The sequence below is a fragment of the Rhipicephalus sanguineus genome, chromosome 2, assembly GCF_013339695.2.
Source record: "Rhipicephalus sanguineus isolate Rsan-2018 chromosome 2, BIME_Rsan_1.4, whole genome shotgun sequence".
Taxonomy (NCBI): Eukaryota; Metazoa; Arthropoda; class Arachnida; order Ixodida; family Ixodidae; genus Rhipicephalus; species Rhipicephalus sanguineus.
In genome coordinates, this window is record NC_051177.1 from 44,496,384 (window position 1) to 44,784,741 (window position 288,358).

The 288,358-nt window shown below is 45.9% G+C and overlaps 11 protein-coding genes and 1 pseudogene across 13 annotated transcripts; 6 read left to right on the forward strand and 6 right to left on the reverse strand.

Moving 5' to 3' along the window:
• The first annotated feature begins 4,894 nt into the window (after positions 1-4,894).
• LOC119382840 (uncharacterized) lies at positions 4,895-7,449 on the forward strand. The gene is made up of 3 exons (XM_037650717.2): positions 4,895-5,267; positions 5,358-5,556; positions 6,628-7,449. Exons 1-3 carry the CDS (start codon positions 5,065-5,067, stop codon positions 7,429-7,431), a joined length of 1,206 nt encoding a protein of 401 aa, XP_037506645.1. The 5' UTR covers positions 4,895-5,064; the 3' UTR covers positions 7,432-7,449.
• LOC119382836 (coiled-coil domain-containing protein 22 homolog) lies at positions 7,440-27,708 on the reverse strand. The gene is given in 16 exon segments (XM_037650714.2): positions 7,440-7,715; positions 9,951-10,010; positions 10,106-10,201; positions 15,626-15,652; positions 15,654-15,734; positions 15,809-15,910; positions 16,845-16,958; positions 16,960-17,082; positions 19,212-19,382; positions 20,973-21,158; positions 22,168-22,319; positions 22,681-22,741; positions 25,587-25,711; positions 26,913-27,045; positions 27,155-27,326; positions 27,465-27,708. Coding segments are annotated over 16 exon segments (1,842 nt in total). The 5' UTR covers positions 27,515-27,708; the 3' UTR covers positions 7,440-7,526.
• A 152-nt stretch (positions 27,709-27,860) lies between these two features.
• On the forward strand, positions 27,861-35,489 carry LOC119382838 (sodium channel and clathrin linker 1). Its single transcript, XM_037650716.2, has 17 exons — positions 27,861-28,087; positions 28,153-28,225; positions 28,321-28,376; positions 28,442-28,550; positions 28,683-28,754; positions 28,823-28,873; positions 28,965-29,126; positions 30,516-30,607; positions 30,701-30,787; positions 30,938-31,127; positions 31,342-31,413; positions 32,519-32,742; positions 33,351-33,543; positions 33,608-33,744; positions 34,163-34,301; positions 34,559-34,624; positions 35,308-35,489. Exons 1-17 carry the CDS (start codon positions 28,047-28,049, stop codon positions 35,338-35,340), a joined length of 1,797 nt encoding a protein of 598 aa, XP_037506644.1. The 5' UTR covers positions 27,861-28,046; the 3' UTR covers positions 35,341-35,489.
• Positions 35,382-60,290, reverse strand: LOC119382837 (ATP-binding cassette sub-family E member 1). Of its 2 annotated transcripts, none has more exons than XM_049412334.1 (16): positions 60,177-60,290; positions 59,485-59,611; positions 59,318-59,403; positions 59,059-59,156; positions 58,862-58,979; positions 58,218-58,355; positions 57,279-57,348; positions 55,399-55,495; positions 54,722-54,811; positions 53,885-54,006; positions 53,621-53,770; positions 53,382-53,513; positions 48,468-48,637; positions 47,214-47,479; positions 40,999-41,110; positions 35,382-35,546 (listed from the first exon to the last, which is right to left on the reverse strand). In XM_049412334.1, the coding sequence occupies exons 2-16, from the start codon at positions 59,591-59,593 to the stop codon at positions 35,499-35,501; spliced, it is 1,806 nt and encodes a 601-aa protein (XP_049268291.1). In that variant the 5' UTR covers positions 59,594-59,611; positions 60,177-60,290; the 3' UTR covers positions 35,382-35,498. The 2 variants fall into 2 exon arrangements, with proteins under 2 accessions (XP_049268291.1, XP_037506643.1); XM_037650715.2 differs by having other exon boundaries at positions 59,485-59,615; positions 60,177-60,191.
• A 528-nt stretch (positions 60,291-60,818) lies between these two features.
• Positions 60,819-69,706, reverse strand: LOC119382841 (60S ribosomal protein L9). Its single transcript, XM_037650718.2, has 5 exons — positions 69,654-69,706; positions 69,310-69,360; positions 68,638-68,843; positions 65,460-65,673; positions 60,819-60,964 (listed from the first exon to the last, which is right to left on the reverse strand). The coding sequence occupies exons 2-5, from the start codon at positions 69,353-69,355 to the stop codon at positions 60,858-60,860; spliced, it is 573 nt and encodes a 190-aa protein (XP_037506646.1). The 5' UTR covers positions 69,356-69,360; positions 69,654-69,706; the 3' UTR covers positions 60,819-60,857.
• On the forward strand, positions 62,156-63,846 carry LOC125757136 (tigger transposable element-derived protein 4-like; annotated as a pseudogene).
• A 153-nt stretch (positions 69,707-69,859) lies between the features above and the next one.
• On the forward strand, positions 69,860-170,607 carry LOC119382842 (RNA-binding protein 26-like). Its single transcript, XM_037650719.2, is given in 22 exon segments — positions 69,860-70,205; positions 71,165-71,283; positions 73,004-73,437; positions 75,050-75,153; positions 75,540-75,778; positions 76,581-76,799; positions 96,994-97,152; positions 100,384-100,491; positions 104,388-104,531; positions 113,491-113,731; positions 118,442-118,619; positions 121,337-121,657; positions 145,751-145,873; positions 147,066-147,140; positions 147,250-147,309; positions 151,466-151,558; positions 151,560-151,625; positions 152,015-152,122; positions 154,639-154,845; positions 156,774-156,854; positions 159,980-160,117; positions 169,499-170,607. Coding segments are annotated over 22 exon segments (3,360 nt in total). The 5' UTR covers positions 69,860-70,146; the 3' UTR covers positions 169,583-170,607.
• Positions 170,608-172,400: 1,793 nt separating this feature from the next.
• On the reverse strand, positions 172,401-178,417 carry LOC119382843 (amidophosphoribosyltransferase). The gene is made up of 7 exons (XM_037650721.2): positions 178,113-178,417; positions 176,724-176,994; positions 176,392-176,647; positions 174,687-174,917; positions 174,423-174,550; positions 173,500-173,721; positions 172,401-172,721 (listed from the first exon to the last, which is right to left on the reverse strand). Exons 1-7 carry the CDS (start codon positions 178,253-178,255, stop codon positions 172,455-172,457), a joined length of 1,518 nt encoding a protein of 505 aa, XP_037506649.1. The 5' UTR covers positions 178,256-178,417; the 3' UTR covers positions 172,401-172,454.
• Positions 178,418-178,560: 143 nt separating this feature from the next.
• On the forward strand, positions 178,561-210,062 carry LOC119382846 (multifunctional protein ADE2). The gene is made up of 8 exons (XM_037650725.2): positions 178,561-178,772; positions 180,586-180,786; positions 196,731-196,909; positions 198,827-199,034; positions 202,251-202,420; positions 203,764-203,941; positions 208,424-208,582; positions 209,868-210,062. The coding sequence occupies exons 1-8, from the start codon at positions 178,766-178,768 to the stop codon at positions 210,035-210,037; spliced, it is 1,272 nt and encodes a 423-aa protein (XP_037506653.1). The 5' UTR covers positions 178,561-178,765; the 3' UTR covers positions 210,038-210,062.
• LOC119382847 (ATP-dependent RNA helicase DDX39A) lies at positions 188,403-189,692 on the reverse strand. The gene has a single exon (XM_037650726.2). The coding sequence runs from the start codon at positions 189,675-189,677 to the stop codon at positions 188,418-188,420; it is 1,260 nt and encodes a 419-aa protein (XP_037506654.1). The 5' UTR covers positions 189,678-189,692; the 3' UTR covers positions 188,403-188,417.
• A 29-nt stretch (positions 210,063-210,091) lies between the features above and the next one.
• Positions 210,092-225,945, reverse strand: LOC119382844 (uncharacterized). 2 transcript variants are annotated; one of them, XM_037650723.2, is made up of 10 exons: positions 225,680-225,945; positions 225,463-225,574; positions 224,837-225,005; positions 224,618-224,668; positions 224,423-224,542; positions 222,986-223,293; positions 222,081-222,278; positions 217,344-217,410; positions 216,515-216,623; positions 210,092-215,321 (listed from the first exon to the last, which is right to left on the reverse strand). In XM_037650723.2, the coding sequence occupies exons 1-10, from the start codon at positions 225,750-225,752 to the stop codon at positions 215,185-215,187; spliced, it is 1,344 nt and encodes a 447-aa protein (XP_037506651.1). In that variant the 5' UTR covers positions 225,753-225,945; the 3' UTR covers positions 210,092-215,184. The 2 variants fall into 2 exon arrangements, with proteins under 2 accessions (XP_037506651.1, XP_037506650.1); XM_037650722.2 differs by having other exon boundaries at positions 216,515-216,626.
• A 493-nt stretch (positions 225,946-226,438) lies between these two features.
• Positions 226,439-242,821, forward strand: LOC119382845 (2-oxoglutarate and iron-dependent oxygenase JMJD4). The gene is made up of 6 exons (XM_037650724.2): positions 226,439-226,881; positions 226,967-227,135; positions 228,992-229,123; positions 234,106-234,391; positions 239,288-239,431; positions 240,816-242,821. Exons 1-6 carry the CDS (start codon positions 226,605-226,607, stop codon positions 241,140-241,142), a joined length of 1,335 nt encoding a protein of 444 aa, XP_037506652.1. The 5' UTR covers positions 226,439-226,604; the 3' UTR covers positions 241,143-242,821.
• Positions 242,822-288,358: the final 45,537 nt, after the last annotated feature.

Here is a 288,358-nt window from a genome sequence, read left to right on the forward strand (position 1 = left end):
AGCCGTTTGTAGCTGTTTCGAGACGTTTTTTAGAGGTTTTGTGTTTCGCAGGTTGCACAGCACATTTTTTTCCCATAGTGTACAACCACTACATTTACAAGCTTGGGGAGTAGTATGGCAAATATATTTCCGCGCCCTTCATGATGTTAATGATAGTGATTATTATTATTATTATTATTATTATTATTATTATTATTATTATTATTATTATTATTATTATTATTATTATTATTATTATTATTATTATATGCAAGAAAAAAGGCCATCTGGATGTCCTGGGCAAATGAATGAGCGGTTTCTTGATTGATTGTTCACTACAGTGGACTAAAGCCGTCTTGCACATCCACGCATCGTACCACCAGGAGTCCACAAGGTTAGAAAAAATGGGAAAGAAGAAATGGACCTTGCCGCCGTCCTGCTGTCGTCTTGCTTTGCACGAAAAGTTCGTAAATTACATACAACCACACAAAAGAAATCGACGAAGTAGGCATGTAAACGGTTAACCTTATCGTTTTTGGCTACATCACCATGAAACGTATACATTGTTTAAAATTATTTATTGCGTACATCAAATCTGCATACTATGCTAATGATACATTCAAAAGTTCGTTCCGGCAAACCCTGTTGTCGCATATATTATTGCCTTTTGCGGCGACAGTGCTCATTTTGATTGTGAACAATGGTTGCCAAGAAAAACGCGTGCTTTATATTTGACATGGCGCACGCTTATTAAGAAAAGAGCTGTTGCTCTCCGGTCACACATTTCCGCCGTAGGCTGCAGCCTAGACCAGGGGTCTCAAACACGCGGACCAAACAGCGGCCCGCACGTGACTGCCTTCATCGCATGTTTTTTTAAAATTATTATTTCCTTAATAAGTGCGGTCATGAGCTACACAGTCATGACTTGTCTAAAGCATTTTCTTCTTGAGGGAACCCCTGCGATCAACATGTGTTAATACGTAACCGTGATACAAAAATCTATATTTCAGAATCGTCGTCCAGATTTTAGTCATTTTGGGGGTAGATATTTGTTGTTGGAATCGCGGCGCCATATCGCCTTCAGAAATGACCCATATATGAGATAGGGGAAAGTTATTTCAAATGGCAACGTAATGCATTTGAAACATTAGCCTTTTTTGTCTGTGCCTCATCCAGAGCCTATATCGACCAGATGACGCTGACACCATCTCATGTAGCCACCATAACCCGTTTACATCAAACATCAAACGCAAAATCTTGAGCTCTATCAGAAGAAAGTGAAGTGTCATTGTAGCTTACCGCCTCACTGAAGCCGACAGATGTTCGTGATCCGCCTTCTCCCCCGAGGTAGTGAGTAAAACATGAGCTTATAGATTTTTTTCTGGTGTAACTTTCCTGCTTGTGGCGTCCGATACGCACAGTCAGTTAGGAATCTTAAAGGTACGCTAACGATAAATATTATGTTGATGTGGAATGAGCAGGGGCAGTGAAGAATGCGTGCAGGTTGGGTGTGGAAAGATAAGTGATTAGTGGAGATAATGCCATAAGCGAAGACCGAATATCTCTTACGCAATTTCTCTCGCCCCAGACTCAGTGCTGAAGCGATGCCGTCACGAATCTGATTGCTCTCAGCGAATAAGAAAGCTCCACCACACGTTACCACGTGAGCAAATGGCCGCTGTTTAGCCGCGGTGCAGTGAAGCCGCAGCTTTCATGATTGCCGCGATAGATGCATGTGGTTGCAGACTTAGAACCTCGCAGCGAAGATCTCAACATGGAAGCAGGATTGCATTTCAGTGAGTCTGCAATGATCCCTCAGTGCTGTTGTGGCGGCGGCGGCGGCAGCTCTTTCTGCGTACGAAGCCTGGCTCCAACCGACGGAAAGCGAAGCGTCGTTTTCGTCGACGGCATACGAGGCGTCCGATTGCCAAATACAGCTTATGTTCGCGCGTATTTAATTTTTCGTTTTTATTAATGGCGTTTTCCTTTTGGAGAACTCGGGCAGAGGCGCCATGCCGTGAAGAGAGCCGCGGCAGCCGGCAGAGCAGGGCCATGCATGCAGGGCCACTCAATCCGCCCGTGGAATGTGTAAGAGCAGGAGGGAGGGTACCAGTGAGGAAAACTATACCGTGAGATCAAAACCATCGAAGCCCCATAGTTCGCTGCGGGACAGCGGCAGAACACGTGTGAAATCCGACGCAGAATTGCTGCGAGGCTCGCTCGTATAAACTACGTCAACATCACTGGGGTCAGACTACACCTGGCTGCTGTTATTCCCACTGCGCTCACCGGCAGAAGCAATTAATAAAAAAACGAAACGAATGAGAAAGATATCAAGATCAAGATATCAAAATCACGGCCGGACTCCGTTTGTGATCACTGAGAAACGTGCAGGGGCGTCAGTACATGTATATATCCTTCAGTTTTTTGCAATTTTCTCGCTTATTAAAGCTCAGTTCACAGTAATAATGGCACGAATGTGATCGTAATAGGATAATATTTGCCATTGCAGTTCTACTTCCTGTCCTACTATTGGAGACACGGGCGCTGCAGTCGACATACTACGACATCACGATCACGTAATGTCACCTCGCTTCACAGAACCTTACTCTAAAGACGAGAAGCCGGCGGCCCGAGCGCGTTTTTTTCTTTGAGTTTCCCCCTTCAATCAGCCTCGCTTCACAACCAGTTCATGTGCACTGGCATCCAGAAATATCAAGAGCTTAGAAAGCGTGATCAAGGTTTTCGGTGATGATGCACACAATATTAGTGCACCGCGCATGTAAAAAGATCAGGGTGTAATTTCACATTTACGGTTTTACTTCAAGGATAACGAACATAACGACGCATGGCTGATAAAGCTAGCTTAGAAGGGGCAATGAGCCGAAGTCCCGCGCACGTGTTCGCAGCAAGCACTCCCGAGAAGACGACTTTGTCTAGAGACTAGGAGCGCAAATGTTAATTTGGTGAGCGACAGTGAGTTCACACGTGACACCTCCCTCTTCACGTGAAGACGCCCACACCACGAAGTCCTCTAAAAAATTACTTCGAGTTCGGAGACGTCATTCCTCATAGTCAACCCCATCCTACGCACGCTGATCGGGGAAAATATCGTGGGGAAGGTATACCGATACACAGAGAAAAATTATGAGGGTGACGCAATTTGATGGTAGAAAGCAGTCTGTAAACGAGTTTCTGGTTTGAAAAAGACAAGAAAGACACCTTGCAAGAAAGCCCATACTTAGTTTTTTTTTTTTTTTTCATTTCGTTATTTCATCCCGACGTCTGTACATGAAAGCTCGCCGTAAGCTTGGAGGCTGACATGTCTGATGAGTTGGTAAAAAGCTGCTCGATCGCAACCCTTAAGCAACAAGACCGTGGGCAGTTCTTTCCCTTTCCAATTTTCACTACGTTTATTACGTGTGGAAGAACAAAGGTGGTTTGGGCCGAACTAGAAGAAAACGAACATTTCAAGCGATATTTCAAGCGATAAGTTCCGTGGCCAAGCTAGGAGGTTTGGGAGGTTCAACCTCCCACCACCCCGATATTATTACATTTTATATATGTACGTATATGCACACACATACGAAAACATGCCAGATCACACATAAAGGGGAGTCAGAACCCCAGAAAAAAATTTGTCTACGACCCTGCTAGGTACGTTCACGGTTAAATCATGCTTATGTGGAAGCGGGCTTTTTATCTTATTGCTTTTCGAGAGGCATTCAAAAGTCGTGGCGAAGAGACGTGCTCATGCAGGGGCTACAGAACATAGCGCAAGCCTTCACCTCCTCGAGAACAGTTTCAAGACAGAAGATACGCTGGACCAGACGAAAAAAGGCAATGCTGCTTACGCAGACAAAACGCCGACAAATTGAATGTCGGAAGCCACAGGCTTCCAGATAATTGTGTTTCGTTTGTTGAAGGAAAGGAGCACCACTTAACTAGTCAAAAGAGTCTCTAGCCTCACGGGTGCCCCCCCCCCCCCCCCCAAGTTACGCCACTGGATGCATACAATATTTTGTACGGAGTCAGGTATACATCTTTCGGTGATTGCATTCTTTGTTGTAGCTCGTTGGGCAGGCGACGGTAAGTTGACGCACACGAGAGCGCGTGTCGAGTGACAAGTGTAAAAAAAAAGTAATACAATAAAAGTTTCGCGCAACCGTGCCGTTAGAACAGCGCGTAAATTAAAAAAGAAAAAACATACGCTGGTGCCTCCGCAGAATATGTTAGTATATTTTGCCGAGGATGAAGTCCCCGGTTTGACTACCACATCTGCAACGACGACACTTATGAGGGCTGCTCTCGAAGACGCTTGTCGTGAGCGTTGTAATGTGAGCGTTGTGAGGGAGCCGGCAGCTCCTTCAGGGAACAATGGCGATAGGAAGGCATTCGCTTCCTGCGCCGATGTTTCGAAAAATTATTTTTTTTTCGCCAACTAGCATTTCCTTTCTGCCAAAGGAAATGTGAAGAAGCCAGTGACATAGCTAGGGATCATGGAGGGTTCAGCACCCCACCCCAGTGCCCCACCGAAATTTTTACGCTTTTACACGCGCACACATGCATACAACCACACACACTTACATAAAGGATGCTGAACCCCTCACCCCCCCCCCTAAAAGCAACAACAACAACAAAGATAAAGCAAAGAGAATACGCCCCTGGAGATGTGAAATCTATTGCGTTCACACGGTCAAACAAAATGCGATCTTTGTGCAACTTCAGCCGAAAATAATTCACGTTGCAAGATGATCAGAGTGCTATCACCAGAGAAAAGGTCTTTTTTTTACCTGTCGCTTCAATGTGTAGTTATTTGACTCATAGACAGGCACTCTTCTTGGGAAAGAAAATCCAGGCGCTCTTTAGATGCAATAACGAAACCGAAACTGATTGTGTGCGTACCATCATCATCATTCTTAGAATTGGCGAGTACAGCAAAACGTGCGTGCGCGCTTATGCGCGTTACTTGCGTTCAGTTTAAGAGCTTAAACATCCCCTAAACCACCTAAACATCTGATTATTAGTTACTGACAATGATAAGGATATGTTCTCGCGCCTGTGCGAGGCGGCATAGCCCACTTTATGTCCCAAACTGTGCGGCACCGGCACTTTAAAACCCGAAACCCGTTCAAGAAAGTTGAGCCGCTCGCAGTGAAGTTGGAGGAACCGGAGCAAAGCGGGCGATTGGGAAGCGACACATCGGGCAGTTACGATTTTGACGATGCAGATGAAGACCCAGAAGAGGTCCTGGAGCACGTTGAACATTACTACGACCGTCATATGGAGTAAGTGCAAGCTTTACTAACGTGCGTGTTCTCCGCTTCGGTCAGGCTCAGGTTCGCGCGTGCTAACGATTTGGTTTTGTTTTTGTCCAGGGAACTCCGGTTGGAACGTCGTAAAGCAAGAGGAGCGATTACACGACGGAAATACTTCAAGGATTTATTTCCGCCGGAAACAAACCTACTAACTTGGGCTGCGAAGGAGCAAATCCGTTACCTGCACAGCCTTGATCCGTCTGAATGGACGGCTGAAAAAATTGCCCAATGTTTCCCTGTCAGCGTGCTGGGAGCAAAAGTAAGCTCGTCGATACCTTTTAGTATTATTTTTGTTTGCGCGTACCCAAGTTTCATAAGAATGTTGGCTGTCGGAAAGCACATCCTTTAGAAGAGACCTCAATAAGCGCAGGACAACATGCGCGAGATAAACAGTACCCGTTGCACAAGACGAACATAGATGTTCTTAGGACTTTGTTACGTTTCAGCTGCTGCCATTGGCTTAAAGATTCATAAGGAGAATAAGAACGCTTGATGTACTGTCCCTGCGTGCTAGTCATCCCAAGTTGCAAAGCCTGACGTGAAAAACTGCTCACGGTCAATCTATGAAATTATTTACTTTCGCATGGAAAGTTTTTTACTGCGTTCCTTTCTTTGCACCCTGAAATCTGCCCTATGCACGTGTTTCAACTCTCTTGCGTGCATAGTATTCTACATTTCATGTGGTGTATTCATAGAAAGATTTTTTTTGTTTTTTATTAGGTTTACTAGTGAAAATCTTAAGGGTCGGCCTGAACTACAGTAACGTAACGATGACGATACTGCTATACTTACCGCAGAGATTAAAACAGAACTGATCTAGCACTTAACATTAACAGCTAAATGTACAATCTTTTGTACAAGGCAAGCACAACTTCTGTGAGCTAGCATTGTAGTTGCAGACACTCACCTGCGAGGCTTACCTGTAGTCCTGCTACCAGTAAAGACTGGAAGCCAGGGCTCCCAAAGTGGGTGAAGTGTCACATCACGCATTGTTGATGATCCTCACTAATGTGTATTGTTACATACCGTAGCTACTGTGCTGGGGGCAGCGATAAGAAACCCGGACAAGTCCTATTAGCTACAGGCAATAAAATCACAATTTTCGCGCACGCAATGAGCTCTACAATTTTTTTGCCAGTAACTATGACAAAGGCGGCCTGCCTCTTATCGCACTGCGTAAATTTGTAGTAAACATACACGCACGTTCCATTTTACCCACAGGAGTTTGTGAAACAAAACTTGCTGTGTGTTGCTTCGTTGTTGGCATTTTCGTTTCTCGCGCTTGCATTCTGCCTTGTTACTGAGCAGATTCTTTGAAATTTATTTGCAGAAGCTGCTGAAATCCCAGTTTAGAATAGAGACAGCTGAACAGATTGCAGAACACGACAGAAACGTACAGCTCAAGTGGAAGGCATTGAAAACGGGCAAGGCGGACAAAAAAATTTCGCCGACGACCAAGAAGCTGTACTTGGAGGGGAAGCTTCAGGAAGACCAGGCATATGGGAACAAGACACTTCCGATGCCGCAGCAAAGAGATGACACACGGGCACTGGCGCTGTCACGCCTCTCTCCAAAACCTGGTGAATACAGCAAACTAATTGCCACCTACTTAAAGCTGAAGAACCCCGAGAAGAGTGTGCCTGCCAAGAAATACGAACGGGAACGCCGCGAGCAAGAGTACGACGACATTTACACGGAAGATATGGCAGCTGCAACGTCGCTCAAGAGAATGGGCAGCCATGGAAGGCACGTACGAATAGATGAATACAAAGCTGCATCAATGAAGTTTCATCAGTATGCAAGTGAAGACGTGAATTCCAGTGCTGCGGTGTGTATGAGAACTGAAAATGCTTCAGACACATTATCGGCACCGCTTCAGGACACAGATGGCACTACTGAACATGACGAAACATTTGACATTCTCGAAGCTCACAAGCATAAGAAAGATGACACATTGTCGCAGCGAGTCAGAAGCGAAATTGCAGAAGACTACAAGTATTCGGAAGATGGTGACGAAGCGCCGAAACGGTGCATCACAATACCGTCCCACTTGAAGAAACGAGACTCTGCTGTGTATAGGGTTGGAAAGTGCTACTACGATGAAGATGGTGAAATACTGTACAAAGTTCCTTGATAAAAGTCGTTTGTGTATAGTACTCTTTATTTTGCGGAAATATATAAATTAACTACAAAAATAATGTCTGCACATATTTTATACCTCTGCAACAGTTATTGACCTTTAAGCTGGGCTAGTAGCGATGCATTTTCTTGCTTCATCTGCTTGTAGTCGGCCGTAATCCTCTCCAAGTTAGCTGTGACTTTCTTCTGGCTCTCCTGCTCTATTTGATCTTCCAGGTCACGCATTTCTCGCGTGATTGACCCTGTTTCCTCCACTGCTTGCAAAAGCTGGTTTGAATTCTGTAAACAACAAAAAGACATTGAAGGGTTCAAAGCATGCAGTGGGGTTCATAATAATAATATTTGGGGTTTAACGTCCCAAAACCACAATATGATTATGAGGGACGCCATAGTGGAGGGCTCCGGAAATTTCGACCACCTGGGGTTCTTTAACGTGCACCTAAATCTAAGTACATGGGCCTCAAACATTTTCGCCTCCATCGAAAATGCAGCCGCCGCGGCCGGGATTCAATCCCGCGACCTTCGGGTCAGCAGTCGAGTGCCATAACCACTAGACCACCATGGCGGCGCTGCATTGTGGTTCATATCAAAGTTTTTCGCAACTGGCTTTGTAAAGCATTTATGAAAATTTTACACATGGATGAATGTATATGTGCAAGTTTGTCTTTTCCAAAGCTCACAATTCTTCGGCACCCCAGAGTAATGCATTCACATTAGGATTAGAGGCCTCCATGGCTTCACTGCATTCTGAACTGCTTATGGATATAATTTTGCAAAGGCTTTTGCTGCATTTTTAAAAACATTTGTATTGTTGTGACATTTACTTTACCAATGAGGCATTCTGTACCCTCTCAAATGCCGTTATCGCTAACATTTCCTTGACTGTAACAAAACCCACTGAGTGTTTAGCATGCAACATTTCTTTTCCCCCCTTTATCACACACATTCTGATGAGGCCCATTCACATGCTTTGTCACGCCCATCTGAAGGTAATTGCCAATGTGGTACTCTGCACTGCTGCGAAAACATGACAGTTTAAAAAATCATCGTGTCCTATGATACCAAATATATACTACCACTACTGCTAAGAAAATAAAAAAAAAATGTGTGTACACACTTCAGCACGGCAAGATTGGTCGGCCCAGGTCTGGGAAAACTAATTATAGTTAGTGTCAGTCTCTTTCATTGCTTAATGACAATGCTGCTTGTCAACAAAGCCGATATCAGTCTGGAAGTTGTGGGAGTGCTATCACACCCTGCGCCTCATGGCGTCTCGCGGATAGGCCGCATTTAGGTTAAACGGCCACTGATGGATATGTGGCACTGTGCTCGCACGGGTTAAGGTTAGCGTGGTGGCGCCGGCAGCGCTCCTGCAGAGGTTAGGCCGGTGCATCGAAAACAGCAGTGACTCTCTTTGGGATTTTGGTAGCGCCGTGGGTCCGTGGGGGACGATACCGCGGCTCGTTTCCTGCGGGCCCCTCGCGGTGAGTCGGAACATCGGCGACGCCGCATTCGCGGTGCATTGTATGTCTTGTTTTCCGGGTACTGTATTAGCATTGTATAAGGTTACTTAGCGTGTTAGTAGTTATGTATCAGATTCGGCAGGCGAGCTCGTCGTATGTAAAAGCAGGTATGTAAAAATGTACACGTGTGTTTGTTGCTCGACTGCGTCTACTGTCTCTGTGTGTTCCGAGAGAGGCCGCTCATATTCAGACCCCACATTGGCTGCCCAACATGGAGCTCTTGGAGCATCAGACGACAGTTTTCACGGTTCGGGGCAACCTTTTGTGAGCCGGGTTAGAGTAGGCCTAGGGGGGGAATTTCATCGCTAGCGTCCGCGGCGTCCTTTCTTGAGAGTGAGGAGATCGGTTGCTGTGGCGTGTTTGAACTTGTCGGCACGCCGAGTTTTTTTTCTGTTCGCACGTGGTTTTTTTTTTTTTAAGAACGTCGTTGAGTTGTCGGTATACGAGAGCCACATGGTCCGCATCCTGGGAGAGCGAGGCATAGAGCACGTGGATTGTGGGCAAGCCCAAAGCAAGCGAGTACGGGCGCCTCATAGGTGGTCCGAGTTTTCTGTAAATAGTTTCTTCTGTCTCTTTGACTCAGGGAGTCGCGGCTTGTGTAGCCAGGTGGCCAGGGGCCACGGGTGTCATTGCTGCTAGTATTGCGGCTCGATGCCGGGGCGTCGTGACACTGTCCGGGACGGTGGGCGCCGATCGCTCGGTAGGCTGCTGTGTGCATCGAGCGTGTAGGGCCACCTCACAGAGCTGTCTCCCAGACCCCACAGAGTTGGTCGTCTGTGATTGGCTTTGTGTAAATACTGTCTCATGCCTTCAAGAAAGTGGAATAAAGAGTGCATAACGTGCTGTGCAATCCCAACAGAAAGAAATGGAGAGATGGGCGGAACCCAGTCTTTTGTGGTTGTGTAGTACGTCCCTAGTTCAATATGAACCTAGTCTGGAAGAAAGCTTCACTGCAGATTAAAGACAGCAGAAAACAAAGCTGACCACACACCTCATGTACTGAAGCCAAGTATTTGTATGCCCTCCGCACAGCTTCATCCTTCTTGGCATCCTGTAAAAGAATGTGTATATAATTGCAAAAATGCAGACAAGCATGATCATAGCAGTAGGACCAACCTACTGCTATGGCGTAGCAGTAGGACCAACCTTGAATATTAGTTCATCTGTGACTGTAAATGTCCTGTCCAGCTTCCCAGTGAGTTGGTTAATCTCCTTCTGGAGGCTCCTGGTATCCAGTAAAACCTTAAAGGGATAGAAATCCAAAAGAAAGGCAGGAAAGGGAAGATGGAAGCTTGCGATGAGAAATTCGTAAACAGGGGTTGTGTGCTGGAGCCTCTCTCCTTATAAAGGCAGAGAACACGTTTCATTACGCAAGAATTTCCATTCAACACGTTAAAGCAACCACACTGCAGGTAATGTAAATCTAATGATTTCATAGACAATATTGGGTTTTGCCTAAAATGTGCAATAGTAATATTGTAGGGGTAAGTATTGCACAATGGCAAAGTACAAATAGGAGATAAGATGCACTTCTCAAATTCTCAAGCTAACAAGTTCCTTAACACTTTTGTGACCGCACCTATTCCCATCGATAGTATGGTATGACTTCAAGATCAAGTTTTGGCACTCTCTGAGCAGTTCTGGACAGCTAACGCAATACAAAGCGTAAAATAACATGTTTTTTATCAGTTTTGTTTGCGAGTTTGTTTTTTCCACCGCGGGGAGATTTTTAAAGCTCATTCGCAGTCAGGTAGGTGAGCGCTCGTTGTTTCAGACTTCGCGTCGACACTGCTCGCGGGTGCTCCACAGAAACGGCGAATTTCGACGGATTCCGATTAATATGAGTGGGAATCTCTGGATGATGGTAGCAGCACAGACACGGAAGACGACTTCAATTCGCCAGGCTTCAGTACGGACGGCGAAAGTGCGTCAAACCTCTCTGGAACATCAGCAGCTATCCGCCGGTAAGTTTCGTCTTCTCCTCGGGTCGTTTTATCGCTGCCGCGCATCGATGTAAACGTATCTGTTGCGTTCTAAAAATAACAACTCTTATCTGCAAGGTGTTAACTTCATTCGGGCGGGAGCATTTGGCGCCAGCTGCAGAAAGAGCGCAGTTCTCTTCGTGAAGACGGCGCGGAGCGGACTTTGACCCCAATGCTCCAGTGTGCTGCGCGTCGTCGTCTTCGTGTTGTTTTTCACCGCAGAAGTCGTCAGAGAGATATGCAGCCACACAGATAAGTATGCATGGATGCATATTTTCGAAAAGCCAACATACAGTGAGAGGGACGGATCCATGAAGGGAGGTTACTGAAGAGAAGATGAGCAAGTTCTTCTCACTCCATGTGGACATGGTAATTGTGGAAGTCCCGCACAGGAGGTAGGTGCGTCATGGTTATTTTGGGACAGCGGACAACGCGACAAAGCGTCAGCATCTTGATGTTTCCTACCCAACCTGTATGTGACAATGTAGTCATACTCCTGGATCCGCAGCACCCAACGGCCGAGGCGTCCTGACAAGTTCTTCGGAGAGGACAACCAACAGAGCGCATGATGGTCTGTCACGATCGTAAAACGGCGCCCGTACAAATAAGGGCGAAACTTTTGCACAGACCACACGATGGCCAGACATTCTTGTTCAGTGATGGTGTAATTCCGTTCAGCTGGAGAGAGAGTGCGACTCGCGTAAGCCACTACTTGCTCTTGGGAAGTCTGGTCATGCTGCAGCAGGAAAGCGTCGATTCGATGCCCACTTGCGTCAGTGTGTAAGATAGTAGGTGCTGTGGGATCGAAATGGCGAAGAATTGGCCCTGACGTGAGGCATCGCTTGAGGGTCTGAAAAGCAGCTTCACAGTCATCCGTCCAAACGAAGGATGCACTTGTGGTCAGAAGTTTGTGAAGAGGTGCTGCGATAGTGGCGAAATCACGGACAAACCGGCGGAAGTACGACGCTAAGTCGAGGAAGCTGCGAAGGTCCTTTAGCGTAGTGGGTTTAGGAAAATGCAAGACAGCGGCAACCTTGTCAGGATCAGGCTCAATACAGAGCTTGCTGACGACGTGACCCAACACTTTGATGCTGCGGCTCGCAAACCGACACTTCTTGGTATATAGCTGGAGACCGGCTTTGGCTAGACACGTTAGTACCTCGTCTAGACGTTCTAGGTGTTGTGAGAAGGTGGACGAAAAGATGACGATGTCGTCCAGGTAACAAAGACAGGTCTTCCATTTTAAGTTGCACAGTACCGTATCGATCATTCGTTCGAATGTGGCTGGGGCATTGCAGAGCCCAAAAGGCATCACACTGAATTCAAAGAGACCATCAGGTGTAGCAAATGCTGTCTTCTCTTTATCAGACTCGTGCATCGGGATCTGCCAATAGCCAGATCGCAAGTCGAGGCTTGAAAAGTATTCAGCACCCTGTAAGGTGTCAAGGGCACCGTCCATCCGAGGCATAGGATATACGTCCTTCCAAGTAATTTTGTTTTAGTGCCCTGTAATCAACGCAAAATCGTACTGACTCGTCCTTTTTCTTAACTAGGACAACAGGAGAAGACCAAGGGCTCGCTGAAGGCCTGATAACGTTGCGTGTCACACCGCTATTATTCTACGCCTGATAACGTCGTCTCACGCCACTATTATTCTACGAGGGCTTTGCGTTCAAAACATATATTTCGATTTTTTTAATGTTTAACCTTTGCAGAGTAGCATTGATGTTTTTATGAATCTTTCTTTCTTTTTGATGCATTTTTCTTTGTTTGATAATCTTTTTTATTACATTTGAAATAAATCCGTTGTTTGGAATTAACCCCTTAAGGGCTTATGACGACCTAAGCTCGTCATGAGCAGTCGCCACTTTTTTGCTTATGACGAGCTGTGCTCGTCATGGGTCTTCCGCAATGTTCCAAGAGGCTTTTGACGAGCCCAGCTCGTCAAATGGTGCGTTTCTATTTACAACACAGATGGCAGCACAGGTTGCATCATTGGTGCTTTTGTTGAATGAGCGTTTGCGCACTTGTTGGCGGGATGCGCGCCTTGCGATTCCCTCGCGTCATAGAGGTTTTTGACGAGCCCAGCTTGAGAAATGGTGCTTTTCTATTTACACCATAGATGGCAGCATCGGTTCCGTCATTGGTGCTTTTGTTGAATGAGCGTTTGTGCAACAGTTGGCGGAATGCGCGCGTTGTGTTTCCCGCGCGTTTTATAAACAAACATGGCCACATGTTGACGGAAATGGCAAGAACATCTGCAAGGAAACCAGGATCTGGTGCAGCTGGTGCGAGAAGGCTCTCTGCGCAGTGCCGTGCTTCGAACGCTATCACACTAAGTGAACTATCAAGGAATAGTGCATTTTGTGCGCGGCAATTCAATTCCAACCTTTACTTTCTAGAGTTGCAGAAATTTTTTGCAGAATACACCTCAAATGCTCCATGTATTATAAACACATGATGGAGCGAAGAATGGCCAATAAAACATTATTATCTGCCGAAAAAAAGTTTTCGCAAGTATTTTTTTGTTTTGAACACATTACTGAAGCATTTCGCATCATAAAAAAATTTGGCAATTTTGGAACATATTTTTTTTGTAAAATGAGCCCTTAAGGGGTTAATACTGTTGGAAAGACCAATTCTTCTTCTATCATTTGATACCCTACACTTTAGCATCAATTATATTCTGTGGCAGGAAAAAAATATTTCCTGGACTAGCCAAAAACAACCGACTTTTCCGCGGTCACGAAAGTGCTAATCAATTTTATTGCCAAAGAGTTTTCATCAGCCAGAATGGAAATCGTATACCATTCAATGTTAAGTGATTGCGTGAGAAAAGTGTTGTAATTTATAAGTGCTGCTACGGTTGCATGGTAATTGATACAGTTTTGAGGTGCACTTAACAAACAGACAGAAAGCATGCGCACTAGCACGCCTGCATGTGTGTATGGTCACACATAAAATCTGATCATAGCTTTTAGTAGGCTAGTGCGGATATTCGAATATTCGATCGAATAATACAGTATTCGAATTCGCATCTATTCAAATTTAAATTATTGAAAATTTCAAAGTATTCGAAATGAACGAATAGGTGTATATTAGTCTGCTTGTAACCCCCGGTAAAGGTGGTTTCACTGCAGTGGAGGGGTGCTATACCGTGAATACACCAGTCCAAAAAAAATCTGCGCTGTCCGCTTGTAACCTCCCGTGACGGTGGTTTTACTGCAGTGGAGGGGTGCTACACCGTGAATACACCTTTCCAGGAAGCATCCGCACAGCCGCAAAGCCCCACTTCAAGGTTAAATGAACATATCACCCTCGCATCGATTCATGATTTTTTTTTTTTTAAGTTTAAAAAGTTGTTATACCAGCTTATATGCTCCAAATAGTAAATTTTAAAACATAACATATTTTACAGGTTATCACTTGCATTCTACCGAAAGCCAAATCCTGCTACTATTCAAAGTTGCTTCCATTTCATTTGAACCGAAAGGAATGACATTTGCACATGCCTTGTTACAATTAAAAAAAAATGTGCAGGTTGGTTGGGTCATGACAAATATGCTCATTTTTCTTTATAATACGTGATATATACTATTCGAAATTATTCGACCAAAATCACTATTTGCTTTGAACCTAAATTTACTATTCGCACAAGCCTAGTTTTTAGAGGCATACTAACATGACAACATTTTCAAATATTTATCCATGCTTAAATGAATGTTCAGGGCCTCTAAACGTTATAAGGAATAAGGGTAAGCCTCACAGCATGCTAAGTAATTTAATACACTGAAAGAAGTTCTGTGGCCCGTTTCCATTTTCGCAAGAGCAGCTGTACAGCAAAGCCATTGGTGCAAATTTTATAACTACTACAGTGAACTCTCACTTGTACGAACGTCGGTTTAACAAATATTTCAGAATAACAAACTTTTAGAAAATTCCCAGCGGTTTTCCTATGCACTCTATGCAAAAATCTTTCAGTTAAACGAATTTCTGAATAGTGAATATTTCAGTTGAACGAACTTTATCTGCGGAGCCCGGGTCACCAATTCAATGAAGTTTTACACTCTGCAGCACGGGCGTAGCCGATGCGAGCTGCCCCCAAATTGCCCATCTACGGCGGCGGTGCAACATTGCTTGTGCATGCAGCGCCGTCGAGGCAAAGCGGCCGTGCGGCCGACAAAAACGAGCCACGTGCGCTTGAGTATCTGTGTAAAACTATCAGATTTGGAAATTGTTTCCAGTGTTCATCCGGAACCGAAAGAGGAAGAGTGTGACGAAGAAGTTGTAATGGCTGAGGCAGGTTCAAATACTTAATCTCTAGCTGAGGCTACAGGATATATCAGAAAGTTGCGAGACTTCGTGCCACAGCAGCAAGCTGTGCCAGAGGCAGTGCACAGAAACATACTATTTCGACAGCTTTATTTCTTCTTGCACTTTAAGGGTGCCAGTCCAAACGAAAATTGCAGAATTCTTTCCAAAATGAATTGCATTTCACACTTTTGACTTGAAATCTGCTGTGCCCAATGCTGTTCCTTATTCTAGTGAATATTCAGTTAAGTGAAATGAACTAGGTATTTCTTTGGGTCCCTTGAAGTTCACTCATGTGAGAGTTTACTGTACCACTAGTCATAATGGCTTCAAAGAATTTATGCATTTGGTAGCAGAGATACAAGCTCTTCACCTTTGCGATTTCCTCTTTCTGTTTTTTTGATGTTGCCAACAATCTCGGTAATACGCTTGGTGTAGGAAGAACGGTTCACATCCTTGGGTAGCTTTTCATACTCCGCAACCTGAAAAAGGAAGTTTCTTTTTTCTATAGCTTTAAGCACGGATACGCTCAAACTGCTTTGCAACAAGCACATACCAACTGCTTGTGCATCTCCTCCTTGGTGCGTGCCTGCTCAGAGATCTCCCGCATCTTGTCTTTTATGGCTTTGATTTCTTCCAACTTCTGTTGAGTCTCGTTCTGGAAAAGTTAGATGTAAAATGACCACAGCGGCATATTCTAATGTTCACATCACAAAGCTTTTTTTAAGGGTTATCTTGTGTCAGCAGTACCGTATATTTTAAGCGGGATGAAATAAAACAAAAAGCGATTTCACCCTCTGGAAGTTAATCCGGGCATGTTCCAAGCTTTATTATTAATATGTAACTGGGGCACAGCTTGTCTAATCTTGCACATTTAGGGGGGAGGGGGGCCATATGTACATGGTCATAAAGTGAACGACATTGTGAATTTTTTTCTGCATGCAATTTTCCCTAACATGGCACAATGGTATAGAACTGAAAATTTAATCATATGCAGTCTTACCATCTAGGCTAATACCAAGCACTTCAGCAATGTTCAAAACCCGCCACAGTGGTCTAGTGGTTACGGCACTTGACTGTTGACTCGAAGGTCACAGGATCAAATTCCCGGCCATGGCGGCCACATTTCGATGGAGGCGAAACGCTAGGGACCTGTCTACTTAGATTTAGGCGCATGTTAAAGAGCACCAGATGGTAAGAAATTTCCAGAACCCTCAACTACAGCGTCCCTCGTAATCATATCGTGGTTTTGGGACGTAAAACCCCAACAATTATTATTATTATCAGCCTTGTCCGAAAGAGATGAAGGCCTAGCCGTAGTTGGGTGTTTTTGCAACTGAATAAAATCACCCATATCCCTAAAAAACGCCTTGTGGCTTTTTTTTTTTTCCTTAATGTAATGCCCCAACCAAGAATTACAAAAAAAGACACAAAGAAAGATATACTGTGTTCGCTATACACTACACTCCCATGTAATAAAGGCAACAGATCAGAATAAGTTTGCTCAAGCTTGTCTCCTGAATTTTTTGCCCCTTGATAACACAACAAAAGCAGCATATAGGAAGAACAGGCAACATGAGACAGATACTCACAAGGCGTTTCGAGCACTGTTCCTTGAGCTGGCGGTACTCTTCGATCAGAGGAGCCCTATGCTTTTCCCACTGCGTCGATAAGCTGACCAGTTTCTGAGCAGCAGCGTCTATTTTTTGCCTGCAGCTTCAAGATGTTCTCGTCGGCATTAGGAAGCAAGGCTAGTGCCTTGTGCTCAAGCTCGTTCTGGCTTTCGAGCTCCAACCTTTGAGCCTTCTTTTTCTCTATGTCACCGCTTATCTGGAAACAAGCAGGAATACTTGTAGCAAGACCTTGATGGACGAGGACACCGGCGAGTAGTTTCATTCAAATTCTTCAAGGAACAAAGCTATGATGCAGGCGCAATGAGTCTTAGAACTTTGAAAATCACTTTGCCGAGTAATTTCTTTAGCTGAATTTTTTTGTCTTATCCACCGTTATTGGCCAGTCAATCCTGATTAGACCAGTGTTGGCAGCGTATGATTACAATGCACAGTTGGTAGCAGATTGGTTGCATTCATAAGCAGGCCTTTGTAACTTTCTAAACCACACTTCGCTTTAGTAGACACAGAACACGTTTAGTGCAGTCCGGTATTAGATGGGAAAACTTGGCTAATGATGAAGGGCTAACACAACCTAAAAGTTTTTATTTCACTGAGCGGAAAAACAGAAAAGGTATGGTGCATTACACTGGCATCTTTGCACTAAAAAATAATCTGAACGCGCTTGTGTTTCAATTAAGCTTTGTTTGGTAACCAGATATTAAATCGGCATTCTTTTTAAAGGAACCATGACATCAAAACTCCAAGCTCGAATTATGTTATGTTAGCCCATACACGTCAAAGCTAGCTGGCAAAATTTGAGCGCATTCAATGCGGCAGAAAATCAAGCACACTGAACATTCAATAAGCATATTCAATGCAGCAGAAAAGAGCTGAATCGTACCGCAGACCTCGAACACCAGCTTGCAGACCTTATTAAGCAACTCGGCGTAAACCGAGCTTGTCAAGGTAATGGCCCTTCTATTGGCAAATGAACAATCCAGAGCTATCTTAAAGCCAGCAACACTGAATCGCAAAGTAAGAACTGCCAGGAGAACAAATTTCTAGGGGTGTGCGAATATTCGAAATTTCGAATATTTTTCGAATAGTGTTTGCTATTCGATTCGATTCGCACTGAAATTTTACTATTCGAACTATTCGAACTTCCCAAAGACAAATGCAGTCAACGTCCGGTTGAAAGTGACCCCTTCAGATTTTCAATATGCTTCACCTCATTACACTCTCGTATTGCGGCAAAGCTGCCTTTCAAGCTCCGTTACGGTCGAACTTAGCCAAGAGACAGTCAACGTCTGATTGGAAGTGGTCCCTAGATTTTCAATATGCTTCACCTCCTCACACCCCCGTATTGCGGCAAAGCTGCCTTTCAAGGTCCGTTACGGTCGAACTTAGCCAAGAGACAGTCAACGTCCGTTTGGAAGTGGTTCCTAGATTCTCAATATGCTTCACCTCATCACACCCCCGTATTGCGGCAAAGCTGTCTTTCAAGCTCCGCCACGGTCGCAAATGTATTAACTCAAGAAAACGCTGGTTCCAATATGGAGATGAAAGATGTGGCAGAGTTGGGGACTCAATTAATGCTGTTTTGGACCTGAAATTTGGGCAGGATGTCCAAAAAATCGGACGCCGAAGCTTTTTAGCATCCAAAATTTCAGATGTTCTTATATATTGACGTCTACGAGGCAGATTTGGAACTCCGGACTTGAAGGGAGCACACCCTTGTCCACCACATCAGTTGGGCTTCCACAGAAGTTGAAAGAGGAGGAGAGGCTGAGGAAATGGCATCTTTGCCTATCACGTGTAAAGTGTTGTCGGCAACACTTTGGTTGCGCAAAATCCTGTACATAAGTACAATTCGGCCTCTACATTGCCTCATTGTTGATAAGAAAACTATGAAACACCACCCCGCCAGCGCTTCATCAACCTAGCGAAAAGAAACACTTTCACGTTGCTATCTCACAAGAACATACTTAGGGATTCTCTGCAACTTTTTCTGTAATTTCACTTCGAATTATTCGAAAAATGTTTGAGAAATATTCGAAAATTATTCGAAATTATTCGATTCGATTCGCACTCAATCTTTATTATTCGAATTCGCTTCGCACCCAGAATTTTGATATTCGCACAGCTCTACAAATTTCCCATTTGATGAAGGCGAATTTCACTTCCTCTCTTTCTTCTAATTGTCATTGTAGTACCATATCAGTTTTTTTTTACTCAAACAATACATTTGGGTGCACTTTTATTATGAGCCAGTGCAAAGTGGCAGCACATAGGATTTGAGTAAATATGGTAACTCAGATGTACTACTACAGAGGGCACACGACCAACCTGCTGCAAAGCTGCCGACACTTCCTTTTCTTGACCTTCAAGCTGACTAATGACTTCAGAGATGCTTTCTAGTTGGCTCTGCATTTGTTTAACCTTGGCCTCAGTCTCTTCCTCTGAACTCTGCTTCTGAAGTTCCAACTGGGACCCAGATGCCTGCCTTGGCTCTTCATCCTGCGAGCGAAGCCATTCTGTTATGAATGCAATGTCATGCCTCGCTTCAGGTGCGCACAGTTGTGCACGCCAATATAGTGCATCGAGAGCAATAGAAATGATGCACATAATGACATTTAAAGTGAATCACATTCGCCTTTAAATAATTCTAGATTGACCTATGCTAAAAGTTTGAATGATATGTGTGAAATGTTTTAAAGGAGTCCTGACACGAAAATTCTCGCCCCGCGTTTTTTTGCTGCAATGTGTTGCTGGGGGCCTGTTAGTCATAACACGGCACAACGTTTGCTGCAGCGCGCGACAGATAATTAATTACAAGCTGCTCATTACCGACAGAGCATCAGTTTCGGTTTGACAGAGCTCCAAAAACGACAAGCCGCCGGGTGCAACTATAACCACCTAGCGAGTGAAACGCTCGGTCACGTGAGCACACAGAACAGTGACGCATTTCCGCGCTGTCTGTCGTCGTCGGGCTCATCGTCGTCTGATGGCGACGATTTTCTTGCGGCTGGGATGGAAGGAATTTTCGACGTGGCGAATCACTTCAGGTTTGACCCGCTGGCGAGGAGCGATTTCGGGAAGCGCGTCAAAACAGAAATGGCGGCTACGTCGTCATCATAACTTGTACCGGCTGAGTACACCGTACCGGCTGCAACGATTACGTAGGGGAAGTAGGGGGGTCACCTCGGGTCACCTCCGAGGGTGTCACTGCACAAGGTGCGACCTATGATGCTGGATCGCGCTCGCGACCTTCAAAATTCATACAAAATACCTTCCAAGCTTTATTTGCTGTCGATATCTTGCAGATGGTGCACGCACGTACACGGGAATCGATCCAGCAGGCTATCTCGGCCGCGAAATTTTGTGTCAGTACCCCTTTAACAAAACCACTTGGAAGGTGAGCAACTCTCATCTGCTGCTGTTGTGAGTATGTCATGTTCACTTTCATGTTTTATCAGAACATTCTACATCAGGCACATTTTCTAAGCGGTTGAAGAACTGCTCTTGAAGTAACCTAGACGTGAAATTAGATGCCGTTATCATATCTGTGGTTCTCAAAGCAGAGGATTGATGCATGCGATTGTGGGGTCTCTCGGGCTCAAGGAACAAAGGACACAGTACACTGCAGTGCAAACCAACAAAAGGGTGCTTATTTGCTCTGTAGGGGTACGAGCACTTTTACAGAGTCCAAAATCTGCATGCTTAACAAAACTTGCTGAAATTTGAAGCTTATATTCATCCTGCCAATGTACGAATTTTGTGGTTTTGAAGTTCCAAGAAATGTGGTAGCATAAAGAAATTTTAATGGACATAATTTTTGGTGTTTATCTGCTCTCAGCTTTTGTGATGTCGTTAGGCTCAACAGTAGAAAGACATGCCTTTTTTTTTTTAGTGTGCGTTTTGCAGCAATAAGTGGTTTTTCAAATATTGAAAAACACCCTTTCAACAAGCAGTCTCACAGGAACATTACTTCCTGTGGGACTGCAGACTTTTGCAAAACTGCCTGTAAGTGTTCGTGCATATATGTGCTTTTGTGTGTGTATTTTTTAAAAACTCAAAAAGTTTAAGTGAGAAATATGCACAGCATACCTTTGTGAACTGCAGCTTCTCTGTCCTTGTAAACTTTGATTCCCTAGCGGTTGTGGCTTTATTGCTTGTGGAAAGGGATGCCAGAAGCTTGGATACATCCACCCGGGACTGCTCCGAGAGAAGAGACTGTTGGAATGCGTCAGCCACCCTTTTCTGGATGCGCTCTTTCTTTCGCTGCCTGTGTTCCTGTTGGAACGTGCAGAGTGATCCCCTCAATCAAAATATTTCACTCCAGTGGTCTTACCCACAAAAAGTTAGATGAACAACATGATAGGACACAAATGCAAGTTTATCTGTTTGAGCTACTTTATATGGCCTCTGTAATCTCTCACCATCTGGTACAACAGTTTATGGACCATGGGTGCCGCAAGTGAAGTTGAATATTCTTGCACACACAGTCTGTATCCTGAATTTTAATGGTGCTGCTTGTACTCAGTGCACGACAAACATGATGCAAGATGCAGGTGTAAGCAGAGAGAATATCTAGTTTCGCGGTCCATAAAATTTGGTCCTTATAGGCACTTTGTGTAAAGGTATCGAGATATCAAGAGAAAGACAAAAATGTAACTTTGGGAACAAGCAAGCAACTAAAGCATAAGATAGACTGCATCAACACATTCAGTAAAGGCCATATGAAGTCATACAAGGAAAAAAATTGATATCCACCAGTTTGTAACACAAAGCTACAAAGGAAGTTGATGCGGATTTCATGGAAAGAAAGCTTCCTAATCAATGAAAAATTTGTCCTGGTCCAGGATTCAAACCCAGGACCAACACCTTTCTGTTTGTGGTTGCCCTACCCCGACTGAGAAACGCTGAGAAAATAGGTAACTGTGTACACCCATGAGCAAAAGTATGCGAACCATCGTTGTCCGTATACGTTTGCTGTATGCGCCATCTAGTGGCGTTGACAAATTCCATCAGAGTAATGCTCTTGACAGCTATTCCGTCAAAGCAATGCTTTTGACAGCACACAGCTTGCAACTACTAGACGGCGTAGACACCGATTTCGGCTCGAGCTTCCATGGTCCGTATACTTTTACTCTTGGGTCTACATTTGAAATGAGCACGAAAGAGATCTTTAGGCAATTCCCAACTCATCGAGCCATTCAGCTGGTATAAGCAGAAATGCACTATTTCCACAAACAAACTTTGCTATTCCACATATTTCATCCATCCGATTAACAGCAATTACCTGTTGTGAGCCTTTTGAGAGTAAACCAGCTTGGTGAAGTTCAGCTTCTTGGTCTTGCGAGGCAGCTGCTGAGGCTGCATTCACTTCAAATACTGAAGCAGCGAGCATTCTTGTATCCAGAGCTTGCTTCCACAGCGGCTCTGTCAGGCCACCTGGACAATTTAGTAACTGCTTTGACAACAGTAATGCTGACATTTAAAGCAGTCTTTTTTTTGCATGCTTCCTCAACCTCATATCCCACGAGTTCCTTCAAATGGGCAACGATACTTGCTAAGGTGTCCCGTCAAACTGCTACACTATCCAACTACAGTTACAACTGGATGACATAATATAAATGTGCTCACGGTGGTCACAGGTACGACCCTTCATTGGTAAAGCTTACTGGAGATCTGGATGTAAAAAGCACACGCTACACTGGCAAGTGCAAGGTCCCTAACAGAGGCTCCTTTAATACTGAAAGACAAATACTGCAGCCATGTGAATGGTGCAGCATTAACAAAGGTCCAATCTTACCAGGGCAGTCTCCAGGAAGGGTAAGCTTGCATGTTCTTAACGTGCTTGAATTGCTGTAGTCCTGAGGTGCAAAATGGAAAACAAATGATCCAATAAAGCTCTGACATTCAAATAAAAAAAGTACAATCAACAGGAATCTAAAATTGCTCTTTTAGGCAGACAAAAGGCCCTAGAGCATTTTCAGCAAAGCTGTGCTCACAGTTATGTCAATGCATTTAGCAATATCAATTATGGTGCATGCTGACTATGACTGCCAGTGCAGGTAGATCTGACAAAAAAAGAAAACCTCGCAAGGTTGAATCTGTTTTACATTAGCATAACTTTCATACTGCACAGTTGCAAGCACAGTCGGGAAAAAGAGAACAAAACACCATCGTCAAGAAATTTTCACTCTTACTGTGATGCTTTGTGCTGGCTGCTACCACTGACCTTTCTGCATCAAAGCTACCACACTTGCCCTTCAATTTACTGTTGCGGTAGCAGCAGGATTGTCAGCTTGGAAAAATAGTCTATTCAGTCAGTCTGAAGCTAACAGCATGTGTGCAGATGCGAATGGAGACTGGATAGACATGGCGGTGAAAGAGGGAAAGGGCGTGGTGATGAAGTGACGATGATATACGAAATTTAATGATGCCAGGGCAAGGTATAATTAAAGAGCATCAAGGAAGTCATTGATTTCGATTACCGGTGGTAGATGAAACATGGCTGGATAATAGCCTAAAAATGCTTTGAGAAAAAAGCGGAAAACACAGGCATAGGTCGGCAAAAAATGTGGAGCTCACTCACGAAATATATTTTGCCCTTAGTGCTCACTTGGACTAATACTCACCAAAATTTTCCTTAACTGGACTCGCTCAGACTCTCACTCACCAAAATTTTCCTCAACTGGATTCACTTGGACTCACACTCACTAAAATTTTCCTCAACTGAACTCACTCGTACTCAGACTCACCAAAATATTACTAACTCGGACTCATTCAGACTCAAGGCTCCATCCGAGTCCGAGTGAGTCGACTCATGAATCTGTTAGTGGATAATTAGCTTTTTCAGTAATGTATGCTCTCAAGCTAGTTGGTGCATATAGCTGGTTAGAAACTTGTTGGCGCAAAACAAGAACGTGGACGAAGAAGTAAGACGGACAAGTGCGCTTGTCCGTGTTACTTCTTCGTCCACGTTCTTGTTTTGCGCCAATGATTTTCTAACTAGCTTTCCAGCCATGGTATCAATGCTTTTTCGCACCATTTTCTCGCATAAACATGCATTTTGTGCCTTTTGATCTCTTATTTTAAAATACGGGTAGTCAGTGGTTGCAATCTAATAAGGGCATTTTTTATTGAAAGAGATGACTCACATGAGATATTTTTATTAAGAACTTCCCGTGAAAGATTTTGTGGGGGGAGGGTCATGACACATCCCCCCCATCCCCCGTAACACGCGCCTCCAATCAATAAATATTGATGTGGTGTATGAACGCTAGTGCATTAAAGTATATGTGAGTAGACATGAGTATAAACGTGAGCCGACATAAGGCTTATAGAGGCTGAAGTGGAGTAGTTCCCCATAGGTCGGCAAAAAAAATGTGGAGCTCACTGAGTCTCACTCAAGAAATATATTTCCCACTTATGGCTCACTCGGACTCAGGCTCACCAAAAATTTCCTTAACCGGACTCACTCTGACTCAGACTCAGTAAAATTTTTCTCAACGGGACTCACTCAGACTCACCGAACTATTACTCACCCGTACTCACTCAGACTCATGGCTCGAACTGAGTCTGAGTGAGTCTGCGTGAGTCGACTCATGATTGAGATTTCCGACCTATGCATATAGATAATAAAATTATTTTGTGCGGTTAGGTGGCCTTTATAAGTAAATAGACACAAAAATTGTCCTGACAGCTTCATTTGAACTCTGGGCCTCTCATATTGAAGCTCGAAGCTCTCACCACCACAACACAGACACAAGCCTCGTCTGGTACAATACAAAGCCTTTAAGAATGTTTCGTGTGAAAGGAGGTACGTTCAGATGCTTCGTGCACTTTCCACAATGCTGACAGGTTGCCTTCGGTCTCATATCGGACATGCCGTATTTGCATGATTCTAACGCGCACTTTTTTTGGCTAAATGTAGCCCTCAAATTTGTGTGTGCATTACAATCGGGCTCAAAAGCGATATCGGCATCTTTTTTTCTTTTTTTTTTGTTTTCCTAATGCAAAATTGCCTGCACATTACAATAAGCATAGGCGTGCACACAAGGGGTGGGGGGGGCATGGGGGCAGCCACTGCCCCATACATTGAATTAATAGGGAGGGGGGGCGCCACGATGAACCTTCGCCCCCTTGAAGGGGAACCCTGCACACACCTATGACAACAAGGGGTGCACTTACTAATCGTGTAAATAGGGTATACCATTCAGATGCAAGGCCTGCAATCCCATTGGCGATGCTGTCGATCACTCTTGTAGTGTATACTTGCTCGACCCTACCGGTGCCATCCCCTGACGTGAGGCCAATGAATTACTTTCACATTTACCACTAAATCAATTTTTGGCTTTTAGATGAATAGAATTTCTGGGGTTTAACATCCCAAAGCAGTATGTGGTGGCTCAGCAATCCATTTCATCTTGGGTAATAATAACCAATCGGGGTTTTACGTATCAAAAACTCAAAAACACAAGATGAATATGAAGCATGCTATAGTGGAGGGCTCTGGAAATTTTGACCACCTGGGATTTTTTTAATGTGCACCTAAATCTAAGTACATGGGTCTCTAGCATTTGATTTTGGAAGTAAATCTACATGTGCCTCCTGTATCATGCTACTACACTTCAGAGTGTATGCCAAAATGTAATGCAGTGTAAACTTCAGTGTACGACAAAATAAGGACATGAAGCATAGAAGAATGTTTACCTCTTTCCACCAATGGCCTCCTTTCCAGCGTACCCCACTCTTCTTGCAGTAGTTCGGTAGCCAAGGCGCTTTCAACTGCCTAGCAATCTGCTCAGATATCGACCTTGAAATCAAAGCTGCTGTCCCTGGGTTGCACAAAATATGAACCAGAATAAGAAAGTCAACCGTTACACCTCTGCAAGCAAATCTTTTTACACCACATCTGATGCAATAAGAATTTCGATGAGTCTGCTTGTGATGTAGCCAGCCACAATCTAAGAATTTAGAACAGGCCCTTCACACAAAAAATTGTAGTGTCCCTCAATTGCTTTGCATTTTCCCATAATATGGCTTGCTTAGGTATAACACAGGCACAAAGTGGATATACATCAGTCAAGTATCATCAGTCATTTTGAGATTATTTCCCTACACAACTTTGCTGGTATCTAGACTTTCGCTCCTTAAGCACATTCAGCACCGACACCTTATCAGTTGGCAAGCATAGCAAAGCACAACTGCACTGATGTCCATTAGTTTTTAGAGTGAGTGCCAGTGAATGCAAGTAGACAACATTTCAACCTTAATTAATGCAGCAGTAAATAAGGAGTTTTCGAATAGAGGCCCCAAAAGTCTGGGGCCCCGAAGTCCTTTGCATGTGCTCCCTTTGGGTCAAGTAGGAGCTTAGAGTTTTCAAATAGGGTCTGCGGCGCTTTGGACACTCCCCCTATTCTAGGTCACTCCTGTTTTGGCCAAGAGCCGTCGCTTCAGTGGGTGCCGTCATGTTTGCTTGACGCAAAGCTTTTGGGGCAGGCTTTGGGGCTCCCGCTAAATTCGAGAAATAGCGTCCCCAACAAAAAACCCAACACTCTGTTTGGGTCTCGCGCATGCGTAGTGGCCTCAACGCTATTTCTTTGGGGCTCCAAAACAATTGGGACCCCATATTCGAAAACTCCCTAATGCCACTGTACCACCTAGCATGTTGGTGATAAAGCCATGGGCCAGCCTAATTGATGCAAAAGACATATGTTCCCAAGAAGATGGAGATTTTAATTAAGCGATCAAGTGATCAGCAGTTATGTAATGAAGGATTCATTGAGCTACAGAGCCAACATTCTAACATGTCAACAACTTGGTGGACAAGTCCCATGTCAAAATGTTAGTTATAGCTTTCTTGTTCTAGCGTTGTGCAAAACTTGGGTGATACTGAGTGTAAAAGTGAGTGCCAATAAAATCGAGTATATGATGGCGTATAAGTCTGTATTTTAACGTATATTGCGTTCTTTTGTCAGAGTCTAATTTCGCTGGGGCGCCGATAATCGGCGATGATCACACTTTGAAATAGCTTACCGAGTTGCTGGTCCGCAACCTTCTCGCTTTCCTTGGGCAGCTTCTCGAATAGGAACATAAATATCCTTCTCATCTCCGCCTCATTCGAATACAAGAAGGTCTGGTAGCCTAGGTCTCCTTTGAATCCCAGCTCCTACAATGTATACGAGCGCCATACATCAGTTTCGGTCACAGCGGAAGAATATAGTTTCGGTGCTGTTGACCTGCCAAGAACAGACAAAAAAGCTAGGGTAACAACTTACGATGCAAGCGTTCGCCAGCGTCATTCCCAAATTATAGCGTTCGACCATGTTCGTAGATATGTGCAGGGGAAGCTCTTTTTCTGGCGATATCAAGCGAAGGCACCGCACGACAGCTTCGACAGTGACTTCCGTCGTAAACTGCTTGAGCGACACAACGTCCTCATCGAACTCGCTGAAAAGCGTGGGAGGAGAAAACAGAAATCTGCCGTTAAACTACTACTGCAAGATACCGATGAGATTTACTACAACGGTTGCCCGAAGCACAGAACAACGATCTCCGGCGCTTGCCGAAATCATGCGCGCTACTTACCAACCGATCTGGCGCAGTGCATGGATTATTATCTGGTCCACTTCTTCCATTGTATTAGTTTCGCGGTGCGTTGAAGGCAACGAAGGATTCCACTACGAGGTAGCAGAGGCACGCCTTCTTGTCACGGGAACTTTTCCGTGCCTCGAGATGCGGTGCGTGGAGATGCTGCCCGTGTCCGGATCACACGGTGGTCCGGATCAAGGCGACTACCGCGCTACGCCCACCCACCACTCCGCAACTCCCTGTTCGCTCAACGTAGGCAATACGGCAACTTATTCCTGCGGTTAGAATCACTTCACGAAACAAGGAGACGTGTAAAGCACCGCTAACATTGAACGCTTGAATATTTGAGTTCTCACGTATCGTGCGATTCGGCGTATTTGCCGTATCGGCGCTACGGTCGCTACGGTCGAAGTCGCATTTGTTTACAAATGGCGAATGCACTAGCGGCTCGTTTGAATGTCACTTTTTTATAGTGGACACACCTACTTCGTGCGTTCGTTGTGCAAAGCTACAGAGTCGTACGACCGCTGTAACAAGCCGTTCTAGCTGAGTTTTATTTTTATTCGCGTCACTCGCATCATGGATATGAATCGGCGACGTTACAGAGAAGCGTCGCTTAGGTGCGCTAATTAGCTAACGATGTCTTTGTCTCTTTCATATGCATGCATATCACTGTTTATTCCAGGACGTTCGAACCATTCCTAAAAGAATACGACTTTCTGCTGCGTTATATACTCACCGAGGTACAGCACTTTAAGGTAAAGTGGGGATTTACGTCTGTATGTACGCGTGAAATACGTGTGCGGCGTATTCTAAGAGCACTCCTCCGACTCCACATTCGCTTCTCTTTCAGAATGAAATAAAAGCACTCAGGAAGGAAGCACTCATACTAGTTGCTAACAATCGCAGGTAATTCTTGCGCCGTGTTTGTTCCTTGGACTCTCTCACACTCATTGTAATCTCTATCTTTTCAGCCTCCACCGAGATCTGAGGCGACAAGTGGAACAAAATTTAGCGTCAGATCCGCCCCACAGCAATCAACTTTTAAGAGAGCTTCAGTCTCATCTGGATACGGTTACAGAGGCAGGTTTAATTCATTCTTTCTTCTGCTGAGATGAAATGTTACATTATGCGTCTGTTCTCGTTTACCCCCCCCCCCCCCCACTCCCTCTTTTTTTTTTTTTTCATTTTTCATACCAATGATATCTTTCGCAGGACAAAAATATCACATCCAAGATGCTACAAACAGCGCTGCAAGAGATTGAACGCCTTGAAAATCAGCTAGAGGTATGAAGCAGTTATACAGTGATATAGAAATGTAGTTTATTGTGACTAATTTCTCTATTGCCTTTCAGGAAAAAAAGGACTTTGTTGATAGGGATACTCTTAACCAATCTGTGGAAAAAGTAAGTGGGCCAAGCAATTTTTAAGTGTGCTGAAGTGTACTTGTATTAACATTCCTGAAGATGAGTTAATGGTATTTGTTTTATATTTTAGGTAAGGACCGACTATGAAAATAGGTACGAGGAAACGTTTCGCGAGTTGGAGAAAACAAAATGTGAGCTCTTTGAGGCTCAGAAAAGTCTTCACAACACGAAGTTGCGTTTGGCTCGGTACAGTGAACCAGTATATGTGATTGAAAACGAGCTTCAGGAGAAGGTGAGCAAAGCTATGTGAACTGGGAACATGCATGTATCTGACATTCTCGATCAGTCATAATACCTCCATGAACACTCTGTAACTACACCCTTGAAATTTTTAAATTATATCGCGCGAGCATTGACCCCTGGACAGGGTAGCGCCTAATACATGCAAGAAGTAATGAGATGTCCTACATGATGCACAAGCACAAAGAGCACACTCGTGTGCGAGTGCCGTCTGCTACGCTGTTTGTTTAGAGGTGTATACACACTACCAGCCTTATCTGCGCGATCATGTGTTGAGAAAGCCGGTGCGACCCTGATCGTCATGTCACTGATCTCGTTGCTTCTTGCCAATATTAGTAACTCCTGCATCCTGGGGTCGACGCTCACACAGTATTATTTAAAAATTTCAAGGGTGTACATGCCGCAACATTCTAACAATTTAAATCAATCTATTATCTCTAGGGGTGTGCGAATATTCGAGTTTCAAATTCGAATCGAATAGTTCCTAATCGAATAATTCGATTTGACTTTCGGATAGCTAGTATTCCAAGTTTCGAATAATTCGACAGGACGAATATCTAAAACGCAACAAAGGCCAATGGTGCAACTAGGGTGGGGTGGCTGAAAATAACGCTAACGTCGCCGTCTGTTAAATTTTCGCCGACATCCTGGTTCAAAAGCGAGCGCATGTTGGTCTTAAAGGAGATTGTCATTTCCGCACGGACTTCTTGCGTAGTTCGGTCGCATATGCCGCAAGCACCGTAAGACGACCTGACTTTGGCCTGCGAAACCCTCGGTGATTGGCTTTGCATGTAAAAATTTGTTCACGCTGGGCACTTGCCACTGCCGCAACGCACCACTAGTTCAGAAACGCCCATCGTTCCTGCGGTCAGTTAAAGCGCTGCTGTGAACGGGCGCCCGAAGACTTTTGGGCACGGAGCACCCATGGCAATGAAGCACAACATTACCGTTGTCAGATGAGCCGCATTGCACGACCATGGGGAAAGAAAACAAGCTACTGTACCCCCCTCCGTTAGGAGATTAGAAGTGGCGCTGCTGACTGGAATGGCGGCTCTTCTATCAACATGCTTGCGCGGCCATAAAAGCTGAAACAAAAGCCACTCCCAAGCAAGTGCGTAATGAATCTGTCAGCATGCTGTAGTGTCCCCGATTTTTCCTTTTTCTTCCTGTAAGTGGCACTACACATTTCGTGTAAATATACTATTAGATATTTTTGGCCACTATTCGATTCGAGATGAAATTTCACTATTCGCACACCCCTAATTATCTCTTGTTAGTACGTTTATAGAAATCTTCAGGACGTGCTAGTTTAAATTACGTTGAGCGAAAGTGTAATGTGAGAATTGGTGAATGAGATGTGAAAAATGCTTTTCAAATTCAGGAAAAAAAACTAGATGAGGTTCTGCAGTGCCTGCAGGAAACTCAGGAGAAACTAATTTTGGCAGAAGAAGAGCGGACCGACGCCATTTCAAGGTGCTAGTTGACTGCATAATTGGTGTTCTTCAGCATGATGTCATGATGTATGTTTTCACAATTGTAATGATCGCCATGATGCCATATTTTCAGGCTTGCAGCAGTTGAAGCTCGCCTGAATAAATATTGCACGGAGAGTGCTAACCATTCACAAGAATTGAAGTCTTGTCAGGACCGAAGGTTTGTGTGCGTACTTACGTTGCACACCATTAATATTAGCAACTGACAGGTATTTAAAGCGAACATTTAGAAGCTGTCAGATTAAATTAAATATACACGTACAAATGAGAGATGAAGTACTAAGTAGCTTCTCTTTTGATTAACTTACAGCAAAGCACTGCAAGAACAACTTAGCTCTGCACTGGAGCACGCTGAGGAAAGCGTCAACATCACAGAACGAGCGCTGCTTGAGAAACAAGAAGCACAGCTGAGGTGTGAGCTTCTGGAAAACGAAGTGATGGAGTTGAGAACTTCACTCGAAGCTGTGGTGGAGGAAGCTGCCCAGCATACAGCGAATGAGGTGATGAGAGCTTACTACGTAGAACTGGAGGTCCACCGATTCATTTGTTTTGGAACACTAGAGGCGCAAGGATTCTTGGTAGTTGTAGTGCTGATATTAATAATACTGCCGTGTATTTCAAAAATCGAGAAAGAAAAAAAAAAAAACGAAACTGTTCCTCATGTGAATATGTTCCTCGGTTGATTTCTTCCAAATTCCACACCAATTCTTGCAGGTGGACAAGTTTCGCGAGAAAGGAAACCAACGTATAAAAGAACTGATCAAGCAAATTGGGCAGCTTCAGCAGGTATGGACTAACAGTATTCCACAGCAAGAGAAAGGTTGCACGTTGAAAATCCAAACAGGCTGTGCGTGAAATTTTTGCTCTAAATGTCAATGCAGACAATCAATGCAGTGCAAATCTTGGTTGACATCATCGAATGCTCTTTACTGTGGTGAGGACTTTCCAGGAGTCGCATGATGTGAAAGCTAAGTTATTGCCACATTTGGTGCAGCTCACAGCATCTGTTCTGTGCACTAATCCCTAATTGCTAATGCTATCTTTCAATTGCAACATGTGCTTGCATAAATATGATGCAATATTATGCCACGTGTGTGTGTGTGTGTGTGTTTAGTGTTGGCTTGAGCAAAAACATCAAGATCAGAAGTATAATGAACGTATTCCATCCTCCACTCTCACCAATTACATGCTTGGCAGAGAACTCTGCCACCGGACAACTGTACAGGAAAGCCAATTTGTTTGGCAGCACCTAATAGAAAGAGGAACGAGATGGAAAGACATGTACAGTGACATGTTAAAGATAGTCAAAATCTTTTTATTAAACAGCTCTGCACAATACACCCTTTTCATAATTTTGAAGCTAGCTTTCTTGCGATGCATTTAGCCCAACTATAATGGTAGCTAGTGACTCCTGCAAAAAGCGTGGTAAAGCACAGCTTGCTTGCGTCATGACGTGGAAAATGTAGAATCGGCTCTCTTGATATAAACACACATAACAGACAAGCCCCAGGATGTGCAACTAGGACCTCCTCTTCAAGCACAACAGGTGCCGCCATTAGTTGGGCGAATGTGCACCGCAGTGAAGCGCACTTGTGGATTACGAAAAGGGTCTATACTGTAACAAACTGGAGCTCCAGAAACAACTTTGCTTTACAAGTTGGAAGTTCCACAGCATTCACTATGGTTTCATAGCTATTAGAAGTGTATTTTCATGACGCCACACTGCTCTTCAATAGAGAGGTTCACAGCAAAGTTCTTAAATTTGCAGCATTGGTCATCACACGCAGTAATGAGACATTTGCACACATTAAACACTAGTGTGTTACGAAAGACTATGCTGCATACAACGTATGATAGTGTCGAGTGTTACATTCAAAGTAAATTTTTACAGGCCGTGCAGCAGCAGCAGTCACTCACAGCTCACCTGTCCGAAGAGAACAGCAGACTAAGGGAGGAGACTGGAATGCTCCAGAAACGTCAAGCCGACTTGAGACTGAACCGCGATCCTGCTTTTCAGGCACTTAGCCAGACTTTGATGCAGGCGGAAAGAATGTGCCAGAAGCATAGACTTACTGCAGAGTCTCTGCAGGACAAGTTGTTACACCAAGAAAAACAGTGAGTGACCAGCACTTGTGTTTGCATCATATGTGTGTGTGATTGTGTCCTTTTGTGCCCAGCAGTACGTCCTAAGCAACTATATAGAGCCTGTATTACAAAAAAATTTGTATGAAAGCTCACTGCTTGCTGTATCTTATGCCACACGTACCTCTAAAGAGGTATGCAGTTGGGCACACTTTCGTTTTATAGGAAGACTCAAGGGAAATGGCTTCATGAACCATACTACTGCTGTGAATCCACACTGCTCCTAAGCAGATCAGCATGGCTCACAGAAGTAGCTTTGAAACAAGAACAAGATTAATTTTCTTTTTACATAACAAATACAGAGAATGTTCCCATACAACCTTTGTGGGTAAGAATGGTTGTTGACTTCTGAGAGTTTATCACGCCTTCTAGCCATATGGCAGCTTTCACATCCCTATTGCCATGGCATCTTTCACAGCTGCTCCCTTCTAGTTTTGACACAGTAACCTCAATCAATCAATAAATCAGGCTGTCATGTCATGCCTGGTCACCGTCTCACTGCCCAACTGCGTAATTTCATCAAAATGCCTCTCTACAACCATCTCAGGTGTTGCTCCTGAGCCAAACTTTTATCCACGCAGAAGTACATTCAAGGTAAAGCAGAGGGAGCTGGAGATCCAACGTCTTCAGAATTTGTTACAAGAGGCCGAGAAACGTGCTGACCAGCTGCAGCAATCGATGGTTGAAACTGAGGACCAAACGGCGGAGCTTCGCCGAAAAGCGCACACTCTAGAAGCAGAGTGTATTGCACTACGAAAGAGACACCCCGCCGAGGTCAGTCACAATTTTGCAAAGTACAAGTTGTTCACTGTGCATCATGTTTCTACACTGCGTGCAGGTGACTGCCCTAACTGAGGCGCTCGATCAAGAGAAGATAGTCTACAGCATGAAGTTGCAACAAATGCAAGACACCTTTGAGAAAAAACTAATGAATGCACAGGCACTGCTACAAGCACAGCAGGCTGTGAATGACAAGTACGCATTCCAGACTTTGTCCCCTTCATACTAATAAATACCTGTTAACTGGTTTATGACATGAACTTTGGGTCCTCCAAGTACATGTAGCCAATGTCACTGCCTTTTGGATCAGCTCGGTGCAGTGGCTGTGGAAGTGCACAGCATGGAAAAATATCACAGACATGTATTGCTAAGCTCTTTGGAGTGCATTGCATGCTAGCGCTTAAGGAAAAGTAATTTGACAAAAATAAAAGTTCATTTTTACACTATTTACAGGAGCACTGCACTGTTTAGCTACCTGCAAATTTACTTTTGCACAAGACTGCAGACAAATGAAGGATAACAGCTGCACATGCCTGTAAGCACCAGCATGAGCATGCTTCTAGTTACTTCGTATTTTTCGCTCCTACATCCCGTACCTTGCTCTTTTGCGCAGGTGGAAAACAGAGGCATCTAGGATGGCATCAGAATTTGAAACGGAGTTGCTGGCTGCCCGAAAAAAGATATCTGCATTAAAAAAGGCAAACATGGAATGGCAAAGGAAAGCATACCACACAGCAAAAGAAACTCGAAAGGTGCATGCAAAGCGCATTTTCAGGTTTCCTTTGAACAAATTTCCAACCTGTAATAATGGGAATGAAGGTGCAGAGGATTGCAACTTTATTTGCAAAATAGCGCTGTATCCATGTTTACTTCGAGTGCATGTTCTTTGGCATACAAGTCATTTACTAGATTACCATGAAAAATTGACACGTTTAGCAAAACTTGTTAGCATAGCTTGCACATACCACTGTAAACTCATTGCTCTTTTTTTTATCGAAAACTATTCAAGGAAAAAAGAACAGGACACAGCATCCATCAAGAAAGACATGGAAGTCAAGTAAAGCAGAGTGCAACAGTAAGTAGCACTTTATGCATCTACTAGAAGTTTCAGATCAGTGAAACAGCTAAATAAAAATGTTAAGGGAAAAAAATACATCCCAAATTATGGAGAAGAACACTATCAAGCTGGATTTGATACTCTGGTAACACAGTGTACTTTTGATCGCAATCATGTCAAATTGAGGTTGAATTTCTGGATAGCTATTGGCCAAATTGTTGCAGAGTTTACGCAAGAGCTAATGACTATCAAGAAAAGCTTATCTCGGTTACATTCAGTCGCAGTTTATGCGACCGGATTGTAAATTCCCAATTACACCACTTGTGTCTCTGCCTTAAGCTTTCCACCCTTACTGCCTGTGATGTCACATAGTTTGAGGACAAAATTTTGTGTTAACTATGAATAAAGGAGTGGCGTTTACTTTTAAAGGAAACAAATACTTAACATGACAAGTTCTGACAATGTTTGGTTTGCACCAAAAGGTCCATGGCATTCACAAACACAAATCTATGATATCGCACTGAAATACAGATGCAAAATTCAAGAGCAAGCTCAGCCTTTCTTTTTGTCTCATCGTGTGAACAGATATGATTTTGTTCTAGAAAAAGAGAGAACAGCTTCTTGGGCATTTGCTGTAAAACTGAAACACTGTCACCTTTGCCTTTCTCTGAGCCATTGACATCCCTTGTAACTTTCTGCAGATGCTGCAAGAACGTCGCACATTATCTGCATAGCAGTGGTCTATGGATGAGCTACTATAATAAAAGTGAGGCTGTTTTTGGAAAACTGCCATGTTTTGAAATGGCAGATTTATTTCTTCACACTGGTGGCTGCCCTCTCAACGTGGCACTTCATGGCAGCTGTGCAGCGTGTTCCCAACCGAGCATCTCTTTTAATCCTCGAGGAAGAAGAAGTTGCCGCTCTTCTTTTGTTCTGTGTCCTGTAACGGAAACATGGCAACGTGTCAGCAAAGCAGCGATTCCACACTGTGAGGTAAAAAGATTCATTTTTGCTTCACGCAGAGACTCTGCTTTCTTTTCCTGCATCACAGCTGTGAATGCATGAATTTTAGACAGTATTCAATAGATTCTATGAGAACTTGTATGAAAATTACGTGCACCACTAGTTCCACATCAGAGCAAATATGAATATGCACCACCAATCTGAACCCCTAAAAAAAAGCACTGCCTATGAAGACAAACTGCCACAAATATAAGCACAAGGCAATCACCCACAAAAAAATTTGTATTGATCATCCAGACCCATGGCAATGTAGAGCACTTTGCCAGAAAGCTGCACGTGAATGTGACACAGATGTTCCGCACATTAGCACTTGCACTTCCGTTTATATTTAGATTTCTAGATTTCTTGCTTAAGGTTATACAGTCGAACCCGTTTATAACGAACTCGAAAGTGCCGCGAAAACTGGTCGTTATATCAGTAGTTCGTTGTAAATGGACTCGCCCTCAAAAACATGCATTTAGCGACCCAGCTGCTTTTTTTTTCTGCGCATTTTTATTGAAAAGTGCTAACAACTCCTCCGGTGAGAGTTAGGCCTTTTCGCGTTGTGCTGCCTACTGTTTCATGCTGCCTGCTGTTTCTTTGTTTCTTTCTTTTTTTTATTCCCCACTGCCATTCTGCCACTGAAGAAATGACTGGAAAGCGAGCGACCTTGCTCGTAGCGTCTGAAAGCAGTGCTTGCGGTGCTCGCCGATCTCGGGTATCTTCGTCACGAGTAAACTGGACTGCGGCCTCTCATGCTTTAGAAGGCCTACTTTAACTTTTTTTTTTTCGCTTCGGATACGCCATATTTTTACCGCGACTGTGTCTGAAGTGTTCATTGTAAAAGTAGGAGGCTTTGAAAAATGTTCGCTACATGTGGACGCAATTTCAATGGGTAGCATAGGAAAATCACAAGTGCACCGAAATATGGTCGTTATAACCAATAGATCGTTATAAGTGGGTTCGACTGTACAGTAAAACCTCAGCAATTTGTACTCTGTTGATTGGGGATCCAAATAATTGGTGCAGCCAGTCTACCACTTTCGGTTAATTGGCACACTTGGCAGCGACTTCAAATATATGCAACGGGTGTTGCGAATCTCGGAGGCTCTAACTAAAACATACGCATGTTTTTTTTTTTACTGGAAATGAATCGTAGACGCTATGTTTTAGCAATCGCCAGACGGCGATGTGTGCAGTTGCGATCATGATCATCATCTTCCCAACAGCGATGTTAGCCACCGTAGCGAAGTGAATGTTTTCTAGAGTCTTTGTGTCATTTGGATGTCAGCTGGTGAGCATTGCACGATTCAGTGCGACTGCTCCGTTTGTCTCCGCTTGCGCCCCGTGAATTGGTTGACTGAGGTGTGCTTAATTGAAGAGGCCAGCAAGGCGTCGAAAACGGCTCTCGCCGAAAAGCACCACGTACCTCTGTCAACGCTTTGCAACATCATGAAGAATACCGTATTTACCCGCATAATTTGCGCCCTCGCATAATTTGCGCACCCCTAATATTTAGCCAGCTTTGCTAAAAAAAAATATTTACTCGCATATTTTGCGCTCCCCGCCCCACTCTAGCCAGCTCGCCGGCGCGCGCGCACGGGGAAACTTTGGACGGCCGCGCCTTCACGGCCCTCACCGAGCAGGCGAGCGCAGTCATACACAAGAGTGCGAAGTCCCTTCTTCCGATTACTTCGTTCTATTCTCCGGAAACCGCCGAGACCGTACTAACCGTACCCAAACACTCAAACCTGTGTTCACGGGTTGTCGGAAGTTCGAGCGTTCTCCCGCCGTGAGAATGCATGCACGCGACACGGCACGGACTACTTTCTGCATCGGAGGCGTGCGAGGGACCCTCCTCCTCTGCGTCCGCGCCTCCGCGCTGCGACGCAGCCTTCGTTGATTTCGGAAGTTTAGGTTTCGCGATCAGCCAGTTGCGTTTTCACTGTTCTCTTGCGCTGGGCTACAATAACTATTCGGCAAAATTCAAGCTCACTGTTATAGAATTTGCCTAAGGAAACGGGAACCGTGCCGCAGAAGAGTTCACTTTTTAATACAAGACCGGGAAGGAGACCGTTCCGAGGACCGAAGCATGGAAAGTTTCCTACCGTTGAAGACCTTTTCAAATATGTGCGAGAGCTTAGGCCCACCGGTATCGCCGTGCCGTGGCACCTCGTTACTCCCAGCATTGTTGCGAAGAGCTTCAAGAAGATCGCCTCAACGCACTCGACAGAACCAAGGACGACGCACTTTGGGAGGGCGGTGACAGCGGCCGCGGCGATGATTCTCAGTCGGACTTCTCAGCCAGTGATTCTTACTAGACCGTGCATGACCGAATCTGGCTGGTTAAAGTACGTGCTAATTCTGTTAAAAACCCTTCGTTTGCGCTATAATTTATTTTCTTCTTTAATGTATTATATTGTGTGTGTTAGGACTATACATTGTGCGTTATTTCAGATGTGCTCGCGAAATCTCCGCGTAATTTGCGCACCCCCTTTTCGGAGCTTCAAATTCGCGAAAAAAAGTGCGCAAATTATGCGAGTAAATACGGTAAGCAGAAAATACTCTATGCACACAGCAAGACGCACTCGTCAAAGCATACATGAGTACGCCTGCCTACATACGCCAATGATGAAGCAGCTCCGATTGACTGGCTGCAGAAAGCCAACGCAGCACACCTTCCTGTCAATGGGACCATACTGCGTGAGAAGGTCAACCAGCTGGCGCTGCAACTTGGACATTCCGAGTTTGAATGCAGCAATTGGTGGTTTTGCCAACTCAAGGAGTGCAACAACCTGACATTCGTGACCATTTGTGGCAAGAGTGGCAGCACGGATCAGTCTGTTGTCGCCGGCTGGAAGCAGCACACCTTGGCTCCACTACTAGCCAAGTATGAAGCAGCAGATGTTTACAACCTTGATGAAGCTGCTCTCTTCTACAAAATGTTGCCTACGAAAACGTTCGCTTTCAAGAAGGCAGACATTAAAGGGACCGATAGCTGATTTTTCTCGACGCATTTTTTTACGGCGCAACAGAAAGATCACCCTTAGCAGAGTTTGTAGCTGCAGTAGTTAATACCAAAAGCACGTAATTATTTTACAAGCAGTATTTTTTTATCTGAAAGGCTCTAAACACGGAAGTAGCTTTCCTCCAGCAACGCTGAGAATTGATGGCGATGCCGCCAGCCCTTCTCACAATTTGTGAAAGCTATCGTTGTTCTGCTGTCACAGGAATTCCAGTAACTATGCTTAACCACCTTTATTTAGAGCTTTTCAACTACTTTTGAAAATAACAAGCTGTTACAATGAGATGATGTGCCATTACACACCTTCCCTGTATCTGTACCGCGTTGTGTGCGCATGCGTCCAGGGTTGCCTGCGCCTGTGTCATGAGTGGCTTGTCCCAGCATCGTTACTCTCTCGATGCACAAGCCAAGCCAAGTCATCGAAAACATCACTACGCATATGCAAGGCCGCGCCGAGTAACAGCAGACGTCATTTCTGATACGAAGTGTAGGTAGCAAAACTATGTCGCTCCAAAATCTTAGAGACCTGGAAACTGCGTGCACGGTTGCATGAGCACGCTGGAAAGTTGCTCAAGACGCGCTGACGAGCATGGGATCATTAGGTCACGTGAAGGCAGCGTCACTTTAATGCATACTACTAACGCAGGCCTATATGTACATTTTTATGGAGTACTACCTTTTAATATATAGAAACGAACAATATGTACTTCAATACTAACAAAAAAATTGCCGACCGTGTACAGCAATCAATAGTCACGTGGCCGGGTTCATCGGATCGTTCATGTTTTTGCCGCCAGAGGCGCCACAGGTCATTTTTCGAGACTTTCAATTAAGAATAAACATATAAATCCATCTCTCACGAAAAAGAACAGGGTTGGTTTGAGTCAATGCGACGGACAATCTTTCCATCAGTGGACTCATCTCGTTTCATGTTCTGGGCAGTTGTCGTTCCCTCACCAGGTCACATAACAAATTTTAGTTAGACACTGGAAGTTGTTGCGCACCCAATAAAGAGCATTATGCCACAAGAATTTTTCTAATCGGTCCAATAGAAGCTGAGAAAACCAATGTTTTGAGGCGGCACGAAACCATGATGAGAGGAGGCGAGCTTGAAACTTGCCGCTCGCCCCGTGTAGCCTTCGCAAGCCAAATCCCTTCCCATCCCTCCTCGGCACGATCACATGACGCATACGCATGAACACGTCATGCGCACACAATGTCACGAGCGCGTGACGTGCCCGAACCAACCCGAGCCCCCGAGATTCAGAACCTGCAGGCAATCGGGCTGGTATTTCTACCCCTGAACACGACATCACTATCGCAGCCAATGGTCATACACCACACGAGGAAAATATATCTCTACAATCTGTTGAAGTGAATGCTCCTTTGCTATGACAACGAAAAGCAGTATATAACATTGACCTCCTCGGTGCTATATGCCTCATTCTTCATGCATGGAGGCAGGTGGAGGCCACCGTTATTCGACAATGTTTTGAGCACGCCGGGTTTGTGAAAGAAAAGGCAACCTCCGCTGCAGGTGCTGTCACTTGATCGTTTGATGAAGAAGGGGAGACCCTCTGCGCTCGATATGAGGCTTTGCAAGCGGAGGACAAGAGGTGCACTCCTATCGAATTCTCCGAGAACGCAAATGTCGAGTGCACAGTGCAGACGTGTTATGCCGACATCGACAGCGAGATCGACTGACTCGGCCACTAATGTTGACAGCGATGACGAGCCCTCCCGAGCACTCCCTTTGGGGGATGCCATCGATGCCTTGAGTGTTGTGCGCAGCTTCGTCGAGTGCAACGGCGGCGAGACTTAGATGCTGCGCCTCGTTGACAGGCTGGAAAACATGACTTTCAGTGCTGAGAAATGCCGTACACGTCAGTCACACATGGAGTAATTTTTGCCAAGTAGGCGGACTTGCCACAATAAAGGTGTGACTTCCATGTATCATGTTTTTGGGCTGATTTCTTTGATTTCGCGTTGTTTCGGATAACTGGGAATCCCGCTTAATCTGAATATTTTTCTCGGTCCCGAGGCCTTCGAATTAATGAGGTTTTACTGTATATAGTGCAGTACTTACAGATTGAAACACAGAAATTTAGGGCTAAGTAATCCACACATACTTTTGTTTCAAACATCTTCATTTCGTGTCATATCGGTGTAATTTTTACTCAAACATTTACATCAGAGCCAACATTACTTTTAGTAACCAGATTCGTGGCAATATGATGCAGTTATCTTGAGCAATTGCTCATAGCAGTCGTTATACAAAAGATAATGATGTTGCATTTCAATTAGCGAAGACTGTACATGCAACAATGTGGTAGCAGAACACTGCCACTGCTTTAAGAAATGTTACCTTCACAGAGTTGAGCTTGTTTATTCTTGGCCTGTAGTTGTTGGGGTCCCTGCGGAACGTGATGTTTAGCAGCTCCAAAAACTTGTTCATGCCTGCCAACAGCATCTGCGGCCTGTGCAACAAAAAGCCCACAGGACAGAAATGTAGTGACGTCATCCGGACACAGTTCAACAAATGCACAAATAGTTGCTCTGACCAACATTCCGAGGCATTGCACAAATAACCAGCAACATTTAATGCTACATAACGTGAAATGTATATGTACTATACACAAAATTACTACCGTATATTGCCGATTATAAGACGTTTTTTTTTTTTCATAAAATGACCTTCCAAAGTTTGGCGGTCGACCTATAATCGGAGTCGACCTACACGCGGAATCGTAAAGTCGACTTATCTGTGGGGTCTGACGAAAGGTCGTCGTCCTCGGATTTCCTGCTATTCGACGCATCGATAACATCAGCCGCAGAGGCAGCGGAGTCGCGGCAACAGCTATCTCCCGACGCGCGCACGCCGCTTCCGCAGCTGGACATTTTTGCGATCTGCCATGACGATCGCGAAACTATAGCGAAACCACGCGAGGCGAAACTACGGAGCGCATTTAAAAATCACCGCCGCGCGGCATTAATGCGAACTGCTTGGGAAACACAGTCTCGAAAGCAGCATTTCAAACCTTTGATAGAGGGAAAACGATGCTCTGTGAATAAAAAGAATTTATCTTGCGATGCACCCTGCAGTTTTGTTTTCATACAATAGAAATGATTTGTTGACAAACCAACGGCGTTCCACAGAAAAGCTGGCAGCGCCGTGTGGGCTAGTAACACTTCGCGGGGAACTAAACCACATGACCAATCACATGTGCCCACAAGTATCTTCGCGTCTTTTTGCACTCACGCCTGTTCACCATTTCTGCATTTCGCTTCGCTTGTGAGCAGTGGTGTACGCGATTTGCGACGCTGCCAAACGGACGCCAAGATGCCATCGCTATGCCGGCAACAGTACAGCGCTGCTTTCAAGAGGCAAGCGATCCTCTACGCAGAGTCGGAAAGCAACGTTGAAGCAGGGCGCAAGTTTGATGTGTCGGAAAAGTGCGTGAGGGAATGGAGAAAACAAAGGACCAAGATCTTTGCGTGCGCTGCTACACGGCGAGCAGCAGCAGTGGCTCACATGATGGCAATGACCGTTCCTTTCGCGGACCGAAGTCTGGACGATACCCTGCCGTTGAGGAGGCGGTTCGAGATTGGGTTCACGACCAGAGAAGCAAGAGCCTGAGTGTTTGCTACAATGATATTGAAGCAAAAGCACGTACTGTCACAAAGGATATGTGCATCCCGCAAACCGAGTTCAAAGTATCCAAGAAATGGGTCACGAACTTTATGAAACGGAACGGCCTGAGCCTAAGACGACGCACAACTGTATGCCAAAGGTTGCCCGAAGCCTACGAAGAAAAACAGTGCACGTTTCTTTGCTACGTGAGTGATCTGAAGGCAAAGCACTTATTCCTGCTGGGTCAAATCGGTCCACGCGGTGTTTTCCACGTGCGGCATCTTAGTACCACCGGCATCCGTTCCGACGGCGAGCAGCAGCAGTGGCTCACATGATGGCAATGGCCGTGACTGCGTCCTTCTCTCAAGCGCCGATGAGTTGTAAGCAATGTTTCACAGGCAAATAAATAAATGTTTCTTTGCATCCCTCCCTCTTCTGAAAAACTTATTGGTGAGCTATGGCCGCAGCATGAGGCTGTGTTCGGAGTCAACTTTTTTTCCCCCTAGAAGGGGTTGCAAGTCGGGGGGTTGACTTATAATCGAAGTCGACTTATAATCGGCAATATACAGTATATTACAATGTTTTAGCACAGTGGAATGCTCAATATGCTGTGACAAGAGAATGCCAGTTCTGTGATGGTGAAAGCATCAATTGAGCTTGTGCATGAGCTCTCAACTTCAGCAGTTGTGCACTACTATACGTTGTTTCCATAATCTCGTGGAATCTACAGAACAAGTTCAAAGTATTACACTCGAAAAACTTCACTTACATACGTAGACAATAAAAACACCCCATATGGCTGCATTGTGACGCTGTTTATGAAAATTGTGGAACAAAGATAATCTGCCAAATGATATATTAAGCAATCAGGGTTGATTGTGCCTCAGAGTGACTGCAACAGTTTAAAGCGGGCTAAACTTTGCTCGCCAATCACATTCTAGCAAACTCTTACTCCATTTTGCACATTTAATTGTGGGGACCAGTGTTTCGGCACAGAACGAAAAACAAAAAGATACTTATGACCGGAACGAAAACGTAACTGAAACATTATCTATTATTTCGTTCCGGAGTGAAACCGAAATTTTTTATATCGGTTTTTGGTTCAAGAGAAAAGTTGGCAATCTGGAACAACCAAGGTTATGCAACACGAGCATTAATGCATATCTCAGGGAAGCGTGTATCTCAGGTGGAAATTCCAAAGTAAAGATGTGTTGAAATTTTGTGAAGAACGAAAAGAGTGGAAACTGGAGCTGTTTATATTAGCGGACCTTGGAGTGCCAGTTACACAGGCCAGCGTGGAGAGGGCATTCTCAGCGCTGAAGTTTGTTTCATCAAAACAGCAGTCTCGTGTATCAGAGACTACTCGCGATGACGTGGTGCTTCTGAGATCATTCTCACTCCCTCGATGCAAAGCATTGAGCCTGCTCAGAGAATTCATAATTCACTAATGAGAAGGTTAAATACTATGTTTCTATCGTTACTTTAATTTTCAAATTTTTGCATACAAACCTACTAGATGATAGACGCGGCGGAGGTGGGGGCTTCAAATACAGAATAACCTCGTTACAACAGACCTTCATAGTGAAGAGGATTTTGGTCTGTTGTAAAGGGAGTATGTAAAATCCAAGTACTGTTAGAACAGACTTTTATGTAAGCGCTGAATGGGTCTGTTATAGCCAGAGAGAATTACGAGTCACAAACATGGTCTTATTTTTAATGGGGGACCAAAAAAAATGCGATTTTTGGAAAATCGCATTTTCAGTTTCTGTAGCCCATTTTCAGAGGCGTAGCCAGAAATTTTCTTTTTTTTGGGGGGGGGGTTAACCATCTGTTTTGTATGTGTGCGTGTATATATACCCATGCAAAATCGAAAAATTTCGGGGGGGGGGGGTTCAACCCCCCCCCTGGCTACGCCCCTGCCCATTTTCTGATTCCAAAATATCTTCACTGAAAACTACGTCGAAGTGCTATAATATATTTTTTTTTGCGTCTGCCGACTTGGGAAAATTGCGGAAATAGCAAAAAAAAAAAAAGCGTTTTTCAAAATTATAGCTCGGCAACGGCGCAACCGAGCGCCACCATTTTGGGCTCGTTGTAAAGAGCATTTCTCCATGTTCAAGTTCCTCGTTTCAGCTAGCTCCTCCATTCAGTAACAAGCGTACAAAAAGCACATGTTTGAAGTTTAATTCAAGGCCTCCGATTGGCTGCTTCTGCCGTGATGCTCGCTTCAGGATCGTTGTCTGCTGCTTGTGCGTCGCGAGGTCGTGGCTGTTGAAAATTGCGCTACTTAGTGACGCGTTCGCACTTGTTCTGTGTTCACGGGTCGACGATAATTTAGAACGCTTTAATTTGGCAGCTGCAAGCGGAAGCTCAATCATCAGATTACGATAGCGTGCCGCACTCGTCACGAACCGCAGACGTGCGACTGCAATAGTGTTGACTTGTTGGACCCGCTGTTAGAGGTTCTTCTTATCAGCATTTCGGAGCTTATGACGAAGACCACCGCGGGACAACTCTTTGTACTCGCAATCAAGCATGACGTACTTTGAAACATCGAGCACCGCGGCCACGCACATCGCAACCGAGCTTTATACTCGATGTCGTGGCTAGGCCTAACTCCGCTCACGGTGCCGATGTACGAGACAAATCCGAACTTTGCGGGCAAGAACATCGCGCTAGCGGACATGCGAAAGCGAAGAAGCCGCAATGTCCTTCGTTGCAAGCAACGAATCGCATCGCCTGCTGGCTCCTCAGAATCGCAGATGGGCATTTTGCGCATCGGCACAGCCAAGCTCGCCGCGCAGCGACCGCTCGGAGAAGCAGTGACAGCAGCAATTTCGCGCGTCAGTGTCCCAAAACGCAACACCAAGCACGCTGCGCGCCGATTTTTTTGTCGCTACAGCTAGGCATAGCCGATCATTGACAGACCGGAGATCGGCGGCCTTACGTCGATATCCGCGGCGCGCTGTTCCCGTCCCGAAAGTATGCTAAGCGATGTTTGAAGTCGGAAGTTCTTGAATCTGGGATGTCCGCTGTATAGGAGTCCTGACCACCTTGCTGGCCTGACATTTTTAGTCAATAATATCCGAATGTCCGTTGTACCAGAATCCGTAATAAACGAAGCTCAATCAATGGAACAAATACGGAGGTCGGCATAACGCCACAATTTGGTATGTAATATCCGAATGTCTGTTGTAAACAGGTCCATTGTAACGAGGTTATACTGTAATGCCTTTCGGACCTGCAATTTGGGCAGAAAGCCCCAAAAAAATCGGACGCGGAAGAGTTTCAGAGTCCGAAATTTCAGACGTTCTAATACACTGACGTCTATGGGGCTGGTGATGGTGCTGCGAAAGCGTCCGAAAAATCGGCAGTTGACTGTATTGAAGTGTGAGTGCGAATCGAATCGAATATTTTTCGAATATTTCTATAATATTTTTCTAATAATTCGAAGCGAAATTGCAGTTAGAGAGGATTCCTAAGCATATTGTTATGCGATAGCAACATGAAAGTGTTTCTTTTCGCTAGGTTGATGAAGCACTGGAGGGGTGGTGTTTTATAGTTTTCTTATCAAGGCAGGCAATGTAGAGGCCGAATTCTAATTATGTACATGATTTGGTGCAACCAAAGTGTGATAGGCAAAGATGCCATTTCCTCAGCCTCTCCTCCTCTTTCAACTTCTGTGGAAGCTCAACTGATGTGGCCGACAAGGGTGTGCGCCCTTCAAGTCCGGAGTTCCAAATCTGCCTCGTAGACGTCGATATATAAGAACATCTGAAATTTTGGATGCTAAAAAGCTTTGGCTTCCGATTTTTCGGACTTCCTGCCCAAATTTCAGGTCCAAAACAGCATTAACTCAGTTCCCACCTCTGCCACATCTTTCATCTCCATGTTGGCACTAGCGTTTTCTTGAGTTAGTACATTTGCGACCGTAGCAGAGCTTGAAAGGCAGCTTTACCGCAATACCGGGGTGTGATGAGGTGAAGCACATTGAAAACCTAGGGACCACTTCCAATTGGACGTTGACTGTCTTTTGGCAAAGTTCGACCATAACGGAGCTTGAAAGACAGCTTTGCCACAATACCAGGGTGTGATGAGGTGAAGCATATTGAAAATCTAGGGACCACTTCCAATCGGACGTTGAATGTGTCTTGGCAGAGTTCAACCCAATGGAGCTTGAAAGGCAGCTTTGCCGCAATACGAGGGTGTAACGAGGTGAAGCATACTGAAAATCTGAAGGGGTCACTTTCAATCTGACGTTGACTGTATTTGTTTTTGGAAAATTCGAATAGTTCGAATAGTAAAATTCCAGTGCAAATCGAATCGAATAGCAAACCCTATTCGAAAAATATCCGAAATTTCGAATATTCGCACACCCCTAATAATAATAATAACAACATACAGTCAAGCCTGATTACAACGTCCTATATGACACAAAAGTATAGCTTCACTATATTCAACATTCGTAGTAAACATGTCTGTTACACTGTAATAGCAGTGAGAGAAATTTTTCATTTACTTTGCTATATCCCGTAATTTGTTACATTCATGCTCGACCACAGATGTTGTGACAAACTGTATCACTGCTCAGCTCTGAAAAGAGGGAGCTCTTCAAAAAGCCCCGAAAGGTTTGCCTGGCAGTACACCTAGCATGTTACTCCATATCGGCGTGATGAAATCCACAGTGTATGTCACGGATACTCAGCATGCCTAAAGCACCACAATGTGCTCCGTACAAACAAAAGTACCACACTGGGACCAGTGGCTCAAAGGAAGGTTAAAGATCCCTTCATTATGCATGAGACATATGCAGCATTCTCAGTTCCAAAGCAATGCTCTTTGGCAAACGTCTGCAGACTCCACTTATATCAAAATTGGCAATGCAGTAAACCCTCTGCTATAGCATGACTGGTTGCACGTAATGAGATTTCACGACACGCAACACTTACGCATTCGCCAGAGTCTTGACAGAGGGCTGTCCCTCAAAGACGATAACCCTGTCGGCTAGATACGTGGCCATGATGAAGTCGTGCTCGACCACGAAGCCCGTCTTCTTAGCATGCAGAATAAATCGTTTGATGACCTTCGCCGCCACCAGACGCTGCTCAGAGTCGAGGTAGGCCGACGGCTCGTCTATCAGGTACACGTCGGCAGGCTTGCCAAGGCACAGCGCCAAGGCCACACGCTGAAGCTCACCACCGGACAAGTTCTGCACCTATGGGCAGAGAACAGAACAGAATGTCAGACACACAATATGCTCTAACTACAGTAAATTTTAAAACGTAACATATTTTACAGGTTACCACTTGCATTCTACCCAAAGTCAAATCCTGCTATTACTCAAAGTTGCTTCCACTTACTTCCCTTTGAGCCAAAAAGAATGACACATGCATATGCCTTGTTTCAACTTTAAAAATATTGCGCTGGTTAGTTGGGTCATGACAAATATGCTCATTTTTCTTTATAATATGTGATATAAACTATTCAAATTCGCTTCGACCAAATCACTATTCGCTTCGCACCTAAAATTTACTATTCGCACAAGCCTAGTGTTTTGGTATATAAAGCACTAGTGTATTTATCCTGACTTACTTATTCGCTTGCCAAAGGTAGTGAAAACCCGATACTAAATGTACAAGCCAAAACCAGGCTGATATTACATGCACTGGTAACAACAAATAAAAAAAGTGCATTCTAGTTAGTTAGCTACAATAGTAAATACACTCAAACGTAGTACAGTCGATCCCGGATATATCAAACTCGGATATATCGAATTATTGGCTATATCGAACAGTTGAGAAATCCCCTTGAATTTCCCCTTGGTGCACAGGTATATCGAACTCCCGCACAGCGAAACATCCGATATATCGAACGCTGTGCCGCGCCAAACTCCAGGGAGTGCAATTTTTCCTAACAAATATTGGTCATTTTCGGCCGCGTTCTGTCAAGTTCCGATCACTCGACGCGCGCAGGTATGTACACTAACACCTTGATATAACGAACACGGATATAACAAATTATCGGTTATAACGAAGTAAATGAAAAATGGTCATCATAGATACAATGTTGTGAATGTATGTTTATAACGAATTTTTAGATATAACAAAGTTATTTTTGTGTCAGATGTGACTTCGTTATAATGAGGTTATAGTGTATGTAAAAGAGGATGGCAGAGACGGATGACATGGCATTGCTATACTTACTTCCTGGTCAATAATGGCATCGATCTGCAGTGGTTTCATGACGTCTGCAATGAACTGCGGGTGCACGTAAGCATCCCTTATTTTGTCATGAAGCAGCATTCGCACAGTTCCTTGAGATTTTGGGGAAATCTTTTGGGGCTTGTAACTGATGTTTAAAGAAGGGACATCACCTGCATGCATAATGAATAAAAAAGACATACATTTCCCAAAGAGCATGAACATTCAAGGACATTAAAGGGACCCTGGAACGGTTTTGACGATTTTGTATAAACACATTAAGTCCTAAGGATCATTTACAGACCGATTTAAGCTCTGTGCGTAAACTGGGTAATTTATTACAAGGCTTTAAAGCTGCGAATCGCTACCGATCACAGCGGCTCAGCCAAACGCGTTTTCAAACCGCCCATTTCCAGTGCACATCGTCACGCTGGCGGCTGATCTGATTGGATATGTCCAGTCCATGTCACTGAACCTCCTGTGGGCAGCGAGCGTCGTCTGCCTGTGTTACAACATGCTCCATGTTGACGTGAGCTGAGCGACAGTGTTTATCTCAAGGTTTCTTTTCTTGAACAAAATGAATTGCCCTAGCCGTGTTGTGTACTGTATAAGGAAATAGTTACCATGAATGATCAACCGCTTTTAAATTCCTGCCTTGATAACGTTTTTCCAATGGTGTAAGCAGTGGGATATGAAACTAAACTCAGACAAAACAGTATACATGAACATCACGAGAAAGAAAACTTTTCTTCTTTTCCATATGCGCTACAAACCCACATACTCAAAGAGGTCAGTGAATATAAGTACCTTGGCGTAACGATAACCAAAAATCTAAGTTGGAATATGCATGTATCGAACATTTGCGCATCCGCCTTCCGTAAGCTATGCTTTCTCAAGTACAAACTTCGTCTTGCCCCGCCATTTGTGAAACTGTTAGCCTATAATACCATCATTAGACCTACTCTCGAGTATGCGTGCGTCATTTGGGACCCATACACTAGAAAAAACATTCATGCCATAGAAATGATTCAACGTAAATGCATTAGGTTTATATTTTCTAAGTACCGCATGACAGACTCCCCCACAGCTATCATGAAAGAAAATAATATACAAGAACTCCAGCTTCGTCGCAAAATTCTGTGATTAAAATTTCTTTCTCATTTAAAAAACAAACATTTCGCACTAGATGCCTCTACGTTTATCCAACCACTGACGTCACGAGAAACTAGAATCGCCATGCTGCGTCGATAACACCATTCCAGACACGTACCAACACATCTAAGTTCTCTTTTTTTCCTCGGACCATTGCAGACTGGAACGCCCTGCCGTTTGAGTCACTACAACACATTGACTACTTTGACTTCATCACATCATAACCCTAAGCACTATCCTTTTTTTGGTTCGTATGTACAGGAAGTACGTGCACTAGTAATCCCAGCCGTTTACATGAATGTGTTAACGTAATAATACTCCTATTGCTGTGCCATGTGTTATATTGCGAGTATGTATTGGTGTAAATAGTTTTGTGTACATATACTTATTCTGGTCACGAATTGTTACTGATTTATGTGATGAAAATGCTGTTGAATATGAATTGCTATGTGTACACTTGTTTGTATGAGAGTATTAATTTCGTGTGTATATTGAGCGCGTTGACTACTGATTGATTGTGATTTTTTTTTCCACTCCTGCATGGGCTCTGATTTGAGCCTGCAGTATTCTATAAATAAATAAATAAATAAATAAATATCTAGCAATTGGTGACTTGTAAAGCTGTGACATCGTGCAATGTTCGTAAGGCATCTGGCGAGCGGAATCTTTTCAGCTTGTCACCGCAATGAGCGTCGCGCTCCCGCTATCTGTTCAACGCCACGATCCACGTGTCTGCGGCTGTAACTTCACCCCTGAAGACACAACCACATTGCCCGAATTTACGCTTATCGGGGATCGTTCTCGAATTAATTTTGTTTGTCTGCACGCTTCTGCAAATTGTCGCCGTACAGGAGAATAAAATAAAATCTGCTGGTAGTGTGGCAGCACCTGTCGGAGCAGATATCAACCACTCCGCGAGCTTAGTCTTTGTTGGGCCTCCGAGATTGCGCGCAACCCGTCGCAGTGGTGGGAATGCCTTCCAGCATTTTGGAGCAGCCATTGGAGCAGGCAAAATCTGCTTTTGGAGCAGCTACCTCTGTGTTTGGAGCAGACACGGACTTTTCATGAAACACATAGAGGAAGAAAATTTAGCCTAGAATTTCGCCAAGCTGCCTAGAAATTTAGCCAAGCTGCAAAGAAAGCCCGCGAAAAAAAAAAAAAAATGCCACGTGACTAGCGCACTCGAGCGCCGTGATCGTGCTGCTCTCAGCCATGGTAGCCACCATAGCCGTGGTTTGACCGAACGAAATCAGCTGCGGCCGCGACTCGCCAGCTCCGTTGCAGCGGTAGGCCGATAAGTTGGCGGTTGTTGCTTGGCCCGCGCTCGCTAAAACTTGCACCGTCACACGCGCCAACTGGCTGACACGGGCCAAGAAACGACAGCCGGCGAGTCGCGGCCCGCAGCTGATTTCGTTAGTCACGTGTTTTTTTTTTTTCGTATTTCTCGCATTTCTTTACAGCTCGGAAGAAATGGTACCCACGTGAGACTTTCTTTCTCGCAAGTAATGCAACGGGGGTTTGTGACGACGCCTTCGAACTTTGCAAATCCCACTTCTTGCCTAAAGTTAATATTTTGGAATTCAGTTAAATAATCCTATTTAACAAACTATTGACAAAACAAAAAATATTTGTAGTGTGCAAGGTGGCTGTCAGCAATATGTAAATGATTTCACTCAACTGCCTCTAATATTGCATTTTTTAACCTTTGGCACAAGTTAGCTGGGACACCCGACACACACACATAGTTTACTGCGCCGCTGAACTTGCTGACGCCACAGTGTCTTCCGCCTTTTCGAGAAGTATGGAAATCGGTCGATAAATGATTACTACTTCCGCGTGATTGCAGTGATGCAAGCATAGGGAAAGAAGGAATGTGAGGTGGGGGCCGCCGACGACCGCGCCAGTATGATGTATCGCTGACAACCCTGTCGCAATAAGTATATTCACCTAACTTCTCGGGCATGCCTGTCGCGTCGCGCTGCTTTAGGCCTACTGCACGCATTTAGCAGCCGATCGTTGCTGCTCGTTGTGCCGGACCGCATTCCCACGCGCACCGCTTTGTAGAAACGAAAGCAGCTTGCTGTTGCGGAGTTGATCGTTGCGGATCGTGCACACAGAAACCACGCTACACTCACGCCATTACGATAAACGCACGCGTATGGCACAGCAAGCGTAGCTCTGTCGTAACCATACTGCACACTTTTATTAGGCGACAACACAAACGCCCCTCCGTCCGCTGCCACGACCGCTAGAGCATCAGCATCGAGGAGTGAGCGTCGCTTGCAGAAAGCGAAGGTTGCGGCGCGGTTGCAGTGCTGCTAAGCTAGGGTGCTAGTGCTGCTGTACCATTGCCACTGATATTGAATTGGATTGCGTCGGCTGTCACGACGGCTGGGACCCTAGTGGCGCCATTAACAAATCCAGCAGCTCAAGATGGCGACCACGACGTACATCCACTCACGAAGCGCGCTGTCCACGAAACATTAGTTTCGGTTCCTAAAACCACGTTGTGGCGCAGCAGTGGCGCAAATTAGGCAAAAAAGACCCTTTTGGAGCAGTGTGGAGCAGCAATTGCCAGTTGGCGCAGATTGGCGCAATTGGCGCAGGTTTCCCACCACTGCCGTCGGCACGCAATATCCGAGGCCATGACTGAGCGAAGCTCAAACCGTCGAGTGTGCTCATGAGAGCGCTGCAATAGCCGGCGATGCCAGTGTGTCTGTGAGTTGAGGGTGCAAGGCAGTGGTGAGGAGGAGGGTATAGATATAAATTCCATAGCGGCCTTGGTACACGGTGTGTCGCTTAATTTCTGGTGCGAATGATTTGGGGATGCTCCTGCCTAAACGCTGACAAAGCTTCAAAAAACCGTTTCAGGGTCCCTTTAACACTACTATAGCCATAACAGATGTGCAACAATGGAAGCCTAACTTCATCACATGTTCAATGCATTAGAAACAGTCATCCATAGCACATCAACACAGAAAATAGGCCTGTCACTGTTCTCAAATCTAAATAAATACTAAGACTCGCCCAAAACTATGGGCCCTACGTATCACATACAAAGTACCGCCAGTTAATTCAGGCTCCTGTATCAATAATACATGGTGGCTGCCATATTGACTCAGGAACTATCGTTATAGCTAGAAAATGATATAAACCAAACAACAGGTCCACAGCCACGAACCTCAAGCACGTGCATGCACACACACACAAACACACACACACAACTTAAAAGCTCAGCTCAAAGGACCCCTAAACCACCTCTGATCATTTTTTAACATTTCAAGTAAACTCGCATCGAGTTCAAATGCCACCATGATCAATAATACCAAACACGGCAGCGCTATGAGCCACGGGCGTGCCGGAAATACCAAGAAACAATCCCTTGTCCTTTTGGCCTTTCAATAATCCCCAGCGTTGGTAGTGATGTCAACATTCCCATCTCGTGATGTCATCCAAAAAAAGTATAGGTATGTGTACTCGACACTCTTCCTCCTCGTACGGTGAGGGGGAGCACTCGTCCAGGAGAGACGAGCCGACGAATGGAGCATAGCGAAGGAATGAGTGAAACGAGCAAGAGCTTCTTTTGGATCATCGAATGCATGTAACTATGTAGCTATTACGGCACCATTTTGAAAAATTCTCATGGCTACATGTTTGTTCAATATTCGTGCACAACTGCAACACCACAACTAAATTTTGACCTCTTATTAAACCGGTTTAGAGGCCCTTTAAACACACAGAAAAACGCGCATGGTAAAAGCGCACCTCCTTCATCAGGTTTCAATCGGCCAGCCATCATACGGATGAAGGTTGTCTTCCCTGTGCCATTCTCTCCCAGCATCACTATGATCTCAGAATCTGTGAACGTGCCAGCATCCACACTCATTTCGAAGTCACCTGTCGTAAAGAAACACACGAACAAATGATACTTCAACACCATGATACTTCAAAGGTTTGTTTGACTGCACACATGCATGCATGTCACCTGCTCAATGGCAGCTTACCTAAACACTTCTTCATGTTGGGATACTCGTAACGGCACATCCGCTTGATTTCTTCTTCCGTAGCCGTTTCGGCAACTTTGAAAATTAGTGAGGTGTCCCTGAACCTTAGGTTCTCCGTTGGCACAAAACCATCGAGGAAAATGTTGATGCCTGTGTAGAGGACAAATATATGAAATGAAATCAAGCATGCACGCAGCAGTCTGCAAGACAATTCTCCTCCTTCAATGCTCGTGCGATGTTCTGTGCACTGAAAAATAGTCTTACCTTCCCTGACAGAGAAAGGCATGGTAACCACGCCGTAGCAACCAGGCACACCATATAAGCAGCAGATGAAGTCGGACAGGTAGTCTAGCACTGACAGGTCGTGCTCTACAACAATGATGTACCTGCAAGAGGAAACAAGCAACGCCCTTAACACACATTCATTGTAGTCACACAAAAACACTACATTGCGAACGGCACTATGTAAAGGAGTACTGACATTTTCTTTTTTTTTAATTGTCTCTTTTTCAGTGTAAAGTGGAGGTCTAAGCCCTCTAAAACCAAGAAGAAAAGTACTGATAGCACCTGAATGGTGCTATCTCTCACTATATCAGACATAGCACCTAACCAAAGTGAACGGTCAACATCACAGAAAGAAACAAATCATAAATAAATGGCATGAAACGTGCCCATGCTGCATAAAACATTCCCTGTCAAGCACAAACAGAATGCGAGGAGAACTTTTTAAAACAAACAAAATCCCCGATACTATACCTTGTGTAAGGATGAAACTTGTTTCAAAAGCTTTGATCAAAGACATCTACCTACTGTACGACCTCACTGGTTTGACTTTTCTGATGTGATTTGAATGGTCTTCATCTTTGAGCATTATGTATACTTGTTTGTGAAAGTATGTAGTAAAATAAATTTTCGTGAAAACTTAATTTTAATAAGTTTCCTACAGTCTGAAAATAGCAAGCCAATTAAGTTTGCTTGGTATGGCATGTCTCATTTCGTGGTGCTATGCAACCACATTTTATTTGAGGGCCAAAAATGCAATATATAGCATGTTAACAAATACAATTTTTCGCATAAACACACATAGAAAGACTACCTTACTTTTCTGGATGAATCAAGGAGCGGATTGCCTGGGCAGCCTTGAGCCTCTGTTTTACATCCAGATAACTTGAGGGCTCGTCAAACATAAAGCTGAAAGAATAAACAGGCCGATGTTGAATAAACAAATTCGGAGTTCTTCATTGGCAAAGTAACTTGGAAAGCCTAAGCATGATGCTGCATTCCATCCAATAGCACACCATCTACTGGCCGCGCCATTCAGCGGCGAAGCATCGAGCAAATCGTTGGAGCATGTCATGTAGACGTGACATCGAGCTGGTGGGATCCACATGTACACATCCATGGCAAAATGAAAACACATGGTCTGAACACGCTTGCTTGCACATGAAAAATTCGTAAAGGTGCTCTACTAACTTTACATACTAACAAATGCATTCGTGGTGTAACAATTACAGTATTGGGTTCTTCGCTAGAGATTCCCGACACAATTCCATAGAATCCTGAATATTTCATTTGGTTTCCATTTATCTTTAAAAATTATTTTTTACTTATTCTTAAAATCTTTTTTACGTTAGGGGGTCACTGTTATTGCGAACAACAAACTTACACCCGTTTTTGTGGTCATAATGAGGCCTCTAATGCTTAGGCATTATAATAAAGTGGTCGACGGTATCACTACCGAAAACGCTCGTACCAGATACAATGACAAGTATGCTTACATGTCTGCTTTCTGTATGCACACCATGGCACAGGCAAAGCGTTGAAGCTCCCCTCCGGATAGCGCATCAACATTCCTGTCTCTCACATTGTTGAGGTCTGCGTGAAAGAGAGTGCTGTCATAACGTGGTCCACTTAGATTGGAGAACACGACACAGGGTCTGGGGATGAGTGAGACCAAGCTTTACCATGGGAGCCTTTATTTGATTACGTAAAAATAGAAAGGGGCAGGATGTACCAATGGCCCAAGTCAAGTGACACGTTTAAGGTTTTTTTTTTTAACTGCCAGGAGCAGAACACCCGGGGAAAAAAGAAAGCAAGTTCTCAACACTAAACTCTGTAAAGAAAACAAACTGCAGCAAACTACTACAACTGAAAAGTCTGAGTGGAAAAAAGAAAGGGCATGGTTTATATAATTTCTTAAAATGCACTGCTTGTAAGTCAGTAAAATCTTTCCTAAATCTTCAAAGAAGCAGCACAATCATTTCAAGTAATCCATAAACTAAATTTACACCATATTTGCCCATTCTATATACTGTTAGGGACAGCTTACTGGATTGCGATACGTCTTGACTGATGCTGTTAAGTCGAGCCCGACTATATCGAACCCATTTATATCAAATTATCCCGTATATCGAACAATTTCTAAACACGGTAAATTTACATCGAGAATATATAGCAAAAGTTACTGTTACATCGAACGAAAATAGCAACGACAACCGATATATCAAACTCCATGTGCCTCAAAAGTGCCCCAGCAAGTTTGCTTTCCCTCGCGGTGGCGGGGAAAACTGCCGACGCCACCCTAGAAAAAGTGGTTTAGAGCCAGCTGTGCACGGGCGAACGACCCCCTGCAAAAAATGATCCTGGCCTGCTCTCAGTGCTTACAGCCAATCAGAGGCCGTCGTGCTTTCTCCAAGGCGCGGAGGTGGTACAAGTGAGCGCCATTTTTTCTTTCTTTATGCTTGCGTGCCTGCTGCTGCCTCTTTTCCTCGAGTCCTCATTCAGCGTGGTCCGTGCTGGTGGTGTTGCCTGTTGGCACTCTGTGAACTTTCTTGGCGCACTGTCGTCATGGCTTGTACAAAGAGGCAGAATTTGCCGTTCGCCGCGAAAGTCGAAATTATAAATCGAGTCAAGTGCGGCCAGAAGAATTCTGACGTCGCCGCCGCGTACGGATCGACATTCGACAAGTTCATCGGTGCGGACGATGATGTCGCCATCATGGGCCAGCTACAAGATGAGGACTACGTTGTAGACGTCGTGCCGACCACGAGCCAACGCGACAGCAATAAGGAAATTGACGATGGCCCGTTGCCTACATCCTCCGAAGTGATTAGTGCACTTGCGTTGGTCCGACGCTATTGCGTGAATATGGAAGGCTGCTCCGACTCGTTGGACAACGTGGAGGCGTGCGTGCTGTCGCAGGCAGCGAACTCGTTTAAACAGAAGAAAATCCAAGACTATTTTGTTCCAAAGTAGGGCACGCAAGTAAGCCACCATATTAATAAAGTACTTTTGTTATTGGTATGTGCCTTTGTGTCATCAAATCCTATAGCGGGCCTATATAGAATTGTGCCATATATCGAACTAATAAACGTTTTTTGGCGAGTTCGATATACCCGGGTTCGACTGTATATGCTCTAAGCTTTAATTTTAAATTCTGGAAAGTGTATGTAAAAGAAACAAACAACCAAACGAGATTTCTGTTTCCAGGAGTTGGAAGAAGTTCACCATTCCTCTTAACTGTGACAAATTTTATCCCATTCTGTATGATGGTTGCCTACTAACATCAAGATTTCACATCACTTCATAGAGGAGGATTAGATTTAGTTGCCAAGCTAAAGCATTTCTTTCTTAACAAAAGATGTAGCCTGAAACAAACCGAGTACTTGGCACACTTCATCCTGATTCTTCATTTCATCCTTTTTGTCTATGAGTTGCTGCACAGATCCCTGCAAAAGAGTATAGAGTGCAGAAGGTTCTAAACAATGTTTGACCTTATTCTTCTTTTTCAATGGCAATCATGTACCGGTTATCCAACAGAACTGCAAAACAATGCTCCTTTAGACTATCTGACAAAGAAGGTTTGTTTTTTGTTGTGGACTAACACAGTGTGCAAACCCAGAAAATACTGCGTGGCTCTGCGAGTTGCCACGCAGTATTTTCTGGGTTTGCACACTGTGTTAGTCCACAACAAAAAACAAACCTTCTTTGTCAGATAGTCTAAAGGAGCACATTATGGCTGAAATAGCCTTTTCTTACATAGTCGGAAACCAGCACACAGACGGTAAGGAAGAACAAAGTACCGTCAAGCAGTAAAACCCCCAAGTCTTATACGGTTACGAAACTTTGTACAAGTCAATCCTTGAAGCTGCCAAATTCACTTTCCTAGCAATGTTAGAAGAAAACAAGTCAAGCAAGCAACATGCAAGTTCACATACACCTGTAATTCAAACGTAAAAATCTTTCATGCAGGCTAAGATATATTCATACTATCTTAAACAAGGCTTTTTATATGTTTTAATATTTTTTTGCAGTTCATCTTTAGATCTAGACACACATTCATTTTCGCATTAACCCCCTCCCCTCTCAAAATGCTGCCACTGCAAATGTCATAGCCACAGTACCAGGAGATAATTTTCTCGTAACCTGGAGGGTCAAATTGTGTGGGCAAAGCATGCACATTTTGGCTTACTGTTGTGTGCACAGTGTAGCAGATGAAGGCAAATCAAATGAGCCCATGCACTCATTTTAGCCAGCATTCAGAAGTGCTTACTAGTTGCAAACAATCCCACTGGTAAGTTGCGGTGAAAGTGCCTACCTTGACAGCCTTGGGGATCTGGTCGACGTACTGGGGCTTGATGATTGCCTTCAGATCGTCTTCCAAGATCTTGGTGAAGTAGTTCTGAAGCTCCGAACCACGAAAGTACTGGAGAATCTCCGTCCAGTCTGGAGGATCCTGTTTGTGTGTGGAGATAATTTTAAGGGGGCAATATTGTAACGTTTGATACATATGCAAATATAGACGAATGAGAATTTCAAGGTGGCAAGTAAACAGTTCGTACAAGAAGTGGTGTCCAACATAATGCCAGAAAGTAACATTGGCAAAATGTATAAAACGGAAAAAAAAAGTTCAAGTTAAAAACGGTATAAATGCATCAGTCATGCACATTTCACCGAACATAAATTTTAATGTTCAGGAAAAAATGAGCACAGTTGCTACAACCAAGGATATAGTTCTATGGACAGAGGTATGTAATCATGTAAACAGACAAGTATGTCAGTTAATAACTCCCAAGTTCAATCTGGAGTTTTTTCACACAAGAACTCCGCCAGCTGTGCTGTTGAGGTGGAAATGAATGTTCTGGTGATGACAGCGATTACACGATAGAAACCGGGAATGTATTATTTGTTCAAGTTTGTTCTGTCAAGTAACTCAAAGAAAACACAACTTCTTTTACTTACTCCATAACGGCCTAAGTTGGGTTTCAGTTTTCCAGCCAGAATCTTGAGGGCAGTTGATTTACCGATTCCATTTGTCCCAACCAGACCCAAAACTTCACCTGGTCTTGGAGTAGGTAACCTGGGACATTAAGGATATTGCTTAACCATGTTCTGAAGCAAACTGAAGCATGAAGCAAATTAATTTCGTCATCACTCACCTGTGTAACTTGAAGGAGTTCTGGCTGTACCTATGAGTTGTATCCTTCTCAAGGTTACTGGGCAAGTTGATAATAGAAATGGCTTCAAACGGGCATTTCTGGAACAAAATATACACTACGTAAACTAACGCTGTGCACAACGTCGTCGCTACACCGATTGGCGCTATTGTGCGTACAATAATCAAATGAATGACGAAAAGCTTTATTTTTGAGGCATACATAAGGAACGTCATTCATAGTAGCGAGCACGATTACCCACCTTGACGCAGATACCACAACCGATGCACAAGTTCTCCGATATTGCGGCGATCTTGTCGTTGGGCGTTACTTCTATGCAAAGTTTGCCTGGACGGAAGAAATGCGTCACGAACTTGAGCAAATAATGCACGAAAAGAGTAGGAGTAGGCTAATGGGGGTCAATCTTACCGAGCCTTACAACAGGGCACGACTTCTTGCACTCTTGTTTACATCTCTTGGGCTTGCATTTGTCTGTGTTGACAATGGCGATCCTCGTTAACTTATCCTGTGAACTCATGTTTGCCGCTTGTCACTCCTCGCTGAAAAATGAGAGACGAGGTACGCTGAGAAATGTTTTTTGCCGCAGGCGTGACCTCCTTCCTTCCTCAGACCATATGTTCACCGCCGCCAGTTAACGAGAAGTCAGCCGGAAATGAATGAACATACGCAGTCTAATGACTTCAACCGCATTTAATAACAAATTGTCCTTAAACGTTTCATAAGTAGCGTAAACGAATATATTATACGGACGAGATGCTTCACCACTCGTAATCGTACCGGCAGCAACAATGCGGCTGCTCCGGAATGCAGTCGCACTAACCATATTGGGAGAAAACTATTCGGACATTGATAAGGAGAATGAGACTTTTCAGCCCGCTCTGCAATTTATTACTGTTCCGCGTGCTCGGTTTGCTTGAAGCCGGCTTGGAAATAATACCGACGCACAGGCACGACTAAAAGTTGTCCACAAAGCAATGCGCTCCAGGGAGAAACACGCCGAGGCTAGTTCGATCGGGAATAGAGCGTACATCACTCACTTGAAAAGTGAGGAACCTGTTTATAGGAATAAATGGTTAAACACAACTTAATTTGACAGTTACCTGATCGCAGCGAGGATCCACGTGAACAAGATGGCTGGAAAGGACGCCTGGAGGGGTTTCGCCCAGCAACAATGACGTTAGCGTGTTATGTGCTGCCACCTGCCCCAAAAGTCACCGACAGAGTAATGAATCACCCACGCCGTAAGGTTGGCAGATCCGCCCTGCAAATCGAAGTGTTTACGAAGAAATGGGCTCGATTCCCGGTCACCGTGGCCGTAAATAAACCCAACGTAGTCAAAATTTAGCCTTATCGCAGCTTTTTCACGTCGAAACACCATTCTTTGTTAGAAACGGGGCGTACTTACGCTCCAAAACCACCATCCAATCATGAAAATAGTAAACGGGCTCGGCATTACTTTGGCCACCAGAAATTCTTTGACGTGTACCTAAAAGCAGACTACACGAACGTTTCCGCACTTCGTCTTCCAGCGCAATGGGACCGTCGCGGGCGGGTGCCACACCCACAACTTCGTGCAACATAACGCCGCGTCACAGAAAAGCAGCCTTGTCAGCTCTCCAGAACTTTTCTTTCTAGCACCCTGGGCCCAATTAAACTACACAATAAACACACAGTACCTTCACGAGCGGCAGCCATGCTTTTTGCCTCACGTGACAGTATTATAGCTATAATGACACAACATGCATCTTTCACACGATTTATTGGCCTTCCAGGGCAACATTTCAGCACTCGTCCTTGACCACTGAACCCTTCTCAGAGACGTAGATGCCATCCAAGAACTTTCGGATATCCTTGTTTTTGACAAGTGTTGACTGCTGGATTCTTGCAGCTGAAACAATGAGAACAAAATCAGTTGCTGAAACGTTTTCTCAAGCTGTTTGAACAGCTAAAAGAAATGATAGAAAGAGCATGTCGTCTGGCAGAAATAGCTTGACAGCACAGGAAAAGCTGTCAAACCAAAAAACCAGAACTATATGTTATTGCACCTGTTGCGACCTCTGCACCAAAATTGCAGATGCAAAGGGTAAAAAAAGTGCTTTCAAATTAGACACCCAAAATAATGGCTGCTAGCTACTGAGACTTGGTAGATTTAAAACAAATTCTTCAGTAGGCACTTCAACTGTGCTTTACCATAATGTGAGCTACTTTCTAAAGAAGTTGCTCCATGCTGGAGTGTCTTGGAGACAATGCTTTGGCTTTGTTGATGCTGCCTTTACAACTGTTGCAAGACATACAGCAATGAACCAGAAAATACACATGCAGAAATACACAGAGCCTTGGATCCGTTCCGTGGCACCCTGAAACTTGCACCGTGTCCGTGGCATCACCACTGAAACACTGGTGTCCGCAAAGAGTCAATTTATTGATATGATGCAGCACTTCATGAATACAGAACACTTATACTTGGGTAGGCTACTATATACTTCTGCTTTACATAGTTTACAGTTTACCACACTTTAGTGTGATAAACTGTGAACTATGGCGATTTTCTTTCTTTTTTTATCATGTAAGATGGGTGATTTAGATTTGTCCCATTATCCATGGTGTAACAGCACAAAAAATAAAATTAAATAAAAGGAGTGAGAACACAAAAGAGGAGAAAACAGAAACACGAGCCGTGTGTGTTTTCTTCTCTTTTGTGTTCTCATCTGTTTTTTTTTTGGGCTGTTACACCATGAACCATTACCCCAACTGGACCAGCTTACCACATTTCCCATTACGTGGACTCCCATTAAACGAAACTCGGTTAAACGGAAAACCCGCATAAACTAAACTATCTAGGCACGTTTGGTTGGTCTCCTATATATTTAATGATAAAAAGTTTCGGGTAATTGGAACATTTTTTTCGCTTACATCGGTTAAATGGAACTAAAACGGGCAAAATCCATGAACGTCGGAAATGGCCACGGCAGTCTAGCAACCATGAAACAAATACTGAAGCTACTATAGCCTAGCCAAGCCAATCCAGCGATCGCACATGTTCGCTCGCGCCGAGTAGCGATCGAGTAGCGTTCGACGTCTCGTCGTAAACTTGAGATGGAAACAACAAAATGGCAGCACAATGCACTTTCGCACGCAACGAAAGTAGGATCATCCAAGAACTTGACCGCAAGTCCACGCTGTCGAGGATACTCAAGAACAAAGGGAAGATTGAAGAAGCTGTAAAGCTCGGGAACTTCGCCACGGACAGAATGCGGATGAGAACGACGGTGTACAAAGAAATCGAAGATGTGCTTTTCCTCTAATTCAAGCGTGCGCGCTGTGCGAACTTCCCGATCAGCGGCCCCATTTTGGAAGAGAAGGCCAAAGGGATTGCTACTCGGATGGGGATCGAGGACTTCCGGGTGAGCGATGGCTGGCTGAGCCGTTTTAAAAAGCAGCATGGTCTTGTCTTTAAGACAGTTTCTGGAGAAAGTGCAGCTGTAAACAGAGATATCTGTAGCCACTGGCAACAGGGGAGGTTGCAAGAAATTTTGGAAGCCTACGAACAACGGGACGTGTTTAACATTGATGAAATGGGGTTGTTTTACAAAGCACTCCATACTAAGACTCTTGCTTACAAGGGGGAAACCTGTGTGGGAGGAAAGCGAAGCAAAGATCGTATTACGGTGCTAGTAGGTGCCAACATGGACGGTAACGAAAAGTTGAAGATGGTGGTTGTGGGGAAATCAAAGCACCCACACTGCTTCAAAGGTGTGCGCATGCTGCCTGTCACGTACCACGCAAACGGGAAAGCTTGGATAACACAAGCAATCTTCGAGACATGGTTGCGCGAAGAGGATAGAAGATTTATCCAGCAGAACAGGAAGGCTATTTTTATTGTTGATCAATGCCCTGCTCACGGTCAAGTGGACAGACTCAAATCGATCAGCTTAGAGTTCCTGCCACCAAATGCGACCGCAATCATTCAACCGATGGACCAGGGCATAATTCAAAACTTGAAGGTTCTCTACCGCCTCCAAGTCCTCCAGCGAATGCTTCTTTGCGCAGACAAAAAAAAAAAAGATTACAACGTGGACTTGCTCTCAGCTCTTCACATTCTAACCAATGCCTGGGAATGTGTGAAAGTGTCAACTGTGCAAAGGTGCTTCCACCATGCAGGATTCTCAAGACAAGAAGTCCTTCCAGACGAGGAAGACAACATTGCTGGGGCTGAGGAGGCTGATATTCTCTTCAGTCAGGTGACACAGTCTACTTCTTTCACGCGAGAGGACTATGAAACACTTGATGCAAACATCGCCACATGCCGCAAGGACAGCCTTGAGGAACTTATAGCTGAAGTTCAAGATGAGGACCCGTGCTCAAGTGGTGAGGAGATGGTGTGAGATCCCGGGCCCATTTCAGTGCCGGACAGTGCAGCAAGAGATGCCGTCATCCTGTTGCAGCGCTACTTTGAACACGATGGTGGCACAGAGTTCCTGCCAAGCCTTTCAGCAATGCACTCCTACTTTGTGAGAAAGTGCTTGAACAAGGCCAAGCAAACTGTTATCACCTCCTTTTCCCCGAGTCAGCAATATTAGCAACATTTTTCTTTCTATTTAACTATAGTAGTATTGTATACTTCAAAATGTTTTAGTTCAGTCAGCCACAGTTGGTACTTTTGAAATAAAGTCATATTTCATTAGTTTTGTGGGCTTTGCTTGAATGAAACTTCTCATAAATGAAACAAATTTTCTTGCCCCTTCGAGTTCCGTTTAAGAGGAGTCCACTGTATATCCAACACCAGGAGACAAAGAACGGTTATGTATACACTCAAACCTCATTATAACGAAGTTACATCTTAGATGAAAATAACTTCGTTATAAACGTATATTCCTACCACTGTATGTATTGCAAGACTATTTGTCATTTACTTCGTTATAAATGATATTTCATTATATCCGTATTCGTTATACAGTAAAAGCTCGTTAATTCGACACCCGTTAATTCGGATAATTCGGACGGCTCTATCGGTCCCGGCCAAAGTGTATGTTAATCTATGGGACCAAACCTTCGTTAATTCGTCAGAATTGGGCTCCGCACCGCTTAATTCGGACAATGCTGACGGCTGCCGCTACACAAAAGTGTGGTAAAGCATCGCTGGCACCACTGGAGCGAAACCGAAACCCGAGTGCCATCGCCATCGTCATCAACTAGTGGGGGCGATCGCAGCGTCACCGAACGTCGGCGTCTTCTTTCTTTGCTTGATTGCGCCTCCGACGCCATTTTCCCTTGTGTTGTGTCGGCACCGTGTCTTCTTGCGGAGTTCTCTTTTTTTCTCACCGTTGTGACCGTGTTTTACATGTGAGGCCCGAGCATGCGGCAGTAGCTGACGATGGCATCGACGAGGTGTCCGCGAGTTCACCGACGTGACTGTCCGACCTTCGATGCTGTCCTTCCCACAGATATGACCCTTCAGGACTAGATCGCGATTGATGATTGTGTCGCCACGACTAGTCTCCTGCCCGATCAAGAAATTATTATTAATGATGTCGTGACCTCATCGCACCTCACGAGAAGTCTCGGAGGCGCTTTTGATATTAGAGGACGTTTGCCTGAGCACTTGCGACAGTTTGCGTGCTGTTGGCCATTTGGAAGAGTTAAGAAAAATTGTTAAGTCAGCCGGAATCTGCGCGAAAACGCAGACGACCATTACAAAATACTTCAGCAAATAAAGGTATGCTTCTGCAACTTGATTTTAATGTAGTTTTTCCTGTTTATTGGTTAATTTGGCATTCGGATAATTCGGACAATTTTTCTGGTCCCGTGAAATCCGAATTAACGAGCTTTTACTGTATCAAGGTTTTAGGGTATATAATACACCTAGTCTAGTCAAACCGGCCCCACAGGAAATGTATAAAAACTCGCAGAGAATAAACAGTACTAAGAAAGCAAACCGGCGGACAGCCACCACAGCCCAATTTGGTGGGCACTGCGTTTATCCTGAAGATTGCAGGTTCAGATTCCACCGGGCAGGGACATAAACCAGTGGGTAGGACCTGTTTTCATCCTTATTTCTACTATCGTAGAATTTTAGTAAACAGAAAGTCTAAATAGAACTGCTTTTAATTTTGTTGGTATTGTGTTTGACTGCTGCGCCACTATACATCTTTCTCAGTATTAATTAAAAAAAAAAAGAAAAAAAAAGTTAAACGAAAAGCGCTTTCTACCTCCTTTCAGGTTTCCTTTGAATAGATTTTACTGCACTTCAATCAACACAGTTTACGTATCCTACAATTCCCGTGGCTTAACTTCACTGCGATAACAAAACAAAGCCCCCACATTATTCGTTTTTCAATTTGTCAGTCTGAATGATAAATGTGAGCCAGAGAACGGAAACAAACCAGAGCGGGAGACAAGCTCAATGTCGTTGCCCTCCAGGATGAGCTCATCCTTCTGTGCCGTGGAGTTGACACACGTGACACCAGGCTGCATACGAACCCTGCGGATGTACTTCTCGCCCAGGAAGTTGCGGATCTCCACCAAGGTGTTGTTCTCAGACGTCGTCACGTTGATGGGAAAGTGGGCATAGACTGTACGCATCTTGTACTGGAAACCCTGCAACGCAGACACGCCAGCATGAACATCTCAAGTCTTCTGAGCCTCTTAGCAAACAAAATGGCGATAGATGCCATCTATATTATTTGCACCTATCTCTAATGGCCTTTTCTTTATCTTCAAACAAGCAAGCTCTCACATATTCCATATTTGAATAGAGTATACAGAAATTACCTCATCACGATCATTTTCTAAGACAGTTACTTGCGAAAAGTGACAGAAATGGGAGAGGACTGGTACATCACATTTACGTTAACTCCACAATGAGGGAGTTACTACTTACTGCAATTCTGTAACAGCAACAGGGTGCTTCAAATGAAATACATTTTTTACATCTACCTGCCGTCAAAACCAGAAAATATATCAAACATTTTTGCCTGTCAAAAAAAAAAAAAAAAAAGTGACGAAAATTCGACCACAGTCTTGCATACCGGTCACTGGCACAATGACAACAGGAGTCTTTCAACTATGGGTGTATGAAGTCAACCACCTTATTTGCCACCACCACCATCAACTTGTTTATCTAGTCTTGTGTCGTGAGTTGGCAACATTTTACATTTTCACAGCTCTGTTGTAAATGTATCTGCACTCCATGCTGCTTTTCCTTCCACTTTCCTGTGAAAACGAGCTGAAGCCCAACGACAGTTCACCATAGTGATAAAGAAAAAAATGATAGCATTTGTGGAAGCCCGTGTAAATCTAGCAGCACAGTACAAATTCGGAGTGTCCTACTACTGCCAGGCCCAGAAGGATTGCATCATGACATGCAGTGATCACAACAAAACTGTGTCAGGGCTCGACTGCTGCATGCCCAAAGCTGGAGAGAAGTGGGGGCTGCGTTCCAAGATCGCTACCAGTCTCCTCATGGTGCATCTGAACGAAAGCTGTAGAAATAACGCTTCCCTTAGACTTATGAGGGTACAGTTACGTTTAAACTGTCCGCCATGGGCTGCGACATTAAAAAAATGTAACACTAAGGCCTTTTTTTTTTTGTTTTCTGGCATAAGGAAACAGTTGGAAAAGTGTTTCAGCGCTAATGCAAATAAATGGCATTGTCACTGCACACCATTAGACATCACATCGCTTTCAAGGTGCGGGTGCCCTCTGATACTTTGTCATTTTCATGTTCTTCCCCCCCCCCCCCCCCGTTTTTTAGTATTTCTAAGTTGGGAAGGGGGGGGGGTTCAACCTATATTCTGGTTTTCACAGTATTCTGCACATGTCTTACCTTACTCTTTCGTGTTAAATGTGATACGCAGAAGAAAAAGTGAAATGGCAAAAGGGCTTGATTCACAGCATGACAGGTGCAAGGCACAGAGCAGTTTTCTTTGGGAATTCCACTAGAACGCCGTTCAACCATTTGCACATAGGCGTGCTTTCATTCCCTGTGTTAACACTACGAGGTAAGTTGATATTGCAATATTTGGCTGCAAGTATGCTATAGGAACAAAAAGTGTTGGACTTACAGGTATAATGTTGTCTGGCAGAAATAGCTTGACGCCAAAAAATAAAGCATCAAGCCAAAAAACCAGAACCGTGTTATTGCACCGTTGCGACCTCTGCACCAAAACCAGGATGCAAAGGGTAATAAAGGTGCTTGTGAATGTGTCACGGCATAGGAAATGTTGGAACTGATTAAACGATTTAAAGAGCCCGACAGAGAGACTGGACGTGTAGAGAACTTCTCAAGTAGCATGTAGGAAATTTTAAATTGCTGAGCTAAAATGAAAATAGGTGCAAACTGCCCCTTTCAAGTGCCGAGCAAGCTAGAGTGGGATCCCGGTTTTGCCAATAAGGATACCTTATTGCTAGCCAACTTAGAAAAGTTTAGGCGAAATAGTTTATTACATTCAATATGAGTGCCATGCTGTCCAAGTTTCGTTACCGTCACGGTTATTGTCAGCAGGATAATTCTATTACGTCAAATTTTTCATTTTCAAAGATCCTCATGACTGGAAGTCTTGTTGTGAACATAACATTACATGTAAACAATATAGCGTCGATTTTGCAAGGAAGGCAAGAGCAATGCCGTAAAGGGAAAGGGCACCGGCTAAGCTGTTCATCTGTCTCATAGCAACATTTCACGGGCGGCAGTGTGAATAAACTGGAGCATGAATTTTAATGAGTGCTGGTAAGCGCAAGTGTGAACGACAATGGCCACCTTTTGGCAAGTAAGTCAATATGAGTATGAATGCTAGTGAGTGTCTGTACAGCTGTCCTATGCTGGCGACCAGTTGCTCAAATGTTATGTCACTATGAATGTGTTGGGCAACATTTACATGTTCGAAAGCATGCTTAACAAGTTAGACAGTGCCGTCGGATACGTTTGTTGATATGGTTCGAACATGCAGACACGCTTCGGAATTAAGTACGCCAAGCAACGTTCAGCTAACGCAGTTCAACAAGAGAGCTGTGCTTGTCGAGTGAATGAACTAAGCTACCTGTAGTGCTTCCTTTCAGGATCGTTTCAATGTGACAGTCACGTTGAACACAGGTCCATTCAATTCCCCCTGCATTACCTGAACTGGTTCATGGTGGCGCCATTTGGGCATTGTCGTCGTGCAGGGAATGTTTCAGCAAGTGCAGCGGCAACACGATGCCGAAATGAATACGAAAGTGCAGATCTTGCGCAAGCCCTATGCTAAGGTTGGATCTCTCGTGATTTTTTGTGGTTGTTATTAGTGAATGTGGGCGCCGCTTACATTGCCTAGCATTTGCTACCATTTGCGACTAGCAGTAGTAGTTCCCTAACGTACTTGTTGGACGCTGTTAAAATTGACACAAATGCAGTTGGCTTCATCATTTGCTGCAGTTCCAGCCATCTTGTGCAGGGCATTCGTGAACTAGCCTTGCACGACGAGTGCACTTTGTCGAAACGAATACCGCGTTGCCGCGCCACCGTGAACCGGTTCACGAAGTGCAGATGAAACGTGTGGACCCCACAAAAGAAGCAAGACTTATTACCTTTGTGACACCCTTGATCATGTTCTCCACGTGTGAGCAGACTGTCCGCACAGTGGCGAGTTCCTTACGGATGCCAAACCACTTTCGCACTTGAAGACGCTTCTTGCCGATCATGCTGATGTCAACCTGAATGTGCCTGAAGTCTCGCGTGAGAACTCCACGGGGTCCCTTGACGCGGACGCGCCGCGAGTTTGCAGACACGGTCACTGCAGGCACAAAAAAAAAAAAAAAAATCAAACGCAAGCCACAAAACTGCATGCAACACAGCTAGCAAGCGATGTTCGGTCACGTCGCTAGTTAACACACACTCATCGATCCCAACCAACTGACATCACTTTCCCGCGCGAAACATGTAATTTCTATATTTTGTGGGAACGATATAGCGCGCACGGTGAAGTCGACATTCTTTCAACACGTCACACAGCAATGTCAAATGTAATTCGCCGCACAGCCCACGTTTTCTCATTCAGTCAACGACTCAAGAAATCTGAGGTACGCGCCACAGAGCAAACAAAATGTGCAGCGCTGTTGACACTTTCTTTTAAACGATGCTCAAAACGCTTCTGGCCTTGAGGAAGGCTGCCGCAAATTAACAATATTTTCTCTACTAGTCAACCTCAATAGAGCATGACTGCCGGTGCATGCTGCGCGAAACTTCAGGAGACTGCTTACCGTTGTCTGGGATCTTGACGATTTGCTCCGCTTTAATGGTCTTCATCTTGGCTAGGAAAGAAAGAAACGACACTACTTAAGACTTCCGCACTGCAGCAAAAAATTGGCGCACGGCGTGAAGATACAAGTGCCTAAAAACCTTTCTGCAACTATCCTTCGTCAAGGAACATAAGCTTCCGTGAGACTATATTTTGCGCTCTAAACAAGACGAAATAAAATAAACGATCCCTACAGCTATTTAGTATAGGGATAATAGTGTCTCAGTAACAAATTCCTTAAGTTAATGGCATGCTAGAAATTACGATTATTTCAGATTTCAATGCAAGTACACATAGACATCGTACCTGCTAGCCAGGAATGGCCGTCGAAAAGAGGGGCACAAACAAAACGTGAAGCAGCAAGTGTTCAAAAATTGTATTTAAAAATAAAGTAGCCTATAAATTAGCATTATTATATTCGCATCAAATTATTATTAAGCGGCTTAAGAAAAAGTTTATTTGTGTAAATACATACATCAAATTATTATTTTCTGTTTCAGATGTTTGAAACACCCCACACCGCCATCTTCATAATATCGGTGTGCGATTCCGTGTGTACGAGATTCCTATTCACAATATGACTACGCACGAGGACTGAAAATGTGAATTATGGACGGCACTGAAAATATATGAAACAGTTGAGGAACTGTTGCAACGTGCCCCGTGACCTGAAAGGCAGTTGTGACAATCGAGCCTTTCAAAAAAATTCATAGACACGACTCGTATATTAGGCTTAGGTGCTTCGTATTGCGCTTGTATCCCAACATTAAAAGGAGGCGTACGAAAATTTTCGGCCGCGATGATAATCGAGAACTCAGACGCGCTGAAAAGCTGGCTTACGGGCTGCCTAGAACACATGTAAGTAGCGGGAGTTTCGCTGTCCTTGGGCGAGCAAGGCGCTTCTTTCGACGGTTGCTGTCCACGTACCCAGAAACGAGCTACATTCTCGTTTATTTGTTCGTTGGACAAGGAAAAAAACGTCTTGTCGCGTACATGTATGTTTATGTTACGACTTTTTGAACTCTATGCCCCATGAAAGTCTGCTGTGTCTTGCGGTGACCCCCATTTTCGCTTTGCTCCTGTGTAGTTGCTCTTTGTAAACACAGCTGTCCGTACTTGATCGCGGTTTCTGAAACTCAGTGTGATCTGGAAACCAGTGTCCGGTGCGATGTGGCACACGGCCCGCCTTATCGATGTCTCATGAAGCTTACGATCTCGCTGTGCGATCTGTTTTCCCTGTGGTCCGCCCAACGCGTAGGCGGAACGTGTGTGCTCTGAATGATGCTGTCATTCTTCTCTACCGCAGCCAACGTTTTCAACCCCCTGACGCCTATTTGCGTAGCGCGATCAGCAACCAACCTGCATTTTATGTCTGAAGCCTTGAGCCGGCTTTATTACCGGCCACTAGCGTTGTTTAATGATCTAGTCTTGCCGAGACCTGTTGCTTGACTCGTTGCCACTGCACCCTGAACCAAGACTCGCACAACGACGCGATGGCGTAGCTATTTCGAACGCGCATCGAAACGTGGTAGTTGAGTATTGCGTAGCTCGCGTATGGATGCCCTAATTGGCACGAGTTCAAGACGTTCCGTACGGTGTGCCATCATTCACTCGCCCACAGACAAAGCAAAATATCACAGAAGTCTCAAAATGCACCTGCAATGACACATGACACGCATTTGCTATTGTTTACACAAGATGAAATTTGCAAGGGCACGCTCTACACCACTGGTTTTTCCACCTGCGCAATCAGATGTGTGTCAGTCGTGTAAACTTGCATTTCTTGTTGGTGCTCAGTGCATTCTTTCAATTTGTAGGTGCGATGCTGACCCAGCTGCGCTTGCAAAGTATGTCATGGCGCTGGTGAAAAAGGACAAAAACGAGAAGGAGCTCAAAGAGATCTGCTTAGATCAGCTTGATGTCTTCCTCCAAAAAGGCAAGATCGCTTTTTCATTACAGCTGCCAGATATTGACACCTCACTGTTCTCTCGCTGTTTTCCGTGGTTTCGTGTGATACAGATTTTTGTATGTTGTATGTGTGAGCAGCTGTGGGACAGTGCTCTTAGGACCAAATGGTCAGGCAAGTGTATCGTAGTTTCTGTTGTGAGTTTCTGTTGTGGGACTTCTGCACTTGGTGCAGCTTTTTTTGGCTTACAACTCTAGTGTAAGGCACAAAATGGAGACACGGTGAGATAAATGAAGCTTTCTGTTTCTGTGATGATGGTCTGAGGGTGATCGCACGCAATATACGCATTAGTTGAAACATGCGCGTGCCCATGAGTGTATATTCCATAGTTTTGGCAGTGTTCATGTGGTGCGCACTTAACTTAGAAGTGATCTGCCTTTCTGGTTCATTGATGCACCACCATGAAGAGAGATCATAAAAGCAAGGGGCCTAATAGTCTAGGCAGTAGTGGTGTGTCCGCTTGATGCGTTCTGTTCCAATAATGCAGCATCATGCATGTTGAAGAACCATTATCTACTGTACGTAAAGCGGTGCTACACTCATGTAGGCTCATGCACGCATTGCAACAGCCGTCTTGGGATTAATATGTAAGAACTCAATCCTAAGTAAATAAAAAACAAACTGTTTCCTGCAGCATAGGATCTCTCTCAGTGCCTCAACTACCAGTGCTTGCAAGCGTTCCCTGTCTTGTCCCATATTGAAGCTGAGGGCCTGTTACGAGCCAAATGTTTTTCTTTCTCTCCTTTTCTGTGTGGTGCATGTCCAATGGTGACATTTGTGCTACTAGAAACACCCAGGATACGGTATGCAAGAAATATGATGGATTTATGAACGAGATAGCTGGCTCCTCTAAAAATCAAAACATGGTGTGCATCGATGCAGTATGCAGACAGGACAATCGTCATCAAGTGACTTGGATGGTCATTTTGGGCCCCAAGCTACTGGCAACAGTGCCGTAATTCGTAATGTAGGAGTATCAGTAACAACATTCAAGTTTGTTTTGAGAAAACATTTGTTTTCACAACAATAAAAAAAACATACAAAAACACCTGCCACAGTGGTTTGGGCCCTAAGCTACTGGCAACAGTGCCGTAATTCATAATGTAGGAGTATCAGTAACAACATTCAAGTTTGTTTTGAGAAAACATTGGTTTTCACAACAATAAAAAAAACAGATACAAAAACACCTGCCACAGTGGTCTAGTGGTTATGGTGCTCAATTGCTGACCCGCAGGTTGTGGGATCGAATCCCGGTTGCGGCGGCCGCATTTTCGATGGAGGCGAGAATGCTTGAGGCCTGTGTGCTTAGATTTAGGTGCACGTTAAAGAACACTTGATGGTCGAAATTTCCGGAGCCCTCCACTACGGCGTCTGTCATAATCAAATCGTGGTTTTCGGATGTTAAATCCCAATAATTAAAAAAAATTAATTACACAAATACAAAAACTGGTAGTGTGCTGTATAAACTGTGATAGGAAAGAGAGAAAGTAAGTGCTTGCATAATATAGTTTAAAAATTCAAGAAAAGTAAATTGACCCACTGGAACACTTATACACTGCAGTGTACAGTGAAGACAATTGTATAAAAATGCTAATATTGAACAAAATCGTGTTATCATTGCGTGCTTACAATGCCTAAACACAGAAATAGTCTCTTCAACATTGTTTTATTCTCAATGCCATTTGCGCAGAAACCAAGCCGTTTGTGGACATGCTGTTCGAGACCTTGTCGAACAAGTCGTACCTCCAAGGGAAGCCTTATGTGCCGGTCGTAGGTGCAGCGGCACCCTTACCCGGTGCCATGCCCAGCTCTCCTCAACAGCCACCACTGCCTCCACTGCTGCCCCAGCCCTCCTCGGTTGCGCTGGTGCAGCAGTCCAGCGTGGTGCCATCCGTGCCTCCCCCTGTGCTGCTGGCAGTGCCAGCGCACAAGGAAGGTGCTGGGGGGCTCGGTGCTGTGGGGCTGGCCCCCGCCCCACTGCCGCGGGTTGCTGCGGAGGCCTCTTCCCTGCCCACTTCAGCTGCACTGGGTGGCAGCAAACCCATGGCGACGGTGGCAACCGCTGCCCCCGCTGCTGCCATACCTGTGGCGGGCGCCACTGTTGTACCTGCCCGCAAGGACGAGGTGAGTTAAGGTCCATTCACACCTGCAAATAGTTGTTGTAGTTGCGCGACCAAAGTGAGTCGCAAAGCGACTGCTTTGGTTCAGTCGCTCGCTGCTCTATTTTGCAGTTGCAAACCTCTAAACCAGTCAGGTTCACAAAAATAGGACGTCAGCTTACTTTACGGAGTGAAGGCAACGCGAGCAGATGTGAATTCTGTGTAACAATGGGTATAGTTCGCACATAGATGTGAACATCAATCGCCTTGAGATGCTTTTTGGTCTCTAGTTGCAAACAGTCGAGTGACTGGTGCTAGTCGCAAGTGTGAATGAGCCTTTAGCCTGAGGACAAGTTGTTGGGGTGTGCCGGTATTTTAAATCTTAAGAACATCTGTTTCAAAAACAGTCGTTTGATTTGAAAATTCAATGTCAAGTTATGGTTGAATGTACAGGATACTATGATGGTTAGATCATGCCTGGCCTGAAAAAAATCCATAGCATGTTCACTAGGTGTGCCTGCTAAATGGAGGCGTGGTGAACTTCGACGTTTGTTTATTTGCACTCACCCACTCTAACTGACTTTTAAATAGCACCATGTATGTCGAAGGTAATACCGTATTTACTCGATTCTACCGCGCCCTCGATTGTAACGCGCACCCGTTTTCCGCGACCAAAAAAAAAAAAAAAGGAATACATCGATTGTAATGCGCACCCATTTTTCGTGAGAGAAAAGAACAAAAAAAGTCCGTAGGAGTCAAACTTCGCACATTCAGAGGAACATGTATTTGGGTTTTAAAGAACTAAAATTTCAAAAAAGTAAAACACAAAGTGAAAAAGCGGGCCTTGCCGCTAAAACTGTCACCACTACGGCGGCGAGACGAGTCGCGTAATGGATCAGTCCTCGTCGCTGTCAGACAACTCCTTGTCGCTGTCAACGCTCTTCGATTTCGGGAAATCGGCCCTGCTTTGGTCCACTGAAATCTTTTCGTGAAGCTTTGCTGTAAAAAATCTTCTGCTTCTGTTTGCGCCAGTCTCGCACGCACGTTTCGGGAACTCCGAACTATATCCGAACGACCGCGATGCAGCCCGATTTCCGTCCGTCTCTCTGCACATGTAATAACTATTCTTTTAAATGCGGCATCGTGGTACACTCGTCGAGTATTTGGAGTTGCCGTCGATGCGAACGCAGAACGGGATGACAATCTCCTCAGCACACGTACGAACTGAAAAAATGGCAGAAATCGTAGGAGGCGGCCATTTTGAAATGTCGATGGCAATACGATAACCGAGTTTCTTTTTCTTTTTTTTCGGTACTCGGTTCTAACGCGCATGCGATTTTTGGACTCGTTTTTCCGGAAAAAAGGTGTGCGTTAGATTCGAGTAAATACGGTAAATGCGTATGTTTCTCCACATTTTCAGCTTGTCCGCCTTTAGAAGCTGTCAGATATTCAAATTCTGTTTGATATTTCATCAGAATGTTACTATTTGAGGCGCCTACACCGTGAGTCTAGTCTGATTTGACATTTCGCTTAGTACCATTTTTCAAAGTTACATTGGTCGTTAAAATAGGTTTTCACAACTCTTGTGGGCTTCTTCATGTGTAAAATGGTCGGTTGATGTACGTACCCCTTCGCAGGTACTTCCAGTAGAAGAGGACAAGGAACAAGCCAGAAGCAGCCACCGAAAGTCAAAGAGCCGGTCACGAAGCCCCGTAGGAGGCAGGAGCCGGAATCGGAGTCGGTGAGTTTGCATTGCAGTTTGTCTAGTGCACTCGTCTGGGGCTTGTCATGCACCATTGAAAGTGGCGATGCAGGGACAGTTAGTTATGCTTGTAAGCTAATACCTCGCTTTGTTTTGCGGGGCAGGCAGCCGCATCCATGACAAAAGGTACCCGAGGGCATTGCGCATGCTTGTGTGTGTTTTTCTCTCATACCAATATTTTTTTTGTACTGTGCTTGTTTTGTAATAGATTACCGACACACCCAAGCGCGCACTCTAAATTGCATGGGATGATTGAGCATGGTAAATAAAATGTGGGCATTGTTGAGACCATTCTGTTGCTGAGGTGGCTTCTGGGAAGTAATTTATGCAGCGCTGTACGGCAAATTGTTGTGTAATGCACGCAGAGAGGACGAACGCCGGTCCGGACGACGCTTCTCGGACGACCGAAGACGTCGTGCAACGGAAAGGAGGCGGCACGATGCCGGCAGCCGACATCGGGGAGACACCGCACGCAGCCGTTGGGCAGGTGATGACCGCACAGCTCGGTCAGCAGGCACGCGGGATCGTTCGCACAGTGGCCGTCGATCTCGGTCACCCTCCCGGTCACGATCACGATCTCCTAGATCACGCAATCGTTCGAGAGGTAAGTGGATCTAGGGTCTTCCTCTTTGGGCAAGACATATGGTTCTGTAGCACGTATTCTGCGGGTAATTGTTAAGCTTGGTACTAAAGTGGACTCTCGATAATTCAAACCAGAGGGGACCTCAGAATTTTGTTTGAATTATCAGAAATTCTCATAAATATGACTCAGGGCAACATCAAATAGACTTGTGATGTTTATTGTTTCTCATTGCCGGAACAACGTCAACGGTTGTGCTTGTGCTCGTTATTATACAACGGGTACATGCGTTGGAATGCATGTACCAACGGGTACATGCGTTCCAACGGAACGAAATGTGTTGTGTGCCGCGACAGTTGGTAGCCCCCTTCTCATTCTTAGGATACTTTTTCGCATGACACCAGTGTAATGCGGCGAAAGTGACTTTGGGAAGCATTCGGCACTCTGTAGACTTGAGGCCAAGCAGTTTCTTTTTTTTTTTTCTTTGGTCAGCGTGCAATTGTTGGTGTGCGCTTGGCTAGCTTGGCCGTTCTGTAGGCAGGTAATTGGCTTTATTTGCGACTGTTAGTCACATAAAAGCGCGAATTTTTTTGTTCAACTAGAAGCAACACAGGCAGCAGATATTTCTAGACATGGACAAGCAAAAAGTTTGAATTAACTGAGTTTGCGCAGTGGGGCAGCTTGTAATAAGGCACTTGAAAATACATTAGAAAACTAGCAGGCCAACCAAAAGTTTAAGATTTGTTTGAAACTACCGAAAGTTTGAATTATCAGAGTTTGAATTATCAAGAGTCTACTGTAGATTGAGCAACAAGTGCTTGTGCAGATGGAGGCCAACGTTCGGAGGTGCGGAGCTCAGGGACACACAGCTCGACGACCAATTCCTCCACGTCGGAGTCCCGTGCCCCTGACACCCCACATGGCGACACTGACTACAGACCAGGACAGCCCCCACCCACCACATCAACAACAATTTCATCAGATGCCGGTCAGAGTTCTACCACTTTTCATACAAAGGCCTCCAAGCGATGCAGAGATTACGATGGTTAGTGAGTGCCTGAAGAGGGCAGTTTTCTTTCACTGTTTATAAATACCGTTATTTACTCGCATAACTTGTGCACTTTTTTTCGCGAATTTGGAGCTCCGAAGAGGGGGTGTGCAAAGTACACGGAGATTTCGTGAACACATCCAAAATAACACACAATATATAGTCCTAACGTGCGCAGTATATACATTAAAAAAGAAAATAAATTATAGCACAAACGAAGGGTACTTGTTTTTTTAACAGAATTAGCATGTACTTAAAGTCAACTGCTGATTTTTCCGACGCCCGATTTTCCGGACATGCTCGAAAATTCGGACGCTATCGCGGCACCGTCACCAGCCCCATAGACGTCAATGTATTAGAACGTCCAAAATTTCGGACGCTGAAGCTATTCCGCATCTGATTTTTCGGACTTTCTGCCCAAATTGCAGGTCCGAAAGGCATTATTTGAAGCCCCCACCTCTGCCTCGTCTATCATCTCGTAGGTTCGAACCAGCGCTTTCGCGAGTCGATCTGTTTGCAACAGTACCACAGTCCGAAAGTCAGCTGCCGCGATGCCAAAGCGTTATGGAGTGAAGCAGACCAGAAATTGAAAGGGGCCGCTATCGCGGCGCCGTGCGGCGATGTTACGGATAAGCAGCGAAAATGACGGAGGCATGATGGCGGCAGCTGGCAAACGCGCCAGTACGGCTTAATCGCTGACAACCCTTGCAATAAGCATCTTTAGTTAAGGGGGGAAGCGGGTCTTTGAGACCGAAAATCAGAAAAAAAATCGAATTTTTGAAAATGTTTTATTTGGATTCTGGAAAGAAGCGTTAATTTCAAGGGCTTGTTTTCTTTGTTACACACAATATTAATGAGAACTAACAGACAATAATGCCAAGGAAAGTATAGGGGATGTTTTTAGTAATAAATGTAAGGTAATTGTGAAGAAAGAAAAGTGGACGAAAAGATAGCTTGCCGCGGGCAGGGACCGAACCTGCGACCTTCGAATAACGCGTCCGATGCTCTACCAACTGAGCTACTGCGGCGGCCATCCCCCCGTCCACTTTATAGGGTATATGTGTGCATTTAAACGTGGGAGCGTCAGTCAGCGCCGCCAGTAGCCATGACGGCGAGTGTGGAACACTCTTTTTCAGCCTTGTTGGCGTCACGTAGCACGTGAACTTATTACGAGCTGGCAGCTGACCAATAATCCCTCGCATACTACCTGAAAGCATCAAGTCTGCCAGAACGAGACCCTCACTATGAATGAAGGAAAGAAGCGTTAATTTCAAGGGCTCGTTTTCTTTGTTACACACAATATTAATGAGAACTAACAGACAATAATGCCAAGGAAAGTATAGGGGATGTTTTTAGTAATAAATGTAAGGTAATTGTGAAGAAAGAAAAGTGGACGAAAAGATAGCTTGCCGTGGGCAGGGACCGAACCTGCGACCTTCGAATAACGCGTCCGATGCTCTACCAACTGAGCTACCGCGGCGGCCATCCCCCCGTCCACTTTATAGGGTATATGTGTGCATTTAAACGTGGGAGCGTCAGTCAGCGCCGCCAGTAGCCATGACGGCGAGTGTGGAACACTCTTTTTCAGCCTTGTTGGCGTCACGTAGCACGTGAACTTATTACGAGCTGGCAGCTGACCAATAATCCCTCGCATACTACCTGAAAGCATCAAGTCTGCCAGAACGAGACCCTCGCTATGAATGAAGGAAAGAACCATTCGAAAGAGCCGCGCTTTTTCTTGAATATCCCGCCGCCCTTGTTTCTGTCCACTCAGAATTCACGTAGAAAATCCGTGCCAAAAAAAGGTCCCATTGCGTGAGCCTATTGGCACAGTGAGCACACGTGACTAAGTAACACTTTCCGATTCGTAGGGCCTCCCGCGCTGTCTGCTGCAGCGCACGCAAAGCGGCAAGTTCATCTCGCCGTGGTATCACTGTGTTGTTCTCGTCGATTTACGTCCGTAAAGTTCCAACCCGCGTAAGCTGGCAAGAAATTGGAGCAGGCGTTTTTGATCATCCTCAACAAAGACTGCATGTTGCGGCGTCTTACTGGCACGGCGCCAAGTGAGCTAGACGAATTGCGCCGCAGCCGTCGGGAGTGAATTAGGCCTACGCTCTCGGCCGCGTTTTGGAACTTTGATCATGGCGAAGCCATATCGAAAGTTGCGCAGCGCTCATAAATTCGAAAAAAAAAAAAAAAAGTGAGATCACGGCTCGGGTGAATCAGAAGCGCATCCAGCAGAGGACGGCGTGGCGGCGGAACGCGATTCATCGGTTGAAATGCCGACTTCACCTGTGTCAGCGGCCGCCTCGACGAGGTCAGTGATAGGCAGCGTGGTAGAAGGATCGACACGACGTTCTTGACTAGTGCCGATCATGCGCAACAGCAGATGCAGACTGAAGATAAGATCTCCAGCTTATCGGCAACTTCCGCTAGCGAGCGCAAGCTGCGGATGCTCGCAACAGCGTGCGAGGGCTCTGACCCGACGGTGGCTAACTAAGAGATTGTCGACTTCTCCGCAATCAACAAACTGCTTGAAAGGACATGCAATGGGGCCGTTTCAATTGGAAAATGTGATAAACTACTCTCCTGGTGTCTTATAAGGCATTTATTTGCAAAGTAAAGCATTCTTACTTGTGTAGCGCTCTTTGAAGATGCAGAGTTTTTTTTTTTTTTTTTTGCTTTTTTCTCAGTTTCAATTTTTTGGCCACCTTTCATTCTTCTGGCAAGCGTTTCTCAGCTTTGGTACACTCGGTTTTGATCATTTTTGTATTACTGAAAAGCTGGGTGTTTAGTGAGTGCAACAAAGTGTCATATGTTACTATAAGAAAGCGTAAATTCTTACCAGAGAGAAAATAACTACAATATATTTTCTCGGTAGTCGAGTGGCGAACTTTGAAGCTTCATAACTTATGTTGTAGGAAAGCTAGAACCATAACATTTGCTTTTTGCACTCTTTGATAACTGTAGAATGCAATGACATTTAATTCAGCAGGATCCGAGTAGCCAATTTATTAAAAAGGTGATCAAATGATATTTTAACCCTTTGAGGGTCGTATTTTTTCGCGAAATCCAGTCCAAAAATGTGTAATTTTTTTATTGCTGAAATAAATTCTTCAGACGATTCTATTTAAGAGAAAAATTGTCTAAAATTTTTTTCGTGACCGTAAAGTGACAAAAAAATCAGTTTTGTTATTACATACATATGGTTTATTCGTAGTAAAATCAAGCAGAATCCTAAAAAAAAAAGCTTCACAGTTTTTTATGAATAAAAATTATGCATTGTATTAAACATAGCTCACAAACATACAAAAATAAGCGCACCAGGGTACGTTTCCGATTAAAAACGCTCGTGCTCTAACACTAAAAACTTTTCAGCGTATGATAGTCTTTGAAGCATGGCTCCCCGCGCACGCGTTTCAGATGTCGCTCCTTGATCGTCATCGGAGTCTGAACTCGTCAAAAAATCCTCGTCTGACGAACTGAAATCCAATGAATCAGATTTCGGCAATTGGGGAATAGTCCGCATCGGAAGAATCGCTGCTCGACTCACCGGCAGCAGTGCAACCGGCGCGCGCTTCCATAGCGTAAGCGAACTGCGTCAGTGAGCGCACGGAAGGAAACTATGGTTCTGCGCCCGTCCGGAAAGCAAAACGAGTGAAGAAGCTACAGTAATACTTCGTCTTATCGCCGTCCAGACGTAGTTAGTTTTTCCGAGACCCCGAAACAGGAAACGCAATCACGGCGGCGTCGTTTGTGTAATTTAACTCCGCACGGAAACAGATGTAATCGCGCGCCGGGGTGCAATAAATGAGAGAGTAACAAGCGGTCACCCGTTGAGAGATTAGAAACCAAACAGCCATCTGCTTTGCGGGCGCAAGAAGCGAAAACCACCCGAAGGACGAAAACGAAACGAGCCGGACCGCGTGCGCGCGTTCTGATGCGAGACTACAAGCCGCCGCGCCTCTTTGGAAAGAAAAAAAAAGACGAAGAGACATTGGCGCATTAAAAAAATTACACGCATTCCCGAAGCGTGGCAGCACATTCCAAGCAAGAGAAATGGGAGAAGGCGCGCGTTTGAAACCAAACCGCGCCGCGGGCGCTCTCGGCTGCGCAAGCGATAGCCGGCGCGCGGCGCTCCATTTTGCGAAGCATAAAAAAAGCAACAACGGAGAGACATCGGCGCATGAAAAAAATTCCACGTATTCCCGAAGCATGGCAGCACATGCCAAGTAAAAGAAATCATCGAAAAAGGCGCGCACTTTAAACCAGCTGCACCGCCAACGCGCTTGGATGGGCAAGCGATAGGCGGCGCGCCGTTTTGGGAAGCGAAAAAAAAATACAACGTTGAGACATCGGCGAATGAAAAAAATTCCACGTATTCCCGAAGTGCGGAAGCACAGGCCGAACAAGAGAAATTATCGAAAAAGGCGCGCGTTTTAAAAATAAACGCTATGCCGTACATGTACGACGAAAACCTTTTGGTACCAGGAAGCTTCTGCCGTACATGTACGGCGAAAACCCTGAAGGGGTTAATGAATGATTAATTAAAAAAATAGTCGTAAGGGCTACATAAAAACTGAGTTCATATTTGATATTTACACATGTAAATACATGATCACCGAAGTTTTCATCATCCTAACTTAAATAAAAAGATGCTTTATGTCAAAGTGCCTCCTCACCCCTTTAACTGCAGGAAAACTTTCCTTGCTTCGGTCCTCAGAACGCTCTCCTTCCTGGTCTTGTATTAACAAGCGAACTCTACTGCTTTATCCAGGACTGAACGTGACTCTCATTCACACTGAGTTGCTTGACGGCGGCACGGTTCCCATTTACTTCGGCAATTTCTATAACAGTGAGCGTGAATTTCTCAGTATAGTGAACCCAAGCTCAACTTTGCGGCGCGACGACAGCACCATGCTGGCCGCGCTGCGGCTCTGTCGGAAAGCTCTGGATTGCATGCGTGGCCAATTCAACCCCTTTCACGTTAGCAGTAGGCGCATGTGCGCACGCGTTCTTCTGACGGTGTGAGTAACTGAGGGGCCGTCAGCTCGGCAAGTTGAACCGAGAGGCTTGCTGTGCGAAGCTGCGCATTTCCGCGATGGCAGAAGCGACCCCGCGGAAGCGCAAGCGAGGTCCGGAGTATTGTGGTTTAGTGGCCTGCTACAACAGTGCAGACAACATGAAGGCACACGATTCATGTGTGAAACTGTATCGGTTCCCGGGCGTATCGCACGAGAAATACAGTAAAAGCTTGTTAATTTGGATTTCACGGGACCGGAAAAAATGTCCGAATTAACCGAATGCCGAATTAACGAATGAACAGGGAAAACAACATTAAAATCAAGTTGGAGAAGCATACCTTTATTCGCTGAAGTATTTTGTAATGGTCGTCTGCGTTTTCACGCAGATTCCGGCTTACATTTCAATTTTTCTTAACTTTTCCAAATGGCCAACAGCACGCAAACTGTCGGAAGTGCTCAGGCAAACGCCCTCTAATATCAAAAGCGCCTCCGAGACTTCCCGTGAGGTGCGATGAGGTCACGACATCATTAACAATTTCTTGATCGGGCAGGAGACCAGTCGTGGCGACACAATCATCAATCGCGATGTAGTCCTGAAGGGTCATATCTGTGGGAAGGACAGCATCGAAGGTCGGGCAGTCACCGTCGGTGGACTTGGCTGACACCTCGTCGATGCCACCGTCTGCTACTGCCGTATGCTCGGGCCTCACATGTAAACACGGTCACAACGGGAAAAAACAAGAACTCCGCAAGAAGAGACGCTGCCGACACAACACAAGGGAAAATGGCGTCGGAGGCGCAGTGGAGCGAAGAAAGAAGACGCCGATGTTCGGTGACGCCGCGATCGTCCCCACTAGTTGATGACGATGGCGATGTCACTCAAGTTTCGGTTTCGCCCCAGTGGTGCCAGCACTGCTTTACCACACATTTGTGTAGTGGCAGCCATCAGAATTTGTCCGAATTAAGCGGTGCGGAGCCCAATTCTGACGAATTAACGAAGGTTTGGTCCCATAGATTAACATGCACTTCGGCCGGGACCAATAGAGCCGTCCGAATTATCCGAATTTCCGAATTAACGGGTGTCGAATTAATGAGCTTTTACTGTAAAGGCGGCAAGCGTGGATAGCTGACAGCGCTGTCTCGCCTTCTATTTTGGCTGTCTGAGTTTATCGCTTTCGCTCGTTTCGACTACCTGAATTGGTAAGTAATGCGGCACATGCACGCAGCGATTACAGTAATGATTACTCGCTGTCTTCTCACATTGTGAAAGTCCAGTTACGGTTGTAGGTGAAGCAACTTTGTGTTTTGATTCCCCGTGTTTGTGAGACCTACCCTTCGTTGAACGTTCACACTCGCGTTATACCGTTAGGGTTGCGTGGTTGGTTGAATTCAACTGAACTCTGCACGTTGTCAGAAGTTCGGCGCCTGCAATTCACGTGTCGGGAAGGCTGCTTTATCAAGCCGGAATGGACGTCTGTGCATTTTCAGCAAGCTTTGACATCGTTCTGCAGGTTTGCTTTGTTTTTGTCACTTTATTAGGGTGATATATATTTAAGCCGCTAAATATAACTGGCACCTAATACATGCTTTGCAATTGCAACCTTGACGTAACCACCTTTGACTTTGTGCGATTTTCTAGCCACGTTCGCGCAGCAGGTTTTATACGCCTGTCAAGTCGATATCATAAAAAGAGACTGCAAGCATGACGCGAGAGCCGAAAAAACGACGCGAGCAGTTTGCTTCACAGTGGTTAAAGCTCAGCTAGCTGCATCGCGTCTTAATCGGCGGGTGATTCTCCAGCGGCACGGAGGACTTGACTCTAACCTTCTCAGGAAACAGTGCCATGGCCGTATAATTTTTTTTTTTCGCACACCGCAAACGTTTGTTCATGAAAGTACACGGCTGCTACTGTAAGCATGCCATATCAAAACAACAATCATATAGGGGTGTGCGAATATTCGAAATTTCGAATATTTTTCGAATAGTGTTTGCTATTCGATTCGATTTGCACTGAAATTTTACTATTCGAACTATTCGAACTTCCCAAAGACAAATGCAGTCAATGTCCGGTTGAAAGTGACCCCTTCAGATTTTCAATATGCTTCACCTCATTACAATCTCGTATTGCGGCAAAGCTGCCTTTCAAGCTCCGTTACGGTCGAACTTAGGCAAGAGACAGTCAACGTCCGATTGGAAGTGGTCCCTAGATTTTCAATATGCTTCACCTCCTGACACCCCCGTATTGCGGCAAAGCTGCCTTTCAAGGTCCGTTACGGTCGAACTTAGCCAAGAGACGGTCAACGTGAGTTTGGAAGTGGTCCCTAGAGTTTCAGTATGCTTCACCTCATCACACCCCTGTATTGCGGCAAAGCTGCCTTTGAAGCTCCGCTACGGTCGCAAATGTATTAACTCAAGTAAACGCCGATTCCAACATGAAGGTGAAAGATGTGGCAGAGTTGGGGGCTCAATTAATGCTGTTTTGGACTTGAAATTTGGGCAAGAAGTCCGAAAAATAGGACGCCGAAGCTTTTTAGCATCAAAAAATTCAAATGCTCTTAGATATCAAAGTCTACGAGGCAGATTTGGAACTCCGGACTTGAAGGGAGCACACTCTTGTTTGCCACATCAGTTGGGCTTCCACAGAAGTTGAAAGGGGAGGAGAGGCTGAGGAAATGGCATCTCTGCCTACCACGTGTAAAGTGTTGTCCGCAACACTTTGGTTGCACCATATCATGTACATAAATACAATTCGGCCTCTACATTGCCTCATTCTTGATAAGACAACTATGAAACACCACCTCGCGAGCGTTTCATCAACCTAGCAATAAGAAACACTTTCATGTTGCTATCTCACAAGAACATACTTAGGGATTCTCTGCAACTTTTTCTGTAATTTCACTTCGAATTATTCGAAAAATGTTTGAGAAATATTCGAAAATTATTCGAAATTATTCGATTCGATTCGCACTCAATCTTTATTATTCGAATTCGCTTCGCACCCAATATTTTGCTATTCGCACAGCTCTACAATCATATGATTCGTAGTCCACACCGCAGAACATCGATAGCGTGTACGGCTTCATTTCGGAGTGCATGTGGACCATTATTCATCTTTAACATGACAGAATGAGATTTACCTCGAGGTACACGTCCTACACGGTTTAATAGCGACTTGGGAAATGCATTTCGCTTTGAGTCGGGCGTCATTGTCGTCATCGTCTGCTCTTCACCGTTAACGTGATTGACGAGCCTTTCTCATTTTATCAAGTTCGCTTTTCGGAAGTGCCACTCAAGCTTGAAGATCCTTTTGAAGCCGCACTGCAAGCGGTGCATTGTGAGGCGCCGCAAGTGCACCGCAAGAGCTCTGCACGTGCACAGAAGCGAGCAGCAACGCGGTGGAGAGAAGGGAAAACGCGCACTGCTTACACTCCGGTTTCTATTTTTCTGCCAGAGATGGCGCTGCCTGTCAAGAGCAGCAGCGCCGCTACGCGTTGCTTGGGAAGCCTATAGTTTTTGTAGTCCAGCGCAAGAGAACAGTGAAAACTTGACTGGCTGATGATGAAACTTAAACTTCCGAACTCAACCAAGGCTGCGCTGCAGCCACTGCAGCGCGGACGTGGCACAGACACAGAGAACGAGATGCAGAGAGGCGAAAAGTTGGCGCGATTGGCCCTCGCACGCCTTCGATGCAGAAAATAGTCCATGCTGTGTCACGTGCATGCATTCTCACAGTGGGAGAACGCTCGAGCAGTTCCGACAATCTGTGAACAGGTTTAGGTGTTCAGGTACGGTCCCTAGAATATAATATTCTAGGGACCGTAGTTCAGGTGTTTCCGGAAAGTAGAACAAAGTCAGGGTGTCTACCAACCTGGAAAACCTGGAAAAGTCAGGGAATATGAACACATCTGGAAAAGTCTGGGAAAAGTCAGGGAATTTCTGAAGAATCTGGCCAGGTCATGGAAACTGACTGTAGTCTTTGAGATAGTCACAAAAATATTCATTACCATTGATCAAAGCTTAAAAAATCGCTCCTTCAACTGCACAGAACAGCTAAGCAGAAGCATAGTAAAAAAAAAGCAGTGCATAGGTGGTGCTTCTGCTTTCTGAGTACAACGTTAGTCACGCGCATAAAATTGTGCATGTTTGTCTTGGCCGCGATCTCGGCTCGGCTTGAGGGCCTTCTGGTTAGGCTAGAAGTGCCATCAGCAGAGGGCAAGGTGCACAGAATACATGGGCGTAGGCAGGGGGGTGCAAAGGGGGCACTTGCCCCCCCTCAAGCCACACCGGCACTTGCCCCCACCCAAGCTATGCCAGCTCTCTCCCCCCCCCCCCTGCCCCAGCCACGATGTAACACGGGTTTGCACCCCCCAAGGCAAAATCCTGCCGACGCCCATGACAGAATATGTGAGCTGTAATTATTTTATTGCGATAGCAATTATATGGACAGTCTCGGCAGGATTTTGCCGTCGCCGTCATGCACCGTATATGTATAAGTATGTATATATAGACATCGCCTCCTATATTAAAGATGCCTGAGGAATGGCTCGAGCTCCCAGCGGAGCCGGCCTGCCTTCAGTTTTGGACAAGCGCCGAGCGGTGGCGCTCGCGACCGACACTATTATCACGGCGGCGGGCTTAGTGTGTGCTTCGTTATCCATCTTTCTTGGTCTTTTTTTTTCTTTTTTCTCTTCCTTTCTTGTTTTTTTTTTTTTACCCGGCTTCAAAGAGAACAGCCACCTATCATCATCATCATCTTCGAGATCGGCAACTTTGCACGGTCGTTTCGGAGGCTATGCCAAATGTCAAAACTACGGGAGCGGCCGCCACATGTGGCGCTAGCGACCGACACTAGTGGAAAGGAGGAAAAGGAGAGGGTTTGGCAGCTGGTTTTTTGGTGATGCGGCAGGCATCTTTAATATAGGAGGCGATGATATAGATAAAAGGCCCAAAGAAAAATAATTCAGAAAAATGCTTCCGAAGCGCGGAATCGAACCAGGGACCTCTTGCTCCGCAGCGAGTGGCGCTAACCACTACACCACAGAACGCAGGTCCTCCACGTAGCTAACGGCGAGCATTATATACACACCCTTTACCGCTGGATGGACTCAGAGACGGCCGGCGCTTATAAGCGTTTCTTCAGTACCAGCGAGATGGCGCTAGGAGCGCGACGGGCGCATTTAAAAGTCGTCGGCGAGCTCGCTCGCTTCTTCTTATATTTGCGCAAGGAGAACCTTGGCCTTCCGCTGTCTGCTCGCGCGGTTTTTTTTTACTGAAAAGTGTAGTTTACAAGTGCTTAAGTTAGACGTCCTGTCTTTTAGGGACACGCTTGGGCAGAGGATTTAGCTGCTGCTTTCAAAAAGGCCATTGACAGCATTGAGCCAGCAAAAATACTTCAACTTTCGATGGATGGTCCAAACGTCAATTTGAAGTTGTTGAAGTCCTTGGAGCAAGAGTTTTCTGCGTCTGATGGAAATCAGAATATTGTGGACATAGGAAGCTGCGGACTGCATGTTGTGAGTGGCGCATTTAAAACAGGCCACAATGTCACAAAGTGGAACACAGTAGTGTTTCTTAGAAGCATGTACAATTTATTCAAGAATGTCCCTGCACGCCGAGCCGACTATGTCAATTTCACAGGGAGCACACAGTTTCTGCTAAAGTTTTGCTCAGTGCGCTAGCTTGAAAAGGGCAAGGCTCTTGCTAGGGCACTGCAAGCCCTCCCAAATGTGGTCAAATATGTGGAGCATGTCAAGAAAGAAAAGAAACCTTCAACATGTGGCAGCTATAGACCTACTCCATGTTTATAAACAGCGGTAGGCGCCGTCGATATATTCAGGGCCCTTGTAGCGACGTCACGGCGCGTAGGCTCCGCCCAGCCGGCCCAGCTTGAAGCGCGCTACCGCCCTCTATGATCACGTGACAACTGGCGCAGCAGCTGCAAAAGCTGCCTCTGAGCACCGCGCGTCGGGGCGCCTCCCGCATGTTTACAACGGAGGCACGGAGGCGCGCACATGAAGGCTCCCTAGTTTACGAGCGGTGGCCGCAACAGAGGAAGTTGCTGTGGCTGAACATCGTGTTGGCGTGTTGCTCCAGCTCTGTGAACCTCATTAAACCATGAGGTATCTTGACGGCGGGAATGTGACTCATTTGCGAAATATCATCACCGTTGCGACAGTCTAGGTCACACGTGTACGTCTTAATTTGTTAACTAATGCAAGGACGATCTCGGCGACACATTCATCCGTGACACGCTTGCGATAATGCTTTAACTACATGCTGTGGACAAGGCGGCTGCGTACCTGTCAGGTCTGTCAACCGCGGTCCGCGGCTCCCTCCTTACGCTCAAGTCGAGACCACGAAATGCGTACAGCCCGTAAACACACTCGGTAACGTTCCCGAGTGTTGTTTTTCTGTGAATTCTGACAGATATGGACATACCGTGAAGCGCACAGCAGCCAGAACAGCCCTGCACGATACACTTTTGCCAGGTGTATCATCGCAGCCGCATAAGATTAGGAAAAGCATAGTCGAAGTCGCGGCTGTGTTAATGAACCGTGACCAAGCAGAAAGAAGCACATGCGCCATGACCGAGCCACGCTTTAGTTCACGCTAGTACAATGAAACCATTTTGGCGCGTCTAAGACTTATATCAACAATGGAAAAAAGTTCTATCAACAATGGCAACGGTGAAGAATTCTCCGCATATATGACAATGCTATCTACAACGTGCTCGCTATGCCTCCGCACAAGGCTTATGCCAAGAAATGCGGTGCTGCACATTACAATGACAACCGCTTGACAAGGCTAATCCTTTCTGCTGGGTAAGCCGCCCCAAAACATAACCGATGAACCGGCGTCGGAGACAATTTCTCGCGTTTTACAGCTGCCGCTAATTTCTTGCGACGGTCTTCGTAAACAACTAATGAAAAAAAAAAAAAAAAACTTATTCCATCCTTCTCCTGCCCTCCTGCGCAAATAACTGTGGCACTGCTCGTCGTTACACCGTTTTTTCTTCTTTGCACGACGACAAACAGCGCACGCACCAACTGCGGTAGGCACGGCGGCTTTTGCCCACCGCGCGAAACTAAACGCCCGACGACAGCGCCACCGCATTTTCGTGACGTATGTCCGGTGGAATTCGTCTATACTCATGTCGAGATGGCTGTGAAAGACGAGATGCTGCCAGTAAAGCTGGCCTTTATGCTTTCAGTTTCAGAAGAATTGGAGCCATTTTTGTCCGAGTTTCAGACAGAGAAGCGGATGCTGCCTTTTCTCGCAACAGCACTGTACGGCCTCTTGCGGTCACTGCTGGGACGAATCGTGTGAAAGGAAAAGCTGGATGCTACAGCCACATTTTCAAAACTGATGAAAATTGATCTGGAGAACCCGAACAACATCATTGGTATAGCTGCCTTTGACACAGGCCTTGCCGCCAAAAGTGAGTTGCGAAAGATCACAACCATCTCACACTGCGGTGGCAAGTGTCAAAAAAGAATGCATCTTATTTATTAAGGCCTGTTCTGCAAAGATAATCGAAGCATCACCTTTGAAATACAAGCTGACAAGGGGGGCCAGTTGCTTAAACCCAGCAGTTCGTGCCACTTCTGTGCAAGCTGGCCAGAAGCAGCTGAATGTTGCACTTGAAGTACTTATAGAGCACGGTCGCCTTACAGGCCTACAAGGAGAGAGAGCAAGTAGATCATATGTACAAGTGTGCTCGAACAGCACTGCACAAGTGCGTTTGCGAAAATTTGATCGCGCAAGAGAGCGCTTGGAGAAGCTGTGGATGGAACTCTGTGCAAGTTCTCATGAAGAGCTACTGCTGTTTGTAAAGATTGTGCTGTGCCTTTCACATGGAAATTCTTCCATGGAGCGGGGTTTTGGTGAATGAGGAATGTCTTGTAGAAATATAGAGGAGGAGTCACTTGTAGTACAAACATTAGTGTACGATGAGGTGTCTGCAGCAGGTGGTGTTGCAGAAGTTGACGTAACAGACAAGATGATAGACATGGTTCGAAGTGCCAACATCAGATGGAAAGAAGACTTGGAGAGGAAAAAGAAGGAACGGTTGGACGTATTGGATGCTGAAAGAACAAAAAAAGAGGACTGCGGCTCTTGTGAAAGAGCTTGAATCAAAGAAGCAAAAACTGATGGAAGACTCACAGCTTCTGGTCTCCATGCTGCAGCAAGAGATTGAATCTTTGAAACATTGAAGGCATTGCCGATGCAAATAAACAAGCTTTTCTGTTTGTCGAGGGGCAGTTATTGTGCCTTTTAATATTTTATTCATGGTAAAGGATGCTTTCAGCCAAGGGACTGCAATAAAGCAGCATGGTTTCCATTTTATATGAGTGCCTCATAATTTGATTTTACCACTAAAGAGTTTGTTTCCAGTGCGCAGTTTCTTCCAAGCAGACATACCAGTCATGGAATTTGCTTGAAATGGTCATGGAAAACCTGGAAAAGTCAGGGAATTTGGAAAAATTTAATTGGTAGACACCCTGAAAGAAATCGGAAAAAGGGACTTCGCACTCGCAGCCCATCTTGTGTATGACTACGCTTGCCTGCTCGGCGACGTGCACGACCGTCCAGCCTTTCTGTGCATGCGCGCCGGCGAGCTGGCTCGGGCGGGACGGGGAACGCGAATTATGCGAGTAAAAATTTTTTTTTTAGTAAAGATGGCTAAATATCAGGGGTGTGTGAATTATGCAAGTAAATACAGTGCTCTTTCTTTTCCTTTCTTTATTTATTAAAGGGGTACTGACACAAAATTTTGCGGCCAAGATAGCCTATGGGATTGATTCCCGTGAACATGCGTATATCATCTGCAAAATATCAACAGTGAATATAGCTTGGAAGGTATTTTAAATGAATTTTGAAGTTTGCGTGAGCGATCGACACCCTCAAAGGTGACGCTTGGTGACCTCCCTACTTCCCTCATGTAACCACGCTGCAACAAGTTATGATGACGTCATGCTGCCTTTTTTTTTTTGCCACATTTGCTCCAGCAGCCTCCTTTTCGGTGGCTGCTCGCGAACTGCGCGGAAGTGCAACACAGTTCTGTGTGCTGACGTCATCGAGCGCTGCACCCGCTAGGTGGTGATAGTTGCACCCGGGGCTTGTCGTTTTTGAAACTGAAACTGACACTGGTCGGTAATGAGGAGCCTGTAATTAATTATCTGTCGTGTGCTGCAGCAAATGATGTGCCGTGTTATGACTAACAGGCCCCCAGCAACACATTGCAGCAAAAAAACACGAGGCCAAAATTTTTGTCAGTACTTCTTTAAAGAGACACTAAAGGCAAACAGTAGGCTTCTGCAAATAGTAAATTTTAGGTCCGAAGCGAATTCGAAGCGAATAGTGATTTGGTCGAAGCGAATTTCAAAGCGAATTCGAATAGTTTATATCACATATTATGCAGAAAAATGAGCACATTTGTCATGACCCAACTAACAAGCGCAATATTATTGAAGTTGAAACAAGGCATATGCATATGTCATTCTTTTTGGTTCAAAGGAAAATGGAAGCAACTTTGATTAATAGCAGGATTTGACTTTCGGCAGAATGCAAGTGATAACCTGTAAAATACGTTACATTTCAAAATTTACTATTACTTAGAGCATATAAGCCGGTATAACAAGCTTTTTAACTTAAAAAATGATGAATCGATGTAAGGTTAAAACAGTAAAACCTCATTAATTTGAACTCTGTTATTTCGAAATCAGGCATAATTAGAAGGATTCCCTTGGCCTCGTATTTTGCAATGTAAATTTGAGTGGATAATCTGAAGCGGCGGTCGGTACCAGCTCGGTTAATTAGAAAACTTTGGGTGCCATGTGCCAATTCCCCGATCCCGATTTAGCCGCAAATCCGCAGAAACGATGGCCCTTAGGAGCCACAAGGCAATGCAGTGTAGTGATACTAATGAGTGACAAGCATCCCAGCCTCGCTGCTGCCAGTGCAAGAAAAAAAACAAAACAAAAGGTGGTCTCGTGGTCAGCTGACATGTGCGCCTGTGGAGATGTGCTTCACTGCAACACAGCGGTGACAGGCGGGCAGCATGACGCATGCTTCTCTCAACGTCCGCGATTCTTTCAGGGAAAATACAGAAATTAATAAAGGGCGGTCTGACGGAATGCGCGATGTATGCGAACCTCCGAATGGCGGTTGTCCAGGCAATTTGCGCACTTGCACTGCTGGCGGAATACTTGCCAGTTCGAAAACTTCAATGATCATCTTTTCCACCCAGAACACAACGCGAATTCCGTCACACTGGCCATTATTAAATTCTTTATTTTACAAGAAAGAATGGGCAAATGGTCGCATCATGACGCGCTGACGCTGTGAGGAGCAGGTGACATGCTGCCCGCGTGTCACCACTGTGTTGCAGCGAAGCATGTCTTTTTTTTTCCGCAGGCGTGCATTTCAGTTGATCACGAGACTGTTTTTTTTTTCTTGCACTGGCAGCAGCGAGGCCCCCCGTTTCCCCGGTTTAGCGGCAAAATTGGGACCGGGTATTCCTGGAAGACATAACCCTTGTAGCCGCAAACTAGCAGGAACAGCAAATGACCACCTCCGATTACTTCCAGTAATTCAAAGTTTTGCATCCCGCATTTTGTATGTTTTGTTAATTCGAAAACCCGCTTAATTAGATTTTCACAGTCCCAGTGACTTTGAATTAACGAGGTTTTACTGTATGTTCATTTAAACTTAAAGTGGGGATTCGGGGCAGTGCGGATTTTTCCTGGAAAGGTGTATTCACGGTATAGCACACCTCTACTGCAGTGAAACCACCTTTACAGGGGCTTACATGCGGTTTTTGTCTGTTCGTTCATTCCGAATACTTCGAAATTTCCTAAAATTTAAATTCGTTTTGAAGCGAATTCGAATACTGTAATATTCGTTCAAATATTCAAAGTGCTCGAATATTCGCACAAGCCTAGCAAACAGTAATCCCTCGTTAACTTGAAGCTGTCAAGTCCGGGGAAAATTTTGAGTTAAGCAAAACGCCAAAAATGTTTGCCCAGGTCACTGTAAAAGAAAAGCCAGTGGTGCCAGGAAAAGCTTCACTGCACGAGACAGCTGCCATAATAAAGGCACAAGAATTCGGAGGGGAAAAAAAAAATTTATTACCAAAGACCAAAAAACTGTGTGATGCTCGCTTGCTTCGCATTCGTGTTCGGTCCAAGAAAGGCGTTCTCCAGTTGCTCAACACATCGGATGAGCCGTTGGTCGCCACCGCTGCATTCGACCTTGTTGCGGAGCAAGCGCAGCACGTTACGTGTTTCTGTCGTTATAGGCATTTCTCGAGGCTCTTGGTCATCGTCTGCATGGTCAGCTGCGTCGTTCACAGCCATCTCAACGATATCGGTGTCCAACAGCATTCCGGTAACGGGGACGTCCGCCTCGTAGAGCGCATACTCCTCAAAGGCGATCTCGCCATCTTCAGTATCGCTCACGCAGCCAGTTGCCTTGCACACTTCATTGCACAGCTCATCACAGCCGGTGAAATCTGCGCCAATGTCTTCTTCAATCGATTCTGGAACGCGAGAAAACCCTGCATGTGCGAAGCAATTAGCAATCGCCAGTGGCCGTAGTTGGCGCCAGGCTTCGGCCATCGGATTGACTGCACCCAGCAGATCGATTTCATACGTTTTCCCATTGTCGTATGACAGCAGAATTCGGTGCAGCAGGCTTTTCCTATAATACTTGCGGGCCATCTCAATGACTCCATGATCCATTGGCTGGAGAACGGGACGTCATGTTCGCCGGCAGGAACTCCAGCGTAACAGCCGCCAAGTTGTCGATTTTTCCGTGACCGGGGCGGTTATCCACAACAAACAACACTTTCCGACCGTCCTTTGCCATCTCCCGGTCAAGCGCACGGACATGCTCTTCGAAAAGCGCCGCCGTCATCCAGGCCATTTTATTTGCGCGGTGGGTCACATCCCTCGGGAGCCGTGCATGCACGTCATCGGGATCACTTCCAAAATGTCCCACTCGTGGTGCTCACCGTGTGATACATTTAGCTTAATTTCTCGGTAAGTAGGGCACTGCTGTTGATAATATTGCCGTTTTAGACTCTGTCATACGTTGAGCTTTCGCTCTGACATAAATTGTTATTTGCCTTTAGTGTCCCTTTAAGTACTGCCAGTCTGTATTCAAGTCCTTAGGCAGGTGTGGGTATTGAATGCAAGACTTTCCAGTAGTCTAACATGTAATTTGGAGGGAATAAATGGGGTTCTGCCAGTTTCGATTCCCAACCATTACAGCGACATAGGACGCTGATTTTGATGGGGGGAAAATGAGGAGATGCCTATGTACTTATATTTACGATATTTATTCAAATCTAATGCACACTGTTTTGATAAAAGAGTTTAAAAAATGCCTGTGCATTACACTTGCATACAAAGCCGAAACCACATTCATAGTATTAACAACGGCTTCTCATCAAAGGGGTTAGATGCAGTGTCATCACCATCACAAAATGACAATGGAGCACGTTGAGTGGTGGGCTTTTGTAGGTTAATTTCATGCTCGACTGTGACGTGTGTGCATTGTATCGGTTGTTTTTCGATGAAGTGCATATGGTGGTGTGCTGCTTTCATTATGAAAGTTCACGTCGAAATAACTTTATTTTGCATGTTCAAGAGAGCCACAATGCATCTTTGTTATGTGTCTGAGGCCTGCATCCATGAGTGGTGCATTAAGGGAGATTCAAAGTACGGGGGTTGTATAAGGGTTTTGTTTGTGTCGATGGGGTAGGAATTTATCAATTTATCATTGCTTCAAGCCTCCCTCTTCCCTTGAACGTCTATCTTGTTTGCATTTCATTACAGTCGAACCCGTTTATAACAAACTCGAAAGTGCTGTGAAAACTGGTCGTTATCTCAGTAGTTTGTTGTAAATGGACTGGCCCTCAAAAACATGCACTTAGCGACCAAGCCGCTCTTTTTTTCAGCGCATTTTTATTGAAACCCCTCCGATGAGAAGTTAGGCCTTTTCGCCTTGTGAAGCGACACCCGCCACGTGCACGAGCGAATTAAACTGCCTTTGCACTGAACCGACACCGTTTCACTGAACCACGGTGCCGCCATGTGGCTCCGATCATCCCTGGCTAGTTGTGTGCAGTGCGTTGCCTACTTGGCTCACGCCATCATTGCCGGGCCGCTTGCTGTATTAAGCGCATTTGTGCGCTCTTTGTACTCGCCTCTTTCGGACCGTGCACGGGTGCGGCGAGTAGCCTGTTCAACATGGCGAAGACAAGCATTTTGCAAGCAACGCGTACTCTACGTCTCCGGGATGCTCTGACGGTCCTGCACGACAGGCGCGGCGCACTTGGGCTGTTGCCTAAAAAACATGCAGTATACGCTCGCTGTAAGTGCATCGACGTTTCTCGGTGCCCATGCCGCTCAACACCAGCGAGTTACTTTCATTTCTATGAAGGAGCGCCCACTTTATCTCGCACGGCGCTGCGGCGGTGAACTTGCAAACGGCAGCATCACGCGCTTGTACTGCTTGTACTGCCGTCAATACAAACAGTGTACGCCACACGTGCAGCCGAGCCGATAGCTGCAGATGACTGTGATAAGGTTGCCAGTGATAAGTCATAATGGCGCGTTCATCGCCGCCCGCCACATTACCTTCACTCTCTTTTGATGCTTATCCCTGAAGGAATCGCTGCAATCGCGCGGAAGTCGTAATCATTGATTGGCTAGTCTCTGCCATTGCCGAAAAGACGAAAGACATTTTGCAGCACATTGTGGCATCGACGCAGTGAACTTTTAAGTGCCGAAAAGTTGTCGCCGTCATCGCCTATTGCATTTTACGGCTTCTTGCATTCCAAGGCATAGGTTCATTGTAGGCGGTCGTAGCTGCAGAGAACAATTCCAGAATAGGTTGACGTGTGAAAGCTGACCGCCAGGCTTCATGCTGCTTCCTATTTCTTTCTTTTTTTTTATTCGTCACTGCCATTCTGCCACTGAAGAAATGCCAGGAAAGTGAGTGACCTCGCTTGCAGTGTCCGAAATCCGCGTGCGGTGCTCGCCGATCTAGGGTATCTTCGTCACGAGTAAACTCATGCTTTAGAAGGCCTTTTTTAACTTTTTTCACGTCGTATACGCCATATTTTTTTCGCGACTGTGTATGAAGTGTTCGTTGTAGAAGTAGGAGGCTTTGAAAAACATTCGCTATATGTGGACGTAATTTCAATGGGTAGCATAGGAAAAACGTAAGTGCACCGAAATATGGTCGTTATAACCAATAGATCGTTATATCTGGGATTGTTATGAGTGGGTTCGACTGTATCGTATAGTGGCTTTGGCACATAATACCCCAGGTTCGTATTAGTGTTTGTCAACTACTGAACTTCGGATTGTGAGGCTGTGTTTGCCTGTGCACTAAAAGTAAGCGCTGTTAGACATTGTCGTCATCATTGAGCTGTAAATATAGCAAAGCCCTTCATATGAATGGCTAGGGAAGAGCAGTTCTGGAATACTGCAGAAAGTAGCCAACAACACACTACTTATATTTTAGTTTATGCCTTCATGGTTTTAACACATCAGGTAATCATAATGAACCTAAAGATCACCTTTTCTCCTCTCTGTCTATCCTCAGTCTTGCTTAAGGTTGTGGGATCAAATTACGGCTGCAGCGGCCGAATTTCTATGGAGGTGAAATGCTGGAAGCCCATGTGATTAGATTTAAGTGCGTGTTAAAGAACCCCAGGCGGACGAAATTTCCAGAGCCCTCTACTATGGCGTCTGATAACCGTATCATGGTTTGTGGACATAAAACTCCAAGAATTATTATTATCAGTCTTGTTTCGAAATGGGAAATGTTTAACTGCAAGAATTTATAAATAGCCAGCACCGTGGGATTTGATCTGATACTTTGAGCATTTGTGGCACCCTGGTGGAAAAGAGGCAATTTCTTCTCACATTTTTTTGTTGTGTTTGTCCACTGTGCTATCTATACCTTTGGTGCAGTGTGCTGAGAATGATGCTGTCCCTGTATCAACACATATTTCATATTTACATCGGGACGTTAGAAGGCGGCCAGACATTGCAAATAAACAAAAAAAAAAAAAAACGAGACAACACCACACGACACCAAGCATGCAGCTTGCTCTGTTTGTTGATTGTGTGTGTGTTCTGGGGTGTTTGCAGAGCGTGGGTACTGCATGCGTGGCGACTACTGCCCCTTTGACCATGGCAACGACCCCCTCATTGTGGAGGACGTGTCAGTACTGCGCTTTGGCCTGTCAGGGCCACCCCCGCCCCCGCCACCCAACTCTGCCTTGCCCCCTCAGCCAGCACTGCCCCAAGGTGAGGCCACAGGAGCTGCACACGTGTTCCCTAGTTGTACTCCATTTTTCTGTTGCCTCTCTCTCAGGTTGGCTGAGGCATAGGGTTCCACAATAATACACTAGAGGGAAATCTGGCTCTAGTGTCCATGGGAGCTGCGATGCATGGCGCTTCAGCCAGCATGAGAACGATGGGTAATGCATGGATTTTCCCAAACGTCGTTCTTTCAGCTCCGTGTGGCTCCTTGTGACCTGCAGCTGTTTTGTCGCGAGATGAAGTTCATGAAGTTCAGCAAAAGTTCAGCAGTCCCACTTCACCACCTTTTTAGGCTCACCAATTCAAATCAGCTCACGAAGTTCACAACACACCATTCTTTTATCCAAAACAGAAGCCAAAATGCAACAATAAACAAAACCACAAGCACGAAGACTAGGCAAATCCATGTATACTACCCATTATTTTCACGATGGCTGAACGATCGCAGAGCCAGAGTTCCCGCTAGTAAATATTGTAGGAAACTCTATGGGCTGAGGTATCAGTCATCTGCTGTAGCCTACGCATTGTGCTGTTGTAGAGGAAAAGTAGGGGTGGGGGCTTTGTCAATCCTGTAAAATGTTCTGGAGTTGGGCTTGGCTGGTTACCAACAACTGGGATTTGTCCTCATTAAATCATGGCTTGAATGATGTGGGGTGTTTACTTTTTAGCTTTCTCGTACCTTTACGTTGTAATGGGACTTGCGTTCTTGTGTAAGGGCGGCACTGTTGAACCTCAATGTTTCAGGGAAAAAAAATTATCCTTACTTGGCCTTAGCGATAACAAAGCATCGATTGAAGCGTATATTCAGCTGCACATAGGCGTGTACACAGGGGGCCGTGGGGGGGGGGAGTCCGGCCGACTCCCTAATAACCTGAGAGGGGGGGGGGGGCAAATCTGCCCCATACATTGACCCCCCTAGTCACAAGAGGGGAGGGGCACAAAATCTGCCTCATACATTTACTTACAGGGGGGGGGGGGCTGCAATGAATCTTCACCCCCCCCCCCTGATGGGGAACCCTGCGCACGCCTAGGCAGCCGCAGTTGTGCGATGCTATCTGCACAATATTGAGGCGGGATGTAAAGGCATACAGAGCTCTTTTTGTATCCTTACTGAGAGTTACTTGGCAGGAAGCTTGCTAATTTAAGAGTTGATGTCATCACAAAATTTGTTTCCCTGTATTCTGCAGCCCATCACTTTTTCATCCCACTTTGCTTTTTCGTAGTGACGTGTCTTTTGATGCAAGCTGTCATGAGTGTATGCACAGTAGTTTACGATGCGCAAGTTCCAGCACATTGAGTGCAAAATCTTTCTGCAATTACTGCATACATTTGTGCAAAGGTTTTGCTCACACTTATGTCTTAAACATTTTACTAGGAATCACCAAAGTTTGTTCCCTTGAGCACGGCACATTGGTTGAGGATAGCTCCATGTTTGAGCAGTATAAGGTCCCTGCATTACACAGAGGTTATGAGAGGTCATTGTAGAAGGAATATTGCTGGAGCGAATGTTTCAACAATTGCTTAAACGTTGGCTCCAGTGACATTTGTTCAACTCCTCATCACTTCAAGCACATAAATGTATTTTGCATGGCTGATCGATCCTGTTTTTGGATGTTTTTGCATTTGATTGTTAGGGTATGGGTTGACTGACTGTGCTTCAGCGAAATGTATGTTTTGGCATCTGGTGCAGATTTGCATTTACACTGTGTCTGTGGAATCTATGCGTCGTCGGAGCTGTACAGGCTTATGCAGTCAGCTCTTGTTAGTCCCATACCACCTAGAGCAAGGGCCCTACCAGCTGGAACAATCCATTGAAATTTTATGCCATACCTTTTGCCACTGGTCATAGCTTGGCTTAGATGGTTTTATCTTATTACAGCAATCTTGTGATAAACCAGACTCTGGCTCTGACGATGAGGTAGCAATCAAAGCTAAAGTAAAGGCTTCCCAATGTCATTGACCTTCAAGCATGGCTGTTTCTCAGTGTAGATATTCATTTACTCTTACTTATGGACTGCTTGCACGCTAGAAATTCAGAACCAAAGTTAGGTAGTGCAGCCCTGACATGAGAGCATATGAAGGGCATTCTTAAGGTCCCTGTTATCAGTACTGTAAATTTGGAACTGGCATTCACAACAGGCATCAAAGTGAGTGCACTTCTCTAGTTTTAAGTGCAGGAAGCAGATCACTGCTTTTGGGAATGCACAGGATTGGAAGATAGTGTGACCTAGCAGTACAATTCCTTACAGAATTTTTCGCACTAGAAAAAATGTCAATGCTGGCCAAGTAGGAAAACATAGCAATAATGGCAGTTTTGTGTTCTGCCTGTGCTTTACAGCTTGTTGCACTGTTTCATTGAATTAGGCATAGTTTGTTGAGGGATATCGTAAAACAGCTGTTTTCTGTGCCATACACTCTTACGTGCACTCTCAACCTGCCAGGTCACTAGAGAATCAGTGAAAAGGAGCCTCTGACAACGACACCACTTACTCAGGGTTATCTGAAGCATACTTTTTACATTTTCTGTGCTTGCTGCCGACAGAAAGAAACAAAAAGCATGGGCAGCATGAGAAGGGTAGTAGTGACAAGCGAAATTGGATTTCTTTTGCTTGTAGTTACTCTTCAAAACAAAGTTGTCTACCGTGTCAGCTGCCACCATACCATATTTTTCGGGGAAAAGGGGTTTGTAAGGCTTGTTGTTACCCTGTCCAAAACATAGCAACACATCTTGCATAAGGGGCGTTTCCGTAGATGATCGCAGTTTTTTGGGTGATACGACAAGCGCAGAATGTACAGGAGGCCATGCCTTCTCTGCATGACTGTTTTGAGTGGGGTCTGCGGCACTGTTGGAAATCCTTTGGTGGTGGGTGTCTTCTCCCTCTCTCTCTTTCTCTCTGTCTCTTGTAGTTACTCTTCAAAACAAAGTTGTCTACCGTGTCAGCTGCCACCATACCATATTTTTCGGGGAAAAGGGGTTTGTAAGGCTTGTTGTTACCCTGTCCAAAACATAGCAACACATCTTGCATAAGGGGCGTTTCCGTAGATGATGGCAGTTTTTTGGGTGATACGACAAGCGCAGAATGTACAGGAGGCCATGCCTTCTCTGCATGACTGTTTTGAGTGTGGTCTGTGGCACTGTTGGAAATCCTTTGGTGGTGGGTGTCTTCTCCCTCTCTCTCTTTCTCTCTGTCTCTTTCTCCGGTGGCTGTTCAGCAGGTGTGCCCTCTCTAGCCCAACTGCAGCAGGTTCTGCCACCCATGGTGGGCAGCGGCCAGGAGTCCCTGCCGTCAGCCGCAGCAGCAGCCGTCGCCGCAGCCGCAGCCGGTCAGTGCGCTCTCTGCTGCCGCCGCAAACCCCTACTCGCGGACAACTTTCACTGTGGTTGCCAAGTGAATACGTCATTCTGGCTTACTAATGGCGCCGGGGAACACAAAGTCGGAACTAACCGAGTAGCCTCATATACGTTTAGGCAGCTTCGTGTGTCATTCTGCTACGAAGCATGCAGTCACATATTCGACTCCTGGCCTCAGCGCACAAGGGAACATGAAACCAGTGGTGCGATCTTGTACGCATTCCAAATAAACACGGGGGCGTGGCGTTACATCCAGCCGCACGCGAATGGCCCATGTGAACCGCGACAGATGTCACAGCCCTGCATTGACCAATCGCATGCGGTCACGTGCGGCTGGATGTAATGCCACGCCTCCGTGCTTATTTTGGAACGCGTACGAGATCGCACCACAGAACTAACCAAGTAGCCTAATAATATGTTTCGATAGTTTCATGTGTCGTTCTGCTACCAACATGAGGTCGCGTATTCGACTTCTGGCCTTAGCAACCGTGTTCTGATGGAGGTGGAAGGCAAATCAGATCGATAGATTTGTTTATTTATTTAAGAGCACCTTACAGGCTTTGAAGGGTATTGTTAATGGGGCCATACATAAATTCTGAGCAAAATTCTCAGCGCCAACGTATTCTCAATAGCCACAACGAAACAAAAAAGGAAAAGGAAATTCACACTGTGGTCTAGAACGTTCCACAATTTAGGCAGGCAAACTGTATGAAATGGAGCTGATGCCAGTGTCATCATTTAGAAAAACTTTGCGCTAAAGGAGTTTTTAAAAGCAGACCAAGACTTACAGGCCTCTTATGAAACCGAAACAGTAAGGAAAAAGGATCCCAAAGAAACACGAGGTCTTTTGAGGATGCCTGTTCTATTATGGAAATTGGTCTGTTAAGGTTCTGGATAAACTTGACCACTTAGGGTTCTTTTATTGCTTCCTCAACCAGCGATACGAATTTGTACCAATTGTACCCAATGACGAGTGTAGTCGTTGCGAGGTGACATGTCTTGAAAACTCTTGAAAATTTAGTGCACTTTTTATAATTTCCTGTGGTGCAGAAGGAGTTAACATGAAATTAAGTCTATGTACAGGCGAGCTTTTGCATTCTACCACCATCGAAAACGGAATCGCTGTGACCAGGAAACAAACCTGCAACCTGATGTGTAGCCACTCAATGCTTAGAACTCCAGTTCGTTCAAATTAATCAAGGGCCTCCTCACTGTTGACGCATAACCTGTGCATTGCTTTGGGACGTTGAACTCCACAATTTGATTTAGTTTTCAACTTTCTGCAGCAGTGAAAGAAATTTAGAGAGGCCGAAGCACACACTGAGTGCTTCTGAAACAGGCAATCTCGTTCATGTTTGTTCGGATAAACTGTTTTTTTTTTTTCATAGATGTGGAACCACTGTCGCAACTAAGTGCCAGTAAACTCTGCCAGGCAACCTGGTGCTCGTGCATGGTAGCTGGTCTTCACATATAGGTGTAGCTGTCAGTACACTGCCACAAAGAGTTGTTTGCGAGTGTGCCTTCACTTTCCTTCCTTTGCTTTCTCTCCTCTCGTGCCTCAGCTCGTCACTACCGACACTGCTCCTAGGTTATTGTGACAGCTGCTCAGTTGCCTTGCAGCAAGAGGTAATATCCAGCAGCTTTTTGTGCCACACCACTTGACACCCTGTAATGTGGGCACCCACATGCCTTAAGGTGGTGAGCCTGTGTGAAACGCTGCCTCTGAACACAGCCGGACTGAAGAGGCGTGCGGGCATTCCTTCTTATGGCCTTCGCTATTGCTCCGGACACAATGGCAGTGTTTCTCCACCTAGCAGTGGCAAACGCAGCGACAGGGTCACAGTGACACCACAGGGTGCGGTGGGAGGTGGAAACAGCTGCACGCTGCCGTGGCCTCCGAGATTAGCTCCGGCAATGCAGCGCGTTGCCGAAGCTAATCTCGGAGGCCACAACGCTGTGACACTGCTGTTGTTAATAAAGCTGGAAAACATGCATCGTTTTACCAGCATCCGACCTGGTCCGACAACGAACGCTCGACGCACTGTGCATAGCGAAGGTCCTGCAAGGCGAGCTTGCGCTCGCGTTTACTTTGCATGGACGGTAGTGGCAAACGCAGTGGCAGGATCACAGCGACACCACAGGGGTACAGCGGGAGGTGGAAACAGTTTCATTGCGAAGACCATATGAAGGAATGCCGGCGCACCTCCAGTCTGGCCATGCTCTGAAGTAGCATGTGCACCGTGAAATCGTTGAGTGAAACAAAACATGGTACAGGAAGAAACGTTGGGGACATTGTAGACGCTATCTTTTCAACTGAAGTCTATTGTAAAGGTTCCAAGAAAGCAGAGTGGGCGTGCATGCATCACCACAAACTAAGCTCATATGTAATCGTTCTGAAAAGTTTCTGATATGTTATTGCCTTGCCAAATAGCATGGTTCTTTATCCGTCAGCGCGACTGACGGTACACAGTGTGTGCATTCTGTGTTAGTGTTTCTGCAATTGACCAGTTTGGAAACCGCACCTTTTACTAGGTGACCACAGCCAGCCTTTTAAATTACAGTAGACTCTCATTAAATGTTCTGTTTAACAGGAGTTCAGTTTACTGAGAGGTGACCAGGGGTGCAGAATACGAGAACGAAACCAATATTGTCAGAAGCACTTGTTTCATTTAAGCAGCAGTTCCGTTTAACAGATTTCCGTTTACTGAGAGGCTACTGTACTCGGAGAACCGCTGCAAGACTCATTAGGCATTGCTAATACAGGCCATTGCAGTAGCTTGATGGCTCTGGCTTAGTGCTTCTGAACTCCAGGTTACCGATTTGATCTCAACCACGATGCCTCGATGGCATCGAAATGCAAAAAAAAAAAAAAGTCTGCTTAGATTTAGGTGCACACTAAAACACTTAGTGGTTAAAGTTTTCCATAGTCATCCATTATGTTGTGCCACCATTATTAGTGATGGCAGTGGCTTTGGCACGTGAAACCAGTTTTTTTTTTTTTGGCCAGTAATCCGTAAATTCAGTTTCTCACAACACGTTCTCCTGGATAAACGTTAATGGTCGGCTAAGAGTTTATACAGCCATGGTGCTAAACAGCAGCCAGGAATGCAGTTTGCATGGGAGCCCTGAAGTGACTGTACGACCAGGGTATCAGTGTTTACTCATGACTAAAAACGGTCACCAAATGTAACCCTAGTACTTCTGAGAAGTGCGGGAAAAGTTGCTTATTGAGCTTCACTGACTTCGACGTGTCAGGCACCTAGACTGATATACATCAAAATGGTCTGAATTAGAGCTTGTTGGTATGGCTTCATTATGGGAAATGGCGCGAGTGACTGGACAATGTTGTGTTGTGGCTTCTGTGTAGGGCAGATGGGTCAGTGCATAAGTGACCATTTGCGAGACACCCTGGTACTGAAGGCTACCAACAATTTGGTGATCAATTGCTCCCACGGCAGGTGCAGCTCCGATTTGCACCAGACAGATATCGTGCACAGCTACTACCACGATAACTGTGCTCGGGAAATCCATGAGGTGTTTCCATAGGGATTCTGTACGATGGTTCACCATCACTTGCATTAGCTGTCATATGACATTAACCATCTACGCAGGCTAAGTGATGAAATTCAAAGATAGGGTAGGACCCATGTGTATATTTTTATTTCATCTCTCTTGGTCATGCATGTATCTGGGCTTGGAAAAATAAGCGTAATGGTTGGTAGTCAGTGCCTTCTCCTGCCCTTTCTCTCATGTCCAGTTATTTTATCGCATTGTTTCCCGTAATGACTGCATACGTCTGCGAAGTACTTGCTTTTTGTATTGGACAGCTGGATCTTAGTCTTAGTTTTGTGTTCTCTTTCTCCTGCAGAGCCGTACAACCCAGAAGCCCCAGGCATGGAGCGTCCCCTGAGAGTGGGTCCGCCCCCTTTTTGGGGTCCACCACCAGTCTTCCACACGGCAAGGGCCCCCCACAGGGAGCTGATCGGAGTGCCAACTGTGCCTCCTTCACAAGGTGAGTTGAAGGTGAAACTGCTTGTGCCTGTTGCAGAAAGCTGCAGGCAAAGAGACAGAGAGGAATAATAATTGTTGGGGTTTCACGTTCTAAAACCACAATTGATTATGAGAGACGCCGTAGTGGAGGGCTCCGGAAATTTTGACCATCTGGGGTTTTTTAACGTGCACCTCAATCAAAGCACACGAGCCTCCAGCTTTTTGCCTCCATGGAAATGCGGCCCCGGCAGCCAGAATTCAATCCTGCGACCTTCGAGTCAGCACTTGAGCACCATAACCACTATACCACCGTGGTGGGTGACAGAGAGAGGGATTGTAATAAGGAAGGTGATAACGTTTGTTGGCAAAGATCAGAGAGGTCTCTTGGAATGTAAGGGCCTCCGAGACCTACGGTGCACTGCAGCAGCTGCACTATCTCGGAGGTCATGCCAAGGTGTCATGTTAGGGCTGTCTAGCTTATTTCTGGACAGAGATAATGGAGGCATTGTTCATTGTTTTCTTTCCTCCTTTTTTTGTTTCTTCTCTCGTGTTTTTCCTCCGTATCTAAAACATCTGCATTTGCTAGCTTTTGTTATGCATGCGTTCATAACTAAAATTAATATTTTCAGGGAAGCTGCTATATAGGCTATGCACTTCTCAGTTAAAATTATTGTCGGGGTTGACTTTAACGGTTATGCAGAGGTTCTACTTTGCATGTCCCGTTGCAGTAGTTAAGCCAACGCATTATGCTTGGAGAACGAGTTAGCACACTGAAGACAAAAATGTGAAACAGTGATTGTGGTGTTCTACATATGAAGATGAGGTTCATGCAAGTGCTCACGAAGTAATATAATTATACAGTCGATCCCGGATATATCGAACTCGAAGGGGATCACAAAATAGTTCGTCATATCGATAATTCGAAATATAAAATATGCGTATTTAAGGCTTATATTAATGCATTGTAGTTCTCGAAACAGTTTATGGAATTCGTAACAAGCGCTAACATGACGATTCGCTCGCAACTAGTATGCTAAATAACAAGGTGGCAACTTTTTCTTTTGCAAGTTACTGCACTTTATTTCACACGGAGATAGTGCGTAAACTTGTCTTCGTTCTTGCACACTGTCAAGTTCATCAAGTCATCCTACATATTGCCACGTGGGCTATGCAGTTGGTCACTGCAGGCGCGCTATCTTTATCATTTGTTGCATCTGTTTCTTTTGTTGCACGCGTGGAACTATGCGCGCAGTGTGTCGGAGTTTAACTATGTTACTGCTTTCTTTTTGTGTGTCACTTGACGTACTGATAAGATACGTCACACATGGTCTACGCCTTGTTTTAAAAAGACGCGCAGCACCGAGGTGCAGTGTTCTTTTACGCCTACCAACAGCCGCGCCTGTCGACGTTACTGCCGAGGAATTCGGGCACATGCTCGACCAATAAAGTGGTTACCTCCCGGACTGTTTTCGGGTTCCTACCGCACTAGTCGCAAGACTACGTGACATCTGGTGGAGGTGCGGGGTAAAGTCCGAACGGCATGACTTTGAACTCATAGAGGCCATCCGGCGTGACGAAAGCGGTCTTTTCCCTGTCCCGTTCGTCGATTTCAATTTGCCAATAACCGCTCTTTAAGTCCATTGAGGAGAAGTATTTGGCATTACTTAGACGGTCTAAGGTGTCGTCGACACGTGGTAGCGGGTAGACGTCCTTCTTTGTAACGCGGTTCAATCGACGATAATCCACGCAAAATCGCAGCGTCCCGTCCTTCTTTCTGACGAGCACAACGGGCGATGCCCAGGGGCTCTGCGATGGCTGAATGATGTCATCACGTAGCATGTCGTCAACTTGCTTCTTGATGGCCTCGCGTTCTCGCGTCGCGACTCGATAAGGGCTTTGGCGAACAGGCTGCGTAAATTCGTCTGTGAAAATGCGGTGCTTGGCGATTGTCGTCTGTCTGATTTTCGACGACGATGAAAAGCAGTTTTTGTGTTGCCGCAGAAGGTTAATCAGCTGTTCTTGTCTGTGCACTGGCAGCTCGTGGTTGACGTTAAATGTGAGCTCCGGTTCTGGTGCTTCGGTCACGTGGTCTGACGACGAGCCCATTAGGCTGAATGCTTCGCTGATTTCGGAAAAATTTTCGATAAAAGCAACAGTCGTGCCTTTGTTGAGGTGCCTCTTTTCCGCAGTGAAGTTTGTGACCAGTACTTGTGCGCACCCAATTTTGAAGTGAGTGATACCTCTAGCGACACAGATTCCACGGTCAAGCAATAACTCCGGTTTTCCTTCAACAATACCATCCATTGCTTCTAACCTGTAGTTGCCGACGGTAACGAGCGAGCTTGAGTAGGGCGGGAGGCTAACGTGTTCTTCGAGCACGCTCAAGGGTGCGGTGCACTCAGCACTGTGGTCCCGGTTTACCGCTTGGTCGGTTGAAAGCGTAATCGACTGCGACTTCAGATCGATGACGGCGCCGTGTTCCTTTAAGAAGTCAATGCCGAGTATCACGTCTCGAGAGCACTGCTGAAGTATTACAAAGGTGACAGGATAGGTGTCGTCATGAATTGTGACTCTCGCCGTGCACCTTCCTTTCGGCGTAATAAGATGACCACCAGCTGTGCGCATCTGTGCGCCATCCCACTCCGTCTTCACTTTCCTTAGCTCAGTGGCTAAGTACCCGCTAATGACGGAATAGTCAGCGCCCGTGTCCACTAGGGCACTAACGTTGCGGCCATCAATAAGTACGTCGAGGTCTGCCGTTCTTGATCTTGCGTTACAGTTCCGACGTGGGGTTTGGTCGCGGCTGCGTCGTGTTGTCCGGCTGTTTATGCGTCGCGTCGCCGTGTATTCGTCGATCATAGTTTCCCTCGGTTCGTGACTTAGGCTCGGAGAAGCGTGGCTTTGTCGTCGCACGTGTATTTTCATCCTTGTCGTCTGCGGCGGAGGTTGTTCGGAAATTTGGCCCACAGCAACCACACCTCCAGTGGCTGCAGTCTTTAGTTTCCCGGGCTTGGGGACCGGCCACGTGCAGCCGCAAACTGTGACCGACGTTCCGGTGAATGTTGGCGGGCAGGCGACGGTGAGCGGGAGGAATACCGGGGCCCCCACTCAGTGGCACTGAGGTACTCCGCAATATCTCGTGGTCTTTCGCCGCGTTGTGGGCACGGCGCGGTGGCGGAAAACCCGCGCAGACCCATTTGTCTGTAGTGGCAACGGCGGTAGATGTGTCCCGCTTCTCCGCAGTGGTAACACAATGGTCGCTGATCCGGTGCGCGCCATACGTCGGTTTTCCTCGGGGAGCTCCGCGGAACGAGGGGCGGGCGGCTGGTCATGTCTGCTGGTGGAAGACGACGTTGCGGCATAGGGTTGTTCTGGCGCGGGATGAAGGGGCGTGCTGAACGGCGAGCGGCGGCAGCATAAGTCATCAGTTGTGGTTCGTCTATTGCTTCGCACGGTTCGTGGGTCCCGAGGGCGTGGTGAACTTCTTCTCTTATTACGCTGCTGAGAGACGCCAGCTGAGGTTGCGAAGAGGGAAACAGCATGCGCAATTCTTCCCGGATTACGGCTCTGATAACGTCCCTGAGGCTTTCGTCGTGCGGGATAGTAGTTCTGGCAGTGCTGTCCATCGTTGCCGTCGATAGGCGGTCATAATGCCTTGCACGCATTTGCAGCGACTTTTCGATGTGGCTGGCTTCTTTTATGAAGTCTTCAACGGTAGTGGGGGTGTTCCGTAAAAGCCCAGCGAAAAGGTTTTCTTTTACGCCTCGCATCAAGAAGCGCACCTTCTTGTCTTCAGACATCGTTGGGTCGGCTCTTCGAAACAGTCTGTGCATTTCTTCGACGTACATTAGGACGGATTCGCCAGGCTGTTGTGTGCGCGTTTGAAGCAGTAGCTCAGCGCGTTCCTTGCCGTTTTCGCTAGGGAACGATTCCAGGAGGCTCTGTTTCAACAGATGCCAAGAACATAGCGATGCTTCACGGTTTTCAAACCACACCCTGGCGGAGTCCTCTAACGCAAAGAAGACGTGCCGAAGTTTACAGTCGTCGTCCCACTTGTTGAGGCTAGCTACCCTTTCGAACTTGTCTAGCCATTCTTGGGCGTCTTCCCATGGTGAGCCACGGAACGTTGGCGGCTCTCTTGGCTGCTGGAGGACTATCGGTGTCGTGGTTGAGTCGGTGATGCTAGCTTCTGCCTTATTCGTTGTCATCTTGATTGCAAGAGGGCCGAACTCCGGAGGCAAATTTTGCAATCGGCGGCTTGCTCGCTGGCTGGTAGCAACGTCGACTGGAAGCGCACGAAGGGGGCTGGTGCTCTGACTTCTACGGCGCGAGTTGGGCATGGGAGCGCAGCACCTCCACCAGATGTCACGTAGTCTTGCGACTAGTGCGGTAGGAACCCGAAAACAGTCCGGGACGTAACCACTTCATTGGTCGAGCATGTGCCCGAATTCCTCGGCAGTAACGTCGACAGGCGCGGCTGTTGGTAGGCGTAAAAGAACACTGCACCTCGGTGCTGCGCGCTCTTTTTAAAACAAGGCGTAGACCATGTGTGACGTATCTTATCAGTACGTCAAGTGACACACAAAAAGAAAGCAGTAACATAGTTAAACTCCGACACACTGCGCGCACAGTTCCACGCGTGCAACAAAAGAAACAGATGCAACAAATGATAAAGATAGCGCGCCTACAGTGACCAACTGCATAGCCCACGTGGCAATATCATTGAAGCTTTCCAAATAAGCAAATTCAGCACATTCGGCCACAGCAGCGGTGATTGATGCTGATCGCCGATGCAAGCTATGGAGCGCGGTAAACGGTTGTTTAGCGGTGACATTGGCATCTTCATAACCACACGGGCCCACTTCCGCGGAACCGACAACGTCAGCCTTGATCTCGGCATCGATGCAGTCAGAAAGAGCGATGTCGTCATCTGCACTGACGAAGTCGCTTGCTGTACTTCTGTCCGAGAGCGCGCCCAGAAATGCTAAGTCGCAAAATTCACGGAGGCAGCGTACGCCGTTGTCAGCGGTCATGATGCGCCCAAAGTCGCCACCTGGCACCAAAGCCCGCAAGGAAACGGTTCATGGCGGTTTTTTGCTTGACGTCGTTCCAAGCACCAGTCATCATTCTATCGCTACGAGCGGGTCAATGTTTAGTTCATCTCCCAAATGCGGATCTGTCAGGAAAGAAGCGAGAAGTACACGAGTCCTCAAGCCACAAGAGACAACGCTGCCCACAAACAACGAAGGAAAAGTCCCCATCACCGTCAACATCTTGGCGATGGTGATGGCACTTGTGGCTTTGTAGCAAGCTGCCGCTGCTTTGTGCGAAAAGCAAGAAACAGCGTAGCCTCCGAGATGTGCGTTTTATAACCGAAAACGCCAAAAATACATCACGACATTGCAGATCTCGAAGGCCATGCTTTTCAGGCCCGCATGCCGTCGTGCGCAAACAGGGAAGGGAATGTGAACATTGCGATGAGGCTGCCGAGTAGTATCTCTGCATTCATCTCATTTTGGTGCCTACGGCATTCAGCCCCTTTGAAAAACACTGCCCGCGTGTTACATTGCGATGAGGCTGCCGACTAGTATCTCTGCATTCATCTCATTTTGGTGCCTACGGCATTCAGCCCCTTTGAAAAACACTGCCCGCGTGTTACAACCTACAGATCGCGCATCAAACAAGCCGATGCACTCACAAGCACTGCGCAACCAACCAGATCAACGTAATGCAACGACACCGCCTTTTTGTCACATGCGGGCGAAGAATAATCAGAACTTGTCAGAACGTGGCTGAAAATGACCAGCATTTGTTAGAAAAAATACACTCCCTGGAGTTTAGCGCGGCGCAGCGTTCGATATATCGGATGTTTCACTGTGCGGGAGTTGGATATACGTGTGCACCAGTCCTATACTTTTGCATGGGAAATTCAAGGGGTTTTATTTGAACTGTTCAATATAGCCAATAATTCAATATATCCGAGTTTGATATATCCGGGATCGACTGAATAATTGCATTGTTTACCAGATGGGTAGACAGGTTCGGTTCTAATAAAGTCACTTTTGGGTCACATTACCCCTGCGGTGTGTTCAGTGCTTCTTTTGCAGCAACGATACTAATTACGGTAGGGTGTGTCTAGATAAGATCAAACACTTCAGCAATGACCGGGACCTCGTGACCGAGACCTCGTGTGACCGGGACCTCATGTTTGATCTTATCTGGACACACCCAGTAGCAGTCGCAGAGATTTTCTTTCGTAGTAACAGTGATATCAGGTACAGAAAAAAAAGGGTTCCTGCAGAATTAGTTAACATCAATGTTGTCACTGTTACAAGCATTCTTACTTTTTCTTTTCTTTCAGCTCTTTGTGATTCTCTTGTGTCCTTCCCTGTGTCCTATTCTTGACCAGGCATGCCTGCTGATGTGTAGTTTTGTTCTTAGCATTCAGTGGGACAAAGCGAGAAACAATAAATCATTTCAGACTGATACAGCATTCCTTCAAGACCCATACTTTGTTAAATTTGCAAGAATTGGTGAATTACTGGCAGTCTAAGTGAAAACATAACTTCCTTGTCTATTTTTCGGGGTGAAGCTCTAGGGGAGGTATACCAGTTTGACGTAATGTATACCAGAGGACTTTTTCATAACCTTCTAGTTTTTACCATTGGGAAGCAGTAAAATTCTCAAAGCCTGTTAAATTAGGTTTTTCGGTTGCCTTGGAATGCTGTGAAGTCCATCTTTGCGTCTCTACCAAGAACAAATTAACTAGACCCAAGTAGATGCCCTCATAATAGTAGAACCTTGTTGATACGTTTCCGAAAAAACACGGAAAATAAACATACAATCCGAATCCAGTAAAAATTGAGGCTGAGAAGCCCATATTGAGCTGCAAGGGCAAAAACCATTTACTTTTCTAAAAAACATGGAGGGACTCTTCGATTTTTGAACTCCTGGCAGCATCTCGCTAGCTGCCAGAGGTCAGCCAGCTAGTTGCGGTCCTGGCCGGAAATAACGTCATGGTTACGTGTGTTGAAATCCCAAGACAACGGGAATATTGCAAAATCCAACTCTGGGACAACTAGCGTAAACGTAAAGAAACACTACCGCCGTGTCAGCAGACGAAACTTTGCGCCGCATGAGCGTCGGTTCTTTCTGCATTGCCGCTTGAAAATATGGGGCTAGGTTTGCCGAAGAGCGGAGCTGATATTCTCGAGCATACTCATTTGGGATACGATCACGTACGTTCGCAAGATTACGCGCGACTCACCCCGTCCGTGATGAAAACTGCCGCCCCGCTAAAGGCTTAACAAGCTCAACTCTTCGCAGTGCGCATAACAATCACGGTACAACACGAATATGCGAAATCTCGTGAAAGTGATAAGCGTCCCCGAAAGCGATAGCTGCTTGCGGCTATCGCATACTATGTCGCACACTTGCGCTGATCAGTTTGTGTTCTGTCTTAGCTTAAGACATGCGCTGGTATGTTCGCCGCCACTCGTAATCGCACTATCTCGCATGGCAGAACGGGCTGTAATAGGTAACGCCCGGCGTAATGGCAACCGAAGGTGAAGTCCCCAAGCGCTCGCATTGCGATCCGTTGAGTCCTCACAAAGATGGCGGCGAACGCGCATCGTCTCGTTTTGGCGTCTGATAACCAGAAACCTCCCAGATATCTTCCAGAACATTTTTTTTTCTGGCAGCGTCTGATGACCCGCTGGTAGGCAGAATTGTCCAGTCAGAGAAAAATTAATGCGCTCTGGGAGAAAAGTGTGGGGGAAATTATCGGTCATATTCACTAGGCACAATGGCGGCGTTGCTATGGTTATGTGTCACGGCGTGTTGTGCAGCGGCGGCGGCATGTGCGTCTTGGTTGGTCTTGTACCTAACCGTGGCGGATTGGAGAAGCAACAGCCTCCATTCTTTGGACCGCATTGTTGGTTCCCCTGGCTGTTGTTGTAGCCATGGGGGTCTGAACAGAAGTGTGTGGAACGAGTGTGCATCTATGTACCGTGCTACGGATAAAGCATTTGCAATGCGCAACAAAATCGTGCCAAGTGCTACAGAAAATACTTTTTTTTTAAGCCATTTGAACATTTTGACAGCCAGCATCGCCGCCTGCTTTCGGGTCGGTGTGTGGTTGATAGAGGGTGGCGATCGAGCAATTCGGAGAAGACACGGAGGGGAGAATTGAGCAAAGCAGAGAAAGCGCGGAGGGGACAAAGACACTGCGGAGAAGCCGCCGTCGCTGCATGACTGCTGTCTGCCACTTCGCGCTTCACAAGCACACGAGTGGGCCCTTTTTGCACACCTGAATGAGAGTTTCTGACTACAAAACTTATCATACGAACGCAGTTTTCCACGGTGCTTAACGTTGCTGCAAAATAATTGTATTTTCCGGGAATGTATCAACCGGAACGTACTACACACAGCTGTATTGGGTTATTTTTAATTTTCGCGATTTCGAGCATAGGAGCCGGGAAATCGTACTAAGCGGGAACGTATGTACGAGGTTCTACTGTACGTGGCATCACAATGAGCTCATGTGCAGGAACTTCAAGAAGGTGTTAGCACACGTCGTTCCTATGAATTGTCCGGCTTACTGAGGCTGCTCTCTCACCCGCCGCAGTGGTCTAGTGGTTGTGCTTGACTGCTGACACGAAGGTCGCAAGATTGAATACCCGTCGCCGCGCCCACATTTTGATGGAGGCAAAAATGCTAGAGGCCTGTGTGTTTAGATTTAGGCGCACATTAAAGAACCCCAGGTAGCCGAGATTACTGGAGCCCTCCACTAAGACATCCGTCATAATCATATTGTGGTTTTGGGACGTAAAACGCCAACAGTTATTATTGTGAGGCTGCTTTCTCAGTAAGAGTGGCATGTTTGCCACTGCGGAATTATAATGAACTAGTACAGCTGAAAATACTTTTCTCACTATGTTGCCTCAATGGTGATAACACTCGCGACAATGACTTCGATGCAGCCGACCTGAGCCAACCTCCTCCACCACCTCCGCCTGGGCGCTCTGTTCTCGGTCCGCCATTGGGTCCTCCACCTCCGGGCCTTGCACCCACTGACGAAGGGGGCACGCTGTCTGCTGCCCCTCCCCCTCCTCTGCCCCAGGGTCCACTGCAACCCATGCGAGGACCCCCACCACCACCGCCTCACCATCATCACCCTCATCACCCTGGGGGCCCACAGGGTGGACCACGCTATGGAAGGGGGTCAGTAGTTTGCAACTTCCTTTTCTGCATGCAACAACATTGTTTGCAACATTTTTAGCTAGAGAGGAAAGAAAAGGAATAACAGGTGATCCGCATGTCCTTTAGCACGAAGTGTGAGCACCTCTTGTCAGCATTAAGGGGGGACGCGGATTTTGTTGGTTTTCCGAAGCCACGTCCCCCCTTAATTGAAAAGATGCAGAAGGGGCACTCGGCTGCGAGCTAAGCACTAGGAGCTGTTCCTGAAAAGCCTAAATAGACTGTTACAGTGTTTTGGATAGCAACGCCAGGTTCTCCCTCCATGTTTACAGCCACTCTTGCTATGTTGCCCCCAGTGCTTATGGTGTCCCTCGAAACCCATTGGAAATGCTGAAATGTCAAAATTGCTCTATCAAAGCCCCTAAACCTTGTGAAAATTTCATGACATGCTTAACTGTTTTTTTTTTAAGTTTCACTGGGCAGCACCTAAAGAATTTTGTTTAGAAATCTGGCTTCAGTCTGTAAGTTATAAGTTGCTTCAACGCTTGCGGTAATTTTCTTGCGGCGCCTTTCACATGTGCCTTTCCCTTGTGTTAAGGGGAGACGTGGCACTTAAATTTTTTTTTTTTTTTTCAATTCTTGATTGAATTTCATGGAAATTGCAGAGTTTAAGAATGTTTGTGTGCTGATTTCAAATATGCAATTGCTTTTTTCCTATGATAAGTAGTTTCCAGGATATCACAAACACCTACTTCTTTGTTTAAGGGGGGACGCGGCTTTCGTATCGCGGAAAATGGCAAAAAAAATCGATTTTTTGAAAATCACATTTTGAGTTTCTGTAGTCCTTTTTATATCCGATTCCAAAATATCTTCACCGAAAACCGCATAGAAGTGCTATAAAAAATTGTTGCGCCTGCCGAGGTGGCGAAAATTATTGGGGAAATCGCAAAAAAACACTGATTTTCAAAAAATCATAGCTACGCAACGACGCCACCGGGCACCGATATCTTGGGCTCATTGGAAAGCGCATTTCTCCGTCTTCAAATTCCCCGCTGCAGCTGGCTCCTCCATTCGAAAACAAGCGCACAAAAAGCAAATGTTCGAAGGTCGTTTCGAGCCCTCCGATTGGCCGCGTCCGCCATGTTGCCCCAGCGCGCCTCGCCATTGGTCCGATGCTCGCTCCGGGAGATCGTCGTCTGCAGCTCGTGCGTCTCACGGCTGTCGAAAGTCGCACTACCAGCGCAATTTCGTGGCGTATTCACACTCGCTCTGTGTTCACGGCTCGATGATCACTTTGAATAGAACTACGTTTTAGTTTGGAGCTGCTAGCTGAAGCTCAGTGGGATTACGATGGCACGCCGCACTCGTCGAACATCGCAAACGCGCGTCTCGGACCGACTCTCTAGCGTTGACTCGTCGGATCCGTGGTTGGAGGTTCTGCTTATGAGCACTTCGGACGTTGTGACGAAGATGATCGCAGAACGACTCTTTGTACTCGCGACCACGCATTACGTACTTTGAAACATCGGGCACCGCGGCCGGTGCGTCTACTGCTCGGAGTCGTCACTAGGCCTAACTCCGCTTACGGCGCCGGCACGCGAGACGAACCTCGAACTTTGCGGGCAAGAACAACGCATTAGCGGACTCGCGGCAGTGTGCTTCTTCGCAAGCAACGAAGCGCTTCGCCCGCCAGCTCCTCAGTACAGCGGATGGTCATCTTACGCATCGGCAGCGGACCCCACGGCCAAGCTCGTCGCGCAGCGGGTGTGCGTCAGCGTCCCGAAATGCGAGGCCAAACGCGTTGCGCGCCTATTTTTCGTCGCGCACCTAGGCATATTGCGCATCGTCACCGAATGCCGCCACCCAGCACATCGCGTGCCGACTTCCCGGACTATGCGGCCGAGCACTTAGAGGTGAAATAAAGCACTGGTGATGCAATTTAGGCGCGCTTGGGGCCGTGCTTGGTATCGCCGTAGCGCTCATGAATCATCTGAAAAAATAAAAGCCTCGCAGATAACCGTGTCCGCGACCGGGTGAATGATGAAACGCATCGCTGGCGAGGTTTACAAATTAGCTTGAGTGAAACTGGGAGATAAATTCATATCTTTCCAATTCGCGTCCTGAATAAACTGCTAAAAAATTCCTATTCCACCAATGTCTTGGCCATAACTGCCTGTTATTTAGGAGGAAGGGATAGGTTGTCATGATGAGAGCCACTCTTAGTATCCTATAAAAATGATTCAATGATCAATTGCAATCAAGACTGTTAATTATGTCAGTGATTGCATGAATACAAGAAAGCTGGCAAACCATCATAGTACACGGCCTAATTGCATTACAATATCTTGTTTTTTGTCATGCTTATTACACCACTTCATAACTTCGTTTAAAATCCATGCTACATGTTCTTTGTATATCAGAAAAGGATTTTAAGAAAAAAGAATGAAAACAAAGGCACGACAGATGAAAGGCCACATGTGCAGGAGGTCCAACCTTATAAAACACCTTAAAGATCACAATCTTCTTGTGTTTTAGAGAAGCAAGGCACCTCAAACTAAAGACAGGGCACTCAAGAAACTGCACATCACGAAGGACTCAAGAGATTACGACCCCAGTGCCTTTTGATGAAGTAATATCGTTGGTACAACTTTAAAAGCCGTTTTCTCAAAACGACTTTTCTTGCTTCCTGCTTCGCTTGTTCCGCTGATTTCTCAGTGACCGCTGGGTCTATTTCAGTTCTGTTCTTTGTTCTGTATTCCTTGGAGCACAGTTCAGGGCGTGACATTCTTGTTTTTTCAGTATGGCCTTTTGATAATTAGCTATTTGACGAGTTGCACAAAGCCTCGATGCCTGTTGCACAGTCACCTCATGAAAAATGTGAACTAAAAAAAGTTTCGTTGCAAATAAAAAAATCTAAGAATGTCATGCCCGCAATCAGACATCTTAGAATGCATAGCACTTTGAACGAGTTTCCTGTCGCATTTTTTAGGCGAGTCAGACTCGGAACAAGAGCAGAAGGTGAAATATATTGTACATCAAAAAGTTGTAAAGATATACCGTATTTACCCGCATAATTTGTGCCCTCGCATAATTTGCGCACGCCTAATATTTAACCAGCTTTGCTAAAAAAAAATATTTACTCGCATATTTTGCGCTCCCCGTCCCGCTCGAGCCAGCTCGCCGGCGCGCGCGCACGGGGAAACTTTGGACGGCCGCGCCCCGCGGCCCTCACTGAGCAGGCGAGCGCAGTCATACACAAGACAGGCTGCGAGTGCGAAGTCCCTTCTTCCAATTACTTCGTTCTATTCTCCGGAAACCGCCGAGGCCGTACCAACCGTACCCGAACACCTAAATCTGTTCACCGGTTGTCGGAACTATTCGAGCGTTCTCCCGCCGTGAGAATGCATGCACGCGACACGACACGGACTACTTTCTGCATCGGAGGCGTGCGAGGGCCAGTCGCGCCAACATTTTCCCGCGCTGACCCTCCTCCTCTGCGTCCGCGCCGTCCGCGCTGCGACGCAGCCTTCGTTGATTTCGGAAGTTTAGGCAGTTTAGGTTTCGCGATCAGCCAGTTGCGTTTTCACTGTTCTCTTGCGCTGGGCTACAATAACTACTCGGCAAAATTCAAGTTAACTGTTATAGAATTTGCCTACGGAAACGGGAACCGTGCCGCAGAAGAGTTCGCTTTTTAATACAAGACCGAGAAGGAGACCATTCCGAGGACCGAAGCATGGAAAGTTTCCTGCCGTTGAAGAGTACTTTTTCAAATATGTGCGAGAGCTTAGGCCCACCGGTATCGCCGTGCCGTGCCACCTCGTTACTCCCAGCATTGTCGCGAAAAGCTTCAAGAAGACGCCTCAACGCACTCGACGGAACCAAGGACGACGCGCTTTGGAAAAGCGGTGACAGCGGCCGCGGCGATGATTCTCAGTCGGACTTCTCAACCAGTGATTCTGACTAGACCGTGCATGACCGAATCTGGCTGGTTAAAGTACGTGCTAATTCTGTTAAAAACCGTTCATTTGCGCTATAATTTATTTTCTTCTTTAATGTATTATATCGCGCGTGTTAGGACTATATATTGTGCGTTATTTCAGATGTGCTCGCGAAATCTCCGCGTAATTTGCGCACCCCCTTTTCGGAGCTCCAAATTCGCGAAAAAAAGTGCGCAAATTATGCGAGTAAATACGGTATTCATGAAATTTCTACAGTAGCATTAAAAAAACATTTCAAATAAGTGTGCCAATTTTCATCAAAATCCATGAAGAAATAGAAAGTTGGTACCGAAAGCCACGTCCCCCCTTAAAGGGCAGGATGCACAGTTCTGGTTTTTTAAAGTAAGATGTGGATAGAAGACGACGGTATGCAGCAATGAAAATTTGTAATTAGGTGCACAGTGATGTCAGGAAAGTGAAGAGATGGCCAGCGAAAACTAGATTTTTTGGTTGATTTTCATTCCCTAAGTGCCACATCCCCCCTTAATTAAGAAGGAAGTGAGCTAGTTGCCAAATGAGAGTCCTTCTTTAGCGTACATGCGTGCGTTTCTATTCTTGCATTTTTCTTTCTGCCGTCCCCCTCCATCTTTCTTTTTTCCCAAGCCTTTATTGAGCCCTCACCATGATGCTGATGCTTTTTGCAGACAACTGGAGAAATTACAGTTCTAATGAGTTCGGTTAAGTGTTTAAAACATCTGGGTTCAACCAGGTCTTTTATGGTCTTTCTTTGGAACAGGGGAGTACATGGCAGTGGTGGGCGAGGTCGCATGGACTACGGCCGTGGTGGCATGAACAGGGCAGCCAACCACTACGACCGGTGCGAGCTTGAAGTGCGCAAGGTGCCACGAGCTCTCAACACAATCACCCAACTGAACAACCACTTCTCGCGCTTTGGAAACATAGTCAACCTTCAGGTGCGTCATGCTTCGAGATATTCGTTGATTTGTCGAGCCTGTTTTAGGTCACGGAGTACAGTCGAACCCCGTTACAACAAACACCACTTCAACGAAATTTCCAGTACGACGAAGAATTCTCGGTTCCCAGTCAACAGTCTATTGGAGTCAATGCATATTCTTGCCACAATGAACACTTTTAGATGCGAAGCAGCTCTTTGACTAGCCTGTGTAACGCTGTCCCTCCGTCTGCACAAACACGAGGCAACGCGCTTCCCTCGGCGCAGATGTTGGAGCAATGCCAAGTAGGTCACGCCGCAGCTGGGCGTTGTTGTCACGCTCCCCTCGCACGCTTCCCTCGCAGGTGCGCGCGTACGTCACTCTCTCCCTCACCCGCCTGAGCGCCCGCAGCTGCCGGCTCCAACGCCCGCTCGCCTCCCATGTCTGCGTTTCAAACAAACGTTTACACCAGTAAACGCTACACCGAGTTTCGCTTCAAACGAATTTTCCAGCGCTCACCGTAGCACCCGCGTTAGCGCTGTTCAACCCGTGACGCCACCCGTGCGCAACTCTGCTGCTTCGCATCCCATCAGGGTTCCCTTCGGGGAGATGGTCCAATTTTTTTCTGCTGCCCTTCCACATTAACGAAATTTGACGATGTGATTCCGGGCTCAAAAATTTAATTTGCTGTGCAATGAACACAGTCTCGAACATTTTGATGCATTTTAAAACATAAAAATACGTCTACAAAGTCTAAGTCGCGTGTTGGCATCACTAGAAACCACCGCTGTTGACTGAGCATGGGGGCCACCATCGCTTGATAGCGACGGCAATCAGACTGCTTTGGTTTCCCAGCTGGCTTGAGTTGTTTCTTAGTCGCAGACAATCCGAAACCAAAGCTCAGTTTTCCACGCTGGCGTGCAATCGCGGAACGATTCCTTTCCCGATGCCTTTCATTTCCAGTGCTTTTCGTGCTTTTCGCGCTTCGCCAGTGGTCATAGCGACGGTACATTCTTGTTATCATCACGAACAGCCCTGGGGTGCAGTCGCGGAACGATGCCTTTTCCAGTGCCATTGCTTTTCATGCTTTTCGCGCTTGGCCACTGCAACCAGTGGTCGGAGCAACAATTCGTCCGCGTTATCAATGGGATCAGCCAGCCGCAAGTGGTGAATGATAGGAATAGCGTAGAATAAGGTGTAAGTCATCATTCCGCAATAGTGCGCCTGCATCTCGGCGTTGTCAGATACCTTGTTGTCAGCGAATAGCTAGTGCTAGCATATTAGTGCAACTGTGCAGTTCGTGTTGCACGCCCGTGCCTCTGTTTGGTTCATTCGCGGAAGCCGTTGTTTCAGCGTGCTTTTCAACCTGGCGTCGCTATGCATATATGAGAATCGCATCATGGCGCTGCTGGAGAAACAAAGGAAGCAGCCAACACTTTTTGAATTTTGGAAATAAAAGTTTCTCTGTTCTCCTAGCTCAGGTCAGCTTTATTTTTTTCGGTTTCACTAAAACAAAATGTTCGCTTCAACGAAGTTTTTTCCGAGCACCATCAATTTCGCTGTAGTGGGGTTTGACAGTACTAGGTTGAATGTTGCGTATCACTTGCTATCATCAAAAATGCAGAGAAAAAAAAAAGCAAGAACACCACACTGCATTTGCACACTCCCAACTGACTGTCTACGGCAGCGCTCCAATCAAGGCTTGAAAATATTGCGTAAAACTGAGCCCTTTCGTAGTTTTCTATTTCTCTAGTGTGCCACTTCTCGTAGCATTGATAGCAAGCCGTAATAGGCCAACAAACCACAATATAGCAAAGTAGGTAAGTCTAAAATTTTTATCTCTGGCATCTGCATGCAACAAATATCAGGTAAAGAAACGTATTTTCATGCAGAATTGAATGTCATGTATAACAAGATTTAAATGGGTCATGAACCACCCCTCGGTCTTGGTCAGAAAACACATCCTTCGGAGAGCAGACACTGCTATTGCAAATCTTGCAATTGTGCTTGGCAAAGAGTGTTTAGACGCGGAGTGCAAAGTAGCCATTTTCTCATGCACCCTCTTTTCATACAGAGGCCTGTCCTCACTCTCTTCGGTAGGCAGGGCGTCTGCTATTTGATGTCGCATGACAGACAGTATTGGCCGATAGCCGACATAAATCGAGAGTGGCGTTCAGGTCAGATGTGCTTCTTGCCACGAGGTGCTGCCACTTGCCAGCACCGCACTCCTTAGTCTGCTAACTTTACATAGTAGCCATACTTGCGCGCACGAATCACATCAGGAGAGAGCGATCGCATTTCATCACATGCGCTCAAGGTCGTGATGCACGCTGACGTAACTTCTGTCCCCCGTGCCATGCCTCCCTGTGTAGCTTCCAGTGCGCTCGTCGGGATGAGAAAAGAGAGAAAGCGCTCAGAGCGTGCGCCAAACCCCCGTAACTCCGCTTGTTCTTGGCGGATTTGAGAAATTTTTGCGGCAATTGATTCGGGAGGCGGTAAACTTCGATACTGAGGTCATTAGACCATTACTTGGATGGAAAAGTGATTCATGACCCCTTTAACTACACAAGTATACACTGCTGTTTCTTACTCTGGTAAAAGGTTGTCAGAACATTGGTGGTGGTTGAAATTCATTATGTGATGAGTTCAAATGGTGTCAGGAATTCTCTCACGTCATTCTGTAGTTCTGGTCGTCATAGAGCTACTATTAACAAGCATTTTTGGATTGCGCTCTACAGGTATGCTATGACGGAGATCCCGAGGCAGCCCTGATTCGTTTCTCCAACCATGCCGAAGCCAACGCTGCGTATCGGTGTACAGAGGCAGTGCTGAACAACCGTTTCATCAAGGTCTTCTGGCACAACAAGGACCGGAATGCAGCGCCCACTGCGAATGGCAGCGGATCTGTGCCGGACACTTCCGGTGCTAGTGCTGCTTCTGCCGGAAATGCCAACGTGGCTAACCAGCCAACTAACGGTGCCACAGCTGCCACTGGCACGACAGAGGCACAGCCCACCAAGAACATCAAGGATCGGCTAGGTGCACCCCCTGTCGAAAAGGTGAGAAGCTGTCCAGGAATTATAAACGCATGCTTTTGGAGCTGGTTGGTTTGACTATAGTACTCATACGGCGAATAGATAGGAAGAGTGGTGTGCACGGAGGATGTACACGGAAATGATGTTTTGAAATGGGACATATTTTGTTCACAAGCTGAAGTAGTGTAGCTGTCCTTTCTCTCTGTGTCGGTATTTGGTATGGGCAGAGAATTTTGCTTTTGTTATTTTATAGTAAGACCTTAGTGGACGTCCACAGGCGAGAAAACGTAGGACAAAAACTTGCCACCCTGCTTGACGTATGGACGCACCATTGTTGCAGGCTTTAGAGAGACTCAGTCATTGTCATCACAGGTGGTTGCACATTTACTGTGATATGCAAAGAGCACGTGACTATCTGGCAAAGTGCCGCAGCTACTGCTGTAACATTGAGACATGCTTATAAAGAACTGTCGGGGTTTTTTTCTTGAGCATGTCAACAGGATCTAACCTTACTTAGTGAAATTTGTCATTTCTCCTGGTATTTAAGCACTCTACATCATTTCTTCTCCGTTTATTGGAGTAGTAGACTCTCGTTAAACGGAACCTAAAGGGACCAGGAAAATGTGTTCCATTTAAGGGGGGACGCGGCTTTCGTATTGCGAAAAATGGCAAAAAAATCGATTTTCTGAAAATCAAATTTTCAGTTTCTGGAACCCTTTTTCTATCTGATTCCAAAATATCTAAACTGAAAACCACCCAGAAGTGCTTCGAAAACTTTGTTTTGCCCTCCGAGGTGGCGCAAATTATTGTGGAAATTGCAAAAAAACAGCGATTTTCAAAAAATTGTAGCTCCGCGATGACGCGACCGCGAACCAACTTTTTGGGCTTGTCGGAAATTGCATTTCTCCGTGTTCAAATTCCCCGCTTCCGCGGGCTCCTCCATTCAGAAAGAAGCGCACAAAAAGCAAACACTTGAGAGTCGTTCCGAGGCCTCCGATTGGCCGCGTCCGCCATGTTGCCCCAGCTCGCCTCGCCATTGGTCCGATGCTCGCTCCGGGAGATCGTCGTCTGCGCGTCGCGAGTTCACGGCTGTCGAGAATCGCGCTACTTCGTGACACGTTAGCAATAGTTCTTTGTTCACGGCTCGACGATCACTTGAAATATAATTACGCTTTAGTTTGGAGCTGCAAGAGGAAGTTCGATCTGATTACGATGGTGCGCCGCGCTCCTAGCGAACATCGCAAACGTGCGTCTCGGACCGACTCTAGCGTTGACTTCAGCGTCGGATTCGCGGTTAGATGTTCTGTTTATCAGCACTTCTGACATCGTGACGAAGGCGGTCGCGGGATGACTCTTTGTACTCACGACCACGCATTACGCACTTCGAAGCAACGGGCACCACGGCCTGCGCACCTACTGCTCGGAGTCGTCACTAGGCCTAACTCCGCTCACGGCGCCGTTTGGCGAGACGAACCTCAAACGTTGCGGGCAACTACAACGCGCTAGCGTGCTCGCGGCTATGTGCTTCTTCGCAAGCGAAGAAGCACATCGCTCGCCGGCACTTCGGAACCGCGGACGGGCATTTTACGCATCGGCAGTGAACTCGACAGCCAAGCTCGATCGTCAGACCCCACGGCCATGGACTGCTCGGAGCAGCGGTAGCAATTTCGCGCGTCGGCACCCGAAAATGCGATACAAAGTATACTGCGCGCAGATTTTTCGTCATCGTAGCTTTGCATTCGCGCATCGTCACCGAACGCCGTCACCAACCGCATCACGCGCCGGCTCCACGGACCCCGCGGCCGAGCACTTCGCGGTCAGAGTGCTATCAATAAGCACTAGTGATGTAATTTAGACGTGCTTGGAGCCGTGCTTGGTATCGCCGTAGGCGTTTATGGATGTTCTGAAACAATGAAAGCCTCGTAGACTAGCGTTGCTGCGGTCGGCCGAATGATAATACGCTTCATACGCGAGAGTGGCAAAAGACCGTGTAGGAAGCAGGGGGACGAATTTTTATCTGCCCGACTCGCGTCATTGAATAAACTGCTCAAAAATTTCTGTGCCACTAATGTCTTGGCCATAACTGTTTGCTATTTGGAACGAAGGCATCGGCTATCATGGTGTGAGCCATTTTCTGTCGCAACAAACCTTTCTCTTTATAAAAATTATTCTATGATTAATTGTAATCAATAAGCAAGACTTAATTATGCTAATGACAGCATAAATACAAGAAATATGTGTAATCATTTCAGTATATGGCCTTATTAGATTGCAATATTTTCTTTTCTGTCATGTCTGTCACACCACTCCTTCATACAGAGAACTTGGTTTGAAATCCATACTGGTTTTTTTTAGATAAAAAAAGAGAAGGTTATGAAAAAAGAACAAAGGCACACTGCAGAAAGGCCACATGTCCAAGAAGTGAAACATCATAAAAAAACCAAAGATCACAATCTTCAGGTGTTTTAGAGAAGGCCAAACTTTAAACGCCGTTTTCTCAATACTGTTTTTTTGGCATCTTGCTCAGCTTGTGGAGCAGATATCTTGGCAACTACTACACAGATTTTGATTCCGTTTTTTTCTTTTTCAATCCTTGAAGTCTTGTTGACAGGATGACATTATTCTTTACCTTGCTTAGGGCCTAGTTTTTTTTGTAAGTGATAATTAGTGCATGAGAAGTTCTGATGCAATACATGAAGCTGATGGGGATGTTATTTGTAAAAAAACTAAAAGCAATAGACAATTTTTAATAATGTCATCCTGTGTAGAGCTCTTTTGAGTAAAGATCAAAACCACTTGGACCTTCCTGGCATGGTTTGTTACAATGCTAGGCTTTTCACGAGCAGACTATGTCATCAGATCATGTAACATAGTGTAATTTGAAAACTACTCGAGATATCACAATGAAACTTTATATATAGCTATTCGAGGCACTCTTCAGTATGCCTGCCAAATTTTATTACTCTAGGTCGACAAACAAAAAAGTTTTTTTCGATCGCCACCTCCCCCCTTAACAGGAGTTCCGTTTACTGAGAGATGAACAGGGGTGCAGAATTCATGTACGAAACCAATCATATCAGATTCAGTTGTTCCATTTAAGCAGCAGTTCCATTTAACAGATTTCCGTTTACTGAGAGTCTACTGTAATTTTACTCTGCTATCTGAGCGTTATTATTAGAGGTGTGCGAATATTCGAAAGTTTCAAATATCAATCGAATGTTACATTTGCAATATTCGTATTCGATTCGAAAACCATGTATTCGAGAAGTTTCAAATATTCAAAGTGACTCGAATATTCAATCTTTTCAATTATTCGGTCGTATATACAGTAGACTCTCATTAAACGGAACCTGAAGGGACCAGGAAAATATGTTCTGTTTAAGGGGGGACACTGCTCTTAAAAATTTTTCTTTATTTCTTGATCGATTTTGATGAAACTTGGTGACTTTATGTATAGTTGTATGCTGATTTCAAATATGCAATTACTTTTCTAGTATAATGTGTAAATTTTAAAATACAAAATATCTCATGTGCCTCTTGGGGAGCAAGTTTTTTTTAAAACTGAGTTAGTTACAAAGTAAATCAGCATATCACGATAATCTGCAATCAGAACTGTGTGCAGTGCGACAAAAATTGATGTTCTAAACCCATTAGAACAAAAGTTACGGTATGTTGAACATTCGCGAGTGAGTCATTTCACGCTAGAATTTCACTCGTGAATGTTCAACATACTATAACTTTTGTTCTAATAGGTTTAGAACATCCATTTTTGTTGCACTGCACACAGTTCTGATTGCAGATTATCGTGATATGCAGATTTACTTTGTAACTAACTCAGTTTAGAAAAAAGCTTGCTCCCCAGGAGGCACATGAAATATTTTGTATTTTAAAAACTACATATCACACTAGAAAAATAATATCGTATTTGAAATTAGCACACAACTATACATAAACTCAGGGAGTTTCATCAAAATTGATCAAGAAATAAAGAACTTTTTTTCAAGTGCCATGTCCCCCCTTAACAGGAGTTCCGTTTACTGAGAGGCGACCAGGGGTGCAGAATACGAGAACGAAACCAATATTGTCAGAATTACTTGTTCCATTTAAGCAGCAGTTCCGTTTAACAGGTTTCCGTTTACTGAGAGGCTACTGTATTACTGAAAAGAACTTCCAATTTTGCGCCTTTACGGTAAGCGCATGAGCGGTCGACCAGTGATTACTACGACTTCGACGCGAGTGCAGTGATGCCTACACAGGTAAGCATCGAAAATACTCGAGGGCAACAGGGGCGTGACGAAGGTACCAATGAACGTGCCGCCGCACCTGTTTGCGACAAACCTGTCAACAATAAGCATCTTAAGGAAACTGAATCATGAACTGCCTGCTCGGCAGTGCGTGTGGCTTATCGCTGTTGCCGCTGGTGTAATTGTACTGCACACTTTGAAGAACAGGTGACAACCCAAACAAGCCGTTCGCTGCCACGCCCTTGTGCGGGACCACTTCTATGAAGTGCGTGTCACTTGCAGAAATGAAAGCAGCTCGCCGTCGCCGCATTGGCCTGAGAATGTACTCGCCGCACTTTTGCTCGGTCCGGTGCTTTCCGAGCGTGCAGGCAAATGCACTCGTGCGTTACAGTTAACGTCAACGCGCTGCACACAACTAACGAGGGACGCTTGGCTCTATGCTGCAGAGGTACCGCATCCCATATGTAGCTGCGACGGTTTTAGCTAACGGATCGCTGCATGAGTCGTCTGTCTGCTGTGCTGCAACGTCAGCCACTATACTTGGCATAGTTCCGAAATGATTTGATGGTAACGCCAGTAGTGGGCACTTTTCGTAACCTTTACTGCGGCGTCATTGCCGTCATCATGTGTACTTCTTTCTATAGCTAGCTGTGGCGCACGTCGGGTGATGAATATACTGCGTACCGTATTTTCCGGTGTATAAGTCGCACCTTTGTATAAGACGCACCCCCTACTTTTTACGACTTTCGAAAGAAAAAATGATATATAAGACGCACCATTGTATAAGACGCATCTATTTTTAACTCGGTCGACATGATAAAACACAATGACCCACGCAGAGTACATTGATTGCGAAATGCGTAGTCACGCACGGCACTGAATATCTGTAAGCAGCAGTTTTATTAAGGCGCACAAAACCACTATTTATTCTACTGGATTTGAAGCCACATCCTCCGGCACACTGTCAAAAGTTCCGCCTCGTTTGGCAGCATCGCTGGGTTGCTGTCGTCAGCCTCTGAGTAACTTTTACGCAGCATTGTAAGCACCTTGAAGCACATCGTTGGCACTGCCTGTACTATAGTGGCTACCATACCTTTAGGGCATTACCAGACTTGGCGAGAACACATAAACAACGAACGCGCCGCACGGTTATCACACGATCGTCGGATACCACCTACACACGCATACAAAACGTAAATGGCGACCGGAAGCCGGAAGCTGCGACTACTGCTGGACTGCAGCGACGTCTCGCACGGAAACTGATGATGATGATAATGAAGTGGTACTTTCGCTTTTGTAACTGATATTGTGGGCGCTACAACGTTACAATGGACCGTTGTGGTGCTCTTTTTTATTTATTGCCTCAGTTCTGTGGGTTTAATTCTTCGTTTAAGAACAAACAATTCAAACAGTACAATGGGGCACGCGACAGTGGTGGCTTTTATTGCGGCCGTAATCTCCATGGTCGCCGCGCTGCTTGAACAGCAAGTAGCTGACATATAAGATCGCAGCCGCTTCATTGTTACAACAAAATTAGATATATTTTTACGAATGCTATCGAGCTCTGTTTATCGTACTCATAAATTAAATATAAACAAATTGGTCTCGCAGAATCACGTGACTTTTTGCGTATATAAGATGCACCATTTTATAAGACGCACCAGCGAAAATCTAGGAAAAAAGGTGCGTCTTATACACCGGAAAATACGGTAGTTACGCCGCGTTCCCGACAGCGTGCCCTTTAGAATCCATCGAACACGCATCACACCTGGGCGTATCGTTCGTGCGATTTCACCAATCTCCCTCTTTTGCCAGCGTCAGTTTACTGCCGGCAGCAACGTGCACGAAGGTGGTCCTCGAAGTGGCGAAATAACACGCTAGTCGCCGACAGCACATTTTGAACAGGAGTTGTAGCTCTGTAAACTACGACAAAAAAGGCGTATTTAAGGTGTCTTTTTGCCACCCAACAATGGTGTCACATTTCTCGCGGGCTTTCCTTGCGTTATCGCCGCGCGCCCGGTGCTTCCCGATCACGAACGACGTGTGGCGATCAGCATGACATAGCATTCGTGATAGGAAAGTAGCCAGCGCACAGTTTTCGAAAAAGGAAAGGCAAGCAACCCAGATAATTGTTATGAGGCAGAAAGACGCCGCAGATATTTCCGTTTGCCCTAGAATGTCGACCGGTGATAACAAGGGCGAAAATATTTAGAACAAAAACATTAAGTTCGGAGGGTTGTAGCATCAAAACTCCCAAAACCCCGATATGACGATGATAGTGGGGGAATCCTGATCAGTTGTGACCACCTGGGGTTCTCTAATGGGCGCTGTTACATTTCACCCCTTCACAATGCAGCCGGGAAGGAATCAAACCAGTGCCCTCGTACTTACTAGTATGATGCCACAGCCGCAAAGCCACCAAGGCGGATGCAAAAGCTTTTTTTTAGGGGTGTGCGAATACTCGAATATACGAATACAAATCGAATTCCAACTTGTCGAATAGTTCGATTCGCGAATCGAATATGAAGTATTCGGTTACTCGAATATTCGATATATTCGGCGAGTCTGTTTGGTTGGCGGGTGAAACACATACAATATACTTTGAGACTGCACAGTCTGTCCAAAACTACACAAAGTTTGAATGTCACGAACCTGAGAGCACGCAGATTAAATTGTGGTCGTGAGACAGCTAAGCCGTGAAACTCAACTAAGACAGCCTTTTGTTTGCGCCGCTCGCACAGGCTGCAATATATGTCTCACTTCCTACACATGCAACAGTTGTAGATACACTTGGGAGTAGGGTCGTGCGAATATTCGAAACTTTCGAATATCGAAGCGAATAGTATGATATTCGATTCGACCTTCGAATCGAATATGACTATTCGAAAACTTCGAATATTTTCGAAGTATTTCTAAGTCTGTTAAAACGTGAAAAAAATAAATAAAACCACCAATGTGCCGCGGTATGCACGGCACAAAAAATGCCCCCTTTATTTGTGAAATAACCTCCGCTACCTTGCGTATATTTCATGGTGACGGTCGTTGCAAAGGCCGCAGCAGACTGGCGGCAGGCCCGCCCTCAAGCAACGTTTCTGGTATAAACATTGCCCTCGAGGTTCGCTCGCTCGTTCCGACACCGGCGGAGTGTAGATTCGCCGTTTAAAAACTAGGAGCTTCACAATTCGTGAGCTTTTCTCAGCATGGCTTTCCGAGGAGCTTCACAATTCGTGAGTTTTTCTCAGCATGGCTTTCCGTTTGAAGCGGAAAAGAATAAACACTAATGCCGAGCCCTGATCACCCCTGCACGCCAATGAGGCCACTAGTGCGACAAGCGTACGTCCGGGGCAGTACAGTACTGGATGAGTGCCCTAACAACGGACAGTATCATAACTGCCCTAACAGCCATTGCAAGAAACTATGCTAACAGAGCGTAGATTGACGCAATGTAACAGAGAACATCTATGTAAGTCGTATACAACATTGCTAAGACGAACTTGTGATGGATTCGGATTTGGATGCGCGTGTACTTGTTGCCACCACGCATCCCAAAGCCGCTGAAATTCAGTTTCCGTTCAAATTAAGCGCGCCGCGGTTTTGTTTTTTCTTGCTAGCGTATTTGATTATAACGCGAAGGTGGACTTGCAACGACAAAAACTTCTAAAAGGAAAACTTGTATAGTGATCGAGTAGATATGTAAAACTATTTTAGGACGGTAAAATGAAGGAAGCTGATATCTTAGCGGTAGTAGGTATTCAGTCAGGCAACCCCTAGCTGTCATAGTCCTTTGTGTTTTCTTTTGCGCTTGTGAACGTGCTCGGCGCATGTGTCTTTGCTGCAAGTGCTGAACTTTGGGGAAAACAACAGTTTGGTAGCCCTGTTGCTCGATTGCGTGCACGACTGGCCTAACGCAACCATGGACGAGCCAGCGCAACGGGTATTCTGGAGTCCCATCTGGGAGTTCTTCAAGCGCGGGGCCAGTGACGCGACCTGCCGCACGTGTAAGATGCGCCTTAAAACACCTACAGGCACTACAACCACCCTCGTCAATCACCTGAAGCGTCACCCTGATCCATTCAAGCAATTTGAAAAGCTCCGTGCCGCCGAATGCTCAAAAAAGGCGAGTGGCCCAAAAAAGACGACGGCCACGAAGACGGTAGACGCAAGTGCAGCGAGCTGCAGTTACTTCAAGCCGACCTTAAAAGGTGACAGTCAGCGCGCAAAAATGCTAACTACGAAGGTTGCACAGTTCATGGCCGCTGGCTTGCATTCGTATTCTATCGTCGAGGAGCCTGGCTTTTTGTCCTTGATGCACGCTGCAGTGCCAGAGTACAAAGTCCCATCGAGGACTACGTTTTCCAGGAGCGTCATGCCAGACCTTTATGCCAAGGAAAAAGAGCGGATTAAAGGTGCGCTGCGCCATCACTTCAACCATGGTACCCCATGCTACTTGGTCACAACCGACGGGTGGTCGTCTAGGCCTGGGGATAGTTACGTCTCGTTTACGTGCCACCTGCTCGATGAAGAGTTCACTCTTCACAATTACCATCTTGCATGCTGGCACATGCCCGAGGGCCATACTTCTGAAAACTTGAAGAACGTCCTCCTTGATTTAGCCGAGGAATGGGAACTGCCTCAAGGCTTACCAGTCTTCATTGTAAGTGACAATGCCAGAAACTTCCTGGGTGCTGCATTGTGAACAGGATGGCTATGCATTCAGTGCTTTGCGCACACCTTGCAACTGTGCATAAACTGTGCAAAGCGAGATACACCAAACTTCGAGCAGCTGTGCATCAAGGCACGTGGAATTGTATCCTACTATAAGAGGAGCTCCCTGGCCAGGAATCGCCTCAAGGAACTTCAAGCAAGCATGGGCTTAGAACCCGTTGAAGTAATCCAGGGCGTGGTAACACGTTGGAATAGTGAGTACGCAATGATGGCTCGCCTTTTAAAGCTTCGTCGTCCGATTTCTGTGGACCTGTTCGAACAGGACACAATGGAAGACTTTACCTCAACTGAATGGCGTCTCATGACGTCAGTCCTTAAATGCATTGATGATGCAATGAGAGAGAGTTGCTCCGAAAAGCACCCAGCACTTTCTCACGTGGTGCCGCTCGTGCACTGCATGCAGCTCCTCCTCACCAGCAAGAGCAGAGTTGTGGGCAGGAGTCTGTATTTGCAGGAAACCTCCTTCGGGCCATCAAGTGTAGGTTTGGGGACATTAAATTGCAGGTGCCATATGCCCTGAGCACAGCACTAGACCCCCGATTTAAAGCAGTGTGCTATGATGCCACTTGCGAGAAACGATGGTTAAAGAGTGAGCTCTGCTCATCTTTGGAAAAGAGTCTGCCTCAACAGAACGATGAAGAGGAGCCAAGTGTGAGCAGTGCATCTGCAGAAGCTGCGTCATCGAGCAGTGATGTGTGGAGTGTGTTTGGAACTTTGGCTGGTTCGAATACTGCACCAACTGGCTCTGAGAGATTGAAGAAGGAGGTGGAGGAGTACCTCCATGCACCTGGTCAGCCTCGTTTGGACAATCCTTTCCTGTTGTGGAAAAATATTGGCAAGGCCAAGTACCCATCCCTCTACAACATAGCTCGGCTCTACCTCTCAGTGCCAGCTACTCAAGTGTCCAGTGAGAGGCTGTTTTCAACCACAGGGAATGTTGTCACGGCACGAAGAGAGCACCTTCTCCCCGAGCATGTAGAACAGTTGGTGTTCGTGCACAGCAACATGCGCTAGGATGTTTGGCCGGACATCTGTTTATGTTTATTTATTCACAATACCCCAAGGACCCTCTTACGAGGGTATTACATAAGGGGGTGGGTGCTAATGAATTTGAAAATGAAAAGTTGGATGTCTGTCTATTTCTGATCCCCTACTTTTATGAAGGGTAAAAAGATTTAGTGTGTGAAACAGCTAGCAAAGGTTATTGTAACAAGGTAACGTAGTTCATTCTATCAATTTTTCTCTCGTGAACTTTGTCTCCAGGTATTCGCTTCGATTCGAAAATATTCGCTTCGCTTCGAAATTATTCGAACGAGGTAACTATTCGATTCGTATTCGCTTCGAAGTGAAAAATCACTATTTGCACATGCCTACTTGGGAGGAATCGCAGACTGCAATTCGCGAGCACAAAACGAAAGCGCCATTACGAACCGCAAAACCACGCACCACGACCGCCACAGAGAACATTACTGGCGTTACAGTGTACTGGCGTGCAGCACTGGTTGCGTCGCATCGCTACACTGTAGCGTCGCTGCGCGGCCGTTGATGATGATGATGTAGTAGTGGCCTGCCCCTTTGCAAAGGAGGAACACGCTCAGTGTCTAGGCCTCAAAAAAGAAAAAGAAAAAAAATGGAATCAATAAAACCCACACGCAACAAAGGCAGGAGACGCGCACACAACAGCCTAGGTCCCAAGTTCGGCGTACAGTTGTCCACCAACCACTCTATGGTCCACCACTCAGCTGGCTGGGCGGCACTCTGGCCCCCTCTCGGCGGCAGAGCCACCCAATTTCTCTTCTACTTTCACAAACGGGATAGAGGTGGTGCTTGTTTAACTTCTCCGTTGACTCATCGAAGCTTTTCTCGTGAACATATTCATAGTCAGTGGTGGTTAGTTAACACGTCTGTAACCACGCTTGCGTGCGCTTTTTAGCTTTTTCATTTTTAAATTTAATTTCATTGTTTAGTCCTCTAGGCCAGGGCATCGGTTGATGCCCGCCCGTTACAAAGGGTGGGGCCACAAATCCAATCCAATCCAACCGCTGGCTCTGCGACGTTTGGCCGTTTGCGTCATTTCTCTGGGCAATCCGAAACCACCAAGTCCCTCGTAATCGGAAACCACGCCGACGTGTCCTGCTACCGAATTGTATCCGCACGAGCTGCCGGAAAACGTCGTCCAACGGTCCTGCTGGTCAGGTGCGACATGAGTGAACGAACGAAAAGTGCCATTTGGAAACATTTTGTAAAGAACTCGGCCCAAGAGGCAACGTGCAAAAGCTGTGACATGAAACTTCGCGCGCCATCGAGTACGACGGCTCCACTTGCGAATCATCTCAAGAACAAGCATTTTTCTTTGCACAGTGTGTTCATGAGAGACAGAGGTAAGCAAGGACGACCAGACGAAGCACAGCCGCTCATCAAAAATGTGTTGAAGTCGGGCAAGGACCTGTCACAGCGCGAGAGAACGGCGATAACCACGAGGATTGCCCGAATGCTGGCGCTCGACCTCCAGCCTTACAGCTGTGTCGAAAATCGGGGTTTCAAAGAGCTGATGAACCACATGGAGCCTTTGTACAAGATACCCAGCCGCACTACATTTTCAAGGACAATCATCCCAGAGTTGTACGAAGACACATTAATGGCTGTGAAGGAGAGAATGCACGCGGACTTCCAGGAAGGCGTAGAGTCGATCTTATTGACAAGTGACATGTGGACGTCGAGGTCTAACCAGAGTTATATCAGCCTCACCTGCCACTATTTAACCTCCAACTTCGAGATGAGAAGTTTTGCGTTGGAAAACCGGAGCGTGACCGAGAGCCACACTGCTTGCAACATCCTGGAGCACCTGCAAGCAATGATGGATAGGTGGGAGCTGCCACTACAGAAAGTGCCAGTCTATGTGGTGACGGACAATGCACGAAACTTTTGCGCGGCCCTTAGGGGTATTTCTTGTGTCCCAATGCAGTGTATGGGCCATGCACTGCAACTAGCTATAAAAGATGCCGAGGAAGAAAGAGCAGGAGTGCCTGCCATTCTCAAGAAGTGTCGCGAAATTGTTGGCCATTACAAACACAGTGCCCAAGCTGCGGCAAGACTGAAGGACTGCAAGCGACAAATGGAGCTCTCAGTTCTGGAACTTATTCAAGATGTGGAAACAAGGTGGAATAGTGAGCACGATATGCTCTTTCGTCTTGTGCAGCTGAAGGAAGCCATCTGTGTGGAGCTGGCCACTTCTGAGACAACCGTGCCCAGCCTGGCACCACAGGAGTGGAAAGCTGTGACTGGACTAGTCAAAGCTCTTGAACCAATCGTATTGGGGACCAAAGATCTTAGTGGCCACAAATATGCAACTTTGTCGTCAGTGGTACCGTTTTTGTATGGAACACAGATGGTTCTGAAAGACTGTATTGCAGCTGATGATGACACCTCAGAGTTTGCTAGAAATTTGCTGAAAAGCATGAGGACAAGGTTTCCAGGGCAGGACGAGCAAAAGGAGTATGTGCTGGCAACCGCCTGTGACCCAAGGTTTAAGAACCTCTTCTGTACTGAAACATTCCAGGAAACAAGGCTCTTGGAGCTTGCAAGAACTGAGTTGCAGCTCCCTCCAGAAGAAGAATCAAGTGACTGTGTCGAAGCGTCGACATCTACAGCTCACAAGGAGCGTGTCAGCAGCATCTGGAACAGCATTGAGAAGCTGGCGGCGTCATCAGAAAGAAGACACTGCACTGAAACAGCCAACATCAAGGAGTTTAAGCGGTACCTTAGAGAGCCCACTTGCAGCAAGGACCAAGACCCTCTAGCATGGTGGAAAGAAACAGGCAAGCAGCGCTTCCCAGAATTGTGCAAGATCACCATGAAATACATGGGCATTCCCGCAACAAGTGTCCCAAGTGAAAAGTTGTTTTCAACAGCTGGTAACATTGTTATGGCCCGGAGGGAGAAGTTGACCTCCAATCACGTGCAACGGCTGCTTTTTTTGCATGAGAAGTTGTAAACATTCGTGCTTCTTTTAAATAAACTTGATATTCGATATTCGATTCGATATTCGGCTTTTTTTTCTTAATTCGATTCGGTATTCGATTCGAGATTTACTATTCGGTATTCGCACACCCCTACTTTTTTTTGCTTGTTTGTTTTTCTAATACAGTGCTATGATATAAAAAAAAGGAAAGAGAAAGTTTGTTCAACATGTGAATTGAACCTAAGCCATTAAGTCACAACCTCAACTAAATATAGCACAGTCATGCACTTCTTGGCAAGCACAGATATTCTTTTGTGCAATAACAGATTTTGTGTTGATAGCATACAAGTGTACTGTTTTCAACATAAATATTTTTAGTAAAATAAAAGAATACTGGTGGAAAAAATATTATCTCTCTTGATTATTTGGTATTCGCTTCGTATTAAAAAATTTTGATATTTGCACACCCCTAGTTTATACATTCTCAGTGATTCCACTCCTGTGCCAACTGCGCCAAAGTGTGCCAAATTGTATTTACGGTGCCATACTAATAATATCAACGAAAATTGTGCCAAACTGTGCCAGAGTCTCGGGTTTGGGGGCGTCTATCACCAGCAATCACACCGCCGGTGCGTCACAACATGTGCAGCTTGATCTTGGGGCCGTCAAAGTTACAACCACAGACCAAGAAATGTTCCGCTGAATAAACAGCACTCCCATGTGCGTCCCGAGTTAAGCCACGATGCCATGCACGGTGCCGACACAGCTTCTGTTCTGCAAGTCGGCTTGACAGCAAAACACGCTCTTCGCAGAGGCTCGTGATGTCTAGGCCAATCGGCAGCGTAAAAGTGTGGCGACGATTCATCGGCAGATGTCGTCTGTTCCAGAAACGCTGCTGATAGCTCGTTTCAAGCGTCGCATGGCACGTAATGAAAGCAATGTTCAGTTATAACTACACACGTGCCGTTAAAATGTCCAGTGAAATCTCGGTATAACGAACTTCAGGGGACCGCGGAAAAATGTTCATTATTCTGAAAGGTTGTTATAGTGAAAGCTCAAAAATTTACCATAACAATAGAATTTCAGTAACGTAAACGTCCTACCTTTGCAACGATACGTCCTTGAACTTTTCACAACAATGCACACGTGAACGTCAGACAAGGCACGGTTATTTGAAATAGTCGGTGATCGACTGTCCGCATTTTTATGCACCACTTCGGTCGCTGTTCCGCTTTTTTCTATGAATATGCGGAGTTTTCTCAAGTAGTCCAACGCATCTGTGGCCGACACGGACTCGTCGCGATCTTCGGTTGCTACCGTGACTTCGTCGTCCATGTCATCGCTGCAATCCTTTAAGGCCCAACTGCATGCACGCGAATTTTAAGTGACGGCCGACAGGATTTGCTGTCGCGGAGGGCCATCCATCGTCGTTGCTTGTCGCATCGCAAGTTTCTGGAAAGCCAGAAAACATCGCTTGTCGCCCGGAAGTGAGCATGACATCCGGCAACATGGCAGCATCTTTGACCCTCGCTTCGGTTGCAATTTGCTCGTGATGCTTCCAATCGGCGTGTACTTCAAGGAATGCAAGTTATAGACTACCTTCGTTACAGCCCCATCTCATGCGGAGAGCGAGGCAGCGGCCGTATTTTATTGTTAATTTTGATCGACGGTTTGTTTTGATGTTTTAGTGGTAGCTTGCTGCATTGGTGGTAGCTTGCTGCAATGTCAACATCGTCGTCGCGGGAGGTAGCCCTTCTCCTGCGAAGCAACGATGTGAGGCGCTGCGGCTTTTCTTAAACGTTCTATGACAGCAAGAGTAAACGTTGTCGAGATGCGCCTTGTGGACTAACCCCAACATAACGCAGTTTGTAAAGTGCGATGTAGCGTAGGCAGCGTACGCTTCCGGGCGCCCCATGGGATCACAGCAGATACTACTGTCGCGGTTAAACATAAGATTGCGAAAAAAGAAAGTCACAAAACGCTTTTATGGCATCCTTATCTCAAACAAGACAATAATAAATTTGGCATGTTGTCATTCATCTACCCTGTAATTCTTTTTCGTAATTAATAGTTTTCGATCGAGCAACCGTGACACTTTGTCACGAACATGTGGGTGCTCCCGTCACGACGGAGCCCGTTTGTCGCAGTCGAGTCGCCTTCGCTCGAAAGTCGCGTGCAATGCATGCGGTTGGGCCTTTACAAAACCTGATGCGCTGTCACCTCCGCAACGAAAAAAAAGTTCTCCACTCGCGTCTTTCTCCTCCCGCGCCATCTCAGGTTTTTGCGGGAGGGCGTCCGCTCTTCGCGCTGCGTCGTCTGCTACCTTACAGCTCCGACTGCCATGACCGATACACTGAAATCTAAGAATCCTCGCATTTCGGGATATAAGTTCGTAGTACTGAGGTGTTTTTAAGATTACACGGGAATTAAATAACAATCGTTATTCTGCAATGTTTGTTATTCTGAAGTTCGTAGGAGTGAAGTATTTTTACATTGAAACTATAAGCAGTCGGCTCGGGATTTCTTAAAAGTTCGTTAATTTGAAATGTTCGTTAATGTGGTGTTCGTTGTATTGAGGTTTGACTGGATATGGAACAATATAGAATTTTCCATACTTCGTGTCTATGGAAGAGCATGTGAACGGTGGGACAGCATTGACACTTTTTCTCAGATATACTTTATTCATGGCTCTTCATCTAGAAGAACTTTTTCATAATTCCTTCCACCAGCACATCCAGGTTTCTAATCACTCTGCGGTAAATAGCCCTTAAAAGGCCCTGCCCTTTCAAGCTCGTGACTGCTATGGTTCAGATTCGATTTTTTTTCTTGCTTGCTTTTTTTTTTTTTTTTTCAAGAAAGTCGGTTTCACCGCAAGGGTGAAGCAATGAATGCGATAGCAAATATCCGATCTTGCATAACTCTACAAAACGCTGGTGTAAGAGAATACGGCCGCTCCAGGGAGAGATGCTCTTTCCGCACAGTCTGTTCGCGTTAAGAGCGCAGCACGTAGAAGGGTTTACGAGCCACCCGCGCATGGCTGCCAATAGCGCATGCGCCAGCAATCGCGACCGCGCCCTTAGAATGAAAGTTCAAAGTTACTGCTCTTGCAACACCTCCCCCCCTCCCCCCTCGTGTCTTTTCATGCACGTTCAAGACGGGCGGGGCGTTTCCTCTCTGCTTCGACAGCAGGCCTCCCGAGCAGGGTGATGTTATCACATGCACCCTCTGAGCGCGATGGAGGTGGGCCGGCTCGTTTGACCTCTGCTTCAGCTGCGTTCGTCGGCCCCGCTTGCACACTTTTACTCGCTGTAGAACATACGATGCGCAGGGGGATGCCATCAATTTGGACTTTATTTGGGACATGACGGCGAAAACCCGTCGAGAGTGTCCATACAATTGCTATCGCAATAAAATGTCATCTCAATAATAAAAGCATGCCTCCTGGTTGGAGCAGCCACAATTGCGTTCTAATATGTGCAGCTGTCAGTCGCGGGCCCATCGCTGACGGCCCACTGTGAAGCGGCTACGCCATATTACACGTTCGCCCCTCGCTTTTCGGGGTCAATGGCTGACGGTTAAAAAAACTCAGGTTTGCTTTAGGGCGAAGCAATGAATGCGATACCAACAAATTGTATTGTATACGAAGTAAGGCTAGCAGCTAACTCTTTTGGATCCGATCTCGCATAACTCAACAAAACGGCGGTTTGAGGGAATATGGCCACTCCAGGAAGTGAAGCGGTTCTTGTGCTGGGAGTTCTCTAAACGTGAAGTAAGCATTGAGAGCATAGCAAGTTTATGAGCCGTCTCCTGATGCCTCAAGATAGCGTGCATGCCAGTGACTGCGTCATTCGAGCAATTCAATCCCCCTTCCCCTCCCTTCGCGTCCCTTCATGCTTCTTACGAAAGACAGGCAGGGCGTTTCCTCTCTGATGAGCAATCGACAGCAGGCCCGCACGCAGGAAGACGTTATCGCATGCGCTCTCCGTGCGATGGAGACGGCCGGCTCGTTTAATCTCCGCTTCAGCTGCGTTTGTCGCCAGCGCTCGCGAGCTCTTACCAGCGGGTAGAATGGCCGGGTTATATTATGAATTTTGACTTTATATGAAAAAATGCGTCGATGGCGATGGCAAAAACCCATCGAGAGTGTCCATATAATTGCTATCACAATAAAAAAAAAATGAGAAGCCATTCCACTCTGTGAAGCGGAGGATAAGCGAAGCTGTTTCGCACACGGCACAGAGGTGACATGATGGAGGACAGTTTGGTATGTAAGGCCAGGTTGTTAAAGGGATACTGAACAAAATTTTCGCCGCCGAGATAAATGACTCAATTGAAAGATTCGGTGCTGAAATTTGTTGAAACAACCTTCATTTCAGCCAGAGACTAGCAGAAAATAATGAATTTAATGCATTTTTCGCGAATTGGCGCGTCTAGCGGCCGCGCCGCGAACTAGAGAGGAAGTGACGCGAAACTCCGCGGATAGTGACTCGCCAACCGTGCTCGCAGCAAAATCGCTTACCAATCGACATCGCAAGCCGCCACCCGCTGCCGCGCGTCTCTCCCAAAACGTGCTTTCACGGTCGGGAAGGTGTTCTCCGTGCGTGTTCTCAACCGGCAGCCCACGACGCCATTGCCGCGCTCTCGGCCGTATTACGGTCCCTAGAATAGACTGTTTTCTCAAGCGGAGCTTGCGCCCACGTCTACGAATTTGCCGTCTGTGTTGTGTGCTGCTACGTAATGTGAACGGTGAAGCACCTGACACAACGCAGAATGCCTCAACGCTGTTCTGCGCTAGGGTGTGCCCTGTCATACATTTCCAACAGAGCCGAAGCTTCGAAGGATATGGATTCGCGCTGCGCGCCCATCGCAGCCAACGTGGGTGCCTTCAAAGCGTGACTTTTTGTGCTCTGAACACTTCGAGGATAGTGACTATGAGTTACTGTGTAAATTGCTGGTCCCGGCTGCCGACCCACGTTGGGCTACGGCGGCTCGTCTGGCTCGTCGTCCTTGCTGTCGCTTGACACAGCAGAACGGTCACATGCATATGGTTGTATTTGGCGCATCCGTTTTGGAGGCCCGTCGAACTCGGAGTCGCAATGACCGCTCGTGGAACCACTGTCACTCGCACCTTGCATCTTTGCGCTCTCGCGACACGCTCGGTAGTTGTAGCGGTTTTTGAGGAATAAGCGCTATTTTGTTTCCTATGTGGGGAAAAGAGGACAAGGCTCAGCTATGCTCAGCGCCACACCAGCCACCCTCGGTTCTTGAGAGGAGAGGTGGAGAAAGGAAAGTGGCAGGGCAGGAGAGAGCGTGCCGGTTGCCCCCTTCTTGCTGGAGCACTCGACGTCACGTCCGCCGACAAGCGCAGTGGCATGCAGCCGCCGCGCTCTCACAGTCCACTAAAAATACGGCCAACTGCTCGAAATTACGTGAAATAAACGCTGCGTACAGGAACAGTCGTGTCGTCCGAGTCGAATGTAAGTGTTTTCGTAGCTTTTTCAAATTTTTGTTCAGTATCCCTTTAAAGGGACACTAAAGGCAAATATTAAGTCGACGTTGATTGTTGAAATAGCGGTCCAGAAACCTCGTAGTGCTGCTTCTGTGCCAAGGAAGTGCTTATTTTGAAATAAAATCACATTTTTAGTGGTCCGCATCGCGTTAGCGCGCTTCAAATCTCCCGCCTGAAAATACGACTTTCATACGTCACTGCTGCCGTGCCCAACGTTGCCCGCTTTTACTGCGCGGCCGCCGACACTAGTAGCAGCCGAGCGGAAGTAGCGGGACCCACAGTAGCAACAACGGCGCTGCGGCAAAGACTTGCTCGGATGGGCACATTCAAAGCCTTCACCAAGTTGCGGTTGGTCTCGTAATCCTCAGTACGAAAGTGCAGCGAGCACACACGCAGAGGTTTTGACTGTTTAGCACACTGGCGCAATAGCATGACACTAAGCCACTTCGAGCGTAAGGGTTCATTCCGCGGCACCCAGTGAAAAGACACACCGGTTTCCTTGCTGCAGCACTGGCGTTGTGCACCATTTGTGCACCATTCGGGCATCCGGCAATATCACACGCATGCGGCATTTTGTCGAACTTTCTGTCAGAGTGACTTTCACGAGCGCGCAAAACACGCACGGCAGTACGGGATCCCGAAACTACCACTGAGACGGGCGAGGCGCAGTTCGGCGAAAACGGAACCTTTGAACCACGCGCGCCGTTCCCCATGGCAACGCCACGGAGGTTTTGTTTTCCATGAATCAAGCGGAAACGAACAAACAGCATTTTATTACGTCTTTTGATGCTCGGAATGTTCTTTTTTTACTGCTGCTAGTTTGATTACTAGTGATTTATTGTAGGCCGACTTCCATACGTCATCGGGATCACTTCGAAAATGTCCCACTCGTGGCACTCATCATGTGATACATTTAGCTTAATTTCTCGGTAAGTAGGGCACTGCTGTTGATAATATTGCCGTTTTAGAAGTTGTCATACATTGGGCTTTCACTCTGACATAAATTGTTATTTGCCTTTAGTGTCCCTTTAATGGCCAGGCTGTTAACGTTCAATATGCAATATTAATGCGAAAGCCTTTGATCTATGCATCAAACATGGAAATTGACCGTCAGCGGCATCAATTGATCTATGCAAAAAATAATTGTCACATGATGGCATCATCATGGCATCATAGATGGTCAAAACTTGTGACGTCATCATGGCGTCATATATCGTAATGTCACCTGATGACGTCATCACATGACATCGTATCTTTGCACTGCTTCAGTGAACGGTGCACCGATCAGGGAGGTAGCGCGAAACCATGTGAGTTGCAGAATTAGAGCTTGCAGAGAGGGAGGGGGAGGATCAACACATCGATCGAGAAGAGAAAGAACCTGGCTTTCGCCTTGGAGCCGTCTGGGAATGCATTAGGGACATTGGGACTCTTTAGCATTGAGGCACTGTTGTACATCACAGTTTTTGTCTACCACGTCTGCTGATAACCACATACATGTATTTTGAGTGTTATTTCATAAAGTACAATTTTATTGATCCAGTATTCTGTTTATTTGCTAGTAGTCGAAAATAATCACCAGAGACGTTAATCGAGAACACTCAACTGCATGAGCCCTTATTTTTGCATTATCGAGTGAAATGTGGAGTTCTCCTGAGACGATTTTTTCCATGAGAGTTGCAACGAATTGAAATATTTCTAGCTCTTCATAAGAGCCCCATAACAATTATTCATGTGCTTGAATGTTAATGCAATTTGCTTCTCTAGTGCACTCAAAGATGTAAAATTATCTGCTCCAAAGTGCTCCAAGATGGAAATGTTTGCTGCTCCAAAGTGCTCCAAAATGGAAATTTTGCTGCTCCAAAAATTGCTCCAAATCAGAAGTCCTCGGTAGCATCACTGCATTCTTGCATAGTATACACATGAGCAACCACCTGGAAGAAAGATGCCACCGAACAGTTTTGTGCTTTTGAGTGTGCTCGTTTACTGCCAGTAACTCTTGTACAGTTGAACCCGCATATGTCATACTTGCAAAACAATAGGAATTAGTTCGATATAACATATAATTCTATATGAAGCTTTGAAAGAAATTACCGTATTTTCATTACGAATTTTAGTGCACAAGTTGGCTTCATGGCAGTACGTGTTTTTTTTTTTTTTTTTAATTTGTCGCAGTATGTAGTTGGGGGTGCAGGTTATGTGCAGGGGCGGCTCATATGTAAGAAAATACGGTATCGGCGTAAACGGTGCCTCAACATCTTCATACGCAGCTGTGCATATTCGTTGAGCACTGGAAGCCTCTAGTCTGCCTTTCTACTAATGTCGGCCATGTTCTTCAATATCGTGCTTCTTGGTATGTTGTACACAGCAGTGACGTTGAGCTTTTCTCTATTTCACGGCAGCCATTGCGTCAACAAAGGGAGAATCGCGGAGCAGCGACCGCACTCGATAGGCTGACGTACACAACGACTAGCATTCATAGGAGAAAGCACATGATGGCGAGCGGTAGCTCCTACTTGCTCCATGCGATACCCTCCTAATCACACCGCTCACTCTCCCAAGTGCATGCAGAAAGGCCCCCTTTCATGAGGCAAAGCCAAATTTTTGAGCCGTTTCGGGCTGCCCGACATTCGATGTAGGAATTGTTCTGGCTATTTTTGTTCGATGTAGCTGTGTATCTTCTTATGCATTGATGTTCAAGCATTGTGTTCGAAAATAGTTATATATAAAGGATAATTTGTAGGCTTGTGTGAAAAGTAAATTTTAGGTTCGAAGCGAATAGCGATGTGATCGAATAATTTCGAATCGAATTTGAATAGTATCTATCGAATATTATTAAAAAAGTGAGCATATTTGTCATGACCCAACTAACCTGCATAATATTTTCAGGGTTCGCACAGACCCTTGAAATCCTTGAATGTCCTTGAATTTGATAACATTATTTCAAGTGCTCTTGAAACTCCTTAGATATAAGTGAGCTCCTTGTAATCCTTGAAAATTTGGTGGACTTTGCTTCAATATAGCAAATGAACGACGTATTTCCGTAAGTCGCACTGATTTCAAAAACGCGTTTACTGAGGAATGTTCGCGAAAACATGTAGTCTTGACAGGAGAGCAATAGCAGCAAGTTTCGGTTTCGAAACCGGCAGCGCCTGCGTCGTCTGGCAACAAATGCGAGCCAGAAATCCAATCCAATCCAACGCAAGTTATAGTAACTGTCGGCCCCAATGTCAACTGGAGCCTTTTCCACAAGTTCCAGCAGCACTGAAAAATGGCTTTCAGGTTCAGTGTTTTGATATTGGATCGTGTGGCCTTCACACAGTGCGTAGTGCCTACAAAGCTGGAATGCATGCAACGGGCTGGCCAGTTGACACATATTTGTCCAGCTTATTCTCACTCTTTCATGATGCACCGGCCAGGCGAGAAGATTTTATTCGAGAGACAGGGAGCAGTGTGTTTCCACTTCCTTTTATATCTCACCGTTGGATCGGCAACGTGCCCGTACTGGAAAGAGCCCTAGCCACATGGGAGCACTTGAAGCAATACACTGAAGCAGTGAGTGGCTCGCAGGCTGCCCGTGCCAAAATGCAGAGCATATGAAAACGTCAGTGCTTTTCTAAATGACCAGCTTGCACTTGCAAAACTGAACTTTCCCTAAATGTTGCCATGGTTGTGCAGCCTTTCCTGACTGTTTTTCAGAGTGATTCTCCCAAGACGCTTTTGCTGGCAAAAGAACTTGAAAGTGTTCTGAGGAGCCTTCTGTCAAGGTTCGTAAAGTTCTCTGTAATGACAGAAGCCACCAGCATCACGAAGCTGCTGCGAATTGATGTTGAAGATGCTGCCGTTTACACAGAACGTGAAAAAGTGGACGTTGGACGTGCAGCTGAGAAGATTTTGAAATGCTGCAAAGGGGGGCAAGCGCCAAGTGTATTCTTGAGTTTAGGTATGAGTGCCGGAAGTTCCTCGTGAACATGATCCTGAAAGTCATGGAGAGAAGTCCCCTGAGGTACCCTGTCGTTCGGTGGTTGTCATGTTTCGACCCCACAGAGATGTCCGAGACAGACACTTGCCTTGGGAAGCTAAAAATTGTGCTTAACTGCCTAATCGACAACAAGCTTCTCTCTGAGCACAAACGCGACATTGTGTGCACACAGTACATTCAGTTTTGTCTAGAAAAACGGCATGAACTACAAAACTATGAAAAAGATCTTGAACGTCTTGACAGTTTTTTCGTGCGGCTGCTGAAGCACGATGCTTCATTCTCGCAGTTATGGGCTGCGGTGAAACTACTACTCCTCCTGCTCACATGGGCAGGCCTCAGTGGAAAGAGGCTTCAGCATCAACAAGCAGGTTGTGGTCGAGAATTTGGCAGAGCTGTCGTATATTTCTCAACGAGTTATCTGTAAGGCTGTGAAAAGCCATGGGGGCCTGCTGAACGTTTCGATTTCAAAAGAGTTGAAGGCGTCAGTGCGCCAAGCCCGGCATAGGTACGCTGCATACTTAGACGAACAAAAGAAACAAGCACTGTCATGGCAGGCAGCTTCAAAGAGAAAAGAGCTCGAGCAAGAGCTTGATAAGATGCACGGAAGGAAGTCAAAGCTTCAAAAAACTTTCAAGTGCCTGCTAGAATCTGCGGACCGTTTTTCGGAATAAGCTGAAACGAAAAACGACCTTACCTACTTAGTCAAGGCAAACAGCTTTCGTCAAACTGCTAAAGAAAAGAAGCTGGAGATAGCTTCTGTGGAAAAAGAACTCCATGCGAAAACTGCGCTGCTTCCGTAAGTCTTGTAAGCAAATAAAATTTTGCTAACACTCCTTGAATTTTGCCATTTTTCATCCTTGAAATCCTTAAAAACTCCTTGAATTTTCAGTCAAGTATTCTGTACGAACCCTGTATTTTTGAAAATTGAAACAAGGCATGTGCAAATGTCATTCTTTTTGTTTCAAAGGGAAGTGGAAGCAACTTTGAATAGTAGCAAGATTTGACATTCGGTAGAATGCAAGTGATAACCTGTAAAATATGTTACGTTTTAAACTTTACTATAATTAGTGCATGTAAGAGGGTATAACAAGCTTTTAAACTTAGAATATGATGAATCAATGTGAGGATAATTTGTTCATTTAACCTTGAAGTAGAGCTTCGTGGCAGTGCGGATTTCTCCTGGATAGGTGTTTTCTCAGCATAGCACTTCTCACTGCAGTGAAACCACCTTCACACGGTGTTACATGTGGTGTATGTACATGTCTATTAGTTCATTTCGAATACTTCGAAATTTAGAATAATTTAAATTCATTTCGAAGCGAATTTGAATACTGTAATAATTGTTCGAATATTTGACCTGCTCTAATATTCCCACAAGCCTAACAACATTAATTTGATTTACCTAAGCTCGATGTAGTTGGGTTTGACTGTACCACTTTTTAGTGCCACGTGCTCAGTTGTTTCTTTGTTTCTCCTCGGGGCTCTGCAGAACCTTTAACTGATACAACTGTCACTTCGCCTTCCTTCCATTATCTATTTCTGGTATAGCAAATGCCTTGGCCAGTTGGTTGTTGTTCGGCAGTAATCTGGTGAGCATGCTGCACTTGGCTCAAAAGAAAACATGACAATAGGGCTGGTTAGAAGCAGGGTGAAGCTGTTCTTGAGGACGCCAACACATAAACCCTGTGCATTCATGCAGTCTGCTGTGTTCAACCCTATCGCCGGAAACCTGTCACGCACGGTGTTTAACCCTGCTGCGCTGAAGAAGAACAATGTTATCAACACTGGCCTGCCTAAACGCACGAAAGAGGAGCAGAAGACGGTGAGCACTGACTTAATTGAAGTCTTGTTTTATTTGATCAGAGGTGCCCAACAAAGGCAAGCCATCGGCTAAGCTAAAGTGATAGACAAAAGGATCAATGGTATCTGAGAACGAGGGATGGTTCAAGGTGGAGCCAGTGTTTTCAGAAAGGCAACAGCTGCTTTTTGAAGATAGGTGAAATACTTCTAGATGTCTTGTGTGTTAACTTTTAGTGAAGAACCAAGCATTCATAAATGACAGATAAATTTAAGTGTCCTCATAGATGGCTGTTGACCCCCTACAAACAGTACAGAAATAATTACATCAAATTGGAGCATGGAAGTAGTGCTTCACCAATTGTGTATGATGTTTCTGCATAACTTACCAATGCAACATCTTTGCACTGTTCATAAGTGCTAGTCAAAGGACTGTGATAGCTTCTATGTGCTGACCTCTGGCTCGCTGTGTCATCTTTCTTTACATTTATCACAGCACAGAATAAGTTTTGAAAAATGTTGAACATTGCTCTCACTCTTTGCTCGACCTAGTATTTGCTTTTAGTTTCCATATTAGATGTGCACGTTATGTTAAGAAGTTTGTAACGTGTAGGCTTATACCAATGGTAGGTCCATAGGGGGATATGCTTACGTTTACTCAGTTATAGCATTCCATTAAATGCAGTTTGTATACAAGTTTTTGCACCAGATAAAAAATAACTTATGATTCTCTTGATTGTAACATGGGACCTTTGACTTTTTTGTGAAAATCCTTCCTCCTGCTTGTCTAAATCAGGCTTAGTCACGGTACTTTTGTGCATGGTGGTCATGCCTGCGACTGTCAGTTGTGGAAAACTTTTCTGATTCGCTTGTCAAATCTCATTATTTCTGTTACAGCAATGAGCTTTTTTACAATGCTCAGTCTAGTGGTCAAGCTCATCATGTATTAAAAGATGAAAGAAGGAGAAAAAAAGCCTTTATGTAATTGTCACGCATTGTTTTATGCGCACATAAAAAATTGTTAAGTATATATGTTTATGCAAGTATGACAAAATATTTGTTTAATGTTTCTCTAAACACCACTTGTTTACTGTGTTAATGGGTTTGAATGCATATGTCTGCGCTAATCTAATGCTCATGGTATGTAGATTTAGATCCCGATCTAATTGCCTCTAAATATCTCAAAACTGATATCTGGATTTGCTTATTCCTTTCAGGAGGTAATCAAGAAAAAAGTAGAAGTACAAAGCCAAAGGCAAAAGCTTTTAGAAAAGCATCTTCAACAGTACAAGGTAAGTTGCTGAAGTTTCAGTATGTTGCATAGCCCAAGTTTTTTCCACCCTTTGTCACGTTGACGAACACTTTCGGTTTATGTGCTCCTGCATGGCTTCTGTATTTCAGCTTTTGCTTGAAAAGCTAGGAAAGTGCAAGACGGAAAAAGAACGGGAAGAAATTAAACAGGTGAGATCTCTTGATTTATGCTTTACTTTGAGTACAGTGATGAAACAGCACTCAGTGTAAGATCATTGTTGGACTACTGAGGTACCGCAGGATGGACAATGGGCAGGACTGCGGTTTTGTCGTAGTGTTAGATCTATACTCCTTTTCATACATCAGGTGCAACGCTATGGAAGCTAGCGAGACTTCTTGCAATTAGGCTTGTGTGAATATTCGAGCACTTCAAATATTTGAACGAATATTACAGTATTCGAATTCGCTGCGACACGAATTTAAATTATTGGAAATATCGAAGTATTCAAAATGAATGAATAGACATATATACTATAACCACATGTAACCCCGTGTAAAGGTGGCTTCAATGCGGTGGAGGGGTGCTCTACTGTGAGTACACCTTTCTAGAGGAAATCTGCACTGCCGCGAAGCCACAGTTCAAGGTTAAATGAACATATTACCCTCACATCTATTCATCACTTCTTAAGTTTAAAAGCTTGCTATACCGGATCATATGCTCTAAGTACAGTAATTTTAAAATGTAACGTATTTCACAGGTTATCACTTGCATTCTACCGAAAGTCATATCCTGCGACTGTTCAAAGTTGCTTCCACTTCCCTTTTGAACCAAAAAGAATATTTGCACATGCCTTGTTTCAAGTTAATATTGTGCAGGTTAGTTGGGTCATGACAAATATGTTCATTTTTCTTTATAATATGTGATATATACTATTCAAATTCACTTCGAGCCTAAAATTTACTACTCGCACAAGCCTACTTGCAATAGATGTGTTCGCACCAAGAAATAGTTCAGTGATTTTACCACCCGTTATGTGATCTTTTTTTTTTTTCAATTTTAGATTGAGTACTAAATGAAGATGCTTTGTACAGCCGCCAATTTTTTTAACCTGAACACGCAAGCGTTGTACAACGGAGTGCCGCGGCGAAATGAATGAAAATACGCACATACGCGCTATGTGCAGTCCTGGGCAGCTGTCGTCTGCTAGGGTTTCCCAGGAACCGGACACCAACCCCGCTTCTTTTGAGTACCACTATCATCCTTTTTTTTCCTTAATGCTGCCATCAAGTTATAAAGAAAAGGTCAAGTGGTCGCACTTGAGATGGATTGGATGTCATTACACACGCTGATTATACTACGTGCCTATCAGCATTTTTACAGCGGTACTGTTAAGCTTTTCGTTATGCCGTGCGGAGTCGACTAGAAACTATCAGCAGCCAACGCGCTGTCTGGCCTTCTTCGTTTTCTTCATGCTCTTAGTCAGTCTTCGTGCTTAGTCAAAGCAGTCAAGCCAAGCTATGCTAAGATCAAGCTAATTAAGTCAAATCATGTCATAATACTAATTAAGACCATGTTAATTAAAACCACGATAATCATAACCTTGCTAATTAGCACAATGATATTAAGAACTTCTAATTAAGATAATGTGAATTAAGACTTTGCATGTTAGGGTCATGCGAATGAAAACCTTGCGAACAAGCAAGGCCTAATTATGATAGCCTTATTAGCACTATTCAAAATAGCGAGATAATAATTGGTGAGGTCCTAAATTATTTAACACTAGTCTAATTAGTACATTTATAATTAACACGAGTTTAATTATAATAATCTTCATTAGCAAACCCTAGTTAGCATTACCTTAGTTAGCAAAGCTGTAATTACAGTGTCCTTGATTAGTATGGTCTTGATTAGCTTGATCTTAGCATGGCATGGCTTAATTACCTTGCTCTTAGCATACCTTGGCTTTTTTTTTACTGAAATGAAAAATAAATAAAGGCTTAATTATCTTAACGAAGCATGAAGACTGACTAAAGACCATGAAGAAGAGGATGAAGAAAGCCAGATCGCACGCCGGCCTCTGATGATAAGAGTTTCTTGTCGACTTTGCACGGCGTAGCAGAAAACTTAACAGCTCCGCTTTAAAAATGCTGATACGCACGCAGTATAATTAGCGGGTGTAATCACATCCGGTCTATCTGGAGCATGGCCACTTGACCTTTTCTTTATACCTTGATGGTAGCGTTCAGACAAGAAAGAAAAGGGTCACGATAGCGGTGCTCAAAAGAAGCAGGGCTCGTGGCCAGTTCCCGGAAAAGCCTAGCAGACGACAGCTGCGCAGGACTGCTTATAGCATGTATACGTGTATTTTCTCGTTCATTTCGCCGCTGCGGTCGATGCTCGCGTATTCAGGTTAAAAAAAAACATGGCTGATCCCTCTGTCATAGGAATCAGTATAACACGAAAGTGAAGTGTGTATTCACAGACGTAGTTGCGAGCGTTTGTTGCGCATTCTTTCGCCCCAAGGGCGAAGGAATGAATGCTACAGCAACAAATTGTAATGTCACGCGAAGAACGGCAAACAGCTCGAAACTTGCTACGCGCTGCTCAAGCAGAAAGGACGCATGGAACAAACATACATAGGATGAGAGCGAACTGTCACATTTGTAACTTATTTCTGCGTGAGCACCACGCTCCTTTCGCAAAAGCGGCCGCTGCAGTGAGCCAAGTGACCTTCGTGCTCTCAACGCGAGACGTACAAACCACCGCGATCTCGAGATAAGTGCACGCACAAGCTACCCCGCCCTGTAGACGCGGGCGCTCGTTGCAATGGCGACGACCTTTCAAGCGCGCTCTTCGAGGCCTTCGCGCCATCTCGCTAATGATTACGAAAACACGCTGTAACACCGATCTCTGAGTACCGCCACCGGCAAATGGTGTATGTAAATAGCTCGCCCTTGGCATTGCGAAGAACGTGCCGTCCGTGGCCGAATCGTTTCCCGGTGACGGAACTTTTTCCTCTGGTTTTTTTTTCTTTGCCCACTGTTAGTCTTTATATTTTACAACGTCATATCTGTGACGGAAATACGTCAGTGGAGTCGTGGTGGACCCCGGCATAAAACACTTTCGTGTTAAAATGGGTGGCTGTACCTTAGAAATAAACCCATTATTTATATAGTTGTCAATAGGTTGTTCTGGATCGCTTAGTGTCTTTTTGTTTTCGTATTGTGGCCCCCATGATTAGTTCTGGTAGCGTATAGCCAGAGTCAATCGTGGAGGCCCCACTTATAACGACGAAAACCAAGCACAAGACATGCGGACTTATACATTTTGCTGACCAAACTTCTTGAATAGCTTCCACAGCATTCCACCTGATGTATGAAACGGAGTATAATATCAAGGTGTAGACCTTGTAATGTTATTTGTGCGCGCATGCGTTTTGTGTCTGTGTGCCTGCATGTTTAAATATGCAGTCTAACATAAGTTTGCGGCACAGTGGTTCCGCGAGAAAGCTGACCCTGTGCTGTTTGACGTTGTAGCCTGTCGGAGCATAGCCTAGTTCACTAGCCACCACACATACCACGGACTGCAACGTTAGAATACGAGGTTGCGTGCCCATGTCTCTGCAAAGCTTCCGTCTTTAAGAGGAGACATGGCACTTGAGAAAGGTTTTTTATTTCTTGATCGATTTTGATGAAACTTCCTGAGTTTATGTATATTTGTGTGGTAATTTCAGATATGCAATTATTTTTCTAGCGTGGTATGTAGTTTTTAAAATACAAAATATTTCGTGTGCCTTTGGGGAGCAAGATTTTTTCTAAACTGCGTTAGTTACAAAGTAAATCAGCATATCACGATAATCTGCAGTCGGAACTGTGTGTAGTGCAACAAAAGTGGATGTTCTAAACCCATTAGAACAAAAGTTATGATATGTTGAACATTCACGAGCAAATTCTAGCTTGAAATTGACTCCCTTGCGAATGTTCAACATACCATAACTTTTGTTCAAATGGGTTTATAACATCCATTTTTGTTGCACTGCACACAGTTCCGATTGCAGATTATCGTGATATGCTGATTTACTTCGTAACTAACTCATATTAGAAAAAATCTTGCTCCCCAAAAGGCACACGAAATATCTTGTATTTTAAAAACTACACAGTATACTAAAAAAGTAATTGTATATTTGAAATCAGCACACAAATATGCATAAAGTCTCCAAGCTTTATCAAAAATGATTCAGAAATGAAGAAAAATTTTTAAGAGCAGTGTCCCCTCTTAAGCCTTTAGATGCCAACCTTACATGGAATTACAGCACTATGTGAAAAGTTGCAGGCAGTTGTAGCATTGCGTGCTTTGCTTTCACAGACGATAGCGACCCTACAGCCGGTGATTGAGAAACTGCAGGTCGACTTCAAGAAGGTTACCAATGAGCTCATCTCCAGTAGGGCACCCAAGGCGGGAACTGACAACATCTGCGGTGGCAGGGCTCAAAGCAGATGTTCCACATGGTCCAGTCGGGAGAACGGTGAGTTATTTCGTCCCTGTCCACCTTCTAGAAAATTCTTAGTTGTGTATGCTCATCACCAGACTATGCTAAATCTATCCTACGGCTTGTTGGTTTGTGATATGTCACAGTCTTATATCTTCTTTCCTGGGTCATGGTACACTAATTTTCTCACAAATACGTCTAAATTATGCCCCTTGATTCCCCTGCTAGCACTCCTGGCATGTTGTAGTAAAGCTTGTTTTACTGAGTTGAATTTAGACAATGCACTGCAGCCTTTTCTCTTCTTGTTTGCTCGTTAACACCTTTTGTGTAAGCCATGTAGCTCCTCCGCAGAAAAATAAAAGTTTTTTTTTTCTAAGCCTCAAAGAAAGCACTAGCTTAATGTTACTCCTTTTCTGTATCTTCAGCAAGCTGAGAAGGAGCTCCTTGATGCCGAAATGGACCTTTACAACAAAATGCATCGCGGTGACGACACAACGGCATTGCGGAAGCGAGTTCAAGAACTCAGGCAACAAGTGAGTCACGATTGTCGTGATCGGTTCAACCACTGTAATTCCACGTACCAAAATTTATTGACAACCTGAAAGTTACTTGCGCTATTAGATAAACATATTTCAAGCTTCATTTTATATTGTTCTTTTTTTCTTTTTGCTATGTTGCCTTACGTTCACTGTTGCGCATATGCGCACGCTATGATAATTCAGCCATTTTGAGTTTTGTTCCTTGAAGAAAAAAAAAAGTGGCTTACTGCATTTTTTCTCTTCCTTTCTCTTTCTGTTTCTTTCCTTTATGCACATGCCATTCCAAGTATTCGTGACAGCCAAGAAAATAAACTTGAACTTTGCACGCTTATCCAATAAGATGAGGCTAAGCCTTATAAATGTTGCCTGTTACGTGTTAGGTGTTGGGGAGACATAGTGGATATGACAGGTACATGTTATTAAGCACTAGTATAACATATTATTGATTTGTGTGCGCTAGCACATGTGTAGACTGTGTATGTGTTTTACCGCAACAATTAGCTGTGGTACAGCATGCTGTACACACTGCACTGAAACAAGGAGCAAATGTGCCTGTCAAGAGTTCTACTCGCTGCTATTTGCTATGTTCTCATGTTAAAATTCCTAACTGTAAAACATCTTAAGAAAATTGCAGCAAAAATTGCAGAATTTTAAGAAAATTGAACAGTGAACTGGGTGTTCCCTTATATATTAGTAGAGAGTTTGCTATACTGCAAACAGTACAGTAACTGCATTGATTAGAGCATTGAATGTGGACAATACAGTTAAACCTGGATATAACGAAATTGACAAATCCCGAAAATTTTCGTTACGAAGAGGTTTTCATTATATACAGCTTCAGCATGAAAATTTGAAAAACAAATGCACAACTTAAGCAACAGGGGAACTGAGAGTAGACCACACCCAAGACGTTTATTTAGCGGCAGAAGACTGTTATTTTACTCTGTTGCTTGTTTGTGAGGGACGGCAACACCGAATGTTCGTAGTACATAAAGAAAGGGCTTAAAATGCAAAACTCATGTGTAGATGTTATTATATACGAGTGCAACTTGAATCTGTTAGAACGCCTGAGGAAGACAAAGTTTGCTATTCACAATTACAACTTGCACTGTTACAATGTTCATGAGTGTTTTGCAAAAGTCCTGTTTAGTGATCCAGTCTATCACTATGTGTCAATAGGAAAAGTAGTTCCACCCAACTCTTTGCACGAGAAAGCAAAGGAAGCCGTGTGGGTTTCGCATGATGAAAGAAAGCTTTTCAGTTGAAGAGAAGTTTGTCACAGTAGCTGGGAGGGTAGCCGATCACAACACGAGGCCGAAATGGACCACTGACAGCATCAGTTCGGCAGAAGCCTGGACGATGTAGCTTGTAGTGTACACGTATCTCACAGGAGTACTGCCATTATCGTGGGTTCGGACTTAGCGAGCCACAGGGCCGCACTTGCCGTCACATCGCGTTAACTAGCGCGCTGCTGCACACGTGCGTTCGAGCGTGACAAAGGCGCCGAGCGCAGCGCGCCAAGCACACAGTACTGCTCTCGAGATCCGCAACACTTTATTGCCTGCGGCAACACCACAAACGCAGTACAACGCCCGCTCCCAAAGGCAGCGGGAGAAGCAAAACAGGCTTAACCACGCCGCAGGCGAAAATACAACACAAAGGGCGCCGCTAGCACATCTCCGCGGGCAAAAGGGCTCACGGCGACACGCCGCTGAGGGAAACAGTCCCTCGCGACTTCGCTGTGTACTCTCACGATCAGCGACCACAGGGCCCGATCGCTCCAGCGAGGGCAAACTCCGCTCGCATTGGCTTCGATAGGTACGGCTTCGGCGTACTATGACCACGCGCGAAACACCGCACCGCTCTTCAGCCTAGCGTTCGGAAGGGACAACGTAAGGTAAGCGTTCACTGCGGGCACAAGGCACCGTTGGATAACTCCGTCCGAGCGAGCCCCAAGAACAAAGGAGCCGACGGATGGGAAAGCAAATGATGTGCTTACCTCATGCTGTCCAGAGAGATTCTCATTTTCTCGCCGCGCGAAACGTCTCGCGAGACTTGAGCGCGGCGCCGGGATGAGGGAGGTTAACGTCACCCTCGCTCGCCCAGCGCCGTAGGACCGCGGAGGAGGGGAGAGTCCTGATAAGACATGTGGACGGCAGAAATAGGCGAAAATCCTGCGCAATGGCGATGGGCAGGCCTCAATCCCCACAAGCTTTGTGCTGCAGATTGTGTCATTGTTACTTTTCTCATTCGTGGCTTTCCTCTGCATTGTGTTCTTCTGCAGAACTGCCGCAGAATTAACAAAAATATAATTTTGAGAGAATACAGTACAAACTGGAACTGGTTCATTGTCTCTCATTAATGTTCCTTCTCGGGGTTAATGCGGGTTAGCTGAGTAATGTGTTAAAGCAGTGACGGTGGTGAGTGCTGCATATAGTCTAAGATGCTTTCGTGCCAATAAACCTAATTTAGCCAGCCGAGTAAGCTATAAAAGAGTTGCTTTCCACTAGGCTCGTGCCCTGGGTCTCCTTGGTGGCCAGTGGAAGGGAAGCAGCAGAGGGGGTCCCCCGGGTCGCCGGGGGGCACTCAGAGGAGGAGGTCGTGGAGGTGGCATCGCCCTGCGCAGAAGCCTCAATGTCATCGACCACCGGCCACGCAAGGTGTTTGTCCAGGGCATGGACGAAGGAGACAAGGAGAACCTGCAGGCGCACTTTGCTGTGAGTCTCTGGCCTTCCAACGTGGCCCCCGCTTAAAGAGACACTAAAGGCAAATAACAATTTATGTCAGAGTGAAAGCTCAATGTATGATGTCTAAAACAGCAATATTATCAACAGCAGTGCCCTACATACCGAGAAATTAAGCTAAATGTATCACGATGAGTGCCACAAGCGGGACTTTTTGGAAATGATCCTGATGATGTGAGAGAGTTGGACTACAATTAATCACTCGTAATCAAGCTAGTTGCAGTAAAAAAAGAACCTTCCATGCATCGAGAGATGTAATAAAGTGCTGTTTGTTCATTTCTGTTTTCATGGAAAAAAGAACCTCTTTGGCGTTGCCATGGGGAACGGTGCACGTGGTTCAAAGATTCCGTTTTCGCCGAACTGCGCTTTGCCCGGCGCCCTGCTTCGCGTACTGCCGCACGTGTTTTGCGCGCTCGTGAAAGTCGCTCTGACAGAAATTTCGACAAAATGCCACATGCATGTGATGTTGCCAGATGCCCGAATGGTGCACGCCGCCGCGCAGTAAGGACAGTCAACGTTGGACACGGCAACAGTGACGTGAGAAAGACCGCTTTCATGCGGGTGATTTGAAGTACGCTAACGCGATGCGAACCACTAAAACGTGAGTTTATTTCAAAATAAGCACTTCCTTGGCACAAAAGTAGCACTATGAGGTTTCTGGACCGCTATTTCAACAATCAACGTCGACATAATATTTGCCTTTAGTGTCCCTTTAAGGCTGTTTCACATGCCGCTATTTGTTTCATTCGCTGTTTGCTCCCACCACTGCCGCCTCTAATGGTGGTTTCGTTTCACATGGGCTGCGATTTTTGCACCCCATGTGAAAATTGTGGCGAATGGGCTACGGTTTTCACTCTGCACCTGGCGCGGCGCAAATAATTGCTTGCTGCCATTCTTTGTGGCAAACACTGCATAATTTTTCAAATGTAATGGAAGAATCTGTGCATTCTGGTAATTGTTAACTTTTTGTTAGCGGTAGCTAAGAGCACACATGTTTTGCAGTTTAAAAATACTTTTCAAACTAAATTCATTTCGAAGTGTGCAACAATAGCCATAGCCAAAACAAAAGTTTCGGCGCGATTTCGCCAACTTGGCCTGCTCGGCGCCATTTCGATAGGTCCAGGCCAAAAAGTTGCTTGGACCACTGCGAACAGAGCGAAAAATTTCCAGCATCTTGGTGGCTAGCCATTGACCGCTACGGCGAGAGTGATTGGCCTTTTTTTTTCACTGCTAGCAAATATCACTCTGTTTGCAGCCTGAAAATTGCTGTGTTTTAGCCTCGTGAAACAGCCTGTACTTGTCTGCTCAAACCTCTCAGGCTGCCTTAAGTGTGTTTAAAACATGGATGTCATGACATCACTTCCTGCTCACATGAATACGCAAGAGCGTGGCCTTCAAGATTAGCTTTTATTAGGTCTAAAGTGAATATTCCAACGAATGTTACAGTATTCGAATTTGCTTCAACACAAATTAGAACTTTTCAAAATTTTGAAGTAGTTGAAGAAACGAATGAATAGACCTATTTTACCGCATGCAACGTCCCTTTAAACGTGGTTTCACTTTAGCATGGGGCCGCTATGCCATCAAACCATCTATTCAGGGGAAATCTACATTGCTGCAAAGCCACACTTTAAGATTAAATGTACAAGGGGGTGAGAAGTTCATATGCCACACTGCCATAGGAATACATGGGATAGCGGCCTGCAAATTTTGACCACCCTTAATTTTTTTTTAAGATGGGCTTATATAAGTATCGCAAATTTTAAAACGTAACGTATTCTATCTCACAACTTGCACCGCTACTGCTATTGTTTTCCGTATCTAGGCTGTGTCTGGTGTTCCACATTCAATTTCCTTTTGTATTAATTATGAGTATGTTTCTTCTTTTCAACTATTTGCAGCAATTTGGCGAGGTGGAAGGCGTCGAACTTCTCAATTCCGGTCTTGTAATTACATTCAAGACACGGAAGGATGCTGAGCTGGTAAGAGCTTTGCTTTAAATTGTTCATTTATGAATAGGTAGTTTATTTAAGCTGCAGTCTCACGCATTATGTATTCTTTAAATCATATCTTTCAACTTTTCCCAATTTTTCTGTAGTTTATATGTACTTGGACTTGTTTTATGAGTTTGTGAATTTCACATTATTTAGTAAAAAATCACAGCATATCCACGGAGTGAATGATGAATGAGTGGGCGAAGCTGCGGAGGTTCATCGGTAAACCGTGAATCTTCCGTGAATTCTGCCCAGTACATCATCACCGACGTGAGATCGGGCGCGTTTATACTAAAGGTTCGATGAGTTATGGCGACTTGCAGCTCACTTTAATTTTACATGTACGCTGTGAATTTTCATTGCTTAGAAAACCATTGCTTTAGAAAACATCTGGCGTCTTTTCGTTTTGCTTTAGAACCATCTGGCGTTCTTTCGTTTTGCTTTTACAAAACATCTGGCGTCTTTCGTTGGTTTATTTCATCAATCAACGGCGTTTTGAACAAAATTTTTATTGTTTAATCACGCACAGGAGAAATCTCACCAGGCACTACCTTGGAGGTAAACAATGGCTGCTAATGGGAATGAGAGACAGAAGAAGTCGGCTTTTAGCTAACACTTACACTTCTACTTCTACTAATGTTTCCTACTGGAACATGCCAATGGCTGCTAATGGGGAATGAGAGACAGAAGAATTCGGCTTTTAGTTAACGCGCACGCTGCGAATTTTTTATTGTTCAACAACGCACAGGAAAAATCTCCCACCGGCACCACCTTGGAGGTCAAGATCTGGTACTAGCGTTACGACTGGTTACGCACTACTACGAGGGATGAACGGGTGCCGCCTTAAGGAGCTTCGCCCCTAAAAATAAATTTTGTCTCCTGTGTAACTTTTTAAGTCTCCCGGTGGTGAAAGGACACCAATATGGTACTTCAAACTTCTTGCAAGTTTATACAGACATGTTTTTGAAGCGGTGATATTGGCAACACCAAAATCACTGAAAAAGTGTTGCATAACAAACAGTGTGTTGCTCTTCAGTATTTGCAGTGCCAGGTTTGTTTTAGAATATGCACTGTGGCCAGAGGTAAACTTAAATAATCTGCACATGTACTACTCCTGAAGCAGTGGGTGGGAATGCTGCACAAATTGTGTTCATCTTCACCATGCTGCACAGCAACATTGTAAAATTGCCATTATGCACTATCGTAAAATCCTGAGCAAGCGCCCCTTCCCCATTTTGGGAGATTTGAAATATGCACCACTTACCGAGTAAGCCCCCCCCCGCCTCCCATCATTTTTTTTTTTCAACCTGTCCTCCGCTACACGGTCCTGCAGCACCAGTTCCTAGGAACCCAAGCTACGAGTCTTTAGATACGTGCACAATTTCTTAGTGCTTTTACAGTGTGGTGCCTCAGGATTGCATTCTGAGTTGTCACAAATTATAGGAACATTTGAAGAACATCTCTCCCTCCTTGTCATAACTAGGCTTGTGCGAATAGTAAATTTTAGGTTTGAAGTGAATTTGAAGCAAATAGTGATTTGGTCGAATAATTTTGAATCGAATTCGAAAAGTACATATCACGTATTATAAAGAAAAATGAGCATATTTGTCATGACCCCACTAAGCTGCATAGTATTTTTTTTTTTAATTGAAACAAGGCATGTGCAAATGTCATTCTTATTGATTGAAAGGGAAGTGGAAGCAACTTTGAACTGTAGCAGGATTTGACTTTCGGTAGAATGCAAGTGATAACCTTTAAAATATGTTACGTTTTAAACTTTACTATAATTAGAGCATATAAGCCAGTATAACAAGTTTTTAAACTTACAAAAATGAATCGATGTGAGGGTAATTTGTTCATTTAACCTTGAAGCGGGGCTTCGTGGCAGTGCGGATTTGCCCTGGACAGGTGTTTTCATGGCATAGCACTCCTGCACCGAAGTGAAACTACCTTTTCAGGGGATTACATGCGGTTTGTATACGTCTATTCGTTCATTTAGACTACTTTGAAATTTAGAACAATTTAAGTTCGTTTCGAAGCGAATTCCAATACTGTAATATGTTCAAATATTCGCACAAGCCTGGTCATAACACATGAAATTTTACACGAAAATTCCTTCATGTTCAGTAAAAACAGCAAATGCATGTGTATTCTATGAAACATTTCATTACGCACAGGTGTGCATTCTTAGAGGCTGTTTCGCCGCCGTCTTGAAATTCGGTCCACGCCACCTCGCTCACATTACAATCGCGAAGATGCCTATAACTTTACTGGTAGCCATTTAGAGCTGTTTCTGATGTAGTGGTGGCCAGAAAAATAAAATTAAGTATAAATTCACTAGTGTCACTTACTATTGTCAAGAATAGCATGGCAGCGCCATGATGAAACTCTCTGAGTTTTGTGAATGCTCGCCAAGCATCTGAATGCTTACACGTGGTTACACTAAAGGCGTCGCATTCCTCTTGCTGAAGCATGCACTTGTTTTGTAGCAGTTAGTGACGTGCCTCAATACTAGAGGGTCATAGTTAAAATGCCATTGTCAAAATGTTTACTTTTTTTGTGTGTTTACCCGGTGTACATATGCACCGCACTGACATTACTTCTGTGTGTGTATGTGGGTAGGATATGATGAGCAATATCAAGCCGAAATCTGAGTGACATCACACCAGAAAATCGATCACCCATTTGAAACTAGTCATGCTAGCCAAAGAAATGCTATTCAGATTTAAAAAGCAAAACATTTTATTTCATTTTTTTATTGTCCGTATCTCCTTTTTAAACCCGAGAAAAACTCAAATTTTCATCCAATATTCCTAGAGCATCTTGAACCCATGACATAACACATGAAACACCACTTTATGATTCCATTAGGTTCTTAAATCTTTCGTTTCAATTCACTCCATCCCACATGCAAATTCTAAATCTGTGCTGTCTCTGTACTCTAACAGTAATTTTAAAAATGCGAGAAATCTGATTGAAAAAAATGTTTAATGAAGAATAAAAATAATTGCCACCTGACAGGGAAAACGTCTGCAAAGGAATGTTTGGTTCTTTCACAAAAGGCATGCCCGACCTTAATGGTGAGTAACACTGGCTTCTATTTACTTGCACAGGGTGTGTCTCAAGGGTCCGAGTTCAAGAACAGGCCATTGCAGTGGGCATGGTTCAAAGAACCGTCACGGACAACTTCTACGAGCGATTCTGCGTCAGCATCCAACCTGGCTCAGGATGACTTGGCAGGAGATGATGAGGTTAGATTCCATAACAGTTTTTCACAGATTCACGGGGAGGCAGATTTTTTGTCACACCGAATGCGAGGATGAGCAGGCATCCATAGTTTCGCAGACTTCTCTACGCATGCACGAATAGAATGCACGTAGTGCTAGTGATGGTGACTTAGAGATGGTGTAGTGAAGCAGCTCAATCAGCAATTTGAAGTGGGTGCGTAATAAAGCTTTCATCAGTCATTGCTTTATATTGCATCTGTGTTGTAAGCACGTTATGCTAAGGATAGTGCTCACGGATTGAAACACAACAAATTAGGGCTAAGTAATGCATGTACAGTAGAAGCTCGTTATAACGAAGCGGGATATAACGAACTAATGGATATAACGAAGCAATCGTAATTCCCCTTGAAATTCCCATAGACGCCCATGTATTTAAAACCTCGTTTTAACGAAGCTAACATTTCCTCGCAATGGATATAACTAACCGTTTTTTTCCCCACCGAGCATTTACTGATCATTATGGTAGCCGGCAAGTCAATGTCTTATAGCGCGCAACGGTTTACGTCCCATCACGGATGCGGTAATTCAAAACTCGCGCCTCGCGCTCCCGAGGAGCCGCCTGCCAACACGCGCAAGGGTGCGCGTCTGCCTGCCTCCCCTTTCCACTGAAACTCGTGGACCCACCCACACACGTCACCCGGCCTCCCCTCTTCCGCGGAACTCGTGGACCCGCCCGCTCTCCTGTTGCGCGCGTGGACCACATGGGCGGCGACACGGCGACCGCTGGCCTTTCGCTTGTCGTTCGCTGCGTGTGCATCAGAACAGCGTCTCTCTCGGTTCCCACGCTAGACAGGAGATGGACGACGGCAACGGCAAACGAAAGCGCAAAACGATTACAATCGAGCAGAAGGCGGCTATGTTGAAAGCCGTTGAGTCCGGCGTCAAGAAGAAAAAAGCTGCCCAAGATTTCGGCGTAGCGTTGAGCACGGTACCGGAAGCGTGTAATCGACCGAATTCTACTCAATATGAGCATGAAGCACGAGACTACAATCGACCTCTACATGGCGATCGAGATGCTACAGGCTGCTTGGATGTCTGTAACAGCAAGCACGATCGCCAACTGCTTCCGGCATGCCTCATTTGGTGTCAACAGCGGCGGTGACAGCGAAGATATCGGTGCTTCTGCCAATGAGGGTGCCGCGGGTGACCAAGACCTGGCATCGTGGCACGCTCTCCTTGGTGCCGGAGTTGTGCCCGACTGTGACACCTTCTGCACGTACGTCAGTGCCGATGCTGACGCTGTGACAACGGAAGAGCTGACAGAGGCTGAAATTGTGCCCGGTGACAGGGGTGGTGAATGACGACAGTGACGAATGTGTCGACGACAGCCCGGAGTTGACGAATCCGATGTTCTGATGTCTGTGCAAGCACTGGGTGCGGCAGCGGCCGAAAAAGCCATCATCCATCTGAGGAATACACGGCAGAAGTCTATTAAGGGGAGACCCTGCTTCTGAAACATGTTTCTTGTTTTTGAGCATATCATTATGAAACTTTCACAGCTTATGTATTTTTATGTGCTGATTTGAAACATGCAATTATTGTTCTAATACAATATGTAGTTTTGAAACTATTAAATAGTTTTTGTATTGTTAGGAGCAGGCTTTATTTATAAACTGGGAGAGTTATCAAGCAAATCAGCATATCACAATAACCTGGAATGAATACTCTATGCAATAAAAAAAGAATGGATGTTCTAGGCCCATTTGAATAAAAGTTATGGTACGTTGAACATTTGGCAAGTGAGCGATGTCGAGCTCGGTGAAACTGGGATCAAGCTGGGAATGTTCAACATACCATAATTTTTGTCCAAATGGGCCTGGAACGTCCATTCTTGTTTTACTGCACACAGTATTAATTCCAGCTTATTGTGATATGCTGATTTGCTTTATACCGTATAAACGCGTGTAAGGGCCGCACTTTTTTTTCAAGAAATGAGGGCCAATTTTCAGGGTGCGGCCCATACACGCGACATTTTTTTTTTTAAAGTAAAAACGCACCAGTTAGCGAACGAAGAGCGTTTATTGCAGTATATGACATTTCTGGCGACATACGTGCTCAATTGTTGTCACTCGGCGAGTCCTCAGACTTGGAGTCCGAGATGAGATGGTGTGCTGCGAAGCGCCGTCACCCCACAAGCAGTCATCTTCCGTGCCGTCCAAGCTGTTAGATATCCCGGCGACTTTAAAACATCGGGACACAATGTCTGTCGACCCTGAGCTCCACGCAGATAGGATCCACCCAAGTACAGTCGCCAAGGCTAGTCCCTTCACACGCAGCATGTCCGTTGTGAGTGCAAGACCATTATTCCGCACTTCAGTCACATAGCGGAGCAAGTCTTCTTCCAAATCGGGAAACTTGCACTGCTCTCCTCGGAAAGCACGCTTAGTGCTGTTGGTGTTTCGCAAGGCTTCTTTTTGAGCACACCAACGTCGAACACACTTCTCGTCATCGTCGAATTTTCTGCCGGCGGCACGTTTCCCATGCTCGAGAGCATACTCGATCACCTTCAACTTATAGCCAGCAGTGTAGCTATTCAGGTACTTGCCCATCTTGCTAAAACGTGAACGCCGTGTAGAAAACAAGCTAGCACGAAGGTCATCGAACAGTGCAGAAAACTACAGCAAATGGCTGGCTGAACCATGTTCTCTGGCTGAACTGCACAAACTAGCACAAACCGAACAACGCGAACGCCATGCCTACAGTAGCCATGCCAAAGTTGGTGATGCTAATGCCGATATGGATAGCGCCGATAGTGCGTTTGTATAGAGATGTGAGAAGCTAAAGGTAAAATCCTGCTTTAACCTTTAGTTGGCGGGTCTATGAATACTAATAAAAAAGTTAAAATTTTTAGCCCACTTAACGAACATCTTAACACGAATAAAATCCAAAAATATATACTCTGGTGACGATGATGATGGTTGCGTTTCCTTGCGCCATCTATCGACTACGCCTAGAAGCTTACGCGCGCGCGCATTTTGAATACGTATTGGTTGAGGAAAGTGTGGGTGCGGCCCTTACGCGAATTTTTTTTTTTTTAGAATATGCACTTAAAAAAAACGGGGTGCGGCCCTTACACGGGTGCGGCCCTTACATGCGTTTATACGGTAACTCTCACAATTTATAAATAAATCTTGCTCCGAACAATATTCATGAAATATTTGATATTTTGAAAACAGCATAGTTTACTAGAAAAATAATTGCATATTTGAAATCGGGACATAAAAATACATAAGCTGCGAAAGTTTCATAAAAATGTATTCAAAAACAAAGAAATATGTCTCCGAAGCAGGGTCCCCCCTTAAGGACTTTTTTTCTGCTAAGTGAGCCGCCAGCTGGTGTGCCGAGTTTGGCGTGAATAAAGTAACAGTTCTTTGCTGTTCTTTCCTTTTTTTTTCTTTTGCTAGTTTTTCTCCGTGCGACTGCCGTTTTTCTTTTGCGTGGCGGGCTGCTGTGGGATTTGGTGGTGAGTACATCCTCTCTTGCGTGCTAATTGTCGGTAGAAATGGATATTGGCTATAACAAACTAATGGTTATAACGAAGTAATTACGACTCCCCCTTCAACTTCGTTATAGCGAGGTTTTACTGTAGTAGAACCCCGCTGATACATTTTTGAAGGGACTGTAGGAAATAAACGTAAGAGACGGGAAACGTAAGAGCCGAAAAACGGGAAAAACGACAAAATATTTAGTGGTGCAGAATTTTATTTCAATGCTTACGAGCAGCACAAAAATTGGCGTGCTCAGCCGCGATCTAGTCGATGGATAGAAACACGGAGCTGGGGACGGCCTCATCCACAGAAATGTGATCAACGTACGGTATGTGATTTTTTTAACACCAACAGCTGTAGGCATGAAAGAACTAAGCACACGCAATCACGACCAGCGCGGCGAGTCCGACCGCGAACCGCGTGCACGACCATGCGAGCTCCAACCAGCTCGAACTCCTCCCATCCTCCGACAAATAACGATGATGATGAGTCTACGCCAACGCGATGGCAGAAGTGAATGCCAATCTCAAAGGCCTTGCTTTCGCGAGCAATTACGTCATAGACGCCATGTTTGTGCAATACAAATCTCAAAGGCTATGCTTTTGTCAATAGTAAATGCCAATCTCGAAGGCCTTGCTTTCGCGAGCAGTTACGTCATAGACGCCATCTTTGCAATTTGAATCTCGAAGGCCATGCTTTTGTTTGAATCAATTGAAAGATTCTGTTGCTTGCGCCTCTCATGCGGCTAATATTACGGTCAAACGAGGCCAAGCTGCGTGAAAATGCACCACGGCCGCTCTCTTCGGTAGTCACTCGGTCGGCTCCGAGCGCACTTCGCGACGTATCATACGGGAACGGTCCGACAGTTACGACGTAACAGCGGGGTTCTACATTGTATCCTATGGGAGCTATGACGGGACCGGCGGAAAACGACGTAAGAGCCGGGAAAACGCAGCAGTGAGGAACGTAACAGCGGGGTTCTACTGTACTCTAATTTTCACCATGTTCAGTTTGTGGCATATTGGCATAACTCCAATTCGAACACTTACAGCATAGCCGATATTACGCAAAGTGGCCAGACTCTTAGCAACATGATGCAGTTATCTCAAGCAACTTTGCATGGTAGTCGTTATACTAAAGTTGTGATGTCGTGTTCCATACCGTGAGCACTTTACAGTTGACGCTTTTTACAATGAACCATAATAAGTGAACGAGAGAGGGTTACCGTGTCCTCTCTGGTTTAGCCCAAATTTGAGCCACAGCTTATTGTGAAACAGCAAAACTTGGCACATAGCACCGTCGAGTGTTTGAACCTAGAGGCAGTACAAACAATTATGCAAAAGGATCCAAACAGGGTGTCTACCGACTGGGAAAACCGGGAATTCTCAGGGATTTTGGATAGTCTGGAAATTCTCAGGGAAAACTCAGGGAAATTGTGCTCCCATCAGGAAAATCCACAGTAACTTTATTGAAAGGCAACGAAAGTCGCGGTAGCGCTGGCTCAATATTTTGTGAACGCATTTTTCAAATCAAACGGCCGCTGCGGCTGCAGGGAAGTGGCGCACCTCGATGCTGTCATCGCCTTCAGAGCGGTGAAGTGGGAGAGAATCCGGCTAATGCGTGGCATGCGGAAACCATGAACCACGACACATTGTATCGCGCAATGTTGTCAGGGTGTTCTGTGGCTACGTGGTGTAGTTCTGTACTCTTTATCGCGCGTGCTATGCGTTAGCGCCCGATATGGTGTTTTTGTTATCGCTACGTGTCAAGTAACAAGCATGATTAGGTGTAGAAGTGGTAGCAGTAGATGTAACGAGCTTGAGTTATCCTGCAAGCGATCGCGATCGTTCAGGAAGCGGATGTCTTCGACAAGGCTGGTATCTGTCAAGCCATCCCGATCAGCGAGAAAAAAAGACGACGCTTGTTGGCTGTTATTGGAGAGCTCACTCGCTCTGATCCCGAGCTTCAGAGATGCTCTTTTGGACTCCGTGAAGAATAGAATAAATTTCCAGGCGAGAGCTGGCGTAACTAACGGGCCCATTCACAGCAAGTGAAAGCTTTTTTCTTTCTTTTTTTCCCGATGAGGGCACTGCTGAAACAAGTTTTAGGCAGTCGACCGATATTTTTTAGGGCTTCAGCTCGCAATTACCAGCCACACCACGTGGATGTTTGCTACAACGCCGAATTACAAAACTTTTCAGAGCCAAAGCATAGCGGCGACCGAAATTCGCGACACCAACACGGGTCCCATTTGCTCGATTCGGCGCGCGATGTCGGAAAACAGTAACGTTTCCACCATAATCGGATGTGCCGTAATTCAGGCTGTTGCCGTGCTTTCATGCGATCTTAGCCCGCAGCTATATTGCTTTTTTTTGTGCGATAGCAATTATATAGACACTCCGACGCGAATTTTTTGCCTTCGCCATGATCTTCCCTATCAAGTCCAAATCGCGATTACATCAACCCGCGCGTCGCATGCTCCATGTGCGAGTGAAAGTGCGCGAGCGCTGCCGACGAACGGGGTTTAAGCAGAGATGAAACGAGCCGACCGTCTCATTCGCGCGGTGGGCACCTGGATAGGAGCCGCCGTGTTGGGAAGGGGGGGGGGGTGCTGGCTGCGTGAGTCCGACAGGAAGTGCGTACTCTGTACCAGCGGGCGTGGTCGCGTGCGCCGCGGTATCTTTAGTGGGGATCAGCAGACGGCTCATACCTTTGTAGGTGTTGTGCTCTAATTGCAAAACTTTCGTTGAAGCCATAGCAGTGGCAGATCCCGGGGGGAGGGGGGTAGCGGCGATCCCCCCCCCCCTCCAAGCCAGCCCCCGCCCCCTCCCTTCAGTGCCTGTCGTCCACCTCCTTTGTCAGGCTTGCTTGTCGAGTTTGCCCCCTTTGTCAGGTTGCTTTGTCTACCACTGCCCAAAAGGGGTAAAGAGAATCTTGTCCCTGCTCTCTGCCTCTCTCATCGCTCAACCTTTTCCTGCTTCCCTATGCACATTTACAACGAAGGCTTCTTAGGTACCGCCATAATCCCCTCTGGGCTGTTGTAAATACGCGTGACCCACCAAAATGCATGCTGAGTGGGGGCAATTCAGCCTTTGTAAACCCCCCCCCCCCCCCGTTAGGTACCTGAATCCGCCCCTGAGCCATAGATAGGGCACTCCTCTCAGTGCAGCGGCTTCGTTTTCTGAAGGAGCGAGCTGCCAGCCTATATATTCATATAAAATTCCTCTTTGTTGCTATCGGATTTACTCTTTTGCTCTTGCGGTGAAACTGTGACTCTTTTTTTCTAACGTGGGATGGTTTTTGATGTTTTGAGTTCGTGGAGAGCAAATGGTTCGGCTGGGCAACATGGTAGCAAAGGCGTTGCACTGCTCTGGGCAATGCGCGAGCAGCAGAACAAGCTCAATTCCACAGTGCATTAAACCCGTGTGGCGACCACTGCGCACAGACTTACGCAGCCTCCGTCTCGTCATTGATTAGCCCGGCGTGACTCAGCTACCTGCTGCAACACGCTTCCGATAAAAGACAGCGCCACGCAGTTCCGTCGGAGGCTTACGTCACCACCGCTGGCTATATAACCCAAGCTACCAAGCTTGGTTTCATGTTTTGTTTCTCTAACCTTCCGAAGCGCAGCATCGGCATGCTTGCCCTGCTGCTGCTATTACGCTAATAAACAGCGTTTTGTTTTATGTTGGGATCCGTCCTTCACCCACCCCGCATCCCACATCTGGTGACCCGGACGTGATCCGGGTCGGCATCAGCACCTACTGATCCTGTGTGCGACACCCGAACCAGCGCTGCTTGTCAGGTGTTCGCTGACACCACGGGTGTCACCCTAACCGAGCCACCTCAGACTGTCCCGACCACGCTGGTTGGCTTCGAACATCATACTGTCCCGACCGCCGATCCTGCCCAAGCTGTCGAGACGGCAGACGAGCCCCCGGCACCGCCCGCGACGGCAGACGAGCCCCTGGCACCCGCGGCAGCAGGCGAACCCGCAGCAGCAGACGAACCCGCACCATGGTCAGTTGGAACTATTCCCCAGCCGATAACAACCGGCTACACATGTGGCGGGGACCACCCTCCCGCGCCAATCAGCTGTGATGCGTCCAACGCACGATTGTTGGCGTTGCGTCTACCACTGCATTTAGACCACCCGATTCCAGTCTCCCCGGACGGACCAGCACAAGGCCACACCTGGCACCCCAACCCTGGTCATCCCGCAGAATCTGGGGCCAAGGCCCATCATCATTCTGGCGCCGCCACGCATGATGCTGCCCCCCTCGTTTGCCATAGTCCCAGGACAGCCCCTGACACTACAACAGCTACAGGCCATGCTGCACGTGCAGACCATGCTGGCCCAGCCCACGCGGGGTCCGTTCCAGACAGACCAGCGCCAGTCCCTGGTGTAGATACCGACGTTCACCCAGCCGCAGATATTGGCGCAGCACCACCACCATCCCGTCATGACCACCACGACGGTGTTGCATCCGGCGCCGCCGCAACATCTCCCCGTGTATGTCTCGGCGCCCATGACGTCGGCGACGATACACCACCAGCCACAGGCGCCTACTACACCGGCGCCACCAGTCGCGGAGAAGCCCGTGAAAGCGCCCACGTACACAAGCGTGCCCGGTGCGACCGCTCTTTCGCGGATCCACTCGGCCCTCCTGAAGCATCTCTCCGCAGCGCCGCCCATCAGCGGAACGGCTCGCAAAATCCACTAGGTTTCTACACCCGTCCTCTACGCCACTCTCAGCCCCGACCCCCAGGAAAAAATGGAGCACCCGTTCGCTACTCCGTGTTACCGACCAGGACAGGACCGACTCAAGCCCGCGTACATCGCGGCGAACGAACCTGGCAGCGCCACTCTTTCAACTGGCGTCCGTCCACAGCCACCGTCGTCGCAGCCCGCTCCTTTCACGACACGCTCTTGACGTCTGGTACGCCTCCCAGGTTTCTACAGACCCTGAGGGCTCTGCACTCCGCGGGGGGGTGATGTGGCGACCACTGCGCACAGACTTACGCAGCCTCCGTCTCGTCATTGATTAGCCCGGCGTGACACAGCTACCTGCTGCAACACGCTTCCGATAAAAGACAGCGCCACGCAGTTCCGTCGGAGGCTTACGTCACCACCGCTGGCTATATAACCCAAGCTACCAAGCTTGGTTTCATGTTTTGTTTCTCTAACCTTCCGAAGCGCAGCATCGGCATGCTTGCCCTGCTTCTGCTATTACGCTAATAAACATCGTTTTGTTTTATGTTGGGATCCGTCCTTCACCCACCCCGCATCCCACACCCGCATTTGTTTCGTATTTACATGTGGCACTCTGGCAAGGCATCTAACTGCGATTGCTGCATCTCAGGCTCAACAAAATTCTTTTTTTTTCACGCAAAAAATTTAAAAAAAAGTTTTTTCATGTTGCCATATTAGTCAAGCATTCTTGTGGCATTTTCAGTTTGAGATTTATCCTTCAGTAACTATGCCTTGCATGAAAGGTCGAATTTCAGTTTAACGAAGTTTCGATATAACGAAGTGAGTTGCCACTTTTACCAACTTCACTGTATTGAGGTTTAACTGTTCTATGTACTATTCAAATGGGATTAAGTCGTTTTTATTTTCTAACGTGTGTATTAGAGAGTGACATCACCGAGCGATATGGTCTCTACCCATCTTGACATAAAAAAAAAGTTCTGCTTCACTCAGGGAATTTTAGCAAAAACACTCAGGGAAAACCTGGAAAACTCGGGGAATTCAGGAAAGTCAACTTGGTAGACACCATGATCCAAAGTAAAATGAATATTTCAATTGTGTATGTGAGAAGGCTTTAGTCATTAATTCCATGCATTGCCACTGCAGTCGAACCTGGCCTTGGAGGAAGACCTTCTTCTTGTGGATGATGAAGAGGAGGAAGACAGCGAAGCGCGCTCCTGGCGACGATGATGGCCTCACCTTCACCTGTCATCTTTCTTCTTTTTATTATTATTTTTTTTCTATCGTGACGCTTATTGTCAATTTTCTTGCGCGCTCCATTTATAATGTATTCCTGTACATATTGTGGCCTGTTGCCTGATGTCACCTTTTTTTTTTATTATTACAACCTTGTGCATAAAAGAAATGTTGTACTACACCCAGTCATGCCACAACACAACATGGTGAATGCAGAGCTTCGTTTTTTTTTTTTTCATTTTTCTTTCGTGGACTCTTATATTCTCCCGTTTGTAGTTGATGCCACCCTTTCATATTTAGTTGCCTTCGTTCTCGCATGGTAATCGTCGAGTCATTTTTGGCTTCTTGTGTAGTTCTCGGCACGTTCTGTAGGCCAGTTTCAAGGCTGCCACTCGTGTCTCGTGGCATCTTAGTTGTAGTTGGAGCAAAGGTTTGCCTTGGATCAGGTTTTAGGGTTATCACACCTTCATGTAACATTCATTATTCTATCGAATTATCTCTCTCCTGCTTTGAAAATCATTTGCGTTCGTGCGCCTAAGTTTGAAGCAGTCTTTTCCTCTACCAGTTCATAACTTGGTTTCAGAGCTTTAGACTCATTTTCATGCTAGTCGGCTTTGCGCCATTTTGATGTGATGGACTGCAGTGACGATGTTTGTTTAGGTCAGCTAGTGCAGCAGCTCTGGCATGGTGGTTACCTTTAGGATTTCAGTTCTTTCCTTGTTTTTTGCTGAACGTGCATTCAGTGCCTTTAAGTGACAGCTTTTGCTCTGCTGTTCAGTTAATATGGCTTTGTCTAATCCTCGCCATTTTTTTTTTCTTTTTTTGTTCCTCCCGTGCTCTTTTCACCAAATGAATTTTTTGTCTTGCTTGGCAAGGTGTGTAAATAGTTTATTTTTTTTTGTTTTTTCTGCGCGAAATAAAACTTCTGAACAGTATGCAACATGTTACACATGCAAAAGACACACACAGTGTGCATGGTATGGATCTTGCAACTGCAAAAGAGGCAAAAAAAAAAAGAAGTGCCGATGAAAAAAAAAAAGAGAGAGAGAAAGAAAAGTGGAATAACCAAATTTGTCACCTTTTGCCAGTTTTTTATGGGTCCACACAGGAAAAAAAAAAGAAAAAAAGAAAAAAAATGCTGTTGCGGCAGAGACACGTTTACGAACACTACTCCATCCCTACCCTCAAACAAGTACGAAGATGGAAGACAAGAAGAAAACAAGATGAAGCAAGAAGATCAAGAAGATTGATGTGGTTCGAAGATTCAATAGACGGCAGGGTATCGTAAGTATAGCGGATTTGAAAAGCACAAAAGCTAATTTTTCGTGGTTGTGTTTCAGAATGACTTGCTGTCTTGAGGAAGTTGCAGTACGAAACACTTTTGGTGAAAATATGGTAAGTGACCGTTCCTGCTTGATCCCTAAGCATTAGTATTAAAGCACTGATGTTTGTGGTAATGATATAGTAGGTTTCCTTTGTGTGGGATCTACCTTCATGCAAAAATAGAAAGCGAGAAAGTTAGGTCTGACTAGACTGCATTCTTTCATTTCCATTCTCTCCACATCACATGCTGTTGGCACAATATTGGCTTGTAAGATTAGTTTTGGGCCACCACTGTCTCGGCTAAGCCGATGCATAGCAGCATGAAATGGCAATCTCCAATGTTTACTTTTAAAGAAGTGTTTTAGTTATGCGTTCCCATTATGTTTCAACTTGACAATCCTGTAACAAAAACATCTGCAATCAATAATGAAGCATATTGCTTGCTCAGACTTCCCTTTGGGTATTCAGGCAGCAGTATTGGTTGCAGAAATTGCGTGTTGGGAGTACATTTGGACTACCAAGTACAAGTGTTGACCACACTTGGAAAATTCTATAATTGTTAATGTCGGCACGCACAAGCACTGTTCAGTCTGGACGTCCTGCTTTTTAATATTCATTGTTCGTGCCAACTGTCAATGCGTCCTCCTGGAATACGACAGAGTAGTCAAGAAAAGACGGCTTACAGTGTCCGGCATTGCTAATAGAAGTGTGCAAACACTTCCGAGGCCTGTATTCACTAGTAGGAGTAGAGTGGCTGAATCTTGCTTTGCAGCAGCATAGAACACTTGTCTCATCCTTCCTTCATTGTCCCTTTTATCTCAGTGCTGGTCTAGCTAGGAGCAGATCATCAATACTGTTTCATTGCTGTCCCGGTCATTGCTGGAAGGAAGCACCAAATGTTAAAACGTGGTCTTGTTTTTCTCTGACAAGAACACCTGTGAAACATAAAAATGAGCGACGCACCATGCTTGGACATAGCATCATTAGCTGGCACTAGGAGCATGTTTAGCGCCATCCACAGCACCAAACACCTGGTGTTCCACGAAGCAAAATATATTTGCAGACAACTCAAAGGGGCCCTGCAACACTTTTTCAAGTAATCATCAAATGACCTCACTATCGGGGTTTATTAGCTCACAAATCGACGGCCACAAAAAAATTTTAGAATCGGTCATGTACAAGCGAAGTTGTAGGGATTTGCCACACGCTTTAAGCACTCTCTCCTTTCGATGCAGTTGATTTTGGGTTTAGCACATCATTTGTCGAAAAAAGAGCGAGCGATTTCTAGTGGTCTTCGAAATTTACTTGTAAATTGCATGTCGTGTGCTGCTCTATGATGCTGCTGTTCGCATGTTAGCGGGAGCCTCGACTACCGATCGGCAGAATTTTTTTTATCATGTTTAAATAGTGTTGCAGGGTCTCTTTGATACCTGTATTGATTCTTCCTCCTAAATTTTTAGGATCTCAAGCATCACAGTGACGAGAGACAGAACAGAGTGAAACCTGTTTATTGTTACTAAAATTTGCAGCCACAACTGCTCGGCTACCACTCGAGTTGGACCGGGTACTTCCCAGTGAGGCATGCCGTGCAGTGGCCGACCTCCTTGCTGCCGCCATTGGGACGTTGGACGCCCCTCTGGACAGCAGCGGTCAGGCCTTCAACGGATAGGTAGACTAGGCTGGCAGCGCCAAGCGTTTCTGCCAGTTGCTTGGCATTCAACGTGTTGGCGATGAGCTCCTCCTTGGTTGGAATGTTGATGCCCATGTAGCATGGGTAGTGGAGCGGAGGCGAGGCGATGCGGATGTGCACCTGAATAAAAGAACAGATCGGGCAGGATGGAGATACCAAAATATTAGAATAATGTGTCAGATGTTTGCTATGAAAAAGGTTTGCATAAACTGTCCATGAGATAACGATTGTTGTGTTCATTGTCGTATACTTTCCACCATTTCGGTGACTGTTTGGCCATCTGCTGTATCTTTCGTCCTCTGGGTAATGCGGAGGTTGTGGATTTGTACCCCATGGGTGGCAAGTTCTTTGTCCGCTTTAATTTTCCTCTATCCCAATAAATGAGGTGGGGATATTTATGTGTGCGCTACACTATTAGTTTTGGCCGCCAACTGAGAACTTTAAAACACGGAAAGCACTGGTAAAGAGAGCGTTGGCAATTGTCTACTACATATATGGCAGCTGTGGTCACACTCACTTCAGAACTCTGGTCTGAGTGATCACATGCACAAGCCAGCAGCTAAGTGTATATCATTATATGAAATGCAAGCGCTGCAAACTGCTGGAATTTCGCTAATTTACAGAATTTTTGCAGTAATGCGACTGGGCAAAAGTATGACTTGCACATTTCTCACTTCCTGGTGAAGATTTAAGGAAATGCTCACATGAAAAAAAATTAAAAAAAGAAAGCCTTGCATTGGATCAACAACCCATATCTTGAAGCACAGGAAGTACCATTTCTTTCTTTAGGAAGCAATGTCTGTTAACAGAGATTTGGCCACGCAAAATTCTCGTGCTGTCCTAAAGGTATGCAAAGTGTAAGAAGCTTACAGCTCCAAATCATTATACGCTGATGTACCTCTTTAGCACCGGCCTCCTTGAGCAGCTTGATGATGCTTCCCACCGTAGTGCCTCTCACAATGGAGTCGTCGATGAGAATGATGCGCTTGCCATTGAAGTTGTCGGACAGCGGGCCAAACTTTTTTGCAACACCAAGCTGTCTTAGACGAGTGCTCGGCTGGATGAAAGTGCGGCCAACGTAGCGGTTTTTGCAGAGAACTTCTGCATATGGTATTTTCGTCTGAAAAGTGGGTGAAATGACATTTCTTGATAAATGAAGTTTGGCTGTCGCTCCTGTGCCATAGTATTGCATCGTCAGTAAAATATGCAAGTTCAAATACATACATGTTTCACGGGACATCAATCATGCAGTTTGTGCTAATAGATAATTCTCAGTTTTTTCGTCCTAAAAGTGAACTTGCAAGCAGCTACATGAATTATAGGATGTTAATTTTATTTCAATGTACCAAAAGCAACGCTAGGGTTGTCAGGGTCATGTTACGACAACGGGTTATGTCAGTAACCTATATTTTGTAATGTACCATTTTACATTATTTTTCGTTTCACCAAGTTTCCAACTGGATACCAGCAACAGTAGCAGTGTCTTAAGTCATATTCAAGCTGATAACCAGGCAGAAAGAATGCAAGATGAAGTGAATTGTTAGAAAAAAACAGTCCCTGGAGTTTCTTTTAACACACAATTATTCATAGAACACAGGCAGTATTGCATGCATCACCTGTAAGGATGTGATTATCACATTCTGCACTATCCAGACAAGATTCTCTTATTTTGAGCTGCGCAAGTATTCATAGCTATTTAGCCACATCATCAACCCTCGTCCTGCCTAGTTATACGTCCCAACTAAGCGAAATCACATGTTTGAGATGCTCCCACAGCTGTTGCACAGGAATGCAAAGTGCAAACATGGGTAGGAACTTTACTATTTCGGAAAATCCAAGTGCAGCAGGCGTCGCAGACTCTGGTACAGTGCTGACGATGTCAGCCTCGACGGCAGCTTCTCGGGCAAGCTGCTTGCCGCATTCTCTCCTTACGGTGTAGACCATTTGACCTTTACATGGAAAAATGAAACGCCATGGCACGTGGTAAGGCTTCTCAATCAGTTACTCCAGATTCAGTATGTTTCACACATGGACTGCCCTTGTACACCAATATAGTATTAGTATATAAAATTACTGATGTCTTACCTTCAAAGATGCTGTCTGGCCTTGCAAAATAAACATACTCGAAAATGCAGAATGCTGGAGGTGCGGTGTAGGGCCTCGGAACAATGCAAACCGACTTTGGCCCATGTTTCGTAATCTCCACAATTTCGCCCGGCAGCACTTCACGGTACAGCATGCCACTGACAGACTTGAAGGCGCAAGACTCTGAGGACACAACCCAGCCTTCATATTCGAACTGCGGGTTGGTTTTGTCTGCAACAGATTCACAAATTGAAAATGTACTGCTAAAACATGAAAAGGCAGAAGTTTGAAAAGCTGCGTTTAATTCTGAGGCCTTGCACATCCTCCTTGCCTTAAAAAAAAAAAGAAAGGGGAAGGTGAAAGCTTGTAACAAAAAATTCATAAATGGGGGGTGTGCTGGCTTCAGCACACACCCCCTGTTTACAAATTTTTCATCTCCTTGCCTCAAGTGAGACAGTGTCTTAAAAGAGAATATTCTGCCACTTCAAAACATGGAATAATGCCAGTAAGATATCCATTTCATTCTTTTTTATTGGTTATCGGGGCGTGGGATCCAAGCTAAAGTTGAGTATTTCCCGAGCCTCAGCAGCATCTACTGTGTCTCCAATATTAATTTTGCACTTTAGAAAGAAGAAAAATATGAAGACACAGAAGTAGGTAAGGGAAGAGGAGTAGCTGGAGCCATGTATAGGCACCAACCTCTCCCTAAAAACCCATTTAATAAAAAAAAGGTGATCTCCTTAGCACTGCAACTTTATCGGTGTATTAGCACTTAAAAATTTCAGACTATATGATCCACCCGACTCTTGGCCAATCCCCCCGAGTGGGTAGGTGCCAATCATCTCAGGAGCATCATCATCATCATTATTATCGATGTAGCAAACACTTGAAACTGTGGACATCGTGCAACCGCAAAAAGTGAATGTCTGCTGTGAAAAAGGCCTTTCTCAAAAATTCTCTTTCTCTTTCCTCAGCCTCAGCCAAGTAATATGCACCAAATTTTTTTTAAATGACATCAACAAGGCATGCATGTTACATTCTCATCGTAATGAGCACCCTGTTTGACTATCAATTATTTCCTGATTGCTAACAACCATACAAAAATTGCCATTCTTTATAGGTCCAAACATATTGAAGTAGACCAGATTAGTTGGTGTTTCATCTTGTTAAGGAGAATGGAACTAGACAATGAATGAAGAAAAAATGGGAATGAATACAATGGCTTGACAAGAAAGCCAAACTGCACTTGCTTATTTGTCAGATAAGCTCGACAGAATCCACTTTCACACTGCTTAACAAGAGAAGAAAGGCTCATTTATCAAACATGTCTTGTCAGATTAGAATCTCTCGTCATACTGACAACTCTACATGCCCTTAACTAGACAACAAGAACGTTAAGCAGCGCTTACGCAAATTAACTTCGCTGCATATCGAAACGTATGTAGAAAGATTTCTTTGGCACCGGTGCCATTGTGAATAATGTCTCCATGGGTATCTAAAAGCATTATTTTCTGACTTGGTCAATGGCATAATTATCTGCTCAACAGCTACTGGTAAAAGCAACTATGATAGCAGAAAGAAATGCCTCCACATTAGTGGGTGTGCATTTAGATGGCAGAACCATAGGCGACTTGATGTAAGCAGGCAAAGAGTAAAGGTGGCTAGAATATGCCTCAGGCGTAGTAGAAGTGCGTAATCAATATACCTTTGATTCCACTGGGTGGAACTAGCACTCCTATGCTCAATGGTCTGTTCCCAAACGGGTCACGAACTGCGTAGATGGTGTCATCGTACATCATAATGAGTGAATACGCTGTAGGTGTCAGGGACATGAGGTGCCTGATGCGAGCTGGCCAATTGGGACCATCTTCCTCTTCTCCCGTTGGTGGAGGCTGGCTTAGAATTTGCATGATAAGCTCAGAATCCGATCCTGTCGTTAGCCCCACACCCTTGTTGAGGATCTGAAAAATATGCAATTCACTATTTTAATTCACAGGAATGGCACAATCTTTAAATGCTATCTTTACAAATCCTCACCTTCCTACGAAGAGCAATTGCGTTCACTAGCTCTCCGTTGTGAGCAATGGCAAGCAGGCCGTGGTTCGTATGTACAACAAAGGGCTGAGCCAATTCATGCTCCGAGCCACCAGTGGTCGAATAGCGTGTGTGACCCACACCAAGATTTCCCTTCAGTTTCGTCATGGAGTCCTCGTTAAAAACATTGCTCACAAGGCCCATTCCTCTGTGAACAGCGAACTTCTTGAGGTTTTCACCTTGGCTGGTCACAATACCAGCACTTTCCTGTCCTCTGAAATTTGCACAGAACAGTACCAACTTTACTAAGACTATGCAAAATATACTTAATTTAGTTCATCATCATCATCAGCCTGTCTACGCCCACTGCAGGGCAAAGGCCTCTCCCATGTTCCGCCAATCAACTCGGTCCTGTGCTTTCTGCTGCCACGTTATACCTGCGAACTTCTTAATCTCATCTACCCACCTAATTTTTTGTCTCCCCCTCACGCGTTTAGACAGTAACGCAAAATGTCTCGCAGGTGGCGAAAGATCAACACGGGAGGCACTGTGTCCAGTCATGATCGCGATTTTGCACTACCAACTAGCCTATCAGACCGTCCTTTTGGAAATAGAAGTGTTTGACATAATACACTTTCTGTCCAAGCATGGTCCGAGTTACCCGTCCTGGATTTGCTTCCACTGTTTCAATGACACTGTGAGCAAAAACTGTTTGTAGCTGCTTTTATTTTTCCTCTTGCTGCCATCTTATCGCTCTAATAGGAGTTAAAAGTGCTTTTGTCTTGCTACAAACACTCGAGCTCTTCTTTTCCATTTTTTGCACTATACTGTGACAAAATTTCAGCCGTACAAGCAGAACAATTGGTGCGCAGTGCTCATTAAAGTGTTGCCTGCTTATGATACGATTAAATTATTTTACTTTTGTTTTATATAAGATGATCAGTTATATCGCGCGCAAATTGGATTCAATTTTTTTTTTTTTTCGCGCGATGAGAGATGGCGCCACGTCTAGCGCTGGTTTCGCTTTCGAGGCGCGCGAAGCACACGACTATCGTCACCTTGGTGGTTTACGTGAAGACATTTCATTCGCGATATCTCAGTCGCGTGGCAACTCTAATATTTCCAACGGGCAAAAGCTACAGCGTATGCAGTGGTGGAAGGACGGGCGGGCACTGCTCTTGCAGCAATGATACCTCAGCTGCATCTTATCGTCCGTTATCAATGGCCTTAGGCCCTTGCCAGTGTGGGCCGATGGACAGGGTCACCGCGACTAGCTCCTCGAGAGCTGCATCGCGATAAAATGACGCGCGCGGTCTTTCTTGCACGGGTGCGCGCCTCTGGCGCAGTGCACCCAGGAAGTGAGTAGACCGAAACCGTGATGGTCAGACTCACCTGTGCTGCAGGGCGACAAGTCCGAGGCAGATAATGTGGCTCACGTCCAAGTTGCTCGGCCACTCTCCACTAGCGATGCAGCCAAACACCCCGCACGCTTCGCGCAGTTCGTGCTCTTCGTCGTATTGCACTTGTCGAGCCATGGTGGCGACGGTGTCCTGCAGTGCTGAGTTGCCGAGTGTCCTGCTGGTCGGGCGCACTTAGCGGCTGCCGCAACGGACGGGGCCCGAAACCGCGCGTTGCCTCGGCTGTGAAATCTCTTCTCCGCGCAGCTCGCAATCGTCGAGCACGTGGTGCCATTTTTCGCCCTCCTCGCTGGCTGGGCAGCCCCTCCTCGCCAGTCGTTCTTCGGCGATATTCTTCCGCGATAACGATCCCACCGGCAAGGTTAGCCCGCTCTTGGCGCCTATCAGTTGCGCGGCGGCGGGCCGCCTGACGTCGATCCTCCTCGCGGGACCGCCTCCTCTCCCGTCCACTACGGCGCGCCGAAGCCACGTGTTGAGCCCGGTTGCGCCTCTCGCGACACCCGGGCCAATTTGCTGCTCCTTACCCCCCGTGAAAAGGCGACACTAGGTGCTGCTCTTGTTTAGGCAGAGACCAGACGATTGTCTCCCTCGGCATTTGCTCGCACCTCCGCCAAGGTCGCCGACATCATGGCTAGTGAGTAGTACTACGCTCGCATATATACATACTACGTCGTCGGAATGCCCCCGCCGCGAACGCCCATTCCCACGCTCCTCGGCCGTGCACGCTCTGTGCCCGCAGAAATGTGAGGCCCGCGGCGATGTTTGAACTCGCGCCGGCGGGATCTGACACCGTCGCGTTTTGCACGGGAAACGCGCGTTCACGATGCGCACTTGTGTGTGTGATTTCGAAGGTGTCATTAGGCAGTTATAGTTTAGCGTCCGCAACAACGTACGGACGCAGCCTGCCGTAGGAAATGGCTGGCAGGCTGCGTCCGCACGTTGTTGCGGACGCCCAACTAAATCTGCCTATTGACTTCACCGTCAGAGTGGGTGTGGCTTTGTCTACGCGCGGTTCCTTCTAAAAGGCGCGAAAACACTCCGCTCCTCAAACCGGATCGCTGTTTGCCGCCGGCCTTGTGCATTCGACGCGTGCAGTTGCTCTTTGGCACTAAAAGAAAACAAAGATTTGCCGTTTTGCTTTCCTCGAGCTAACATTTTCCTCGCGCACTACACGCGCATCTATTCAAGAGCCGCTGCCTTCGTTTGCGCACTCAGTCGTGCCTGTTTGAATTTCCCTCCACGCACCGCTAAATTCGCTTTTGTGCATGCAGCTACGCATGTGTTGTTACTGTATACGGGCTGCCTTGTTTTTGGTAAAATGTGCCATTTTCACTGCTTGTCGAATACATATTTCGCACATCAGTAAGAACGCCTAGGTCTCGTTGCAAGAATATAATGCGTCAGAGGCCGACCGTGCGGCCGTGTCTATTGAACAGAACGTTGTCCTAACCTTTCCTTTGAACGGCAGCGTTTCTTACTGTGAAAGTGGCATTTTGGCTTTGACAGTGTGTGTGTGTGTGTGTGTGTGTGTGTGTGTGTGTGTGTGTGTGTGTGTGTGTGTGTGTGTGTGTGTGTGTTACAAAAAATAAGGTCATTGCGACATGTAGGAAATTGCGAAAATATGCTGTTAGTGAACCAGAATTCAGCCGCAAAAAAGTGCTGTTGTACAGACCGGCCTTCATAGTCCTACACTATGCCTGACGAACACACACACACATTTCGATGTCACCTTAATTTGCTAACTTTTGTCTAGCATCACAAAAACAAATATATGCGTTATGCGTCTCGAATTGCGCTGGTAAATTTCTTCGTCGTACGCAGTACGTCAGGATATTTTTTTTTTCATCCGCCAAGCTGGGTAATTAACAAAGCTTACCTCATTAACTTTTTAATTATACTGTAGGGAAATATCTCCAATGCGAAAGCTTTAATGATTGTTATGAAACGTCGGAATATTTCATCCATGCTAAGATAACTGCCAATCTTATAACTGGGTAATTAACAGAGTGCGTAATTAACCTTTAAAATAGCAACTCTAATGGAAACTGTTCAATAGAAAAGTTGCAACGTTTGTTCAGCAACGTCAGGCTGTTTCATTTGTTCAGTTAACTGTCCTGTTAAACTTTTTCCAGATGTACACGAAATTAAAAAGTATACATGACGCAAGTTAGCTGAAAGAACCTAGCTGTATAATAAAATGGTCGGAGGCGTGTAAGACTCCTGTCACCTTTAGCCAACGAAGAAAAAAAAAAAAAAACTGTCGCTCGCGATAATCCAAACCGAAAGCAGTCGTATACGCTGGGAGTACGGCGATGCAGGCTTGAGTTTTTACGCAACCTTGAGACGTGGCCGGCGTTTATACGCATGCACATATCTTTACGCCAATGTTGGATTCCCAACCGAATTAACTCACGGCGTTGCTCTGTGTGTAACGTTGTGCCGCGCAGGCGGTCTCCGACTGGGCAACAAGGTAATCGAAGGCAAGACCAAGGTTGTGTACGAGCTGCCCGATGAGCCGGGCAACGTGGTCCTGGTGTCCAAGGACCGTATCACGGCCGGCGACGGGGCTCGCGCCCACGACCTCCAGGGCAAAGCGGCCATCTCCAATGCCACCGCTGCGAGCATTTTCACCCTGCTCAACAATGCTGGTAAGCACGATGCATTGAGCGACCGCGATCCTCGAGTGAACAGGTATGCAGATGTTTAGATGTACCGAATAAGTTTTCCTGCATGGACAGTGGAACTTTATCTGGGAACGCTAAAAGTGGCCATGATTCCTCATTTTAGTTCTACGCTTTAGGGTCGCCTCCACTCCAGTCTTTATAGCCGCCCCCTGCAGACCCCCTCTCACGCTCTTCTCCGGACTCTCACCGCCAGTCTGCTCCTAAACCCCGTAATTTGACTCATCCCACCCGCCCCCCTTCGTTTATTCTTTTTTTTTTTCTTGCATGCAAGTTTTAACCACACGTGGTTGGGCAAAACCCAAATATGGACTCCGTGCATGTGTCGCTTCCTGATTTACGATGTGCCCTAAGGTGTTCATCTCCAAAGAGGGTCCAGGCGAATGGAAACTTCTAGCGAGGTGGTTGGTTTAGCGCCTATCTCGACTCTTGTGCTAGCGAGCGTCGTCGGGCTCCCCTATGAGCCGCGCATTTTTTTTTTTTTTCTTCTTCAGTGGATTACACTCGAGCGGAGAGAGCTGTTATCTGCTCCAGCAGTCTAGGGGAGACGATAAAAATCGTCTGGCTAGACTCTTCCGAGCCGGTTCCCGCTGTGTAGCGATGGGAGGGCTTATACAATTTCCACGCGACACGCCACGCAGATAAGCCTAGCCGACACGACGGCTAGCTGCGCGATCGCGATTGGCGACGAGAGAAAGCCCCTCGTGTCTTACGCCTCATGGGGATGCGTGGCCCTGCAAAGGTTAATCCCAACTCCGCCATATTGTTGCATTCGTCTTGTCAAATTCGCCATCATGTCTGCTCTGATTGGCCCTCACTGATTGGTTCAAAGCACCTACATGGCCAAACTCCGTGGTGTCAAGAATGCACATATTCATGCACCGCGGGTACAGTGCACTCAGTGCTATAGACTGTGCGTGATGACGCCGGTCCTTCCCCATGATGCTTTGTTAACCTAATGTTGAATCAACTTACCTTGGTTGGTTATACACAGTTGTCAAACGGCACCCTTAATTTCAATGACAACTTTGGTTTGACACGTCAGGATCATCGCTCCTGTGACGTCACAGGTCAATGCGAGAATCTGGCGTCGCACGAGTCTGAAGATGAAGCCGCGCCACTTTCGAATTTTTGCAAGTATACAGCTCGCTGTGCAAAAGTTTTTGTAGTAACTCTCGGGTGTTACTAAGTACACCATACATCAGAGCGCACATTGACACGACAGCTGTCATTTGCTTTTCGTGCGAGGTAGTGTGGACAATATTCTAGAACACAGGCTACAGTGCACAATATACCTAGATATGCTGGCAGAGCAAGCATAAAGTCCAAGAAACGACCGCAAAATTGTGGACGTCGCGCAGGAAAGTTATCAGTGACGTGGCCTGGACGTGATGGGAATTGACATGTTTCGCATTAAATCGAAAATAACTGATGCGTGTAGTTAAATCATTTCCTTCTGAGCAAGCGTCAAGAACAGTAGAACAACATGGCAATACCAGTTTGGTTGGAGTTCTTTTTATGCAATTGCTGCATCTTCAAGGTCGCGTTTCTCCGCAAAAGCAATATTTTTAGCGGTTTCCCAATTGAAATGCACCAATCCTCAGTGATAAGCGCTGTTACCGTTTGTGCGCTACTTCGAACAACTTTTCCGATAGCTCGTTGAAATGACATACGCGTGTACTTCGGTGTAGTTGTTTGCCATTCGTAGATTGAAAACTACAGGGATTTGGATTGAAGGGTTTGCAAGCGAGCTGATTGTGCTATCGGTGTAGTGCTTGGCCAAGCTTTTTTAGTCAGTGGACACGTCATCATTTCAAAACTGCCAGCTGGAACAATCTCTACCCCATGTTGTACACTTCATCATGTTCGTCTGCCAAACTTAAATATGAATTCATGTTCTTGTGCGGCGTAACAACAGCTACTGTAGATAGTTAAAACCATAACCTTCTAGTACAATAGGTCGTGGCTAAAACAATCATAATAGAATATAGCAAAAAAGGAAACCAACAGCGTTGACTAAAGAGTCAACCTACCTGGCTCAGCCAATATATTTTAGATTTGTTGAGCAGGATTTCTTTCTTCCGTTTGTCATTCGCTCTGTTTGGCAAATCCTTCAGTCTTTCGCGAAGGTAGTTTGATCATTATATTTACACACGCGCTAATAAGTTGGGAGTTAGCCAGCTTGACAACGATAATGTCTATCATGTTCGCAACAAGAGCTTTCATCTTATCCCGCGCGTCGTGGCCATGACACGTCGCATGTGTACGCAGGCCAGTACAGATAAACAGCGAGACAGCATCGCTACACAGTTCAACGGCCATTCGCGGACAAAATAAAGAGGATTTACCAACTGTGTGTTTTGTGTACCTCTTCCTTCCTAGATAAGTGGTTGGCCAACGTAACTCATAGGTACTTCTACGTGCGAAAGCACTCTAGTGAAGCGCACTTGCGGAACTTAATTCTCATGTGCAAGCATAGGCGTATCCACCAGGGGGGCAAGGGGGGCGCTAGCTACCCCCCCCCCCCCTACTGAGAAATGTTAGGGGGGTACAAGGCACTGCGCCGTGTCGCCTATAGGCAGACAGAAATTAGGTGCCTTTTTCCTTTCCTGAATAACCACTGAAGAAGAAGAAGAGACCCCCCTAAGTTTTACTTGACCGCAGCAATAACGTAATTTTGTTATAAAATTTGTCATACGATTCTGCTGTGACGATTGTCCTCCGTGTGTCATGACCCCGCACTGTATGCTCTCTGCGATGCGGGCTGCCTATTCCACGCTTTCGCGCATTGCTCTCGAACATTGCAGAGGAGGCTATCGCGAAGCAGGCGCTCTATAACATTGCAGCAATATGTCATGACTTGATTTTGTTCTGCCTGGCCTGAAATTTAAGAAATCGGCGACGCAAATAACGGGCGGGAACCAGTAAACATTTTACAACCCGATCAAACGCTCTCCTTTTTCAGGAAAGTTTCTTTCTTTGAAAACAAATTGCATCGCCACTGCTCCATATCCAAACTGCTGTGAGTTGATGAGTGCGCAGAAGTGTCCAGTATTTTAGTTGTGCCTAGCCAGGACAGCTAAAATAGATTCCCACTTTAATCTCCGATTAGTCCGCTTCACCTTGCTTATCATATGGTAGCCTGTAGCGATCATGGCGGTTTGTAACAAGACAGTGGACTCGAGCACATTCATTTCGCTGACAAATTGCTGTACTGTGCTGCCAAATTTGCTTAACCCGCGAGACTACAGCAAGGCGCGACTGTGGGCGTTTTGAATTTCCCGCCAGAATGAAGCGCTCAGAGCCGTGTCGCATTTACAGCCTGTCTCGTCAATAAGGTGATCAGTTGGGTTTAATCATTCGCTGAAAACAAAAACTAAAAGAAAATCTATCGACCACAAAGCTGTGAGATACTGTGAATGCAATACATTTCGGTGCGTAGTCTGTGCCGCCCGCTGCTATTTTAATCGTGGAATATCGCAGTTTACATAATTAGGATATCTGCACCGCGTGCAAGGGGTGCATGTTAAAGAACACGAGCACAGCATATTAATCGCGTGTCTCCCCACAACTGCGCGCGTCACTGCCATATCTGTTTTAGCACGTAAGACCCCATGAATTTGTATTGCTTATCTCGGATCACAAGCTTCTCTTCATGCTTTTTTTTTTCTTTTTCCTGGGACAGTCTTCATAAATACGTAAGGACGGGCAAAGCGAATCGGCAATAGATTGGCAATTGAGAAAGTGTTTCGGACGCTCTTGAAATGGCGTTGAATTGAAGCGTGAAAAACAAGTGTGGAGCCTATTGTACGAGGCGAAACAAACAAGCAACTGTCGTAGTTCTGCCTTGTCCTAATCGCCGCAGACGGCGCCTAGCTTCTCGCGCGCCTTGATAAGATAAGTTGACGTCCTCTGCACTCTTTAGATTGCCGCTCTTGGGAGGTCTTCCGTCGGAAGACTAGCCGAGGATGAGCCCTTCTTGTGGGAGAGTTGAGTGTTTCCGAGACCTCTGGCGATCATTGTAGATAATGGCCACGCAATGCCCGCGTATCTTTTCGCAGACATATTCAAATCAACCTTTGCAGTGCCTCCACCACACTGCAACGATAAGACTGACCTTTTCCTTTGTTCTGCAGTGTTAGTTACAGATGCATCGCGTACGATCCAAAGTATTTACATTTTCTTGAAACTGTAATCTCGATGTTTTTGGACATGCGTGTTTAAGAATGTTTTTCTTAGACGAGGGTGGCGATGCGGGCTTGTTGGTTGGTCATACTTGAATAAGTTGAGCGTATACGAGGACACGGACAGAAGGAAGAGACGTACACACACTGGCGCTACTACTAACAACAATGGTTTATTTCATTCTCCTGCCGATTCATATACCAGTTTTGCGCACGACAGTCACGTGAACACTCTTTCATAAAAAACAACAATTTGATAACAACCAGGGAATTCACCTCACGAGAAGATAAACAGGGTGCACAGGCAATGACAAGCAAATTTAATGATTCATGCGCAGAAAGTGTAATTCTTTAGCACTCGGGGACATTGAGGGATTGCTAACACAAGCGTCTCCAAGATAATCGATTTGTTCGGCTTCAATGATCAGCCTAGTAATTTCGGACCGGTTCCTACTGACGACAACGGTTCCCTGAAAGTTCGGTTTGCACGCACAAGCATGGCAGTGTTGCGCCAGGAAGCCGTCAGGTGGGAAGTTGCCCACCTTATTACAGTGCTCTCCGAGCCGGACATTTAGGCAGCGGCCAGTCTGCCCAATGTAAGCACGGCCACAAGACAGAGGAATGCGGTATACAACGTTAGTCACACACTGCACAAAAGGTTTTCTGTGCTTAATGAAGCATTCAGACTGAGCTGTCTTATCTGGATTAGTTTTCTTGCACAACCTACTGAGTTTAAACGGGGCGAAAAAGACAACACGGGTGTTAACTCTGGCGGCTATTTTTTTGAGATTGTGCGATACTTGATGGATATACGGAACGACTGCCACGTTTCTATTTTCAGGCGTGGGGCGACCATTGGTGCTGGCATTACAGTGCATACCTTTAGATTCTTTAAGCAAACACTCTGCTACTGCAACTATGAGGTAGGTCGGGTACCCTGCTGTTTGTAAACGTGAAGCTGGCTGCCTAAAGCTCTTGTCAAGCATGTGCACACAGGACTTACTGAGGGCATTTACGAGCCCAGGGCAAATAAGTCGTTATTGGCGTTTAACTCGAGTCGCTCTAAGCTCGTTAAAAGGGGCATCGTAAAAATGTGTCTCAAAAACGCTTGTGTTAGCAATCCCTCAATGTCCCTGAGTGCTAAAGAATTACACTTTCTGCGCATGAATCATTAAATTTGCTTGTCATTGCCTGTGCACCCTGTTTATCTTCTCGTGAGGTGAATTCCCTGGTTGTTATCAAATTGTTGTTTTTTATGAAAGTGTTCACGTGACTGTCGTGCGCAAAACTGGTATATGAATCGGCAGGAGAATGAAATAAACCATTGTTGTTAGTAGTAGCGCCAGTGTGTGTACGTCTCTTCCTTCTGTCCGTGTCCTCGTATGCGCTCAACTTATTCAAGCATGTTTTTCTTAGGACTGGTGGAGGTTTGGGGAAGGGATAATGCTAGACCATACCGTAATTACGCCGCTAGGACATCGAACACTTTGCGAAACGCGGATACTTATTTGGTGAGAATACGTGCCAATTAAAGCGTCATGGGCGCCATGTTGAACATTGTTGTCCGACGTAAAGGATTTGGGCACCTTCTGATAAATACTATAGCATTCTGCTCATAAAAATATTACGCTGCGTTTTTTTTTTATTCAGAAACTTCATTCGCGTTATATGGTGACGTCATCACATGATCATGATTTTTTGCATCACTCGTGTTGACGCTGACGGCGCCGACGGTCAATTTTCCCGTTTGATGAGGTATCTAAGGTTTTGGCCCTCAAATTTTGAAATACGCAATTAACATGAAGGTGTAGTAGCAGTGGTGGTTTGATGAGAGGAAAGGTTATTTCTGCAAACCATGAGGGAGCACGGCGCAGCGTCGTCGGGGGAGGGGAAGAGGAGCGCAAAAAGAGACAGGAAAGGGGAGGTCACCTTCTAGAGATAAGAGTGCTCACGAAACCGAGCGCCAGGCCGTGGTACCTCTCTCCCAATTAGAAACACCGGTGGGCGCTCGGCGGCACTGGGAATCGAATCCAGTACCTCCCGCGTTGGGGGCGGACGCTCCCACCACATGACTACCACTGCGACTGTACGTAACGAGGACATGCGAGCATCTACCAGGAAAGGGTTGATAATGATAATTATTAAAGACGATAGTCTTTCTTGGGGAAACGCAGAAATTTTGGTCTGTCTGTCTTTCTGTTTGTCTGTCTGTCACCCGATTCAGCCACTCGGCCAAAGTTTAACCACTTTCTGAACGCCCAGCCATCTTGAACTGGTACGGCCGTTCATACTTGTGAACATTGTTGATCAAAAAGCAAATATTACGCATATATGAGGCGCAGCATCAATACGTAAGTATTAGGTGGTGTGTTCCTTTACTAGAAAATACATAGATAAGTAATTCTAAAGACCCTAATGTTTCTTAGGCTGCGCTGAAAATGCGACTCTATGAGCCAGATGCAGCGGTTCAACATAGATGAGGAGGCCTCGTGTAGTACGGCCGACACAAGACTGTCGTCTTTCGACGAGATTTGCAGGGGAGCTCGCAGATGCGCGGCCAATTTTTTTTTTTTTTTTGTATTAGCGTCCCCTCTGCACGCGGTGGGTACTAGTAGTCGCCTAGCCTGTTCATATACAGTCGTGCACTACTCCATCTATTACAGTCAAGCATCCTGGCTGTTTTTCTTTCTTTTTCGTACAAGATCTTTATAACGTATAGTGTTATTTATTTATTTTATTTATTTCAGTATACTGTCAACCCCATATGGGGTTTTTACAGGAGTGGGTACATTTAGAGAAAAACGGCAAACACACAGAAGTGTTACAGTGAAAATGTAGATGAAGACGGAATCGCATAAGACTGTACAATTCATACACATACGCTTGTAACGACTTCTGTTCTATAAATCTCGTCCCAGCTTTTTTAACGACTATCCTAATCGTTTTTTTGCTTATCTCCATCGCTGACCAGCGAGTACTTTCATCCTCTGTGAAGCCCAGAGCCTCTAAAAGATGCACGACGTCATCGGGTCTTGTTGGGAAGGGGGGCGGGGATACCTTGGCATTCGATTACATGATCTTCGCACTCGCCTCGCGATAATAGCACCTCCTAACATAAAAAAAAAAGATACAAAGGCATAGCGCAGCATTAAAGAATAAAGGAAAACACCCAGTACCGCGGATTTCGAAAGGAATTGAACTTAACTCTTACACCACTGACACTTTACTTTCAAACTTTATTTTCACTATGATATGGCTCTTCAAACAGTACTTTTAGAGTAATGTCTAGAAATAAAATGACAATGGACAGACTTATTGCTACACATAGAACACACATTAGGTAAAAACTTAGAGGAAAAATCTTGACGTGATGATTTACAACTTGTCAGTGCTTCCTTGAGACCATAATATAGGTCAGCGACCTTCGATATAAGAGGAAATGTCGATTTCCTCGGGCAGCTCGGAGACGTTCACGTCGAACCGGTCCTGTACTTCATTTAAGGTTCTTGCGTCCTGCTCATCAGCTACAAATGTCAGCGCCAACCCCTTGGTGCCAAAACGTCCAGCTCTAGCAACCCTGTGGAGGTATGTGTCTGAGTCTTCAGGCATATCGTAGTTGAAGACGATGTTAACTCTCTCAATATCCATACCCCGCCCGAACAAGTTTGTGGCCACGAGGATCCGCTTCTGAAAGTCTTTGAACTGCTGGTAGCGGGACAGCCTTTCCTCCTGAGTCATGGCACGGTGGATTGCGATGGCGGGGAAGTTCTGTTCCACCAACAGCTGCGCAAGAGCCACGCAGCGCTGGACTGTTTTGACAAAGATGACCACCTGGTTGAACTCGAGGAAATCGAGCAGCTCAATCAGCTTGCGGTTCTTCTCGTTTTCCCTCAGCTTCACGTAGTACTGCTGCAGACCGTGCAGCGTCAGCTTGGCCTCGTCGTCCACGTACACCTCCATCGGGTCTTGCATAAACTTGAGGCAAATGGGCCTGATGTCCTTGCTCAGCGTAGCGCTGAACATCATGACCTGCTTCTCGTGAGGAGTGGCGCGAAATATCTCCTGGACGTCCCGACGCATGTCCAGTTGCTCGAGCACCTTGTCGCACTCGTCCAGAACGAAGTGTTTGACGTGCCTCAGCTGCAGTTTACGGCTGCGAACGAGGGCCAGGACTCTACCGGGTGTGCCCACCACGATATGGGGACAGCTGCCCGCGAGCGCCTTCTCGTCGTTGGTGATGTTCATGCCGCCAAAGAACACGCCCACACGCACTGAAGGCAGATACTTGGAGAAACGCTCGTACTCCTTGGATATCTGGAAGGCCAGCTCTCGGGTGTGGCACATCACGAGCACGGACACCTGGTTTTCGACGGGGTCCAGCTGCTGCAGGGTAGCCAGGACGAACACGGCGGTCTTTCCCATGCCAGACTTGGCCTGACACAGGATGTCCATGCCCAGGATTGCCTGTGGTATGCACTCGTGTTGTACTTCGGACGGGTGTTCGAAGCCGCAGTCCACGATGGCGCGTAGAAGCTCGGGCCTCAGAAGAAAATCCCTGAAGCCCGAGCTGTGAATGGACACGTAGCCTCCAATGGGTTTCTTTACTTGGGGTAAGCTTTCCTCCGCACTCTGCTCCTGCTCTTCCTCGTAGTCCAACAAATCGTTGTCGGCCATGGTGTTCTTTCTTGCGTACCGTTCGCCGATCAAAAGATGGGGTGAGCAGTTTTCAGTGGAGCGGTCCGACAGGCTGTGCGTTGCGAGGTGAATGCAGGCGGGGTTGATAGAACACACCGCGTGCGAGCAAGCGCGTTTTAGACGCATGACGCGTTTTCATTTCGCCGGGCTGTAGCTTTGGCTGTAGAGGGGCTTTAGCGACGCACATTCCCCCTCGACAGAGTGGTACGGTTCCTTGAGTCGACGCCACGTGCGTCTGTCGTGCAAGAACGATTCGCGCTTCGCCTTTCATAACGCAGAATTCGTCATTACGCTCGGTCATTCCAATTTGTAGATGTAGATCTTAAAATTTTGGCTCGCCAAGAATTGGGTAGCTTAGAAAGAAGATCTGAAAGCTAGCAAAGAGAATAATTTCTCGTTTTTTTTATAACAAAGATTCTTTCAGAATTATCTTGAAAATTAACTTCAATAATGAAGAAACCCTACATTTTTAGTTTCCTGTATACTTTTGGCAGCGAGGGTTGCATCTCTGTCATTGTCACTGTTGATTCAAGCAGACGGGTGCAGGTACTGGCCTGCAATATGAGCTAATTAACTATGCATATACAGATAGGCACACAACAGGAATCAGTCATGGTTGTGGTCGGAATTTTCAAGTGTACTTATGCACGGTTCGTTCCAATTTAAGTCGAACCCTCTTCGTTAGCCTCCAGGTTTGCAGCTGCTATATGCCTTTCTCTTGAGGGATAATGGTAGATATATACCATTTATGATAAACATTGCCCCCCCCCCCCCTCTCTTAATGGCGAATCCACACCTAGACCTTTAACACTTCCAGTGCCTCGCTACCTATCGCAAAGCGTTCTCTTAGGCGTGCGCAGGGTTCCCCATCAGGGGGGGCGAAGGTTCAACGCAGCGCCCCCCCCCCCCCTACTAAGTCAATGTGCGAAGCAGATTTTGCCCCCCCCCCCCCTCCCTGCGCACGCCTATGTTCGGTACGTTGAATCAACGTAGCATCTCATTGTAACCGCCTGGCAAAAAGGTCGAGTGCCGCGAGCGGTGGAGTTGCGGAATCGCGCCACAGCTAGCGAACGGGGAGAACGCATTTGCTCGCGTGATCGGGAGACACGCGCGCAGCTACCACCGTGCACCTTGTCGTCACAACTCGCAGCGCCGCGGCTTATCTGGGAGTTTTTCCGTCCTTGGGACGCTCAGGAATTCGTTCGCCGGCAGCCAGGTCGCCTCTTCTCCGACACAGAAGACGTGTTTTCGAGACGGCGCAGGGGTGCTAGCTGTTTAACTCCGAAGTGCAAGCCTCGCTCGCTTTAAAGTATACCGCCTCAACAGGAGCTCCGGTTGTACGCGGAAAAGTCTTTTATGCATGCCTGTATCGCGCGCCTCCTTTCTTCCGCGGAAAAATAAAACGAAGGGTTTTTGCGACGTCGCCAGGCGGGAAGGCTCTCTCTCTCCACGGCAGCACGAGAAACGGTTGCATATCTAGCGCTCGCTTGAAAATTCAGATAACGTTTATGGTGCCGTTTCATCACAGCTCCGGGCGTAACTGCAAGCGAGGCCTTTCTGCTTGTATATTATATGCTGCGCCTGATAACTACTACTCCCGTTTTGCTGCTGCTGCTGCAGAAGTTGCGTGCGACAACGTCCTTTTTTTTCTCTTCCACGCGCTCGGCACTACTCGGCACGACCTGTACGACCTCGTACCTGCAGATGCTTTGCGTTTTCTTTAATGTTGGTTCTGCTAAAAAAAAAAAAAAGGTATCGGAACATTTCTGTAGTGCACTTCCTTGTGCGATGCCTGTTTCTCTCCATTCGATCGACTCTTCAGCTTCGTAAGGAGCTCTGCTAGCTGGCGCAGCCGGATTGCGAAGCACTTTCCTACGCCTCCTGTGGAAAATGTCGCAAATTTTATTACCGCTAAAGCCTATATTACACTTTAATAGGAGCTACGGCGGTGGTATCATCGTGGTTCGTGGCGTCTGAATTACGTCATGTGTTTGCAGGTCAGGTACTACCCGACAACCTGTATTTCCTGGCAGCTGACCAATACTATGGACGTGTATCCTGATAATGACGTTTACTTGGCTGGCCGCGGGGGCACGTTTTTCCTCCAGCCATACAAGGTTAAACAGAATAAAAAAAGCAATACTCGGGTTTTTGATAACGAAAACACCGTAATCGCAGCGTCTTTCTTTTTCTTTGACGGGTCATAGCACCATAAAACAGCTGTTTTTACATAAACCTGTTCTGCTTCAGTGCTGCGAAGGTGTGCTGGAACTCGTTTGATAAGCCGGTCTTCGATTTTGCCTTTTTTGCCCGTGACGCGCCAAAGCGCGTCTGGCGCGCGCTGAGCTTGTCGATCGTGACGCAAATGAAATCGTACGCCCTTGTGACGTCACTGCACGTGACGCTCCTAGACGTTGGCCCAGCACCGCGTAGGAGCTGTCGTCGGGTGTCCGACGTATCTGTAATACCCCCCCCCCCCCTGCTCACAGACGAGGCCGCAGAGGCATCGAATATATTTCCGGTTCAGCGCATCGGTGCTGCGCAATAAAGATGCATTGATGAGAACTGAGCCGTTGACGATGTATCCTAACCTCGACATATATTGTGCCGGCCGGATGTCATGCGCTTTCGTCGGCGTAATCAAAGCCGTCTGTTTTCATCGCACTGTCATGACGTGTTGTTGCGTTGTAGTGGCTTTCTTGCGGATTGAGTCAATTTTTTACCCTTCCTCTAGTTCTTCACGTCCCTTGAAGCAGTGCGTTAATAGTTTCGTTTCATCATGATGTACCAACGACATAAATTACTTGCGGTTGCATTGCTTGACACTATACTTACTTTACTATATGGTAGACATGTGTTCTTTATTATAGATGTGTTCGCATGGACCCTTCGCCTAAATTTAAGGGGCTAGGGGGGTTGACCGGTAGTACATGCACATATATGCCTTCTCGAGCAAAGTCGCTCCCCCCCTCCTCCTTTAAACAAAGGGAGACTGTAAGCACTGATTACTTACAACCTGACTTTATAACGTTGCCGCTCACACATATATGTTTGATTTCGAATTTGCATGAATACGTGCATGTCGATCAAGCTACCTTTCAGTGCACTGAACGCTTCTCACTTTTCCTGCCTCGTGTTTGGAGCGGCTCACGCGGTGTTAAAAAAAAGAAAAACTGCGCGTAGAAAACACGCCAAGGTCGTGTTTTCTTGTCGTGCTACTACTACTACTGCCGCTTGCTTCCTTGTTTTCGTTAGACATACGCGGTATGTGGTGGTTGTGCTGATGCCAGCGATATTTGGTGTCCTCGCGTGAGCGTTCGCTTCGGGTTAATCGTGAGAGCCGATTGTTAAGTCCGTTCGTTGCACGCAATCTCTTTCTAAATACAGCGGCACAGTGCAATGTTGTCGGGACGTCGAGACGAGGTCGCATACCGCATTCTCGCGCATTCTAGGGGAACGAAGATACCTAAGTTATTTGAAGCCTTATTATGTTACAGCTCAGTTCGAGAGCTAATACCTTATCACAATATTGCCACGCGCGATATTGTATTGCGCGTGGCAGTGACGGTATTGAATTAGTGAATGACAATCGTATCGCAAAATACGAAATTGCTGCGTCACTTCGAATACCTCAGGGACTTCTGGTTGTTTTTGTTTACCGTCGAGTCGATAACATTGAAGTCCCAATGACCCCAGCGAGATCTTTAATCTGGCTCACCGAGACGCCTTCGTGTTTTGCGCTTAAAAAGGCCCCATAAATAATTGAGAATCTCGTGTACAAGTGACCCTGTTTTACTTACCTTCAACAAGGTTTTGATGAAGCTTCATAAAGGAGTATTACATTAAGCGGTATACATAAGCCATTAATGTGTTGCGTATATCGAACTACATATCTCCCATACATAGGCGTGCGCACAGGGAGGGCAGCCCCCCTCCCCTAATTACCTAAGAGGGGGCGCGAGATCTGCCCCGTACATTGACCCTTCTAGTCAACTAAGAAGGGGGGGTTTGAAATCTACCCCATACATTGACTTAGTAGGGTGGGAGGGCGCTGCGATGAACCTCCCCCCCCCCCCTGATGGGGAACCCTGCGCACGCCTATGCTCCCATACATTGTAATAAGCCGACCTGATATTGCATACATGCAAATGAATAAATAAATATATAAAACGGTGACATACGTAATGACTAATTCAAAGAGACATGCGTAGTCCTGTTGCTGTACGTTTCGTACGTACGTACGCCCGTTCGTTGAGAACTGCACAGTCGGTCGGAATTATATAGCATTCAGAAATGGCAAACCGCCTGGTGCGAGCGCTGGAACTGTGCCAGCTGGAAACCCATTCGTCTTAAAATGTACCTTCATTGCAAAGTAAGAAAATAACCATAAAAATATAAAGTGCACGATACGGTTAATTTAGTTCTTTCGCGCAGCAGAAAAAGGCTAGACGCTGTCTAACAGACCGCGTCTACTTTTTAGTTTGCCAACGTACACCACGCGCTAGCAAAAAGAAAAAGAAAAAAAAATTAAGGTAAGCCTGAAGGAAGTGCGGAGCTGAGCAGCCTTCTTTGTTTCTCTTCGGTTTCCTCTTTCTTCTCTCCTCTTTTCTTTATTTTTCACTTTTCCAGTTTTTTCTCTTTATTTCTGTATTTCTATTTCTTATTTTTTCTTTCTTCCTCTCTTTCTGTTTCTCGCTTGCTTCCTTTTTTTCTGTTTTATATGTGCTTTTGCCTGCGTTACGCCAAGCGACAACAGCATGCATATACGACAGCCCGAAACCCAAAATTGATCCGCACTTCAAAAAAACAGTACGTCATCTGTTGCATTGAAATCGACTCGGTTGAACCTGTTCCTTCGCATCGTGACACGTCGTACTGAGTGCGCACCTCCGAAGAGTAATAGCACGCACACATACATACACACGCGCGCACACACGTACGTACGTACGCATGTATGTGTGTGTATATCATGATTGTGAAGGTGGTGGGGCAGGCAAAGGCTTCACGGCTACTTACTATTCACTGCAGCTTTTCATTTTCCTGCACGCAAGAGGGAATTCACACCCGTCCACTGCTAGACATCTGCATGCATTATGTCAAGCATATATTACTGCGAAGTCCGTCTTCTATATGCGGCACTGTTGTACGGGCAGGTCAACGAAAAAAGCATATTCAGCGGCCAAAATTATGGCCCATCGCATAATGCACGCACGCACACACGCACACAAAAGATTTTTTCACTGACTTTTACCAGGTTCTTTTACCAGGAAGACGTATTTGATAAGTAAGTTATAAAATAGCCGTGTTTGGAAATAAAAGGCCACTTCTGTTGGAGACGGCCCGGGATTGCCGTCAGTGCATGGTGGCGGCCATTTGCGGTGACGGGTGATTGCTGGGATTTGTAATTATTCGTTAATTTCAATTAATCACAAGTGGGAAATTGAAGCAAGCTGTCTGTAAAGGGTGTCCGGAAGTAATTTTCATGAGGTCACGATGATTTATTTTAAACTATTTCAATACTGTTAAATTTACACGCAGAAATTATACAGGATAGGCTTATATATAGTATAGTACACTTTTTCTGGCTGCTCGCTCGCTTGTCGTGGTTCGTGCCGTTGGCTAGCTCGGCTTAGAGTTACTGTATATGCTACCTTTAGGTATCAGTGTTGCGCATCTGTCTTCCAAACGCCGCTAGCAACCGTGCATTGCGGAGAAGCTACCGCTTGGGGCAATTCTTGTATTTCTTTACGCCACCGATGCAGCGAATTGGATTGACACCACTGACAGTTAAGTTAATTACCGGTCTTCGACACACCAAACATGTCGATCGGCGCCGCGATAGGCAATGTCGCCTGCAAAAACGGAGAGCGGCTTCGGCGCATAGCTGCGTGGTTGCTTGCCAGACCTGTGCGCAACATCTGCTACCTAAAGGTAGCATATACAGTAACTCTAGCTCGGCTCAGCTTTTCAGCAGTAGTGCACGGTAACCTAAAACGCTGAATGCGTGGCTCGTTTTTCTCAAGCTTCTGGTCTGTGTTTAGAAACAGCGAACGGCGCTGGTATGCGGCCGAATTGTCTTTGACACCGAGCATTGCTTGTCATCCGATTCTCGTATAGGGGGCCAGGGTACTAGCTACGGTATGCCAGGTTGCGCGTGGAGGAGAGCGCCGAGAGGTGGTGTAGGAGTTGCATGCACTACACACACGCGCGCCTTCGCCTTGCGTGTAGCGTCTTCATAATAGTGTTCATTGCGTGGCGACGCGGTGCAATAGTATAAATACTGCGCCTAATTAACAGACATATCAGCTATTGGATCTCGGGAAAATGTGATTACCCGCTGTACTGTCGTACATGACGTGGCTCGACGAATACCGTCTGCTAGAGCGTGGGAAATCGAAACTGGAGAGTCGAAGCGCATGTGTCCGCCACACCTCCCTCGCGGCGATCTTGCTTACGTGCACAGAACGGCGGCCAATCAGTGCGCGGCGGCTCAGTCAAGCGTACGTACGAAAACGTCGCCTCGTGAAGTGCGGCCGCGCGCGCGCTTCAGCTTTCCAATTTTGGTTTCGCGCGCTCTGGCAGGCAGAATTAGTCGTGCCACAGCTCCGCGGCTAACCGCATTTTTACCAGAACAAAAAAGCGGATTTTACAGAGAGCTTGCTTCAATTTCCTAATCACAATGTATAAGCTAGCCCACTGATACCAAATTTTTAATTAGGTTTTGTTAATCAGCTTCGTTAACTAACCCGCATCACCCATATTACATGGCCATGCACTGCTGGTGGTATGTATGGGAAGGAATCGCCGTTTTATTACAATATGACGATATTGAAATATTCCCTAGACCCCACAGAAACGGCATATTTAATTAACATAAATTGGGTGTTTCTACGGAGTCTGGTGCGAGACTACCAGAAAACAGGAACATAAGCAATGGAAGAATAAGATAATGGACCCAAACTCGCCCAAACATTCGTTTTAGATAAGTAATGGAGTGTGCTGACCGTATTTGCGATTGTCACAATGTTACAGGAATCAAGACCCACTTCATCCGCAAGCAAGATGACAAGTCATTTGTGGCCCGGAACTGCGCCATGGTGCCCATCGAATGGGTGACCCGGCGCATTGCCACGGGCTCATTCCTCAAAAGGAACCCCGGAGTGAACGAGGGTTACCGTTTCTGCCCTCCCAAGTTGGAGACCTTCTACAAGGTTGGTTTATTCGGAGGAGGCGCTGAACGTAAATTCGTAAATTGCCCTTCCACACAATACCAAACACACCAGTCTTACTGCGAGAAGACGCCTGGCAGGCCAGAAGAGGCACAGTAGGCAAAAGGGGCGACGTCTGCTTGAAGTTCCCGCGTCACCTTGCCGTGACGTATACGCTTCGACGACTTCTATTATTTGTAGGTGTAGACGGACTGAATTGCACTTAAGTAACTCAGTCACTTAAACACAACAATTAAGTTCTGAGAAATTTCATTGAGCCAATGTGGCCAAAATGAAATCTTTGATATCCGTGACGTCATGCCAGTATTGGGGTTCGGGCGCGAAATTCGAAAAATGGATCCTAGGATTGCGAAGGTCCTGGCGATAAAGTTTTCGAAGAATAATTTCTATCTATACTTAGTGTCCCTGAATGACACTAAAATTAATTTGTGGCAGGGCTCTTATACGTGTTTGATGGTGACGAATGTGGTTTAGTAGGCTTCACCGCAATGCTTATCTGTATTTCGGCCCTATTATGTAGCACGCGAAGACAAAACACAAGTAAATAGATTCTTCGAGAGAAAACCTAAAATTCAATAATGTAGGCAGTCTAAAATCTTTAACGTCTCCAACGGGCAGCAGGGGGATAGACTCTGATACAACGCGGTCTGCGAGTTGAAGCCGCCAATGCCAGAGCCTTCCAGAGGTTATAAGTTCATATGTCCGCCAGCCAACCTTACACATGCTCCTTACGAGTTCTGTCCTCGCAGAAACCCTGCTTGTTCTATATTTTTTTGAAGCGTTGCCGCGTATGTTTGTACAGAGTATTAGAGCAAAAGTTTATTTCACTGCTATACACTGTGTATCTTTCGCCGCATTACACGATTGTGCTGCGGTGAAGCCGTTGTAAAACTCATTTAATGCAAGTTGAGCAAGAAAACTCGAGAAACATTTTCAAATTACCACGCAGCCTCTATCATTGCTATGTACACATATTAAATTTTTTACGCATTTTTACATTATAGCGGTCATTCGAGTGTTCGGTGCCAAGTGTTTATCAGTAAAAGAGAATGTTTAATGTAGTTCTTGCTCTACAGTGAATTACAAAAAAAAGAACTGCAAATAAGCTTGCACTTAAATAAACGAATAAATAAAGAAACGGAGCACATTTCCTGGTTTTGTATATATAAATTTGTTTCATGGATAAAGCTTGACTGGTAGCGTAAATGCAGGCTACCCTCAATTGTTTCCTAAAAGTTGTTTTCTATCCTGGTCATCGTTCAATTTTTACTGGATGCACGAAAGTAACAATTCTTTAAATATGTTTGGCGGCATTCCTAGAACTTCCTTGTCACATTCGAGGCCACCCACTGCTTTTGTCTTGTAATATATGGTGGCAGTGCAGGTAGGGCCACATATTCTTTATCACTTTTAGTGATAACTATCTATTTGTGTATCTGTGGACCAAGTCAGTAGAGCTGGAAATAGCTGCGACTCTAATTTGACACAGCATTTTTCTCCAGTATAGAAACACAGAATTGAATCTAATTGAATCTTTATCATCTTGCACACAGTACAGAGTTTGAGGTTAGTTGGGATTTATTAAAAAATACATACTTTATAAGACTCAAAGCAAAGTGCAAGTAACGAAGATACATTTGTCCTCTTTGCATTATACCAAAGCAGTGTGTTGAACTCGGGGTGTAAGAATAATTCGGGTGTTGACACTCCGCTCCAAGGCACGTCCAGATAGTGTTCAGCGCTTTCGATCCCTTCGTCGCAGCCCCCCCCCCCCCCCGGCGCATGTGCTATAGCTGAACATTATCTGGACGCGCTCTCCGTCGCACTGGGCGGAGATTGTCAACACCTTATGTTTTTTTACACCGTGGTTGAACTGCGCGTTTGTTTTCATTGGTGCAGGACGATGCCAACCATGACCCCCAGTGGTCCACGGAGCAGCTGATCGAGGCCAAGCTCAAGTGTGGCAGTGTTACCATTGGACCTGAAGAGGTGCAGATCATGTTGCGCACAACTCGCACGGTGTTCGAGATCCTAGAGAAGGCCTGGGCATCTCTCAATTGCAGCCTGATCGACATGAAGGTGGAGTATGGAGTGGACCTCCAAACAGGTGTGGCACATTCATCGTACCCGGAAGCACCTGTCGGACTTTAAAGCGTGTTGTAGACTCCCATTAAGAATAATTTAGACGAGCGAGGTATTGTTTGTTTGCTGCTTGTACGAGAGGAATCAATCATCTCGACCAGTACAAGTTTTCTTTTTATATGTTGCTGTGTATAGTTTCACTCAGCATTTCTGTGCAATTGAAGAAGAGGAAGCAAGCAAGAAATAGAGAGAGAGAAAGAAATGAAATAAAATAGGGAGAAAAATAGAAATAAAGACGAAAAAACACAGGAAAAACTGGAAAAGAGCACAAGAAAGAGAGGAGGAAACAAAGCAAAAACTGAAGACAAACAATGGCTGCCCAGCTCCGCACTTCCTTCAGGCTTGACACCACTAGTGCAAACCTGCCTTCATTTTTTTAATGCAAACTGAAAGGCGCGGTTATATTGGGAGCGCAGCTTTTCAAATCACTTACTTATGAAATCCTAACTCAAACAAATCAGGGTCGACATAAGTGAGTTCAACCGCGATGGGAATGGTGGCATTGATGGAATTACCCTGCGGGTCAAATTAAAGATGCAGAGAGACTGCCCAACACACGTTGGCACATCATTTAGAATTGGACAAATAGTCATTTCGACACTGTGTATTGTATAAATGTTGAGCCTTAGAAATGCATGGATCCAGTCAGGACCTCCAGTTAAGAACAAATTTAAGAACAGATTTAAGAAGTTAAGAACAGATTTTTCTGGAGTCTCCGGTAATAGCCAGTTCTGATTATCATTTTTCTGTTTGAACTGTGGGGGGTCTGAGCGATATAATCGCCGCCGCTCTCGCAACACACGGAGACAGTTCACGCGGTCGTGCAACAAAAACGTGGAGGTTTATTAAACACTTTAATATATGGCGAGCTCGCCGGCCGAATTTAACACGCTAAACTTGTAGGCTAAAACTTATGCACAATATAAGACATGCAATACACCATAACATAAGACATACAATACACAACATAATACAATACAAATGCGAAGGCGGCGCCGCAGATGCACGACTCACCACGAGGGCCGGAGGGAAGCGAGCCGCGGTACCGCCCCCCCCCCCCCCCCCCACCCACCGTGGCCGTCGTCCATCCGCGCGCGCCGCCACACCCCAAAAGAGAGATTCACTGCCGTTTCTATGCGCCGGCCTAAATTCTCCGCGGCGGCGATGCCAGCGCCACCGCGCTAAACTCGGGTTACAGCCAGCGCATCCCTGACCTTGGTCGAACGTCTCCGCTTACGCGCAAAGCACGTGCGTTGCAAACACAGCGGCCGCGCCCAAGTTACGGCAGCAGCCTTCACAGGGGTAGATAGCACCCCCACATCCCCCAACCTTAAATCAAACACATATCCCGGGAAAAAAAAAGCTTAAAAACAAAACAGCTACTGAAGCTCTACGAAGGAACATGTCGCGTAAATGTCCCTACAGAATGTCCGTGCACCGCGACACAGCCGCTGGTCGACACCGCTGCACTGGCTTGACCTCAGTCCCGGAACCGCAAAGGCAACGTGGCCGTCGGCGCGAGAGAGAGTCGCTCGCCGACACGTTTTCTGGTTGCGGGCAGCACTCACGAGGGCGCCGATTTGAAGGCAGTTACGCAGGTCACGGGCATGTCGGCCATCGGTGAAGACGATGTGAGCAGACAGCCAGCCGCAGGTTACAACTCCTACTGCGTACATTCTCGAAAGAACGATGCAGTCCGGCTAGCAATGACATCGGCGGTGACTGAGCGACAAATGCAAGTGAACGGTTGCTTTTCTTAGTTTAATCGTGCCACGCAAGCTAAAATGAGGGAAGCTGAGTGCAACACCTCAACGCCACGATCCAACGGGTTGTGTCCCACGTGCAACAGGCAGCTCCGCAGAGCCTTAGGCCTAACGACTCGCTCGACAACAACTGGCATCCAAAACAAGCATTCCGCACAGGCGCAGAAGAGGCAGCCGCGAGGAGACATCAGCTCTCCGAGGTGGCCCTAAACGCGCGCTGCACACAGCAGCTTACCGAGCAAACGGCGCCCACCAGGGGCGTAGCCAGAAATTTTTTTTTTTTTTTTGGGGGGGGGGGGGGGTTCAACCATACTTTATGTATGTTCGTGCGTGCGTTTGTATGTGTGCGCGTATATATACGCAAGCAAAACTGAAATTTCGGGGGGGGGGGGTTGAACCCCCACCCCCCCCCCTGGCTACGCCCCTGGCGCCCACCGTCCCGGACAGTGTCACGACGCCCCGGCGTCGAGTTGCAGTACCAGCAGCAACGACACCCGTGGCCCCTGGCCACCCGGCTACACAAGCCGCGACTCCCAGAGTCAAAGAGGCAGAAGAAACTATTTACAGAAAAAACTCTGACAACCTATACGAGGCTTCAGTCTCAGTCGCTTCGGGCTTGCCTACAATCCACGCGCTCCAGGCCTCGCTCTCCCAGGATGCGGACTATGTGACTCTCGTACCGACACTGAACGACCTTCTTAAATATAAAAATGAACCATTTGCGAACAGAAAAAAACTCTTAGCGTGCCGACAAGTTCAAACACGCCACAGCAATACAATAAGACAACATAATTACGTTGTCTTATTGTATTGCATTGACATTAATGCAATACAAATGCTAAGGCGGCGCTGCCGATGCACGAGTCACCACGAGGGCCCGAGGTAAGCGAGCCGCGGTACCGTCCCCCCCCCCCACACACCCCAAAAGAGAGATTCACTGCCGTTTCTATGCGCCGGCCTAAATTCTCCGCAGCGGCGGTGCCGGCGCCACCGCGCTAAACTCGGGTTACAGCCAGCGCATCCCTGACCTTGGTCGAACGTCTCCGCTTACGCGCAAAGCACGTGCGTAGCAAACACAGCGGCCGCGCCCAAGTTACGGCAGTCGCCTTCACAGGGGTAGATAGTACCCCCACAGAACTAATCAACAAAAACGCATAGGTAGGCAAGTCCCCGTGCCATGCTTTACAAGATGAGTTTCTATTGAGCATTATGAATGCCAAATGATCAACTGAGCCTTTGTTAACATTGCGCAGCTATGTGTATGCGAGGATGAGGAGAACTCTTAATTACTGCAACCACTGCATTGCTGTAATGCAACATTTCAAGCAACATGCCTAACTCATGTGAAGTGAGCTGTGTGCACTGTTGAGCAATAGCTCTTGAGTTTCCACTGTAACATGGCTTCTTTCTGCTTTTAGGTGAACTTCTGCTGGCTGATATCATAGACAGCGACTCCTGGCGCCTGTGGCCCTCTGGTGACAAGAGGCTGATGGTTGACAAGCAAGTTTACCGGAACCTGAAGGAAGTCACTGCCGAGGCCCTTGAGACGGTCAAGAGCAACTTTGCTTGGGTGGCTGAACAGATCAAGGTACTGTTGCAAAACTGATTGAGGTGATGCTTAGTAAACACGGTTATATAGCCGCTGCTATCGTAGTTAACAATATGTGCTGAAGCATGCAGATTTCGCACAATATAATGGCGCTTCAAACATTGCTTTGTTTCTACTTTAGCAGAAATAAAGAAAACATCACTTTTCACAATCGTGCTAACTACACGATTCCCGGCATTCTCCCCAGTTGTGTGCAAGAAATTCAGTGCCTTGTGACATTGACATCAACATTGCTTTAATTTAAACAATGGACAACCAGCTACGTCACCACATATGTTATTGTTTTGAGTGCTCACATGACCAGCTGTGTTTACAAAAAAAAAAAAAAACACACTGGGTCCTGCCTCTCTCTGCACTTTCCCAAAGTAAAAATGTGACTGGGTGCTACAAATGTCTCCAAGTAATTAACCATCATTGGCTCAAGCAAATGAGGTTTTCAGCCATTATAAATGGGTCCTTAGCTCCAGCCATCATAAGTAGGTCATTAGTCATTTAGAAAAAACAAGGTGCACAATTTTTGTCAGTATTCCCTTAATGATAAATAATTACTGTACAATGCAGTGTGCAAGTCTGACTTCATTGTCGTCCCTGTTTTCATCTTTCATCATGAATTGATTGATTGAATAACTTTATTGAAAAGAGTCCTGAAGCTCGGTTTTTTAGGCCGAGGCGGGCTGCGTCCACGTCGGCACCACCAATCTGAGACGGGTGGCGCCGTCGTGGGCCTTCTGGACAGCCCTTAATTGATCGTCGAGTTCATCGCTCTTGATGAGCCGCATCCACTTCTCCCATTCCCGGTCAGGATCGGTGAGAGAGGCGGAGCATCCCGCCATTACGTGTCTGATTTCTATGATGCCATTACATGCATCGCACACTGTCCTTAATTCCAGCTCTGGATAAATTTTATTCATGTTGTACGGTGTCGGGTAGGTACCCATCTGCAGTAACCGCAGACTGACTGCCTGTGGTCTATTTAATTTTAGGTTTGGCAACGGAAAATGCCTACGCTCCATGTAGTAGTGCTTTGTAATTTCGTTGTACGACAGGAGTGAATCTTTTGTGTCCCCTAAATGGTCATGGACGTCACCTCGAGTTTGACCGGCACGGCATGTCAGTCCTTGTGCCCGGTCGTTGGCGACCTCGTTGAGGTTCACTCGGGTTTTGTCCACTTGTCCCATATCATGAATGTCACTGAACATTATAATTTGCTTAGCTTATAAATTGCATCGCGCAATGTTGCTTCTGTATGGCATCTTAGAGCTTATACCATTGTACATATTTGCTAAGGTAGATAATTAAAGAATCCGTTTATTACATTGCAGAAACTTAGCCCCAAGCCCAAGTCCCAAGTGGCTGTTGTGATGGGTTCACCGTCTGACAAGGAGCACTGTGAAAAGATCAAGAAGGCTTGCGAAAAGCTCGGTGTGCCCTGTGAGCTGAGAGTAGCATCAGCGCACAAGAACACTGATCAGGCTCTGGATATGATTGCTGAATATGAAGGCATGCCACTGAGTTTTTTTTTTTTTTAATACATGCATGCAACTGCTCAACTGCTCAGAGACTGTCCAATAATTGCTCCAGCAATATTCCCTGCAGAGCATCTTGTGCTATACAGTCAAACCCACTTATAACGATACCGGTTTTAACAATATTTCGGTTATAACAATGAGAAGCTGCTGCACTGTTAAATTTTGTACATTTTCAATGGTAAAATATAGCAATGCCAGCATGCGACATTATCAGTTGTAACAATAAATTCTGGCTGTTGGACGTCCGTGCTGAAAGGTAATGGAACGCGAAATCCTTGAAAAGAAAGAGGAAAACGAGGAATTCAAGCTGCTGAACCCCAACCCACAACCCCAACGTCCCCAAGCACCCCTTCGGATTCGCGATATATTCGCCGCATAGCATTGTGGCATTGCGGCAAAGCTGGCTTTTGAAATCCGCTACGGCGCAGTAGCGACGGTGGCTTCTGTTAATGCACTTTTGGACACGCAATTTGAGTAGAAAGTTGAGACTTGGAAGAGTTTCAGCGTCCGAAACTTCAGACATAGTCATACATTGGCTCTATGGGGCTTGTGGCGGTCCCGTGAAAGTGTGCGAATTTTCAAGCACATCCAAAAAATTGGAAGCTTTGTCATCCTTATCACTGATGTCTGTTAGCACATTGCATCCGATATTATAGTTTTCTCACAGGAGCCTGCCGTCCCCCTATTCTGCTTTTTTTTTTCGTGCAACCCGTTTATAGCAATTATCGGTTATAACAATGAAATTTTCGTGGCACTTGAGTATTATAAGTGGGTTCGACTGTATTTGTTACTGTGGTATATTATGTAATTGACTGCACCAGTCCCTGGATTTTAACAGCAGAGCTGTTTAAGCTTGGCAAAGCCCCGGTTCACCTCGACAAGAAACTATCATCATGAACGGCCTCCATCTTGCATCGCCTAGCACCTGTTACAACTGCGACTGTCGCATGTAATGCAATAACTCGGTCGGCGCGCACTCTCTGCATCCTCTTCTTCATGTTCTGCTTCGCTCCCTGAACACCTGCGTCCGGCGCGCACTCTACCGCTTCACCGATTTGTCCGGCATGGGATGCAATAACTCGGATGCAAGAGAGCGATACCAAGAGAGAGAGATAGAAATGGAAAGGAAGACAAAAAGAAAGGGAAGAAAAGAAAAAAAGAAACAGACATAGAAAGAAATACACACAGAGAGAGAAAGAAATAGAGAGAGAAACAGAGACAAAAGAGATGGAAAAAACGGAGAAAGAGAGGAAGAAAGCGAAAAATACAGGAAAACAAGGAGGGTTGCCCAGCTCTGCTGTTAGTTCCAGCCTTGCGCCACTAGTGCAAGCTGCGCAAATTTTTTAAAAATCCTGCTGCAGCAATAAGAAAATATTGTAGTCTTACTGTATAAGATATGGCTTCACCTTTACCATGTGCCGCACAATACATGCTAATGCATGTCTCTTGCTTGAGCAACATGTTTAGGCTAGTTTCACATGCCAAAACCATGATTCGATTGAGGCATGCCACTGCAACTATTCTGACCAGCTGGGATTCTTTCGCAACACCATATATAAAAGTACACAAGTGTTTGTACATCCCACTGAAATGCGGTCATCAAGGCAGCATTGAATCCGTAGCTTGAGCTTTGCAGTGCAGCGGCATACCCACTGAGCTGCTGAGTCCAAGCAATCTATTGTTTTAGGAGACATGAAGAGGAGGACATATACAACTGCCCGCTGTATTGGGCTAAGTACTGCAATCTCGATCACCATATCAGGTGTGCCCAGCCTGTGCTTGAATGGAGCAAGTTCATTCAGTGGTGACCTGGTCCTCTAGGCCACTTATGTACGGCTGCAAATGCAGATTTTGAGCTGTGCGAGCTCGTAGCATCACATAAATGTTGCTCAGCTATAAAAGCCAGCCAGTGTAATTTAAGGCAGCATTCCGTGACCGGTATGATGTTGGGCAGTGTCAAAAGCAATGTTGCTCTGTTGGGCACACAGCTGCCATTACATTGCAAGGATATTGCATGTGTATATATACAGGGTGTCCCAGCTATCTTTAGCCAAGGGTTTAAAAATACAATATTAGAGGCAGGCGAGTGAAATCACTTGCAAGTTACTGACAGTCACCTTGCGCACTAGACAATTTTTTGTTTGGTAATTAACTAATCTGTTAATAAGGATTATTTAATTAAATTGCTAAATATTGACCGTAGGCAAGAAATGCGGCTTGCAAAGTTCGAGAGCGTCTTCAGAAGCCCCAATTCCATTATTTGCGATAAAGAAAGTTTCACGTATACAATTTTTTCCAAGCTGCAAAGAAAGCCCGCAAAATACAAAAAGAACCATGTGACTAGCGCATTCGCCCGCTGCGAGAATGCTGCCCTCGGCCATGGTTTGAGCGAACAAAATCAACTTCGGTCGCGACTTGACGGCTCCGTTGCAGCGTAGGCAGATTAGTTGACGTGGTTTTTTGGCCCGCGCTTCCTACAACTTGCACCGTCACGCGTGCCAACTGGCTGACGCGGGCAAAAAAAAACCACCGTCGACTTATCGGCCTATTGCTGCAACGGAGCCAGCGAGTCGCGCCCTCAGCTGATTTTGTTCGCTCGAACCACGGCTGAGGGCAGCATTCTCGCGGTGCGCGAACGCGCTAGTCACGTGGTTCTTTTACAGCAAAAGCTGTTATGAGATCATTTCACCGGCCGTTTTTGGCGCCGTAGTTGTCCGCCGCCGCCGCCGGTGTCCGTAACCAGTATCGCTCGAAATAAGAAAAAAAAAAACTAAATAAGAAAAAAATTCCAGGATGGAACGAGGTTCGAACCTGGGCCCTCTGCGTGGGAGCCCAGTATTCAACCTCTGAGCCATGCCGGTGCTTGAAACTGCTTTGCAAAAAGGTCCTGTACAGGCTTCATGTCGGGAAGGAACCACATTAGCATATGCAATATAGCGTGGTAGAAGAGTAAAATAAGCACCAAGCGTCGCACAACGCGAATTCTGTAATCAGGCGTCACACAATGCGAATTGCGCAACGAGTAGGTTGTTGAATGCTTCCAACCCATTACAAAGGGCTCTGCCATAATTCTTCATAGTCATCAGGCACAGCATCAACAAAGTGCGCATAATGCCTTACAGGCGTTTAGCAGGTACCACGGCTCTCCATAGAATGACGAAAAATGGCACAGTGCCTGCTGCCCTACTTCTCAAAAATTACAATAATTTATAGCGTAGTGGGTTCCTCGCAAGCGCGCTTGTATTGGTTGCCAGGGAAGCCCATAAGCGCATGATCCATTTCCTCGGGGTCTCAGTAAAATTACAATGATTTAGAGCGTAGTGGGTTCCTCGCAAGTGCACTTGTATTGGTTGCCAAGTAAGCCCATAAGCGCAAGATCCATTTCCTCGGGGTCTCAGTAAAGTTCTTCGCCCCCCCCCCCCCCCCCGGCCCTCTTCCACGTCAGCGTATGTTATACATCATGACGGGAGAGGGAAATAGCGACCGGGCGTCACCCAATGGAAATTACATAACTGGTGGGCCGTTTAAAGCTTCCAACCCATTACAAGGGCTGAGCCATAATTCTTCGTCATCAGTCGTCGCGTCAACAAAGTGCGCATAATTCCTTACAGACGTGTAGCTGGTGCCTCGCTTCTCCGCAGAATGATGAATAATGGCTTTGTAGGTGCTTCCCAACTTCACAAAAATTGTGATTTATGGCGTAGTGGGTACCTTTCTAGAGCACTTGTATTGTAGTCCCAAGAGAGCTTACAACGGGCTCTAGAAACGCCGCTCTTCCAGCTTTCGCTGTGACTGTGCTGCGGTTTCAGCGCAGGCCTGGCGTATTTTTTTTGGTATTTTGCGGGCTTTCTTTGCAACTTGGAAAAAATGGTATACGTGAGACTTTCTTTATCGCAAATAATAGAATAGGGGTTTCTGAAGACGCTCTCGAACTTTGCAAGCTGCATTTCTTGCCTACAGTCAATATTTAGCAATTTAATTAAATAATCCTAATTAACAAATTAGTTAATTACCAAACAAAAAATTGTGTGTAGTGCGTAAGGTGACTGTCAGTAATTTGCAAGTGATTTGCAAGTGATTTGCAAGTGATAGTTGGGACACCCGGTATATGCACACATAAACACGCACGGACATTTATAAAGGATAAATAGCCCCCCCCCCCCCGCCAAAAAAAAAAAAAAAAATATGGCTACACTACTGCTCTCAGTGATCACAATGCAAGGTTCGCACAGATAAACGTGATCATAAATGTCCTGAGAAGTCTGCTACAAAATGCACATACGTGACGCTCCAATAAGGTAATCATGCTATTGTGATGCGTATGTTCTTGTGTGATTTGGGGGACGGTCTAGCATGGATTAACACCGATGATGTTGTACTTCATGTACAAGCACGTTTCAAATGCCACTGCAGAATGACAAGTGCATCATGTGGGTGCTGCGACTCATTTCAGGCGAGGGGATTCCGACTGTGTTCGTCAGTGTGGCGGGAAGGAGCAATGGCTTGGGCCCTGTGACATCAGGCAACACTGTGTTCCCGGTGATCAACTGCCCCCCCGTTTCGGGAGAGTGGGGACCCCATGACGTTTGGTCATCACTCAGGCTGCCATCTGGTAAGGACACGCTTGCATGTATGAGGCTGTTTCATTTACACAAACGTCCACCTAATCGGGTTGAAATGAAAATTCGTGAACACGGAGTGTCGCTGGAGGCGACGGTTCGACAATCAGACTTGTCTCCTTCAAGGCTGCAACAGTTTTCCTTAGCGCATCTATGTATATGCTTTGTACCCTCTCCTCCAACCCAAACAGAGGAGGAGAGGGCAACTGCGAAAACGGGGGTGGGGAGAAGGAGGGGCCGGCGTGCTGAATTGGGCGAGTTAAGAGAAAAGAGGAATTAGTCCATGAAAAATAAAATAAAGGGGGGAGGGAGGTATTCACATTGAAGGGTAGAAAAGGCGGTAGACATTTCGCTGAATTATGGTTGTCAGAAGGGAGCACCACCTGACCATGATAATTTCACGTGGTAAGCACAGTTACAAAATTTTTTTATAATTCTCGCTGGTTTTCGTCGCGTGTGTTTCATATTGGATGGATTCAAGAGCCCCTTTTGAAATGATTATTCCTGTTGGCTGGAGTGTATTAAACTTGTGAATAAGGTATGACTCATTTTCTCGCTCTCGGGGACTGGAACTTTGACTGAAGTATGTAATGTTTGCGATCGTTGTAGTTGTGACCTGCCACATTAAAATGCTTAAAGGGTACGAAGCATACATACATAAGCTGAGGAGAGCAGTTGCCGCCTTCAAGAAGAGAAGCCCGCTTGTTGAAACGTCAGCTCCAACGGCACCCCGTGTTCACGAACTTTTCATCTCTTAAAGTTCCATCTTCCCCTGAACTTCTACGTTGACAGGTTGTAATTCTAAGATATGCAGTTATTAGCTGTGGTGTTAAACTCAGCTAATGGGTTGAGCTGCTTGGGCAATGCTGTACATATGTACTATACCACTGCTACCCAGGGACAAGTGGTGACAATTGCAAGCTAGCATATCTTTCCCACTACCTGCCATGGTGGTCTAGTGGTTATGGTGCTTGAGTGCTGACCCAAAGGTCACGGCATTGAACCCTTGCTGCCACGGCCGCATTTCGATGGAAGCGAAGTGCTAGAGGCCAGTGTACTTAGATTTAGGTGCACGTTAAAGAACGCCAGATGGTCAAAATTTCCGCGGAGGCCTCCACTACGACATCCCTCATAATCATATCGTGGTTTTCGGACGTTAAACCCCGGCAATTATTATTATATCTATGTCACTGCAGTGGCATACCTTGGCGCTTGCAACGTAACCGCTTATGGTGGAGAACCAGTTATAATGAGATATCTTCTGACTTAATGTTTCAGGCTTGGGATGCACAACGGTGCTTTTCCCAGAAGCAGCTGCCTTAGCTGCAGCGCAGATCCTGGCAATGAGTGACCATGTCATTTGGGCAAAGCTTCGTGCATCACAACTGAACACATGGGTTTCTCTCAAGATGGCCGACAAAAAGATCAAGCAGGAGCAGAAGGCATAAATTGCTAGACTTTATTCAGCAAGTTTGTTAACATCGCTTCTTGCATTAAATCTATTTGTTTTTTTTTTTTCACTTTTTTTTACCTCTGCGGCAAGGGCATGTGTAATGGCAATACTATGAAAGTGTTGTGTGTAGTCTTTGGACGCAATAAAGGCACTGCTGATGTCAACTGTTAAATATTCTTTATTATGACAACAAGATTTTTAAGTGTGGCTAGCACCAAACTTGAACACCAGTACAACACTTACTGGGCAAAACTGAATGTGACTGTGAAGATTTTGTCACCCATGTTACAAACCATGAAGAACTGAAAGGACAACTAGAATCAGTAATGTAGAAAATGAGTGTTGACGAGGGACTCAATTTTTACACAACACACAAGCATAGGAGGCTGCTGGAGGTGTCCAGGGGCATGCGCGTACGTAAATTTCCCGAGATTAGAATTAGTTGCTAGGGTGTAATTCTGATGTTGGTGCATGCACAAGACGAGAGCAGGAGGTCGCTATTGTACACTGGCACAGACTCATTCTTGGATGTACTACTTGCTGCATTACACATGCATTGCAAGCCTAAGCATTTGTCAAAACAAACTGCAGACATTTACGCAACTACCATCACAACCCGTACATTTGCTTGCACATTTCAAGGCACTTCAAGAGCTACCTTGACTCGAGCAAACAACCCTAACGATGCAGTGAGCCCAAGTATAACAGTATTGTAACTGCAGAGCCCTCAGAACAAAGCTCTTGAATCATTGAAGTTTCCTGCAAAAAAATGCGTGGTAAGGCTTGTAGATCCTTGTAACAGGACATAGAACATTGCTGAGCACCAACGTTTTCAACTTAAAAGCAATAAATCCTAGTACATAATGTTGCGCTAGAGGAAAAATAAAAAGGTGCTTGCTCAACTTGAAATATAAGAGGTGTTTAAGACTGACAGGAAATCTTAAATTGCATTCTTACAGAAGTTATTATGCACATGTGCCATGGTAGCACAGCCGGACGCAAGTAGAAAGATCTTTCTTGATGCATATTGAGCATTGCTGTGGAAACAAGAGTATCATTTAATTTGCAGTACAAAAACCTTGTACAGATAGAAGGGCATGCAACACACACGCATTAGGAGGACTGCACAAACTGCTGATTATCCTTTTCGTTCAAGCCTGTTGCATCCTCCTTGTGTCAGGTTTGCATACCATGTAGATCTATCAGATTGCTAGAATACCCAAGTGAGCTCTTTGGTATTCTAAGTTAGTACAAAGGACGTCATTCGATGATCAAACCGACACGCTATAGTGTTGCTGGAGACCCAATTGATGTACATGTTGCAAACAAATTGTAATTTCTCGAGCATTTGTCCATAAATGCTTAATCACTCTGAATTACACCTGCTGTCTCTTGCAGTCAGTAATCTTGCAGCTGTAACTGGTCACTCTTTCTCGCCACCCCAGCGTCACAGTACAAAATGTGGCTACATTGTGAGGCGTTGCTCTGCTTTGTATATAGTATGTAATGCAAGTTTCTCAAGGTACAGCTGTACTTTGACATGCAGGGTGACATCGATGGAAATCATTCGCAGCTCTAGAAATACAAACAATACTCGGGTTTTGCAGGAAGGCAAATGCTTCAAATGATCACCACGGGTCAAGCAAGAGATGGCATGGGTAACACTTCGACAAAGAGGCCAACCAAGACAAGTCCCCCCTTTTGAAACATTGGCGACTGTCTGAACACAGCTTATGTTGGCTTTAGAGCCACCTTACCTTACTTGAGACTTGCAAGCTACGCATTAGTGCTGCCTAATGACATTATCAAATCTGGCAAAGCTGCAGCATAATGCAGGAAACTCTCCATGTGTCTTTTGCCACTCTATAATGCTGCAGACATTACACAGCTCTTGCACTGCGAGCTAGATGATCAACAATTAATTCCCTCTGAGAACATTATGTACACCATGCTGTCATACACAAATAAGCAGAACAGCAAGAATTTTTTTTTAACACTGCTATGTAAGAGGGTGCTTCAATGTTCTTTTGCTATATAAAGAACATTGCACCTAGTGCTGAGCTACTAATTTAGCACATGTCTCATCAAAATCCAGGCAGTGCATTAACGATGAGTAACACAAAATCGAGTTTATGACATCTCTGAAACTGCACATTCCCTCATTTTTGTTGAAGTAAGAAATCTCTATGTCCTGAATTATCAGGATATAGCCTCATTGCTGCTACAATGGCTGAAGAAGGAAATGAACGCCATGAGCAATCTTCAAGATATATTTAAAATGTCACCACCTGGAATTAGTAGTATATTATTTTTCACAATAAGACAATGACAGCTGAGTTGCTTTACACTGTACCTACAGGGCCGGCATAAATTTGGCACACTTTCACATGTTACGATAGGACGTTCCACTGAGTATCTATGCATCGGAAGTCAATGTAATAGAAAGTGATCCTCAGTAAAGTGCATTCCCCCATGACGAAACTGTATTCCAGCACACCTTGTGGCCATTTCTAAAAACAAATTAGCTTCATGTCCTAGATAGTGCACCATACTACTGTGAATATTTTATTTCGATAACTCACAGTGTTCAATCTTGTCTGATCTTGCGCTCTAGTTTTACCGTACGACCATTCCTTTAAAACATGACAGAAAGACCATCTGAGAAGTGCACCCGTTGTGCTTGCACATAGACTGGCTGCACCATAAGCCAGCAACAAACTTTTCAAGATAAAAAAAAAAGCACCCAAAATCCTAGATGATGGTCCAAATCACAAAAACCCCCCCACCCCACCACTTTCTGCTGTGTTCTTTATTCTACAGATGCCCATACTTTCAAAGACATACGTCATTTAATTGATTACAATCACTCTCTATAGCACTTCTTGTAACACAGCCAAGAACAACAACAGTGGGATTCTGGCATCATGGGAGCCAATGATAAAGGGCAAAGAGAACGACAAATAAAAAGAATTGTTACAGCACAAGACCCAGATACAGGGCTGTATATACCGGGTGTCCCAGCTATATTTATCCAAGGGTTAAAAAATACAATATTAGAGGCAGGCGAGTGAAATCAGTTGCAAATTGCTGACAGCCACCTTGCACAATACAGACAATTCTTTGTTTTGGAATTAATTTGTTAATTTACATTACTTAATTTAAATAGGTAAATACTGACTTTAGGCAAGAAATGCGACTTGCAAAGTTCGAGAGCATCTTCAGAAACCCCCATTGTATTATTTGCAACAGAGAAAGTCTCACGTACACCATTTTTTCCAAGCTGCAAAGAAAGCCCGCAAAATACAAAAAGAACCACGTGACTAGTGTATTCACGCGGCAGCCCGCACTCGCTACAACTTGCACTGTCACGTGCGCCAACTGGCTGACGCGGGCCAAGGAACCATCGTTAACTTATCGGCCTACCGCTGCAACGGAGGCGGCGAGACGCGGCCACAGCTAATTTCGTTTGCTCAAGCCATGGCTGAGAGCAGCACGTTCGCTGCCGCGCGAATGTGCTAGTCACGTGGTTTTTCTTTTGTATTTCACGGGCTTTCTTTGCAGCTTGGGAAAAATGGTATACGTGAGACTTTCTTTATCACAAATAATGCAATGGGGGTTTCTGAAGACGTTTTCGAACTTTGCAAGTTGCATGTCTTGCCTAAAGTGAATATTTAGCAATTTAGTTAAGTAATGTTATTTAAAAATTAATTCCAAAACAAAAAATTGTCTGTAGTGCGCAGGGTGGTTGTCAGCAATTTGCAACTGATTTCACTCGCCTGCCTCTACTATTGCATTTTTTTAACCCTTGGCCAAAGATAGCTGGGACACCTGGTAAATAAATAAATAAATATACAGGAAATGGTTCTTCACAGACACATTTTCTGTAGCCACATGATCTGGACACAAGGGCATTATGAGTTGTATTAGCAAAAAGATAGTCAAGGTAGTACTATTTACCAGCTAACCATAAACTGATCTTCGAACCTATAAATGACTTTGCGGGTTAAATCACAAACTCTGAACGGCAAAGGGAGGACATGTTGCACTGGAGGCATACATACAAAACATCTTTCCACTCAACATGCCTAATTCAGTGGTAGCAAAACAACAAGACCTCTCTTAATGACCACTGCTTTCTAGTATAAGTAGGGTATTTACCTTGACGATAAAAATGAGCACTTCATTTCAGGTAAACATTCTGAGAGGTATGTTGTACATGCAAGGGGGTACCCAAAGGTAACTGCAACATTTGTCTTACACACAACTAACATCATAGTGACTGAATAGGCCATTAGCAGCAGCTAGTGTGCTATTTATGCTTTTGTGGGCCAATCCGTTAAAACTGAGTGCTTTGAATGGATCACTTGTTGCATTACGTTTCATTCATAGATTCCATATGCAGCATATTCCAATACTCTATCATATGCGAAGTTAACCAGCACAAAAGACGAGACGAAAGACACATGCACAACAAGTGTCTTTCGTCTCGTCTTTCATGCTGGTTAACTTCGCAAATGTTGCACCAACTTGCCTAGACCAAAGCACTCTATCATAATTTAGCATGGAACAGACTTAATGTGTGAGAAGCAGCTATTTCACATAATAATTTACATAACCAGCCATCTTATAAGCCTAATAAAAGTAAAGTTCATAAAAATGCTTTCCTCTGATTTCAGTGACAAACAATCCAGTTAAGAATAATACATGACAAGGTTTGTTGTTGATCAACAGTCAACAATGTCACTACAATGCAGTTGCTATGGTTACAAGTAAAAAAGAACTTAAGGCATCTAAGGATATTTAAGAGTATCTAACTCGTCACTCAATATGTGTTTATTAGCTTCATACGTACGATGTGAACTTCAGTATAATTTTTCACAGAATCAGTTTATATTGTATATATGCAAATCTGTCTGGTCTAAGAAATTTTTTAAGAGTGCTAAGTGCATACTTCTGAAAAATGTTCCAGTCACTTTTGGGTACACCATCTATCTTTAACATAATCACAAGATGTATATTAAGCTTTTTTTCTTTGATCAACCGAACATAGCTTGTAACACCATTACCCGAGATTCTTGTGATGACTAGTACCTGTTTAATTACTCGTGACTATGAGCCTTTCACTTGGCAGCGAAGGAGTGACTACTTGATAAGCAGCTGTTGGAGTTCACACTCCCTGAGGCTCCAGCGTAGCTGGGACAACTTTGTTGTCCACTCAGACCGAGACCACTGCTGAGGAGGCCGCCCATCGTGCTGCTGAGACACGTACGTCTTCAAATCTTGCAAAAGAGAGAGAGAGAGTGAGGAGGTGTAAGAAACTCTTGCTGTAGGACACTGGGCACAGGAAGACTTGCTTGTGGACGTGATTTTTTTGAATTGTGGATGAAAGTAAATTGAGGGGAAGACCCAACAACCCGAGTTCGCTGTAGAGAGTGTTGCAAAAGTCATTTGTGATGCAAATAAAGATGATAGACACAACCAAATTAATCGAACAGACATTTAGCCCAGGAAAAGCATAGAGGACGTTAACTGTTGTCTTTTACTGTAGTGTACTAATCGTGATGTTAATTGAAATGAACTGAAGTGGATGAAAAGTCACCCTTTCTGACGGTGGGATGGGTACTGCACCTATATTTAGCAAATTCACAAGATGAATATTAAGTTTGAAAAGGGGATGTTTTGTCCACTTAAATACATTTTGATTTCCGTCACAATTAGTACACAGCAATTAAAGACAACAATTAATGTCCTCTATGCTTTCACTGGTATAATTATTTGTTTGATTCATTAGGTTGTGTCTAACATATAAACGAGCCCTTCAAAAAGATTCCCCTTCTTTCGTTCAGATAAGAATGATGTCATTTTTGCTGGGGAAGAATAGCTGCTCGCTGCGAACAGAAATAATTCTGCCAAAGTTAGGCTAGCTCGCGTAAGCAGTACGTCAGGGGCAAGGAGCTCTGTTCACCTCCCTCCACAGTCAAAAGCCTTCTTTGGCATCCGTTGGGAAATTGATTGACTACAACTGCTATACACATACTACTCCAGAAAGAAATGGAGCCGAGCCAGCCATTTAATGAGCAAAGCAAGCAACCTGTTGTGGTCCGATGGCCTAAAAGATTGGTTGCCATGGCCGAGGATTAGCTGGTGTGATGAAGTTAGGAAATAAACAGAAAGTAGTGTGTAGTAAGGTGTTTTATCTTGAAGTAGATGCAAGTTGTGCTTATCAACTAGTATTTATAACGTTTCTGGTTTACTCTTGAACAGTCATGCTTGTGTGCATGAAGAGTGTGCACACAGTATGCATCCATGAGATATTTTTCAGGGATGCATACGTGAGGATCACGTCAAAATTTCAGCACTGTGCCGCTCTTGCTACAGTCTCACTGGCCTTGCGGTGCATAGTAATATACTGTAGTATACTGGTGGGTTGGGTGCAATTGAGGGCATGCTGAAAGATGAAGCAGAGACTTACAATGTGTCGGAGCGGTGCCGTGAACTGCATCCATTTCGACGTGAGGAGTATCAGTCAGTGCTCTTGCTGTACGATGAGGTACCAGGTCGGTTGAGGAGGACGGCACCAGCTGCTGTGAATAAAGACACGGAGTTTGTTCAACAAAAGCGTTTGTTGAGACAAACACGCCCGGGGCATGTGCAAAATGCACATGAACAGCATGAAGTCTATGATGACATAATAATGCAAGGCAGGCCCGTAGCCAGGAGGGGGGGGGGCTAAGGGCCCGGGCCCCCCCCACCCGAAATTTTGGTGAAGTAGGTGTTTTTACCAAAAATAAATAAAAATAAATGTTTTTTTCAAAAAGCCAAGGTTTTCAGCAAGTGGGCCCCCCACGAAAAAAATTCCTGGCTATGGGCCTGTTGCAAGGATATGGTGGAAATACTGACAAAACACTCATTGTGACTGAATTACTGATGCAGTGGTTTTGATTGTCAACATTTAATGGCCCTAGGGTATCTGCAAAACAAAATAAATGTCTGCAGAAGCACCCACACAGAGCTTAATGATGCAGTGGTTTTGCATTACATGCAGTACAGTCTGGTGCTGCCCAATTCTTTAACAAATGTGCTGCCGTAGTTAGATGCCACAATGAACTAACCTGGAGATTACTGAAGCTTAACATGTCAAATTACTGATAGTGTATAACTGCATTATAACCAATGAAGAAATCCCTCACTTTCACTCCTCCGCTGTGCAAGCTGTCTTGAGGTAGATTTTGCTTTCTATCTTTCTAGTGGTATCTCTCTAGCTCTCTAGATGTAGTATTAAGGTGGGCAACAGAACTCACCTTTATGGATGACACAACCAAATCCTTGCTGGTGATCTCAGAGCTAGAAGGGTGGGGAACCACGTAACTGCACATGCATAAGATCACAACTATTATAAGAAGCCCATTAAATGACACATTGATCTCATCAAGTAACATGCTGTTGACCCCCAGTGGAACAAATACACTGACAGATTATTTGTCCCCAATGTAGTGACCATCATATGGCACACCAACCCATCACCAAGACTTTGAATAATTTCTTGGTTATTGAAACATCAATACACGTGCTCAATGTACCATCAGATAACTTAGATCAACCTGTATTTTCAAGCCCCGTGACACCTCAATTGGCAAGCAAATATACAAATATATTGTCCCATTATGCTGTAATAGCAGCACGCAGAAACCTATAACTAGCGGCACACCAGAACATCAAGCTGGTCCAATCACTAGCAGTTGTTCCTCAGACACCTGGCGCAACCCACTTTGGGGGATAGGGCGCTTTGTTTGTTTTTTGTTTATCCTTCTACACCATGGCACATGCCCACTCTGGGGAATTGGCCAAAGACTCGTTGCATAAAATTTGGAAGATAATTTGAAAAATGAAGAATGATTTAAAAATAAAATAAAACTAAAAATGGAATAGTAGATAACGTATGACACAAATACTGTAATGACAGTGCGATTGCGCTGGTAGCAGTATGACCTTATCATCTTCCTTTGTTTGTTTGTAGCCTACCAAGTTTGGGCACATACCCACTCTGGGGGATTGGCCAAGAAGACGTATTGTAGCCTATAGATGATAATTACATTAATGTTTACCTCCCTATCACTAAAGTAGAAAAAAAATTACAAAGATAAAGAGCAATAAAATTACAAAGGGTCTTCGTCACGTGCTTGTCCTCATCTTTTTTCCCACAGTGATCCACAGAAGCATGCAGCAACGATAATGTGTGATACATGCTGATCTTATGCTCATGGCAATAAAAATAAATGATTAAAATGCTCTTTTTTATGGAGTCTGTTATTACAGTTCACAGTTCATTTCCTTGAACCAACATAAAGCAAAAGCAAAGGAATGTAGCTGTTCACACTTAGCCATTTCGGTGCTATGCATTATGTTAGCTACCAAGAGTCTCCATTCAAGCATATTGGTTCCCATGTTCAAATAAAAATATAGGAAACAATTTTTTTTAACAGAGAAGCTGTTTAAGCTATCGGTAACTTGCACTCTGTCGTGCAAAACTCCACAGGTGGGCATGCACCACAGGAATCGGGCAAGCCCCACTGCCGAGTACAGTAGGTGCGAGCGTTAAACGAAAACTCTGCTCGGCGATGTGGAGCACATGAAACACGTGTGAGAGAGAGAGAAAGAGAAAAACCAACAGACATAAAGGGAATAAAGACAAAGAAATAGAATGACAGAGAAAGATAGAAAAAGATATAGAAACAGACATGAAAAAAATAGAAAAAATTGAGCAAGACAGAAAGAGAAACAAAGAAAGAGACAGAAAGAAAGAAAGGGAAGAAAAATAAATAATATAGAAAGAGAAAGAAATAGATAGAGAGAAAAAGGAAGAAAAAGAAAGAAACATACAAAAAGAGACACAACAAACAGAGAGAAAGAAAGAGAAGAAAGAAAAAAAATAGAGAAACAAGGAAGGCCAGCCAGCTGCACTCTTCCTTCAGGCTTGGCACCACTAATACGAAGCTGCCATAATCTTTTTTTCTACAGACATGTTCACTAAGGCTCATTTGCAACATTGGAACATACAAATTAAAGGAGCACAACACCGAAATTTTGCGTCTTGTTTTTTTTGTTGTGATAAGTAGTTAACGACCACTTATCACGGCTGGAAAACCGTTCGCTTGAGCGCGCGACCGTTAATTATTTGGAGACGGTTTTATAGCGGCCAGTCGCAGTTTCGGTTTCAGGGAGCACCGAGGGAGGCGGGACCCAGAGTGGTGGCTATGTAAACATAGCTGGCTACGTGAGCAAACAAAACCGCGTGCACATGAGCACCGCATCGACAACTCTTTTCAACGAAGGCTTCCTGGGTGCTGCTACAATGCCCTCTGAGGCATTGTAAATATGTGCGACCCCCCCAAAATGCACTGCCCAGGCGAGCTAGGACATCAGCCTGTGTACTTCCGTGCAAGTGTCCCCTTTTTTCCATTGAAAAGGTCTGCTAGGAGAGAGTGGGAGAGAGCACCCGCAACAATTGTGGCAGCCAACACAAACTCGTGACACCGGTGGTGGTTGGTTGTTTACAAGAACACCCAAGGCGCGTTTCGCATACAGCGGCGCGATGCGCACTATAAACGTGATTTCAAATACAGTAAAACCTCGATAATTCGATCTCGGTTAAATCGAAATTTTGGTTAATTCAAAGAATCTGAGCGGTTCTGGGATTTCTAATGCAAATTCTAAGGATTATTTGAATAGCCCGCGGGGCTCCATCTGGATAATTCATGATTTCCTGCCAGCAGCAATGTACGGGGACAGCCTCCCGGCAACGCATATCTCGGAGATCATGTTGTTGGTTGAGCGACATGGGCACGTTCAGTTTTTCCACCGACTTTCTGCCAATCCATCGGCAGCCAGAGCCAGCCAGCCAGCCAGAATGCATTAGGTTTTTGTCTTATTTCGTGTTCTGAGTCCAGAAGGTTTAACTATGACGTCGTTTCCTGTCAGTACCAGAAACGAACTGGTTAAGCGCGTTTTCCGTTTCGTGTTTTTCACATGGGCCGCGTTGGATTTTTCCATGGTTGCTCAATGCATTTTTCGCGTGGTTCTCTCGTTCGACGTCTTGTCAGTCTTGCATTCGTCGTGTTCACTTTGTCACCAGTGCCTGAATTAACCGCGTGCGTAATCATGGCTGCTTGCACGACTCACAATGCCGAAGTACAAGACGTTGACGCTTCGGGAGAAGGTGTCCTTAATCGAGGAGGCAGCGAAGTCGATGTGCACGAAGACGCAACTTGCAGAGAAGTACAAGATGCCTTTGTCGACGCTTTCGACCATTTTGAAAAATAAGGAGAAGGTGTTCGAGGCTTACGGGAAGACGCATTCATCGAAACGATCCAAGATTCGTTTTCCAACGCACCCGGACGTTGAAGTCGCTTTAATGAAGTGGCTCCAGCATGCAAACGCCGCTCACCTACCCGTGAACGGCACCATTCTTCGGGAGAAGGGCGACGAGCTGGCACTGCGCCTTGGCCATGAAGGCTTCAAGTGCAGTAACAGTTGGTTCTCTCGGTTTAAGGAGCGAAACAACCTTATGTACTTAACAGTGTGTGGGGAAAGCGGTAGCACGGACTCAAACGTCGTTGACGACTGGCGAAAACATACTTTAGCACCGCTGCTTCAGGAGTTTGCAGAGGACAATGTCTACAACTTGGATGAGGCAGCTTTATTTTATAAGATGCTTCCTTCAAAAACATTTGCTGCAAAGGATACCACTATCTCGGGGAGAAAGCAGTCTAAGCAAAGGATTTCTATTTTGTTCGGCGCGAACATGTCGGGAAACGACAAGCTCCCATTGCTCGTCATCGGCCGGGCGGGTAAGCCTAGATGCTTCAAGAATGCGCGCCTTCCCGCAAAAGATATCGTCATATATAGGCATAACAAGAAGGCCTGGATGACGGCGGCAATATTCGAGGAGTACGTGCGGCTTCTCGACCGGAAGTTTGCTGCCAAAGAGCAGAAAGTGCTCTTTGTAATCGACAGCTGCCCGGCCCACGGTGTCATCGGGAACCTGGAAGCTGTCAAGATCATTTTCCTCCCTGCAAATACAACAGCCATATCGCAGCCGATGGACCAAGGGGTGATTCTGCAAACGAGGAAGATTTACCGCCACCACCTGTTGAAGCGAGTTTTGCTCTGCTACGACAGTGGAATGCAGTACAACATAGACCTCCTCGGTGTGATATGTTTGATTGCCTTTGCCTGGAAGGAGTTGGAGCCAAAGGTCATCAGGCGCTGCTTTGAGCATGCCGGGTTCCGAAAAGAAAGTGGCGAAGATCAGAATGACGTGTGCAGCTCCTCCTGTCTAGACGATGAGGGAGATTTGATATGTGCCCGAATCACAGACTTCAGCAAAGACGACGGCGACGGACTAGGCTTCGCAGAGTAAACAAATGTTGTGGCAAGTGTACAAACATCGTACGCTGACGTGCATGAAGAAATCGTCGACAGTGGAGTAGTCGGCGATGACGGCAAACGAGGGTGACGATAACGAACCCGCCCGCGCGCCCGCTTTAGCGGCTGTTGTCGATGCCGTGAACACCTTCCGCAGTTCTGTCGAGTGCAGCGGTGGTGATAGTGAAATGCTAAGTGTTGTGAGCAGGCTAGCGAACATGGCACTTGGGGCAGCCAACTACCGCACTAAGCAATCCAGCAACACTGATTATTTCAAGTGACTTTTTTTTCTCACATGGAAGATGTGATTTCATTTTGTGGTGTGTTTTTCTTGCTTTTCTTTCTTCAGTTTGGTTAATTCGAAAATCCGCATAATTCGAAGAATTTTCGCGGTCCGGCGGCCTTCGAATTATCGAGGTTTTACTGTATGTTCTAGGCTATATTATCCGTTGATATTTCGTAGATGATGCATGTGTGTCCACACAAATCTATCCCACAGGTTATCTCGTCTTCGAATTTTTCTGTCAGTGCTCGTTTAAGGTGCTGCTCCCACTTGATCGTGCAACCGGTTGATGGAACTTACTTGCTTCAAGTAAAATGAGCAAAGCTGTTACCTTGCAAGAGCATCCTCAGCGACTTGCTGAGCAGCACGTAAGGACAGCTGCAGATGTCGATGACGCAGGTGAGAGAGTCGTTGGCTGAGCCGGAGAAGGTCCTTGTGACCCAATGAGGAGCGACTAGATAGGCTCCCTGTGGCTGCTCCCTTGCTGGGTTTGCTGCTCTCGCCTTTGGTCTTTGTCCCAGATGTGTCACTGTGTGCGAGGCACAAGGTTTTACATTGAACCTATTGAAAGGCCTAAAGCTGGGGACAGAAGACTGTTTGTTAATTTAACGATTAGTACTGTTTATGCTACTTGGCTCATTACACGAAGCCTTATGAGAAGCAACTTACTCATTATGTGGCCCGATAGTTTATGCAAAGCATTTCTCTTGTTTTCCAGGAATTTACAATGCTTACTGCAAAGCATAAGAGTGTCTTAAATAATTTGCTAGTTTCTCGAAACCGGCTTCAGATTTTGTATGCAAGAGGTGGATGCTTTATGATGTTATGCTATGTTGACTGCTCTATTCCTATTACTAGCGGAGCGTGAAGAAACACATCCAGTACTTATTATTTTTTTTAGGGCTAAGTCATTATTGCACCCTTGCCTTAATGGCACTAAGGTATGCTCTTTGTCCTCACAATTTGATAATGCTGATGATTACAGCTCTGTATTTTCTATTTATCATCAAATTAAAATCTATTTTCTGTATTTCCTAGCCTTCGTAGCTGCAAAGTGTGATATTTTGGTAAGCAGGAGACCTGTGGTCTAGTTTTTACAATATGAAAAGTAAGCACTGCTACTCATTTAGCTCTGATGGACTGAAATGTCATAGCCCACTAGTGTCAAGCCTGTGTCACACTTCACTCAGTGTCACACTTCAATCATGAACCGACTTCTCGAGCTCAAGTCCTTACCCTAGCAGCGCAGCTCCTTTATCTTGGGAATTCTGGCCTTGCTTCTCGTCTGCGATAGCGTGCTTGTGGTTTCGTGATCTGTGAACAAGTGAAGTGGTTCCGAGTTGGATTAGCTCTTGCTTGGCAGATGCTTTCAACTGATCTCTGATTCGCTGGTACTTGTGGACCTCCCGCTTCAGTCGCTCCAACTCAAACTCTAGCGCCTGCTTCTGGGTGAGCAAGTCCTGTACAACGGCAGGTTCATCTTGATTGCGAAGAGTGGCAGTGTGAGATTCCGAGTCCGTGTCTGTTTGCTGCACCAAGGAAGCCTGTTATGGAGTGAGAAAAAGAAAAACAGTACCGCACATGCACCGAGTAAGCACATTAACATGTCTAAGTAAGTCATGATACACATCCATTGAACAAAGAGATTGGTAGATGGAACAAGTCATAAAGCTGAATTGGAAATCACCAACTAAACTTTATTTTTCAAATCTTACGGAATGAAATGTGTAAACTTTGGGCTAAGCACTGCACATAGCTTCTGAAAGTGCAAAAATATACAAACCACAGAAAAATAACACAGGACAAGCGCTTGTCTGTGTTCTTCTTCCATGATTACTGTTTTTTTTTTTTTGCCCTTTCAGAAGCTATGGATCAGTACCAACTAGGAAGGAAGAAACAAGCGGAAAGACAGGGAGGTTAGCCAGTTCTTAGACCAGCTGGCTACCCTGTGCTGGGGGAAGGGGGATAAAAGATGATAGAAGAGAGATGTTAGAAAAAAAGGAGAGCAAGAAAAGGAAAAAAAAGAGAGGGGAAAAAAAGGAAACGAGAATATGACACTGCTTAGTGTCTAGCCCTATTTCAGTGCTTACTAGTGCACATACTTTCGTTTCCCCTGTATTACATAACACTGGCATAATATTAGCTTGTACACATACATCGGAGCCAACATTACCTTTAACAGTCACATTCATAGCAACATGATGTGGCTATCTTGTGCAATTGCACATGCTGGTTGTTATACTAGAAGTTTTGATGATGCGCTTCATTTTTTAAGCAGTGTACGAGTGAAATAAACAAGACACGATGAGCAAGTACAAAAAACAAGGTCACATCATCTTCATTATTTCATTTTCATGTGGTGTCTGCATAGCACCTATTACATTAATGCAAAATGTGCCAGAGATGTTGACTACACAATATATGAAAGTGACAGGGAATGGCTGAAGACAGGGAACTACTGAACACAATAAAAATTAATTACATGTATTTACAGGGCAACTATGTTGAAGACATCGTGCTCACTAATATACAAGCATCTGCACTTGAACAATGTGACAGTTCTGATTTCTGTGGAGCATAAGTACTCGTCCATATGTTACTGATGATGAGTGGAGTAGATCACACAGAAAGGAATTATCACATTAAACCTTATTAGAAAAGTTTATTTCCTACCTTCACCAAAGGTCCTGAAGACACCGCTAGCATGTGCAGGTTGGTTGGACAAGACTTGGAGAGGAATCCCTTTTTCACTTTCTTGACACGTGAGAATGGAACAACAGTTCGATCAACCTCCTGGAATTAGAATCTGCTGCTGACTGAATGCAAACCACAGCCGAATTAAGTACGCTAAAACAAAGGGCTACTCACTGAAGCTTTCGCAAATGAGGACAACGGTGGAATGTCGTCTAGAGATGACATCTGAAAAAACATTGGTTATAATTGGAGAAAATTAAGCAAAGCAGTGGCTGAATGAACGTACACCGCCCAACTTCAATGTTGAGTACCAATAGGTGATTGTTCCAGCAAAAACATGAATGCTTTTCTTGCGATACGCACACGAATTGCAAGACGCTACGCAATACTTACCAGTGAAGCACCGCTGTCTTCTACATTTGACTCTGCAGTAGTGGTTCGTGCGCATGCCTTGAGTCTCTCCTTCTTGACCACAGCTTTGTAGTAAGAATCCAGGGGATGCTCCCATTTGGTCTCTTTCGTAACCGAATTGTAATAGTAAATCCTTCCCTGAGGATCTTCCCTGCAGCATGAAAATTAACGAACATATGCAAAAAAAAAAAAAGATACATGTTTATAAATTATACAAAATGTAAGTGCAATGTTGTTCTGGACTAATGTGCAGTTGTATTGCACATGAGATACCAAAATGTGAGGTTTAAGGTAAACAAGTAAACAACCGTACGAATCACAAAAAGTGCGTTGGGGAGGGGAGCGATGAACTACAAACACATGAATTCAGCTCAATGCGAAGTTGTCTATCTACCCGTGCTAAAATTTATGCTTGAATGCAACGAAAATTTCATGCATTATGTGCAATAAAACTAGCGCAAGAGAACCGCGGAAAATGGGCACATTACTAGTGCAACTCACTTATGTATATCGACGCTTTGAGCACTTAGCTTCTGTGAAATTCGGCGTTTCATGGAGGTAACTACTTATATGTTTATTTAGTATATTGTGCAAGAAAATAAACCTACACGGGACACCACGGTGGCGGCAGCGACACCTCAAGACCGGCCTGAGCAATCCAAAGCAGATTTTGCTCATCGGGAAGGACGATTCCTAGGTGCTCGGCGTACAAATGAATATCTGAAACAAACGAATGCATGCCTTTAAGTGGGCCCAAAATATGCACTCACGACGCACGGAATGCACTCACAATGCACTCACAACGCAAGGGAACGGAACACTGACCTTCTTTAGTTGCATTCGCCGAGCTGCCGATCTCTTTCAAAATCTTTTGACCATCCGGTAGACTTCCGTTCATAACGTTCTTCGCCGATCGAGGAACAACATATCACGCCCAGGGTGCAACCCAAACCTGCTCACAAACAGGGCGATGAAATGTCAGATGGCAGTTCGGCCTTTCGGTACACTTTCGGTAGCTGGCACGATGCACAGAAGCTGCTGTGCTGCCGTCTACATTCAGTATTCCAATAGCGAGCGCTCTCATTGGCTGGAATGTTTCCTGGGGATAAATCGGGAAGGATGTGGAAAGAGCGAAGGCGAGCATTCCCGAAACCGAAATGGCGGCGATGACGCTTCCACTGTTCCCACACAAACACAAAAGCATAGCCTTTGAGATTTGTAACTCAGGAAAAACGAGCTCGTGAGTTGGCACACAATTTCTGTTGGTATGCAGTGCTCTTACATACATAAACCACCGCAATCCAATGATCCAAGACTCTTTCTCGCCGCTTTTATGGTGCTAGCTTTTCCTGCAGCCACCCTACCTGCATTTTGAGCAGTTCCAACAGTTCGCTTTGTACCTTGCGAATACATCGTAAAGAGTAAAGTCGTTAAGTCAGACAGATATTTATGACAAACCTACTTAGAATTTGTCGTTATTATGTAATCGAGCCGATTCAAATTTCATGATTGCGAAAGTGTGGCGACGTTTATCGCGCTTGTGTTGTTTTCAGCGGCATGGATGTTAGCGTCTGCACTCTAGACTCTAGCACTCGAGCTGCGCGATAGGGCGCGAAGTACTGAAAAAACGTTGACCGCATAACCGCGTATTTGCGACAAAAGTTGCGACAAGCATCTATTCGATTGGCGAAGCACGATATGACGTCGTGCAAACCAACACCTCGGTTTCTATTGTGGCTGTCCTGAGAGTATGTACTCCGAATTCCTGAGCGATCGCATAGAGCGAGTGAAGTCGCAGTGCGCTAGTGTTTCGTGCTGCTCTACGTCCCACAAATGTGACGAAGGAGGTGTATTTAAAGTAGCTTACCTTTGTCCGGATGTTTCCTATCGCGAATTCTTTCTGCAGTATGCGTCCTCGAATACGCCGTGCATCCTTTCGCCTCAACACACTAGCGATTGGAGAAGTCGTCGCGAATGGGTCGACAACTCCGGCCGTCCGAAACTGGAATTCCTCAAGTCTTCTTTTGGTAAGTTAGGGGATCACGAATTGATTTGACCTCTAAAATGCGTCTGAAACGAAATACCATTTGCCAATTTTTTTTTTTTTTTAAGGAACAGCCACTGTGCCCGTCTCCGACTGCAGCGTGAAGCAGTACGACTCCCCGTCATGTTGCGAGATGACGTTTTCAGAGTATGTGGACTACTGGCAGAAGCTAATCGACTCTGGGCACGACTACAGCGCAAACCCGTGCCTCTACCTCAAAGACTGGCATTTCACGAGGTAATGAGCACATACAGACGCAGCACAACCTCACTACTCAAGTCACATGCTAGCACGCTCATATCGGGCTAATCCAACTGTTAAATGAAAACGAAATAGTGTTCGCCTTCAATGCCAATAGTCTCTATCCAGATGTATAAATATGTCATTCAGGTCCTGTTGAACTACTGTCCCAAGATATAATTCGTTCTTTCTTTCTTTCTTTTTTGATGCTTTTTATTAATTTTTACAGCTGCTCTGCAATTTCTGGTTGAAACTGCTGTTTGAACAAAGCGTTGGTTTGGGCTAGTTGGCAATCCATAACTGTTAGCTTTATAGCGCAGAACTTGCACAACAGACAAAGATACATGACACATACAAGCGCTAACTTCCAAGTGACGTTTAATATCAGAGCTCAGAATATATACAGTGAAAGAGAAAGAGGAGCCAACTACACCCAGTCACCTGATCACACCAACGTGCGTGCTTTACAATGCGTTTTTAGCAGCTGCCATCGAGAAAACATATTTCTCTTGGAGATGAGGAAAGTGACGGTAAGCTGACACAGTCGTAGTTGTCACAATTCATTGCTGCACCTTCCACGATTTTGCACGTGCTCTGGTTTTTGTTTCTAAACCAGGGGTCGGCAACCTTTTGAGGCAGAGGGCCAAGTTTGCATAAAGCCGACACAGCAGGGTCCTAACGGTGAATCGACGGGTGGGGGGTAGCTTTGCAGGCAAGGAGGTTGCAAGCGAAAACCCCATTTGAGGTCAAAACTGCCATGTCAGGCTTCAGATAGGAAGTGACAAGGGAAGGGGGTGGGGGTGGCGTTCTCATGCCGGGGGCCACATGGGGCCCGCCACAGGTTGCCGACCCCTGCTCTAAACAATACTGCACTGTTTTCAAAGTACGGAATACACCCACAGTCCTGGCAGTGAAGCACCGGTGTGTATCTCCTCCCCTTGCCATGCTGCAGCTGTGTTCCCTTAAGCGTTCGTTTAGGCATCTTTTTGTTTTGCTGTATGAAAGTGTTGTGAATGTAGCATCTGCCTATATTCCTTTATGTAATTTTTGGGGTATGCCATGTTTGCTAAGTGGACCACACCAAAAGGCATAAACCAACTAAGCTAGCTATTAGGACACACATGTCGGCACCATGTTTCAATGTGAAAATGTGGCTTACCTTTCACTCTTCCTTGTACTGGAGGTGCACAGCATCATGTTGGGATAAGTGGATGACGGTAGTAGCTTTTTGCAGCTTGCGGATTCATGGGTCTCAGAGCCATTTTTAAAGGGCACCTGGCCAACTTCGAGTTCTGAGATGAAAGAGTGGTTTTTTACTTCACTACCCTTCCTACAGGTGCTCTGTCCTCCTTGCCACTTATTTCTTCATAAAACATGTAGTCAATGTCAGCACTAAATGTTGAGCCTATCAGGCTTTTGCACTTTTCAGCTACATGCTGTTATCTCTGCTCATGCAGTCAAAAATGCACAAAATGAAGTGAAATCAGTTGATTGCACACAATAGTCATGCAAGACAAGGCAGAATGGGCGTGCGACTGCATAAAAAATCATGGTAGGATACAATTCATAAGTGATATCTCTTGTACATGGACCAATGGAGAGCTTATTTCCTCATGACATGATTTGAACAGACTGTTGATGTCACGAATTGTGCTGAAAAGGCTGCAAGTGCGAGGAGAGGATAACATACTCATTCTTTGTATCTTGAGAGGTGTTGCACTCTGCTGTGAAGCTGCACTGAAAAGTGCTAGCAGGCAAACACCCCACTACAATTTAATAATCTTTTTTGTATTTGTTCTTGTTGTTTTCCTGTATGCGAGTTGTTATTACTGTTCCATCATTCTTATTACCAGGGATTTTCCCACTTATGGCCCATATACCACACCAAAGTATTTCACTTCTGACTGGCTGAATGAGTACTGGGACCTAAGGACTGATGTGAAGGATGACTTTCGCTTCGTGTACATGGGACCCAAAGGATCATGGTAAGTTGCTGGTTATGGTGAAGCTGTGTTTATTTTGCTAGCCTTAACATATGATCAGCATATATTGTATAAGTATTCAAGGTGCAAGAAGTGAAAAAAGCAGGTGGGTTTGCAGTAATTCACTTTAGAAACAATGATGTGATGATGGGCACAGATAACATAAGAGATGGTGCAGTGTCTGTCATCTTTTTATCTCAGGCTCGTAGATCTAGTATTTGATATAAAGGTCATGCGGGTCCTTGCTTGACAGTGAACAGTATGTGGTCATTTTAATTGTTCTAAAGCAACATTCTACCCACCGTGACGGTCGTGTGGTTATGGTTCTCATCTGCTGACACAAAGGTCGTGGGATCGAATCCCGGCCGTGCCAGCTGCATTTTGATGGAGGCAAAATGCTAGAGGCCCGCGTGCTTAGATTTAGGTGCATGTTTAACAACACCAGGTGGTAGAAATTTCTGGAGCCCTCCACTATGGCATCTCTCATTATCATATTGGGGTTTTCTGACGTAAAACGGCGACAATTATTATTATGTTATTAAAGCAACATTCTGACTTTAAAGCTGGTATTTAATTCTTTGTGTTTTGAGGTATTAGTGCAGATCACTTGATGTTGTTGGGCATGAGACCACTGTTTTATTCACAGCTACAGCAGTCGCATTTTAAAGGTTCTCAAATCTGAAAATATTAACATGCTTTGATTTAGGTGCGCATTGTGCAGGTGGCCATAATTGATCCACTACACCTAAAGGTGCCACTACGGCACCTTTCGTCGCACTTGTGTTGTATTGGGATGTTAAGTCTATGAATAAATTGATTCTATGATAAGGTTGGTTATCTTGGCGTCTTGTGCAGTGGGTGCATTTGCAAAAGTGAGTGAGCAACTTTCTTTTGAGAAGTGTGAATCTTTTTAGTTGTAGAAATGGCCTGTCCTAGTGGTGAAGTTGGAAGGGTGCAGCTCTTCCTCCTTACCAAAACAACCCTTTAGCTTCTTTCTGCTGGATTAATCATGTTTGTCTTGATTGTATGTTTGGGCTTCCGCATCAATAGGCCTCATGCTATCTTTAAAGGAAACAAGACGATGTCTGTGCCATCAAGTCAACGCAAGGAAAAGCGAAGTGCTAGAAGTTTAATGAAGATGAAGCACACACTGTATTATTGGCGTCATATGTAGAAGGCAAATACTTTTAGACTTCAGTTCACTTCTGCGACTAGGAGCGTGGTGACTATAAAGGTGTGGATGCTAGCTCCATCCACTATACAGATGTTGAGCAGGCAATGGCCAATCGTGGCAGCTGCGAATGTGATTGCACTCTCTACAGTCAGTATTCTTCACTGCTGTAGTATCAGCAGAGTTAGTGAGAGGTAGACTTTCGGACTGACGACCTGTTGTACGTTCAGGTTCTTGCAGTGCAATGGTAGGTTTTTTTCCTTGTAATGTTCTCACAAAGGTTTTAGGTATTCCAAAGATGGCACCGATAAACTTAAAATGAAGTGGACTTGTAGATACGTTGGTACACAGGGACAAGTAAGAATTAAGCCTCTTGTCTATGCTTATGTAATAGTTCTTACTGTTAAGTTTTCAGGTTTAGGTGGCACTCACTTGCGATGCCTATGTAGTGCACCTAAAGAGCAGAAGGCTACGTACAGCAGTTGAAAGAGTCATACGCGCCACACTAAGGCTTGTCCACCAGGCAATAAGCCTAAGTACCGTTCCTTGAGCAGGATTTTCACTGTAGCAAACACGTCAAATGACGGAAAGGTTGAGTCTAAATAGCCATTCCGTAAAATTTTGCCCATTGCCTGCATGAATAAAAGTGGAGGGATAACATTTGCCACAAAGATGCAAATCTGACGTGACTTGGTGTGGACTTTCTTCTATAATTATCCTGACACAGAATCAGTAAATGACGATTCCTGAGACAGCATATCATGTGTCCAACGTACATGCAGTGCCATTATGCATACAACTTTCATGTTTCTTCCTCACACTCAGCCTGCAGTGTTCCCAAACCGTATAATCAGTGTGCAGTGTTCCCAAACTGTATTTCGTTGCACCGGGTAGTGCGAGCGGTAATTACCATCATCATGAACCGGCACACGCTCCCTTCGTCGTCCTCTTCATCTTCTGCTTCGCTCCTACAACACGTGTGCCGATTTTTCTGGCGTGGAATGCAATAACTCTGATGGGCGAGTCTGTTACATGACGAAAAATCATGTAACGTCATGGAACAACTAGTCACATGACTACAAATCACGTAACATCGAGTCACGTGGCTAAAATCACGTAACTCGGGACTAGTCACGTGACTAAAATCGCGTAACAACTAGTCGCATGACTAAAACCACGTAGGAACTGGTCACGTGCCTAAAATTATGTATCATCACGTAGCAACTAGTCATGGGACAAAAAATCACATTACAACTACTATACTCGCGGACAACTTTTCCTGGCAATGAAGGAAAGGCCACGGGGTCGGAGCTACTGCACATGTACTGCTCCGCGGAATAGTCCGGTTCGACATGCGTTTCGAATTTAGTTTTGGTTTGTGAACCTTCCGTATCTCCTGTGATTCGAGCGGCCGCCACAGGCTTAGACAGCCATTTGTTAGCGAAATTCGTCGCAAGCTCCTTCGGCGAGTCGTCGAAAAAGCTGGAGGGTGATGAGCGCTCACCTGAAGGCGCACAGACGCCATTTTGACTGTGAGGTGCACGTAAAAGGTGCGATGTTTTCACAAGCAAAAACGTGAAATGACACTGCATGAAGTAAAACAAATATAAATATCTCCTCGGTGCGCGCTGACCCTCTTTTCAAACAGGGCCCCGTAGAAAATAAAGTAATGTTGCTTTTTATTCTCATGCAGAAAACACGGACGCAATTGTGGGACTCTTCAGCGGTAGCACTCGCATAGTTCGGCTCTATAGCCTTCCCTCCCTTGCCAAGAAAAGTTGTCCGCGTGTATAGTTGCGTGACTAAAATCACGTAACAACTAGTCACGTGACTAAAATCACGTATGATCACGTAACGACTTAGCACGTGACTAAAATCGTGTATCTTGGAAATCCGCACTTTTTATCGTACGAGGACGGACTGAGTACACACAAACACAAAGCGCAGACTAACAACTGTTTTATTTCAATACATTTTCCTCACATATATGCCCAAAGGAAAGCATCGCAAAAACCCGAAGCAAGATAAAATATTCAAATGGGCATGCGCATGACAAGAGTTAATTTGTTCCCATGAAGTGGATTTCTTTTGAAGAAAGATTAATGGATGCTGCGCTGATACGTTCGTCGGCATGTGCCTGTGTCATCATATAAGATTCGGTTATAACTCGTTCCATTTTATCGTGAACCTGCGACAAGATTGTGGTTTTCTCGAAAAGTGGCTCACATTTACACTGCGAAACGTGTTGCTAGATTTCCCGGATGAGTGATTAGTTGAGTTGTTTCGATGCTCTCTTAATCTTGTATTTAAACATCTTTCCGTCTGTCCGACGTATCTCCTACAGCATGACAAGGGAATGTCGTAAACTACTTCCTTATTGCATGCCACAAACTTTCTAATGTGGTTTATTCCGCAATTGTTCTGCCTTCCGCAATTGCTCTGCCTTCTTTCCTTGCAGCCGTTAACCCTTCGACACATTCCTATTAGCTTTTCCGGAGCCGAGTAAACCAGCTCAACATTCTGTGCATTTGCAATCTTTTTTAGCTTATGTGAGACTGTGCGGATGTATGGCAGAAATATTGGTCTTGCTTTTTCGGTAGCGGATTCGTCACTTTTACCCTTCTTTTTTCTGTTAGTTGTCTTTAACAACTTTTCAGCCACCGACGCAATCACACAATCAGGAAATTCACTTCTAATTCACTTCCAATTCCAAGATGCGACACCAACTAGCCCCTGTAGCTGCTCTTATTAAATCATGTAACATCACATAACATAGTCACACGACTAAAATCATTTAACGACTTGTCACGTGACAAAAATAATGTAGCAACAAGTCACGTGACTAAAATCATTCACGTGACTAAAAATCACGTAACATCTAGTCACGTGATTAAGCATCACGGGACAGCTAGTCACGTGACAAAAACCAATGTAACATCACGTGACTAAGAATCAAGTAACACCTAGTCAGCTTACTAAAATATCACGTAGCAGCTAGTCACGTGACACATTCCTGCCAAAAGCATGTAACAGCTAGTCACATGGCATGTTCCTGCCCAAAAGCAGGTAACCACTAGTCACGTGACTAAAATCACGCAATAATACATAACAACTAGTCACGTCACTAAAAATCACGTAAACCCCGCCATGGTGGTCTAGTGGTTATGGCACTCGACTGCTGACCCGAAGGTCGCGGGATCGAATCCCAGCCGTAGCGGCTGCATTGCGAGTCCCGGCCGTGGTGGCGAAAATGTTTGAGGCCCATGTAGTTAGATTTAGGTGCACGTTAAAGAACCGTAGGTAGTTGAAATTTCCGGAGCCCTCCACTACGCCATCTCTCATAATCATATCATGGTTTTGGGACGTTAAACCCCATATAATATTATTATTATTAATCACATAATATCACTTAACAACTAGTCACGTGACATGTTCCTGCCAAAACCACGTAGTATGTACATAGCGTGGGGAACTGACCGAAACTGGAGAATAGCCAAGCCTAGCCATACTGCTAGCAAAAACTTAGCATCTCTAGCAAAAGCTTGGCATTACTAGCAAAAACTTGCACTAGCTCTGCTGTTGGTTCCAGCCTTGTGCCACTATTGCAATCTGCACACATTTTTTTAAGCTAAACTATGATGTAGGGGGCAGGAAGCAGTGAGCTTTATCTTGAGTGCCCTTTCATCATGTTAAAAGATTGATTACTACAGCTTTGGCTTGCTAGTGCCACTCTGCTTTACTTTACCTTGACTTGCTTTACCATTTTCTATTCTGTTTCTCTGGGCAGTTACACTGTTTCATTCTTTTCTACTAGGACGCCACTGCACACGGACGTGTTCAAGTCATTCAGTTGGTCTGCCAACATCTGCGGGAGAAAGCTTTGGTACCTCTTCCCCCCAAGGGAGGGTCAAGTCAACAATGGAAAGAGGAACACGCTGCCATGTGATGTCAGCACTCTGCTGGAGGAGAGTGTTAAGGATGCTGCTGAAGCACAGAGCCTTCCGAAGCATGAAGGAAATGTGCCGTACTTGAAAGTCATTCAGAATCCTGGAGAGATTATATTTGTCCCAAGTAACTGGTACCATCAGGTCCACAACCTGGTAAGACATCCGTGCTTCCTTGAGAACAGTAATGTCATGTATGGTACTCATACACTTACCTCACATAAAAGTCTCAAAAGGGACACTAAGTAGGAAATTATCTCACTTGTATCAATAGGTCACCCATTCACAATACGAAAAAGCACCGCTCTTGCCACGTGAAGACACTTAGTAAGCTAGAAAACTCGTAAAAAAAGAAATACATGTGGCAGCGCCGCCTTCAGGTTCCCGCACCAACTTGCTATGATATTATACATTATGACAACATCTGCTACGGCCTACGTAATTTCTTATTGGTAAAAGTGAATTGCCTTGTGTTCTGAGGGAGCTGTAGACCTAAAAGGGTCCTGGACCACCGCTCGGCCTTGGTAAAAAAATGCATTGTGCAGTAAAGAAATGCTGCTATGAATAGCTCAGCCGAATTTTGTGGTCATGCATGGCATCTACAGTTGACAAGTTGAATACAAGTTTAGTTTACCACTTTCTCAAGCACCCTTTTTCAAACAGAGGCTCATCTTCACTCCCTTTGAAGTTGCCGGTTTCTACTAAATTTCTTCACTTATGGTAGCTACAGCATTACAAGCCATTGTAGGCCTGTAATGCCGGCCTATGACAGGCCCTTTCTTGTTGTACGCCATTCCACGAAGGCTTTGTTATTAGGGGCGAAGCACCACAGGGTCTCGGCTTGTCGGTGGTGCATTGTCATTTGCTGTCCCCGCGTGCATCGTCGTGACCATTTGCTTGCCTGTATCGTCGTGTCCTGTCCATCTGCTTGAGCACAAGAGAGGGTGCCACCGCCTCAGCGCTCGCCATGTGGCGAGAGAGAGAAGCGAACGGCGCGCGTTGACCATGGAAACACTCTTTCTGCGATGAACGCTGAACTACCATCTCGCAAGGAACGAGAACGCGCCCTTGCTCGCAAGAGACAACCCTGCCGCTGGCATCGTCTACTAGCTAGTTTCTTGAAAAAACCGACTGCTCGCGCTGCACAACCGTTCACCGGCCACCCCGTATATATAGGCACTGGATCTTGACCTACAATGTAGTGCCGCTGGGAGATTTCTCTTGTGCATAGTTGAACACTGAAGATTCGCAATGTGTACGCTAACTGAAAGCAGACTGCGGGTCTCTGTGTCTTATCTTTCTTCTGTCTCTCATTGCCCATTAGCAGTGATTTTGCTGTGGGAAGCACCGGCGCACACTGCATACTTCACCCCTCCACAGGTTTCACGTTAGTGGAGCTGAAACACCCTTCCCTGCATACTTCACCCCTCCCCAAATTTTTTTTGTTCAGCACAGACGTGAGGAGATGGTTTGTATGGAATGCCTCTAGCCGGTTTACGTTCAGACAACAAGCACCTGTCTGCATCTCCAGAGCATAGGTTCCCCAAAGCTCCACCTTCCATTGCAATCCAAAGAATGTCCGCATTGTGCCCATTTCACACTTGCAGTCTATCTGGGGGTACTGTAGCGTATGCATCTTCTACAATGCAAGGGGGGTGCTTCCAGCAAGATGAACGAAGAAAATAAAAGGGGTAGTGGAGCATGGGCTCCAGTGATCTGCTTTGCCGCTTGCATGTCGGTCATCTTTTCATCTTGTTGTTGTGAGCGCAACCTGGCATCGTAGCAGATGCAGGCGCTACACTGTTGGCTGATAGGTGACATAAATCAAGAGCAGCACTTCTTCAATCAAGATGTGCTTCTTCCTGTCACAGTGTGGGCTAATATCTGTTGTAGTTAAGTAAACAGGCTGAAGCAAGCGTCTCATTTTAAATGTTCATATGATTGATGCACTTCCGGGAGAAGACAGCTGTTGTATGCTGAACCCGTACCCGTTTGTTCAAGCAAAACTGTGGCCTCACTGCCTTTTCATTGGCATCGCAGCCTTTGTGCCTCGCTTGTTTCGATCAGTTTTGTGTGTCATAAGTGTCCTCAAACCTTATGTAGCTTGTGTGCAGTGCTAAGTTCTAATGCTGTGGACCTCATGCTGATCAAGGTGTGCCCCAAGTTGCCAGCAGGTGCTTTAGCAGCAAGTTCAGTGAACTTCACCTTGTGAAAAATGAGGATTACATAAAAGCAGTTGGCTGAAGCGCAGTTTTTTTGACAGAGCATGCATAAGGTTGTTAACACATATTAAAGTTGGAATAATAGGGACTTTTAGATTGTACGTATACTTTTTAACATTACCGTGTTACCGGAATACCAGATTGCATTTACCATGTTACTGGAACGGATGTTTTAGAAAAGTTTTAGCTCGCCATACGTAAACGTTTACATACATACGTAAATATATACTTTTACGTCTGTGCAGACCACTAAGTGGTGATGATAACTGTATTTAAACTACATTTAATTTAGATAATATTGAATTCCCGTTGCGTCAAAATCATAAGAGAGGTTTTTAGCGTGTGCAGTGTCCCGGTATACGCAAAAGGGTGTAGCAGTACCGGGTTACCAGACAATGGTGTCGACATCTTGTGACGCTTCGTACAACCATAGTCATGGACACGTTTGTTTTCACTGAGTGTTTGTGAGGGGAAAAATTATTAAAAAGGCAACTCATTCATAATCATGCCACTGCAAGGCATTTACATTGGAAGTAGAATCTTCGATGTTTCTCCAATGACAATTTTGTGCTTGCCTGGTTCACCTTGGCTCCGCTAGATGGCACCACCTATCCAGCCTGTCAGGGGCTTTACGCCTCTCACGTTTACGGATTCAGTATTCTAGGTCGCTCTAGCCCCGGTAATCGGGCTGCAACAAGATGATCGTCATCGGCGCTCGCACTTCGGCTTATTTTGACTCGGCGGCTGGAGTCTCCACAAAGTGGATATCGTGATTAGCCACGAACGAAAGTGTATTTGCGAGATAGGGCCGTAAACATAAAGCCTATCCGGCGAGTAGTTTACGTTCCGTAAAGGCTCACGCATGTGCAGATTCCATCTGGTATCCGGTAACACGGTAACGTAAAGAAGTATATGTACAGGCTAAAAGCGCCTATTATACTTCACTTCGAAGATCCTGATGTTGTGCTTATAAATTTGGATTCATTGGTAAAGCATGTTGAAACCATGTTCATGCAAGGCAGTATTGGGCGTACTACACCTGTGCTATTTCGCATAATATGTGCCTGAGTTGGTCATTTGTCTCATACTACGACAGTACTTACCGATGCACATAATCGTTTTGAAAACCACTGATACGTTTACTTGTGCACGCTTGGCCTCTCCTTGGCACCTAGCAATCTGAATGCCTTGGCAGACATCCCTTGATATTTAGCCAATCGAAACTGCTTCAAAATGCACTATCTAGATTTGGCTACTAATACATAGCTGAAGCAGGACAAAGCCAGTGCACACTAGATTCAAATGGAGCTCAGCCAGGCTTTAGCATAACAGTTGTGTTTCGTGGGATGCAAAGGTACCATGACCACTCTGGGGTGCCACCATTAGCTAGGAGCCATCAGAACTGAAAAAAATGGCACACCTCTAACGCCAGCATTGCCAAGATACATCACTGTCCTCATTACTGCCCGCTGCCGCAGCAACAAAGCTCATCACGGTTAGCAAAAACACACAGCTCACCATGTGTTTGGTAACCGTGGTGAGCTTTGTTGCTGCGGGAGCGGGCAGTAATGTGTTGGGATAATTAACACCAAACACCATGTGTTTGGTGCTAATTATCCCAACAATAGTTTTGGTGGTTTATAAATAAACAGGCTTAGATAAGCGAAGTTTCTTTTTCAATTATGATCTGAATGACACACATCTGGGAGAAGACGACTGTCATCTGCTGAACTTAGCGCACAAGCGTACGTTTGAGTGAAGCTTTCACAGTGCTCTCTTTTCGGCGTCACAGCTTTTGGGCTTCATTTGTTTCCATTACTTTCGAATGTCATAAGTCCCCTCAAACCTTACGAAGATTGCTTGCAGCACCAAGTTCCACTGCCATGGATCCCGCGAAGACTACACTTGTGCTGTTTCAAACACTTCATGCCTTTGTTGGTTACTTTTGTTGGACTGATCCTGCTACTACAGTACTCTCCGATGCATATTGTTGTTTTCAAAACCACTGGTACACTTGCCATTACACGCTTTGTCTATTTTATGCACCTCGCGAGCAAGGCACCTTGCCAGACTTGTTTGATGTTTAGCTAATTGAATTCGCTTGACAATACGCTATCTGGATTTGAATTCTACACTCAAACCTCATTATAACAAAGTTGCATCTTACACGAAAATAACTTCGTTATATCCAAAAATTCGTTATAAATGTATATATTCCTAACACTGTATGTATCGCAAAACTATTCTTAATTTACTTCGTTATAACAGATATTTCGTTATATCTGTGTTCGTTATATCAGGGTTTCAGTGTTTTCCTCACTCAAGCTAACTCGGGACAACGCCAGTGCACACCAGAAGAAAAAAAAAAGCACCTAAAGCATGCGGCAGGTCCCTGTAGCTCCGATCGCACTTGATGGATTCGAAAAATTTTTGCAGCAATCGATTTGTGAGGCAATAAGCTCTGATAATGAGTTCATTCGGTCGTTATTTAGAAAAGTCTTGCAGGGCCCCTTTAATACGATCTTTAATCCGCCACGAGGGTCTAGTGGTCGTGGTACTTGACTGCTGACCCAAAGGTCGTGGGATTGAATCCTGGCCGCGGCAGCTGCATTTTCGATGGAGGCAAGAATGCTTGAGGCCCGTGTACTTAGATTTAGGTGCACGTTAAAGAACTCCAGGTAGTCGAAATTTCCGGAACCTTCCACTGCGGCATCCCTCATAATCTTTTGGGACGTTAGACCCCGACAATTATTATAATATGATCTTTTTTCATGCAATATATGAGACAGAAATGCATGTTGCATTGACATTGCCTTGTTAATCTTTTCAGGATGACACAGTTTCAATCAACCACAACTTTCTTAATGCTTGCAATGTTAAGACAGTGATGATCAACCTGATGGCTGCATTAATTGATGTTCAAGAGGAAATAGCAGCTTTTCAGGACACTGATGGATTCCAGGAGCATTGTCAGGTAAGCCATGATCTGTACAATTGAACCCTGCTACTACGGATATACCATGCTTGTTCTAAACTTTTTAACAAACAAATATTGAATCACTTCGGCTGAAACAGAGAGAGAGGAGCCATTGCTAAGTTGTGTTGTCTGAAACACCTATCAATTTAAGAATTTTATGTAAGTAGCATAAATAAGGAGAAATCATATTTTATGATAACTTGTTTTGCTCTTATCATATGCACTTGGATTTAGGCTGGCCCTCCTTCAGAAAACAAAACAAAAGATAGGCGGTGGCAGTCAGCTGGTAAATCCGAGAGAAATGTGTTAACATTAGCTTTAATAATGCACCTTCGTTTACCTTGATAGCCAACGCTAGTAATAAATATTTAGCACAGAAGCAACACATAAATCAAGAAGCAGGAACACAAGTAATATTACTGTGCGTTACCAGCAGTGCTAAACGTCTATCCTTGTGCAGCCAACGCTAGCCAACATTAGTCAGTGCTTGTGCTGTGTTGAGTAAATACGGTGTACTTCACACAGCAGGCTTAAAAAAATTTTATGCATTAAAAGATATGTTCTTGAATTCGAGCTGACAAAGGTCGTAGTAAATGACAGTGGTAACAGAATGTAAATGACATATTTTGCCATTGGGACATGCCAACCACACACTTGCCCCAGCTTACTGTTCTGACACCATGTGTTTGGTGTTAGCACTTTGCTGAGGGCAAGCATTAAAGAAAACAATGACGGTGATCTCTCTGCATGCATTCACTACTGTCAAAATGGCACAACGCCACAGTGAGCTGTCTGTCTGCATCAGCAGGCAGTAATGGGGACAGTGATGTATCTTGGCACTGCAGGCATTAGAGGCATGCAATTTTTCCAATTCTGATTGCTCCTAGCTAATGAAATCCTCTAAGCTAAGAAAGCTATCGGACTATATTTGGACACAACTAAAGAAGGCAGGAGAGCCCCCGACCAGATGACCTAAGCGTGGCAGCAGACTGCGTCCGTGACTAAAAAAATACAGTAAAAGCTCGTTAATTCAACCCTCGTTAATTAGGATGTGTTTCCTGGTCTCGGCCACCATATGCATTGTTTAATGGCATCAAACTTTCGTTAATTCGGTCATATTTGGCCGCAACCCAGTCCATTCGGATGATCCCTGGAGCGCGCCAAGTGCAAAGTGTCGCAAAAGAGCTGAAATGGTGTTCACAGGCAACCGGAACGATGCCATGGTCTTATTGATACTGGCGCCATGGTCACATTGATAACGAAGTCACAGGATAACGAAAATTGCGGCTTTTACACTGCTCTTGTGGTTAGCCACTTGTGTCACCATTTCTTCAAACTTTGTATCCACAGTGCTGCCAAGGTGTCGCATCTTTCTTTGCAGGCTATGCTTAGAGCTCACTTCGGCATGAATGTGGCAGACTTTTGCGCGATGCTTGACGCTATCTTGAGACGAAGAATACGAATGTTTGAGGTGCCTCCTGCGCAGAGAGATCTTGCTTACCGCATGAAGGAGGCACTTACTACAGACATGGCGGCTGCCCTGTTCTGCCACAGGGAAATACTCAAGTGGCCTGCTCCAATTTTGGAAACAGCATGCATCAACAAAGAACTAATGTGTCACGTTAGGAAGGACCTTGAAGAACTAAATGAGCTAGACATAAACTTCGAGCATTCACTGGACGTCCTGCAACCTGCCCTAGTGATGTAGAGCCAAAAAATGATGTTGCAATAATTCTGTACATTACAATGCAACATGTAACTCTTTGCAATAAGAAATCCATTTCATTTATAAGCCTGTGATAAGAGCCATGTTCTGACAAGTACTGCAGACAAATTGAAATATATAGAACCCAGGTGTATCCAACTGTTGCCGATATTTAACGGCTGTAAGTTGTAGAACCTTGGGAAATCTTGTGCAAGAATGTAGCACTGTGCTATCTATATATTGAAAATGTTCATCACCACTCTTGATAACCCGCCACGGTGGTCTAGTGGTTATGGTGCTTGACTGCTGACCCAGAGGTCGCAAGATCGAGTCCCAGTCGCTGTGGCCGCATTTTTGATGGAGGCGAAAATGCTTGAGGCGCGTGTACTTAGATTTAGGTGCACGTTAAAGAACCCCAGGTGGTCGAAATTTCCGGGGCTCGCCATTACGGATTCCCTCATAATCATATAATGATTTTGAGACATTAAACCCCGACATTTATTATTACCGTGCTTGATACTATATCAAATGCTGCAATATGCTATGCTGTACCTCTACAAGTGCACTTCTCTTAACAGTGTCATGATATTTCGTATAACTGGTATTATTCGGGCCATTGAAAGAGTATTGTTCTGGCAGCTGCTGTGAAACAAAGCATTCAATATAATGTTGCATAATTACACGTCAAGGCGGAAAAATTAACAAGGCACGTGCCTCAAAATATAAATGGCTTGTGCAGCAAGGTTCTTCTTATTTATTACTTAAATTCCTGGCTTACATGTTCAAGAACCTCTGTATGAATATGAGGCACGTCACGGTTTGGGACTCTGAATTAATTTTGACCATCTTTCTTTAATGTGCGCTAAAATAAATATGTAGGTGTTTTGGCATTTCGCCCCCACTGACGTGCAGCCGCTATGATTGGAAATGGAAACCATGTCTTGTAGCTTAGCAGTCAAACACTGTAGCCTCCAAGATACCACGGTGGGTGTCTTCTTTGACTACGAGCGTAGCGATGTGGGCTTGTTGGTGCATAATGGAAAAGCAGTTTCTTAGCGCTGGTGTAGAGGAGGACATATAGGAAGAGACACTAGACACATGGGCGCTACTCACAACAATAAAGTATTCCTTGATCACGCAGTGCCCATGTGTCTCTTCCTATATGTCCTCGTCTACACCAGCGCTAAGAAACTGTTTTCTTTGAATTTTACAATGGCGATCTTGCTTTAACAGGCTTCACTGCAAAGTATTTGTGTGATGCGGCGAAACAAAATAATAGGGAATTACATAACTGTTGTGCAGTGAAGCATGCTGCCCGAGGCCTCTATTGTTTATATAAACAATAGAGACCACATATATATATATAAATTTCATGATGAATTTGCAGCATGCTCACAGCAACCAAGAGCAGAAAGCGAAAGACTCGTATGGTGTGTGAGTGCTGCCATAGACTTCCTACCAACTCGCTTAATTTTCAGCACTTTCAAGATGTACTTATGTCAAATTGCTGTTATATCAAACCATTTTGTGATGCTCTTATTGTTTGATCTGCACTGTGTGTAAATGGGCTTACTTTGAGTAGCCAGTTCTCGTTGACTATTTAATTGTGTAATTAGGAAGAAAATCTGTGCCCAGTCCTCCACAATGTAAATTTTATAACAATAAATTATAATTTTGCTCTGGCTAGTGCTTAGATACTGGTGATTTCTTCATGCAGCTTTCTTTAAAAGAAAGTCCTTCAAAGTGTATGAAAGCCAAGTTTTTTTACAGTACTTGCCCATGATAGAACAATGTTGTCATGCTGAATGTTTGGTGCCTTACTGCTCCTGTGCCACCAAAAGGGTGGGGAATGTTAAAGGAAAAGAGGCATCAACTGTCTCAAACGTCTGAGCTGTTCCATGGAAAATTGCACATGGGAACATTCAATACTTAGGGGGTCTGGAACAGAATGCTACTTTCATTGGTGATCTCCCGAGAACTGGATTGTTGCGCATAACATGACCTGTTCACATATCAGGTGATCCACCGATTGGGCGAGCATATATAGTTTTTATACACTCCATAGCATTCTTTGTCAGGTGAGTGGGATGAAAAAGTGCCTGGGTGGGTACAAAGCAGCCTTTGCTTAGTATGTAAGTGAAGACTGGTAGCAGCTCTAACACCACCTGCAGTTCTTTATGGTGGAATGCCGAGAACCTACATTTCCTGCCTCATGTTTCATTACAGACGGGTTTTTTCCTTGGCTGCAAGAGGCTATGTGCATATCTGTGAAGCAAAAAAATGACACCTTTTTAGAGCTGCTGCATGTGATATGCAACACAAAGAAGCACATTTATAGCTTTCAGCTGGAGCATAAGGAAAATCACATGTGTGCCCTTGTACCAAGCTGTAAAGGATATTGTGACCACTGTCATTCTTTTGACTGTGAACACATCTGCTGCAGCACTGGCAAGCTATCACACTGGTCACATATGCTCGGTTAACATTCTTCCATTTCAGGAGCATGCGTCTTTTTCCCGTGACATGCGTTGTCCCGTCTGACTTGCCTCATGCCGTCTCTGTGTTCCCTTTTAATATTTAGTGGACCACTGGTGAGTAGTGGGGTTTGCCCTATTTCTGTGGCACACACGTGCTTTAGCGGTTTTCGCACACACACAGACAGAATACCCTTGCCATATACAGCTTCGGTGTAAAAATGAGCTAGATGAGTGTCTCAAAATATGGATGGCTCATGCAGTACAGATTTTACTGAGGTCCATAATAATGCATCTGCAATGTTATACCACAGCCATGTAATGCAGCAAAGAATACTAAATACTAATCTGCCGTGCAGTGAAGCATATTGCTCATACCTGCAGCCATTCGTTCGTTATTGCCAAGTAGATCGCCACGCAGCTTCAAGACGGTAAAAGGCCTTCTGGCCAATGTGGCAGAAATTATCACTTTTCTTTGATCAATCTATGACGAGTGACGTTGAGGTTCAACCAGCAAGTTGCCGTGTGACAATGATCATAGGCTTGCGCAGGATTCCCCATCGGGGGGGGTGGGGTTGCGCCCCCCCCCCCTCTAAGGTGACTAGAAGGTCAATGTACGAGGCAGATTTTGCGGTCCCCTCTTAGGTGATTAGGCGGGGCGGCCGCTCCCCCCCCCCCCCCGTCCCCCTGTGCGCACGCCTATGACAACGATGGCGTAACGGGCAGACACACTGATGGACACAGCATACATGTAGTTTTGAGCACTGGCATAGCGAGTGCCCAGAAATTTTTCAATTTTACATGTGTATGTACCCGCACACATGCAAAGCACACACCAATATACATAAGGTATGGTTGAAACCCCCACGCCCTGAAAAAAAATTTCTGGCTACGCCCCTGGTTTCGGGGCAGTAGCTGAGTCAGAATTGTTTTTCTTGGGTTGGGGGGAGGGTTTAACCATAGTTTATGTATGTTCGTGTGTGTGCTTGTGTATATGTGCGTGCATATATCCCCCCCCCCTTCCTCTTGGCTACGCCACTGTTTCGAACGCTCAGGCTAGCAAAGGGCACACACGTTTAATGACAGCAGCGTGGCAGCTTTTTCACAAACCTGCACCTTTCACGCGCCTTTTTTCCCCCAAGCACGCCTCCCTGTTGTTGTGCTTTGAAGTTTATTCGGCGCAAACCGGTAGGTAAACACAGTCAGGGAGGGGCAAGAGAAACACGAAAAAACAAAACCGAAAGAAAGAACGCTTTCGTCTATTTTTTTCTCCCGGTGTGGAAAGGCTCGGCGTAGAGGTAAGCTGGTGCCCCGCGGGCTTTGACAGCCGGGGCCGCGCCTCGGTGTGAGCGACGGCGCAGCCCGAAGGCGGCTCCATCGCGTCTTCCGCTCACGTCCGCCTCTGCGACCTGGGCGCGCTCTCCAGTTTCTGGCAGGTCGCCGTCGTTTGTCGCTGCGCCGGCGCCGTTTACTTTGGCGCCGCAATGGGATTAAGGGCCCCGTCCGCAGGCATTGCAAGCCGGAAAGTGCTTGTGGCGAAGGAGGGAGGGGGAGACGAACAACTGTCCGCATCGACGTCGCCTCCTGGACGGTGCCGGTAGGTCCCGGATTACGTTTATGTTGCCCCCTTTTTTTTCTTCTCTTTTATCGCCCATATTTTGCCGTTGAGTAGGTTTTCTTTGTCTGGAGTTTGTAGATCGATCATCGGTCGCCAAAAGTTGTTCCGGCCGAAATTTCGGAATCAGTGCCGGCCTCCGTTGTTTAGTTTAATTTTTTTTTTTCCTGTTCGGTTTTACGTTGCTGAACTTTGGCGAAATAAGAGCGGATGCGCGGCTTTTGTGTAAGGCATTACTTGTGAAGTCAGAGAAAGATTGTTTAGCGAAGGCTTTGCCAGGTTAACCAGAGGGCGCATGCCGCCATTTGCTGCGTTCTAAACGGGGGCAGTGTTGATGGGGCAGAATGGCGGAGGGAATCGAGAACTATGCAAAGACTTGCACGAGGGGATACACGACCATGGTCTGAGCTTTTTCCCCTCTACAGAAACCCCTCTCTCCTTACTTTTTCAACATTTAGGCTATACGAAAACACCCTGTTACATCATTTTATTCCGGTGACAGAGTACAAACTGGCGGGAAGCCGCAGTCACATGACCTGTATAGCTTGCACAGGGTTGCTTGGCACCTTGTCGGTCCCATCAGGGTTGCCACTCACTTTCGAGTAAATGTCGCCAAATGACGAGCAAAAAGTCGCCAAAAGTCGCCATTTTTTTACAAACCTCGCCAAAAAAGTCGCCATTCTAGATATGTGCGTCATACCTAGTAATAAAAATTTCCTGTCACGTATAGCCCCATAGAATACAGTACCATCCAAGACCCTTGAATTATATCGACGTTTCTCAATGCCAGTCGTATCGCCCGCTTCACCATGGGAGTAGTGCATGGTGCTGCTTCTCCGACTAGCCGCAAGATAGATGTGCGTGGTGGCGCAAGGGTGAATGAATGAAACGCTCACGATATCCTTCCATCCCTGTCCGCTCGTTTCAAAGGTAAAAGTGTCGTAAACCTTGGGCGAAAACCTTGAAAGCGTTGTTTGTAGACAGCTTTACGTACCCTTATATGAATGAAAATGATTACAAAAGGTTTATTGAAGGTAACACGACAGAAGTCTTAGAAGAACCGATCATTAGTGAGTCTTACACCTTTTCAGTGTGAACTAATATGATACCGGACGCTACCAACCCTTTCTTACAGTCACTTATATCTACACGCGTCAATCCGATGCGTTATTAATGAACAGGTAGGCAATGTAAAATGTTGTATAGCAATTGTTGTCATTGCACACGCTCACCGAGAACAGTGGAAAATGCCTCAATAAATATTTTTTTATTGCACAAATAGCCGCGTATCCTCCTCTCTTCGCTATTCTAAAACAGTCTCTACCAGCTCTATTGGGGGTACTGCAACAGTGAATAAGTCGCCAAGCTATTCAGAACAGTTGGAGCTTTGGCGGAACAAATGGTCGGAACACTCGGCCAACCCGTCGCCTAGCCCCTTCAGAAGCGAAACTTTAGATAAGCTTAAAGCGCCGAAAGCTATAAACTTATAGTCAAACACTGCCCCCTCGCGGTTTACATTCTGCTAGAATGTCTCTGGGGGACGTTCCCGTACCTCCTGCCTCTAGATGAATTGAGGAGATGCACACGAGTTGCAGGACGGACATACAGAATGACGCGTAATGTGCACACTCTACTCTTAGGTCTAAAACCAAGAAAAATACAGTGAATGTTGCCGCTCATTCGTTGCGAAGACACTGAGCTTAGGATGTATAACTCAGTGGAGACCAAAGCCTAAAATCGCCAAAAATTCGCCATGTCGCCATTCATAATTTTAGGTCGCCACGGGCCCCTCAAATTCGCCAATTTGGCGAAAAGTAGCCACCATTGGCAACCCTGGGTCCCACCATAACACACACAGTACACAATCAGTACCATGACTGCATAAGATTCCGATGCGAGCTCCGTGCTCGAAACCACACTGACATCTGCACTCGGCTTCCTCGCTTGGATCGCTCCGCAGTGATGTCACGGAAATGAGCGAACCCAGTTGAATTCGCAGTGGTAGCTCGGTGGCTATATATGCGTGATATGATATCATAGGCGTGCGCACGAGGGTTGCAGGGGCGTGGTGGTGGTGAAAAGCGTTTATTACAATAATGAGAGGTGTGAGCGAAACAGTGGGGCTCTACATGCTCGGTGGTGTCCCTTGTTCGGGACACCATTAGTCGAAGCCACCAACCTGGCTCTCCGGACTCTAAATGGGTGCTCAGAATTGAGCCTGAAGATCTGAACACCCAGTCAGGGCCGCCACCCAATCCTCTCGGGTAGGGCTGGTGTTTAGGGTTAGGGTTTGATTACGCTGACAGACCCAGGCCATGTGGTAGATATCAGCTACCTCCCCACAGTACTGGCACCTGCCATTGACCATAGGGTCAAAATGCTTCACGATAGCGGGGCAGAACATCGTATTAGTAAAAAGCCTCGGGAGGGCGCGTTCGTTCGCCTTTCCCACACCATTAGCTGGGGTGGGATATAGGCGGTGAATAGCCTTATAATAATCTACAATGTCTCTGAAATTAAGAAAGAGGCTTCCTGCTTCCTGGTCAGGAGGTTTGTCGGGAGGTAACCGGGAAATAAGTGCGCGGGCAGACGCATTGGCGGCCTTGTTCTCCCTTAAGCCCTGATGGCCTGGAGTACGAATTATGTGTTTAGGGGAGGGATCGGAGGGGGGCGCCAATTCCGCCCCGTACTTTTACTCAGTCGAACCTAGAGAGAGAGGGAGAGAAATGTCATGCGGAAAGGCAGGGAGGTTAACCAGAAAACATATCTGGTTTGCCCCCCTTTATGGGGAATGGGTAAGGGGAGACAGAAAAGTAAGAAAGAGGGATGGGATAGGGAGGGAGGGAAGCACAAACACACACACACACACACACACACACACACACACACACACACACACACACACACACACACACACACACACACACACACAGGAGTGTCACAATCGTTCAACGAGGCGGGTCGCTCGCAGAGACTTCAGCGCCTTCGTTGCTTTTTGGCGTGAAGCTCGATCTTTCCGACATTACAAGAGTGACTGCTCAGAAAGCGGCTGGTCGTCGAGGCGAGCAAACACTACTGAGAGGGACTGTCTCTCAGAGCTGTACCGAGGGCACTGACATAAAATGTGTTCAATGGTTTCGTCATTGCCGCAATGGTCACATGCAGCGCTGTCTGTCATTCCGATGCGGCACGCAAAGGCGTTCGTAAAAGTCACCCCAAGCCACATGCGGCAGAGAAGGGTTATCTCGGATCGGGGCTGGCCAGATGGAATACTGAGTCGTAGGCATGGATCCAGGCGGTGAAGACGGGTGTGGCGAAAACCGGGCGTGTTCACATAGACCTTGCGACATCATGCGCAAGCGTATTAATCTTTGCTGCTGCGTCGCTTCTTGATAGTGGGATAGGTTCCATCACGCCATTTTCGTGAGCATTCTTATAGCTGCATCGTCGGCATGCTCGTTACCGATGATGCCGCAGTGGCCTGGCAACCACTGAAAAGTTATAGCATGTCCTTCGTCTATTAGTTGATGGTACAGTTGTCTTATTTCCAGAACCAATTGGTCTTGAGCCCCACGACGTAGAGCAGTTCGAAGACATTGCAGAGCTGGTTTCGAATCAGTAAAAGTGCCCCATTTTTGTGGTGCTTCTCGATCAATCCTGCGGAGTGCGCTGCGGAGTGCCGCAAGCTTCACGGCTGTCGATTTTGTCTTGTGTGACGTTCGAAACTGTATGTTTTCGGCTCTTGCTGGGAAGATCACAACTCCTGCAGATCATCCAACAGTTGTCGAGCCATCCGTGTAAAGTTTAACATGATCTTTGTAATCTTCTTGCAGCATGAGTAGAGTCATCTGCTTCAAAGCTGGCGATGAGAGCTCCGCCTTCTTGCGAATCCCCGGCACTGTCAAGCGTAGTTTTGGTCGGTCCAAGCACCAAGGGGGTGTTAGAATCCGTTCCGGAGGCGTGTAGGCTGTTGGAAGGCACTCTCGGTAAGTCAATATTCTATTACAGAAGGAAGCACTCGGTCGATCTTCTGGAAGCGAAGCAAGATGGTGGGCAGGGGCGCGAGCAAGGTGCCTAATGTGAGCTCTAAGCACCTCCAATGTAATGTGCTCCGTGGCCGGATGATCATTTGCAATTGCGATGGTTGCGGCTGTTGATGTGCAGCGTGGTAATCCAAGACAAACTCTGAGTGCCTGGCCCTCGGCGTTTTCGATCGTGCGTATACTGCTTTTGCAAGCGTTCGTCAGAACCGGCAAGCTATATCGCAGGTACCCCAGAAACAGCGTTTTGTATAGCTGCAATATCGCGTGCACTGATGTGCCCCACGTTTTTCCTCCGAGGAACTTGAAAGTTGTGCGAAGGCCGTTAGGCGCTTCTTTAGAGTGGCCACATGTGGACTCCAGCAGAGATTTCGATCGATCGTGACCCCCAAAAACCTGTGCGTCCTGGCGTAGAAGACATTGTGTCCATCGATGGCGATGGGATATGACGTCATTGCCTTCCGCGTGAACGCAACAAGCGCCGATTTCTCAGGAGAAATCTCGAAACCTTGTTCTCTAAGGTACGCCGATACTGAATTCGCTGCTTTTTGGAGCCTCGCACACACCTGAGGGCGTGTTACACCTGACGTCCAGGCACAAATATCATCTGCATAGAGAGATATCTGCACGAAATCCGGTATGCGTTCCACGAGACTGATCAGAACCAGGCTGAACCTGCCTTCCAAAGAACTAAGGCCATCTTCGACAATTCGCCCCGGTGTGCACCGGGACACCAAGGCGCTACGATGATTGGACGAAACGGTGCAACGGGGCGCCCCGCTGCGCACCGGTGTGATCTCATGAAGATGTCATTAATTAGAGCGCAACCACACGGCACATTCACACACACACACACCCACACACCCAGGCATCAACCATGTACAGCGCTCAAATGTACTTTGAAAGAAGTTGTTGAGCTAGTTGGTAGATCATTTCCAAAAAAACTTAATTGGAGCGCAACCACACGACACATTCACACCAACTACCAACTAGCCCAACAAGTTCTTTTTAGAGTACATTTGAGCGCTGTACGTGGTTGATGCCTGTGTGTGTGTGTGTGTGTGTGTGTGTGTGTGTGTGTGTGTGTGTGTGTGTGTGTGTGTGTGTGGTGTGTGTGTGTGTGTGTGTGTGTGTGTGTGCGCGTGCGTGTGCGTGTGTGTGTGTGTGTGTGTGTGTGTGTGTGTGTGTGTGTGTGTGTGTGTGTGTGTGTGTGTGTGTGTGTGTGTGTGTGTGTGTGTGGTTGCGCTCTAATTAAGTTTTTTGGAAATGATCTATACCAACTAGCCCAACAACAAGTTCTTTTAGAGTACATTTGAGCGCTGTACGTAGTTGATGCCTGAGTGTGTGTGTGTGTATGGGAATGTGTCGTGTGGTTGCGCTCTAATTAAGTTTTTTGGAAATGATCTACCAACTAGCCCAACAACAAGTTCTTTTAGCGAACCTGCCACGTCGTTGTTTAAGTTGCAGGGTTATGGCCATGAATGGTTTCGACAACAATCGTGGCCGAGGCGCATGGTGTTATATTCCAAGAGCTGTTTGCTTCCCGCTTTTATCTTGGGATGGGAAATCCCGGGGACCAAAGGCAGGCCATTGTGAGAAGCACGCACGTCATCGCTTCATTCTCACTCTTACATTCATTCAGGGGTGAGACAGCTGCGCATATTAACGCGATAGCGTTAAAGAGCTCGTATCGCAGAAATTGCGCTGTCGGCGTCGGGGCCGTTGGTTGTGAGCGAAAAATCATCATCATGTCCGTGACCGAAAAATCGAAAAAGCTGCAAATAAAATAAATAATAAAAATGTTGGGTCCGAATGAGAATCGAACCCAGGCCGTCCGCGTGGCAAGCAGGTGTTCTACCACACAGCCACGCCTCTGCTTGGAGCTGCACTGAAAGTAACTTTCATGCTTCCCAAAAATACGCGTCCTGTATACAGGTGTCACAGTACGAGATGTAATATCGCAGTAATATTGCGTGGTACAAGTGTACATTGCCATAGGGCGTCACACCATGCCAATATCATAACGACTTCGTGGTTTAAAGACAGCCACCCATTACAAAAGGCGCACACATTAGTGCGCGTATTCCCTTAAGACCACGTAGTGGGTGCATCGCAACTTCGAAGAAGTTTAGCATGCTGCCCATTACATAAGGCACACGCCTTAGTGGGCGCATTCTGTTAAACCCTCGTAGTGTTTAGTGTTCGAACTGCGCAGTAGGAACAGAATATCGCTATCGCGTTCAGCTCTTAAAGGCGAAGCTTAAGCGTCCCCCAATTTTGCGCATTTTTGATACGATTCCGTGCTGCTGCGCCAAGCTGCCCCAAAAGCATAAAAATTCCAAAAATTGCGCCGAACTGTGCCGAAACGGCCTGACAAGCAAGAATTTTCAAGCCCGCGTCAGTTTTAGCGTGGGAAAACGTAACTTTAGAAGCACCGCCAGGGATAGTGTCCTTCTACGCGCCTTTGTAATGGAGGCTTCCATAGTGCTGTGATAATCGCCTCTGAGCGGTTGTAAATATATGTGACCCCCCCCCCCCCAAAAAAAAAAAACAAAAAAAAAACGCGCTGGCGCTCCACTAGCTTGCTGCTTCTAGGTAGGCTGAGTGTTCTGGCGCTACTGTCAACTGTCGCGTAGCGATAACTATCGAGTGGCATACGTAGCGCCGTAGCGGGGTTGCTCACTCTCAGTTTATTGTGCATAGCTTGTTCCTCTGCTAGCTACAGTTTTGATGTCGACGCTGCTGCGTGTGTTCTCCCGCAATGAGCAAAGGTGAGTATTTTTCGTGTGGATAGAGCGAATATTTCCGGCTGCATGCGTTAACCTCGTTAAAACATACCTGCCGTGAACGCGGCATAACTACGCATTAAACGGTATAGTAGGCACTAACTATCAAGTTCCAATTCGCATCTTCTGGCTTGCGCCGACGCCGCCAAGGAGGAGAAAGGAAGACCAAATCACTAGACCACCCGCCACGGTGGTCTAGTGATTATGTTCTCTACTGCTGATCCGAAGTTCGCGGGATTGAATTCCAGGCGCGGCAGGCGCATTTCAATGGAAAAGTGCTGGGGTCCGTGTACTTAGATTTAGGTGCACGTGAAAGATCCCCAGGTGATCGAAATTTCCGGAGCACCACGGCTCTGCTCATAATCATATGGTAGTTTTGGGACGTGAAACCCCAACAATTATTAATATTAGCACCTTCATGACCTTTTTCCACTGAAAGCTGCCTGAAACGCGTCGATCACGGGTACCAGAAGCAATGGCAGACACGTTCGCAGATCGGAGTGGAAGACATGGCTCACTCTGCGGGTCGTGGTTTACCCTTATGCAGGAATTCTAGCCGTAGTTCGTTGGTCGAAGTAACGGTAGCCTTGTACGGGCTTGCCCAAGTTGAATCACGGGCATGTTTTCACGCCTTCGCTCCAGGTGCGCGTACATTAAGCGAATAGCTGCGACGAATTGCAGCAGCCGAGCACGCCAAGGCCGGGTCGGTTACGATTGATTTATGAAAATTTCAGGCTGCCGACAGCAAGCGCCGCGCACCGCCACACACACGTATAGCGAACGAAATCATCGAACGACATGCCGTGAATGATGACTGAAAGAGCAGGTTCGAGTGAAGGGAGGGCACAACACAAGAGACAATGTATAGAAGGGGCGGGGTACAGTGATGGGGAGAAACGAGAGAGTAGTCCCAGCAGTACGCGAGCTCATGTTCACAAGGTAAAAAAAAAGTAAGGGAGGATGAGGAGGCAGAAGGTCGCATCGTTCTTGTTTGTCTCGGCTGAAAGCATTCCCGGTACATGAAGCTTTGGGGACGTGCAGCGGATTGATCTACTCTAGCAACCGCCATAAGCGCAAGCATAAATAACCTTGACCCCAGTCATCAGCTGTCGGCGTGGCAGCTACGTCACAGCTAATGTCGAACGAACAACAGCGGCAAGCATGCCATAAGAAGAGTCAGCAAGCTATCGTGGTTCCTTGTTCGACCTGACCTGCATGCGGTCCACGGCCAATGATGGCTGCCAGCAGGTCTATACATATCACGGTTCCTTGCGTTTTGGCGTCGTTTCCATATGCAGCGTGATTTCCTTCGCTGCGTTCGATAACGACTTCATAACAAAGCGATACGTCTTACAGTTCTGGTACTTCTATTCGGCAGTCTACAAAGTTCGTATTCTGGCGACGAAAGAACGCAGTCTAATCAAGGGCATTCGGATCGAAGAAACATTATGCGTGGCCTGTGCGTTTCTTTAATCACGCATTTCTTCCACGCTGTAAACTATGCCAAGGTCGCAGAATGATCGACGTGGGCACACTTTTGTGCGAATGCAACGCAGATAAGGCATGGGCGAGTATGTACAGCGTGCGCGTCCTGTCACGTATTCGTGTTTTTTTTTTTTTTTTCGTGTTATGTCTCACAGCCCGCGGACTTAGGCTTCCTCTTTAGAACGACCTCCCACGCTTAGGGGTGACCTTTGTAAGAGCATTTCCTCGGTGTCCTTATTTGGGTGGTGCTTATCTCTAAATACGGCGGCCCCAACACGCTTGTTTGGGCCGCCAAGGTCAACTGGGCCTATAGGGCTTAGTCAGAAGGGTGTTTGTGTGTTTCTTTTTTTTTTTGGGGGTGGGGGGGGTGGGGGGGGTGGAGGATTGGCTTCTTGCCTGCATAGTTATGAGCGATTACATACACATATATATTCGATATAGAATCAAGCCGCCGAACACTGAAGAGCCGCCAGCTGTTCACGCGGTTGCCCCGTTAGAGCACACGAGTAGATGCCACAATCTCTGCTGATAATGCCGACACGATCTAAAGGGCAACGACCAGCGGAGCATCGATTACGTTAGAGCCATCGGCGCAATTACCAAGCCGAGAATGGGTTTCCCATTTCACGTATGCAAACACATTGGCCAACGAATGAATCTCGCCGAATCCAGCGCGCTATGTTCGTATAATGTTCCGCGCGACACTGCCTGCATGGCTCTCTGACGTTAGTGGGAGCCGTACTATTAGTGGAACCATTAACGCACGCACCTGTCGCCTTGAGCGAGCCACTATAGTGACACGTTTCACAGCCAGCGGCATCGGGTTTCACGTGTTGGAGGCTGTGCTCCGCACATTACCAAAGCACAATTACAGCACCTCACAAAGTCTGCGATGATTGTGCTGCATATGTACGAGTTGCCACAGCCTGCAAAGAATTCAGTAACAGTGTACAGGCAGCGCGGTTGCCAACCATACGTAGAATATTACAGGGCACGAGAGAGATTGCTGATCCTGGTCAATTAACGTTGTTCCATACACGTTTGGCATTTTCGCGTCGAGTGGGTGCGTTAACAGGACTGAGAATGTTGCATATCAAAGAGCAGGCCACTTGGTGAACGCGAAAGGCTCTGCCGAGTGAGGAATATCGTTTGTGAGAAAAATACAGCGAGACGAGCGTACGCCAATTAGGATCTCATTCATTATTTAATTTTAAAGCCTAAGCATTCCACGGTTATTTCCTTCGAAAAACTGTGCGCCCGTCCGTCTGTCCGTCCATGAAGTAACGCATTACGGTCAGTAAGGACACACGGCGTTTCATGTAGACAATGCCGCGTTATTACATAATACAGGCGCCTTAACAAGTAACCATACCATACAGACTTGTACTGGCTAATTAATGGCTAAAATCATGGCTAAAACGATGGCTACTGTCGGCGAGTGTTGACTAGTGTTCGCTAAAAGATGGCTTATGTAGGCCAGTGCTGGCTTATGTTGACTACATAACATGTCTGCTGTCGACTAGTTTTAGCTAAAGATGGGTAATGTCAACTAGTGTTGCGATATGTTGATTAAATAATGAAAGTCCAAGTAACGCTTACGCGCTATCTGACAAATGCCCAGTGAGAGGGCCTGCTTCAGTATTTTATATCGCTTACTGCACGAACGTATATCGTGTCCTTTTTCTTCATGTTCTAACGGTTTAAAGATAGTGTCTGCGCGTAAAATTAAAAGTGCACTCGCAAAATGTGATCGCACAAGCGATAACCGCAACAGCTTCTTGCGACGACTTGACTCGGAGACATGGGACAGACTAGTGACACGTGTGGGCGAGGATGACTTTGAGAATGTTGCTGAGTACAATCCTTGCCAAATAGTGCAGTATGCTCAGATGGGCAGTTTGATTCAAGCGTTGGTTGCCTTGCCACTAGAAAGTGAGCATAAGAGCAGAAAAAAAAGATAGAAAAAAATCACGCAGATACAACGCAACGGCTTGTTCCCATTTCGCAAGAGAGCCAAAATAAACTTCAAGCTCAGTGTCGGAATATAAAGGGCGCTTGGCTTGCTTTCGTTAATGAGGCCGCGGTACAGCGGATAACACGAGCCCAGGCTCGTCGACTTCAGCTGTGAGCTGTATGCACCACGAGATAACTAAGACAATGTGTGATGCTTGTCGAGGGAAGGTTGTTGAAACCTTTCGCAAGGAAAGCTTTAGTTTTAAAGGAAAGAGGATGATTGTAGCGCAGATTTTTTGACGAACTCAAGCAATACTGCAGTCGATTTCTTAGCGTTTTGCTGCTAAGGCAAACCAGACTGGCGCGACAACTGCATTACCACTATAATTCAACATATAATAGCATTTCGCACGCGTTCACCAATGACTCGGCTTAAATCGGCGTATCGAAAAATATTATTTCGAAAAGTAATTTAGATTTGCCACATCTTTGTGATCCAGTAACGTTTTATTTGTACAGTTCTTTCGCCGAGACAGTCCAAGCATTTCTACTTGTCAGGAAAAGCGCATTTCTACTGTCAGGAAAAACGCGTCAAGTTCTGACTAAGTAGATTTTGTGTAGCCGATCGCGTAATGTGATACTGCTTCTAGAGAGCAGGCGATTTACGTTACACACTACCACGAAAGAACAACTGTTTATAGAGCCGCCTCGGTCATTTTTCCATGTCACGCCGCGTACACACACAAGCGACGACATGAGCAAATCGCTATATGCCCGTCGTTGCACGGTGCTGTATCTATTCCAGCGAACGACGAGGCCTTTTCGCTTCTTTGAGTGCGGCGCCGGTGTATATACAAAGAGGACCCACCACTTGAGAAGGCCTAGGCAACTGCAATATAGAACCGCGCGCTTTCACCGGCGGCAATCAGACGGGGAGCGCTTCGAGGCACGCCAGGTGAGATTGAATTTTGCGCAACTAAGGCATGCACATACGAGTGATCACCCCTCGGCGCTTCGCGGTTACGTTGATGCGAAGCCCCAATGAGAGTCATAAGTTCTTTACCTTTAACTAATTTATTTATCAATTTTTTTTTCGTGGAAGAGTATTGAACCTCGAGACACCGATCGAATGCGGTGGCGAGGAGGCAATAGCTGAGTGGCTTTGCGGAGAATGCGTGGCGGAATCACCGCAAGGGTTCGATGTGGTCCTTTCTATTTGCTGCACGTGCCCCGGTGCTATAGTCACGGAGAACTCCGACCTGGGAAACCTCGCGGGAGTTCGAGGTCGTATCGGTGTCTTGCGCAAGCGCGCCCATTCCTTGTTACTGCTGCGTTAACTTTCGCTCGTAACAGAGAAGCAAATGATAGATAGATAGATAGATAGATAGATAGATAGATAGATAGATAGATAGATAGATAGATAGATAGATAGATAGATAGATAGATAGATAGATAGATAGATAGATAGATAGATAGATAGATAGATAGATAGATAGATAGATAGATAGATAGATAGATAGATAGATAGATAGATAGATAGATAGATAGATAGATAGATAGATAGATAGATAGATAGATAGATAGATAGATAGATAGATAGATAGATAGATAGATAGATAGATAGATAGATAGATAGATAGATGTATTAGTAGCAGTGGTTTGAGGATAGGAAATGAGCCTATTTCTGCAAGCAGTAAGGGGGCACGGTTGAAGGGTCGTTGGGGGAAAGGAGTAAGGCGACTGAAAGAAGAGAGTGGAAAGGAGAGGCCATCTTCTAGAAATATGAGTACCCACATTCAGTCCCCAAAATTCGTAAGTTTATGAGGAGGTACTTTGAAGATAACTTCATTTGATTGTAGTCAGCCTCTCTCCGTCAAATAAGTTTTAAAAAATCCAGGCAGTTCCACTTCGCGAATACTGTCGAAACAGCGAAGCTTATGCCCGTCATTCATCAGGCGATTTCGTACTTTTATGTTTTAGAGGCGAAGCAGCTTTTGCTCGGGGCTGTGTCCGTCGTCGGTGGTGGCATCCGCGCTACACTGCGCATGCGCCTACTATCTCTCTCCCACTCTCCTCCTTTACGCAGGTGTTCGGTCGCCTTCTCTCCTCTCCTCCCCCGCGCTCCAGCCGCGGCGCAGCCCCTCCTCCCACGTGATGCAGCCGCGCCGCAGCCAAATACCGCCTGTAACCCACTCTCTCCTCTCCCTCCCCCATTTCATGTGTATATACACGCGTGCGCTCGGTCGGCTTCCGTCATTCTCGCTTCGCTCCCGTTCAGATGAGTTGTAACGTCAACGTCGGCGCCACTCGTTCACTCGGCGCTAACGGAAAGCAACGCACAAACACAACGTAATGATAACACAAACACTAAATACAAACCTCACACACTAACGGAAACGCCGAGTGAACGTAACGGAAACTTGGTGTGCGCCCCCAATGCTGCTTCGCGTCCCCTCATGGTTCCCTCGAGTGAGAGATGGTGTAATTTTTTATCAAGCCTTCCCTTCGCTGGCGCTTAGCTTCGGTCTTCCTTGCGCGAACATCGCGGTTGGTTCGGCAACGACATGCCCGTTCTCGCTCGCATCGGGTGGCTTCTTCATCGGGAAAAGGAGAAATGTTGGCCATTCTGAAAGCGGCTCCTGAACACTGACACTGCCACTCTACTTTACACTGCACTGCGCCTCACCGTCACCCCATCTTGGTGCGTTTCTCGAAAGTTCACTCCTCGACATCCTCCGCCCTTGCCCTCGCGGCACACCCTCGCATATCGCAGCCCGCCCGCGCCTCTCGCAGCCCGCCCTCCCCTTTCGCAGCACGGCGCAGCCCTCTCCTTCCTTGTGTGCCTGACTCTTGCCACACTGCAAGGCCAAAGGCCGCGTGATCAGTTCTACGCCGACCCCGGACGTGAAAGCCTCGAATAAGAACAGCTTCGCTGTTAATGAAGCTTCCCTATCATATCTGTGAAGTTCTCTCCGCCTCATGAAGAGTGTTTGTAAGGTGAAGCACGCTTTACAGGACAGAGCCTAAAATGGGAAGAACGAAACGCAGGCTGAATGTGCAAAGAATTTCGTTCGGAAGAGCTCTGCCATTAGCCGAGTGCCTTCATTAACAAGAAGCGCAGCAACACGACCGCATGGTATGTTCCGTAATAAGTAGTGCTAGTGTGCCGGCGTCACCCCCCCCCCCCTTATAGCAGCGGGGGGGGGGGGGGTATAGAAGAAGAAAATGGCGGCTGCTGGTACCGTGTCAAGGATCGGTCATTTCACCACCACACACGCACACGCACGCACGCACACTACCACTGCACAAGTCGCAAAAGTAACCTGGACCCTCCAAACGAGGGGCTCAATCACGCGGCCCGCGTACCTTTCGCTAGCGGCCCGCGGCTTCACAAGGAATACAGTTTTGTGACTTGGCCAAATGGTACTCGCATTATTTTCTCGCCTACTGCAATTAATAACGCTTTGTTCGTGTAAGCTACAGACACGGGACTGTTCTCAAGCATCTTGTTTTGTGAGGCGCCCCGTGCGGTCACTATAAGTTGAAACATCTCCGTGGAACGAAAACTCAATATTTCAGTCTCGGCGTCCTGATTTTAGTCATTGTGGAGATCAATCGATATGTTTCTCGGGAACTGACGTCAAATGATCCATATATGAGATATGGGAAAGGCGTTCTTCCAAACGGCAACATTAGGTGACATTTTGCTCAACCCCCGCCTCCCCCCGCTCCAACCATCTTGTCCCGACCCTTGTGGGACTAAATTTCATGACTGCGCTCCGCTAGCTGAGATGAGTTTGAGATCCCTACTCCAACCGCACGAACGCTATTTACGTTAGAATTATTCGTGAGACTAGAAACCATCCAACCGCGATGTTGAGCATATATTACCTATGCTACAGTGAATGCGCCTGGCTGACGGCTAATGGAACTTACCTGCGAAAATGCTTGTGAATGCGGGCCTAGCTGTCGCTAATGGCACTGACAATGAGTGCCCCGTCTCCATCGGCCGCGATGTATGAGACGACACGTGGAGCTAAGTATTTAGAGCGTAGAACACGTTTAGCGTTTTAGGCACAACGACGGGCCGATTTCGTTGATATTGGCACCGAAATACGCGCAATTCTGCGTAGGTTGTCTCACGGCGCTCTCAGAAGGTTGGTGAAACTATTATCTACGGACTGTTAAAGGAATTACGTTTTTGCTTGCTTGCAGACGTTCTTACGACGGCACAGCGTAGCTGCGCGGGCTCTCGATTCGACAAGCTCAGTTGATTAACTCAAACATGTAGGACACCGTTGGATGAAAGTCTCTCTTCTCGTCTCTTAGTCCTTTATGGCGATTGACGTTCTGTTTACTTAAGCACAGCACTGCCTGATGCTTTTATTTAATTTTTATTAAGCCCGGGAATTTATTTGCGAGGGAGCTCGAAGTCACGAAAACTTCAACTGATCGGGAAAAAAAAAGGACGCGATCAATGCAGGTCAGAAACAACAACAACAAAAAAAGGCGTTCCTATCGTGAACGACCGTTTTGTTGAAAGAAAATTAGGCTTCGGGAATAAAAGTTGTGAAAAATGACTTCCACTCGGCTGAGCCAAGCTGATTTCTGCACCGTAACGGCAACGGCATATAGCTGCCCAGGAGTATGCGCATATATATTTGCACAATTTATTAATGGACTGCTAGGCAAAAACGTGCGCGCCCGCTTCGTCTAGCTCATGGGTTTGGTGGGGGATGGAAGAAGTGTTTGCTCTGCAGCTGAATCGAGTGCCGCTCCGCGCGGAGTTGCAGAAGCGGGCGCTTTGTTTAAGCGCGCCTAATTCCGCGCGATGCCGAGGCGCTCTCGCGGGCTTCTCCTTCTTAAACGGAGAAAGAAGACTCGCGCGGCGAAACGAAAGTCAGGAACGTGTACAGCCTAGAGTGCGCGCCGGCATCTGTCCGCTATTTATCTTGAGAGGGTACTTCGCGAGGCGATCTAGGAAGCCTGCTCGCGGATATGGAGGACAGCGCTGCAGTCACTGCGCCAAGTTTGCGTAGATTAGGAAAAAGAAAGAGTAATGAACTAGCAGAGGCCCTAGCACTCGTATCCTTATATACCCTTTCGGTTTTTGTTTTTCTGCGTGAACGACCGGATGAAATTGATGATGTGTCGCGTCCTTCCACGCTACATACTGGCAATTCCCACGAGCGTAGCCCGCCGTAATTTTTCTGTTTTGCTACGTTACGCAGTATACACGGCCGCAGCCCTAGATTCCTCCTTGCATTACCGCGTAAGTCACGTAGACGCACGTTTATGCCGCGGTTTTAACGCCTGTGGTAGTTTGCTCGAGAAGGCGCTAGCTGAAACGCTATCAGGCTATATACGTATCAAGGAGAACGAAGAGTGGTAGCGGTAATGATGTCATTTGACGACGTCGCAGCTGATAGGGTTTAGGGAGGTTGAGTTGCAACGGGCAGCATGTTGCAACTCATATTGGGCGCGACTGTACACTAGCGAAATGAAATAAATTATCGGGTGTTACGTGGGAAAACCGCGAGGTGAGTGTGTATATCCAAGCGCGAACGAGTTGAAAGGAACTGTGCAGTTTATTGACTCGTTTTCGAGTTTGGCAGAGTTTGTAGTCAAGGCTTAATTTAGGCTCCAAAACGTAACTTATAAGAGTGTGAGTGCAGGCCAGCTGGTGATTCATGATTAGCAAAGGTAAAAGCAAAACCACACGGGACACAGAAAGACACAACACAAAGCGGTAACAGCTTTGTGTTGTCTCTTTCTGCGTCCCGTGTGGTTTTGCGGTTACCTTTGCTAAACTCCAAAACGTAACCTGAGATGGTTAAAAACCGTCTACAAGGAGATTGCACGTTACACTTCCAAGTGATTACTCGTAACATGAGATTTTTTTTCCCTTGTTCGCACGCGAATCTGTGTTGATGGTAGGTAAGTTAGTGGATAAATTCTCTAGTGGATTCCATGGTCTAGTTCTACCACTGCGACTGGCAATTCCATCGCCTCCGGCTGCTCCGCAGGGGCACCGGCGTGTTCCGCGGCAAATAAGTTATCTTCTTCCGTGACACACTATTTTGTCGTCGTCGTAGTCGCGAGCGACGCCGCCGCAACCACCACCACCACCACTCGGCGGCAATCTGCATAACGAGCGACGAAACGCGTTTCTGAAAGCGGCGCACACGGCGAGTCGTGCGGGTGGGTGTCGTGCGTATTGAAATGCCCGCTCTGCGGAATAGCGTTGTCGCAGAGAAGGAGAGAGAAGGCGTGGATAGATTGTCGCAATGCACAGCGCAAAAAAAGAAACGAAAAAAAAAGAGAAGAAAAGCCTCGTACTCACGCCCTTCCCCTCTCGCGCGTGCTGATTGCCTGCCGGCGACGCGAGGAACTCTGTTGATCCACTCGAAAATCAGTCGCGGAAATTGTCTCGCGCCTGCTTCTTGCTAGTTCCCCTCTCTCCAGAAAGCTATTTTTTCTCCCTCTCTCTCTGTTTCTTTTTTTTCTTCTCCTAAACGGGGGCCCTTTATTTTGCAATATCGGCGAGTGCGTGGCAAAAAGTGGGTCGCCAGTGGCGCTCGAGTCACTTAAGTGCCTCGCTCTCGCGCCGGTCCCTCAGACGAGATTTCGCGAGGCGGTGGTGGTGGCGGCCTGTCTCTCCCGACTCGAAATTAAAGAAACTTCGCCCCGGGGCTTGAAAGATGCGGGCGAAGAAAGAAACAAAGACCGGCAGAGCTGAAATAGGCGCACTGCGTCCGCTCCAGAGACGAATGCGCCGAGCGCTCCGCTTGCCGTCCCAGGCATGTTTACTGCCCGCCTCACTCTGCTGCTCCTGCTACTGGTGGATGGCTTTTCCAGCGTCTCCGCAGCACCACCGGAGGGCAGTGTTGTGTGCCCAAGAAGGAAGCAAGGAGAAATCAGTGCTCCCGTGCGCAATCTTCACTGCAGTGCAATGCAGTGCGGCGAAAGCTGCGCGCGGCGTCAGAGGAATAATAATAATTGTGAGTGTTTTACGTCCCAAAACCATGATATGATTATGAGGGACGCCCAGGTGGGGGCTCCGGAAAGTTCGACCACCTGGGGCTCTTTAACATGTACCTTAATCTAGGTACGCGGGCCTCTAGCCTTCATAAAAATCCGGCCGTGGCGGCCGGGATTCGATACAGCGACCTTCAGGTCAGCTAGAGGTGTGCACGGGCTCCGGGTAGCCCGAAAGCCCGAGCCCGACCCGGCCCGCGGGCCGGGCTCGGGCGGGCCGACGTATTTTCACCTCGGGCCCGGGCCGGGCTCGGGCTACTTGGAGTTCTATCGGGCCGGGCTCGGGCCCGGCGCAAAGCCCGACTCAAGCCCGAAATATAGAGAATGAGCGGGAATTGTTTTCCAGCACGCATACAGCGCCTTTTCCGCGACTGCCCTTTACTGCTTTTCCTTTCCATTCGCTACTTTAAACAAAAGGGGAGCAGGTAAAGCACTGCTTCTGTTGCACTCCGACAAACAGAGATGTAACACCACCTGAGCTAGTGACGGCGCCACGCGACTGTTCGCGTTAGATTTAAGGCCAAATCCCATATGAGTGAAAATGCACGCGACAGCGACGAGCGACCCGACGTGATCGCCTTCGTGCAAGCTGACGTTTGCATGGGCATACCCTGTACACGTGACGGCTTTGGCGAGCGAAGTCCATTGTTGCTGGCATGAGTCCGTCTACTTGTATAGCAAAAGTGCCGCGCTGTCGCAGGTATGCAATGCAAATAAAATTCCCAAGCTTGCCAGGCTGGCAAAAACGATATTAGCGATTCCGGCGAAGAGTGCAAGCAGCGAACGTAGCTTCAGTTCGGCGGGCCACATAATGCGAAAGCGCCGCACTTCGTTGAACCCGGAATCGTTGGACTGCTTGCTGTTCTTGCACGAAAATCTGTAATCTGTGTAATAGAGACTGTTCGTCGTGTGTCGTTTGATCATATTTGATATGCTCAATGAAATGCCAAATTACCGGAAAACGATGTTTCGTTTTCGAAGCGAACCTTCAAAAAGCCGGGCCGGGCCGGGCCGGGCCCGGGACTGTGTTTTCGTACGTCGGGCCGGGCCGGGCGGGCTCGCAGCCCTTTGCCGTCGGGCTCGGGCGGGCCTTCGACAAAGTCAGCGGGCCCGGGCCGGGCTCGGGCTCGGAAATACGGCCCGTGCACAGCTCTAAGGTCAGCACTGGAGCACCATAGCCGAGGCCACCGCGGTGGGTGCGAAAGTTGTGTTTAGAAGACTTTGGGTCGTGGTGGCCCTTACAGCATCTGTCAGTGCTATGTGGAACAAACCGCTCTTACCATCGGGTGTATCGCGTCCACACTCTATCCTTTCTAGGAAAACGCATATGTGTGCCGCTTAGTGCGAACCTGTCTTTGGCAAACCAGAGAGAGAGACGTTTCTTGTCTGACAATGTCACGCATGTCATAGCCAACGAACACGTTGAAAAGTCGTCAGCACATCGTCGCTATATATGTTGTTCAACTACGTTTGATACTTTTGTGGCCGTGGTGGCCCGAAAAGGCAGACGTCCAGGGGAAGATGGAACCTTGCACATATACGCGCTAAGGTAGGCAGGCAGTTGCAGCCCTGAGGAAGACAAGTCCGCTTGCAGAAACGTTGGCTCCAGCGACGCCGCGTGTTCAAGAATTTTTCATCTCTTCACGGTGGCCTAAGTTACGCGGACAAGCTAACCAACAAGGATGGCGTGCTTTCTTTCTTTGTCCGCCCCACTAAAGTGATATTGTTACAGCAGTAGAATGCAGCAGCATTAGCAGTAGCAGCATTAGCAGTAGCAGCAGTAGCAGTAGCAGCAGTAGGAGTAGCCGTTGCAGTAGCAGTAGTAGTAGCAGTAGCAGCAGCAGAAGTCAGAACTACATGTTTTTTTCGTACGCCACAACACGTATCTTATGCCTTCGTCTGCACTGCACGCGTGGGGTTTGAGACGCGGAGTTTACACTGGGCGCTCACTGGGCAGGCAAAGTCGGGTCGCAGAAGGGTGGCTAAGAAGAAGAGGGAGTTAGCGGCGGGTAGTGAAGGTGGGGGGGAGGGGCTAGTGTCTCTCCTGCTGCGAAAGTGCTGCGAGAATGAGAAACGCAAGGTTTCGTTTTTTTTTTTTTTCCCATTGAACGCCCTTCCGCGCCCAAGACGCTCGTACGCACGCCCGGCGAAGAAATACATTCCGCTCGCTTAACTGCGCGGTAGTCGTTATCAAATAAATAATGCCCCTCCCCATCCTCTCTGTCTCTCTCGAGTTCTGGGTGCGCGCTGCGCTCTTACGGGCAATGCTCAGCGGCCTCATCACTTCTGGCCTGTGGTCGTCGTCTTTGGGCCGGCCGCGCTTTCTTTATTCTCGGACAGCGCGGCGGTTTCTGGGTACCCGGGCCGCTATACCTTTTTTTTTCTCCCCTCCTTTTCTTTCCCGGACTCTCGTATCGGCACTGGCTCCTTCTTGGGCAGCGTATACGCGCGCGCTGCGCCGTGGGGAGTCCGCCAGAGCGGGCGACCGCTTCGCGAAGACCGTAATGCCTTTCAGGAGAGTAATTAGGGCGAAGCTTTTTGCGGGCTCGCGCTATTACTATTACTCGAATAATGATTGTATTAATTAACGGGCTACTTAAGGGGCGCCCCCTCCGGTACCCGCGGAGGTGTCACTCTTCCTTCTGTCCCCTCTTTTCCCTTTCCCTCTGTCTGCCCAGTTCTCCTTACCCACACAGGCTGCGCCCGAACTCGTTGTCGCCCCCCCCCCACTTCTCCCCTCACTATCCCACCCCCTTGTGCGGCTCTTCTGACCCAGAAGATGTTCGCTTCTCGCGGCCGCTGCCGCCCATTAGCCGCGATCTTTTAATTTTGCTCCAGGCTCGGGCCTTTTGTGCCGAGCCATAGTTTCTCAAGAAGCGCGAGAGGAGCGCTTTCTCTTTGCTCGTTGTTTCTCCTTTTTTTTTATTTTTCGCGAGGAAAAAAAAAACAAACGAACGAAGTATGTGAAGTGTGTTGTTCGGCCCTTCATCTCCCTGCTGGAGTTAAGGCTCCGAATACTGCGTTCAAGGCCAGCGAAGACGAAAGCTCGAAAGAAGCGATAATGAGAGGTCTTTTTTTTTCCTTTTCTTCTTTCCCGCCGCTTTTTTCGGTCGTGAATGAAATGAAGCTTCGAATGACACGCTTCGCGTAGGCGCCTTATTGTTTGCGAAGCTGCAGAGGACACGCCGGGCTGTTCGTTAAGATGTTGCGTGCAGTTTGCTTTCGACATTGGCGAAATTGCCCCTCGCGAAAGAGTGAATGTTTTTCTTTCCGTCTTTCGTTTTAAAACTGTTTTCGTAAATGTTGAGGGGCGCACAGCAGCATCAACTTAGAGAAAGAGGCAGACCTTATTTGAATGAAGAACGAATGCAGTGAACTCACTTACTGCGAGAACGGCACGCTCGCTCAGAGGTCACCGCCATCCATCGCGAGACGAACTTGTTCTCTACACGACAGTCGCGTTTGTCCTCGGCAGTATTGCCTTGCTGTGGCCTCCGACGTGTTTCAACAGACGTCTCCAATCTCGGAGTCTATGTGGGTCGCAAGCACCCTGCACAAGTTACCAAGTGCCAACTCACCCTTATAGTATAGAGTGAGTCGCGTACAACTGATAACCCACAAAACTATATAAATACGGGCCTGTAACTAGCGACACTTTCATTTTCACATTGTTCGCACATTGTCAGTTTCCAGTGGCGATGGTAAAGACGTTCACTCTTACCTGAATGCGCTGCATGATAGAGTAAGGTGTGCGAAAGAGAAGCCATAATTTGTAATAATTGATCATTACATTTCAAAGCAAAAATTCTGTGTCGTGTAGTAGATTTCGATGCTCGCTAATATTTCGAGCCGGCCTTTGCCTAATCGTAAATTGTTGTGGAAGCTTTCTTGAAAGCATAGCTGTAATGAAAAAAACTACAATAAAAATATCACAGAAAACGCGCTTCAGTTTATTCTAGAATGTTCGGGCCTTTGAACATCAAGTAAAGTCAGCCTTCCTTGCTTATATCGATTGATTTAGCTAAATTCAAGAATTACAGCTGTCACTCGAACCCAATGTATTTTCAACGTCTAAAACGTCCGCAGAGTATGCTAGATAATTAGTTATGTCCTACTACATCTTTTTTTCCTTTCTCGTTTCTTTTAGCCTCCTCCTTCCAGACATCAGAGTAAATGACAAGACTCCTTATTTCAGATAACAGTTCTTTCTAAGACTTATCGTTCAAAAGAGCGTATTAGCCTGTACATGCAAGATAACGTAGAAATACGTAGCTCAAATTTCCGTGGTCCGTTCTCGATCAATATTTGTGACAATGTAATAACGCGAAGCGCACACTGCAACACTTTACTCGACTAAGCATGTAAGTCAGCTTCGTGACCAACTCGCACATTAACTACAGTCTGGTTTCCGCATAAGCGCCCTCGACCCTGCGTTTTTCCTTAGCTCCTGAGTCCGTGTTACGGGCCTATTAGGCCACAGAACTAGGCAGGACCTTCGACCCGCACGCTCATTAATTGTGACAGCGCTTATCTGGCGTCCACACCGCACAGCCGCGGCACGGTGGCGGCGGTGTGCTTCACCGGTGCCCGATAGGTTATGCAAACAGCGCGGTAGCATAAGTGATCCGTCTCTCGTGCCATTGCGCAAAGTTGCAGCGAAACCTGCGCAAGCACACGTTCGCAGCCCCCGCGGCTCACAGCGCGCGCCTATTCTCCTTTTGCGCAAGCCCGGGACCACCACACTCAACGTGGGCACCGGAAAGGACTACAACACAAACAATACTAAAGAGCTATACAAGACGGCTTGGTGTTGAAGTCAAAATGCTTGTCTGCCTGCTGGGATAAAGGAGCGGCAAGCCTGAAAGAAAAATGAAAGAAAAACAGGTGTTCGCGTGTGCACGTTGCGGAATGCGCATTCTTTACGTTTTGCGCAAGATATTCGAGTGAGACGTGGCTGCGTTAAGGTGAAGACGCGTGTTGGAGCGCCGGCAGGCGCGCGCGAGCCATAAGCACCACGTTCGAATCGCAGCGACAGGCTGCCTTTCTCTCTCCTCTTTTCAGACTACGTTGCTTCTCACCGAGGTGCGCGATGGTACCAAAAAAAAAAAAGAAAGAAACGAGGCTACCACGGTCTGCGGTGTAGATCGAAAGGTAGAAGACCCGCGCACGAAGCGAACAAGGCGATAAATCACGTGGTACTCCCGCAGGAATAAGACTCGACGACCCAAAAAGAAATAACGTTGGCCAAGAGATGGCGTTGCTGGATGAAGCATGTACAGGTATAACGCCAGAATGTATGCATAGAGTCGTACGTCCAGAGTACACTCTATACTTCAACGTCGTTTACGTTCGCTCCATTTGTCCGGTATTCAGCGCTTATGTATCACGTATCGTCATCGCCATCTGGCTGAAGGATAATAAGAAATACTGATCTGAAAGGGAAAGATTCTTTAAAAAAAATGAAACGAAATGACGGAGGACAGGCGGTAATACACATTTGAAGTTACGAGCAACAAGAGAGAGAGAGAGAGAAGGGGGGGGGGGTGCCTCCCTACAGCGCGATTGGGCAGAGGAGCACATTTTGAAGAACAGGCTCACCGAGGCATAGAAAAGGGAGGAGGCCCATTCGCGCCTAAGCACGTCGTTAAGTCGGGAGAATGAAACAAAAATGATAAAAACAAGCCCCGGAATGTCTCGATGCGGACTGAGTCTCGGCTTGAGATCAGTGGGGCTCCCGAACTTCATTCCTCTGTTGAACCGACGACGACTTCCTGTGTCTCCGATGGAAAGATTCTTAACGTCCACTCGCTGCAGTCGCTGCTCCTTTGCTTTTCTCTCCCTTTTTTTTAATGCGAGACGTTATTACGCCTCTGTGACTCGTATACGGTCCTGAAGATGTGCTCCGAAACGGAAGAGACGGGATCAAGCACGAGATAGCTTCGTGGGAAAACGAGAGCAAAAACTGCAGCGATAAAGGTAGCTTCTTTGCAACGAGGTATGTCGCGATGTGTCTATATTGATCGATTTTATTCGTGTTACTGACGGCAGGTGCATGACGCGTTCGTTCTTAAATTGTGCTTGTTCGACTTTTAGGTAGGCATTTATTGTACGCGTTTGCTTTTGTTTCACTGCAGAGAAAGTATTTGTGTTAGGAGTCGCTGCCTGTGAATGATAAACTTAATGTTCTTAAATATCATGTTTGACTGTGCTTATCTTGAAGAATTGTAACATAAAAGGAGGTTGTTCTCGAATGCGGTTATCGTTTCTAACACAAATCTTAATCGCGATATTAGTAAAAAAGTTACGTTTTCTGATGTATCCTTAAAAAAGTGCTGGCTAATCTTACACGTTCGCGTACGTGGTGTCCGCTAAAGCACGTAAAATCACAATGATTACTGCTTCTGCAGCTGGTATAGAAATGAAAAAAAAAAGACAGTAGCGCGTGTGTGTTCTTTTTGCAGCTTCTCCTCAACAATCTCAATACATCGAAGTTTACCATAAGATCCTCACGGCCGCCGTCATAAGATTAGTAAGATTGTGGCTGTGTGGTAGAGCCCCTGCTTTCTATGCAAAAAGCATGGGTTGGCTTCCCAAACGAGTAGCAGATTTTCATTAATTATGTATTTGCATCTATCTTGATTTTTTTTGCTCACAGACAGAACTAAATTTTCCGCTCACAACCAAAGACACCGACACCGGAATTTCTTCGACAGGGGCTCTTTAACCCTGTCGGGTTACCAAGAGCATCTCAATGCAACACTAACGGCAATGTCAGCACACTCAATTATACAATTAAAACACGATATATTTTTTTTTGATGGTCGATATGGAGCCAGTTTGTGATCACTTTAACAATGTAGTTGCCTTCGAGAGTAAAATAGAAGTTAATATGTCAACCTTGATAAATTTTCGATCAGAAGAAGAACTAAAATTGGCGAAACGATCCCAATATGTATGACGTCGCTCAGTAATTGACCTGCTATGGCGCGTGAAAAGTTGAGAGAGCCGAGCCGCGGCAAAGGTTTTTTTCTTTTTGTTTAGTGAATAGTCCTATTTTGCGCGTTAAGTAAGCGTTATCGATTGTTTAAATAAACGAACGCCAGTAATTAACTGACAAGAGTAACGAAAAAAAAATACGAATAGTAGTTATCGGAATGGCGAGGAAACTACCCTATAGAGCACGTCTCAGTTTCGCGTGACAAATAAAAAAAAGTCACAGTATCGCCGCAAGGGCGAAGCAATGAATGCGATAGCAAGAAAAGCGGCCCGTGATGGACGCGCTGCTACGCTGCAAAAACATCTGCCCCCGGCAGCAACTACCGCGCGAGCAGACAGCGGAAGGGCAAGGTTCTCCCTGCGCAAATATTAGAAGCGAGCGAGCTGGCCGACGACTTTTAAATGCGCCCGTTGCGCTCCTCACGCGATCTCGCTGGTAATGAAGAAACGCTTATAAGCGCCTGCCGCCTCCGAGTCCTGCCAGCGGTAAAGGGTGTGTATATAACGCTCGCCGTTAGCTACCTGAAGGATCTGCGCTTTGTGGCGTAGTGGTTAGGGCCATGCGTTGCGCAGCCAGAGGTCGTTGGTTCGATTCCGCGCTTCGGAAGCATTCTTCTGAATTAATTTTCTTTGGCACTTTTTTACATATATACATACTTATACATATACCGTGCATGACGGCGGCAGGAAAAATCAGCCGAGACTGTGCATATAATTGCTATCGCAATAAAAAAGAATTCGCGATTACGTGTCAGTGTGCGGGGAATCGCTTTTACCGGCGTGCCGTTTCAGCTGTCAGCTGTCTGGCATTGATGTAAGAGATGGGGAAGGACATCACTTTTGCTTTTGCCATGACGTTTCGGGTGTAAAGCGCGATGGAATGTATTCACAGATCTCTGTCTGTATGTTTCCTGCCAAAGAAAGTCGAACGACAAAAGCTGGGGCTCAAGGAATATTTTATGAGGCAGCTATTCAGCTTGCGATGTTAAAGAAGCAGCACCATTCAAGCGTGGTTTTTTGAAAAATGTCGTTTTTTAAAGCTTTCTTCTCGTTGTGGGCTGACTGTGGTGACACAACATAATTGGTTCCCAATGAGATGTCATTATGTAGCAGCTTATCTATCTATCTATCTATCTATCTATCTATCTATCTATCTATCTATCTATCTATCTATCTATCTATCTATCTATCTATCTATCTATCTATCTATCTATCTATCTATCTATCTATCTATCTATCTATCTATCTATCTATCTATCTATCTATCTATCTATCTATCTATCTATCTATCTATCTATCTATCTATCTATCTATCTATCTATCTATCTATCTATCTGTCTGTCTGTCTGTCTGTCTGTCTGTCTGTCTGTCTGTCTGTCTGTCTGTCTGTCTGTCTGTCTGTCTGTCTGTCTGTCTGTCTATCTATGTACTTATATATATATATATATTATATATATATATATATATATATATAATATATATATTCTAATTACTACAAATAATATCTCCTGTACTTTCCTTGGCATAATTGTCTGTCAGTTCTCGTTAATATTGTGTTCAATAAAGAAAAACGAACCCTTAAAAGCCATCTTCTCTCCTTCACGCACGCACGCACGCACACACACACACACACACACACATATATATATATATATATATATATATATATATATATATATATATATATATATATATATATATATATATATATATATATATATTCTGTGGGAAAGTTCAGTGGGTCCGGTACGTATAGGAAAACAAGACGGTGCACATACGAGAAAGCAATACTTTATGCCTAACGTTTCGGCCGTGGCACGGCCTTCGTCAGAGAATGAAAAATATAAAAGGCATATGCCACTTTTAAGGGCCACAGAAATAGCAGTATCAATCAGAATGGTGATTACAAGAAAAACGCCACAAGTATAAAAACAAACCGTAGTGACAATATATTTTGATATGCCACCTCGAGTGACAATATAAGTGCTGTAACTCAAAATACAAACAAGATGCCGTTGCACGGGAAATATTTAAAGTAAAGCACACTGATTAAGTTGTGACAGAGAAATACGAGAGATTTGGGCAACATGCGTGGCAAAACAAATATCATGCGCACGTGTTGGACATACAGTAAGATACTAAAAGATGAGTACACATGTAACAATTAAGCAGTCACTTTGGTAGCTATATTACCAATGGAGCAGACAATTTCAATATATATATATATATATATATATATATATATATATATATATATATATATATATATATATATATATGCGCCATTTTTTACTGGTGCCACTTTTGTTTCTGCTAAGCTCGTTGGCCAACTGGGCCCTTTTCAGTACAGCTTACGATACAGCTCCGAGAACTAGGATCGACTGAACTGCTTATGTAAACATAGTACCAACTCCAATTTAGTACCGGTTCATTCGATGGCACAAAATCACCGAGCGAAATTCTCGTTATAAATGCAACACTTGAGGAAAATCCTTCAGAGCCTTCTGTTACCTTCGGCCACATTAACTAAGCTGATCACCTGAACCGAGTTTCCAGATTTCGTAACTAATCCCATACATCCCACACTTCTGCCGACGTCGTGTTGTGTAATGATAAGTAATCAGAATCGAGGCGCAACCTGCCGCTCAGATTAGAAGCATTCGTTTTGAAATGAAGCTTTCTTTGGTATCCCATTTAGTCCATTTATTCGGCGAGCACCGCTTATCCCAATATTTTACTTGGCATTGCCGGGCAACACAGTCCGAGTCGTAGCTTTCGCCGCGAGTTAGGCCACTGAGAAGTAAGACGAAGCCGTGGGGTCGTTTCAGTTTATCTGGTTGCGTAATGACAGTCTTTAGTCACGAAACAAAGGCGCCCATGTCGGAAGATGGCGCGGGGTCATCCTTTTAATCCGAGCACTTCGACGGAAGCGTTGCGTAAAAATAAATTACCTTGCCAGGCAATGTTTCATACGTGTTCCGTCCTGCGGCTAGCGTCGCTGATATCTTTATTTGCGTATCAGGTGAACATTTACTGTCTCTGGTGGGGAGGTGCGTAGTCATGGCGCTCGCTGCCTCGCATAGTCATCTTTAAAGCTAGGTTTGGGTTATTCTCGGCGTAGTTCATTGGTGAATCGCTCGAACCAATTTCGCGGACAAAGAAGTCTCAGATGTCATGAAGATGACTCCCTGGCGAATGGATGGTACTGTAAAGAAGTTTCTTTTTTTTTTTTATCAGATTCGTTTCTTTCATTTGTTTAACAAAACGGCGCAAGCCTAACGTATATGAAGAGTTTACCTTATCGGCGGACTTCTTCTCAAGTCCAGAAGACGAAACGAATGAGTAGTGAGAGAGAGAACAGATAGATAGATAGATAGATAGATAGATAGATAGATAGATAGATAGATAGATAGATAGATAGATAGATAGATAGATAGATAGAGATAGATAGATCGATAGATAGATAGATAGATAGAGATAGATAAGTATCGATAGATAGAGAGATAGATAGATAGATAGATGGATAGATGGATGGATGGATGGATCGTAGATGGATAGATAGATGATAGATAGATAGATAGATAGATAGATGATAGATAGATAGATAGATAGATAGATAGATAGATAGATAGATAGATAGATAGATAGATAGATAGATAGATAGATAGATAGATAGATAGATAGATAGATAGATAGATAGATAGATAGATAGATAGATAGATAGATAGATAGATAGAGAGGGGGTGAAAGAAGAAAAAAATGATGACTCTTACTTTTTTTTATTTCACGTGTCCGTGAGTAAGTTGATACGCTTCCTCTTTGTGTGATTACGAAAACATCGGTGTTCTTTTGAAAACACGAGCGACTCTTTGTGATGCGCAAGGAAGATGTTACTCGAAATAGTTTGTTTATTAATAGACACGTAGATGGGCGGCTTTGTGGAGCTCTAACGAGACAGCCATCTTGCTCTGTATCTCCTGGCCGAAGTTTTTTGCGTTAACGACCTTTCTCGTTGTCACTACAAAGGGTGCGAAAGCGGCCATCTGGCTTGAGTCCACCTTTGTGACCAGCAAAGGTCACCTTGGTGGGAAATACTAATTAAAACTCGCCCTCCTACGCCGGTCGTCCCTCTTTAAGAGCACAATTTTTTCCTTTTGCCAGAGCTATTTCCTTTGACGTGGGCGGCCACGGTTGTTACTATTTCGCGAACGTGTTTACTCGGCTTCGTCTTGACCTTAACTCAGTGAAAGGTTCTCTCGGGCGTTATTTCATAAAGCGCCAGCTTTTTTTAGATTTTACATACTGAGCCTTTTTTTTTTACACTAAGAAGCACGAAAAGTGAGCGCACCTTTCGTGGAAAGCGTGCGAAAGCCAATCACCTGTCGCGTATTGATCCGAAAACGAAAACGAGAACGAAAAAGAACGACTCCGACAGTCCGAAGGCTTTGCAATGCCGGCGGTCGCGTGATAGCTTGTTTGTTCTGACTCCCCGTTATTACATCTTGAAGTGTACCCATAGAGCGGCCGACCTCGAGCGAGGCAGGATATATTTTTCATAAAGATTGCGCTGCTGCTGTTTCACTACGTGTTCTATACACTGCGAAGCACTCCAAGAAATGCGGGGAGTGGGTTGAATGACGCTGATTTCAATGCGTGTGTAACATACTGAGATAGCGGGAATATTGAATACCGCTCTCTCTGGTATTGAAACAGCACGACACAACGTAACGAAACAGGCTGCTAGTGTAATTCAAGTTTCTGTTCTCGTTTCCGCTACACTATTCACTCCCAGTGTTACCGATATCTCTATAAGCACAGTGGCAAAGTTGAAACGACGAAAAGATGAAATGAAAAGCGAGGAGTGGAAATACGAAAACTTAGGAAGCATTACACCATGCGAACGGGACATATGATTCTGGAACTCTTTGTTCCGACGGGGACACTGTAACGGCATTCTTGAAAGCGTATTTCATCCACGTCTCGCAAATTTCATATAGCATAGTATTACATTGCGTTGAATCGCGTTTTGTTTTCGTCGTCTTAACTCCGTGTGTGCCATAAGAGGAGTATGTTATATCAGGAATAACGTTAGGACATCGTGCAAGTCGGTCAGTGACCCGATACCAGAGCTTACAAGGGCTTACCGGCAATTAATTGTCATTCTATTAACATCGTAGTTCTTGTCCTCGTTAAAAATGGCAGATAACACCCAAGTGCTTGTTCTCCTTGAAAACGGCAAGCAAGCCCTCCAGAGAAGGCCAGTGGCGTCGACCTCGTGTTAACCCCGAGGTGATCGTTGTCGTCATCTTTTTATGTGATGACGTTTAATGCGGAGTTTTAGAAGAACTTAGTACGAAGCGTCGAGATATAAAAAATAAACCCTAAACAGTGTCATTATACATGTGTACACAGCGCTGTAAGCAATACTTTTAGCGCAGGCGTGATGTACTAAAACGCACGCACAAAGAACTAAGACGTAGACACAGAAGCGCTAATTAACTACAGCTTCCATTGTTAGTCTTGAACAGTTAGAAACAGTTGTTAGTGTGCTATTGAATGTCTATGTTTTAGTTCTGTGCGTCGGTGTCGAAAGTATTGCTTATCGCGTAGCGTTCCATGATGTCACCGAACCAACCGACTCACTACAAAATATTATGCACTGCTCGAAGTTCCATGGGTGTCACTTACTGCCGACAATCATGATACTGGTGACTCAAGTCATCCTGCGCAGAATAACACTTATAATGTACTCAATGTCGCGCTCTTTTCGTTCTTTTCAACCACTCGGCCCAAGCTCCTTTCTGGTAACCGAAAGTTGCTTTCTCCACACTAAGACCATGCTTGCAGAGAAGCACGCTTTGAAGGATTGCAAGCTCGAGTTTAAGGTTTGTTGTCACGAAAATGACTTGCTCTTTAGCGAAAAATGCTTTATAAGCCCCGTCACATACAACCCAATTGAAAAGACGAGCTGAAACGTAAGCTGTAGTAAACATAGGACGCGATTTTTTGTTGTTTACCTTAGTGCCTGTGCAAAAAGCATGCAGTGTCTCCGCCGTTCCGCAGCAGCGTAGCTGGCACTACACTAGCGTCATCAATCACATATGCAAGGAAGTGACGCACAAATGTGAGCACTACATAGGCACATTCGCACCGCTTTTTTGTAGACACCTTTCTCAGCGTCGTTTAATGTGCTGCCATGGTAAAAAAGGGTATTTAGAGCAACACATTTTGCACGGGACTCGCGGTGTTCGTAAAATTTCCCTCTTAATGCCGGCATATACTTTACGCCCCGCTGGATTTCTGACGCTGCGGTTCCACTCGACTGTCAGCGTAAGCGGCCCTTTTTCTTTCGTCTAACACAAACGGGAGGAGGCACTTCGCGGACTGCGGCAAGTCGCGATCACGAACTTGACTTCGAAAGACGCCGCCCCCTTCTCTTTGCAGGGTTAGGCCAAATGACGAGCGAGGTGCCGCAGTCGACGTGCTGCGACCAGAACAAACGAGTCGCAGCGGCGCGAACCGAGAGACACGGCGGGACGATCGCGAAAGCGTGCATCCCCGGGGCGCTAAGCCTGGTTGAGGTGGCGAGGCTTCCGACGCTAAGCCCAGTCGACGCTGACGCTGGGGACAGGAAGCGTTTTGTGACTCCGGCAATCCTCGAAGAAGAAGAGGAGGAGGAGGAGAAGTGCGCTGATATTATTCGCCTCGGATGGCGCGTCGGGGATTGTCGGCTGCCGTTGAGACGCTGGCGAAACGACACGCTCGTGCCGAAGGTGAACCGAGGGATTAGTATCGGGCTGCAGAATGGTGGCAGCCCTCCCAAGCGTGGCACAGCCTGTGTGTGTGGATCCGAGTCGACAAAGTTCGGTGTAAAAGAGAAGCGGTACCGGATGAGGGGGGCGGGGGAGTTTGGAATCCCGCGCAAATACCCGCCTTCGGCGAAAGTTTGCCGGTTCTTCTTCTTCTGAGAGTGTGTTGCCGGAACACTGTTGTTATCCTCGCCGTCTCCGTGGTTGGAACTTACGCGCGCGCGTGTGTGTGCGTGCGTGCGTGCGTGTGTGTGTGTGTGTGTGTGTGTGTGTGTGTGTGTGTGTGTGTGTGTGTGTGTGTGTGTGTGTGTGTGTGTGTGTGTGTGTGTGTATCTCGCCGTGTCACCAGTCTTCCTTACTTACGCCCCACATTCGCTGGGTTTGAGAGCAAAACATCGCCGTTTACCCCCCAAGTCTGGCTTTGCCTTTCGCTTGCTGCGAAACTTGCGGACTGGTGTGTGTGCCTTTCCGGTTAGGTTCTCACTTTCAGCTGCTCTTTCTTTCTCCATCTCCACTTCTGCCCCCCCCCCCCCTCCCTCTCTTCCAACGATCCTGTCCTGTCTAATTTGTTCCTAGCCGGCGAGCGATCTAAGCGTGCCTTGGAGTGCAGAAACGGAAGGAAGAGGGGGGATATATATCGCTGAGTGTGCGCACGTGAGCTCGGTGCTTGACGGTGTTGCCGTAAATTGTGGTTCTGTCTGTTGCACCGCACAGCCCCTCCTCTCTAGCGCTTATGAGCTGGGCTAAACAGCAGTTTACCGAGGCTAGGCCCCGAAGGACGACTTGAGGTTAGTGTAAGGCGTCAGTGTCGGCTCTCCTCTGGTCTTATCTGGGCCTGAGTTTGGTTTTGTTATCTTTCTTTTATGCGTACGCTTATTTTTTGGTCAAGTTGAGAGGAAAGAGTTGTGGTCTCGATTTTGCGAGTACGGCACCTCGAACATGGGCTTACTGTGCGATCGCGCTGGTGTATTTATAATTATGCTTCTGAAGCCGTTCGGGAAGTTTAATAACACTGCTGGGTTCCAGAACGCGTTTAAACCGCGTTGTATTGCCCAATGCAGTTTATAATGAACTTAGAGAAACTTTCTAGATTTCTTTTTTGTACAAGCAGTGATGCGTTCACGTGCGAACATTCTAGTTTTTCCTGGTGCGGTGAATGCTTTACTCAGGATTGCAGCAACCACTGGGCTTGACGTGTCATATAAATATTACCACCGTGACATTAGAAGATAATTATTTCTAATGAGAGTAGCATTTACCCACAGCTACCTCTATCCATGCCATGAAAAATAAACGTTCCTATTATTATCTGGGCATTTGCACGTCTGTATAAAGCGCACGTGCTGCCGAACGTATTCGCAAAAGCTTAGGTTTAGGGCCCTATTGTTGGAGAAGTCCATGGACAGTGCAGTAGAGGTGTGTACCAAGGTGCATGTGGTAGTAAGAGACTGTAACCCACAATTGAAGGAGAAAACGGAACCAAAGACGACGACGACGGTGTGCGCGAGCGAGACGCTCGCGAAGCTCGAGAGTTGCAGATAGGTCTTCTTAAGGTTCTTCAGTGGAACTGCCGGTCTATACTGTCTGCTACCACAGATTTACTATACCTTATTTCCCAACAGTCCCCTCACGTAATTTTGTTACAAGAAACTTGGCTGTCATCGGATCATAATTTTCATTTACAGAATTATAAATGTTTTCGTTTGGACAGAAACTCTAGAGGTGGAGGATTAGCGTGTTTTATATCGGCAAAATTTTGTCATAAAGCGAAAGTTGCTTATCAGTCAATATCGGGCGAACACGAAGTTTTGGTATTGGAATTAGCTATACCAGGCTGTGCTCCACTTTCTATTGTTAACAGCTACTTTCAGATTGGCGTACAAGATGAAGGTATTCTTGACATCACTCAGAGCTTTTGTAGACCAAACACATTTTTTGCAGGAGACTTTAACTCGCATCACGTCTCTTGGGGTTACCGCACAGACTCTCCCGGTAAATTATTGTGGAACTGGATAAGTAAAAACAATTATACTTGTTTAAATTCTAAAGTAGCTACATTTATTCGATGAGATCTGTTTTAGACTTATCATTCGCCAGCTCAAGCCTTTTTATCTCTTCTTGGGCTGTGGTTGATGCTGCAACAAACAGCGATCACTGTCCCGTAGTTATTGACATTAATATCCCCTTGGTCCCAACGAAATGTCAATCGCACACTTTTGTAAATTACTCACAATTTAAAAAAAGCTTACAGTCAACGCTATCCTCTCTGACTAACACTGAAAATGAAATTACAGCCATGAGTTTGTGTTCTGTTTTAAAAAGCACTATGAAAAAATCACAGTTTACGAAACCTTCCACAAATGGAAAGTCTGTAAGTGCATGGTGGAATTCTGATTGTGATCGAGAGTACAGGCGCAGAAAGGCTGCATGGAAAAAACTTTTAATTAACCAGAATCCTACTAATTGGAGTAAATATAAATATGCCAAAGCTAAATTTAAGAGAATTGTTTCCGAAGCTAAAGCTAAACATGACGAAAATCGTTATACTTTTCTATCTAAAAGCAAGAATAAACAAGCTCTTTTTAGATTTCTTAGATCTCGTAAGGCTATTCCTTCTCCTATTAACGTAGAATCAGTTGTTCCAACCCCAAAAGAATTGGCTGATTTATTAGATGATATTGCATTGGGACTAAAACAGCGATTTGCCTCTCAATTACAAACAAAATTCCAAAAACCTTTAGATGTGAATGATTTCGTTGACATAACCATAGAAGAACTGGCGCATGCTGTTCAGTTACTCCCGAATTCAACCCCGGTCCTGACGGTATTACGTCAGGCATGTTAAAAATATTATTTGATGTGTCTCCTCAGAACCTTCTTAATCTTGTAAATCACTCACTTGGAAATGGTTGGATCCCTCCAGACTGGAGACTTGCAAAAATAATTCCCTTGCTTAAGAAACAAGGAGCAGGTATGCATATTGATAATATAAGACCTATAGCATTAACTTCGCATGTCATTAAATTAATTGAAAGAGTATTATACATTAGAATCATTAAATTTATTGCAGATAACTCGTTATTGAGCCCATGTCAGATAGGATTTAGACCTGGATACTCCATATGGCATGCACATGTAGATTTAGAGGGACGTATTAAGCTTGCTCGCCACAAGCGGCAATTGGCAGCATTAGTCACTCTAGATTTGGCTAAGGCGTACGACAGTGTCGAACATGTCATCTTGCTCAATTCCTTAAAAAACTTGAATTTTCCGGGATATATTATCAATTGGTTGTATCAGTTCCTAAACGGTAGGAAATTTTATTGTTCCCAACGTGGCTTATCATCCTCAAAATATGATCAATCTAGAGGGGTCCCTCAAGGTTCAGTTCTTTCCCCTGTTTTATTCAATATTCTATTAAGCTCAATTCCTTTGAACAATATCGTTACAGTATATGTATATGCAGACGACATTGCATTCTTTGCTTCGGCAGGTGATATTCATTCACTGTATGCAGTATTACAATCATACTTGGGAAGTTTAGAATTCTGGTTTGAACAAATTCGAATGACTCTAAACGTTAGCAAAAGTTCCTTGATTGTTTTTCCATTGAATGCTCCAGTTAGAATTTCCCTTCAGTATCGCCAAGAAGTAATTCCCCAAAATGACTGTGTCAAATATTTAGGAGTTTTTTATGATGAAAAACTCAGCTGGCGCAAACACATTGAGCACGTCAAATGTAAGGCAACACGCGCTGTTGGGATGTTACGTAAGCTTGGTCACCACCCTTCTGGGCTACGCAGAGACAAGCTACTTATGATTTATCGGATGTATGTTCGACCAATTTTAGAGTTTGGTTGCATACTATACTCAGGGGGGCCTGCATACAAGTTTCATCCCCTGGTTCTCATAGAGCGAGAGGCCCTTCGAAGTTGTCTAGGGGTGCCAAAATTTACAGCAAACAGTATTCTATACCTAGAAGCCCGAATCCCCACTCTAGTTTGCAGATTCCGCATTCTCACCGTCAAAACATATTTAAAAATTTTTGCGTCCTCACAAAGTCGAGTACAGTTTATATTCGTAGCTGAATCGTCAACGTTTTTTAATGAGCCTTGGCCTCGAATATATAAACCACAAGTTTTGTTCGTACAGGACCAACTAGAATCATTAAATGTTAACATACGCGACATCGTAGCAAACGATAAATCATCGACCAAAGCAAAAATTGAATTTGATGATATCTTCCCATCTAATGCCAAACTTTTACCTTCTAGATATTTAATAGGATTGTTAGAGGATCATTTACTTCGATTGGGCATAAATAACATAATTGCCACTGATGCATCCATGTGCGAAGAGAAAGCGGGAGTGGGCATATTTTCAGAGGCTTTATCATGGTCGTACTCCTTGCGCCTCCCAGATTATACTCCCATATTCGAAGCTGAGCTCCTCGCAATTATATTAGCCCTTCGAAAACTACCAGTAAATGAGTCATCAGTTGTTATAGTTACTGATTCGCTGACAGTATGTACAGTCAACCACAAAAGTTTACGGACCACTCGAGCGCGTGCCAAACTGCCTGTCCGCGCCACCTAGCGGTGCGCCATCTACCGTCGACCGCAGCGCTGGGCCGGAAATGGGTCTTATTGTTATTCGCTGGCCTTACAATCTTCTAGTGCCTCGCAACGCATTGTTAGTTCGCAGTTTTCACGCAAAGCGCTTATGTGCAGTATGACCGTCACACTTTGATAGCAGGATCAAAGCTATCACGGCGTGCCTCGAACGGCGTGCCGTTGGGTAGGTATCACTGTGAGAAAGATTGCGACTGATAACAGTTATGCGGATAGACCGCGGCCGCCAAAGAGCGCGTCTCGTGAAAAAGTGAAAGGCGAAGAATATTTCTGCCCAGTCGGAAAACAGACAGGCCATCGATTAAGGAAGGGATGCGTCTCGGGCGCTGCGCTGCTGTCGATCGCCGCTGACGTAGCGGAAGTGTCGCGAAGAGGCTCTTGGCCACACGCTCGCGTGGTCCGTAAACTTTTGTGGTTGACTGTACATCTTTATCTTCTACTGCTTCTGAGTCTCCCGTTCTAAATGCATTCACTTCCTTAATCCCAAAAAATTTGAGCACCGTGCGATTGGTATGGGTCCCAGGTCATTGTGGCACACTAATAAACGAGATGGCAGACACTCTCGCGCGGTGGTCTCTGGGTGGTCCTATTTTGTCCATTGTACCTGATACAGCTTTTATTACTGATTCGAGATTTCGGAAGTATTCTCTAACTCAAGATGCCAAAAGTATGAAATTACCAGTTCCCGAATATGGTCACCTTTCATTCGGCTGGAATAATAAATGGTGTCCCACTCGAAGACTGGAAGTGGCTATTACAAAATTGCGATGCCGGATACCCCCACTTAATTTTTATTTATACAGGTCTGGTCTGGTGCCATCTCCTATGTGCTATTTTTGTCAGGAATCTGAAAACATTGATCATTTCTTGCTTACCTGCCGTCGATTCATTAGGCATAGAAAAAAGCATTTCGAAATTTTATTCAGAAACTTAAGAATTAATCTGAATTCTCAAAATATTCTTTCCCTTGGGGCGTCTTCTCTTGGCTTCAGCAACGGGAACGTCTGCTCAGCCCTATGCGAATTTCTCGGTGAGACACGAAGAATTCCCTGTTAACTTATTCCTTAACAAAATTTGATACTCCAGAATTCCTTTCATTCATTCGGTAATTGTTTCTCATATTGTGGTATTATTCTCCTCCTTATTCCATATCGACTAATCATCCTTAAAATTTCGTTTATTCCTGCGGCAATTGATTTATTCCTCATTCTTTAAAAAAAAATATTATTAAATTAACCGCCGGTTTCATGGCCGATCCCCCGTAGTGGGTAAGAGCCAACAAACGGGCACAAGCAAGCAAGCAAGCAAGCAAGCAAGCAAACGTCGCTGGGCTGGAAGAGCGCGGCCAGGAACGAGCATCCCGGGAACGAGGAAGCGTTACGGGCCGGGCCTAGCAGCTGTTCCTGTGGTGAACGAGCGTGCGGGCCAGGAGCCGAGATCGTGGCCTCGGTGCCACGTCCAGGCGGTTCCGGCGCAACCCGAGCTGACCCCGTTCCGGAGCCGAGATCGTGGCCTCGGCGCCACGTCCAAGCGGACCCTTTTCCGGGGCCGAGATCGTGGCCGTGGTGCCACGTCCGAGTTGGCCGTCGTCAGCGTGGGCCTGTGTGTTCCGCTACGAGCAGGTCGTCGTCTGCTCGTGCACCTTCGCACGACTGCATCGCTCACCTGTCCGCTTCGTGCTGGCATCGTCGCTACCTGACTGCGGTACTGTGAGTGACGCTCGACGGGCCTATACGTCAGGACGCGCCGATCCTCTCGCGTGTGGGTTAAAAACTCTGAGATTTAGGACCTAAAGGATATTTGTATTGTTGAGTCAGACCAAGCATGTGTAACTGTGTGTGTGTGTGTGTGTGTCAAGTCGATAAATGTGTTTCTTGTTCGTGCCTTGGTTTTCCTGCATCTGAGGGCCCTAGAACCACCACAGTGCACAAAACTGGGAAAAAATGTTTATGGGAACAAACTCAAAAATGGCATTGCGACTGCCGGTCTGCCCCAATTAATAAAGTTGACCTATCGACAGTTTCTCGATACGAGAATGGTATCAGCGTCTTTTGCATTCGCTATCAATCTTGCAGATACTGAGCGAAGGTTCGACACAGGACACGGCAGCGACTGCCGCATCGACAAATGGAACTGTTCTTGAAAAAAAAAGCGCTGGTCAAATGCAACTGTTCACGTAGTTGCTACAGTAGCCATAAAGCATAATTTGTACGTCAAAAATCCGGCAGATCCCACGCATTGTGGAAATCAATTACATGCGAAGCAGTTAGCGAGTGGTAGCCTATGCCGGATTTCTTGCTCTGAGCCAAGCGTTACAAGGTGTGTCGACGTCTTTGTGTGAATTGAGTAGTTGTTCGCACATCACGGGCTCACTAGGCACGCCAAATACACTGGCGTGTAAAGGGTAGTTCGAAGTCTGACGTAACGTCGGCATTCACATTCGAGCATGACGCGTGTAGGGTCTTTTACAGAAGTAGTTTGAAGCACATGCGTGCCTCGGTGGTAGAATATTTGACTGCCATGCAGAAGGCCTGGGTTCGATTCCGTCTCCAGCAGCGATTTTAATTCTTTGCTTCCATCGGGATATTTAATCCATCGACAACACCGCCGACGCCGGCACCGCTTTCTGCGCGACGCGGCATCCTTCACGCTGTTGCGTTAAGATTTCCGAAGTCTGGTTTGATATAGACTGTGAATTTCCTCTGGCGTATACCCGAATACCACGGGCCGTGGTATGCCGGTATGTGCGCCACGAGACAGGTGGAAATGATTTAATGACGTACGCGACAGGGAAGTCACGTTATTGATGTCATGACCTGCGAATCGTGTTCGTCGTACGGTCATGTCCCCCTGTGCCAATTGTGACATATGCCAAGTTAAAGGAGACGATAGATAGATAGATAGATAGGTAGATAGATAGATAGATAGATAGATAGATAGATAGATAGATAGATAGATAGATAGATAGATAGATAGATAGATAGATAGATAGATAGATAGATAGATAGATAGATAGATAGATAGATAGATAGATAGATAGATAGATAGATAGATAGATAGATAGATAGATAGATAGATAGATAAAAAGAAATGGTCAAAGTGCCTTTGGTTCGCTAATTAAGCGATGCATCGCATTGTAAAAACCCTGCGAGCTCTGTCGTTCATTCGTTAACCGAGCTTGTGCACCAGCACTTGTCCTATTTTTTCTGAACGGTGACGGTCGATTCTATAATTTTGAAATGTTGTTTACCTTGATCGTGGATAATGGGGTATTCAGACGGGGGAGGAATGCTCGGGGGAGACGGGGGGATTGCGTATCCCGTGACCGCGACGTCACGGATTAGCGAGTGGGCGTGACCCCCCCGCGCCTCCTCGGAGGAGACGGGGACGTTTTCCCCTAAAGGGGTATTCAGACGGGGGAGAAATGCTCGGGGGGTAAAGGCGGAGCCTAGTGACGTCAACTCGCGAGGAGAAGTCTCCACAAATGCCCCCCACTCACACGGACGAGGCAAACGGAGGGGGAGACCAGTGTTACTAGACTACTCTGGTGGCTTGCACCACCCGTTTGACGAGCTGCAGACGACCATCCAGCTGCAGACTGGACACCCACTGCCGCTCTCTGCAGGAGAAAGTGCAACAATGTGGCCAAACAAGAGACCGAAATTCCGCCACATCCCCCACCGCAGGGGGATCGTTTGTCCTTTCGGGGAAACCGTCCCCGTCTCCTCCGAGGAGGCGCGGGGGGGTCACGCCCACTCGCTAATCCGTGACGTCGCGGTCACATGATACGCAACCCCCCCGTCTCCCCCGAGCATTCCTCCCCCGTCTGAATACCCCTGAAAGGACAAACGATCCCCCTGCGGTGGGGGATGTGGCGGAATTTCGGGCTCTTGTTTGGCCACATTGTTGCACTTGCTCCTGCAGAGAGCGGCAGTGGGTGTCCAGTCTGCAGCTGGATGGTCATCTGCAGCTCGTCGTCAGCAGCTCGTCAAACGGGTGGTGCAAGCCACCAGAGTAGTCTAGTAACACTGGTCTCCCCCTCCGTTTGCCTCGTCCGTGTGAGTGGGGGGCATTTGTGGAGACTTCTCCTCGCGAGCTGACGTCATTAGGCTCCGCCTTTACCCCCCGAGCATTTCTCCCCCGTCTGAATACCCCTTAAAGTGCACAGGAAGGTATCTCGCACATGATTTGCATGGCTAACACTTCGTCGTGTTCTTCAAGTGTCTCATCTATAGTTATCGGATCAAAGATTTTGAATAAAACTGCGAAAAACAATTTCCAATGCAGATAACGTATATAGAAGTTCGGGGTAAAATGGGATCTTGAATCGATGAAAAATCCATGAAACACGGTATTGCAGCCTTGAAGAAGACAAGTCCACTTGTTGAAACGTTCGCTGCAGCGACACCTAGTGTTTCAAGGATTTAACAATACAGATTACGAAGCAAGACTGCCATTAACGACATCCCGTGAGACAGATATGTAGAATTGGAAAGGAAGCGGGTATTCACTTTGAGATTTATTTAGCGTACGATATTTGATATAATATCTGCAAGCGGTGGCGCATAAGCTCGTAAATATGCAGACCAAGTATAATCTCGAGGGTGCCCAAGAGGGAACGAGGTACAAAGTTACAAATGGACCATTTGTTGGGTCCTCAATAGAACCATAACCACGTACCAGTCTGAGCACCAACATCGGTGTTCCTGCACCCCCTTCGGTGTCCTCGAGGTAACTGCCAATGCATACTAAATAACAGCACAGTTTTAGCTTGGTATTTGGGTAATTTGGCGCTTCTTTCTGCCACAATGAAGTGAGAATGTTTCACCTCATAGCACAAATACAGTGCGGTGAAGTTACTATTGTAGAGAAGCATTGGAACGCTCTAATGGGTCGTCCTCTCAAGCGCCTCCTAGTGGGTCACCCTCTTCGCCTATCCTCGGGGAGCACGCCCCTCGTGCTCGTGAGAGTCTGCGAGTCTGCGCTCTATCGTTGTGCAAAGTGGTGGAGAGTGCTGTACCGTCACCACAACTTCGGTCTCCATTCGATGCCCCTGGAGCTTCGATCCCGTACCGTGCCATCTACCATGCCGCAAGACGCCGCTCAGCAAACGCCGCCTCCTGCTCCGACCGCTTGTCCCGGTGTCCCCCGCATCCGCGACCCTCCTGTCTTTACCGGCGCGGATGGCACCGACGTGGAGGACTGGCTCGCGATTTACGAACGGGTGAGTGTCCCCAATAAATGGGACGAAGCAGGCAAGCTGAGCAACTTGGTTTTCTACCTCGCGGGTGTGGCAGGCATGTGGTACAACAACCATACATCCGATTTCCCGACGTGGTCCGATTTCAAGACCGCCATCGTCGACGTGTTTGGCCGCCCTGCCGTCCGTAAGCTGCAAGCCGAACAGCGGTTGCGTGAACGGGCACAACAGGCCGGTGAATCGTTCACGAGCTACATTGAAGACATCCTTGACTTGTGCAAAAAAGCCGACGCGAGCATGCCGGAGTCTGACAGAATCAGGAGTGTTATGAGAGGCATCGACGACGATGCCTTCACCATGCTGCTGGCCAAAAACCCTCGCACAGTGGCAGAGGTCATCACGCTCTGCCAAAGCTACGAGGAGCTGCGCCGGCAGCGCTTGATGACCCGTCGACCGCCATCACGCGATGCTGATCTCGCGGGCTTGTCGGCCTTTTACGACCACTCCACCTTGCTCGCCGAAATCAAGTCGTTCGTGCGTGAGGAAATTGCTCGCCAGATCTCTCTACTGGCTTTCGCTCCACCGCAGCGTGTTGACCAGCCGCCCACTACCCTCCTGCCTCCTCTCCGCCGAGCGATTCAGCAGGAAATCGCAGAGGTCATTCCTGAATACCACCAACCGCCTCCAGTGCATGCGCCACTAAGCTACGCGAAAGCTGTAGCCAGGCCGCCCCCAGCGATTCCTGTGACTGCACCGCGAAGTTACGCCGAAGCCGTCGTCGGACCCCAGGCCTTCGACACGGCTGTGCCGCCTACGTATGTCGACGTCGTCCCCAGGCCCCGACTCCTGCCCACAATGCCCTCATATCAGCAGCCGTCTCGTCCGTCCCGTTCTGCGACATGGATGGGACCCGCGAACCGCTGGCGCACTTCCGACAACCGCCCCATCTGCTTCGCGTGCGGTTGCGCCGGTCACGTCGCACGCTACTGCAATCGCATGGAGCCGCCTCGGGTCGCATCAGCCCTCCCCAGCCAATCAAGCCGACCTTATTATGACCAAGCGCCGCCTATGTCACCGACGTCCCGCGCCGCAACATCTACCCGCCGGTCACCGTCTCCACGACGTCGCTCACTGTCGCCCATGCGGCCACGTCCGGTCTCACGTGACCAGGAAAACTAGTCGTCGCAGTCCACGAGGCAAGGGCTGCGACGCTATCGAACTGCGAAAGCCCTCAGTGAAGCTCATCGAACGTGATAGACGTGTTTGTGAACAGTGTTCGCGCATCTGCCCTTATCGACACTGGAGCCGCCGTATTCGTCATGGACGCCAAACTTAGCCGATTACTGCGAAAAGTGACGACGCCACTTTCCGGTCTCTCCCTCCGTACAGCTAGCGCCCAAAGTATTCACCCTACAGCGGTGTGCACCGCCCGCGTCATTGTTCAGGATGCTCTGTACGCCGTCGAATTGATCATAATTCCTGCCTGCTCTCACGACGTCATCCTCGGATGGGATTTTCTCTCCCGCCACGACGCCGTCATTCATTGCGCACCAGCCGAAATAGAGCTGTCGCCATTCTCTAATTTGACGCCGGAAGACAGTCCATCGGCTGCGAGCAAGGTACTCGTCAAAGAGGACATCAAATTGCCTGCAAACTCGTCAACGGCGGTGTCCGTCTACTGCGCCAGTCTATCCGACACCGTTGCACTCCTCTCGCCATATGACCGTATTTGCACGAGGAAAGGCTTGCTGGTGCCTTTCGCGACCGTTCAAATCACTCAGGGAAGCACTTCTATTTTTGTAATCAACCCCTCCCCGTACAGTGTTACGTTGGTGCGAGGGGAATGCCTCGGCAGCGTGGAACCCCTCGAAGACGCACAAGTTATGGACGAACCCGATGACACGCACGGCTGCAGTTCCAGTACGCTCAGTGCTGTTTCGATGTCTGGTTCATCACCCGCTGACGTGTTTGGTTCCACCATAGCTGACAACCTTACGCAGGTCCAGCGTTCCCAGCTTCTGGACCTGTTGGAAGAATTTCGCTCTTCTTTCGATGTCGCTCAAACGTCTCTCGGCCGCACGTCGGCCGTTAGGCATCGCATCGACACTGGCACCCGGCCGCCACTGCGGCAACGTCCATATCGCGTATCTCCCACAGAACGCCGTGTAATCAACGAGCAAGTCGACGAGATG

Excerpts from the sequence above, each read along its gene's own strand:
- LOC119382840 (XM_037650717.2), top strand. The coding sequence starts at position 5,065 with ATGTCCCAAACTGTGCGGCACCGGCACTTTAAAACCCGAAACCCGTTC. Across the intron at positions 5,268-5,357 it reads TACTACGACCGTCATATGGA|GGAACTCCGGTTGGAACGTC; the intron begins GTAAGTGCAAGC and ends GTTTTTGTCCAG. Across the intron at positions 5,557-6,627 it reads TCAGCGTGCTGGGAGCAAAA|AAGCTGCTGAAATCCCAGTT; the intron begins GTAAGCTCGTCG and ends ATTTATTTGCAG.
- LOC119382845 (XM_037650724.2), top strand. The coding sequence starts at position 226,605 with ATGTACTCCGAATTCCTGAGCGATCGCATAGAGCGAGTGAAGTCGCAG. Across the intron at positions 227,136-228,991 it reads AAAGACTGGCATTTCACGAG|GGATTTTCCCACTTATGGCC; the intron begins GTAATGAGCACA and ends TCTTATTACCAG. Across the intron at positions 239,432-240,815 it reads GATTCCAGGAGCATTGTCAG|GCTATGCTTAGAGCTCACTT; the intron begins GTAAGCCATGAT and ends CTTTCTTTGCAG.
- LOC119382841 (XM_037650718.2), bottom strand. The coding sequence starts at position 69,355 with ATGAAGACCATTAAAGCGGAGCAAATCGTCAAGATCCCAGACAACG. Across the intron at positions 65,674-68,637 it reads TGATCAAGGGTGTCACAAAG|GGTTTCCAGTACAAGATGCG; the intron begins GTAATAAGTCTT and ends TCTGCGTTGCAG. Across the intron at positions 60,965-65,459 it reads TGAGCTTGTCTCCCGCTCTG|CTGCAAGAATCCAGCAGTCA; the intron begins GTTTGTTTCCGT and ends TCATTGTTTCAG.
- LOC119382838 (XM_037650716.2), top strand. The coding sequence starts at position 28,047 with ATGGATATGAATCGGCGACGTTACAGAGAAGCGTCGCTTAG. Across the intron at positions 28,551-28,682 it reads ATCTGGATACGGTTACAGAG|GACAAAAATATCACATCCAA; the intron begins GCAGGTTTAATT and ends TATCTTTCGCAG. Across the intron at positions 29,127-30,515 it reads AAAACGAGCTTCAGGAGAAG|GAAAAAAAACTAGATGAGGT; the intron begins GTGAGCAAAGCT and ends TTTCAAATTCAG.
- LOC119382837 (XM_049412334.1), bottom strand. The coding sequence starts at position 59,593 with ATGAGTTCACAGGATAAGTTAACGAGGATCGCCATTGTCAACACAGAC. Across the intron at positions 59,404-59,484 it reads GTGCCCTGTTGTAAGGCTCG|GCAAACTTTGCATAGAAGTA; the intron begins GTAAGATTGACC and ends TCTTCCGTCCAG. Across the intron at positions 54,812-55,398 it reads TGCATACAGAAAGCAGACAT|CTTTATGTTTGACGAGCCCT; the intron begins GTAAGCATACTT and ends TTATTCTTTCAG.
- LOC119382844 (XM_037650722.2), bottom strand. The coding sequence starts at position 225,752 with ATGAACGGAAGTCTACCGGATGGTCAAAAGATTTTGAAAGAGATCGGC. Across the intron at positions 225,006-225,462 it reads CCGCCACCGTGGTGTCCCGT|GGAAGATCCTCAGGGAAGGA; the intron begins GTAGGTTTATTT and ends TTCATGCTGCAG. Across the intron at positions 215,322-216,514 it reads CGGCACCGCTCCGACACATT|ATTTGAAGACGTACGTGTCT; the intron begins GTAAGTCTCTGC and ends CTCTTTTGCAAG.
- LOC119382843 (XM_037650721.2), bottom strand. The coding sequence starts at position 178,255 with ATGGCTCGACAAGTGCAATACGACGAAGAGCACGAACTGCGCGAAGCG. Across the intron at positions 176,995-178,112 it reads CTTGTCGCCCTGCAGCACAG|AGGACAGGAAAGTGCTGGTA; the intron begins GTGAGTCTGACC and ends TGCAAATTTCAG. Across the intron at positions 176,648-176,723 it reads CAATTGCTCTTCGTAGGAAG|ATCCTCAACAAGGGTGTGGG; the intron begins GTGAGGATTTGT and ends CATATTTTTCAG.
- LOC119382847 (XM_037650726.2), bottom strand. The coding sequence starts at position 189,677 with ATGGCCGACAACGATTTGTTGGACTACGAGGAAGAGCAGGAGCAGAGT.
- LOC119382846 (XM_037650725.2), top strand. Across the intron at positions 180,787-196,730 it reads CACCCTGCTCAACAATGCTG|GAATCAAGACCCACTTCATC; the intron begins GTAAGCACGATG and ends ACAATGTTACAG. Across the intron at positions 199,035-202,250 it reads TGGAGTGGACCTCCAAACAG|GTGAACTTCTGCTGGCTGAT; the intron begins GTGTGGCACATT and ends TTCTGCTTTTAG.